The following is a 276,495-nucleotide window of genomic DNA, read 5'->3' as shown; positions in this document are numbered from 1 at the left end:
TTTAAAAACAGCATACTACGAGGACACAGCCACATCAATGTTTATAGCAGCACAACTCACAATAGTTAAATTGTGGAATCAACATAGATAACCTTCAGTAGATGAATGGATAAAAAAATGTGGCATATGTACACAATGGAATATTACTTAGCAATAAAAGAGAATAAAATCATAGCATTTGCAGGTAAATGGATGGAGTTAGAGAAGATAATGCTAAGTGAAGTTAGCCAATCCCAAAACACCAAATGCCGAATGTCTTCTATAATATAAGGATGTTGATTCATAATGGGGATGGGAGGAGCATGGGAGGAATAGATGAACTCTAGCTAGGGCAAAGGGGAGGGAGAGGAAGGGAGGGGGTATGGGGGTAGGAAAGATGTGGAACAAGATGGACATTATTATTCTAAGTACATGTATGAAGACACAATACATGTATGAAAACATAAATGGTGTGATTCTACATTGTGTACAACCAGAGATATGAAAATTTGTGCTCTATATGTGTAATATGAATTGAAATGCATTCTTCTGTCATACATAACAAATTAGAGTCATTTTTTAAAAGAAGAAAACATTTTTAAAAAAATAAAAAATATTTAAGATGGGTCTCACTATATTGCCCAGCCTAGCCTGGAACTCCTGGGCTCAAGCAATTCTAGCTGAGACTATAGCACACGTATGCAATTAGGTATAAAAATTTTTAAGACACAAAGAAACAATATTATGTATGGTATACAGATAAACTTACATGCACGCCCCCCACACACACACACACATACACCATACGTGGAAAAATATAAAAAATAAAAATAATACATGCTAATTTCTCATTAGACTTTTGTGGAAGGAGAGAAGAAGAAAAGGAAAAATAGGTGATCAGGGTACAGTTTTAGCTATATCTAGCATTTAGTTGCTTTCAAAAGAAAGGGGGCTGAGGATATACCTCATGGTAGAGTCCCTGTCTAGCATGTTCTGGATTTGATATTTAATACCACACAAAAAAATAGAGTGACATCAGAAAGAACTAATAGCAAAATATTCACATCTATTAAATCTGGGAGCTAGGTTCATCAGTTTTTGTTCTAGTTTTTTCTGTATTTTCAATTTGTTTAACATCTTGTCTCAAAATTTAAAACTCCACGTTGGTAGAAGTGATATGTTAAGTGACTCTGTGGCAGGACCTAGAGCAATGTGACAGGAGCAACCGTAGACAGGACATGATTCAGGACAGGCAATAGCAGTGACAGCAAGGTAGAGGTCCATTGAGTTTCTGGGGACAGTTATAGTGTCCTCCTGGCTCTAAGCAAACAACCATAACTGGTCTTTTGACCCCAGCAAGCACCTGGAGATTTTCCTGAGATGGTCACCATATCAGGAACCCCAGAGAGGAACACCAGGCAGAACTAGAATTAGAATTCAGAGTCTGACTCCCAGCAGATCCACAGCTGCCATTTCAGCAAATTCTCAGAATCTCACATTCCCGAGTGTCACATTCTCAGTGTCTCACATTCCAGTTTGGCAGTGTGGTAGGATTGTTGCCTAGAGTTGCAACAGTGCTGTGGAATGGCAACAGCTCTCTTTGCCTTGAAGTCCCTGAAGCTTCCTTCAGAATCTGAGATCCTTTTTCCCTCAAATTTGCTGTGTCTCCAGGTGCATACAAGATCCCGGTCCTCATCTCTTAGTTCTGTGGCCTCTAGTCAGTTCATTGGCTTTCTACCACCAGAATGACAGAACTCAGAGCTGAGAATCTTAGCACTACATCTTTTAGTCTATGGATGAGTCCTACAGAGGAGAAGAATGGGACTAGCAAGTCAATGAAAGAGCTGGGAAAACAACTTCGGTCTCTACATGTGCATAGTCATTGAGGCTGAAAGCTCCCTGGAAGAGCCAGAAGACACAGGGAACAATTATACAGAGAAGAGAGACTCTAAGCCATCGGGTGATGGAGCTCGAGTGGGGACAAAATACATGGCATGGAGTCCCTGGCAATTGGGAGTAGCCAGAGGGTCCAGAACTCTATAACTCAGATGACAGGATCCAAAGGACAAATTCCTAGGCTTTCACTAATTCTGTAGTTCTGCCCAGAGGATTCAGCCTGGAACCAAAGGGCAAAGCAACCCCCAGCTCCAATAAAGCAATGGGGAGGTGAGAATAGTGGGAGGTAAAGACAGTGTCTGAACCAGCAGGAGTTCATAAAGCTGACAGGAGGCTGTCACAGCAGAATCTGGAAGGGCTGGTCGAAATGTCTGGCCACCCCCACTCAGCTTTATCTTTCTCTCCAGTTCTATCCATATTACCCTGATGTAATGGAGAAGATGCAACCTGTAATAGTCAGCGTTCTTCAAAGAAACAGCACTAATAAGATGAATCTAGAGGGCTGGGGCTGCAGCTCAGTAGCACAGTACTTGCCTAGCATGTGTGAGTCACTGGGTTTGATCCTCAGCACCATATAAAAATAAACAAAGATATGTTGTCCATCTACAACTGCAAAAAAAAATATTTTTTTAAGATGACTATAGAGAAGGAGGAAGAGTTTTCTTAAAAGGAATTGACTCAGAAGGGCATGGTGGCACATGCCTGTAATCCCTGTAGCACGGGAGATAGAGGCAAGCGGATCTCAAGTTGAAAGCCAGCCTCAGTAATTTATCATCAACTTAGCGAGTCCCTGTCTCAAAATAAAAAAATAAAAAGGGCTGGGGACGTGTCTCAAGTTGTTAAGCACTACTGGTTTCAACCAAATAAATAAATAAATAAGGAATTGACTTATGTAGTTATGGAGACTGACAAGTCCCAGAATCTACAGATAGCAACCTGGAGATTCAGGAGAGCCAATGGCAGATTTTGCCAAACTAAATAAAAAAACATCAAAGAGAGATTCCCCAAAGAATAATGGTATTTATTTGGAAATAGCAAAGGATTGCAATGCAAACACAAGTGCAGTAGTAAACTAAAGCCTTATTAAGAGGTTGAGGCAAGGGGAAGTTTGTAAAAAACAAAAATGAGGATTACATCAGATATTTTGAAATGATAATCCTTGGCCACAGTGACTAATAACAAAAGAAGTATCAATCTGAGGTTAACAAACAATTCCTGGGCAGATGTCCTTGTGGAAGTATTTTTTGTATAAGATTGTAGTGGCCTCTGTGTGCTTGTCATCTGGCAGTCTTATCAGGCAGTCATGTGTAAGAATCTTTCCTTCATAATCCCTCAGCTTTATTTACTTTTGTTTGGTTGTGTTTAGAGTTGACACCAGCAACTCCATTTTGACTCTGACTACTTTCATGTCTCTTTTACATGCCCCAGTCCAAGTCCGAAGGCCTGAGAACCAAGAGAGAGGTATCAGTGTAGTTCCAGTCCCAAATCAGTAGACTCAAGACTAGTTCAAGTCCAAAGGCAGGATAAAAGAGGTTTCTCAGCAGGCAGCAGGAGTTTCCTCTTTCTCAGCCTTTCCATTCTGTTCAGACCTTCAGCTGTTTAGGGAGGGCCATCTGCTTTATTCACTCTACTGATTCAAATCTCATATAAAAACACTCTCACTGACATTCCCAGTATCATGTTTGACCAAATATCTGGGCAATTCCTGGTCCAGTCAAGTTCACTTGAAAGTAGCCATTGCACAGCTTCTCTAACCAGGAGCTCCAGATGGCTACAGCACCTCTTTGGCCAGCCCCTCTCAATCCCATTGCTGGCTCCTTTCCCTCCATAATAAATATCTATTGCTGTTCAACACATTATCCAAAACCTCAGCAGCTGAAAACAATAAATTGAATCTCACTGTTTCTGCGAATTAGGTTCTGGGGAGGAGTTTTAAGTGAATTTTGGCTTGAGGATCATAATAGGGTTGTAGATAAGCTGTTGGCTGAGGCTGCCATCATCTGAAAGGTCTAAAGGACCAACTTCTAAGGTCACTCATATGCCTGTCAGAATGTGGTCCCCTCCCTGGGGCTTTCCACAGTGTGGCAGGTGACTGACCCCTGAGCAATGATCTGAAAGAGAAAGCACAAGACAGCAACCAACAGGAGCGATGGATCTTTCATCATCTATCTCAGAAGTGACTTATCATCATTTATATCATGTTTTATTGGTCACACAGACAGACCTGATACTGTGTGGCAGGAACTACACAACAGTGTCAATCCCAGGAGATATGACCACTGATCGTGACCTAGAGGCTGACCACTGAACTCTTCCAGACCATTAAATGTTGGTGGTGTCATAGTTCTGTCTCAGATTTCTTGCCCTTTCTGCATTCTCTCTGGAGACAATTCTCCTCTCCAATCTATATTCCAACAATTTCCAAGTTTATATCTTCTATCCAAACCACTCTTCTAAACTTCATATATACACATCCTGGCTTGACATCCCCACTCACCTGTCTCCCAGACACCAATGTCCAGCATGCTTTCCCCAACCAAACTCATTGCCCACTTGTGTGCTGCACCACAATATATGGCCCCACCACCTCCCCTTTTCTCAGAAGTAGAATGTGGATTTTCTCCAAACCTAATGTCAGCGTATTCAGTAGACCATGCTTTCCAAACAACTCCCAAATCATTCACTTCTTTCCATCCACTACCACTTCCTAAGTGCGTACCAAATCATATTTACATGAACTACTGCAATGTTCTCTTAACTGGTCTTCCCAAATCCACTTATCTCCTTCAAAGGCATTTTTCATGGTGCAATCAATACCATTTCCAAAAAGCAGATTGACAACATTACTCCTTTGCCTAAAACTTATCTATGGCTTCCTTTGGACTTAAAGGATGAAATCCTTACTTCACTCCACATGGAGCTACTCCATCTAGGATCCTGCTCCGCCCCCGCCCCCTCAGCTTCATCCTCTCCCATCGCTCTCCAGGCTGCTACCATAAAGTTTGCTTTTAGTCTCCCAGGACACTGACTTCTGCTTGCCCTCAGGTTTTTCCCACATGTTCTTTTCTCAGCTAGAATATCCTCTTTCTCCTCTTTGCTAAGTCCTTTCATCCTTCAGTGTAAATACCACTTCCTCTAGGAAAAAATCTATGAATTCTATACAAAATTGAGTTTAGCTGTTTTATACACTTCCATGGGGCTTTGCACTTGTTTTTCATTTCTTAGTATATTTCCATTTGCTTATTCAATGTGTATCACCCTGGCTACAATTTCAGATTCCTGAGAGGAGGGACCATAACTATCTTCCCCGCTATCCTCTCCCCAGAACTTACTAAGCACTAATTGAATGAAAGGAAATAGAGAAGAGAAATGAGTACAGAGACACCAAGAAATCTACAAAGATGAAAAGTACCCCAATGGTCCAAAGTTTAGGAAGTCATTGGTGACCTTGGAGAGTATCACATCAGTGGATCAATGGAGGTAGAAACATGATTACAGGATGTTGGGGTAGAAAAGAAATCAGGGAGGATAATCAACTCTTTCGAACCCTTAGATAAGAAATGTAGGGCAAATAGTGATAGTTTGAGTTCTTTTTTACCTATTTGTATTGCTTTAATTTATTTCTTTGTCTAATTGCTCTGGCTAGAGTTTCAAGGATGATGTTAAATAGAAGTGGTGAAAGAGAACATCCTTGTCTTGTTCCAGTTTTTAGCTGGAATGCTTTCAATTTTTCTCCATTTAGAAGGATGTTGGCCTTGGGTTTAGCATATATAGCTTTTATAATATTGAGGTATGATCCTACTATTCCTAGGTGGTTTTTTTTTAGTGTTTTGAACATGAAAGTGTGCTGTATTTTGTCAAATGCTTTTTCTGCATCTATTGAGATGATCATATAATTCTTGTTTTTAAGTCTATTTTAATATGATGAATTACATTTATTGATTTCTATATGTTGAACCAACCTTGCATCCCTAGGATGAATCCCACTTGATCATGGTGCACTATCTTTTAAATATGTTTTTGGATACAATTTGCCAGAATTTTATTGAGAATTTTTTCATTGGTCTGAAGTTTTCTTTCCTTGACATGTCTTTGTCTGGTTTTGGTAGCAGGGTGATATTCGCCTCATAGAATGAGTTTGGAAGGGTTCCCTCCTTTTCTATTTCATGGAATACTTTAAGGAGTATTGGTGTTAATTCTTCTTTGAAGGTCTTGTAGAAATTGGCTGAGAATCCATCTGGTCCTGGGATTTTTGTGGTTGGTAAGCTTTTGATGGCAATTTCTACTTCATTACTCGAAGTTGATCTGTTTAAATCATGTATGACCTACTCATTCAGTTTGAGCAGGCCATATGTCTCTAGAAATTTGTCGAGATCTTCATGATTCTATATCTAGAAAATCTAAAAAATTCCACCAGAAAACTTCTAGAACTAAGAAATGAATTCAACAAAGTATCAGGCTATAAAATCAACACCATAAATCAAACACGTTCCTATACATCAGTGATGAATCCACTGAAAGAGAAATTAGGAAAACTATTCCATTCACAATAGCCTCAAAAAAAATAAAATACCTGAGAATCAACCTAACGAAAGAGGTGAAAGACCTCTACAATGAAAACTACAGAACACTAAGGAAAGAAATTGAAGAAAACCTCAGAAGATGGAAAGATCTCCCATGCTCCTGGTAGGCAGAATTAATATTATCAAAATGACCATATTACCAAAAGCATTTTACAGATTTAATGCAACTCCTATTAAAATCCCAGTGGCATTCATTATAGAAATAGAAAAAGCAATCATGAAACTATTTGGAAAAATAAGAAACCCAGAATAGCTAAAGTAATCCTTAGCAAGAAAAGTGAAGCAAGAGGCATCACAATACCAGAACTTAAACTATACTACAGAGCTATAGTAACAAAAACAGCATGGTATTGGCACCAAAATAGACTTGTAGACCAATCATACAGAATAGAGGACACAGAGACAAACCTGCATAAATACAGTTATCTCATACTAGACAAGGGTGCCAATAACATTCACTGGAGAAAAGTTGGTCTATTCAACAAATGATGCTGGCAAAACTGGAAGTACATTTGTAGCAAAATGAAATTAAACCTCTCTCACCCTGCACAAAAATTAACTCAAAATGGATCAAAGACTTAGGCACTAGAACAGAGACCCTGCACCTATTAGAAGAAAAAATAGACTCAAGTCTTCACCACATCAGCCTAGGATCGGACTTCCCCAACAAGACTCCTAAAGCACAAGAAGTAAAATCAAGAATCAATAAATAGGATGTATTCAAATTAAAAAGCTCCTTCTCAGCAAAGAAAACAATAACTTGAGGAGAGAGCCTACAGATTGGGAGAAAATTTCTACCTCACAGGTCCCTGGAGGATGAGTAAGATGTAAAGGGGAACAAAATGGGATGGGCAGAAGCTTGGTTCAAAAATTCACCTTTAGGTATTAAATGATGGCAAGGCATGATTTATCAACAACATATATGAACAAGGTTGAGGCAGGCTTCGCTTGGCAAGAGTCAAGGCAGAATCTGCCAGGTGCAGCACATTTAAAGCTAGATCTCTTCTTTGATTTTATTTATTTATTACATGATTTTTTTGTAACCCAGCACTTTGAACCATAAAGCCATAGAAATGGACAAGACCCCATGAGTTGTGTAGGTGGAGGAAAAAGGGAAAGGCAAGGGAGGAGGAGCAGAAAGGTATTTTTTCCCTTCCTGTTTCCTATGCTTACAGAAGTCACTTGCATTTAATGCCTACTCAGTCACTCTGACTTGACTGCTGAGGGAGTGGGAATCTGATTTCTCCAAATGAACTGAAGGGGACACTGAGAATAACAGCTGTGGTTTCTTCCCCCAAAGGAATCTAATTTTTATCAATCATTTTGCACCACTTGGCATTCTTCTATGAAGTTGTTCACCAGCCTAGGGATGATTTTGTCCCATTCCCCAATGGACCACATGCCTTGCCTTTTCAGGCAACTGGGAAGCCCCTCAGGGAGTACAAGCATTCCCTTTAGTCACTCCCAAACATCTCCAAATATGAACACACACACACACACACACACACACACACACACACACACACACACATTCATCCCATTTTCAGAGCATTGTACCTACATTGCTTTGCCCCAATATCACACTAATTGAGGAAGGCATAGATACTTGAGGGAGGCCCAGCACTTACAGCCCAGCACTTTATGAGAAGACGGGCTATTCCCTCTAGGTCTCAAGCAATCAAGGGAAGAGATGTAGTCAGAGGCTTCTGCCACCAGCCATTTCCTCTTCCTTTCTGCTTTGGAGTTATTTCTGAAAGATTAACAACTGGATTAGGGGAACTCGAAACCAGACACATTATATCTCAGCTCAGGCAGGATTTACAAGGTGGAACTCTGTGTAAAACCACCCAGATGGGTAGGGAAGATGGGAGACAGAAGATCACAGGATTGTCACGCCTGGTAGGGTTGTTTTCCATGAGTTTGAATTTCAGAGACTAAAGCACTGGGCTAAAAATCAAAAAGATTTTTCTTTAAATGCTGCACCTGGCTGGATTCTGCCTTGACTTGTGCTGAGCTAAGCCTGCCTCAACCTTGTTCATGGGTGTTGTTGATAATTCATGTCTCTTCATCCCTTAATACCTAAAGGTGAACCTTTGAACCAAGCTTCTGTCCATCACTTTTTATTTCCTCTTACATCTTATTCTTCCTCCAGGACATAGCTATAAAAATACTTCCTCCTGCAGCACTGCCCAGACCTCCCCTCTCAGACCATTGAATTGGAACTATGCAATTGCTAAATGATCATGAAACACAGAAATAGAATTTTGAATAAATGTCTTATTTACCTATATGGATGATACATTTCTAATTTTTATTTATAAAACATTCAAATACATATTTCAGAGGAAAGTGCAAATTCAAGAATTTAGAAGTGAATGCAATTTACCTTCAAAGTATTCAGAAAAATATATGTGTGTGTGTGTAGGATATATATATGTAATCTATCTATATATATATATATATATACACACACATATAGATTACACATGTGTATGTATGCAGTTTGTGTATATATGTATATATACATATTGTGTGTACATAATGGAATCAAAATGGGACTCGGTCACTTGTGGCAACTTGAATAAAATAAATAAACAAACAAAGCTGGGAGGTTATGAAGGAAGAGTTCAAGCGCACAATTACTTGATAGTAACTATCACAAAAGACTGTGCCAAGACCACAACCATACATTCAAAAATGTGAGGCGTCACCCCAAAAGCTCATGTGTGAGACAACGCAAGGTGATTCAGAGGAAAAATGATTGGGTTGTGAGAGCCTTAACCCAATCAGTGAATTAATACCCTAATAGGCATTAACTGAGTAGTAACTGAAGTGGAAGGGTGTGGCTGGAGGAAGTGGTATTTAGGACATGGCTTTGGTGTATATATTTATGTCTGGCAAGTGGAGTCTCTCTCTCTCTCTCTCTCTCTGCTTCCTGATCATGATGTGAGCTGCTTCCCTCTGCCAGTCTTCCACTATGAGGTTCTACCTCGCCTCAAGCCCCAACGAATGCAGCCAGCTGTCTATGGACTGAGACATCTGAAACTGTGAGCCCTCAAATAAACTCTTCCTCCTCTACAGTTGTGCTGGTCAAGCCATTTAGACATAGCATCAAAAAAGCTGGCTGGGGGCTGGGGATGTGGCTCAAGCGGTAGCGCGCTCACCTAGCGTGCGTGCGGCCCGGGTTCGAGCCTCAGCACCACATACAAAGGAAGATGTTGTGTCCGCCGAGAACTAAGAAAAAATAAATAAATGTTGAAATTCTCTCTCTCTCTGTCCCCCTCTTACTCTCTCTTTAAAAAAAAAAAAAAAAGCTGGCTAAAACATCACCCTTGTTATTAATCCCTGTGGTCAAGGACTTTTTTTTTTTTTTCAAAATAGCTCATGGATGGTTATGGGAGTCATTATGGCTTGCACTGAAATTTCAAAGGAAAGCCTGGGAAGCCAGGCAGTGTGCTTGTAGCACTGGTCCGTCCGGGGGTCTTTCTCGCTGCCTTCTTTCTTCACACTGCCCAGGCTCTGGGGGGGGGGGTAAAGTTTTTTTCGGAATAAGTCTTCTTTTTTTTCTTGAAAGTCTTCTGTAATAAACAGTTCAGCATTTAGGGAGAACTATTTCAGAGTAGTTTTTAAGACTTTGAACCATAAGGTCAATACGTGGCTATTTTTATTCTTTAGAAATATATGTATGATTAAGAGACATAACAACTGCTGTTTTAACGGAACTTACTGGATTGATTTAAACAAGAAAAAAAGAACAAAAGCATTAACTAGAGTTGTGTTACCAGAGGGTTTTGTAGAGGCCTTATCATTGCCAGAGTTATGAAAATTGATTACCAAGAGGTTGAAATTATAGCCTTCCTGTTTTAATTTCACTGTGTTGCCTTTCATAACAGGTTGTTTTCAATTTCCTTGCACTGAAAAACTTTGAGATGTCACCTTTTTCTTACTGTTGGTACTATAGGAGTGAACTGTGTTTAACTTTGAGGACCAGAGCTCTGGCAAAGAAAGATATAGTAGAAGTAGAGCAACTGGGAGAGGGAATGGGGTTCTGACTGTGAGAACAAGATTCTCACTTTTTCCTTATACCTTTCAGTTGCTTGAATGTTGAGTGCAACATAGATATGACCAAAACCTTTCTTCCTCTTCTGTGTTTCTTAATGGGTTATATTTAAATGTTTTCCTCACTACTGCTTTAATAAAACAAGAAGAGGGGCCACTGTCATGAAGATAGACCTGACTTTTAAGCCCTTATTCATTTTTTAAAATCATGGTCTTTGCTCTAACCCTTTACCTAAAACTTCTTGGAAATGCCTGAATATCTTGGCTTCAGGTTAATTTTCCAGAAGTAATAGTGCCTTCTCTTAGTTACAAAGAAGCACAGCATGATTTGGGTTTGATGGTCTTGCCAAAAAAAAAAAAAAATGGAACCTGAGAACATAGAATGTATGTGGGATGGGTGTGTGGCCCATTGTGAAGTGTGCCTGTGGCTCACTGGCTTGTGGACAAAGATAGGGTTCATCATAGGACAGCCAGAGGAAAAGGTATGTGTTACTGCAAGTACTGCAGCAAAATATCTGTGAATTAATGGGACTTCAGAATGAGCATCATTTAATCCAAGGCTGTATTTTATATAAGAAGAATCTGAGGCTGTGGAGTTTTTCTTAATTGCTTATTGGTTTCACTTTATTAAAGAGGACTTTAGATTTTAAAAAAACCAAAAAAGAAAGAAACATGATTTAACCACTTTTAAATGTGCAGATGGAAAATGGGTTGAGAAAAATATTCACTCAATAAAAAAATATATATAAAATATGGGGCACACCTTCCAAGTAGAATTCACAAAGGGCACTGTAGAACCCAATGCATTGCAGTGTCTGGCTTCAATCTGGCCCTGGGAGTTCATTGAGCAAGTTACTCCAGAATAAATTTTGGTCGGGTGAACCTTGTGTTCCACCATAGTTCCAACTGGTGAACAAGCCAACTAAGAGCTATTCCAACTGGCTCTGAGCCAATACCACTCCTGCTGGTTGCATGGCAGTCAGGACAAAAGAAGTAAGGGTGAATGAATAGCCCCAGCCTTTGCTCTACAAAGAGGTGCATAGCCTAAGACATGGGGGAAAAAAGCTGAGAGGTACAAGTAAAAAACATCTACTCTTGCCTGTACCATCAACCACGTCAGCAGAGACAATTGACAGATCATCCAGACCAAAAAAATCAACAAAGAAACATCAAAGTTAAAATGCACTATTGATCAAATGGACTTAACAGACATCTACAGAACATTCCATTCAATGGCTGCAAAATACATTCCTTTCATCAGCACATGGAACTTTCTCCAAAAAGATCACATTGAGGTCATAAAGCAGATCTTAACAAATACAAAGAAAAGAAAAGAAAGAATTTTTTGTATAATGGAATGAAACTAGAAATTAATAGCAAAAGAAACAACAGAAATTATACAAACACATAGAGGTTAAACAATGCACTTTTGAAAAAGCAGTGAGTTGTTGAAGAAACTGGGAGGAAGGGGGATTTAAAAATTCCTAGAATCAAATTAAAATGGAAACATAACCTACAAGAACTTGTGGGACACAGCAAAATTTTATAGCTATTAGTGCCTACTTTAGAAAAAAAGAAAATTTAAAAAAATACCTAAAGATGCATCCCAAAATCTTAGGAAAAACAAACAAAAAATTAATAGAATGAAAGAAATAATAAATATCAGAGTAGAAATAAATGAAAAAAGACTAAACAAATACAAAAGATCAAGTAAATAAAGTTGTTCATCTTTGAAAAGATAAACAAAATTCACAAACCCTCAGCCAAACTAACCAAAAGAAAAAGAAGACCTGAGTAAATAAAATTAAAGTTAGAAAGGGGACTATTATAAGAGATACAACTGAAATCCAAAGTATCATTAGGAAATATTTTGAAAAAAAATATTTAAAAATGCCATTATATGCCAATAAATTGAAAATACAGCAGAAATAGAAATTTTTCTAGAGATATAGAACATGTCAAAATTGAACCAAGTAGATATAAAAACCTAAATTTATCAATAAAATGTGACAAGATTAATTGAAGCAATAATAAAAATTCTCCCAGGATTGATGTATTCACTGCTGAATTTTTACCAGACTTTTAAAGAAGAACTATGTCAATGCTCCTTAGACTATTCCATAAAATAAAAAAGAAATTAATTCTTCCAAACTCATTCTATTAAGCCAGTATTATCCTACTATCAAAACTCCATAAGAACACAACAAAACAAAGAAAACTTAGACAAATACCCTTGATGAAGATAGACACAAGAATCCTAAATAAGGGCTGGGGTTGGGGCTCAGTGGTAAAGCGCTTGCCTAGCACATATGAGGCACTGGATTCAATTCTCAGCACCACATAAATAAATAAATAAATAAACAAAGTAAAGTTTAATAATATTCCTTGATAATATGTTTGCAAATCTAATTCAACAGCACATTAAAAAGATCATACACTATGATTGAGTTGGTTTCATTCCAGTGATGCAAAGTTTTACAAAAAATTCAGAATGGATCAAAGACCTCAATTAAGTCCTGAAGCTTTGAAATACTAGCGAAAGACAAAGGGAACAACACTTCAAGATATTGGTATAGTCAACGACTTCCAATAAGACTCCAACAACTCAGGAAATGATAACAAGAACTGACAAATGAGATTACATCAACTTAAAAAGCTCTACACACAAAGGAAACAACAGGGTGAAAGGACGGCTTATAGAATGGGAAGAGATCTGTGCCACCTTCATCTGACAGAGCATTAATATCCAGTATATATAAGTAACTCAAAATAACACCAAAAGAACAAATAATCTGATGGATAAGTGGACAGCTGAGTTGGACGCTTTTCAAAAGCAGGAGCACAAGTGGCCAATAAATATATGAAAAATGTTCAACATAGTTGACCATCAGGCAAGTGCAATTTAAAACCACACTGAGAGTCCATCTCATCCCAGGCAGAAGAGCTATTATAGAAGAGGAAAAACTGGTGAGAAAATGCTGTGGTGAGGATAAAAGGAATTCCTATGCATTGTTGGTGTGAATGTAGATTAGTACAGCCACTAAGGAAATCCGTAAGGAGGTTCCTCAAAACACTAAAAACAGAACTACTACACAACGCTCCTGGGAATATACCCAGAGGAATTAAAATCAGCTTACAAAAATAAAGCATACTATAGAGATGCTTGTATACCCATGTTTATTATGTATCATAGCATTCGTCAAAATAGCCAAGTAATGGGGCTGGGGTTGTGGCTCAGGAGTACAGCCCTTGCCTAATATGTGTGGGGCACTGGGTTTGATCCTCAACACTACATAAAAAAATAAAGTTATTATGTCCATCTACAGCTAAAAATATTTTTTAAATAGCCAAATATCCATCATTGACTGAGTAAAGAATATATATATATAATGCATATTATATATATTTATATATATCAGAGCTATGAGATACTAGCTAACCATCACTGGAAGTAAGCAAGCAGAGACTAGGGTTCCCATCCATGAGGAACTAAGTCAATCACCTCTGAGACTCCTTCTTCCCTAGTTCAAATAGTAGGACTCCACATTAGCAAAACAGGCCAGATGGTGGATGATAAATTGTTAAAAGCAGTGAGAGATAGGAACCCAGTTTCAATCTTCTACAGGTCCACAGGTAGACATCTAGTCATTTAGCACCATTTATCACTCTTTCTTCCTCTCCCCATACACACTCACACACATAAGTATATATGCATATATATTAAACATTATATATATTTAATATATATATGCATATATATATGTATTATGTATCCGAAAGTCAGGATCCATCCTAGTTCAGTGTTCAGACTCTACCCAATATGCAGGCATGTTATAACCACCCCAAGACCCAGAGGCCACTAGGCAAAGCACAAGCCCTAAAGATAGTGATGAAGAGGGTAGTGCTAATTTTCCTGCCACCCATGGAAACAGATCCCAAGTGATTCTGTTTAAGTGCCAAAGGGCAGAGTGACCTCAGAAGCCGGAGAACTTCTAAGAACATACACACACAAACACACACACACACACACACACACACACACACACATCTCCTGTCTCATTATCACATTATTCTTTGTGAAATTTAGAAAAAAATTAAATAACTTTTAAAAAACAAAATAGAGAGGAGCCTATTCAGGAGGAGGAAGGAGGAATAAGGGTGGTAAGGAGAATGGACATAAAATAAGAAGGACGGGGGGGAAAATGTCCAACATCTCTAGCAATTAGAGGAATGCAAATTAAAACTACACTGAGATGTCATCTCACTCCAGTCAGAATGGCAACAATCAAGAATACAAGTAACAGTAAATGTTTATGAGGATGTGGGAAAAGGGTATGCTTAAACATTGCTGGTGGGACTGCAAGTTGGTGCAACAACTCTGGAAAGCAGTATGCAGAGTCCTCAAAAAGCTTGGAATGGCTGGAAGAAAAAAAATCTTTTGCCTTTTTTGAGGGATAAGCTAGTGTGTTCTTGATGGTGGGAAAATTTTATCATATGATATAAAGCACGGTTATCATCATTGTCTTCATTTCGAGATTGTATTGCTCATGGTTATGGGAGCGGATATCATGTTGTCACATTTATGCTGTTGTTTTCTTTTTTTTAGTGTCAACTTTGACAAGCTGAACTGTAATACGCAGACCTGATATGGACAGATAAGACTAGAGAAATGAAAAATATTTTTCTGCAAAAAAAAAAAAGGCTTGGAAAAGAAGCACCATTCAACCCACCCCTTATACCACTCCTTGGTATATATCCAAAGGAGTTAAAATCAGCATACGACAGTGGCATAGCCACATCAGTGTTTATAGCAGCTCAATTCACAATAGCTAAGCTGTGGAACCAACTTAGGTGCACTTCAACAGATGAATGGGTATAGAAAATGTAGTACATATACACAATGGATAGATGGATGGATAGATGATAGATAGATAGATAGATAGATAGATAGATAGATAGATAGATAGATAGACAGATAGATAGATCAATTGATCTCCTTGGTATTAGATCCAGTGAAAACTCTTCAACATGCTGTGCTGCCTGAAGATAGAAGGGACAAGAGCAGGAACACACATTTAATGAGCTCTTACCACAAATGGCCCATTCATAACCCGCCTTCCAGGCAGGCGCCTCTGAACTATGAGATACTGAACTCTTCATCACTGGAAGTGAGCAAGCAGAGGCTAGCACTCCCACCCAGGAGGGAGATGAAGGGAGCAAAGTCAATGCCCTCTGAGACTTCTTCCTCCCTAGTTCAAATGATAGAACTCCACATTAGCAGAACAGGCCAGATGGTGGACGGTGGCCCAGTCTCTAGCAAGGACAACCATGGATCACTCACAGAGGTGCAGGTCAGGGCAAGTGATCAAATTACTAACATAATAAAGGTTAGAGTAATATCATCCTGTGAGTCCTGCCTCCACCCTTTGGAAGCTTAGGTTTAAGGTGGCTTGTAAGAACTGCCAAAGCTTGCTAAATACTTTTGTCTTCCTGCTTCACCTCCAGCCCTTCCCTGGGAACAACTACCTGACTCTCATGCCTGGTGATATTTGCTGAGCAGGTTAAAAAAGGTCAAGTGGATTAAGCAGGTTGGATAGAATGGTGTTGATGACCTCGGCCAGAGCCATGACCCTGGAGCCAGAAATCAGTACACAGTAGGTAGTGGAGGGCGTGGGAGGTGAGGAATGTGCCCAATGAGGGCCAAGAACAAACTCTTCTGAGAATTGCTGTGCAGGGGAGGGCCACTGATGGTCCAGGAAAGGCTTCACTACTTTTAGATATGAGCATTTTAAATACTGAAAGGGACAAGGTTGAAGGTGCAGGACAGAGGGGGGAATAAGATGGGTCCAGCTCCCAAATATGGAAGAGGACATGAGAGCTATGATGCTGGACTGGCCATGTCCAGGTGGAGCAGGGCATGAGAGCAGGGTAGACAGGAGAAAGGCAGGTTCTGAGGAGACCAAGGAGGATACTAAATTCTTTTCAGGGCAGAAGGAACTAGGCCTTGAATAGGGGGAAGGTTGCCAGCCATGCGCAGAGAAAGATGGGCAAGAAATGGTAGCCAGCAGAGAAGCCTAAAAACCACCACAGAGAAGGACGTGGAACGAAGCAGGAGCTGGGGCCCAGTGGTACTGAGGGACTGAAAGCCACTTGGAGCAAGACAGCAGAGCCCATGAGGCTTACAGCAAGCCTGAATGGAAAGGTTGGCCCTGTGACCTATGATGGGGGCTCTGGGGCCCTGCCTACAGTGCCCAACAGCTCCTTCTCAGGGGACTCCTCTTCATCCTCCAAGGCCCAGACTGGAAAGCTTCCTCATCCACCTCCGCTTCAAGCAGTGTGAATCCCTCCCTCCTGAGAAAACCGGCAGGCCTCTCTTAATATCTGTAAACCCTACAATAACAAGTTCTTTCGATATGGTTGTTGGGGTATTTGCGGGGCAAGAGAGTTTCAACCTTCATAACACACCTTTCATAGTTAGGAATTATTATCCTCATTCTACCAAAGGGGAAGCAGACAGTAGCCTAAAGCAACCCAACCAACACTTTCCCAGATGATTCTGAGCCACAAAGCCTGATCTTTCCCCCTTTATTGATGTTAAAAGCATCTGAGTGTGAGCATGCCTCCTGGACTGTGTGCTCCGGGACAACAGGGGTGAGGTCGACTTCTTCTGCGCTCCCCAGGCAGCATTCATGGTAACATTTGTGGAGACCCCAGAGACAGATCATCTGACCCAAACTTTCATGTTACAGATAAAGATATCTATAAGATCCGTATGTCTATCATAGATAAGAAAACAGAGTCTCAAGAGGAAGAAAGGGGCTTGGGAGGGCCACACAGCAAACCAGCACTGATGCTGAGCTAAGATGCAGGCCACCTGGCCCTGAAACAGGGCTAACTTCATAGAACTTAAAAGGCGGCTTGGGTCCCTCCCTGGGTCTACTCACTCACTTGTAGCTGCCTAATTATTTGCCCACTAATCCAGTTATGTCTTAAACACCCCGAGCCCTGAGTCATAAATGGACTTCAGGCACTGGAAGCACTGGCCCAGTTCCACTTGCCTCCCTCTCTGCCAAAGGAAACCATCCCAGGGAGCAGCTCAGCCACCTACCCAGGCAGTTCTGGGCTGGGAGTTGAGCCAAAGCTTAGGCTGGAGTTCTCTTTGGGATAGTAGAGAAGACACAGATCAGAAATATCATCTCTGTGCAGAGACAGACTTAGTTCAACCTAGAGGCCTGGATGTGATTTGAGGAGGTAGATTCAGAGATGAGACTGAAAGGAAGAATAAGAGAAACCCAGATAGAGATGGGCAGGAGAAGGGCATTCCCAGTGAGCAGCAGGAGCACAGGCTTGGAGTACAAGAGAGAAAGAAGAAAGTGTTCAGAAGCCTGCAATTTAGGGTGCCATAAGAGGCAGGCAGTGGAGGGATAGGAAATAGGGTTCAGGCTGAGCAAAGCCAGAAAACCTTCCCATATAAGGAAGGAAACAGCACTGGGCACTTCAGGTGAGGAGAATGGAATGAGCAAATACCAAGAAAGGGAGCAGAGAGACAAAAATCTAAATTATGACACTGCCTCATACTTCTTCCCCTTGGGATTAAAACCAAACCCTTTGTGTTCCATACCTGGCACAAGCTGGTTCCCAAGAGCCAATCTAGAGCCCATTTACACCCTGCAATTCCTCCTCAATTTCTGCTCATCACATCCTGAAATGCTCTCCCCAGCTAAATGCCACTTCCTCTAGGAAGTCTTCTGCAGCCCACTCTCCCTTGTCTCTGTCCCAAGGTTCCCAGTGCTGGCCTCCACCAAGCTCTGATTACACAGTTTTATGGTTTTGTTACAGAAAAAGGGCGAATGTCATTTCAAACACTAGATGCTGAGTGTGTGGCTCGGTGTCAGAGTGATTGCATAATGGATGCAAGGTCCTAGGTTCAAGCCATAGAACTACAAATAATAATAATAATAATAAATTATATTAGAAGTCATCTTCAATCTGGCCTAGGAAGAAGGTGGAATTGTTCTTAAGAAGAGAATATTCGGGGTTGGGGATGTGGCTCAAGGGGTAGCGCGCTCGCCTGGCATGCGTGCGGTCCAGGTTCGATCCTCAGCACCACATACCAAACAAAGATGTTGTGTCCGCCAATAACTAAAAAATAAATATTAAAATTCTCTCTCTCTCTCCCTCCCTCTCTTTTTTTTTTAAAAAAAAAAAAGAAGAGAACGTTCGCTGGGCCTGGTAGCACATGCCTGTAATCCCAGTGGCTCGGGAGACTGAGACGGGGGATCTTGAGTTCAAAGCCAGCCTCAGCAAAAGCAAGGCACTAAGCAACTCAGTGAGACCCTGACTCTAAATAAAATACAAAATAGGGCTGAGGACGTGGCTCAGTAGTCGAGTGCCCCTGAGTTTAATCCCTGGTACCTCCTACCAAAAAAGGCAGAGAATGTTCTGTTGGTCAGAAAAAGACAATAAGAGGTAAATTTTGGAATGAAATTACCTCAGCCATAGATTAGATGTGAACCAAGTAGACAAATCTTTCTGTGTGATGTTAAGTTCCAAACACTGTCTGCTGTCCATGCATTGTTCTCCCCCTCTCTTCCCAGGCCCCACTTCAACAGGTAGTCCCGCAGGTCTTTGCAATCAGAGTTAAATTCTTAATTTTAGGATTCAAAAGCCTAAGTATGATGGATACATTCTATAACATCATTAACAAATTTGAAGAAATACATGAACAGTTGGAGCCACTTTCCTATAGTTGAGACCAGAAATGAACTGACTGGGGGGCAGGAAAGGAAAGAGAGAGGGAGTGAAGACAAGAGGAAGACTGACAAGTCTGTGAGACAGATCCTTACACGACATCTGCAGGGAACTCAGAGGGCGAAAAAGTACACAGACCCTTCCTGGCTCTGGGTAGGTGGAGTCAAAGGGCCTGCACAGTGCTTCTAGGCTGAATGGTCTTAACAGCCTCACAGCAGAGGAGCAAATGTGTGCTCAGTGCACCCAGTTGGGATTCAGAGGTAGCTAGAAGGGAGTCGGAACTGGAGAGGCCTTGAGTTTGGCAATGAGGAATATAGAGCATAGCTGTCAACTCTATGAATTAACAACTAAGGATAAGGCAGCATCATGTACAGGTTAGGCACACCCACAAGGACAGACACCCTGAACCCCAAGCTCATCAGTGCCAAGACTCTTAGAGCTTGATACAAGCTTGGTATTGTTGTCTGAATGTTTGTGTCCCCTAAATTCACATGTTAAAACCCAATCATCACTGTGATTATATTAAGAAGTGGGGCTTTGGGGGAGGCAGGATCCCTCATGAAAGTATTGATGCCTTATAATAGGAAGCCAGAGATTTCCCTGAACCCGTCCGCTGTGTGTGGACACAGCAAAAAGATAACCCTCTATGAACCAGGAAGCAGGTACTCATTAAGACACTGAACCTGCCAGTCCTTTGATCCTGGACTTCCCAGCCTCCAGAATGTGTGTTCCACATAGTTGATAGTAAGTCACATAGTCAATAGTACTTTGCTACATCAGCTCAAATGTCACGTGTGGAAAAAGGAGTGAGGAGACCTTGATGTGACTGTGAGGAGACCCTGATGTGACTGAGATTCAGTTCTGCCATCTATGGGAAAAATGTGGAGAAACAGCATATCGTTTCTTGAAGCACTGAGTTTATGGACTCATAATCTGTCGGGTGACTCTTAATATGAAAATGAGAATGAATGCAACTAAAAATGGAGAGGAAGGTGGAAAGGGTGGGGGAGAGAATCTGAGGATAATGGCAGAAAGCTGCACCTAAGGGTGGACAGGACCTGTGAGAAATCCTCTGTGGTTGGAATGCCTAGGAATTTTCTCTCACATCAGTCTAATACTCAAGTTGAGTTTTTCACTTGTTCTGGACTTTGCTGGATCCCAACCCCTCTGTGGTCCCAAATCTTCAAAAATCATCAACTGCACACACTTGCCTTGCATTTGTGATGCTTTGCCAGACTGAAGGAGGAAGGAGCTGGTGTTCACAGAATCAAAGAGAAAAAAAGGACAGCCGTTCCAGGCCTTAGGGAGATGACAGTCTGATGGTGGCTAGGGTATTGTCCTCTCAAATTGTACTCACATGCTGCTCACGTGTCACCTGAGATCTCTGCATTCACACCTGGCTTTTCCATGCAGCCTGGGCTTCCTCACAACATAGCAGCTAGTATCCAAAAGAGAAAGAATCTGAAAGAAGCTCAATCATCGTCATAAAAAACCTAGACTCAGCAATCAAGTGGCATTGCCTCTGCCCTTATTTATTAGAAGTAAATCACTAAAGCCAACCCACAGAGAGGAGAATTAGACTTGGCTCCAGACAAGATAAGTATCAAAGAATATGCAGGCATGTTATAACCACCCCAAGACCCAGAGGCCACTAGGCAAAGCACAAGCCCTAAAGATAGTGACGAAGAGGGTGGTGCTAATTTTCCTGCCACCCATGGAAACAGATCCCAAGTGATTCTGTTTAAGTGCCAAAGGGCAGAGTGACCTCAGAAGCCGGAGAACTTTGTGGAACCCCAGGCAAGAATGTCAGTTTGCACTCCACAGATAGTGATCTCACAACCCTCTGCCCTGGACCTGTGACTGTGTTGCTGACTGAGTTACTCAGAGCAACTGGGACTCGGCAGGGTTTCAGTTTCCAAAGGGCACCCACACTTTCACTAAATCTAACAAATGCGTTAAGATTTCTAATGCTTAAGGAAACATCACTACAAGCGAGGGTTCAGCAGTATTAAGACTTAGGAATGTTATCTGGAATTGATTTAGGGACTTGACCAGAGCTCTGTAAGGCATACCCAGAGGTGGATAATGGTTTCTCCAGTGATCAGAACTCCTGAACTAAACAAGGCAGTTAAAAGCAGCATAAATGGATAGAAAAATGAATCCCTCCATGACGTGGTTAATGTCTAATAAGAAAACAAACCTGCCTGGGAGTAGGAGAGGATAAGACAAGGTCAGAAAACATGGATGAGTTCTCTAAAAGATGACAACAAAATCCGGGATTGGGGGTTTTGACTGCCTGTGCAGACATTCCCTCAAGGAGATGCTGAGGTTCCCCACTGTAAATTACCCATCCATTTCCCAGGCAGCAGGTGCCAAAGAGGAGAAACTGCTTCTGCTTAATCAGTACCTGTCACTTCACTGAAAACAAAAAAATAAAAGCCCTGGAACAAAAGGTATTTCTCACCTTACCCTATCTCCCCTTATCCTCTCCCTCTCTCCTGATAAACAACAGCAAAGGTGGGTGAGCAATGCAGGTAGCCAGGAGTCATGTCACATTTTATAGAGACTCAAAGCAGACTTTTGGAGAGGGAAGTGGTTAGTGGAGAAGGGAGGAAGGAATGTGCCCAAAGCTTGTGCCAAGGAGGAATTCCACTCTGTCTTGATGTAAAAGCAGGACTTCGTGGCCATGATGGAGGTATGCCCTAACTATGCAAGGGTGTCTGAAGGAAGGAGGAGTCTGATCAGCAGGGAAACTGAGGCTTTTTCTTCATGTGCCTTTGTAAAGTTTTCCCATCACCTAGAAGGAAATTGGAGCAGCAGTAACTTGAAGCCATAGGCCTAAGCAGTGAAGCCATCTGAGGTCAAATCAGGCATTCAGTCAACACCCACTAAGCCACTCCTGTGTGCTGGGCTTTGTATGAGGGCTGGGGACACAGAGGTGACTCAGACATGGTCCCTGCCCTGCAGGACCTCAAAGATGAGTGGAAGAGAAAGACAAAATAGATCCAAGAAGACAATTGTTTTCAGTGCTGGGACCATGGGGAGAGGAGGGGAAGAATTTGTTCCAGCTGGGGTCGTAGAATCCTTCCCAGGAGATGGGCCACCAGAGCTGATGAATGAATCCAGGGCGGTGGACATGAGGATAGTGCAGACTGAGGGAAGAGGTTGAAGAGGCAGGCCAGGCCCAGGTCACACCTGGTCTTGCAGGCCCCATTAAGGAAGTGAAGCTTTTCCAGGCCATGAGGAGTGCTGAAAGATTCTAAAGGAATTGAGGCATGGCCAATGAGGCCCACCCTGGCCATTCTGTGGGGATTCATGTGGAGAGGTAGCAAGGACTGGAGTTGGGGAAATCAGTGTGGAGGGTTGATGAGGGATGATGGAGGCTTATGCCAGGACATAGCCATTGAAGAGCACCTGGGTGCAGATCAAGCAGCAGAAAGACCTGGATGATTGACAAGGGCAGAGACCGAAAGTCAGGATTCATCCCAGTTCAGTGTTCAGACTCTACCCAAATATTTGGTGGCTGTTCTGGTTTTGGATGGAAAAGAAGTACTGGAGGCATTTCAGAAAGAGAGAGAGAGAGAGAGAGAGAGAGAGAGAGAGAGAGAGAGAGAGAGAGAGAGAGAGAGAGAGAGAGAGAGAGAAAGAGAGAGAAGGAAGAAGCAACATGGAGACATTGGGCAGAACTGGGAGGTGGGAGGTAGAAACAGAGTAATTTCTTCTTTGTGCTGAGGATCTGCACTCAGCTGTGTGTGGTATTGACCTGGAGAAGCAGGACATTGGGAAAGAGAAGGAACATTCCCTGACTTTATTCCACAAGTTCACTAAAATAACATTGTCCTGGGCCTACTAAGGGAGAGGCACCGATTCTTGGAAACAAGGCCATCAGGTTTAAATCCCAAGCAAAATATTTACCAACTCCATAGCCTCAGTGATTTGATCTCTGATCCATTTCCATCTGGAAAATGGAGGCAGTCATCCCTGCCATGCAGGTTGTTTAGAGATTAGAAATAATACATATGTTAATGATTTAGGCACAGAGTGGGTGTTCAGTAAATGGCTACCATTGTTATGTTCCTAAACCTCTGTTGAATCTCTAATATATTGAGTGAGAATGAACTTCAAGTCCTAGGCTTTAAAAATTTATGTGTCTCAGTGCTTCCCTCTGCTGGCCAAAGAGGGTAGCCACCACAGGGGAAAGAATCACAAGATGCCAGCCCAGACACAGCTCCTTGCCCTCCTAACCAGATTAGAAATCCCCCTACACTGCGGGAGGACAGCAGCTTGGCATGGATCTTTCCAGAGGCAGCAGATATAGGGTAGAATATAGACCACCAGCTACTCACCAGCAGTATGAAATTGCATGCAACCTTTCACTTCTCTGAGCCTGTTATCTTAGCTGTGAAATGGGGTGACGATCCTTGCCATGTTTCATAGAGTTGCTGTGAATCCCAACTGAGATTATATCTATGGAACATTTTGAAGAGCCTGAGCTATCTCTCCAAATGTAGTGGTCAAGCAATTTTTGATGCTCCTTCCCCACCATCCTAGTTATTGGGGACCCCTGGAAAATCTAGGGAGCTGCCCTTGACAAGCTCCATTTTCTAAGCTCCAATCAGTCATGCTTCAGGCAAGTATTGGGATGGTACAGAGACTGTGTGTCCTGCTCCAAGAAACCCAGTTTTTCAGCCCTAGAAGGGCAAAGGCAGAAACCAAGTCCAGGAGAACCAATCACATCCTCTTCCAGCATAATCCTTCTTTCTGCTGCTCAAGCCCCTATCTCCCAAGCAGAGAAAAGGGAAATGTAGAAGAGGGTCACCAGAGTCAACCAGCCGAAACCACAGCTGCCTCCAAGTACACACCACCTCATGTAAGTTAAGGCTCTTCAGATGCTACTGAACTGAACATTTGCACCAGGTTTCCTGGGCAAATTCCTGGTGGGCTTCCCAGCTACTGACATCTCCAAAGCTCTGCTTTTAATTCACCCCACTAAATTTGTTAGCTCACCATAGATGGGTTTCCACCTGGGGAATTTATCCTGCCTCCTACCCACCTTTAGAAATTCCTGAGCACATGGATATTGACAAAGATTCATAGGGATAGAGAGAGATTTAGACAGACAGAGACAAACTGGCAGAGAAACAGATATGTGCTTGAAACTTCCTTAGAATTTAGAATCAGGAAAAAAAATTATCTGTAGAGAAAAACTGTATAACTAAACATTTCCCAAAATAAACTACTCAAAACACTGGTTTCTTGCACGCTGTTAATAAATTTTCCCTTTGAAAGAGGCTTCACAATCAATTAAACTTGAGAAATTCTGAGTAAAAATAAATTTCACCTAAAAGATGTCTCTGAGCCTTCATTATATAATGCCACTAGAAATCTTCAAGTGGGATGTGGAGTGTAATGTATGCAGCATTAATCAGTTCTATTTGACCAAGAAATTGCTTATTTATGGAACTCAGATTTCATGAAATGAAGTACTGATATCCATTGTGGTTCCCTTTGTGCCTTGGATTCCAAGGAACTCAAAGCAAACCACAACGGTCATTTGCAATCACTGGAAGTAAGTAAATTAGGTCTGAGGTGGAATTATCCTTTCCCTAATAATATTTCAGGGCTTCTGGACAACACATAGCTGTCATTCTGTGGCAACATAAGACAGATATTGCTATAGATAGGGAACATTTCCTTCTACCCTGACCACCTCTAGGCTCTAGACCAGGCTCACTAATGTGATCCCCTATATTTTAAGATTGACTATTCCCAGCCCTGCCAACACTGCAAAGTTCTAAAGATAAGAAGCAGCTCAAGACTAGGAGCCAGGGACTGGCCACTAGGGACTGGCCACTAGGGACTGCCCCCTGGGAATTCTCTGGCTGAAAGCTCACTGCCACTGCTGCCAAATCTGTAACTTGCACAGATGAGACCCCATGATCCCTGAGGAATTGAGCTACCTGTCATTCCCTAGGAAAAAAGTCTTAACCCACACTCAAATTGCCTAAATTTGTAAGGGCTTTGCTAGAATAGCAGCCTCTGTGATGTCCCTGCTATATTATAAGCCCTTAGCATTCTGGAGGAACCCCAGAATGTAAAATGGACCTCACCATGTTGGCAGGGAGACCAGTAGGACTTCCTGAGATAGCCAGAGCCAGCAGCCTAGTGCTCAAAGTTCTCCAGGGAAATAGAGCCACCAAGAGAACTTCCTAAACCACCTAGACATTGAAAGAAGCACCCTAATCCATTCTCCTACCCATTCACTCATTAATTCACTGGAAAAGGAGTTTAAAAAAATAATAATTAAAAGAAAAATATTAGGAGTTAAATCTGAGTTCAAATCTAAGCTCTACCTCTTTCTGGTATGTGGCCTTTGGTAGGTTGCTTAGCATCTCTGAGTCTCTGCTCATTTTAAAAATGACATAGTAATTGTACCCATCTTATAGTGTATTTAGGAGAATTAAATGAAATTAGTTTTACAAAATCCATAGCACAGTACTCAGTAAGTACTTGTTATTATTCCCAAACATTTGCTCTGGGCCAAGACTTATCGTATCTACCTCCTTAAAGAATTCTTACACTAATAAAAGAGATAGACAAGTGATCAGATAATAATAACACAGTACCATCAATACTATGAGGGAAGTTCGGGGGCTTAGAGAGAACAAAGGAGAAACTTTAGCCCTAATAAGTGAAAAAAAAATGTTGAGACATAAATGAATGGAATGGAAAAAATAAAGCTGTGAATTAGTACACATAATATGATTGTCTGCATAAAATGAGACAAAATAAAAAAACCCACAGACCAATAGTTAGAACGCTTAGGAGTATAGCAAAGCAATTGGATGTAAGATGGATATACAAATGTCATTGCATTCTATACATCAATAACCAAAAATTACTACTGAAAACAATATTGAAGTTGGGTGAGTGGCACATACCTGTAATCTTAGTGACTGGGGAGGGTAAAATAAGTGAATAGCAAGTTCAAGGCCACTCTGGATAACAGAAAAACCCTATCTCCAGTGTTATATAGTTCAGTGTTAGGGCACCACTCAGCTCGATTCCCAAAATTGAAAAAAAAAAAAAGCAAGAGAGAAGGAAAGAAGAAAGGAAGGAAGGAAACAATATTTAACATGCCATCTATAATAATACCAAAATTACAGTCATTCTTCAACTTACAATGTGGTTACAACTCAATCAATAAATCTATCATACATTGAAAATACCACAACTCAAAAATGCATTTAATACACCTAACCTACTGAATGCCACAGCTTAGCAGCACTGTACACTGTAGAGTGTCAGTTATTCACCTTCATGAGCATATGACTAACTAGGAGCTGGCTGTCACTGCTTTGCATCAAAAGAGAGTATTGAACTGCCTATCACTAGCTCTGGAAAAGATCAAAATTCCAAGTATGATTTCTACTGAATGCCTATCACTTTCCACCATTGGAAAGTCAAAAAATCCTAAGTCAAACCCATCCTAAGTTAGGAATCTTCTATATAGAGTATTTAAGCATAAATATGACACAAAGTTGTATAAGATCTATATGCAAACAATCATAACACATTACTGAGAGGTAACTCCTCAACCAAATGATCAAATCTAACATCACCAGCAATTACTCAGATGACATTGTGTGCCCTCAGATGGGATACCTGAGTCATTGATAAAGCACTCCTGCCCAAACGCTTAATCTGAAACTATCATGAGAAAACATGATAGAAGGAGGAGAGAGGAGAAAGAAAGAAAGAAAGAAAGAAAGAAAGAAAGAAAGAAAGAAAGAAAGAAAGAAAGAAAGAAAGAAAGAAAGAAAGAAAGAAAGAAAGAAAAGAAATTGAAGAAGACGAAAATGGCCAGGATTGGTAACACATGCCTGTAATCCCACCTGAGCCATAATGATGACAAGTTTGAGGCCAGCCTAGGCAACTTAGTGAGACCCTGTCTCAAAAGTAAACTGAAATAGGCTAGAGGTGTAACTCAGTGGTAGAACACTTCTGCAAGGCCCTGGGTTCAATCCTCAGTACTGCAAAAAGAAGGAAGAGGAGGAGGGGAAGGAATAGGAAGGGGAGGAAGAGGCGAAATAAATAGACACAATATTTATCTCATATCCATAAATAGACATATTTAATATGATTAAAAGGTTGATTTTACATTGTATGCAACCCCAATTAAAATCTCCACAGGGCTTTTTAAAGAGAAACTTAGCAAGCTTATTGTAAATTAACAATGAACAGGAAGAAGCCAAGAATATCCAAGGTATTTCTGAAGAAGAAAAATAGGGAGGAAAGATTTGTCTTACCAGCTATCAGAATATATTATGAAATAATAGTAACTAAGACAATGTGATGGTACAAATTGGCCAATATGAAATAGTCCCAAAAGAGATTTATCAAATAATATGACAGTAATGAAAAAATGAAATTTTCCCCTATACATACAAAAAGTATCATCTCAGAATAGACTAAGGCTTAATGGAAAATATAAAACTTTAAAGCATTTAATAATAAATGCTTTTACAGGTTAATATCTTTATGACTGTGACCTAGGAAATGATTTCTTTTTAAAAAAATATTTTATTTTTTAGTTGTAGTTGGACACAATACCTTCATTTTATTTAATTATTTTTATGTGGTGCTAAGGATCCAACCCAGTGCTTTGCACGTCCTAGGCAAGGGCTCTACCACTGAGCCACAACCCCAGCCCGGGAAATGATTTCTTAAACAATTTCTCCCCCCAAAAAAGGAGCTAATCATAAAATAAAAGATTCATAAATTTAATTGTTAAAATAATGACTTCTTTGCACAAAAGGCAAAAAAGAAAGAAAAGGTAAATTTACCAGCTGGGGAGAAATCATTACACAGATAAACAGCAAATGATTTATATCAAGAATCTATAAAATGGGGGCTGGGGTTGTGGCTTAGTGGTAGAGCGCTCACCTAGCATACATGAGGCTCTGGGTTCCATCCTCAGCACCACCTAAAACTAAAAAATAAATAATTTTTTAAAAGATTCTTCTTTTAAAAAATCTATAAAATGCCTCAAATCATCTAGAGGAAGAAAAACAACAGGGAAAATGAACAAAAGTCATAGACATCTCATAGAAAAGGAAACCATGTCTTCAGTAAACATTGGCTCCACTTAATTAGTAAGAAGGAAAATGAAAATAAAAGGCTACAATGAAATTCAAATTGGCCCATTCATTTTACAAAGATCAAGAAGACTGGCAAAAGCAAGTGCTAGAGAGAATGTGAGTCAACAATTCTACTATACACCACTGATGGTCATGTACTTGGCCACAACCATTTTGCAAAACAACTTAGTACTTCCTTATAAAGCTGAGTGTTCACATACTGTACAAATCAGAAATTCCACTTCAAATTTCACAAGTAAGTACAAGAAGTCAAGAGCCACAATGTATGACAATATTTTTAGCAATACTATTTGTAGTAACAAAATAATGGCAGCAACTTCAATGCCCATAGAGAGGAAAATGGATAAATAATTTGTGACATATTTACACAAAATAATATTTTATATAAGCCAGCAAAATTGAGTGAATTATAGCCCATGTAACAATTTGAATGAAACTTTGATATTATGTTGAAATAAAAAAATAAGTCTCAGAAGAATGCATACAGCATGATATTCTTTATATAAACTTTAGTAACAACTAAAATAAAAACACTATGCATTTATGCATAACACTATGCATTTAGCTATGCATTTATGTTTAACAAGAAAATTACAAATACAAATTTCAGATTAGTGTTTACCAGGGGATGAAGAAAGGAGATAGGAGCTTAAATGTCAATTAATGTTGATATTATTTATTGGATTGGGTTTGGTTGTGAGTTCCTGAGCAGAGTGGGGATGGAGAGAGAGGGGGAAAGAGAGGGAGAGGGACAGGAAGAAAGAGTAAAGAAGGAAAAAAGGAAGGAGAGAAAGAAGGAAGGAGAAAAGGAAACAGGTCTAACCAAGGACCTGTGAGGACAGTTTTCAGGAGCCAAAACTATAGATAAGTCAATTTTGTGCATAGTGTCAATTAAAAAGAGGAGGAAGGGGACTGGGGGATTTAGCTCCATGGCAGAATTCTTGCCTAGCTTGTGCAAGGCCCTGAGTTCAGTCCTCAGCCCTGGGGGAAGTGGGAGAGAGAGGAGGAGGAGGAAGAGGAAGAGACACCTAAGCAACCTAGGAGGGGTCAGTAAAGGCTTTCTGGAAACTGGTACACCTCACTAGAACATGGAATGGCACTAGGATTATCCATATAAAGGAAGCATAAAGGGACTTTTTAGAAAAAGTTAACATGCAAAGACAAAATGACAGAATGTTTGGGCCTACAGTTTACACAGATTAGCTACTGAGCAGAGAGACAATTAGCCCACTATGAGAAACAAAACTAAGGAGACAGACAAGCCCTGAACCACCTCCATGGTGTTACTCATAAGGGTGGGGTGGAACCTTGGGAAGTAACTAGGCCAGAGCCCTCCAGTTCCCTAGATAAGAAGACTTTTTCAGTCTGTCTGGTCAAACAACTACAATATGGAGAGATCTATGAAGGTGAAGAGGTGAAGCCAACACACATTCCCAGGCATCTTTTACAGAACCCAACACCATACATGGGATGATGCTGGGCTTGTTGATTCTTTGTTAGCCCTGAGATCTGACATGGGAATGTCGGTGCGCCCTCCAGAGGTGGAAATGGGAACTTACACACAAGCACCATGGACAGAACCCTCAGCACCTTCTCTTCTCTCCCCTCCCCTCCCCTCCCCTCCCCTCCCCTCTCCTCTCTTCTCCATTCAGGCCAAGCCAGGAAGTTCAAAATGGAATCTTTGGCAGACAAATCCCTGGAGACTTTTATGCTGCAGGATCCCAGAGACAGAGAAATACCATATCAGGAGATCATTGGTCTGTATCTAGCCTGATACATTGACCTCATTGTTGCTCTTGCCTCCTGCCTGGTTTTCCTGCCCAAGGGCTCTGTCCCACCCTAACCATTTCATTCCCTCAGTTCATTTCATTCCCTCAGTGCTGCCGAGCAACCTTTCTAAATTGTGAATCTGAGCCTGGCTTGGTGGCACACACCTGTAATCCCAGTGGCTCAGGAGGCTGAAACAGAAGGATCTCAAGTTAAAGGACAGTCTCGGGCTGGGGATGTGGCTCAAGCGGTAGCGAGCTCGCCTGGCATGCGTGCGGCCCGGGTTCGATCCTCAGCATCACATACCAACAAAGATGTTGTGTCTGCCGAGAACTAAAAAATAAATATTAAAAATTCTCTCTCTATCTCTCTCTACTCTCTCTTTTAAAAAAAAAATAAATAAATAAATAAAATAAAGGACAGTCTCAACAGCTTAGTGAGGACCAAGCAACTAAGTGATACCCTGTCTTAAAATTTTAAAAAATAATAATAATAAAATAAAAGGGCTGAAGGTGTAGCTCAGTAGCAAAGTGCCTCTGGGTTCAATCCAAAAATAACTGACCATGATTCTGATTCTTCAGAAACACTTCAGTGATATCCCTACCCTGGTATTTGAGGCCCTTCATGACCTCCACATCCTTAGTTTTAACATTGTTGATAGTGTCTGTCCCTACACACCTTTGCTCATGCCCAGGCTACCTACTTTGGATGGTCCCTCCTAAGAATCTAAGCTAGGGATTGGAGGATCCCCAGGACAGTCCACGGAACTCATGTCCTTCTATTTCCATTCATCACTTTAGTGATCTAATCTAATCCTAAGGCTTTAAATATATTTGGGACCTAAACCCCTACCCAGAACTTCAGATTCAATATCTTGAACTAATTACTTTACAGATCCATTTGAATGTCCAGTAGGCATCTCAAACTTAATATGTCTGTAACAAAATGGTTGATCTACTCCTCCCAAAATGACTCCTTCCACCATCTTCCCCATCTTCAATACTTAACAACTCTGCCTCCCAGTTACTTGGGCCTTAACACTCCCTCCCTCCCTCCTCCCTCCCTCCCTTTTTTCCTTCCTTTCTTTTCTTCTTTCTCTTTCCTTTCTTTCTCTTTCTTTTGTTCTCTCTTCTCCTCTCTTCTCTTCTCTATCCCATATCTAATTCATCAACAAATTCAGTCAGCTCTACCTTCAAAATGTATCTACAAAATCAATTAAATGGTATCCTCTCCACCTTGATCCACACCACCATCATCTCTGTGTTATTGCAGTAGCCTCTGAAATACTCCCCTGCTTCTGCCCTGGCTCCCTTTTATTTCATTCTAGAGCTAGCAACCAGAGTGACACTGTGAAAACATTAAAAGGGATCACATAATTCCTTTTATCAAAACCCTCTCATGGCGCCCTAATTCACTTAGAATAAAAACCATAATCTTTACAAGGTCTTGCATAGCCCTAAATTACCTTTCTGTCACCTGTCTGACCTCATCTCTGGCTACTCTCTATATCCTTCATTCTGTGTGGCCACATTGCTATCCTCATCTCTCCTCAAACATTCCAGATGTGCCCCCTCCTTGGGCCCTTTGCATTTTCTCTTCTCCCTGCTGGAGATACTTTCTCCCCAGATTTCTGTGTGATTTGGTCTCTTGCTTTCTTCACATCTCCATTACTGTTATAGTCTGTTAAGTCGTGAAATCAAATAACATAAATCTTCCAACTTTTTTCTTCTTTTTCAAAAGTTTTTTTTTAACTCTCTTAGTTTCATGCATGTTCATACACAGCAATGTATTTTAATTGACAAGGCTTATATTGTCAATTTCTTTCAAAAAGAAAAAGCTTACTAGCATTTTGCTCAAAACTGTATAGAATTTATAGATCAATTGGGGAATAATTAGTATCTTAATAATATCTTCCAACCTATGAGCATAATACTTATGTTCATTATTTAGAACCTATGTTAGTCTCTCAGCAATATTTTGTAGTTTCAATGCACAGTTTTTTTCGTAGCTTGTGAAATTTATCCATAAATATTCCATGTTTTTATGCTATTGTAAATTGGGGTATTCTTATTTTATTTTATAATGGCTAGGAGTTGTAATGGTAATTCTATTCCTAGTACATAAAAACACAGTTGACTTTTATACATTGGCCTTTTATCCTATGACTGTACTAAATTAATATTAGTTCTAATAGCTTTATTAAAGACTCCTTAAGATCTTTTACTTGGGCTGGGGTTGGGGATCAGCAGTAGAGTACTCACCTAGCATATGTGAGGCCCTGGGTTCAATCCTCAGCACCACGTAAAAATAATAAATAAAATAAAGGTATTGTGTCTACCTACAACTAAAAAAGTTTTTTTTAAGAAAAAAGAGCCTTTACTTGTATAATCATATCATGTGTAAAAAAAGTCAGTTTTACTTCTTCATATCCATCTATGTGGTTTTGTTTTGGGAGTTTTGTTTTATATTAGAATTTTTGGTTTGTTTTGGTTTTGTTGTTATTTGCAGAGGGGAGTATTGTTGTTTATGGCTTATAGAACTTACTGGGACTTTGGTACAACATTGAATAGAAATGGTGAGAGCAGAGCTGGGTGCAGTGGTACACACCTGTAATCCCAGGAACTCGGAGAAGAAGGCAGGAAGTTTAAGGTCAGCCTCAGCAACTTAGCATGACCATCTCAAAATAAATAAAGGACACTAGGTGCTATTCTCAGTACTGAAAGTTAAAAAGTAGTGAAAGCAGGATTGCAGTCTCTGCAAAAGCAAGGGGCTAAGCAACTCAGTGAGACCCTGTCTCTAAATAAAATATAAAATAGGGCTGGGGATGTGGCTCAGTGGTTGAGCACCCCTGAGTTCAATCCCTGGTACCAAAAAAAAAAAAGAAAAAGAAAAAAGAAAAGAAAAGGTTTTCTAACCTTCAGCATTAAGTATGATACTTAGCTATAGGCTTTTCATAGATTTTCTTTTTCTCCTTCCTCTATGGGAAAGGTTGTCTAAAGCCATTTTTTTTGCAAATATTATGATGATTACATTGTTTTACTCATTTATTTTATCACATTGTAATTATAGTGATTTTTCAAATGCAAAATCAATCTTTCATTCCTAGGATGAAGCCCATTTGGTCATGACATGTTGTATGTTAATAGTTTTGATTTGCTAATTTTCATTAAAGATTTTTGTACCTTTTTTCCTAAGCAAACACAATATATTGTTTTCTTTCCTTGTAATGTTTTTATCTGCTTGTAATGTCAGGATAATATCAAGCTCAAAAAATAATTTGATAAATTTCCTTCTGCCCATATTTTTTAACAAATTGTGTTAGGTTAGTATTATTTCTTCCTTTTTAAAAAATTTTATTTTAGGCCTGGCTTTTCTTTTATTTTTTATGCAGGGGGATTCTAATTACAGATTTGACTTATTTAATAGATATAAGGTGATTCAGGCCATACTTTTTTTTTCTTGAGTAAGCTTTGGCAGTTTGTGATTTTTAAAGGAATTTGTCCATTTCATCTGAGTTGTCAAACTTATTGGAATAAAGTTTTTTCAATATGTTACCTCTTTATACTTGTCAAGTCTGAAGGCTATGTCATGAAATTCCCTCTTTCATTCCCATATGGATAATTTGTGTCTTCTCTGTTTTCCCTACATTGGTCTAATAAGAAGTATATCAATTATATTGATATCTTCAGAGAACCAGCCTTTGACTTATTTTTTTGTTTCCAGTTTGATTGATTTCCTTTCAGATAGTCATAATTTCCTTTTGTTTATTTGAGTTTAAACTTCTCTTTTTTTGCTAGCATGTTAAGGTAGAAATTAACGTACATGATTTTCAACCTTTCTTCTTTTCTAACATAAGTAATTAAAGCTATAAATCTTTTAAGTAATTTTGGCCACTCCCTGAAATTTTAGTTTGTCTCTTCTTCTTTCCCTGCCATCTTTGGATTGGATTTTTACTATTTTACTTTATTTCTGACATTAGCTTATTAGTCATAAATCTTTAATTTTAGTAGTTTCTCCAGCATTTACAATAAATATTCAATCTATCTTCAAACCAAAGTGTACCCCATCACACATATTGAAGAAAACAATATGCTTCAGTATTCTCTATCCTACCCCATATTGCCAAATATTTTACTTCTGCATGTTATAAACCCCATAATACATTGTTGTTGTTTGCTTTAGTCAGTTAAAAAAAATTTAAACCAAGAAAAATGGTTCTGTATTTAATATTACCAGTACTCTTCATTCCTTTGTATAGATCCAAATTTCTAGCTAGTGTTACTTTACTGCAGTCCAAAGAATTTCTTTTAACATATAATGCAGGGCTATTGACATGAATTCTCTCAACTTTTGTTTGTCTAAAAATGTATTTATTTTGCTTTCACTTTTGAAGAGTATTTTCACTGGATGTATATAATTCTAGTTTGGCTTGTTTTTTTGTTTGTTTGTTTCAGTTTTGGTTTTGGGATTTTTTGTTGTTGTTGTTTGTTTGTTTAATATTTTTGCCCCCCACCCAATAGTTTGGATATTTTCTATTAACATGTCTTCAACTTCACTGATCTTTTCTTCAGTATCTGATCTTCTGGTAAACTGTACAGTGCATTTTTAGTTCAGATACTATACTGTTAAATTCTAGAAGTTCCATATGGAAACTTTCACTTTTTTTCTCATTAGGTTCATGTTTTCATTTAAATCTTTTAATATGTAAGTATATATTAAAATAGCTGCTTCAAATCTGTGTCTGCTGATCCCATCATTTGTCATTTTGGCATCTATTTCTATAGAGTGACTTTCCTCCTGATTATAAGTCATATTTTGTGGATTATTTACATTTCGAGTCATTTTATTGGACATTGGACATTGTAAATGTCCCATTGTTGAGGGTCCAAATTTTGGTTCTGTTGGAGTTTGTTTCACTTAGGTAGGCAATTAAGTTATTATGAATCAACCCTTTTCCTTTTGAAACTATTGTTAAGCTTTATTTGAGTGACTCATGGATTTTTACTCTAAGGCTAGTTTAGCCCTACTACCATGACCCTTCTGAGAGCTCTTCCGAATGTTCCAGGTGTTCATCAAGTTCTCTCCACTCAGCCAATTAGTAGTTGAATGCTTCTCAGCCCTGACTGAATCCCACAAGCTGTTCAGTTTAGAACTTCCCAGTAGTTATTATTTGCTTTCACTCATGAATTTTTACTCTACATATGCATAACTTTTTAGACCTATTCGGGGGAGTCCTTTTTCCAAGTAACTCCTTCCTTTCTAGTACTCTTCCCTGCAATTCTAATGCCTCCGACTTTCCAATGTCAATATCTCTGTCTTCAACACAGAAAGGCTCCCATTCTCTACTTGGGTTCCCCTCCCTGCTCTGCCAGAAAGTGCCTTCAGGGAGAAAGGTCAATGATCAGGCTCAATTTTGTTTGTTTTCTTTCTCTCAGGGATCACAGCCCTGTGCTAACTGTTGTCCCAAGTCTAAACAGTTGTTTCTTATATTCATCCAGTTTTCTAGTTATCTGTGTGAGACAGAATTACAGGACCAGTATTCAATTATGATCAGAAGCCAGATTTTCTCTCCCTTGGGTTTTTGTTTGTTGTTGTTGTTATTGTTGTTGTTGTTTGGGGGGTTTTATTTTCTTTTATTTGGTTGGAAGGTTTTTTTTGGCACCAGGGATTGAACTCGGGGCACTAAAACACCAAACCACATCCCCAGCCCTATTTTGTATTTTATTTAGAGTCATGGTCTCAGTGAGTTGCTTAGTGCCTCACTGATGCTGAGGCTGGCTTTGAACTCACAACCCTCCTGCCTCCGCCTATCAAGCTGCTGGGATTACAGGTGTGCACCACTGAGCCCAGCTCCCTTGGGTCTTTATTCAAATGTTACTTCAGCGGTTGTGATCATCCCAAAAGTACTCCCTTTCCTCCTTCCCTGCTTAATTTTTCTCCTTCAACACCATATAAACATACTTGTCTTATTTATTGTTTCTCTTCATTAGAATGTAAACTCCAGGCAGGCAAGGATTCTTATGAAATCTCTCCCCTTTTGTAGCTCCAGAACAAATATTAGAGCTTGTAACACATTAAGTAATGAATAAACATGCGGTTAATGAATTAGGTAATCCATGAATTAAAGATCATCACCATTTGAAAACTTATCCTCATACCATTTTTATCTTTTCTGCATCTTATTTCATGGTGATTATCACAATTTTATTGTACATGTGTGTATGTATGTGTCTAAAAACACACACGCACACACAAACCCTTAAGCAGCAAGAATTTGATCTTGTCTATCTGTGGTGGACCTAACACAGAGCTGAACATGGGAGGATCTTTGTGTGTGAATGGGAAGGGACCCATGTATAAAGTGCTGCTGTTCAGGAAACCAGAGGAGGGCAGCACAAGGCTGCACTTGCCTTTACTGTCTCCCTCGCACCAGTCTTCTCCAGTGAGAAGGCGGGGGATATTAGTCAGAGTGTATGCTACTGGACCAAAGCTGTTCCCTCAGAAGAGAACTCAGGGGGGTCCAGGAAGCCTTTCTTAGGATCCTTCACAGGGCCTTGCTGACTCAGAGTCTCCTATTCACTCCATCATCCACAAACACAGAGGCTTGCTGGAAGGAGCAGCATGCACAGAAGGAGCAAACACCACACACACACACACACACACACACACACACACACACACACACACACACACACATCAGGCCCTTCCTTAGTAGAACTCTCTTTTTCTAATCCCAAAATCTCTCCAGACTGTACTAAATTCCCTGGTTCAAATGGGGTTTCTCCAAGGCTGGCCTCCCAGTACAACTAGTGCACTTAGCAATTCTGTGGAAGCCCTTGAAAGTCTACCACTTAAATGTAATCCTTACCTCAGACACTGCCAGGAGGTGATCATTAGTTCTAATTTACAGACAGAAGCTGGGCTCAGAGAGGAAAAAGGAGTTTGCCTAAGGTCACACAGCTAGTGAGTGGAGAGACTGAAACTCAAACCCAATGCTGGCAGCCCAGGGCTCCTTCCAGGGCCTTTTGAAGCCTCCTCTCCAGCTTAGAGCCCAGGGGAAGAAAGCCCGAGGAGGCCAGGGTAGGCAGGTTGGAGGCCGTGGTAAGATCCTTTCATTCCAGGATTATTATTCTCATCCTAAAATAAACTTACTCCAGTCTTGCTCTTTTCTATAAGCCTTTCTGTGACATTTACCCTGTGATAGTGGGGATGGGCATTGCCTGCTTCCTTGGAACTTTTGGTGGGTAGAGTCTGAGTATTATTGTACTCCAGGACAGCACACAAGGCCTCAAAAGTAAGTAGGGGCTCTCTTGGGGACAGAAGAATGGATGGCTAGAAATCACCAAGAAAAACAATGCTTGGAAACTCTTTGGCTTCATCTACTCCAGTAGTTCAAGTCAGCAAACAACCCTTCATTCTCCCCTGCCCGCGGTTCTGTTCTGAACACTAAAGACAGTTTATAGGTGGGGAAACTGAGGCTTCAACAAGAAGTGGCACAAAAATGCTTATAGCAATTCAGAGGAGGCTGTGCCTAGAATAGGAGAATTCCAGCCTGGGGTAGTCCTTACCCCATCCCACAATAATGCTGGGAACCAGTTGTTGCTTCCGGCTGCTTAGGACCCATGGGGAAAAAAGTCATTGTTCATCTTGGTGCTTGGCCCCTTTCCTACCACCTAATCCTTCCCCTTCCCATTGTCCTCAGACCCTTCATTGGGGTACAGGATACAGCTGCTGGTGCAGGAGCAAAGATGGGAAGGAGCTCGGGAAAAACCAATGAGGCCATCCCAGGAGAGATGACAGGCTTCAGCTGGCAGTCCCTTTTCCGGTGAGCTGCAGTCAAAGGCACCAGGCAATGGGATCTGCCACATGGTGCTGGGCACTGGTGCAGAAATCAGGCTTCAGAGATGGACTGATCCAGATCCAAGCCACAGCGTCTACCACTAATTTATTGTGTGTCCCTGGGCGAAGCCTCTCTCACTCTCGAAGCATTAATTTCTTTCTCCATTAGAGCAAGAATAAGATGCTTGCCTAGAAAGGATTAACTTATTGCAGTGAGGATTAACACAAAAATGCCTAACACCTAAGAATTTTAAAATGATCACTTCTGTTCCTTCCTCCCCCTTCAACCATGGCAAAGCATCAAGAAAGATAATGCTAAAGAGGGATCTTCTAGCAAGTATAAGCAGCACTTCCTATTAGGTAAATGGAGATGTATTCCCACAATTGAAACATCATCAAAGTCATATGTAATAAATCTATACATCATATTAAATAATTTATAATTGCATTAATGGAACAATTGACATTTATTAGGCATTTACTTACTATGTGTCAGGCATATTACTTCTCTGCACACTCTGTGAGCCCAGTACCATTGGGACCAGTTTGACAAGTATGTGACCAGTGCAGCTGCACAGAGTGCGTTGTCAGAAGGGTGCTCACAAGTCAGGTTTAATGCTCTATGGTAGCCCTCTTGAAATTCTTATTCATTGTATCTTCTTTTATTTTTTAAGGTAAAGTAATTTATTACAATTATTTTAATAAATAAAACTTTCATGTCTAGATAAATTTCTTTCTAAGGTGTTGAGAACTCAGAAAAAAATTATAAAGTAACCATCAATAAATTTAAAACTATATGAGACACTAGAAAGCAATTTAAATTGGGGTGACCTTGTATAAAGGAAAATAGAGCTAGTTTCCTGATGCTCAATATTGACAGTGAATAGAATTTCCTAGTTAAGCAGGTTTGCTTGTTGTGAACACTTGAAAATAATTAAATGAACAGCATGTTCATTGTATCTTTGTGTTTCAAATGTGAAGTCTGATGGAATAATGGAGCACACACTGGGTATCTGGAGCCTCAGCGCACGTGTGGTCCTTTCTCTTTTCTCCTTCCTACCTCCTCATCCCTAAGATGGATTCTTAGCTATCAGTCCACCCAGCCCCCTGCCAAACTCTACTCCCTGTCATCCCCTGATTCTGTGGGGTCTGGATGCAGGCACAGGAAGAAGATAGGAAGGTGTGCATGCCAAGTTATGGGACAGGGACCTACGCTGCTGTGATGGCCTGCACTCGTCTTGTACTACTATGCCCAAGGAAGAACATTAGAAAGTGAATAATAAACAGCATGACAGGTTAAAAAAAATCACAGAAAAGAGGACAAAAGCCTTTTTCCAGCTTTTTTTTTTTTTAACAAGAGGCCTCCCCATTTTCATTTGCATTTGTCCACACAAATCATGCAGCCAGTCCTGAGTACTGTTATTACCATCACTTCAAAAAACTGGACAATGAGATTGAAAGAGGCTCAGTAATTTGCCCAAGGTGACACAGCTGCCAAGTGGCAGCATTCAGAGAATTATATCTCAGGGGTGAGAGAGAACTTTGAGATCATAAAGAACTTTAGCCCAGGAACCAGGAGACTTGCATTCAACTTCTGACCACAACTGGGCAAGCTGCCCATTCCACCTCATTTTTTCTAAGTGAAAGCACTCTGTGTAATCTTTGGCAGCACAGGTCTCGGGATTTGGCTTTGCAACTTACATAGGATGTGACTTTTGAGTACAAGGAAATCATCATTCACCCCACTTCCCCAGAGAGCTGCCATGAGTATTCAGCAGATGACAATCACTCAACCTAATGATACCTGAAGTCATATAAAGCACTTTCATGCCATTCCCTCCCCCAGACAACACTGAGCAGAAGGTCGAGAAAGAAGTATTATTTTCCTCATCCCATGGACAGGAATGCTAAAGCATCAGAACTATAAAGTGACTTCCCTCAGCTCCTACTGCTTTTCAAGCAAGTTTTGAATAGGTTTTAACAGGGCTCCCCAGGCACAGTCTCATAATATGAACATCCACAAAAGAAGGGTCACCACTTTGGGTAGTCCTGATGTGGAAAGACAGAATGGACCTCTCAGGACAGAAGCCCCAGATCTGAGGGAATAGGCTCCATCCCTGGTCTTGAGGGTCCCAGGTCTGAAGGAGGAGCCCAGAGAGGCATCCAGGAGTTCCTGAGAGAAAAGAAATACCAGGTCGGCAGCATTCACAGAGTGACTCAGATCCTGGAAGATACTTACCCAACATAGGTGGGGCATGATCTACAGAGCATAGACAAACAGGCAGACAGAAGGATTGAGGGACAGGTCACAGCATAAGCATCATCCTCTCCACATACAACCAGTTCACTGGCCAGTCCTGGGGAAGGTTTCTGTTGTGAGTTATGCCATTAACATAGACCCAGCATGTTTGTGTCTTTCCACAATGTCAGAATTTATTGAATAACCATAAATTCATAGCTACACCACTTTCAGGAGTGGAAGTTCACTGAATATTAGGGTGATCACCTGTAGACATAAGTCAGGCAATCACAGGTTCTTTTATTCCAATCTTAACTACTAATATTTATAATACTCAAGTCACATGGGGGCGGGATATCTTACAGAAAGGCTAAGAAAGGGTTAAGGCAGCCTCAGAGGTTCAGGAGGCTAAACTAAGGGCAAAGTCTGAGCAGATACAATGCAAAGAATCACTGTAAGTGATCAGATCAAGATTACTTATTCTAAGTGAAGAGCTCTCAAAGTGCAGGAACTTATTCTAGGCCAGGGGTCAGAGGGCAGTTTCAGAGTGTCAGCTTGAGATATCCGTTTGGAGTGAGCTGTGCATGGTCTTCACAGGCAGCAGAAACCACACTGTGCTGAAGCCCCAGGATAGAGAACTGGAGGTTCTTCGTTATGGCGATTTTCCTGGCAAGGCTTTTGACAAATGACCAAATGACAGGGTTAGTGTGCCACTGTGTCCCATCTTGGGTGCTCCTCCTTTTATAGGCCTCAGGTGGAGAAAGTTGCTTCATTTGGTACTCAAGTATTTTAATAAGCTCATGGGCCTGTTTTTTTCTGATATGAGTTTGATACACCCATGCATCCATGTGCTTCTGATTAATTCAGTAAGTTCACAGGTGATTATTTTTAATAGCACAATGAATTTATCAGTTTGTGCTTTATGGTTGTGCTAGACAGATAGTAGTTGTTTACTCATACAAACAAGACGTAGACTCATTCTACCTCAGCACTTACCTCAAAATGGAGTAAGCTGGGGGCCAGGGTTGTGGCTCAGTGGTAGAGTACTTGCCTAGCATGTGTTGGGCATTGGGTTAGATTCCCCACACCACATAAAAATAAAAATCAAATAAATTAAATTAAATAAAGGTATAAAAAATGGAGTAAGTCAGGGCAAACGACTGCTTTTTAAAATGGAGTAACTCTGGGTTAGGCACAATCTGAAAACTACTGTTCTATACATCATGAAGTAATTGAGAGCAGGGCACAGCCTGCTCTCCATAGCCTCCACCTACAGAGAGGGTGAGATCCAGGTGACCAGAAGTCATTCAGCCTAGTGGTATTCCTTTGTCCTACCCAATACCCCTGGGTTCCTCAGTCCCCAGTTCCCATGGGAAGAACAAAGCATTTACAACACCGGACCCTTCCTCCTGACAGCTACCTCTCTTGCCTGGGGCTTCAGATGACCACAAGATGTGACTGTGAAATGGTTCCTGAAATCACCTGTCCATTTCCAGTCTTTCAAAGAAGCACAATACAGAACACTCCAATAAACTTTCTGAGATGATGGAACTATAAAATCTATATTTCACTTTAAATAAGTCAAATGTACATTTAAATTGTCAAATGTGGCTAATGGCTACTGTACTTGGACAGCACAGCTTTATAAACAGTGACAATAAAAATGGAACAAATGCACCATGATTTGGGGCTTCAAAAGCACTGTCACAATTACCTTCTCCTTGTCTATCCTGCAAAAGAAGTATTTATCCCCATTTTACAGAGGAGGAAAATGGAGCTCAGGAAAGTTAAATGGCTTCCATATGAACAGAGTTAGTTTAAAATGGGATTTAATCTCAGATCTCTGGATTCCAAAATTCTACCCATACTTCTATGCAACACTTAACGCAGTTATGCAGTCATGACATATGTATAGGTCATTGTTATTAGGTGTATACCTCTGAGCTAAACACTTAAAGACAAATCAGGCATAGCCTAGACTTTGAGTGGAAATCTCTGGACAAAGGCAGTATAATTGCCACAAAAGGAATTGGTATAAAAATTATTTTGTCTTTCAGATAGCTCAAAGCACTTCATTTTAAGGGTCATTGTGCCTCATGACTCTCCAATTTATATTTCAGGTCCCAACTCTGCCCAGAATTCCCAGTGGATATATCAATATCTAATTGACAAGCTTCTCAAGCTTGTCCCATATGCCCCACCTCACCTCAGTAAATGGAAATGCCCTTCTTCCAAATGTTCCACCTCAAGCTTCTAGAGTCACCCATGGGTCATCTTTTTTTCATGCCTTTCATCTAATCCACCAGCAAATACTGTTGGCTCTGTCTTGAAAAAGCATCCAGAATGCTCACCATCTCCACTACTGCCACCCTCACCTATCATCATCATCTCTAGCTAGGCTGAAGCAAACTGTTCTCTTGAGTCCCTCACTTTTCCTGATCTTTTTTTCCACACAGTAACTAAAGTGATCTTTTCTTTTAAAATTAAAAAGTCAAAATATGTCTCCTGTCAGTTTAAAGCTCCCAATGGTTTCCCAAAGTCCTTTGGTAAGGTCCTGGGGAGTTTAGGAATAGTCAAAAATGCCTCTCCAACCTCATTTCCTACCACTGTCTTTGCTTTCCAGGTTTAGCCACACCAGGTCTTCCTGCTCACTCTTCCCTACAGCTGTTGTCCAGTTCACTCTCTCCCTTCTTCAGGACTTCTGACCAAAGGTTTCCTCACGGCAGAGGCATTCCCCACTGGTTTATCATGTTTCCATTTTGTTCATATCATTCATCACCTCCTGACATGAATATGTTTACTGGTTGTTGCTCTTCTCCCACTAGAGTGTGGGCTGCTAGGATAAACATAAAATATACAAGCTGTCCAGTTGGATTTGAATTTCAGATAAGCAACGCATCATTTTTCAGTCCCAGATGTTGATTATAGCCAAAAAAAAAAAAATCCTGTTTATCTGAAATTTAAACTTTACTGGGTGTCCCGTATAATATTACTTGCTAATTCTGGCAACCTTTTTCAGGAAAGCAAGGACATTGGTTATTTTGCTCATTGCTGTATCCCCAGCATTAGAGTAGCTCTTGAAATGTCCTCCTCAATAAACACTGAATGAATGAATGTGTTCAACCAGATGATTAATCCGAAACACGCCCAAACTTTTAATGAATGGCTTGCGAGTCAGAGGGGTGGATCCTGTAGACTAGGTTAGTCCGGCTGGCTACCGACGGCCTGCACAGCTGACAAACTTTCCAAGCAGGTCTGGCAGCCGGGTGCTCTGCCCATCCCGCCACCACTCCTCGGCAAACAAACCTCCACCCGGCTCAGAGGAGCTGCAGATCTCCAGCGGCCCTCCTGGGGGCGGGGCCTCCCTAACCAGCAGGCGCGACCCAGCCCTCGCCTAGAGCCGGCACCCCTCTAAAGCCCCGCCTCCCTGCCACCATTCGCACCCACTTGCGTGACGTCACCCAGTGGGCAACCAATGGGGGCCCGGCTTACTGGCAGGCGGTGCCGGGGGCCACTGCCAAAGGGGAAGTGAGCTGAGGCTGGAGCGATGGCCCGGGTTTGGTGCCCGCGGCCGCCGCCGCCGTCGCCGCCAGCGCGTCGGGAGCAGCCGCGGCCGGAGCCGGAACGGGGGCCGAAGTCGCGGCTGGAGTGGGAGCGGCGTGTGTGAGTAGCTGAAGTCGTCCGTGTCGCAACACCTCAAACTCAGCCGGAGCGCTTCAGGTGGGGGGAGCTACGGTCGCCCCCTGAGTACCGCCCCCCCGCCCCCCGGCCCAGACAGCAGGGCTGGGGTCTACCAGGCACCGGACTAGCTGCTGTCGCTCCAGGTCCTCCTACCCGGACTCCCTTCAAACTCAGGACGGAGGCCAGAGAACGGTGATCATCCCAAACCCCCTCCGCCTTCCCGGCCGGAGCTTTTTCCCATCGCCCGGGCAGAGTTCCGGGTTGTAGTGCGGCGGGGGCAAACCCCCTCCTGCCGCCACTTCTCCAACCAGCGAGTTCCCACTGTCTTGCTCTGCATCGCCTCTTCTCCACCCTTTTCAAGAACAAGTCCTGTCCCAGACGTTCAAAGTATCTATTCTGGGTGTCCTGCCCCAGCTCTTGGAGCACTCTTAGAAATATTGCCTATTTACCAGGGCTGAGAATATCTCATTCTTGACGTAGCTTTTCTCCCCTTTGGGAGATAAAGGTTGCCCCCTTTCCACTCTCTTACCCGACAGACACTTCATGACCCAGGCTTTAGCTATTTGGATCATCAGCGCCTCGGCCATCTCTATGTGACTTCCCCCACCCGTTTGAGTTCCAGTGTCCTCTGGGCTTCATTCTCCAGCCCCCAGCGGATCTGGTCAGTCCCGCCCCTGGGTGGGAGTGACCAGGGGGCTCTGGCCCAGGATTTCCCACCCTGGAAGGTAGTAGCTCCAAAGCAGCAAGAGAATTGGGCGTCGGGTACGAACCTGGCAGCTCAGGAGTGGGTGCACCACCCACCCCACACAAGAAGATGAAAAAGCGCAGAGAGCTTAATGCATTGATCGGTTTGTCTGGGGACAGCCGGAGAAAGAAGCCCAAGAAAGGCTCAAGCAGCCACCGTCTGCTACGCACTGAGCCTCCTGACTCAGACTCTGATTCCAGCTCAGAGGAGGAAGAGGAATTCGGTGTTGTTGGAAATCGCTCTCGCTTTGTCAAGTAAGTAAATGCAATGATCAGGGCTGGGAGGGTGAGAGCCATCTCCTTGCACTACCAATGGGACAAATCAGTGGGAAGAAGAAAGAAGTTTATAAGAAGAAAAAAGGTAAACCTTAGAAGGCAAAGAGGGAGAAAAGATGTTCAGATCCTGAATAAAGGATAAGTTGGAGGTCAGTCTTTAGGTATTGAAAGGAGAGCCCCACCTGTAGGGTGAAGGTTGTGGACGTGGGGAATGTGCCAAAAGCCCTGGGAGATTTAAAGAGGCTAAGGATAGAGGGGCAGAGAAACTTTTGGGATTAGAATGTAGGAGAGTCCGGACTATCTTCAAACTGCTAATTATTTTTTGTACTCATATATGAGTCTAAATCTTGGTGGGAGAATATGGTGAGGGATGTATTATAGAAAGTATGAGACTTAAGAGAAGATGGAGGGTGAAGGACAAAAAGGCAACTTTTCCCAAAACTATTTTTAGTTGGCGCAGTCATTGAACAAGTAGTGTGAGCTTTGAGCATGTTGGAAATTGGAGCTGAACCTGGTAAAGGGACCCTGTTAGAAGACACACTAAAAGAAAAAGCGAATTTTTCTGAGGATTTGAAAGCAAGAGCTAGGCAGAAAGTTGGAATGCTAGAAGAGATTGGATCCTTTGTGTTTTTATTTAGAATGTCTACCTTTTTTTGTTGTTGTTGTTTTGTTAAATAAGAGTATGGTTTCTAGTGACTTTTTCAGATTAGGTACTTAAACTTGTGTTTGGGGTATGAAGGTTTAATGATGGGTTAATTCTAGAATAGTTACCCTACTGGGTTAGTTTAGACCTTGAGGTCTGGATGAGTTTGGTGTGAAATCTAGCTTGTTTGTTTCCTTCCTTCTGAGCCAGTAAACTAGAGTGCACCAGGTGTCCACTTAACCCTACAGATCCTATTTCTTTCTTTCCGTTTTCAGTAAAACTTGTTCAAAAGTTTGTGAAGTTTCTATACACTGAAACAAGGTCCCCTGGAGTGAGCGAACTTATATTTGAAAGTGAAAAATAGGTACATTACAGTACGGTGATAGTTGAAGAGAACCACTGGTTTTATACTTTTCTAATTAAGCTTTTCTCCAAAGACCTCTTGCCTGAATTGATGTTGATGGCATTATTCTTATGATAGGGGAGACTACTTACGATGCTGCAAGATCTGTTATCCTCTCTGTGCTTTTGTCATCCTCGCGGCCTGTGTTGTGGCCTGTGTTGGCTTGGTGTGGATGCAAGTTGCTCTGAAGGAGGATCTGGATATTCTCAAGGAAAGATTTAGAACAAGTAAGTGGTCACCCTTTTCCGAGTATAATCTGAAACTCTTTTCCAGGTTCAAGGACAAATTGACCATGCTGAGTTTTGCCCATTCTGATAAAGCAATTGTACATTCTTTTCAGCATGTTTATACTCTTTTCCAGCTGTCAACTTGAATGTTACAACAGTTGTTTTTTGGTTTTGGAGATAGGTACTGGAAATTGAACCCAGGGACTCTTTACCACTGAGCTACATTCACATCCTTTTTTATTTTTTATTTTGAAATGAGGTCTTGTTAAGTTGCTAAGACTAGCCTCAAATTTATAATTCTCCTGTCTTAATCTCCCAGTTTGTTGGGATTATAGGGGAGTGCCACTGCTCCTGACCAATTATCTCTTTTTAAACTGATAAACAAAAGACAGTGCTTATCCACCAGTATTTTAGATGCTACTTGTCCACCAGGACATTGCAGTTGACTCTTAGAGTACAGAAAGGAAGAGCAGCCTTGAGCCTTGGTTAACCTCCATGTATGACCTGGACGCCACTAAGTGAAGTGGCGATAGAAGGCTCATTCCTTCTACCTTACAGGAACAGTTGGGAAGGAGGGTAGGTGTGTCTATCAAATTATTTTCTCTTATGAAAAAACATGTAGAAACATAGCAATAAGCAACTACAATAACCAACATTTATGGAATGCCTACTATATGCCATGTCACAAATAAATCATTTTATTATTTTTATGCTCTTAAAATCAAAGAGGCTTAGAAAGATTAAGTAACTTGTTCAGTGATTACATGTGGCAGACCTGACATTTGTACCTGGTCCTCTTGCCCCTTGCTGCCCAGGTTCATGTGTATAACCACTAGTATATTGAATCACTGTTGCCAATGCTTGTGTAAGTCTATACACATTTCTCCAAATACCCATAGATTTCTTTGATATTAACTTGGGTCAGTAATCTAAGAGAAGTTTAGTAGAAATACCAGAAGAGCTGGTTTTCTGCATATTTATCAGCTTTCAAGCATAGAGCAAAAAAAACCCCAGATTTCCCTCTTATCTTTATCTATGCTTATTTGCTTGTTTGTGGCATTATGTGTTTTAAGGAAAAGACTATTTTTAAAGATATAATTTTAAAATTTTAGGAAACCCCTGATTCTTTGAATTAAATTATATATTCATGAAGAGCTTTCAATAACCGAAAGAGTACCTACCTTGAACAATATACAGCTGTGAGAAGTATCTGTCTCATGAAAGAGTGTCAAGGTTAAAGAGACTTTTCAAGATACAAAGCACTATATATTCTAATTGTGAAGTTGTATTTTACACATTCAAATTATTTTTTCTGACAGATTTGTTTGCATGGTAGCTTCCACCACATTTAACCTAAATATCTGGTTGGCAACACTGAAATTTTTGGTTCTAGATTTCATGGGTTAATTTTCTAAACTAAGGAATTAGTTTCAACTTAATCACAAATACATAACCTTGATAGCATTATCACACGGGTAAACTGATCACAGTCTTTCTCAAGGTCACAAAGAAAGCTGGCTTCAGAATTGGAATTAGAGTTCTTATTCCTATTTTAAGCCTGGGAGATCACAACATTTGACCTTTTCTTCACCCCAACTTCTTCTTGCTGCCTGCAGTTTTCAGGTTCTGAACCTGACCTAAGGATAGCTAACCTTTAGTGTGATAGTCATGTCTCTAGTGATATTGCTTTGGGGAAAAAATTATGAAATGCTCACTTTGGTTTTCTTCAGATTCAGGGATTACATTGGGTAAACCATAATTTTCTGCCAGAATCATCCTGACTTGTATGATTTATCAGCTGGTTAAATAATATAAGAATGAATGAGAGTCAAGCTCTGTTTTTTTCTCTGGCTTACTGGTTGTCCTTGCAGTATTGCAAAGTGTTTCTAAGGCCAGTGTATTCTTCATATGTAAGTAGTAATTATAAATTGAAAACAAGGTTCTCAGAAACAATGTTTAACCATAAGTAACCACTGACCATTCCTGTCTGTACAATTATCTCTCCATAATTAGTTGGACTTCATAGGCTTGTGCCACAACTTGTTTTGATCACACATAGCAATTATATATTTATTCATTTCAACACATTACTCAGTGCTGCCCTCTAGGGATTCCTTTCTCTAAATGCTCTATGTCTCTGTTCATAGGATACCCAGGTAATTTGTACCTTAGCTGAGCTTTTCAAGGAATTACTTAGTTTGGAGAATGTAGGGCATGTGGTAGGCCTGACAGTAAATTAGTTAACAAATATTTAGTGAGCACTTGTTAATACCAATCTCTGGAAAGAGTGTATTTAGGAGCTGCCAAGGATTATGCCCTGGACCATGGAGCTGGCTTTCTCACACTGAGCAATATTCCCCTGGGATCCTGACTACATTTGTCAGCCAGCTAAATGAAGTAGGTGTGGATTTAGCAATGCACTTCCTTTGATGTCTTTGATTTGCTACAACAGAAATGCCATTACCTCAATATCTGAAAGCAGGACTTCTGAAAGATGATAGAGAAGAGATGGAGCCTGGGGAATTCAGTCCATAGGCTAGACTATTGTGGACTGCTTGCCCAAGAGTTTTTTTGTGAAAACCAATTATCTTGACTAAATGGGGTCACTCTTATGAAGCTTAAGTAATATTTCTTTGAATTATGCTTCTACTTTAAATATGTTTCAATAAGTTAACTTACTTTTTAGTTTTCAAGGACATGGTGGAATTCACTGACTCAAATAAGACCACCATCTTATCTAGGTTTAATACTTTTTTGAGAAATTCAGAGCCCCTCTTTCTTTATTTCAGTAAATTTTCCAAGGAGCTTGTGAGGCTAAAATATCTGAAATAGCAAAACAGATAGACTTGGCATTTTACTTTGTGATCAAGGAATAACTTGATCCTTGAGTTTAAAGTACTAGCTGGCCTTAAAACTCTTGGCTCAGTGTCCTTTTTCCAGAAGCAGGTACTTTGAAAGATCTCCACAGTTATTCTAAGAAAAATTCTGTTCCAAGCTATCCTCCTTTATCACTAAAGTGTGAAACATTAGGAAAAGAATTTGGAAGAGAAGGATGGTATTAATATATCAGTCATCTTCTTTTCTGGCTATACAGGCAAAGTAGTGACTTGATATTTAGTATATAGAACTTAAAAATATCTTGTGCTAATGAGGGTATTAGGATGTGTGTGAGACCTCTGGAGTATACTCAAAAGAGTACTGACCCTCAGAACAGAAAATTTGAATCCTGGCTCTAAAATTTAAACAAGTCACTTATTCCTTTTGAGCCTTCATTTTCTCATAAAAATGTATTTGTACCTCCAAGCACTTTGGGCATTCCTCTAATGTTGGTCACACTATATAGTAATCAATGCCTCACTTTTCCTCTAGACTAAGAATTTAGGGTCTTCTATATACAGTGGTGCCAAATGCAAGACTGGCACATGGTAGAGGTTCAATAATAATTTGTTTAATAATGGTTTCATAAATTTTATTGCAAGTTGTAAAGACATTGTATAAATAAATATTGCTATTAGCATATGTTCTGCTCCTAAGGTACAGTGCAGAAATTTCCATCTCCTAATCTTTTTTTTTTTTTGGTGGTGGTACTGGGGATTGAACCCAGGGTCTTGTGAATGCGAGGCAAGCACTCTGCTAACTGAGCTGATTCCCAACCCCAGTCTCCTAATCTTATATATTAAAAAATCAACTAGGTAATTCTTTTGAGAATTAACATTAAATTTTAAACAAGTTGCTTTCCATGTTGAAAGAACATGAATTAGGAATTGTAAGTTATTTGCTATACTTCCTCCCATTTATGTAATAAAAGTATGTCTGCTTAGCTTGTATCTCCTAAAAAGCCTAAATTATATAATGATTACAATCCCCTTTTAATTCATACAGTCCTCAAGATATAGTATTTTCAGGACTTACCATTTTTATGTATTCATTAGTTAATAATTGTAAACTAGGTTATTGTGTTTGTCTTATTTTTCTCTTCCACTTCTAATTCCTACTTAATGCATACTTCAGAAAAGAAAGAAAACTTTCCTTCTTTGGGATTTTCAACCACCTGAATATGAACATTCATGGATGGGTTTTCTTTACAATCTTATTGAAAATGTGTAAGAAATTCAGTAACATGCTTTGAGCTTCTTTAGTTTAGACTAAATGGGAAAATATTTTTACTATATGAGATAGGTATATTCCTGCAACCCATGTGTAAATCAAATGCCACATTAAAGTACTTAAGGAAGTCTATTACTTGAAATGAAATCATTCAGCAAATATCTTTGAAAGATAAATAAAAATATCTGATTTCATTTTTCTAAATTTTCCTGTATTGGGCATGTATGAAATACCACCTCAGTTTTAGGGGGGAAGTTTTTGTTGCTAAGTATTTTGAGGAGCTTTCTTTCTTGAAATTTTTTTTGTTAGATTGAAGAGGTAGACACAGTGGAGTGCCTGAAATGTACCAGGTATAATTTTTTTTTTTTAAAGTTGACTCTTTTTTCCTTTTAATGCCTTTATTTCTGTTTATTTTTATATGGTGCTGAGGATCAAACCCAAAGCCTCACACATGCTAGGCAAGCACTCTGCACTGAGCCACAACCTAGCCTGTGCCAGGTATATTCTGCACAGATATGAATAAAACCCAATCTTGGAGTTTACATTTTAGTAAATTGTTTTTTATTGGTCCTTTGTATCAGTTTTTGGTTTAAAAGAAAGTAAGTAATAACTAATCATGCGGTCTATGACCTAAAAAAAAAAAAAAGTAGGTTTTATTCTGAAGGACCAGCCATTATCAATATTTTATTTTCCATTAGAAGGAAAAATGCTTTTTAAAGAAGAGAAAGCACTCTCTCAGGACTCTGCCTTCATGCTGGTAAATCTCTCAACCATTCAGGAGACATTGTTTCCTAAAGAAAAGGCTAAATATCACCCTATACTTCACCTAGGATGATCCTTTATCTTCTACTTCATCTGAGCTTTTGGGTTGATATTGGATTTTAGAAAACACTTTGCTGTTTATGAAAAGTATTAAAAACTCAGTCCTCGTAACAGTTTTGAAAAGTGATAAGACCCCTTGCATTTAAAACTATAACTTATATGATGTCACTTGAGCATTAATGGAGCAAGCTTTATAAATCTTCATTGATTAATTGAAAAACTCCTTATTTGAGCTGGTCAGTACTAAACATTTATGTATCTCTTCTTGTGTGCTTGGCCAACTGTGTTAAAAACTTTACATCCATTCTCTTACTTAATTCTAACAATCCTGGGAAGTACATCTTATCACTGTATTACAAAAATGAGGAAACTGAGTTCAAAGAATATGAATAATTTGCTCAAAATCAAAATGTTACAGAGTTTTTTATCTAACTCCTCTCCTCATGAATTTTTTATTTTTTAGCTACCTGACTTAAAAAAACTGCAATGCCAGTAGTGAAATAGCTCTAGTTGGTCTAGTTGAAATGAGGGCTTAGTGTTAAATATATGCATTTAGTATATAAAATAACAGTGGATTTGGTAATATGAATTTGATCATTATCATCCCAGAGTTAACTTTTATTAATTTATCTTCTTTCCAACTGTGTGATTATTTTTTTCATCTTGGAATCATGAGGGAAGCTTATTTCTATTTATGATTTCTTTTTTTCCTTTTAGTGGAATCTAATCAGAAAAGCTCATTCCAGGAAATACCCAAACTTAATGAAGAACTACTCAGTGAACAGAAACAACTTGAGAAGATTGAGTCTGGAGAGCTGGGCTTGAATGATGTCTGGCTCAACATCACAGAAATGAATAAGCAGGTAGCAGTGATTTTATTTCTGTATTAGCTATGAGGGTTGTGAATTTACTTCAGGTTGCTAATTTTTTAAATTGAGGTTTTTCATACTATGATCCCAACACATTTAAAATATGTATTACTTATGCATTTGCCAAATATTTAAAATTTTAACCCTTTCTTAAATGAACAAAGTTCCTCCAAGTTAGAGCAATGTAGAGGGAGTTGGAAATTGTTGAGTTGGTGTTTTCTATGAGGCAGTATAGGTATCATAAAAAAGGAGTGTCATCCAACCCCCAAGAAAAATGGATAACCTGTTTTTATTGGATTCTGAGAGCTTTGTTTTATTTAATAGAGTTAATAAACATACAGTTGCAGCCTTAGGATGTAGCGCTGTATACTATGCTAAACCAAATCTGGAAATCATACCTAGTGGTGGTTATTCTAGAGTAGCTTAGGAGCAGGTGGTAAAGTAAGCTAAATACTTTGGCCAGGCAAAGAAGCCTAGAATATAAACTTTTCCAGTCCCTAAGTTGGCTAGAGTTCATTAGGCCTTAATTCCTAAAGAGTGAATATGACAGGGCTGGGGTTGTGGCTCAGTGATACAGCACTCGCCTAGCACGTGTGAGGCCCTGGGTTTGATCCTCAGCACCACATAAGTAAATAAATTAATTAAATAAAGAATGTTGACTATGCATCTCATATATATAAGGAGCTATTGTTGTCATTGGGTCTTGTAGCCTGTGTCTGCAGTTTATTCAGTTTATTTGGGAAAGGTGTCATCATTGAAAAGAAAACTCAAGTAACAAATGAATTAAAATAAAAATGAGCAGTTTGGCTAGAGAATACATCAGGTGAAAGCAGACTACACTGAAACTCTGAGAGATAATTAGCATCTCTCCTGAGGCAATCAAATTCCAGTATATCCCATCTCCTTATAAATCATGGAGTTTTTCTGAGATAAAGATGAGATTGTTTAGCATGAATAGGCAAAATGCCTAAAAATAGGTGTGTCATGTTTGTGGAACTAAGAGGATATTCTTTTCTTCAGAGGGGAGTCACAAAGTTCAGAATGAGCCAAACAGTGGGAGTTTGCTGTGGGAGAGAGCACTGTACTAGAGGAAGTACTTGTGATTATTTCTGAAGCTACACCTTTCAACAGTTGTTCGTGAGCTGAGTAGTTCAGTACTTAGGACCAAAGATCAATGACCTGGGCACCACATGACTTCCAGACTTTTGCCTGGAACCCACAGTAAGGAATGTTTTATATAATGACTCAGTAATCACATTCAGACATATGTGTTGTAGTTTGAATGTGTCCCCCAGTAGTTCATGCATTGAAATTTAATCCCCAGATTAATGCTAATGGTATATTAATTGAAACTTAATCCGCCAATGCTAATGGTTAATATAGAGGTAGACTTTTTTGGAGGTAATTAGAATTAAATGAAGTCATAAAAAATAGGACCCCCAATGATGGTATATTAAGAATGATGGCACACTGTTCTGTCTCATCATGTTCATTTGATGTCCTCCATTATATTACCATGCAGCAAGAAGGCCCTCCCAGATGCTGGTGCCATGCTCTTGGGCTTTCCAGCCTCCAGAACCATGAGCTATATATAAATAAACCCCTATTCTTTATAAATTACCCAGTCTCTTATGTTCAGTTATAGCAACAGAAAATGATCTAAAATGCTATATGTAACTGAGATAAGTTTCTGAAAACAGTGGCACACCCTAAATATGTATGATGCCTTATGGCTTGTTATTTCCTATTCAATTCTATTTTGGAGTTTTTAAAAATTATTTATGAAATAATTGATAGGCTATAGTGCCTAGTACTTACTAGTTGCCATTTATGCTTGGACTCCGTAACAAAATAGGGACAAGCAGGTATTCACTCCTTTCATGCAAAAAGAATAGGATAAACTGTGGCCTTGCGTACATTCACACAGAAAATGAGCAATTTGGGCAGAGATTATATCAGGTGAAAGTAGACTACACTGAAATCCTTTGAGATAAAATTAGTCTCTCCTGAGGCAATCTGAGGATTCCAGTAGCTAGTCATGGAGTTAACTATTCTGAGATGAGGATGAGATTGTTTAACAAGAAGAGGCAACATCAGCTATTTCCCATCTCCTTATAAATGGCATTGTATGAAGAATCAAAGGGAAATTGGTTCTTAGTATGAGAAGACAGATTTTTTTTCACATGTTTGGGATATATTTTGATTTCCAAATTCTCTTTAACCAGAAATCTGGACACAAAAGAATCACTTTTATTCCTGGCCTGGCCATTATTTTTAATGCAAAAAGTATCTGGGAAGAAGGCTGGGGCAGTTGCTCAGTGATAGAGTACCCACCTCCCATGTGTGAGGCACTGGGTTCAGTCCTCAGCACAACATAAAAATAAATAAAGATATTAAAAAAAAAAAAGTACCTGGGAAGACAGGTATATCGAGAAGTTTACTTCAGTCCTTGGGTTTTATATATGAAACTGGGAAGATTGAATTGCAACCTTTTCCATTTTAGCTTCAATATACCTTCAGAGATGCTGGGAGTGACTAATGAAGTCAGCCTAACACAGCAATTCTTTACTGGCCTGGGCCCAAACAGTGAATGGATGGTGGTGAAGCAGAGTTTCATGTTGTTTCCAAAGGGAGTGCAGCACTCTGAGTGTTTTTCTAATGGCATCTCTAATGGCATTTGTCCTAAACCAAAATAGGTATAAAAATAAAATTAATATTTAACTGTTTCTATATCTAAAGGTAACTGTCCATTAAGATGCTTTTAGTGGCATTTTTAAAAGTAATTCAAAGTGACTTAAACAACAAGAAAATGTATTTCATCACTTAACAAAGCACTGTCCTTACCACAGTGTAAGTTGAAGTTAATGCAGTTTTTAAAACAAAAGCTATCAGTTTGGAAAGCATAAAATCGTATTTTCCCTTGAAAAGTCTTTAAACTAGTAGTTGAAATATATTCATAAAAACCTCTGAATTTATATCTATTTCTTCTTGACCATTATAGGGACTCTTCTCCCTTTTCTTTGAAGATTATTAATGCCACAAATGTTTACTAAGCTGCTTTTATGAAACTAAGTCTTGGATTCTGTTTTAGTCCATTCAGGTTACTATAGCAAAATACCTTAAACTAGATAACTTACAAACAACAGCAATTTATTGTTCACAGATCTAGAGGCTTGGATGTACAGAGTCAAGACACTAGCAGGCTGAATGTCTAGTGAACATTCATTTCTCTGCTTCATACATCCTGCTATGTCAGACATAGCAGGATGTATGAAGACATCTTACTATGTCTTCCCATGTCAGAAGGAGCAAACAAGCTACCTTGGATCTCTTCTGTGAAGACACTAATTTCATTCATGAGAGTGGAGCCCATATCATGTCTCAGAGGCTCCACCAATTAATGCCACCACATTAGGGATTAAGTATCACCATATAAATTTTAGGATGACACAAAATTCATAGCATAATAGATTTAAAACCAAAAAGATGTAATTTCTTTCCTCAAGGGTCTCACCAAAAAAGTGGAAGTTTTTTTTTTTTTTTTTTTTTTTTTTTTTTTTTTTTGGTACCGGGGATTGAACTCGGGGGTACTCAAGCACTGAGCCACATCCCCAGCTTTATTTTGTTTTTTTATTAGAGACAGGGTCTCACTAAGTTACTTAGCACCTCGCTGTTGCTGAGGCTTTGAACTCATGAATCTCCTGTCTGAGCCTCCAGAGCCGCTGGGATTACAGGCATGAGGTTTTTTTGTTTTTTTTTTTAAGGTATAAATAGTTGTAAACAGCCTAATAAACAATAAGAAACAGGTTCAAATGACTACTGTGAGTGCATATTTAAGTATATATTCAACCAAGGCTGGGGTCAGTTGAGATTTCCCAAAGATGTTGAGCTGAGTCCTGAAGGAAAAATAGGAGTTGGCCAGGTAAATTTTTGAGAAAGAGAAGAGGGTACTTAGCTTAAAGCATTAGTATAGCCTGTCCTCCTAAAATTTGTAAATTCCATATTTGCAAATTCACATGCTGAGTAAAATTTATTTGTAACTCCAAAGTCTATATTTGGGAGGCTTTTGTAGTCATTCACTGACTTGTTCACAGAAGTAAAAATTTGAGTCACTCAGTACACATTTACAGCTGAGGTTGAACAATGCAACACACTGCTTTCTTGTTTCAGGTCTTATACTATAAACAAGTGTCTTCTTTATAGTATATTTAATGCCACATTTTTCCTATTTTTATACTTTTTGTTGGTGATTTTACTGTTTCAATGTCGCCAAGGCCTAGAGATAAAGTTCTATGGTGTTTTTAAATGCAAGGAGACTGTGGTATGCCTTTGAAGTAAATATATATATATACTTGCTTCCTTCAAGCACGACTTGAAGTAGTGCTGTTAGTGAGTGAACAATATGCATTAAATAATATTTTTAAACAAAAACATGCATAAAACAAAATTATGTATTATATTGATCAGTTGACAAAAATGTGATGGAAAAAAGGTCTGGTAGGAACGTAACCCTGCATTTCCCCTAGGAACAGCAGTTTAGTATTCACTAGTTCAATATTTGCTGCAACTTTTCTAGACGATAACTACCACTACCAATGAAAATGAACTTTATGTGCAAGAGAATAGATGAATAGAAACACAATGTGTTTAGGGAATTTTAGTCATTCTTTATAGCTCTATCATAATAGAAAGAGTCCAGAGATCAAATCCCTCAACAAGAACCATTAACAAAAAGAACCTTGAGTGCCCTTCTGTAGTACTCCCTATATCTTTAAGCACTTGGTCCAAATAACGTGTGTTATGGTTATTTGCATGTGTATCTAATTGCACTAGAAGGTTATATAATGTATTCTGAACCTTAAGCATGATGATGAAAGTGATGGTGATGATAGTGGTGGTAGGTTACCACGTAATGATAATTGCCATTATTGAGTATTCTCTTTGTGTAGTCCACTATTAGATGCACTGCATCTGTGATCGTCTTTGTTTATATAGCCCTATAAAGTAGAAAATGGTATCTCCATTTTATTCATAAGAAAATTAAGGGTCAAAGAGGTTAAGTAGTTTGCAGAAGGTCACACAGCTGTATAGCAGTGCTAAAATCAAAATACGTCTTGAGAGCCTTTTTCCCATTTCCCATTCTGCCTCCCATCTTTATGTCCCTTTTAGGATTCAATAGGTGCTTGGTAGATAAAGTTGAAAGGATAAGATGCTGATGGAAGGTTCCTATTCATCCTCATTGACTCTTGACGAGTGTCTGTTTTAGTAACTTTTTTCCTTACTGTTTAAAGAACACTTAATTTCAACCTCAAAGCAAAAAAATAAAAAGAGCACCATGTTTTACTTTATAGTATAAAGTGATCTATTAAGCAGATGATTTACAGTGGCTATTTTTAATTTTGCTAATGAAAAGTCATGTAATATGCATAAAAGTCATGACTCATCTTTTGGCTGAAATATGAATTTTTTCTTAATGGTTTCTATTTAATCCAACTTTAGATTCTTCAGATTGCAAAATATGACTTAGTGATAAGTTCTGTGACGCTTAAATCAAATCTGACATTCCAGAATGCACGTTTTAGAAGGCAGGGCAATTTCAGAGATAGTAACGAGAGGGTGCCCCTCATCTCTCCTTTCCAGATACACACATAGCTTTGCTATAGTTTTCTCCAGATTTTTGCATTAGTCCCCCGAAGAGAGGAGGACTGTAAGATGGAATTCAACCTCGTAATTTATAGGACTATAGCTTACTCTTAGAGACTGACCATGTGTGATCCAGGGCTTTTTTTTTTTTTTTTTTTTTTAATGTTTTTAGTCGTAGATGGACACAGTACCTTATTTATTTTTATGTGGTGCTGAGGATCAAACCCAGTGCCTCACACATTCCAGGCAAGTGCTCTGCCACTGAGCCACAACCCCATCCCGATCCAGGTCTTTTAAGTTTGTTAGGTAACTGCCAAGTTGATGGTCAGCTCTTCAGAGCATACTCTTCAGTGGTGCAACTGAAACCCTAGGCCTAGAGTGTTTGTGGTATGAGGAGAGGGGAAACAGTACCTCACCTAATTCTACCTACATTGGCTTCTAGCTACTTCTCTGGTTTTGGGTAAAAGGACACATGCTAAATAACCACACTGGCCTTTTGTGAGGCCAAAACCATTCCTGAGCTACTTCTGACTAGTTCTGCCATAACCTCAGGATGTCGTGGAATCTGGGACAATAGTTTCTACCTAGATCACTCTACCCAGAGAAGTTTGTTGTCCCTTTAGAAGGCCAGCTGTCATGGGAAGAAATTTGTTCCTTCTGGTGGCCAAAAGGTAATCACATAATTAATAGGGCATCTGAAGTAACTATGTTCTTACACATCAAATTGGTTTTGAGCCAACTATATATATACTGTGGGGCACTGAGTAAAACATAACTTGGTGAGTGAATTCCTTCCTCCTCTTTATGATTGGATGATCTTAGAAGGTCCAGTATAGGGCATAGAAGGAAGGGGCGGCTGAGGAGACCCATCAAACCTCTTCCAAAGTTATGTGGTAACTTTTTCATATATATGTATTTTTTTCTCATCTCTTGTCTTTTTAAAAATTTCATAAATAATATATGAATATAGTCTTAAGTAAGATTTTTCTCATCTCTTGTCTTTTTAAAAATTTCATAAATAATATATGAATATAATCTTAAGTAAGATTTAAATAATAAAATACATTTCATTGTTATTATTATTTAATAATTTTATTATTTGTTATTTAGTCCCCATCTGTTTGTACCCTGATCTGTCAAACACACACACACACACACACATATGCATTTGTGTTTCCTTCCCCTGTAGTTGTCTATTATCAATAATATGAGCTGCATCTTTCTATTTGTCTTCCTAAGTATTTAGAAAACCATGACAGCTTTTAGTAAGAATTTGCTTATTGGTTAGCATGTATGTGTGGAATAAGTGGTATTCCTTAATATGTGTTGTTCTACAACTTGTAGAACATGTATCTTCATTCTTAGTGATAGATATTTAGATGGTTTCTAGTGCTTTGCTATTACACATAAGGAAGACCTTAATATCTTTGTGCATATATCTTTGTATACGTGAGCAATAATATTCAGGGTAGCTTTCTAGAAATGAAATTGCTGAATAAAAGACATAAACATTTCAAATTTTGAAGGTTGTTCCCAGATAACCTTCTAACATAGCTTTTCCAATTTATAATCCTGTGAACAATGCCTGAGAATGCCTTTTTCCTTATGTCTTTTTCAAATCTTAATATTATTCATGTCCTCTTAAAGGCCTGAGTGAAAACCTTCTTAATGTAATTGCTACTCTATTTAGAGTTTTATAGCTTGCTGAGAATCTACCTTTGTGGGCTAAGGTTTCTCGCTTTTTTGTTTTTAGAGTTAGGATGCTGATGAGTGGTCTGAATATTTTGGAACACTTATGGAAAATTCCCTAAGTGCTCATTAAATTGTACTACTAAAAAACTGTTGCTTATTTAATGTTTTGTTTGTACCAGGTACTGTGCTTTAGATACATATGTATTTAATCCTCATAACTTATATTAGTCATCTGTTGCTGATTTACATGTTGTCCTAAAACTTAGTGGCATAAATCAATAACACTCAGTATCTCAGAATTTCTGTACTTGGGAACTGGAGAGTAGTTCAGCAGAGTGGTTGTGACTGGCATCTCTAAGGTTGCACTGAAGATATCAGCAGGGCTTCAACATATGAAGGCCTAACTCGGCAAGAGACCTCAGTTCTTCCCAACGTGTACCTCAACCTAGGAATGTTTGTATGTCCTCATAATATGGCAGCTAGCATTCCCAGAGTGAGTGATCCCAGCAAGCAGAGAGGAAATCATAATGCCTTTTATGTATGACCTAGTTTCCAAAGCTGCCGATTCTTACATCTATTTTATTCTGTTCACTAAATCAAGTCAGGTTAGTCCAGAACTCACTCAAGGGGAAGGGAAAGGAAGGTAAGACTGTCAAAGAATTTGTAAACATATTTTAGAACCATCACACATCCCTCTGATATGGTTGTTAAACAGTAGTTGTTATGCCTACTATATTGAAAAATAAGTTTACTACTTATCAGCCTTATCTCCTGCCTCCTGGCCTCTCCCCCTATTCTGCTTGGACTACCCATCTCAAGGTTCATCCCAGACAGAGTATTTATTCTCAGCCATTCATTTATTCAGCAAATGCTTACTAATTACTGTCTTCGTGACAAGCATACTCTGGAAGATACAGCAGAAGTGGTCCTTGAGCACATGAAGCTTACAGTCTTGTAGAGGAGAGAAACCTTAATCAAATAATCACACAAATAAATAAGTCATCACCTTGAGAAGTACTATGAAGAAAAAGTACCCCTGAGCTTATTTATGCTGTTTGTTCATTACCCATTCCTCAATGCCACTGTCATCCTTCTAACCTCAAAAGAATGCCTGTTTAATTTTTTTATTTATAAAAGTTAACTTTTCCATCAGAGTCTGAGTTAGGACAGGCTTCAATAAAGCCTGTCCCTTTCCACCTAATATTATTTCAGAACTTTATCCAATATCACATTTAATACTTAATCAGTTTTTTTAATGTGACCTCTTTCTCAGCTTTTTTTTAATACTTTTATTTATTTATTTATTTTTATGTGGTGCTGAGGATTGAACCCAAGGCATCACGAGTGCTAGGTGAATGCTCTACCACTGAGCCACACCCCAGCCCCTCAGCTTCTTGAGGTAGTTTTCCTTAATTCCTCTCTCTTCCTCACCTCTTCCCAGCAAATCATGTCAGTCATAACTTCTACCACTAACTCTGCTACCACTGAAGTTCAAACTACCATTGTCTTTTACCTACACTACTCAAATTGCCTTTTTTTCTGGTTTCCATATGTCTACAGAGTAGCAATAGTCATATTCCTACAGGTTATCTTCAGTCATGTAATGATTCTGCTTATACCTCTTCCCATCACAGCTCAAATACAATTCATATCTTTGTTCTGATATATAAAATCCTGCCTGTTCTGGCCCTTTCCTGTGTCTTTGGCTTCACCTCCCACCCCCAAACCCTCCTCACACACATTATTTGGTCCTGCCACCTGACCTTTTTTCTATTCTTTAAATATGTCAAGCTCTTTCCCTAGCAATTTACCCTGAAGTATACGTCATCCAATCTTTGTATGATTAATTTCTTTTTATTATTTAGATTTTAGTTTAACTTTCTTCTATAGAGGCCTTCTCTGAATTTGATCGAAAGTAGCTATTCAGTCACTCTTACCAGGTAAAGTTATTTTAATTTTCTTCTAATGCTGTCTACATCTGATATTTTTCTTATATGAAATTGTTTATCTACTTGCACTGAAACATAAGCATTGTAAGATCCCTGATATCTGTGTTGTTCACCATGGGTATATAATAGGGTTTAATAAATATTTGTTGCATTAAAGTGAATGAAAAATGGGCAAATCTTTGAACTTACCTGTCCTAAAGGGAAAGAAGGAAATGAGAACTTGAATTCCTGAGTTCCCAAGTTCTTTATTGGATTCCCTTACCCAAACCAAGCTGCTGCTCATTCCAGGAGCTCTGTTAACTTCTTTGCATAGTATTTTGTACTTTCTGATTCTCTTGTTTTTCAGTCACCTTCTGCTGAGTTGAAAGCTCCTTGAGAGCAGAACCCTGTCATCTTATTTGCCACTGTCTCCTCAGTGCCTGCAGCGGTGCTTGAGAAGATGCCAAGCATCTGTTGAAGGAATGATAGGGAATATGGTTCTTTTTTGTCTAATATCCTCCTGGTTCCTGCCACAGTCCTTGGCCTGTGCCTAGAAACACCAAAATGTTTACTCTATGGCCATTCTTAATATCATTGCTTGGTAGATCTGAATTCTCATCCTAGAATTTGAAATAGGAAAGCAGTGTGGATTTGAGAATCTTTGAAGAATGTTTTTTAATTAATTTTTTTATTTCTATATGACAGCAGAATGCATTACAATTCTTATTACATATATAGAGCATAATTTTTCATATCTAGTTGTATATTCACACCAATTTGTATCTTCATACATGTACTTTGGATAATAATGTCCATCACATTCCACCATCATTTCTAACTCCATGCCCCCTCCCTTCCCCCTTTGAAGTTTTTTGAGCTACACTACAAGCCTCCTTAGAATATTATCTCTGCAGCCCGAAATTGAACATTATAAAAGTTACCCCAGTCTCCATGCAAGAGAGAAGTTCAGGTATTTAGAATTCTACCCCTAAGTAGCAGAAGAGAAGCCACATTTTATTTTGATTCAACTCCTGTTTTAATACATTCATTGAATCAGTCAATGAGTCAGTGGTATTTATTGAGCCCCTTCAGGGTACAAAGTAGTGCTTTGGCTGAGTTATTGAGTTTGAAATATTAATCACATTATTAAACCAAAACCAAATCCCTAAGTAGTTGAAAGTACTGTTCAAATTGTCAAGGTATAGTTCCTTAGACTATATTTTGTAATGACGGGCTTTTATTTTATAAAATATGTTCCCACATGGACTGGAACAAAAGTCAGTTAAATAACTGAGGGTGTTATATTTTACCAAAATGAAACCTTGAAGTGGTCCTTGATCATTAGCTTTCTTCTTGTCTAACTATTGAAGGATTGTATGTAATCACTGCATCTTTTGGGTAATTTAAGATTTTAGACCTTATAACTGCTAGGACTAGGATAAAGAATAATAACCTCTCTTTCCCTCTTTGGCACTAGTTTAAATTGGGCAGGGAAAGAAAGGGTATTATTGCTGCCTCCTGAATCTCAACCCTATCCAAGATACTTTTAGTTCCTTATTCCTGCGAACTGAAAGTGTACCTTGACTTCATCAGCCTTGTAGTTTGTGAAGGAAACATATCTATGAGTTCTGTTTTCATTGTTTGTTTTTCCTTTTCTTTCCAGATTTCTCTGTTGACTTCTGCAGTAAACCACCTTAAAGCCAATGTTAAGTCAGCTGCAGATTTAATTAGCCTGCCTACCACTGTAGAAGGACTTCAGAAAGTAAGTGCTTTATATAAGTACTGAGGACTTCTAGCTTCAAAGTTTTCTTTGAAAGCCTGGCATCTAAAATCAGCTGCTCAGAGAGGCAATAATAGAATCTTATCATTGTGTTCTTCAGAGTTCAGAAAACTTTGTTTTGGTCTGTTTAATTAGACCTTTAATTTGCAACATGTTACTTTAATGATGGTTTATAGGGTTCACACATTTTTGTCTATTGCAGTCCTAGATTTACATTGCTGGGACTCGTATGTTAGCTTATGGTCTTGCTTTTCAACACTTGCCTTTTCAGTTTTTCATTCATGTAGTCTTTATGAAAGACTACATGAGTGTTACCCTAAATTTGTACATGAGTGTTACCATAAATCTCTGCTATTTTCCATGGTTTAAAAAGAATTGGTTTGGGCTGGGATTATAGCTCAGTTGGTAGAATGCTTGCTCGCATGCACAAAGCCATGGGTTCAATCCCAGCACCACAAAAAAAAAAAAAGAGTTGGTTTTTGTTTTTGTTTCCAGAGAGATGTATTTAGGAAATTAGATACACATCCAAAGGAGAATGAGGGCCATCTCCAGAGGAAAAGATAGCCAAGAGTTGGGTATTTTCCCTTAAAAAAAGATGTAAAGGAAAGTAAAATGTAAGAATTTAAGGAGCAAGTGTTGCTAAGGATGTGCAGCAAACACTCCTGCTGATAGTTTAAATTGGAAAAAAAATAACTTTGGGAAACAATTTGACATTTTATAAAGGTAAATGTACACATCCTCTGAGCAATTCACTTGTAGATATATGCATAGATTCTAGTTTAGAATTCTAGTTTAGAATTTCTCTTTACATGATCCATAGGATTCAGACCTAGAGAAGGAGGCAAGAACCACCCAGATGGATGATACTTAGGAATCCTTAGAACTGGATGGGGGTTGGAAGGGGAAAGAATGTACCTAACTGAACATAAGGAAATATCCCTGCATCAGGAAATGGAAGAAAGGATTCAGGAGTAAGAGAATCCCAAAGAGTGGGTATTAAGTCTAGGATCTTTGGCTTTTTTCAAAGTTCGTGTGTGGTAAGTTTGATTCAGTTATATGCCAGTTAAAGACTGGCATATAAAAATTTCAGTTGTTTCAATAACAGAAATTCCTGAGCCATGAATAAAACAAAACTTGCTATTTTATAGACACAACATCATATGTGCTCAGTTGTCAGTTTGCTGTTTGTCTGTTATGGTAATCTGTTTTACACATTTAAAAAAAAAAAAAAGGTAGAGACATCTTTTATGAAGCCAGATTCTTGCTGTTATTCCCAAGAGCCAAGTAGGGAAAAGGCCTCTGTAGGCATTAGTACAAAAGCAACTCTGGCAGTCTTTCATTAAAAAAGGAAACTGACTTATTTTTACATTCATTAATTCAACAAATATTTGTGCAGCTTCCTCCAGTGTGTACCAGGCTCTTTGCAGTTGGTGGCAATACTAGTTTCAGAGTTTGATTCCAGAGTTTACATGGTTGTGTCAGCTGCTTTCTTTAAAAAAAAAATCTCTAAACAAGAGCTTACTATCTTCCAGTATCCTACTGGGCTCATACATCCAGCCAGTGAGGATTCTCTAACAGTAGGTGTCTTTGAATGCCTGTAGCTTTTGTAACAACAGAGCTTACATAGCATTCCAACTTAGAGACTTCTACTCTTGTGTCTTTGCAAATCCTTATATTGGTAATGCTAGATACTGCTTTTATTACAAGTGGCTCACTTTTGAAGCAGTAAGTCATCTCAAAGACCTGACTTCAATGCGTCTCATGTATTTATTTTCTTTTAGTGTTGAAAATGTTATCTTTTTTTCCTCTTGGATTCTTGTATATCAGTATGATAAAACATTACCTTGATTAAAAATACTAATATGGGGAGGCTGGGGATATAGCTCAGTTGGTAGAGTCCTTGCTTTGTATGTGCAAGGCTCTGGGTTCAGTCCCCAGCACCAAAAAACAAAACAATCAATCAAAATACTAATATGACACTATAAATTGTCAGCATGTTTTTATAAAAGGCCAGAACCCACCAAATGGTGACATTCTTTAATGTTCCCTTAAGACAGGGTTTTTTAAAAAGATGGCTTCTGAATCCTGTCACTTAGGCTCCTTAGGCCTAATGAAAGCAAAATAAGTTACTCCATGTACTCAGCTCTACCCAATAGTTGCCGACAGGATTCTATATAAATGGAATTTTTCTTCATCTCTGCAATGCTGGGTTTTTCAGAACCAAAAATTGTTCCTACCCATTTTTGCTCAAAAGTCATCATTTGCCTCTGACCCAGTAGCAGTCCACAGTGTTGTACCTAGCCATCTGCCTGCCCACAGCAGGGCTTGACAAAAGCAGTTTGTAGATGAACCTTATCTCTTGGCCCCACATTTATAAACCAATATCTTTTCTTTAGAAAAGATTTTATTTTCCTCTAGGAAAAGTTCTTTAAACTGAGAAAATTTGTTAGTTTTATATATGTAGGAAATTATACATATTAGAATTCATAGTTTGAATATATTTGAAGTAATTAAAATGGTTAGTTGTTTAATGTAAATTAAAATCACAATATGCCATTGTATTTCCATTAGAATGGCTAAAATTGAAAGGACTGATTGTACCAGTTTCAGTGAGGATATGGAATAATGGGAATTCTCATACACTGCTAGTAAAACTGCAAAATGGCATAACCATTTTAGAAGATGGTTTGGCAGATTGTTATAGAAATTAAAGCATAGATTTGCCATATTAGCAGCGACTCGCTTCCTAGCTATTGTGTTGATGAGAAAGCATATGATGAAGGGAAATGAAAACATAAGTCCACATAAAGACTTATAGATGAATGTTTGTAGCAGCTTTATTTGTAATAGTCAAATAGAAAACAACCTAAATGTCCATCATCAGGTAAGTAGAGAAACTGTGATATGGCCATACAATATAATGTAGCATCCTGAGTAGCTACAACATGAATGAATCTCAATTATGCTGAGTGAAAGAAGCCCAGTTTAAAAGTTTGTACTCACTCACTGGTTCTACTTATATAAAATTCTAGAAAATGCAACTGATACAGAGTGACAGAAAGGGTATCAGTGGTTGCTTGGAGATAGGATGGGAGGAATTACGAAAGGCATGAAGAAACTTCTGGGAGTGATAAGTGTTTATTGTTTAATTGTGGTAAAAGTTTTACTGCTATATTTATGTCAAAATAATCAAAGCATTTTGAATATATATGGTTTCTTGCATGTCAGTTATATCTTAATAGAGCTATTAAAAAGGGAAAAAAAATGACATTCTTTCATGTTTCTGTTCAGAGTGTAGCTTCCATTGGCAATACTTTAAACAGTGTCCATCTAGCTATGGAGGCAATACAAAAAACTGTGGATGAACACAAGAAAACCGTGGAATTGCTTCAAAGTGATATGGTAAGGAGATCAGCAGATACTAAAAAAGGCAGCATGCTTCTCACCCTTTTTTGTAAAAGAGTCATGATGCCAACTTTCCACTCATCTGAACAGGCCCTCTACATAACTTTTTAAAAATATCTAATAAGCAATATGTGCTGACTGTTCTGCAGCCTGTGAAGTAAGCAGTTAATGAAAATAAAACTGAAAACTGAGTCTTTTGCAAACATGGTGCTGGAGGAGACAGTGAGAAAACACTGTTCCTGAGGATAGAATGGGTAGGGTGCAAAATAGAAAATAAGGAAAAGGATGTGGAAAATTGTCTCAATTTATTGCTATACAACAAACCACCTCAGTTATTATTTCTCATTATTCTGAGCATCAGGAATTTGGGCAGGGCTTTTAAACTCTCAAGCACTGAGAGGCCATCAGAGGATGAAAGGCCATCTTGGATGTTCCAGCTCCAGCCTGGTATCTAAATATGTGATCTCAGTCTATACCACATAGAGCAGGACCAGCCCTCCTACCTCAGCTGAGCACAGTCACAGAATCATGAGAATAATTGTTGTTTATTGTTATTTTAAGCCACAAAGTTTGGGGATGATTTGTTATGCAGCAACAAATAGCTAAGATGGAAGTAAACCCCTACAGTGCCCAGTAATTGTTTTCAACTGTCTCTGGGTCTCCTAATGCTGCTACATGTGTCTGCAATCATTCAGAGACCTAAATTAATCACTTAGGGGTAACAGCTCCAAAAAGGATTTGTGAGGGGTGTAAAAGGATGGCACAGCCCTTGCTGTCTTGCTGAAGAGATGAGTTATATGTGTGAAAGCAGGACTAGTCAAAGCACATACACTAATTTCTAGATCTGACCCACGTGCTCTCTACAAACTTCAGAGATCTGAGTTTTAAATTGGGTAGTTTGTACCAAGGGGACCAGAGCTCTATCAGAGAGCTCAGGAGGGAGGATTTTTCATTTTCTTCAAAAACAAAAATTCTTGTTATTTAGTGGGAACTAACCCAAAGGGAAAAGCATTGATCTAGGCATTGAGACAATTGACTTCTAGTTGGATCTGCCACTAAGGAACTCTGACCCATAATAATAGAGACCCCTTTCACTCACCAGTTCTTTTATCTTGAGCATGTTTTCAAGTAATTAATCATTTTCTGAAATACTTTTTCCTAATTAAAAAAATGTCTGCTTTGCTTTCTAGAACTATTGGTTTTCCTTCCTTTTCTCTTTAGTGTTGCTTTTTTTCTTTCTTATAAAACCAGGGTTGATAAATGCCTACATTGTCAGATTTCAAGGAAAACAGATAACTCTTACCAATTACATTCTGTTGTAAATAAGTCTGCCTCTTTTTAAACTTCCATGGCTGCCAATAGTAATCCTCCTGCTGATGTACTTTATACTAAGCCATATTATAGGCTGTGAAGGATTAATCTGTGCAGTTTTTCCCACTGATAGGAACAAATGTATATAAGGTTTAGACTGAGTTGGTCACAGGAATGTTCTGGTGATTATGTAGTTTCTCTGGGAGTATGGTGATGGGGGAGCAGAGAAATGGTTTGTAGGGAGTTCATTCCATTAGAGACTGAAAAGCAGACTAGGAGGATCTCAGTTTCTTGGGGCAATCTGGGTGCAACTGCTCCAGCCCATGCTTTGGGCTAGACATCCCCAAAAGTCCATGATGCCTTCAAAGCCTAGCACAAGACTAGTCACACTGTATATTCTTAAGGAATGCCTATAGATTAATCTGTGGGTGCACTCTGGGGGAGGCTAGAATGTTACAGGATCTTCCCAGATAGTTAAGTAGACCTAGTAACTGTTGCCTACACTAAGCTCCGTTTATGTTAACAGAATCGGCACTTCTCAAATTGGACCAATGGAAGCAACAAAATCATTCCAGCACCCTCAGCTACATCAGAACTTGATAATAAAACCCACAGTGAGAATTTGAAACAGGTACTTTTGATCTGTGGCCCACAACGGGGTGTGATGGAAGCCTGAGGAGTTTGGGCCTAGCTCCATGGTGCCTCGGCAGGCACATCAAACCTCTGTCTACTTGCTGGAGAGCAGAGAGGGATGCATGTTGAAATCTTGGGATCCAGAATCCTGCCCTGTCTTTTCTTTGGCACTCTGCTTTTTCCCCTACATGTCAATCAATGGAGTAAATTCCTTTTCACATCTTGAAAGACATAGAATAACCAGATTATCCTGAAACTATGAAAAATAGCAATCTAGGCAAGTCAAAGATGGATGGATAGCAGATTAATCCAGAGTGATGGCTATTTTAAACCACAGTAAATTCTAAGAATGTTAGGAAGCATATCCCTGAAAATCAGGATTTTCTAAAGTCTAAAGACGAAAGGCAAGAGAGGAGAAAAAAGAATATTGAGTTCGGAATCACATTAAAGAGAATAAAGGAAATCTTCACTAAGAAGAATTTCTGTCCTGAGTTTAATGCCCTTTAAAACCTATAGTCATCATTCCTTTTTAAGTAGCAATCAGTTCTAGAGGATGTCAATAAAAATAATTGAATCTTGTACTAAATAATGCACTACTTGTTATGGTTTTGTTACAAGCCAATTCAGTAATTGGTATTGTTCCTAAGGTAGTTTTGTACTGACAAATTAGGTTAATGGAACTTTAAGTTAATAACCCAGCAGGTTTTCCTGCCAGCAGGTGAGGTAAACATTGGGAAATTAATTCTCAAATGCTCTGCTTTCTAGGACCAGAGAGTGAATCATGTAGGTAGTCCTCTTTTCCTTCCCCTCCTGTCAAACTGAGGTCAAACAATTCCAGAGGGCGAAAACTAGGAACAATTTAGTGTGGAAGAGACAAAGCAGAGACAGACAATTGATGGTCACAACCAGGAAAAGGAGTTTACTTCAGTAACTTGACATAATAATGGTTATTTGGTGTTGCTCCTCTGCTTTGCCTAATATTCATCTTTAGCTGGATTCTGCAACTTGCTTTATTTCCACTCCAGGATATCCTGTATCTTCATAACTCTTTAGAGGCGGTAAACAGTACCCTAGTAGCATACCAGAGACAGAATGATCTTAAACTCGAGGGGATGAATGAGACACTCAGTAATCTCATTCAGAGAACCAACCTGATAGAAAGCAATGTGGTTTTTGCTCTGAGTGAAGTAGAAAACACAACAAACCTGACCTCCAGCGTGGTAAGCCTTTTCAGATCTTTTGTGACGGGTTTTGTGTTGCACTGTTTTATTTGTACCTAGATGGTGTTCCATCATCTTTGAGGACAGTCTTCTGGCATATTTGAAAGGCTGCACATTTGTAATGTGCTTAGTCCATGTCTGTGTTAGTATTTACACTAGGTCTATGATGTGAATGGCACAGCAGTGCTAGACCAGATTTGGAAAGAGAGATGTGGCAGAATCAGGTTGTTTGTCAAGGCCTCACCACAAGTTGTTGGCAGAGATGACAAGTTATTGTTACCAGTGCCCCAACTGGTAGAGAAGTTCTGTCACATACTTCCAAAGGCAATCTTGTTGATCTTTTTTATAAGTCATTAAAGCAGGAACAGAGACAATGACAGTTATGAAAAATCTTCTACTATTTCTTTTTTTAGAGGGGATGGGTGTTACTGGGGAGTGAATCTAGGGGTGCTCAACCACTGAGCCAACATCCCCAACCCTTTTTTGTGTTTTATTTAGAGACAGGGTCTCCCTGAGTTACTTAGGGTCTCAGCCTCCTGAGCCACTGGGATTCCTCCAGGTGTGCACCACCACACCTGGCTAGTTCTTTAAGCCTGAATTTGACTTTCGGAATTATCTTACTTCTCTCTGCATATAATGTCAGGAAATCTATTTAAAATAGATTAGGTCAGATCAACTCAACTTAGGAGATGACCAAGTCCAGTACCTCATTTTATATGTCAGGAAACCAAGTAACCTACTAAATCACTGATGCCCCCTTACTCTGCAGTTTTCATTTCTCAATGAATAGAATGTGATTTGTTTTGTTTTAATTACCTTTTACATACATTGTGTGGGTTCCCTGTAGATTATTTTCTTAACAGCTATAGGCCCTACCCTTAAAAGATTTCATACATACTTTTGTAAAGATATGAAACCAAATACAGGAAACTGTACTATAAATTCAAGTAACCACCAAAGCTGAAAGCAAGCCAACACAAATTCAAACCCTGGCAGATGGCAAGGAGTGTTTGAACTGGCTCTGCCACAGTGGAGCCTTGGCAAGTTGCCTGGATATGGCTTTGAGGGGTAGAATAGGATGACCTGTCCTCCTCCTCCCCTTCCTGCTTTACAGGGGTGTGTAATTTACTACAAAGCTGTGAAGATTAAAGGAGCCCTATTCTTTTAAAGCCCTTTTGAACTCAGCTAATCTAAGTAGGAGCTGAGAACCTTGAATGATTTGATGAATGTTATACCTTGAAGGTTTCAAGGCTTCTTGTGAAAACTTAACACCCTCAAACTTCCTGTACTGTCTCTGCTTTCCCATTTCATTTTTCTCTAACATAAAAAACTGGTAATAGTATCCATCTGTCTTACTACTTTTTCTAATGGCATCCTACCCAGCCTAGATCTGGATAAAAATTCTGTCACCTTTTATAACTTCATAGTTTGTGATTGAAACATCCAGAAGCACCAGTTTCCACTTGGTCTCTCTGTAACCTTCCTCCCTCACTCTTCCCATTCTACCACTCCTCTGCCATTTCTCTTGAAAGTGTTTAGACTCTTTAAGTGAGTTTGACCATTTTTTTAAAAAAATACTAGATGTCATTCAAATTTTTTAATGTTTATTTTTATTTAATCTTTCCTCTTATTCTTTTTGCCCTCTAAGATGAGTGATAGAGCTGCCATTCTGAAAAGAGAGTCTTTGGATCAAGGGGCCAACAGAACTGATATCATAAAAACCCAAAACATAAAGGTAAATAAGAGGAAGTTTAACCTAAAGTAAAAATAAATGCATCAGCATCTCTCTGCTTGTGACATGCTACTTTCTTCTCAAAAAGAGCACTTTGGTCTCACATGCTAAAACCTCAAGACAAAGCAATTAGTAAATTAGTATATTAGTGAATAAATGAATATCAGATATGTATCTTGTGCCAAGCTGGGAGGGCCATGGTGAGCAGGATAGACATGTGATCCTTATTCTGGTGAAGCTCAAAGTCCATCAGTCAAAAAATCTGACACAGAAGTACATAGATAACTAATCATAAGTCTAATGAATGCTATAAAGGAAATATATAGGGTATGTTGAGGGGGATCAGGAAGGCTTCCCTAGGGAAATGACTTAAAACAGTTGCTTACTTATGATGGAGGGCAAAGGTATAGATCATCTAAAAATGGTGTCCAGCCTCAAAATCATTTCCTGCGTTTTGGTTGCAGTCTTAATACAGACATTAATTCACTTAAGTGTCAGTCAGTTCCCTTCACCTATACCTTTCTCTTTTTTGTTCTACCCAAACATATTGTAACTATTAGGGTAGCAATAGAAGAGAGAAAAATACATATTGAATAAAAGAAATGTGAGATGAATTGATGTTCTAATACCTATGAGATCAGACCTTTCTATAGTAGCATAAGCAGTTAGAAACTAGCCTTATAGAAGGCAGACTTTTCTCTTTATAATTAAATTTATTTTTATGTGCCAATCTGGATCTTCCTAGGAATAAAACAAAGTGTAGGGTGAAAACTTTTTAAAAGATTTAAACAAATAAGACTTTGAATTAAAACTATTACAGCTCCTTTATGTTTCTGACAGTTGTTGCCATCCATTGTCCATCACCATAGGGGAACAGAGGGAAGTATAGAAGAATACTTGTGGTTTGTTTGTGTTCAGCTGTTTTTGCTATTTTTTCTAATTTGGTTTTGGGGGGTTTTTTAGGGTGGTGCCAGCATAAAGCTCTACCTCAAGAGGTCTGGTCACAAGGCAATGTGAGATATTTAGGACAGTTATTTCCTTCGTGTGATATAGCTCCTAAAAAAAATACCCTCCTCATTTAGGAAATGGGTGTCATACAGGTACCTGAGCAAGGGTACATTTTCTTTCTTGCTGATCATGCATGCCTTCTCCCATCAGCCAAATGTTCACAGCAAATCAGATCATCTGGAGCATAATGTTGCCTTAATGGTCTAGCCTCAAATCCAGCTAGACACATATCAACACTGAACAACAAAGATATCCCTGGTATTTGTTCATTCATTCCTTCAATGCCTTTAGAGGGAACTTTCTCAGGGTCAGGTAAATAGTGGAGACTCAGGTGAGATCTTACTTCTACCTTAAACCTTCTTTGATCTTTGTTTTGAGCAGAAGGAAGAGAGTCCAAATTCTCAGGTATCCAAGCTGCGAGAGAAACTGCAGCTGATCAGTGCTCTCACAAACAAACCTGAGAGCAACAGGCCTCCAGAGATTGCAGATGAAGGTGAGCACTGGGCTGGCTTGTGAATATTTCACGCAGGCTTGGGCAGCTTGCTCCCACACAGGGAGTGGGAAAGGTGTTTCAGCAGTACTGATCGAACCGAGTGAGTGATGCCTGAGCGCACCGAGATGAAGCTGATGCACTTTGCTTTCATTTAGAAAAAGCCCATTTTGTACATGATTTGTACTCTGGTCTATTAAGGGAAGAATGGGTAATGTTTAGCTGGAAATAGACTTCTCCATGCTGTCTGCATCCAATTATAGGCAAAAATGTTACTGTCATAACATATTAAACCAGCCCTAAATGTTGTTTATGGAATTCTTCATTTCTGTATAAAATTTACTTAAAAATAAATTTTAGTCTTTCTGTAAATCATTAATATATAATGGTAGGATTATTGGTTTAGAAGGGTGCTTGACTTTGGGTAGGGACATAACTAATTAATATTAGTAGATGCATTTACCTCCATTATGGACATAACAAAGGCACTAGACTGTGTTGGCTTTGACCCCTCCTCCAACAATTATTATTCAGTTTGAAAAAGCAATATAGCCTCCCTTGAATTCTTTTGGTTGGGAAACAAACTACAATGGGAAGCCTTGTCCTAACATTTGGTGCTATATAATCTTATGGTGACCCTCTTTTAGCACCAACTTACCTTGTAGCATGTATTCCCAGACCAGGCTTATGCACATCTCCCAGGATGTTAAAGATCTTTAATATCCAGATTCTATGCTATTGTCACTTGGCTGCTTAAACTCTTACCATCTACATATGTATAATGCTAACTTGTACTATGGTTGGAGTATCTCTTATCCAATGTTTGAGACTGGAATTATTTCAGATTTTCAGATTTTGTAAAATATATATATATATATTATATAATGGGATATATATTTGGGGGTATGGGTAGACAAGTCTCAACATGAAATTTATGTTTCATATACATAGTCAGATAGTTGTTGGGGGGGGACTTTTTTTTTCCTATTGTTTTGTTTTTTGCAGTTCTGGGGCTTGAACTGAGGACCTCACACATGCTAGGCAGGCACTGTGCACTGAGTTACATCCCCAGCCCCTGATAGTAATCTTATTCGGTATTTTTATGCTCCTTTTTTGGGGGGTTGGGGGGACTAGGGATTGAACCCAAGGGCACTTAACTACTGAGCCACATCCCCAGCCCTTTTATATTTTATTTAGAGATAGAGTCTCACTAAGTTGCTTAGGGCCTCGCTAAATTATGGAGGCTCAAGATCCTCCTGCTTCAGCCTCCTGAACCACTGGAATTACAGGCATGTGCCATGGTGCCCAGCCCACCTTCATTTTGACTGTGACCCATTACAGGATGTCACATGTGGAATTTTCCACTGGTGTCATGTTGGCACTCAAAAAGTTTCAGATTTTGGAGCATTTCAAACTTTTTAATTAGGAATTTTTAACCTGTATCCCATATTCCAGCAGGACTTCTACTTGAAAACTTAATGTAATGTAATCTTGATTCACCTTCACTTGTCTATATACATCTCAATCCAAGTCTTTAACTTCACATATCACTGTGCTTCTTAATTCTCAACTATTTCTCTTAAATTAAGTACATATCAATTGCTCTAAAAGGTGACCTTTAATACTAGTTTAATTGGGTGTTAATTTGATTATACTAAAGCGTACATGTTTGTTACAGAACAAGTACAGAGTTTCACATCAAAGCCATCCACATTGCCAAAATTCTCACAATTTCTTGGAGACCAAATTGAGAAAACTGCCCAACTAAGGCCTGTCTCCTTACCAGGAATTTCTAGCATTGAAGGTAAATTTTTATACTTTGGTATAATTGTGGGAGTGTTTAAAGTAATAACTTTTTAATGATTTTTTAGCTTATGAAAAAAATACATCTAATATTTATTGAGTACTTCCTGTGAACACTTGATATATATCATCTCATATAATCCTGATATCTCTCCTATGAACATAAGTATTCAAGCATTATGCCTGTTTTACTGATAGGGAAACTGTCTTAACTCTGAACAGCAAATAATTGGTTAAGGCAGAATTCAAGCTGAGACTGTATGACACCAAAGCTTGTATTCTTAACCAGTATACCATCGGGTTTCCCCATTAATGTTTCATATGAGCTTCATTCATTCACTAAGTGCCTCATTAGACCACATACTTAGCAGTGAGGATACAGTATAAGATGCAGTCTCACTTTCTTTTCTCAAAGATATTATAGTATAGTGTAGAGGGCAGAAAAGCAAATACAATAATGTGTAAATAGTAAAATAAAGTAAAAATTGACCCAGTTTTTCAGGGCCCTCCAAAAATGAGGGGACTTTTTCTGAATATTAGTAAAATAAACAATAGAAGTATGATTCACATAAAATATATTTGCATTATTTCCAATAGTGTGTTCTACTCATTGTGATGTTAAGACCTTTTTGCATTTGCTAATTCCCTGGAAAATCACTCATTCCTTCCACTTCCCTTTCTCTTGCTCTTTACTTTAGCTTAGCTGCAATTCCACTGGGAAATATTAACTCCTAGGACTGGAGTAACCTCCTCCTATATGCTGCTATTTGAATTTGCCCATGTTTAGCACGTCACTCTTGTGATTTCCTGAGGTCATATAAAATGTAATTTACATGGACAATGTCCATGTCTTATTCACTGTCTTATTCATTCCCTAATCTCTAGCACAATTCCTGGTACACACAAATATGTTAAACAAATTAATGTGATACCTACACACTGCAATTAATACTTAAAGCATAGATAACTTACAGATTTAAATCTCCATTTAAATGTTATCATTTTGTTTTTTCCAATCCTATCCCTGATTTTTGTCCTATTTTGGTGTGGGGGATGGAGAGTGTGACATTGAAGGGCAACATAAGTTGTATCCCCACTCTCTTATATCAAGAATTGATGAGTATGAATCAGGGAAAGACTGGCTGTTCAATCAGATTAAGGAATACCAGTCTGAACATTTATACTTCAATCTTTAACATAGGCCTGAGACACTTTTGAAATGACCCAAAGCAGCAATCATTTTTATTTGAGTTCTGCTACAAAATACATAGCATGTTATATAAACTCATGGTACCCAAAAAAAAAAAAAATTGTTTTTTCTTGTAGCCACTTGGTGGCAGGCATGAAGAAGAAGTGTTCCACTTGATTTTCTGGTTTTCAGAGAGCTTTTGTGGTTTTACTAGCTGCATTACTGGTCCTATGACAGGAGAGTAGGGTCCTGTTTAGAAGTTGTTTACAAGAACTCATTTTTGGACTGGATTTGCACTGCAGTGGTTTTCCCTCCCTTTGGGACATTTTCATTCTTTCCAGGTACCAAACAGCAAAAGGCTCGTTGAATGTAAGTATAGTCTTAAATAAATGAAGAAAAAAAAAGAATTTAGGAAGATTTTTAAAGAAATATAAGCCATATTGACCTTTTTTAATGTTAGAAATTAAATCTTCTATTTGACTGTGAGGACAAAATGAAGTCCTTTTAAGTGTTAGACTATTGATAGAAATTCTCCAATCCTATTTACTGAAATAGTGTCTTGAGAATTGAATTAAAAAAATACAGATCATCTGGTGGCATTGCTCTGTTTTTTAGCTACCAGAAAGAAAATTGGGAGTGCGGGGGGCAGTGGAGAAAGACAATGCTTTGAAAAGACACAGTCTTTTGGGATATGGCTGTAGCTCAGTGGCAGTGCCTAGAATGTGTGAGGCACTGGGTTTAATCCTTAGCACCACATAAAAAATGAAATAAATAAAGGCATGCTGTCCATTTACAACTACAGAAAAAACTTTTTTAAGGAAAGATAGTCTTTGAAGACTATATAGAGAGAGACAGAGGATGGGGGGGAGTGTGCGTGTGTGTGTGTGTGTGTGTGTGTGTGTGTGTGTGTGTCTCTTCTGGGGTTTTTTGTTGATTATGTTTGAATTGTTTCCACATTGGAACTATTGGGAATAATACTATTATGAATATTAGTGTGCAGGGTCTTGTAGATGTTTTTTCATCCCCCTTGTGTATACGCCTAACAATGGAATTGCTGGTCATTGCTAACTTTTTGAAGAACTGCCAAACTATTTTCCAAAGTATCTGCACATTTTATATTTTCATCAGCAATATATGAGGATTTAATTCACTTTTCCACATACTCGCCAACACTTTTTGATGACAACCATCCTAGTGATTGTGAAATGGTATCTCATTGTATTCTTGAGTCCCTGGATCTTAAGCTGCTCAATTTATGGATCCAAAGAGACAGTGTTCCATAGATAGTAAGAAAATTAATCTATATCTAGCCATGTGAGAGTTATATGACCTTAGGCAAGTTGCTTTCCTTTATGAGCTTTGGTTTTCCTATCAAAACTGAGAGAACTAATTGTAATGCATTCTGCTGTCATATATAAATTAAAAAATTTACATTAAAAAAACAGAGAACTTTGAATTTTTGACATTTTTACTGCTTATAGATATCCAAGACATTCCTCCAGTCCCCACTCAGACATTCAATGAGAAATATTACAATATATCATACTCTGTTTTATAGACTAATTCCTATCTATCAAACAGGCCTCAACATAGATTAAAATCTGGGAAATTGAAAGGGAAGGCCATGGACAGAGAGAAAGTCAGGTCATGCATTTCTCCCACTGCTTGTATTTTGGGGGGAAGGTGTCATATAATATTCCTTTCATTCTTAAAGGATCAAAAATTAGTCTGATTTAGTGAAATTCTAAATGTTACCCTCTGGAAACAAATCTGCAAATAGCTTTCTTTTCAATATTGTAAGAGCCTATTTTTAACTGAATTTCTATATAATAGATATATACATTTTTCATAATTCCTTTTTGACAGATCTTCAGGATTTATTCCACAAGACTGGCCAGGATGTGGATGGGAAGCTGACCTACCAGGAAATCTGGAACTCTCTAGGTTCTACCTTGCCAGATCCAGAGAGCTTGAGAGCATTTGATTCCAATGGAGATGGAAGATACTCATTCCTGGAGCTAAGAGTAGCTTTAGGTGTCTAGCCACAACAGACGTTATTTTAGGAATGGATGTATACCCTGGACTACCTAAAATCTACTTACATAACAAAAACAACCCTTTTATGCATCAGCCCTCTAGTCCTCCAAACTATTGTAGCAAACATATTGCCACCTTCTAACTTGTTTGAAAAGCTATACAAAAGTTATTTTTTTAAAAAAGAAAACCATTTTACTTATAATCTGATGTTCATAAATCTATAATTTCCTGAAACCAGTAATATCTTACATTTTAAAATTGCCAGGAAAAGAAATAATAAAGCCCTCTTTTTTTTTCCTTCCTTTTTTTTGAAGGGAGGAGACCTTATCTTTTAAAACTGGAAAATGTATATACAGAGAGAATAAGCCACCTTTTATATTTCATATAAATTTGCCTTAAATAGCTGCACTTTATAGAGACTCAGAAGATGTCTTGTCTTCAAAAGATAGGCCTTTTCTGTTTGTAAATATTTAAAATGAAAGAAAAATTGTGCATATTGTGTGGAAAGTAGAAAGAATGATTTTAAGCAAGATGTGAACAAATTACTTATTTAAAAAAATCACTTATTTGGGTAACAACTGAAACTATATTCACATATACTTAACTCATCCCTCCTCCAAGGACAAGGTGCTGCCATGGGGTTTAGCCTGCAGATAGGGGCATTGATTCAGGGACTAGATGCTGTGGGACCAGTGCTGGCTCCATACTTTAAAAAGTTGGCTTCTGAGAGTTTATTCCTATTCCCTCAATGAATCCCAACATGTGAACCAGAGAAGTCTTCTTGAGGATTTTTCTCATTTTCTCATTTTTAATCCTCTTTTAGGGTTTAGGAACACAAAAAGTTATCCAGTGGGGAGCTACATTTTCCCTCAAGTGAATTAGATTATCTTTCCCTATCCACCTACACAAGTCTATCTTAAGGCTGTAGCTGGTTCCTACCTTCAGTAACGTCTCCATTCTGAATGGCAAAACCCAAGTCCCTAGTCACTGTCTCAGACTAGCCACCCAGGGTATTAGAGGAAAAGGGTACATCTGCTTTTAAAACAAGAAACTACCCCTTTGAGATTTTACCTGGGAGCCAACCAAGAACCTGATGGATTTCTTGGTGAGATGACTAAGGGCAAAAATAGTTGTGAAATGAAATGTGTGAAATCATATTGTTTTCTTACAGATATCAGCTCAGAAGTAGATACAGGCTTTCTGTCCAGAGGATGCCAAACTATAGCTGGCACTACAACAGAAGCCTTCATATGATGGTAGCAAGTGCAATACTTCTCCCTTATGGACCTGGTACAGCAGGTCCCGGAACTGGAAGGAATGGTCTAAGTCACTTGTATGTTGAGTTACACTTGCTGTGTTGTTCCCAAAGGCAATCTTTGGGTAGCACAAAAGGAAAACTTACAAAACTTAACTTTTCTGTAGTCAAGTGAGGGAGAAACTAGAGAAGCTCTCATGGCACCAACTTCTCTGGTAGAGTTCATTTTTCATTTAACTTGTCCAAGACCTATAAGCCAGTATAGTCCAGTACCCTGAAACATGTAAAGACTGGTTTTTTCTTTACATTGCATTCAGCTTGGTGTTAGCTAACCTTAAATTTTTTTGTAGAAGTATTAAAATTCAGTTAAAGCAGGACAACGTCTCTTCTAATGAATGTGTCTGCTTGTCATTCCCTTTTAAAATGTTTTTCTTTAACATTTCCCTTACCCATCTATGTTATTTCACTTTCATGGAAAAGTTAAAATTAGCCTGGCACTTTAGGAAACTTGATAATTTTTTGCTCTTCTGGCTGCTTTCCGTGCCCTCCTCCTTTTTAATATATACACCCTTACAGATTTTGTAACAACCAAATAAAGTTCTAGCAATAAATTGAATTATACTGCTATGTTTGTATATATTGTACCATAAATAGTATGTCTGTACCTGGAAGGTATTTTTTTGATAACTGATTTATATGAAATATACTTGAGGGTAATGTACCTTGTCCTTTTTAGTTTCAAGTTCTTATTCATAGGCAGATACATTCAGGACACCTTAACTCTTTGTAGTATGTATTTTTCTTTTACATCCAATAGCTATATCCGTGGAAAACTCAAGGTTTCTTTTTTTCAGTTTCTCTTCTGTTCTTCCTACTTCAAGCTTGTCTGCCAGCATCACCCCTGAGCTGTATATAATGCCAACCCCTCCCCTGCCAAGTCTGCCAGAGGCATCCATGCTGCACTCAGGCCTATGATACCTTTGTCATCCTGCCTGAGTAACTACCATGTCTCCCAGACAGGTAGGTATCTCAGCTTCCTTTGTTCAAGTTGAGCAGACTCTCCAGTTTACAAGCCCCAGAAACCTATCACTTAGTGTTAATTTGGGATTTATATCTGTATGCTGTCCCCACTTACCCAGCCTGTGCCTTGTGTTTGGCTATAGTGAAGCCTCACCTGCCACATTTTCAGCTCTGTGAGAAAGCTTGGGAAGTGAGTGGTATGAGTTTGACATTCATTGTAAATTCTTTTACCTGTTCCTTCTGGCAGCTCTTACCACTTCTCTCCTTAGTTTCCCAAAGCACAACCTTCTTGACTCTTTTATTCCATTGCCTTATATATATGTCGGCATAATGTTTACTTAAATAGCCTCCCCATAAGTCAGAGAGGCAAACAGGTACTGTAGAAAGAGAAGACCCAAAGGAATAAAGTGCCTGGCTTCAAGATGACTGCAGAGTACCTAGCACTCAGGAATGAGTCTGAGGCAACAAAGCTGAGGAATGGACCCGTCCCCTGCTGTTGGCTGTTTTGCATTCTGCTGCAGTTTCCTTTCTTTGCAGTTGCTGGACATAACCCCTAGAGCCCCCCTTGCTGGTCCTGCTGGTCACAGTTGAGGATTTTGACTATGATGGGCTCATACTCATAATGGCCTGTTGAGTTGTTTTTAGTGACAGCTTTTGTTTGCTGCACACCTCATTGGCTTGCTTGCCAACACCAACTAGATGTGGTTTCTTTCATAACCAAACCAGAACACATTTGGGTATCCTGAGACTTTATAGAGCGTGTATTGTTTGTTATATGAACCTAACCTACCTTTTTTCACATATTAAGAAATACAAATCTACTTTGTTCTAGTGGAGCTATTTTGGTAACATATAAGCAATTTTGGTTCTGTTTAGGGAGTGAATTCAAGGTTTTCATAACTCAATTTGAGCTTTATTTCATATCAGTGATTCAGCCATTTTAATTTATCTAAATAAAACATTTCTTTTTTTCTCTCACTGTGTCTTATTAAAGCCTCCTCCCATTCCTTTGGTTCTTAAGAGAAAGAAAATATGCTTTGATCCCTATGTTTAATGGATTCCTTCCTTCTTTGAAAGCAAGGGCTAACAGAAGTGGGCACAAAGCAAGTGTTCTAGAAAGAATCTACCTTCAGAATTAAAATATTGGGCCTAAAGAAGTGAAGACTGTAGGTCTTGGGCTTTAGGCATCTGCAGGGTTGAAGGGGACAAGGTGAAGAGGGGGCAAGTTGAGGGAGGAGTGAACCTCTGCCCCTGTTCTACCAGAGAAGATCCACTTGATCCTGTTTTATATTTTGAGATACAATATTAGGTCATGTTTTAAATGGGGGGGGGGGGTCCACTTACCTTTAAAAAAAAAAAAGTAAAAGAAAAGGCTTAAATCCATTGCTTGAGAGAGGTCATATAGATAGGACTAAGGCTTTACAGTTGCTGGACCTAATCCTTCAGCCCACACACAAGAAAAAAAAAGAAAAAATTAACTACATGTTTACTAAGTTCTGAGAATCACAATCTATCTCTCTCTCTCTCTCTCTCTCTCTCTCTCTCTCTCTCTCTCACACACACACACACACACACACACACACACATACACCCCACTCCACAAAATAGGCAAAAACTGGCCCTACCTCAGGGCAGTCTACATTTAAAGTTTAGATCAAATATGGTGAGTGGGTTTGCTCATTTCCAAAGTAAGTGCAGAAAATTTCTGTGACAGAACCAGGCTTTCATATCTTTAAGTTGGGGTCAAATAGCTCATAATTATCTTTGTGTGCAGACGCAGTTAGGGCATGGAAGACTTTACAAGGACGTGGAGATTTACAAGGTCAGCTATCTAAGGTAATACAGAGAACTAATGAACCTTACGCTGAATTTGTAGATAGGCTTATTCAAACAGCTTCCAGAATTTTGGGGGATACATAACAGGCAATGCCATTAATAAAACAACTGGCTTATGACCAAGCAAATCGTTGCTGCAGAAGACCATGAAGATATGAAGATTTAAACACATATATTAAATTATGTAGAGACATTAATGAACAAGGGCAAGTCTTGGCAGCTGCAGTACAACAGGCTTTAGATGCCAGGCCAAAAACATGCTATAATTGTGAACAAACAGGACATTTTAAAAGGAGTTGCCCCATAGGAGGAGGGTTTAACAAAACTAGATATCAAAGGAATAGAATACCGGGTATTTGCCCACGATGCTGTAGAGGGAGACATTGGGCTAATGAATGCCGTTCTCAAACCACCATAGAGGGTACTCCCTTATCAAAAAACGGACAAGGACCAGGTATTTACCCACGGTATCGTGGAGAAAGGCATCAGGCTCCATTGCCAAAAAACGGACTGGGGGGCCCAATGCTCCGGGGCCCACAACCACAAATATACGGGGCAGTGGAGGAACCCAGCAACACTATCAGGGTAGTGCCCAGGACACATTGTCCATTAAATCCCTTATCAGACAAACCCGCGGGAGCACAGGGTTGGACATCTGCGCCTCTGCCAGAGCAGTACTAACTCCAGAGATGGGAGTTCAAATCATTCCCACAGGAGTAAAAGGACCTCTTCCCCAAGGAACAGTAGGCTTATTATTGTGATGTAGTTCATCTACATTAAAAGGACTTATGATAAGTCCTGGGGTAATTGATCCCAAATATGTAGGTGAAATAAAAATTATAGCTAGTTCTCCAAGAGGTATATCAGTAATTTCACCAGGAGATAGAATAGCACAGTTGTTAATAATACCCAGCCTACATGATAAATTCTCCAGCCGTAGTGTAGAAAGAGTTTCCAGGGGATTAGGCTCTACAGGTGTAGATTGGGCTATGCTGTCTTTAAATTTAGATTCTCGCCCAATGCTAAAACTAAATATTCAAGGTCATGAGTTTAATGGGCTACTGGACACAGGTGCTGACCTTAGCATCATATCTCGTCAAGAATGGCCAAAACATTGGCCATTACAACAAGCCACTCAAACGCTTCGAGGCCTAGGAGTGGTGACTAATCCACACAGAAGTGCAATGATATTAGATTGGAAGGATCCTGAAGGATGTGAAGGAACTATACAGCCATATGTATTGGATCATCTTCCTATAAATTTATGGGAACGAGATGCCCTAGATCAATTAGGTTTGACATTAACAAATAACATCAATTCTAATGTGCCCACTACTAGGGCTAGACAAGGTTTTAGGAAAGAAAGAAGATTAGGAGAACAAGAACAAGGTATAGCAGAACCAATTCAAATAGATCAAGGAACAGACAGACATGGGTTGGATTTTCAGAAAGGGCCACTGAGACAATCAAAATTACTTGGAAATCAGAAAGACAAGTGTGGGTTCCTCAGTGGCCCCTGACTAAAGAAAATATACAAGTAGCCCATGATCTGGTCAAACAACAATTAGCGGAAGGACATATACAACCTTCTGTATCTCCCCATAATACTTCCATTTTTGTCATCAAAAAGAAATCTGGTAAATGGAGATTATTGCAAGATTTAAGAGCAATTAATAATGAGATGATTATTATGGGACCTGCTCAATCAGGGATTCCTCAATTGTCTGCTTTGCCAAAAACCTGGCATGTTTTAGCTATAGATATTAAAGATTTTTTTTTTCGATTCCAATTCATCCCGAGGATAGTCCACGTTTTGCATTTACTATCCCTGCACTAAATCATGAAGGTCCTGATCAGAGATATGAATGGAAAGTACTCCCTCAAGGGATGGCTAATAGTCCAACTATGTGTCAAATCTGTGTTAACAAAGCAATCCAGCCACTTAGAAATCAAAATCCTGAACTACAAATATTTCGCTATATGGATGATGTATTATTAGCACATAAAGATAAAAACACATTGCTGGAATATTATGCCACACGTACAAACTTATTAAAAAATTATAATCTAGAGATAGGAATAGATAAAGTACAATTAAATTTTCCAATTAATTATTTAGGAGTTCTATTATCCTCAACCATGGTCCGTCCACCAAAAATTCAAATACAAGTAGATCAACTCAAATCACTTAACGACTTTCAAAAGTTATTGGGAGACATAAATTGGATAAGGCCTTATCTAGACGTACCAACAGGAGAGTTGGGACCTTTATTTGATATTCTAAAAGGTCCATCAGATCCAAATTCACCCCACGGTGAATTTGGATCTGATGTTAACTCCTAAAGCTAGAAAGGCATTAAAAATTATTGAAACATATATGGAAAATATGCATTTGGATAGAATTGATATAAGTTTGCCTTTATTATTTATTGTACTACCAACAAAAAATATTCCTACAGGAGTATTTTGGTAAGAAGGTCCATTGTTGTGGATACATTTATCTTATTCTCCTAACACTATTCTTACTAGGTATCCTGAGGCTGTAGGACAATTAATACTCAAAGGAATAAGAGCAGCAAAGGGAGTGTTTGGAATTTCTCCCAATAAAATTATTACTCCATATACTATGGATCAAATTGATGAGTTAGCTAATGAGTTAAATACTTGGGCAATAATCATGTATAAATCTAATGTTTCATTTGATAATCATTTATCATCTAATCCTTTGTTGTCTTTTTGGTCTACGCATCCTATAGTTTTTCCTAAAATGACAAGAAAAACACCTATCATGAATGCTCCAAATATATTCACTGATGGGTCTAATAATGGTACAGCAGCAGTAGTTACCCCTGATCAAACTTTTACATTTTTAGTACCCAAACAATCAGCTCAAAAGGTAGAGCTTAATGCAGTTTTACAAGCTTTTGTGATGTTTAAAGATTCTGTATTTAATTTATTTTCTGATAATCAATATATAGTTAATGCTATGTATCCCTTGAAGATGCTGGTAGGATTTCCCCTTCCTCTTCTGCTTTCTCTTTGTTTTCCACTTTACAAAGTCTAATCTGGGACAGGAAAGATCCATTCTTTATAGGACATATTAGGGCCCATACAGGATTGCCTGGAGCCCTTAGTTTGGGCAATGATTTAGCAGATAAAACGACACATGACATACATATTTTCTCTACACTAGAAGAGGCTACAAATTTTCATAAAAGGTTTCATGTTAATGCTAATACTTTACAAAAGCGTTTTAAAATAACTAAGGAACAAGCCAGACACATGATAAAACAATGTCAAAATTGTGTGACCTTTTTACCACAAGTTAATCTTGGAGTCAATCCTAGAGGACTGATACCTAACCCTATTTGGCAGATGGACGTCACACACTTGCCAGAATTTGGAAAATTAAAATATTTACATGTTACAGTTTATACTTCTTCCGGATTTTTGATGGGCTCCCTTCATGCCGGAGAAAAAATTAAAGATGTTATAGCTCATTGCTTACAAAATTTTGCCACTGTGGGCGTTCCAAAACAGTTAAAAACAGATAATGGTCCTGGTTATACCTCTACCTCTTTTAAACAATTTTGCTCATCATTTGGTGTTAACTCATATAACAGGAATCCCATACAATCCACAGAGACAAGGCATTGTTGAAAGAGCTCATCAAACTATTAAAACGTACTTATTAAAGCAAAAAGAGGGAATTGGAAAAGGGTATATATCCCCAAAGATAAACTTAAAATAACTCTTTTTACTCTAAACTTTTTAAATTTGGTTTCATCAGGACTTAGTGCTGCAGAAATGCATATGTATCCAAAAAATGTACATAAGCCTAAGGTACTTTGGAAAGATATTCTAACAGGACAATGGAAAGGTCCTGACCCAGTGATTGTCTAGAGTCAGGGTTCTGTTTGTGTTTTTCCACAGGGAGAACAGCAGCCGATTTGGATTCCAGAGAGACTAACCAAAGCAATTTCTACAGACCAAAAAGAAGATAATTTGACTCAAATCCATAACAGCTGATATCCAGAGCTCCAGCTTGGCTATTCTTACATCTGCGACAGTGATTAACCAGGATGCTTTTTTCAATATCTATTTTATTATTGCCTTTTCCCACATCATAAAGTTCTATTTTATTTTTTGAGCTCATACAGACCTAAGTTAATGTTTTTCTGATCAGTTTTATTTTTTGACTGTGGAGTTTTTAAACATTGCAATGGAGATTTCACCTAGGTAAAGCTATAAGGCCTTTATTATTTTCTTATGTGTTATACGTTTGTGTGCACATTTGTGTTTTGTGTTGTATATCTGTGTGCGTATGTCCATAGATCATATATGAGGAGCGCTCATGAAAAAATGGATCCAAATTATTTTTTTTATTCACGTGATTTAAATGGTTTAATTTAAATTAGGTAAACAACTGTTAAGGATTGTTTTTAAAGGAGGTTAACAGATCTGTTTGTTTACTTTCACCTTTCCTTTTCATTATATTTAATAATTCTGTTCAGGATAATGTCTCTTTAGCATCATTGCCAGAATTCCCATCTCCATCCCAGTGGCAGTGAAGACTAAGATAAAACCAAACTACAGCTTCTATGATAGCTATCACAGTAAACTGTATAAACTGATGCATCAATGAATATAACTCAACAAGTAATGCTCAATCAAGGACTCAATTTACTTTGGGAGGAAATGGACATATTGATAGACTCCTCCGCTTTGAACTGCCTGCAGAACTTGCCTGGACTATATATCACTTGTATGCATTGTGAACTATCGTTTGGTGCAGCGAATTGTGGTAGTGCTGGCATATCTTTGCTGATGGTGTCACCAGTGATGTAATTTTTCCAAAGGAGCCATCAATTGGCTTGGTGTCATGGCATTTCTGTATCCTCCTCCCTTCTGCTAGTGATGGTCTAAAATTTGGGGGCCAACAGAGGTGAGGCAAAGAACCTCACTCCCCCACTGACACCAAGGCCAAATTGGGGGGCCAACAGAGGTGAGGCAAGAACCTCACCCCCCGCCACTGGTGCATAGGCCTATCCAAAAGTATGGCTGTATGCTGGACCGGTAGTCAGTGACGGGTATGATCCAATTGCAGTGGTATCAACCTAAGACAGGAGGCTGACGCCTAGAGGTCAGTTTTTCCCATGACGGGTAAGAACCATATGTTGAATTGGACAACCTACCAGGCACGATCCTTAAGCCACATTGCTTGTTGTTTAATTAATCAGAAGTGGGGAGATGCTGAGAGCCATTGCCAAGTAGGAATGATGCATGGCAATTTCTTTGTCAGCCTACTCCATGTTGCTTAGAGGAAGGACTCTCCATTGTGGAAATGGGCTTGCCTTTGGACCCAGGTCATTTGCAGTGACATTGCATGTATGCTTGAGTAAGGTGACCTTGCTCAAGGACCAGGGCGGATCCAGGTTTAGGGTGTATCCTGCTGGTATTAGGGAGTATCCCGCTCCTTGAGTTTAGGGAGGTTCCAGGTTTAAGGTGTACCCTGCTGGGAATAGGGCATATCCTGCTGCCTCAAGGGCCCGCCTGCTCCTTGAGTTCCCGTTGAGTTCTCGTGGGATTCAGAGATTATTTGGGATTCAGAGCCTAGTGGAGTACATGAATTTTGCCCAGAATCTACAAAGCTCTGAGTGGCTCGTGATCAAGGAGCAGGCGGGCGCTGGTAACAGCCCAGGGAGGGCCTGTGTTGATAGCTGCACTCATGCCATATTGGCATCGCTTGTTTATCCAGTACAGGAGTGAGCTGTAAGTGCCCACTGCTGAGCACGCTCCTCCTACTGGAGGTTCTTCTTCCAGTGCAGAAAGAGAATGCAGCCGCTAGTTATAATAGAGCACAGCCCCAGAAATACAAAGTACAATGAGACCCCCACTGAGGCAGTTAAAAAAGGGGAGAGGGGCAGGGTAACACTGCTCTAGCTTGGGACCTGAACTGTTTCTCATTCCTCGCCTTGCTTTGGTTCATTCATCCATTTATTCCTTCCCTCCCTCCTCAAAGATATGCCTCATCATTTTCTTAATTCAGTCAAAGCTAGATTTGCAGGGAGTCTAAGAGGCCACTTTAGCCTTTTACAGATAAGGAACACTAGGTCTAGAGGGGACATGACCTTCACGGACTCAGTCAGGCCTTCTGGCTCCCAATCCAGGACCCAACCAATCCATCAGATTGAGAACCCTCACTAAGGACAAGGCCCTCCTAGAAGTAAAAGTTCACCACTTGACAAGGACACCAATGTATCTTTTCTGGTTGGGCAGAACATGGTCTCTGCCTTCTAGGAATCCTTACTTTCCTAGAGGAGTCTATCTTACTATTTAGCACTCCATGGAGGCATCCACCACTCCATTCATGCAAAGGGAAAGTTTGTCCCCCACACTCAAAGGACTGAAGGGGTGCTTACTGCCAGGAAGGCCCATATCCTTCTTTTCGGAATCCATAAGGTTGAGTCTTGTTACCAGGCCTATGGCTCTGGAAAGAATGAACTCACCCACTAACCTGTCCACCAATGGGAGTCTCAGAAGGCTCAAGCCCCACTGTTCCCTAAAGAAGTCATCACCAGGTTCTGAACACTGGGAATTCCAGGGGTGGTGCTTGTGGAGGGGTTCTGAGTTGATGGGAGGAAGGGACTCCATCTGATGGCATCTCATGAGCATAGTTGTCTTCCATCAAAGACTGGTCCACCACAGAATTATCTGTTCCCAACTTCTTATGGTGAACTCACAGAACAGCCCCCAGGAAAGGGCCCTCACACCCTCAGGAGCTTATATTTATGTTGTCAGTTATTAGGGAGCCATTTCTAGATATCTTTTCCAGTGGTGAGTGGGGCAGATAGCACAATGAACATTGGGCAGCCCTGCCCCTAAGAAGTTTCTGACCAAGTTGTCAAAGGAAAAAAAAAAAAAAACATTGCTCAGGGGAACCAAGTGGTCCAAACCTCATTGTTTGGCTCTTGTAATCTCTCTTTTGTTTCTCTAACAAGTGCTGGCAAAGTATTTCCTGGGCATCATCAGGGCCTGTGGGAGCTCTACCCATGTGATCTTGCATCTCTTTCCAGCTTCATCTTCCTCTCCATCTTTCGTATACCTCTCCCTTCCAGTCATGCCAGGTTCCTCAAAGACCCTGTTTATTTACCTTGGGAGTTTAGCTCATGTGGCTCCTTCACTCAGGAGTGCCTTTTCCCACATTTCCACTAAACATCTCCTTATCCTCCCAGGTAGTCAACTCCCCTACTCTTGAGGCAAATAGTCCTTTCAGTTTGATTTCCCAAAACCACATCATCTCTAGTTCGAAGAGACTTGGAGCATTGTCTAATCCAACTTCCATCAGATACTCGAGTACTGAGGTCAGAACTTCCCTAACTCAGCAACTAATCCCCCAGAGTTCATTTGACTCAGGAACTTGCTTACATCTCCTGAGGCAGCTTGCTTCATTTATGACCAGCTCAGTTAGAAAGTCATTTCCTAATCAAGCCTAGGTCAGCTTCCCAATAGGTTGTCCTGGCTCAGCTCCTTGGCACCATTTAGTTACTTCCAACTTTAACAGTAGCCAGAATGATCCTTTTAAGAATAGATCATGTTACTCTGCTTAAATACACAGTGAATTCCCATCTCACTCAGATTTAAAACCACAATCCTTGATCAAGTCCTCCAAATCCCTGAGCAGTCTAACCAACCACTCCCATACCTCCTTAGACTCATTTTCACTGTCGTCCCCTTCACTCATTCACATAGAAAACCTCCTTGTTGTTCCACAAGCAGGGTACATATGCTCCTGCTTCAAGGTATTTGCCCTTGCTATTCCCCCTTCCTGGAAAGCTGTTCTGTCAGATATCCATGCAGATCATTCCCTCGTTTTCTTTGGGTTTCTGCTTGGGTGTTCCCCTTATCTCCATTTCTCTTAAACTGCTTTGTTTTTCAGCATAGCATGTATCATTACCTAACATTTATTTATTGTCTGTTTCACTCCACTGGAATGTAAGCACCTCAAGTTAATGTAAACAAGAATCTAAGAATTTCAGATGGTGATAACTGCTATGAAGAGAATAAAGTAGGGTAAAATAAGAGGGCAAAATAAGGAAGAAGAAAAGAAGAAGAAGAAGAAGAAGGAGAAGGAGAAGGAGAAGGAGAAGGAGAAGGAGAAGGAGAAGGAGAAGGAGAAGAAGAAGAAGAAGAAGAAGAAGAAGAAGAAGAAGAAGAAGAAGAAGAAGAGGAGGAGGAGAAGATTCATCAATAAAGGTTCCTTTGAGGTGCTGACATGGAAACTAAGCCCTAGATGATAATGAGGCAGCAAGTGTGGATCTATACAGAGAGAACAAGTGCAATGATCCTGAGCCAGGAACAGGCCATACTAATCCTCCACTACATTGCTACTAGCATAGAGCAGGGCAGATCTTCATATATATAGGTTCAACTGAGCAGAGTTTGAGGCTCCATCCCTGCCTCAGGAGAGGTTTCAGTCAGATAAGACCTAGGCAAGACTTCCACACAACGCAAACCAAAGACTGCTTGACAGAGAGTCCATTCATACTGGGAGCAAGTGAGCAGATTTGGCTGTAACTGTCCCTGACTTCAAGAGTTCACACTTGGTTCTAGAGGTGAAAAAGATAGTGGCATCTGGGTTGAGGAAGAATGCATTCCAGGATCCAAAAAGAGCCTAAAGACTTTTCAAAGTCAATTCCTGATGACTCTGGGAAGTAGTTCAGTTTGGCTGGCGCTGCAATTAGGAAACAAGGCTTTGGAAGCAGCTGCCATATTGAAAAGGCCATCTCTCGGGTAAAACATGGAGAAGTTAATTTTAGACCCTCAGTTTCCTCGTCTGTAAAATGAAAATAATGCCTGCCTCAAAGGATATGAATCGGATAAAGTTTACTACACCTAGAAGCCTTAGTAAAGAGAAGCAGCAGCTGTGAAGAGGATTGGAGAAACAACCTTTGAAGCTTGCTAAAGGAGTGCCAAGTGAATTTTAAAAGGAGCAAGCTCCGTGAGGACCCTAAGGCTCCACCAGCTCCCCAGAGGAGGACTGGCGCGCAGAGACTGCTGGTCTCGAAAGGGAGGGCGTGAGTCCGGTCGGCTCCCGGGAGGAGGCGGGCCGAGGCACACGCAGGGCGGACAGGCAGAGCTGGAGCGGCGAGCCCCCGGTCCCCAACTCTTTACCCTCTTCCCCGTTTCGCCTAGCGTATCTCCTGAACCCGGAACCTGGGGCGCGCGGAACCACCTTGGTGTAGCGCGAGCGCCGCAGACCCGGAGGACGATGGAGGGGACGCGCGGGCCGGGGGCCGACTCTCCTGAAGAGGAGGAGACGGGGTCGGCCATGGCGGCTATGGTGATGGCTGCTGGTGGCGCGGGCCCAGCTGTCCTGCAGGTGGCCGGGCTCTACCGAGGCCTGTGCACGGTGCGGAGCCGCGCCCTGAGCCTTGGGTTCGTTTCACCCGCCCAGCTGCGCGCTTTCCCTATGCGCCTCGGCTCAGGCCGGCCTTCTGGGGGCGCGGAGGGCAGTGGGGTCGGGGCCGAGCTCGAGGCCAACCCCTTCTACGACCGCTACCGAGACAAGATTCAGCAGCTGCGCAGGTGCGCCCCGGCCGGCTAGCGGGGGGGATGGGGGGGTGCTGGTACTTGGCCGTGGCCGGAGGTTCCGCGTAGTGGGCACCAGTGCAGTCCCCACTGTGAAGATAGTGTATCGAGGGTCGGAGAGACTAGAGCACTCTAAGATCTCAGGGCTATTTAGTTTCTGAAAAGCCCTGGCTCTTTCCACAGTTGTCTTTATGTTTTAGTTGTCACAACCCTGTAAGTCAGATGAGAGAGATCTATTTTCATTGTAGAAATGGGAAAATGAAGCCTTCCAGAGAAGGGACTTTATTTGCTCAAGGTCACATATTGAGTCAGCAGAGGCCTGGCCCAAAGCTTGGATTCCCAGGCTCCTCATTTAGGGCCCTAACTGCATGGCAAGGAGGTTATGGGAGGGAGAAGTGCCACAAAGACCAGTTTTGTCACATCTGTTTCATCTGTCAAACTCTCATTATGTTAAGGAAACTGAAGACCAGAGAGAGGAAGAAACTTGCCAAAGGCTACGCAGCTGGTTGGAATTTGACTGAACCCAGTGTTCCCAATACTACCCCTGAGCTTTTATAGGGAAGGACCTAGAGATTAGAAGGGGTTTGGGAAGCTAGGGAGTACGGAAGAGCCTGAAGAATTTGAAAGAAAGAGCCAGCTGAAAGAGACCAAAGGTGGAAAGACTTAGGAGAGACTTTGGCAGAGTAGTTTCCAACCCAGTCCATCTTGTTATGGCAGCCAAGCCAGGAAGCCTGCCTGGATCACAGCTACCTGCATTTCACCACCTGCCTGTGTAGGAAATAGGCAAACAATAGAAAAAGAAATTTAATGTAGTTTGTTTAAACCGGGGAAAAGTAGCTAGATTGCTTTCCCACTGGTTCCACAGAAGCAGTTGCATTTGTAGAAACAAAAGCCTGGTGGTATAATATGTAGATTAATCTGTGCTTAGCCAGAGTATATGTCAGTCTTCCTTGGCCTCTGCCCTCAAGCATGAGGAGATTCAGGATGCAGAAAAGCAATGATCAGGAAGTTGCTTTTAATTTCAAAGGGGGTCTGTTTCAATCTCACTGCTATTATCTTAATCTTTCTCACTTTTTGAAACAACAATGGAATAAATGAATGGAGTCATTTTGCCCTCTGTCATTTAGATATTTTCAAGTATTTGTCATTTCAGAAACTTTTCCCTGACCTACATTCCTCTCCAGTTTTTTCTTTTATCCCTTAATGCACAAGCATCTGAAAAGTTGTCTACTCACATTCAGATGATAGAAGCCTAACATCTCCCATTCATTCTTTTTTTTTTTAAGTTTGTTTTTTTAGTTGTCGATGGACCTTTGTTTTATTCATTTATATGCGGTGCTAAGAATTGAACCCAGTGCCTCACACATGCTTGGCAAGCACTCTGACACTGAGATACAACCCCAGCCCACAGCTTCCACTCATTCTGAACTCATGAACAAATAATGGTTTTGCTTTCCTTTCCTACCAGATCATTCCATCAACATTTACACAGACTGTTATTTCCTGAAGAGCAAGCTTTCCAAGGTGCCACATTGACTTCACACCCTAATATCTGTTGTTCTCTTTAGCCTTATTTATTACCTAAAATTCCTGTGAGTACTATGGTCTAGCACTCATGCATACAATTGGAAGAGAGAAATGAGAAATTCCAAATAAGGGGGAGACTAACATAATCAAAAGTATAGAGCATGAAACCACCTCAGTCATTCGGGGATATTTGAACAAATTTTCATGACAATACTTGTAGCATTCTTATATACTTATTTACATGTCGGTCTCTCCCACTGGATAGTAAGCTCCTTGAGGTAGGGACTCTGTCTTATTTATTTCTCTATCCCTAAGGCCCAGCAAGCCCTCTATTGCCCAGGATGCCTCTCCTCTCTATGGGCTTACCATGACCCAGGTGTCTGTGGCCATTAGTAGGACTGACACAGTCCTTCCAGAGGGAAGGAAGAAGATATGCATATCTACATATCAGTGAAGGGAGTGATATTTGATCTCACCTCCAGAAATGAATTTTATGGGAGAGGGGCTCCGTATAATACCTTGACTGGGAAGGTCTACCAGAGGGGTAGCCAAGATGTCCCTGGTTCCTATAGATCTCACCCATAACACTACAATCCTTATAATCAGGGAGCTAGAGAGTCCCTGGATAATGTCTTTGCCAAATATCCCACTGTCAGACCCACAGCCTGAAGAATTCTTAACAAGGATGGCAGCCCAAAACTAGACTTCAAGCCTGAAGATCAGGCCCATTTTAACATAAAAGACAATTTCTCATATTCTATATGCAGGTTCTTTGGAAAATAGGTCAGGGAAACCCTCAGATGCTAAATCTTCTGCAAAATAGGATAGTTGAATTCTTTGAGTTACCCAGATCTGAATAAAACTGATGTTTAACCTGAGGAGATACCAAAGAACTAAATATGTTCAATAAAAGCTTGAACACTACATAGATATGCTATAGAATTCCTTCCTGCGGAGATGACCCAGTAAAATGATCTCAAAATACACTTTCCATCCTGAGGATTCTTTGTCACTAGAGTGTCAATATCTGAGAGACCAATCCCTGTATTTGCCTGGGAAGTAGCCTGCAGGAGAAAAAAAAAAAAAATGTTTTGTTAGCCCCTTAAGGATTAATAATAGTCATGTGGCTGGATTTGTTTTTCTACTTTCTTGACTTTCAGGCCTGTGCCCAGTCCAGACAAATACTTCAGCCTCTCTGAATTCCTGTGTCCTTTCTCTGTTGAGATGGAACACAGTGCTTTATTATTTCAAAATCCAGAGCAACCCAGGTGGTTTATCATGTTTATCTTTGATCAGGTCTGACCCAGCTGCTTTTGAGTCTCGCTTAGAGAAGCGCAGTGAGTTTCGAAAGCAGCCAGTGGGGCACTCTCGACAAGGTGATTTTATCAAGTGTATGGAGAAGGTAAGACCTGCCCCTTTTTATGCTGTTGGCTTACCAGTTCCCCTCCCTATACCCTACAACCCTTACCCTTGAAGTGGGCTCCTTGATGGGTTAACTAGATAATCTGTTCATAGCCTCTCTCTACTCAGTCTTCAACCATATATGTTTAACCTGCTGTTTCAGGGCAACATAGTGTGGTCATGGTGGAAATATAGAGAGATGAAAAAGATAGTTCCCTGCTCCCAGCACGAGCAGGCTAATGGTGAAGGCAAGGTATAAACAACACTGCACTGAAGGAATCAGGGAAAATTTCTCAGGGAAGGTAGGACTTGATCCAGGATAGGAAGAGTTTGGGTGTGTTAGTCAGCTTTTCATCTCTGTGATAAAACACCTGAGAAAATCAACATAAAGTAAAAAATGTTTAATTTGATTCGTGGTTTCAGAAGTTTCAGTCCATGGTCTGCTGGCTCCATTGCTTTGGTACTGAGGTGAGGCAGAATATCATGATGGAAGGGTATAGGGGAGGAAATGGCAGAAAGAAAGGAGCTGGAAACAAGATACAGTCCCCAAGACCTTGCCCCCAAGTTCTCATCTTCTATAGTTTCCACCTCTTTGCAATAATGCCATCAGATTATGAATCCATCAGTGAATTAATCCATTGATAAGATCAGAGTCCTCAAGATCCAATCACTTCCCCAAAGCCCCAACTCTGGACATTACTGCAGTGGGGACCAAGGCTTCAGTACGTGAGCCTTTGGAAGACATTTCAGATCCAAACCATAATGTTAAAGGATTTGAATTAAGCCAAGAGGAGAAAGGGGAACTTTGAAATAGAATGGGGATCATTAAACATTTTCTGTAAAAGACCCAATAGTAAATATTTTAGGCTTGGTGGGCCATATGGTCTCTGTTGCAAATACTCAGTTATGCTATTATACTACAAAAGCAGGCAGTAAGTAAATGAATGAGTGTGTGGTTATGTTCTAGTCAAATTTTATTTATAGGACTGGGGGTGTAACTCAGTAGTAGAGCACTTGCCTAGCATGCACAAGACCTATATTCAATTCCCAGTGCCCCCCACCCCACCAAAAAATAAAAATTATTTACTAAAACAACTGGCATGCTGGATTTAGATTGCTGATGTCCAACTATTGCCCATTCATACTCCACTCCCACCCTTTCTTAAGGAACTAGGTTAAATAGAAAAAGTGTTTTGAAAGTAAAGGATTTTAGGAGATAGTGAAGTATTTTGCCTAAGGTCAGTCCAGCAAGAGCTGTGTATCCAAAGGATGCCCCTAGCCTTCAGCAGAGAGAAATGTAAAGACTAAAGAAATAGGTTAGTCATTAACCTCCAAGTGAGGATTGGGTTTTAGAAGTGGAGATAGACAACTTACTTGGTAAGATGATGGGCTCTGGAGCCAGATTTCAGGAACTGAATCTTAGCTCTTCTACCTACTATCTCCAAGCAACTTATACAAGTTCTCCATGTCTCAGTTTGCTTCTCTGTGATAAAGGAATAATAACAGTACCTACCTTACAGAATTGTGAGATATTATGCAAAACTTTTTAGCATAGTCCCTAGCACACAGTAAGTACTTATGTAATCACATAAGAAGTATTTAGTACATATTAGCCATTATTATCCTTAAACAAGGAATCAAAGTTGGCTGGAAAGTATGTGGAAAGCTGTATATAGGAAAATTAATCTAATGCAGTATTTTTCAACCTCTTTGACCATGACCTATAGTAAGAAATATGTTTCCTGTAATAAATGTTTATAGTAGCAAGATTACCAGTCAGAAGCTCTTGGAAATATTACTGTATTACAAACTTTCAATATTATATAGGAAAACTCTTTGCACCTTTTTTGTAAGCACACTAAAAATTAACTATATAATGATAAGATACAGAATAAGTACTTAATTTTAATTATTGCAACTATTAGGTAAATATTCATTTACTATATATCTTCCTTATCTAGCTAGACAGAGGAAGGCTGATAGTAACCATATAATCAATTAATATGACAAAAAAATTCTTCCCCAGACTCAAAGTAACCATTTCAGGGAAAATGGGTGTTTTGTTTGTTTTGTTTTCATGGTATACCTGGGAATGAGTAGTAAGAACTACTCCTTTTTAGTATGCTTACATATGAAGAAACAGCTACTTTAGGATGCCACTAATATATGACCAAAGGACAAGACTATATTTTTGTATAATGGATTTTTCTGCACCAGGTTTTTTAAAAATATATATATTTCTAGTTATAGATGAACACAATACCTTTATTTATTTACTTATTTATTTTTATGTGGTACCAAAGATTGATCCCAGGGCCTCACATGTGCTAGGCAAGTGCTCTACCACTGAGCCATAATCCTAGCTCCTATACCAGATTTTTCTCTCTTTTGTGGGTCCAGGTTCTATATATATAATTTTTGAAAGGTTTGGATTCATTAAATCATAGAGTGACAAAAGCAAGGTCTTATGCAGAAAAAGTATTTTTTAGCTTCAAAATCCTATGTATAGGCTGTACTCCTTACCTTTGAAAGTCATAGTCTTAAACTTAGAGACTGAATAGAAGATTCAAAACTATCAGCTATCCACCAGGATTCCTATATCAACAACAACTCGAACTAGGATTTCTAGTGTGTAGCTTCTGTCAAAGCTAGTAAGCCAGGAGATAAAATAATCACTTTCAGTTGTTTTTGCCTTTTTGAGAAGGAATCTAATTTAATGGAAAGACCACTGAGACTGAGTACTCAACTTGCCTATCATGTATGAGGCCCCCATGTTCAATTCCTACTACTAAAAAAAAGAAGGGAGAACTTGGGATATAGCTCAGTTGGTAGAGTGCCTGCTTCACATGCACAAGGCCCTGGGTTCAATCCCCAACACCATGAAAAAGAAAAAGACTGAGTACTCACAAAGACTCTAGTCTACTTAGGACACCTGCCATTGGAAATGAGAAGCAGTTCTTTATATTTTCATCTCTTCTGCAGCTCAATGTGAAATAGTTGAAAGAGCCAATCACAGAAAACCTAAGCAGACCAAATTCTGCAAAGGAATCCCTCATATTCATAGTAGCAAGTATAGAATGAACTCTCAGTACTAGCTGATAATGGTTACTGACAATCTTTTCTCATCTCTGCATCTCAAAGTCTTAGTCAGGGACAAGTTGTTTCATGAATAGGAACTCTTAGAGTAATGTGTACAGTTGTTATAAAGAGTGGAAAGAAGTGAGTTCTTAAGTGCAAAATTATTTAATGAGTTTGTGCACTTCAGCTAAATGGATTTCCTTTTTCCTATGAATAAAGCATAGATTGATATCCTGTCTCATCATGTATTTCAGACAGATACCTTGGGGAAACAGTCTATAAGCAGAGGATTCACTAAGGACAAGGTAGGTTTCTAATTAAATATAAAGATCCAAATCTAAAGTCATAGGAGACATTTTATATCAAGAGGCTAAAAAATTGAACATATTTATTGTGATTAAGTGATTTTGTATAAGATGATTTTTCACCTAGAGATGAGAAATATTTCTATGAATTTTTGTATCCTTGACCCTAGTTCAAGTATAGGTTCTGGAGAAAATTTGAAGGAAACGTAGTAACATCCTTCCTTTCTTTAGGAAGTAGTTTTAAAAATCAAATAAAAACATATTTAGTCTGTCACTTAATTTGCACATAAGGAACCATCTCTGGTAAAAGAACAGTTACATTAAAAATAACAGCCGCCTTTCTCCTTTTAACAGCTGCAAAGTTCTATAGAACTCATTGGTGAGAGTGAAGCATGAACATGGTGACCTAATAGATAGCCCCCAGGAAAAGAACTATGAAAAACTGTGTGGGCTGGGGACTCACTGTCTCTGAGCATATATAGATTTTCATATACTTTTTCTATACTTATTGAAGCTCTGTTTTGATGTGCCAATAGGTTGTTTCCTACAAGAATTCCTACAGAATATGATATGTCAAGAGCTTTGTAATGTTGTGAACAACCAATAAAAATAAATAAATAAATAAATAAATAAATAAATAAAAAGAATTCCTACAGAATCAAGCTGTGGGGAGGGGGTTTATTATTATTGTTTTTATTGTAGGTGTTAATTGCTTTTTATTTTCTCTTTCAAGACTCTCAGTTCAATCTTAAACATTGAGATGGTGAAAGACAAAACTGCAGAAGAAATAAAACAGGTAATGAATGAAAATGAATTGGCATACTCCATGAAAATGTGTTCTATGAACCAAATCTGAGAGTAGAAAGAGCATACATTTTCTGATACCTCTTTTTAGTCAAAATGAAAAAGTAGTTATATGAGGCAAAAGTGATGTATTACAAGAACAGTGGCATAAACTTGTCTTTCTTGGTCTTGTTCTCACATACCTAACGAACTTGTATTTTCCCTTTTTCATTCCTGTTGCCTACATCTAATTTAAAACCAAAAATACCCTATACCTGGATTACTATATTATCTTTCCAGTAGGTTTCCTGTTCCCATTTCTTCCCCCTCTACATACCATATTTTCACCAGCTGAGTCCTGCTTGCCTTATAGGGAAGCATAGCATACTGGTTAAAACATAGATTGCCAGTTTTAAGTCCCCGCTTGACCACCTCCTAATTGTCTGACATGGACAAGTTAGTTAGCTTTTTGAGCTTTAGTTTCTCTATTTTAAAGTAGAGATAATAGTACATACATTCAAAAAGTTGAGAATTAAATGAATTAATATTTATAAAGTACTTAGAACAATGCCTAGTACTGAGTAAGGGCTATAGTTCTTAAATGAATAAAAATATTATGTTGGGAACCTGCTTGCAGATGTTAAGTAACTTCTCATTTCTTTTTGTTTCTTTCTTTTTTCTTTTTTTTGACATTCATAATCTTCCACGATTCCAGAACCTTCTGCAAGAAACTCCTTCCTTCAAACACTCCTCATCTATCCTGCCTATTTGGTCATTGTATATGCCTTGATTTTCATTGCCAGTTACCTTTTTATGTCTGGTTCTTTTCTAATGAGACTATAGAAGAAGCTATTTTTTGGCATTTCTTGAATTTCATTTTAGGTATATGTACTATTTATCAAAATAATAATAAAAGTAGCATATCTGTCAGGTATTATCCCTAGTGCTTCATATGCATTATTTAATTAAATTTTTATGACCACTCTGTGAAGAAGGTGTTGTCAGTCTCAATTTATAGTTGAGGGAGCTGGAACTCAAAATCCATGTCTGTTTGACTTTGCATCATATTCACTTAGAGTTGTAATGCATTTCCTTTGGATGTTATATCATTTATTTTACCAAGCATTTACCAAGGAGTGCAAGAGGAACATGGGATTGGAGCTGGAATCTACATCCATGTCCTCCTGACTCCAGATCCTGTACCAAACAAAATTTCCTATTCTCAATGAGTTTTATGGAGGGACAAACATAAAAACAAATAAAACCAGCAGAAGATTCAGTTTCTGTTAATAGAGATGTATGCAGAGTCTCAGGGGGACATTAGGCTATGACTTTGGGAAGGAGTGCCAGTGGAACTTGGGCACCATACATGTCACTTCAGAGCAAGAAAACCAGGTCTAGGAGGCCTGATCATAGAGGTATCATTTAGACCTATAAATGTAGATACAAATTTGTGTTCATTGAAATATGTTTTGAGTAGTGAAGGCCAGCCAAGTTAGGAAATATCTAATAGTTTCAAAAATTTCAGTGTTCATTCATAAACTTTGCTAATATCATAAATTAAATCAAAATGATCAGAATATGCTATCCTTAAATTAAGAAGTCTGGCCTGGGGATATAGCTCAGTTGGTAGAGTGTTTGCCTTACATGCACAAAGCCCTGGGTTCAATCCCAAGCATCAAAAAAAAAAAAAAAAAAAAAGAAGAAAGAAAAGGCAATGTTAGGCTGCATTAGTTGAGTGGTTTGCTTAGGTTCTTGGAAGTAGTGGGGTTTTTTGTGCTTTTGTGCTCTATATTTTGGTAAGCTAGATCACACTTTGATTAGTATCTTCTGTTGGGACTTGTGTGTGTGTATGTGTTTGTGTGTGTTTATGTGGTGCCAGGGATCAAACCCAGGGCCTTGCACATGCTAGGTAAGTACTTTACCACTGAGCCATCGTTCTGGGGCCATATATTTTATGGGAATATTGACAGAGCAGAGCAATTTTAGGAAAGGATGACCCATTCTTCAAAATGTGCTCACTCAGAGGTCTCCTTGGTTCTGATGCCTTTCTTGACTTCTGTGCCCTTGTTAATGTTGTCATTCTGTGTATAGAATGTGTCTGTTATTTTCTCCTGCCTTATTTCATTTCATCTGATTGAAATGACCAAGTGAGACTACGTGGAAAAAACGTAGTTGTTCTCAGCTTCAGAGAACAGGAAAGATTGGGGGGTCAGAGATAGAGAGGAAGGCTTTTCCAGTGAGAGCCAATAACACAAAAAGATGGAAAACAATAAAAATAATAGTAATGAAAAATATAAACACAGAGCATGTATGTGATATAGAGGGGATTAAAAAAAAACAAGATATAGTATTGCATATATATTATATCTATTTATATTATAACAGAAAAAATATTCTTAAGATATGCTAGAAACATATATCAAAAATAACAATAGTGATTCTTTTCTGGTAGTAAGACTATGGGCATATTTTTTTTCCTTATTTTCTAATTTTCTAATTTCATTATTTAATTTTGTATTCCCTACACTTTGGTATTTGCATCATGAGAGTCAACTTCTGTCTTATCTATACCAAAGTCACCTAGAAAATTTGATCTCTTCCTTATATGAAAGACTTTCAGGAAGTAGGAAGCTGCCTATAACATGGCAAAATTAGCTAATAAAGACTAGCATTACTTTTAGTGTTTACTTTGTGCCAAGCACAAACCTGTATTAGTTCAGCTAGTCTTCACAACAATCCTGTGAGGTTGATATTATTGCTATTTTATTGATGTTATTTAGGGAGTTTCAGTGATTTACCCGAGATAGCACAGCTAGTAAATGATTGGAACTGGAATCTACATCCATGTCCTCCTGACTCCAGATCCTGTACTCTGAATGACTGATGTTCTGGCTATCAGTAACAGGCCCACAGTTGTCTATAGAGATGAGGATTTGGGGAGGAAAGAAAGAAGATACCAAAAAAAAAGGATCTCAAAAGAGGATCACAAGGCACATCTTGAAAGGAATGATTTCAAAGGTCATAGAATCTATTTCTCTGGCAGAATTTGTTAGTAAGAATTAGAAGTTAATTATTTAGAGGAGTATGTGGCATTAAATCATCTTTGTAATTATATATTAGTTATAAAAGCACTAAAGTGGGTTTTTCCTCTTTGCTATCAAGTAGAATATTATTCTGAGCAAACGAAAATTATCACCATTTCTTGGCATAGGTTGAAAAGATTACCCACATATCACAAATTTACCCCTTTTTTTCTATACAGATTTGGCAGCAGTATTTTGCAGCAAAAGATACAGTCTATGCAGTTATTCCTGTAAGTAGTTTGGACGGGAAATGAAAGTGTTACAGTATGAAGGTCAGTGCTCTAACCTTAGCTGGCAGTTGCCTTTACTTTTCTTGTGTTTATGGCCTCTTGAGAACTTGGATTTTACAGCTCTGAGGGTTTTTATTATGCCCTAAGCGCCAAAGATTGGAAGCTCCATATGGTATATTTATGGCTTTTGTTTTTCCTTTTTCTGGTTTAGAAATGTCTCTGAGTTAAGTCTCTGACAAGGGAGCATGGTATAAGTTCATGTTGCTGAGTAATTTCCAGATGTCTTTTATTTCTTTTTGATGTTTTCAACCTGGCTGTTGGAATTTAAGACATAGCCTCTAGTATAGCTTTCTTCACTTCTTATCTATAAATAACTTACCCAAGCTGACTTGGAGCTTCCTCCTAGTTTTCTGTGGCATTTCCCCTTAGCAAATAGCATTTTCTTGGTTTTTTCCCTCTTGAAATTTCTGTCTTAGAGATTGTCACTGGCTTGACCATTAAGGTCTATGACTGGAAAGGGATGCTGTTGGCTTCTCTAGTTTAATGCCCTTCTGCTGACAGGAAACCATTTTAAATACCGGGTTATCAGCTAGTTCTTCAATGTTCTTTTTCTTCTCTGAAGAGGAAGTGGCTTAGATTAAGCTTAATTATATCACGTATAAAATATATACTTGCTTACACGAATAAGTGTAAGAATAAGGAAGAAAACAGATAGAAGGATAAAGCCAGACCTTTTGGTTGTTATGTATGAGGGTATCACTATCAGTTTTTGCTTTGTTCTATTTTTTAGCCTCATATACATATACAGCTATACCCTTCATGAGTTTAACAGTCAAAACAATCTGTACTTTTCATTATATTTTAGATTTCTTATACCAACTTAGTGTTTGAGCAAACTTTCTCAGCTCTCCCTGGGACTGACTTAGTGAGTTCCCTGGAGAGTTGAAGCATTATTTTCACTCTTAATTCTGATAATGAACAGCAAAGCACACATCTGACTTCTCTTGTCTTTCTTTTACAAGAGTGATTTATAAATTATGAAACTTAAAATATTGTTTTAGTTATTGATAGTTCTAGAATCCAATCTTGGTGAATTTAATTATGACTGTGGTCTTTTGTGTTTCCCTCTTTGTGAACTAATTTACTCTTTTCTAATTTACAGAAAGAGAAGTTTGATTTGATCTGGAACCGGGCGCAGTCCTGTCCAACAGTAAGTTTTTGGTGACCATGTAAGGATTGCTTAGCAGTGCTGCCAAGAAAGGTGTTTTCCAACCCATTCCATCATACTCTCACTTGTTATGGTGTACTGTTTATTTAACAAAGATGCCCACATATTAATTGTACTGATAAGTGATATTTATAGCCTTACAAAATAATATGGGTTTTACCCAGCAAGCTTTGGGCTTTTTAGCTCTCTACCACATATCAGGCCTTTCTGATGTTGGTCTTCATCTTTTAGGGTAAGTGCATATTAGAAGGTACCTGAGACCTTGATCTTTGCAACCTCTCTCAAGTTCCTAATTTACTGGCAATTTTCTTTGTAGTTGTGGCCATGCTATTCTGGTAATATGTGCCTGTTTTTGAGGTTGTTGCTGGAATAATGAGCTTTCAGAAGGTTCCAGGGAAAGAAAATGGGTAGCTGACTTTCAGCTGGGCTACTATTGGTAATAATTTCTAGGATTTTTCAATTTTTTTTCCAAACATAGCTGACAGAAAATAAGGACTTATTTAAAGCTGGAGATATATCTCAGTTGGTAGAGTGCTTGCCTTAATCCCCAGCACCACACATACACACAAAAAAAAATCTAAATAAAAGGAGAGATATGTCATGTTCTTGGATTGGATGACTCAATATTGTTAAGATGTCAGTTCTCTACAAATTGATCTCTAGGTTAAATACAATTCCAGTCAAAATCTCAATAGGCTTTGGTATAATACTAAAAACAGTATGGAGCTGGGCATAGTGGCACATGCTTATAATCTCAGTGACTTGGAAGGCTGAGGCAAGATGATTGCAAGTTTGAGACTAGCCTAAACAACTTAGCCAGGCCCTAAGCAACTTAGAACCTGTCTCAAAATAAAAAATTAAAAAGGGCTGAGGATGTGGCTCTGGGTTTAATCCTCAGTACCAAAAAAATTGTGGTATTAGCATAAATAGACATAGAAATCAGTGGAACAGGATAGAGTTCAGAAATAGACCAATCTATTTCAGGTTAGTTGTTTTTCAAGAAAGATGCCAGAATAATTAAATAGGAAAAAGATAATGGTTTCAACAAAGGTGCTAAAATGATTGGATAGCCATATGAAAAGAAAATGAACATCTACTCTTATCTCATACTACATAAAAGTTGATTCAAAATAGGTCATAGACATAAATAAAAACTAATGGAAGAAAAATAAAAGAGGAAGTCATAGGTTTAGTTGAGCAAAGATTTCTTAATTATGCCATGAAAAGCACAAACTACAAAAGAAAACAAATCATTAGATTAGGTTTCATCAAAAGTAAAATATTTGTACACTTGTACACTTATATTCTTAACAGCACTAATCAAAATAATAAAATGGTGGAAGCAACCCAAGTTATGTTAAAAACTCTTATTACAATAATAAAGAGGACAGACAATGCAATTAAAAAAATGGACAAGAGATTTGAATAGATGTTTTACCTAAGGAGTGAAGTGACAGATAAGCAGCTGAAAAGATGCTTATTAGTTCTCATTGAATTCTCATTAATTATTATGAGAATGCAAATTAAAACCTTAATGAGATATCACTAGAATAATTTAAATTAAAAAGACTGATGATGCCAAGTGTTGGTGAAGATATGGAGCAACTGGAACTCTCATATATTGCTATTGATTGTATAAAATGGTACAACCATGTTAGAAAATAATTTTGTTTAAGTGTAAGCCCACACCTTCCATATTAATTAGACATTCTATTCCTACATATTTTTCTGAAAAAACTAAAAGCAATCATATACTGACCTATTCATGAATGTTCAAATAGCTCGGTTCATAATAACTAAATAATAGAAATAATCCAAATGTGAGTCACAAGTGCATAGAAATTATGAGGGGAGAGAGAGAAAAAACATACATCTGCACCTATACACACAATAACCTTCAGCAATAAAAATGAATGAATACATAGAACAGCATGGATAGATCACAAAACAATAATGTTGAGTGAAAGAAGCCAACCTTCCCTGATAAAAGACATATTCCATGCTACCATTTATACAAAATTCTAAAATATAGACTGATCTAAAGTCACAGAAAGCAAATCAGTGGTTGCATAGGGACAGTAGGGGACGGGGAGGTATGAATTACAAAAGGATACAGAAAAACTTTTAGAGACCATAGATATGTTCATTAAGTTGATTATAGTAATAGTTTCACAGTATGCAAGTAATAGAATAAACCAAATTGTAATATAAATATTAAATGTATAATATGTACTTCAAATGTATATAATTTATTATACTTCAAATATGCCTAAATAAAACTCCATAAGCTTATTTCCCCCTAATAAAGAATATCAAATAGCCACCAAGGTTATCTCAGATATTTAATAGTAATGAATCAGAGCCTGAGTGGTTGCGAGTAAGAAAACAACTCTGTGACTACTATAATTGGACTTTATTTTATTCTGGCACCATTCTCTACTGCTCATCTTCAATTCTAAGCATCCTGGGCATAAAACTAATAATTTCTTGGTATTTAATCTAAAGTCATGTGCCAGTATTATTAAATGATTTTATAGCAATTCGAACAAGTTATATCAATACTATTAGTAAACTTAGAAATTGAAAAAGACCCAAATGTTCATCAAGAAAAAAATAGATGAATAAATTGTGAGAAATGTTTGTAGTAGAATTGCATACAATAGTGAAAAATTAAAGGATTATATTTATCAACATATATTAGTCTCAGAAGCCTAATATGAATTCAAGAAAGGAAGTTATGGGTTGTGGCTCAGTGGTAGAGCACTTGCCTAGCATGTGTGAGGCACTGGGTTCAATTCTCAGTATCACATATAAATAAATTAATAAAATAAAGATCCATCAGTGTCTTATAAAAAAAGCAAGTTATAAGAGGATATATACAGTTTGATAAGATTTAAAGTTTTTGAATGCTCAAATAGTATATTTTTCTTATAGATTTACACATATGTATTGAAAGTATAAAAACAGAAGGGAATGATAGATATATACAGGACTGAATGTAAACTCTAGAATGGGATTGGAATGGCATGCAAAGGGATCCTCAAATTATATCTCTAACGTTTTATTTCTTAAGTGGGCTGAAAAGTGTTATATTGTCACATGAATTTCATAATTCTAAAATGTTTTAAAAAACAAGTATTGATAAAAATGGAGTAATAGATGCAAGAGGATGGACCTAGAGCAAATGGCTTCTTTTATTTAACTGTCTCCTTGTGTATTTTTTTCCCAGTTTCTGTGTGCACTACCAAGAAGGGAAGGTTATGAGTTCTTTGTAGGACAATGGACAGGTACTGAACTCCACTTCACTGCACTTATAAATATTCAGGTAGGTGACTTGTGCCCTACCAAGCAAAAGGGTAGGAAGAAAGGCCTGCTCGTTGTTGGGACTAGAAGCCCTTTCTGAGGTTTGGGGCACAGAATATTTATTAACTCTCAGCATTATTTGTTATGGCACTGCTGAACTGTCATACTTTGAATGTTTGGCTATTTTTCTAGGCCCCACTTAATGTCAAGAAATTAGAGAAAAGACCTTAGATTACCTTTTTCTTACTATATCTGGCTCTCTTTTGTCTCTTCCCCAGACCTCAGTAGCTCTTACTGCATATGCCCCACTTAACAAATATGTCTAAGTTAGGATGTTATCTTTTTAATCCAAGCTATAAGCCCACTGAGGAAGGTTCTGTGTCTTTTGTGTTTTGTATTAACCAAGTCAGCACCTTCTGAGGTGCTAGATTAATATTTTTCATTTAATGAATGTCATTTTGTTTGCTTCCTTTTTTGTTTACTCCTGAACATTAGATTTAAAAAGTTAGATTCAAAGCATTTGAATCCTTTAAACAAAAGTCGATATTTTGCTGAGCAAGGTAGCTCACAGCTGCTTCCTCGTAAAATTATGATGTTCTTATACTTTTTCCCTCCTCCCTTCCCTAACCAGATTATATTTTAAAACTGTACACTACAAATCTGGACTATATCTCTAGCTTTTGTTGCAGCTTACTCCATCTTCAGAGCCAGCCAAGGAGAGTAGATTTTAGCTATGAAATGAACTAGTCCATAAAAGTGAGAATTACAAAGGCATATTGCTTTCTTTAGAACTTGATTTGGTAGCTGCTTGTGCCATTTTGGTTTTAAATGTATAGTCACAATGAAGGATTCACTGCCTTCTATAAACATTTTCTGGGGAAAAAGCCAAATCTTTTCCAATTGAAGACACAAATAACATCCTGCAAACTGTCAGTTTCACTATGCCTTTGCAAGTCTGACCTTGCCCCCACATACCAGTTCTCCAACTCACTAGCCACCCAAGAGGCTTTTAAGAACCAGAATTTCCTCCAGACTCTCTATTGCTTTGAAATTGCAGTTTGTTGTGGTGGTACCTTATTGAGCCTTGATAAGTATTCCTCTTGCAGACCCGGGGGGACACTGCAGCCAGCCAACTGATTTTATATCACTACCCTGAACTTAAGGAAGAAAAGGGCCTAGTACTGATGACAGCAGAAATGGATTCCACTTTTCTGGTAAGAATCAATATTTACCTCTTTGAATTTACTTAGTGGTTCTGAAGGTGTTACTCTTCTGTTAAAGTTCATGAGAGGTAAAATTCTAGAGACCTAAAGGTAATAGGTATAGATAATGTGGAACTATGGATTATACAACTCCCCACAGAAAACACTCTTAGTATTTCCCTAATTTGTTTCTTATTTACAAAGTTGAAAATAATTTGATCTTGCTCACACTTTTGCTATTTGAAGCTAGAACACATCCTCAATCATCTTTTCACAACTCTGAAGTCCATAGGCTCTGAAAATAATTTTCCTTTTTTTAAAATATTTATTTTTTAGTGATAGGTGGACACAATATCTTTATTTTATTTTTATGTGGTGCTGAGGATCAAACCTGGTACTTCACGCATGGTAGGCGAGCACTCTACCTCTAAGCCACAGCCTCAGCCCCTGAAAATCATTTCTTAATACTCATTTGGTCACAAACCTTACTTGACCTTCCCAGCAGCTTGGGACACTGAGGCAGGAGGATTGTGAGTTCAAAGCCAGCCTCAGCAACTTAGTGAGGCCCTAAGCAACGTAGTGAGACCTTGTCTCTAAATAAAATATAAATAAGGGCTGGGGATGTGGCTTGGTGGTTAAGTACTCCTTGGTTCAATCCCTGATACCAAAATAAACAAACTATACTCGGCTTAAATTCATTTGGGAGGTAAATCTTCATTTAAACTGAGATGAGGCCATTTATAGTCCTATTAGTCCCACTTGACATAGAATATTACGCATTTTATTAGGGAAATACCAGGTGTATTTTCTGTGGGGAGTTGTATAATCCATAGTTCCATATTATCTGTACCTATTACCTTTATAAAGTAATTCTGAATCCAAGACACATCTGACCCTAAGAATTTAGGTAAGAGATGTGATGGACAAATAAATGGCTTCCTAAGTGTAGAGAAGAACTGAAAGTCTAGAATAGTTCTCTCTTTTATCTTCCTCTACACTTTTCACATATGTAACCTTCATTATATACATGATTTCCTTTTCCACTTGGAATCACCAGGATAGAGCACTGACTACGTTCATTGTGTTCCCACTGCACAAATACAAGAAGTAGTTTTATGATTACTATACAACTTCTTTGTCTAGTTCTTGCTCATTTCAATCTCATTATCTGACAGAAATAGTTCAGGGTGTCCTCAATATAGTGACACTTTAGAGCCTCTTTACCCTGAGATTCTTCATTACAACACTCACTTATTTTCCCTGTCTCTCTTTCTCTTAGCAGATGCATAGTGAGAAGGACAGTGTTATTCAGCTAATATATCACAATAGCATTAATTAATTCCCTGATTTTTATTCATAAAACTGTCCAGTTACATTTTTCCCATTCTTCTTTCCTCATAAATCTTCTGCACATCATACTCAACTGGAAGTCACCTAAAATCCTTTCTAGAAATGCAGATTTGCCATTAACTGAGATAGACAAGATTTCAGAAGTAATAGGTTTGGAAGAAAAATCAGGAGCTCACTTCTAGATATGTTGAATCTGAGATACCTGTTAGATCTCCAAGTAGTAGGCAGTTAGATATATGAGTCTGGTATTCAGGGGAGAGGTTCAGGCTACAGATACAAATATGGGATTGTCAACACACAGATTGTACTTAAAGCCACAAGACTGAATGAAATCACCAAGGAAATAAGTGAAAATAGAGAAGAAGTCTAACAACTTGAGTCCTGGAGAGATGAAGAAGTATCAGCAAAGAAGATTAAGAAGGAACAGTTGTGAGGCAGAAGGAAAATTAAGATGGTAGAATGCTATAAAAGCCAAGAAAAAAATGTTTCAAGCCATAGGGATTGCACAATTGGCCAAATCTCACTTGCTTTTAGGACAAATGAGATGAGGACTGAGAATTTATTAGATTTAACAAATATGGAGATTTGGGGGAACATTTATGAGAGCAGTTTCAAAGGGATGGTATAATGATACAAGCATGATTGGAATAGATTTAAGAGAGGATGGGAAAAGAAATTAGAAAGAGAAAACATTAATAACTCTTAAGCGAAGGAAAGAGTGGAGCACTAGCTAGAGGAAAAGAAGTGGGAATGTCTTTTGTTCTGAATATGGGATAAATAACATTTATATACTAATGGGAAACATCCAATAGAGAGGGGAATATTGATAATACAAGGCAAAGAGGGAAAGAGTGATATTTTTGAGTGGACAAGTCTGAGAATGAGGGTTTGATTCTTGCCAGGAGCATATTAACAGAGAGAAGTCAGGGTATAAGGACATAGAGTTAAATGGATAGAGATAATAGTAGCTTATAGAAGTGCTTGCCCCGTTGCTCAGTGAAAAGAAAGCCCATCACTGAGAGTAAGCATAGAAAAATAGATGTTAGACATTTGAGTCAAAAAGAGAAAGTATGAAATTGTCTAAGATTGATCAGCAAGTTACAGACTGTGGACTATATCCAACCCACAGGCTATTTTCATAAGGCCCATGAGTTACTAATGTTTTCTACATCTTTAATTAAGTTAAAAAGAGAAAGAGAAATTTCATTATATGTGAAAAGCATATGAAATTCAAATTTTAACATCCATAAATAGAAGTTTTATTGCAACATAGCCACGTACATTCGTTTACATACTATCTTTGGCTGCTTTTGTTCTACAGCAGAATAGAGTAGTTAAAGATTCTATGATGTACAGAGCCTAAAATATATACTATTCATGGAAGTGTTTGCCTGCCCATGGTATGACAGCATACAAGAAGAGTGAATTTTTGTATAGGTAGGGCTCAGAGAGAAAGTTGAATTTAACTAGGGGTATGGTTTGACCAAGTAGTCAGGAAGTTAAAGATAGATGCAAATGAATGATTATAATTATTGACCAAGGAATGAAAGCTGAGTAAAGGGGAAGTGAATAGATAAGGAAAGTTTGAAACAGTGAGAATTGTGAGGTTATAGATTGTTGGAGTTGGGAGTGAATTAGAAAGATAGGAAATAGTAGACAAAGTGCATATGTTTCACATTGAGATTCGGAGGGAATACAGTTACCTATAATGACAAAGTTTGATTTGACCATGGAAATGTGATAGAGTGTGCTATATTTTCTGGTCTTCAGTAAAAGCACAGCATTTAATTATATTTAAAGAGTATTCTAGAGGTTAGAGGAGGCCTTTTCTGCATTGTTCCTTTTTTCCATTGTTCCATACCATCTCACTCTGGTGGTCTCAAACTGCCACACAGTTCTTATCACCATGAAAATTGTTTCTTGACCTTATAATATTTGACAACACACCAGGAAACATTCATTGCCTTGTATAAATGACTATGAGGCTCCAGTATAGTACAGAACTAGATGCATTAGAATTTATTGTAAAGTTACATGATATAGAGAAGGGAAACCTAGAAATATAATATGCATATATGGTCCCATATATACTGGAACATGAAAAGTGCACTTTAGGTACAGCATTTCCAAGTATAGTAAAGCATTAATCTCAGATGAATAGAAATATGTAAAAACTAGAGGTTTCTTCTGAAGTGACTTTCATGCTAAAAAGTTAGTAGTATATTTTAAAAACCTAACCTTGTTTGACTTCACATATGTATCAATAGATGATTTTATTGGAATGCAGTTGGTGCTATATAGGGCTCAGAAGTGGGGTCAGGGATGGGGCAATGTGCCTATCCCAAAGAGTGAGAAGGCTTCCTAGAGGAGGGACAGGGAAAGGGAGATGTTACCAACTGAGAAAATAACATAAGTAAATGTTAAAAGGCATAAAATGGCTTAGGAAACATATACATACATACATACACACACACACATACATAATATATGTATATATTTTTTATATATATATGTGTGCGTGTGTATATATATGTGTGTGTGTGTGTGTGTGTGTGTATATATATATAAAATACATATTTTTTAAGGAGGTTTGTAGGACTGTGTTTAGAAGTTTGGCCTTATCCTAAAGGCATGAAAAGAGTTATTAAAGGGTTTAATATAGAGTAACCCATGAAGAGTTAGGTTTTAAGACCACTAACCTTAATTATTTGCTTCCTAAACATTCTGCAGTTCTAGTTGGTCAGTGTGATCATTTAGAAGACATTTGGAATAGTCTGGGCCAGAGATAGTGCAGATCTGAACTAGAGCAGTACTAGTAAAGGTGGAAGAGAGAAAAAGACCGCAGAAATGGAGAGGGAAAAATATGGGCAGGACTTGGTACATTGATTGTAAATATATATTGTGTTAGTTAGCTTTTTGTTGCTATGATCAGAATACCTAACAAGGATAATTTAGAGGAGGAAAATTTTATTTTAGCTGACAGTTTCAGAGGATTCAGTCATGTTTAGCCAACTCTATTCCTTTGAGCCTGAAGTGAAGCAGAAGATCATGCAGTTGGGAAGCAGAAAGAGAGAACAAGGAGCCAGGAACAAGATATAGTCCCCAGAGGCACAACCTTCAATGATCTGCTTCCTCCAGCCACACCCCACCTGACTACATTTACCACCTAGTAGTCCATTGAAATTATTAAGCCATCAAATGGATTAATCCACTGATAAGCTTACATCTCTCATAATCCAGTCTTTTCATAAAAGCCCTGTCTCTGAACCTTACTGCATTGGGAACCAGACTTTCAAAACATGAATTTTTTAGGAGGACAATTCCAGATCCAAATCATAACAGATACAAAAAAATTGAAAGAGAAAAAAATCAAGTCTGTTAATAATACCTTCTTATTGAACATCACAAAGAGTTAGTATATTTATCTTTGTGGGTGTTGGAAAGGGAAGAAACCAATGTTTTATGTTGAAGATCAAGAGAATAAAATGCTGAGTGAATAAGGAGTAAGGGATGCTTTCCATAACCCTCCAGGAGAGAAAGAGAGATGTCTACCTCTCTCCCTATAACCTACCTCCCTACACACCATTTAAACTTTTTTTAAAGTGGTGGGAGGAACCCCTTATCCTAACAAAATCTTATGTAAAATCCCAGGAAATAACAGCTAAAACTGAGAGGAAGGGACCTGAGGCACCTCCACAGAATCCTTAAGATTCTGCAGAATATTTTGGATAGCACTGTTCTAGAATGAACACAGCTAAATTTGCCCCTGCCCAACCCACCTCAAATAAAAGATTGATATCAGAATTCCTACCACTCTGGGGCTCAGAAAATGGTAGTAACTGCCTCATGTGGCAGCGCATTTACTTTAGGGTTTGCATCTGATGCACATTTGAATTTAAGAAAGGTAAATTGATAAAGTTAGTGGCCTCTATCATAATCTTAATTATCAGAAACAGTAGTGGAGTGAAATGTAGGGAAATGTATTGAAATGATATGGAAGGATTATTGCTATTAAGACATAAGAGATTATAGCTCTGTCTTGGATCACTCACCCTTGGGTATTATTCAAGTCTGACACTGGCCAACTACATGACCTTGGCCTTGTCCCTGAACCCCATCTACTTTGGTTTCCTGGCCTATTAAATGAGAACTGGATGATCTCTGAGGCTCCTTCCAACTTTAAAATTCTATTAATTTTACATAGCTAGGTTTTTGGGAAAAGGATTTTGATTGAAGATCCAGTCTCAGAGATTAATGCCTAATGAGAAATTACCTAAAAGTCCCAGGGAGGGAATAGAGGTGAAGCACAGCCTACAGTATTTATAAACTCATCTTCATCATTCAGTAGCTAGACACATCACACTTTGAACAGTCAGTTTTTATGGGAATTTTCCAGTATCTTTTGAGGTTTGATTTTGGCCGTATTAACATCATGATGATAAATAAGTGCCTCTGGTGAACTAGAACTGCAGAATGTGTAGAAATAAAAGTCAGAATCATTTGAGGTAATTCTTTTGTGAGGTTCTGAGGGTGTGGCCCTTGCCCCACAGCCCCACAGTCCCGTGCTCACTATGTCCCTGCTCTGCCTTTAGAGAAGATAGACTTTTCTCTCTCTGGGGTTTTGCTGGTAGATTGGTTATAACTGGCTACATAACAAATTACTTCAAAACTTAGTGGCTTAAAACAGCAAACCTTTATTGCCTCATAGTTCTTTAGGGCAGGAATTCAGGAGCAGCTTAGCAGGGTAATTCTGGCTCAAAGTCTCATGAGGTTGCTGTTAGGATGTTGGCTAAGACTGTAGGCATCAAAGGCAGATTGAACTTAAGGATTGATTCACTTCTGGCTCCACTCACATGGCTGTTGGCAAAAACCTTGTTCCTTACCACATTGGGTTCTCCATAGGGCTACTTGAATGTCCTTATGGTATAATAGCTGGCTTTCCCAAGGGTGAGTGAACCAAGACAGAGCTATAATCTCTTATGTCTTAATAGCAGTAATCCTTCCATATCATTTCATCTTAGTCTGTTTGTTAGCAGCAAGTCACTGAGTGCACCCTCCCTTAATGAAATGCTCCACCAAAGGTAGAAGTATATTACAATTTGTGGACACATTTTATTTGAAACTATCACAACTAGCTTTCGAATTATTTTTCACACTGAGGTGGTATCAGTAACAGATTTTATTCAAGTGTAAGTCTGGTTAGTCAAGAACTTAGTACTTACAAAGTAGTTCTCAGACCTGGGTAACCCTTGCTCTTTTTTTCTCTTGTAGATATATTTAACAGTTATTTAGAAATTGAATGTAGAAGGAAATTGTGAACATATGCATTAGTTTATTCAGCAAGCATTCACCAGATGTCACTGTGTGCAGAAATATAAAACAAGTCCTGGTCTATATCTTTGAGGAATTTGAAAAAAAAGACAGAAAGAGCGGGGAAAAGGACAAATATAATACAGTGTGATAAATACTTTTATAGTAATAAACATAGGACAATTTGGTTTTATGGAGTAGGAACACCTAACCAAGGCTTGGGAAATCAGAGTTAGCTTTCGGAAGCAGTGATTCCTAGGAGCTCGCAACCACCACAGAACTTAGACTCAGAGTTTTGTGGCCCTATACAAGGAGAAAACTTTAATTCTTTTTACCTTTCAGAATGTTGCTGAGGCACAGTGCATTGCCAACCAAGTCCAGCTCTTCTATGGCACTGATCGGAAAGAGACCTATGGTTTAGTGGAGACCTTTAACCTCAGACCAAATGAATTCAAATATATGTCTGTCATCGCTGAATTGGAGCAAAGTGGACTTGGAGCAGAACTGAAATGTACCCAGAACCAGGATAAGACTTAGAGTTGTAAAGTTTGACCCTTCATAGAGCAGCTCAGCCCTGGATAATCTAGAGCCCACCCACCCCCTTGAATTTAAGAGTTCAGCGCCTAATAAGGAGTCTATCTTGAGTTGCTCTATGTGCTTATTGCAAAATGAGATTGTGGAGATGAGCCCTAATACTTGATATTCAGGAACAGAGGTACCCAAATGTTCTGATAATTACCTCAGCACACTTGAGGTTTCCTTTTTAAGTATTTCTGGTCATAAAAAGAGACAGCCAGGAAGCTGCAGAATGGTTGACTTGATTTTACATAGTATAACAGTGCAGTTGCTCATTTTTCCCAGTTATGCATCTTTGTGAACTTGTGCCATGATGATAAACTTGAAGATATGTAGTTAGATATGGGCTTTATATACTTTTACCATGTGCCAGTCAGCTGGCCAAAAGCACAACCCAAATATCCTGTTAGGCTCTAATATATGTTGTTATATATTCCCATCTAGATGCACCCCCCCCCCAGAGTTTGCTTTAGTATAGCTGGTTTGGGGTATCAGCAGATTTCAGGTACAACTGGATAAACAGATATAGTGCCTGTACATTGTTAAACCACAATTTGTGGTACCTATGCCTCTAACTCTTCCTATTAGAAGCTATGCATTTGAAAGGGGTAAATCAGTGCAGTGTAAATAAAACACTTTTTTAAGGAGGAGATCATTCCAGATTTGCATGATTTTTTTTAACAACTAAGTATTACATGAAAAAATGGTTAAACACACATGTTCCCAGATTGTGAGAAATTGTAGCAATAATAAAATCTGGTTCACAGTCTGTTATACAAAATAGTGAAATCTAAGCTGTGTGCCGTCTGTCCATGGTATCAGTGCTGTGGGTTGATTTTATCGAAACTCATCTTGGAGCTAGGCATATGGCTAAGTGTTAGAGCACTTGCCTGGCATGAGTGAGGCCCTGGGTTTGATCTCTCAACACCAAAAAACTTCATCTTGGGACTCCACAATTTCTTGAAACTCCAGAAATAAGAAAGTTGTTCTTCAACACTGGAAACTCATGTGTGATTTGTAGTATCACTGTTATGGCTCTAAGCTCAATGAGAAGAGAATGGTGGTTACACTCCATCCTTCTGAGCTCAAAGTACCTGGCACCTGCTGTATTATTGTTAATCACCTGTACCATGCCTTCCCTTTTCTTTATCTAATGTGCTCCAATTGTCTGCTACCCCTTTGGAAGATCTGGGTGACACTGAATTATGGTGAGTAGACATTTAAGCTGTGTGCTTGCATGTGTGTGTGTGTTTTTCATTATGGAAGACTTATTGGACCTGTCCAGAAGCTTTTTAAAAAGGATTGGATTTCCCATTATTTATTCGAGCTGAGTATTTTGTTGTGCTTCTAAGTCAGTGTGTAGAGAGTGTTTATTTTAACTTAGAGGAGTTGCTAACCTTTCTACATTTTCTCTAAATATTGAGCCATTTCCAGCAGACACCTGTAATCCCAGCTACTCAGGAGGCTGAGGCAGGATGATGGTAATATTGAGTTAATCTTGAACAATTTAGTAAGACCCTGACTCAATATAAAATATAAAAAGGGCTAGGGATGTATCTCAGTGGTAGAGTACTTGCCCAGCTTGTGTAGGGCTCTGGGTTCAAGCCCAGTACCATAACAGAAAACAAAAATGTTGAGCTATTTGCAAACTCTGGACTAACCCTTGGTCCTGACAATTCATCTTTTGAGAAACTTGTCTGGTATCAGCCCTGCCATTCTGAATACTTTGTATCCCAAGAATCTTTGAAGTCAGGTGGGATATCATCATTCATAGGTATGTGGTTGTTTGCCTTTCCCTCTTTACAGACCCAGTTAGTACATATTCTTCCTTACCCCATTCCCCCCACCCCCCAGTACCAGGCACTATATCACTGAGCTATATCCCCAGCTCCCTGATATACACACTTTTTTTTTTTTTTTTGGACAGCATCTCACTGAGTACCTCAAACTTGCAATTCTCCTTCCTCAGCTTCCCAAATCACTTGGATTACAGGTGTGCAACACCATACCCAGTGCTATAGTGCATTTTTCATAACACCTTCACTAGAGGTGAGAAGATGATGAAAAAAGAAGAAATGGCCATTTGTTTTATGGTTCTTCTCATCTTTGCCGTCAATCCCAACTTGCCAAAGAAGGATGTATCCATGGATAAATTGTATTGAGTGTGAATAAAGTACCATCTGACTGTTCTTTATATTTATTTACCTAGAGAGATCTAACAAAGAACTAAAAGAAAATTGTAACATTTAATCAATTAATTTGTCCCCAGTGTCAGTATGGTGTTATAGAAAATTGGCAGACTTTAAGAGAATCTGGGTTCAAATGTTCAAATGTTTGCTTTTCTCTTTACTTTATAATGTTGAATAAATTAAACTCTGTAATTCTTATTTTTTCATCTGCAAAATAGGGATTATTATACCTACCTCATAGGATTATTCTAAGAATTGTTACCTTATATAGACTGTAATAAAACTTGATAAATGGCAACCCCTTCCTCCTTTCCCCTGCTCCTCATTAAAGACTAACACAGCTTAGTATTTCAGATGTACAGATCATTCCTCATTCCAATTAAAGGACAAACCCTATGTCACTGGTTCTCAAATGGATTCACTCAGAGTATTTTAAAATACAGATACCCAGGCCCCTGACCTACTTAATCAGAATGTTGGGTGCTGGTAATCTGCATTTTAATAATATATTCCAGATACTTCTGATGTAAGTAATTACTGAACCACATTTGACAACCATTATTTATTTTTCACAAAAATATCCATTAGCTGGGTCTTGTCTTTCCTATAGACATTGACCATAGGATTTAAGTTGTTCTACTCTTTGTCTTCCATAGTGGTCCCCTTTGCATGTTCTAGTTATATTATATTTATTTATTCTTGTGTCTTTTCCCCACTACACTGTAAGCTCCTTGAGGGTCAGGATTTATCTCTGTTTCCAGCACCAAGAACATGACCTGGACCATAGAAGATAATCAGTTGTCTTTTGACTAAATAAATGACATAGATTTTAGCCAAAATGTTATTTTGTTGGTGTGTGTGTGTGTGTGTGTGTGTGTGTGTGTGTCTATTTAGAGACTGTGGATTTAAGAGAAAATCAATCTCTCTCTTTTATTTCTTTATTTTTGTGGTGCTAGGGTAGAAACCTAGAGCCTTGTTCATAGTAGGCAAGCTCTCTACCACCGAACCACATCCCTCATTCCAAGATAATCTCTTTAACACACAAAGATTGAGAATTTGTTGAGTAGAAATATTTGTAAACCAAGATACCAAGTTATACACCACCAAGTTTGTATCTTACCTAATCCCCCAGCATTACCTTGGTGGGCGGTCTTCTCAATACAGTTTAACAGTTTATTCACAGAGCAACTCTTCCACAGCTATTGTGCTAAGTGCTAAACACAGGAGGATGAGGAAGGTGTGATCCCTGTTCTCAAGCTCTCTTTCAGCCATCTGTTTCTCTCTTGCCTCTGATTCTATGCCATACATCTAGCACCTGGTCATAGTTTGCCTATCTCAAACTAGGTTATTTGTAGGATTGTTTGCCTATTTCTCAGACTAATTGGTACTTGCTTGTTCTCCAGTTTAGAAATTGGATCCATACGTTGATTTTTTTGCATTCTCCACAATGTTGACCTTTGGTTCAGTCTGGAAGAAGATGTATTAATGCCCACTCCTCCAGTCATTTTTAAAATAAATTTATTTATTTTAATTAGGTATATATGACAACAGAATGCATTTTGTTTCATTGTACATAATTGCAGCACACTTTTCATTTCTCTGTACACAATATATGCCATCATACATGTACCTAGGGTAATAATGTTCATCACATTCCACCATCTTTCTTGCACCCCTCCCCTCCTCCCCTTTGCCCTTCAAAGTTTCTCCATTTTTCCCATGCCCCCCCCCAATTATGGATCAGCATCCACTATCAGAATATTTGGCCTTTGGTTTTTTGGGATTGGCTTACTTTGCTTAGCATGATATTCTCCAGCTCCATTCATTTACTTGCAAATGCCATAATTATATTCTCTTTTAATGCTGAGTAATATTCCATTGTGTATATATACAGTTTCTTTATCCATTTATCTATTGAAGGGCATCTTGGTTGCTTCCATAGTTTAGCTATTGTGAATTGAGCTTATCTAAACATTGATGTGGCTGTGTTACTATAGTGTGCTGATTTTTAAGTCCTTTAGGTATAGACTGAGGAGTGGGATAGTTGGGTCAAATGGTGGTTCCATTCCAAGTTTTCCAAAGAATCTCCATACTGCTTTCTATAGTGGTTGCATCAATTTGCAGTCCCACCAGCAATGTATAAGAATACCTTTTTCCCCCACATCCTCGCCAACACTTATTGTTGTTTGTATTCTTGATAACTGCCATTCTGACTGGCATGAGATAAAATCTTAGAGTAGTTTTGATTTGCATTTTACTAATTATTAGAGATATTGAACTTTTTTCATATATTTGTTGATTGATAATATATTTTCTTCTGAGAAGTGTCTGTTCAGTTCCTTAGCCCATTGATTGATTGGGTTGTTTGGTTTTTTGTTAAGTTTTTTGAGTTCTTTATATATCCTGGAGATTAGTGCTCTGATGTGCATGTGGTCCAGTCATTTTACATAACATTGATTGGGCAGTTATTCGTATTTATTGAGCACCTATTTTATGCTAAGCACTATTTAGGAAAATGGAGAATATAGAAATGAACAGGATAAATAAGGCTGCTGTTCTTGTATAGCTTATTTTCTTGTGGAAAAGACAAGTAAACCAATAAGATTATTTCAAATACTGGCAGTGCTAATGAAAATAAAATAATGTGAAAGACTGTGGGTGGAGGCAGTAACTTAATGATCAGGAGAGAGTGCCAGGTAAAAAGAATGGCAGGTACTAAGGCCTTGGAGCAGGGTTAGGTTAAGCATGCTTGTTTTAAAGGTTTGTCCCTGCCTTGAGGAGTCCTGCCCACAGTTCAGGCAAGACACTGGTGTGAGTAATTGTGATACAAGGCAAACTGACCACTGCTATCACAGAAGAGAGACAAGGAGGATTACAGAGCCCCACTGGGTACTGTAGAGGATACAGAGCTTGCCTGCCCAGGAAGTTCTTGTAGCTTAACAGGGAATAAAGTCTCAAACGATAGGTGTTTTATGCAAGAGATGGAAGGCTCTGTGAGCTCAGAGCTGCTCCGAAATATATACAGGTTAACAATAGCCACTAATATTTTCTGGGGACTTATCATGTGCTAAACTCTTTACCTGGATTTTCTCAATCCTACTACTAACCTATGAGGTTGGTAGGAACCTGCTGGATGGTGACATATACTGCCACTCTCCTCCTACCCTCTTGCCCTTCTCAAGCTCCAGCTCAGAAGAGGGAGACCTCCCAGCTACCTCTAACCCCTGCTCCAATAGCAAACTCAAGATTTAAGAAGACATATGTGGCAGTGGAACCAGTCCTGAGAATCTCTGCCAATTTTTCTGCTGATAATGAAAGAGCAAAGTCCATGCAATACATTTTTTCTGATTCCTCCAGACTTTACTTGGAAAGACATCATGTTCTAACTAGGGAGGTCTTTTCTGGTGTTCTGCGTTTTATGCTCATGGAGCACTTTGGACTTATCATTTCTTCTTCTGTAGCAGCTTAGTGGCACCATTTTTATCCCTGTTCTGCTGAACAAGAGACTGTGGACACAGAAAGGGAAGAGATGACTTGAAGGTTTCTGCCTGCATCAGGAACCAAGCTCAGAATAGAAATGATTGCCCATGCTCTGAGCCTAATGGTACCATTTGTAATGTCCACTAAGCAGGCTCATATCTCATGTCCATTTGAACAGGACTACTTCTGAGCTCTTCAGGTCTCAGGAACTGAAATGTCTATAAGGAAAAATTGGTTCCAAAAATTTTTAAAAAGCACTTGAGTCCTCCCAGGCTCTCCAGAGCATTCAGGACAAAGGCCCTTTGGATCAGCTCACAAGAGCTTCTGGATCTGCTTCCTGTTGACTTCTCCAAGCTCATCTCTTTCTGGGGCCCCAGCCACTCTTTAGCTTCAGCCACTCTAGATGACTGGCAGTTCCCTGATCACACTGTATTTTTTTCTACCTCCATTCTAATTTTCTAAAATATTGTTGCCTGCTTCAAATGCTCATTCCCCTCTCATCAAGTTAATTCTTTTTTTAAAAAAAAATATTTTTTAGTTATAGTTGGACCCAATACCTTTATTTTATTTATTTGTATGTGGTGCTAAGGATCAAACCCAGGTCCTCACACATGCTAGGCAACTCTGTACATTGAGCCACAACCCCAGCCCCAAGTTAATTCTTTTAATTTCTTTTTTTTAGTTGTTGATGGGCCTTCATTTTATTCATTTATTTATATGTGGTGCTGAGAATCAAACCCAGTGCCTCACACATGCTAGGCAAGCGCTCCACCACTGAACCACAGCCCTAGCCCTCAAGTTAATTGTCTTCCAATGTTCCACTAAAGCATCTCTGTCAGAATCTGTCCCCAAGCTCTACTCCCCCTACACTACCCTGACTTGACTAACATGCTCTCTGTACTTCCGCAGGATTTTGTGCTGAGCCTTTACAAGGCTGTCTTCCCCACTACATTGGTCACCCCTAGGAGATAAGGGTTGTTTCTTACTGGACATTATATTCCCAGTTTTCAGCATGAAATCTTGCATACAGAGATAAGATATCCTGTGGATCCTGAATGAATTCCTCTTGAGTTCCAAAACTCAAGTCACCTGAGTATACAAGCATCCCTTGCACAATAAGATCCAACCCTGCAAAATACATTGTGATTATGTTTCAGTCCCAGTCAGTGGCCATTTTTCTTGCTCTTACTATAGAGGCTACATATGGAAAACAAAGACAAAGGGCTATCAGAGGAAGCAGTCAGGTTCAGAGTTTGTAAGCAAAAAGACTGAAAGATTGAACTTTTTGAGCAAGATAGTTATTTTAAAATAGCAGTCTGGCATATTCAAGTTCTTGTCTTGGCTTACCAAGACTCAACATTAAAAGGGAACTTATAGACTGTCCAGTTACTGGTTTTCAAACTGCTTAAGGAAATTCCAAAAGTTCCTGAGAGTGTGGTCCTTAACCAACAGCTCAACCAGAGAATTAGTGTTTTATTTTCTGAGTTTCTTATGAACTGTCATTTGAAGAAACAATTTCCACGAAAAGACTGAAAAAAATCCCAATATAGTCTAACCTCCCCATACCACCCAACCTTCTCTACAGCATACCCAAGCCACTGAGCAACAGTCTGAAAACTTGCATGGACCAAGAGCTCTCTACTCTGCTAACTGACCTGTGCCATGGTGAAACAGCTCTGAATGGTGATAAGTTCTTTCCCACTCCAACTGAAGTCTAGCCTCTCCTCCCCACAACTGCAGCCTCTCAGAAAGTCTCCCCTCTTCCCTTAGCACTGCTTATGTGTGATATGTGAAGACAGCTCTCAAATTGCCTTGAAGTCTTCTCAGCAGATTTAACCATCTTCTATTTCCTCATATAACCCAAAACCCCAGCCCTTCACTCTAGCTCTGAACATACTCTAGCTCACCAGTGTCTGCCTCACAGTTGGGGCCTTAGTTGAGTCTGAGATGGCCTTGTGGGATGACCAGAGATGATTCAGGGTGGCATTCCCATGAGAGTTGGCATAGCGTACCACAAAGTCACTTTCCCACATTGCCACTCACTGAGGCTATCTCATTGACCACCCACCCTTTCCCCACACTGATCCCTATTCCCACCCTCAGTTGTCTTATATCAAATATGGTTTTTCCTGCCTGGAACTTTTGACTTTTGGGTCTCAGCACTTAGGTCTATTTCAATCTAGTTGGTTTTAGTCCAGTATTTGAATCACATCTTGCCTAGAATCTTGACTTTGTTCCTCCAAACCTATGTCCCTGCCAACGTATATGATTCTCACTTTTCCTTGGTCTTCTGCATCTGTCATGATAGTAATCGTAGGTAAGTGTTGTTCCCTCAAGCTCTTCACTTATTCTCCTCCCCGCAAAAAATCCTTGCCATTATTGCTGGGTCATACTTATCCAATGTGATCCCAGATCATTTCTATTATTAATCACACATTTGTAATGTCATGATTCTCTACCTTGAATTCTCGTTTGTTCAACCCATATTCATTCCCCCATTTTGACCTTGACTCTGGTCAAGAGGGAAGTACAAAGACATCTTACATTTTGACACTGATTTTGCAGCAGAGAGAGAAACAGCAAAGAAATGTTTTGCTGAGTCTTACTTGCTTTCTGACTCTCAACAGACTGATATGTTTGCTTCCACTAAGTTTCTTATCTTTGCAACAATTCCATAAGGATACTATTACTACCATTTTACAGATTAGGAGACAGCTTCATAGATGTTGAGTCATATCTCAATTAGAATCCTTGCTCTGCCTCTTGGCAGACAGCCTCTTGGCTGTCCAACCTTGGACAAGTTAATCACTCTGAGCCTTTGTGTTCTCATCTTAAATAAAAGTTAAGAAAGGATAAAACAATATACATGTAGAGTGCCTAGCACCATGCTTCATACATAATAAAAGTGCAAAATGGCAGCTGTTAGATTAAGTACTTGACCTTTTCAAGGTATACATCTCTACTTCTGGGACACAAATCTGCTTCTAATATAGTTCTCTACTTTTGGAACACATTTCTGTTCTGCTGTTTGTCTTGCATCATATTGCCATTTTTAGAAATTCTTTTCTAGTAATTTCAAAAAGCTTAAACAGCAATCATCATACCAATCTAGAGGGCAGGCATTGGGAATTTGGGAGTCTCAAGGCTGGATTCAGAAGTTGATGGGTAGGAAAAAGGAAGAGAAGGCTGGGTAAGCCCAGGCCAGATCATACAGGTTAGATTAAGCACTATTTATCAGTCTAATCACCAGCTGGCTAGGCCCAGCACCCACACACACGCAAGAGCAATGTGGGAGTGAGGAAATAAAAAGTAGACAGGTGGCAGCCCAGAGCTTAGAGGTTGACATCTGGGTCAGGAGCCAAGTAACACCCAGAGTTCTGAGCCAAGGCGCAAGCCTGTGTTATTGTTTGTGGATGGCTTATCTGAGATGAAGTTACTTCTGGTTACAAGTCTCTATTTGTTTATTTCCCCATCAGCTCATTAGACATAACTGTTTACAGGTTAGAGAGACCAAATCATCTAATTGACATCTTCCTGCCTGGTTGGACATCAGAAACACCTGAGGAACTTGTTGAAGCTGTTGATTCTTAGGCCTTGCCACCAAGATATGGATTCCATTGAATAGGAGTGGGTCCTGGGAAACTAATTTTCTTTCCTTTCTTTCTTTCTTTCTTTCCTTTCTAACACTCCAGGTAATTTTGAAGCTAAGCCTTTTTGGGGAATCCCTCCAATAAGTTAGTGATTCTATATTTCTTTTACAGCTAAGGAAAAAGCCCCCAAACCAGGTGAAGAGATGTCCCCAAGGTCACACAGGGTGTTGATACAGCATTCCTTCTCTTGGTTTCAAAATTTTCTTTGGACTTTGGTCCCAAGAAACCCAACCGGGAAATGTTTAGGGAAAAAAAAAAAAACAGTAATAATTAAAAAAAAAAAACAAACACCAAGGAATAACTGTCAGCCTCTAGGGAAGATTTCTGGGATGAATTATGTGTTCCCAGCAAGTCTTAGGTGAAGAACTCAAAGGGGGAAAAGAGGAAAACAGAGGCCTTTATAGACTCTCATGATCCAGATATTTTCCTTGTTTGATTTCAAGATATGAGACTTTCACAACCCCTGGAGCCAAATGCTGGATTTGCTGTAGCCCTGGCTTATCTGGGCCTGGCCCCACGGCTGTCCAGAGAACTGTGTGTTGCCTGTGCAAGCTGCAGCCTTCCATTCATCCTTTGTGCAGTTGTTCTCTCCTGTTGTGAGTGAGCAGAGAGAGATGATATATGGAGTTAGGCAGGCAGCAGTGGAGGGAGTAAAGGGATTGATGGGAACTCAGCTACAGTCTCTTTGGGAGACTTACACCCCATTGAAGCTGGGATTGATTGGCTGGAAATTTTTTTGCCTTTCTCAGTTGTCTCAAAGCCAGCAGCCTGCAGTGTGTCCTCTGGGCGCCCCTGTGGAGAGGGGATGCTCTCAAGGTCAGGGAAGCTCAGTGGTGGTCTACCTCAGGCCTTCTTCCCAGGAGGCAAGCAACTCTCAGATAGCCTTCAGTTTCTTGAACCCTTTTCTCCTCTCTATACTTGGCACCCTTCCTATCTCTCTCTTTTTCTACCCATGACTCACACTAAATGACTTTTTCCCTTGGTTGCCATCTATAGAATGTATGGAATATGACCTGCCCAAGCATTTGCAAGGGTATCAAAAGAGGCTGGAAATCTTGATGGTGTCAAGTTTACAGAGGATGGTGCATGTTCTTAATGCTATTAATTGCTTTAACATGGATCCAGACACAAACACCTGCATTATCTACACTCTCAGAACATCTTTAGAAAAGTATGTCTATCTCCCTTCCCCAAACTGATTTGTTCTGCTTTCTCTAACTCACTGGAGATAGTTCTTTAAATGGTTTATTTGCTAACTAAGCATTCAGGTGGTGGGAGCAGAAGGGCAAGCCCTGTTGAATGGAGGTAAGAGGACTGGGTTTGAGTCCCAGCTCTGTCATTGTGGATTGTGCCTCTTAGCCAAATCATTTCACCTTTTGGAGTCAATATTCACCTCCCCAAGTTGTGGAAGAACTCAAAAAAGGACCAGAGTTAGGGAAAGCACTCTAAGCCAGAAAGTTCTTACAACTGTCAATTGTTGCTATGGAGTTCCATGGAAGGAGATAAAATAAATACAACCCCATTTTTAAGGGTTTGAGATAGAAAGGGGGAAACAAAATCTCCATGGGCTTAACCAAGTAATGCATCTGCAAAGCACTGAGAACTTTCTGTGTCACTGGCTCCCCCCTGAGGAGGGCTGGTTCCAGGCAGTTGGAGTCACTCCCAGAAGAGAAGAGCACACCATTAGTCCACTCAGCATTGGGCAAAGCAGAGCTCCTCCAATCACTTCTTGAAAAGGCCCCAAATACAGTCCTATGACAAGCTGGATGACAGCTGCAGGGAGTCACGGGTTGTAGTTGTGTGGAATCCAGACTCCTTGGGGCACAGCATGCTTCTCCATCAGGAAGTCAGCCCCACCCTTGCCTGCAGGCTGTCTGTAGGCAGCAGACACAACTTCTCATCTCCCAAAACTGAAACCTGGAGAGGACTCAGAGAGCACTGCAAGGCAGGGTTTGGGATCTCATACTAATATGTTCAATCCCGGCTCCCCACTTGGTGGAACTGTCTCTCTTTCCTGCCCCTCCATCCCTGAAGGTACTAGTTTAAAGCTCTCAAAAAACAGCTTCCTTCTGTTCTTCCCAGGGTTACTGAGAGGAAGAAATGATAATATATATCTCATCATAGGTATATAGAAGTTTCCGTGAATGGTTTTATTTTATGATTTAGCACTGGGCCAATCCCTATTTCTCCCTGTGCCTCAGTTTCCCCTTTACTTCAAAGAGTTTAAGTGATATCTAAGAACCCTTCCCCTTTAAAACTCACCTCCTCCCTGCTCTGTCACTCACTAATGATCCTCTGCAGCCTTAGTCTTCTGAGCTAGGAAGTGAGACACCTGGACCAGGGGAAGCACCTTCGAAGACTGAGGCCTCTGTCATCACCCACATAACCTGGCCCAGATACAGTGCCTAACACCTAACAGGCCCTCAGAAAACACCTGTCAAATGAATGACAATGCTCTCTCTCTAAGAGGTTAAAACTATATTAATTTCCTACTCTTATTACCAAAAGACATCACCCCAGCCCTCTGGGGACTATAAAATCACCCCCATCTCCACTGGTGACTCGGAGACAAGTGTTACTGAACATACTTGGAGGAAGAAAGTGCCACAGAGTCTGGGGAAATCTGAGGAAGCATCCTGTAGAAGGGCTTTGATCTGGATACTCTAGGCAGGTAGCCCCAAAGGCTGAATATGAGAAACCACAACAGCAGAGAAGAAGGTAGGGTGGGACAGAACTTTCTGTACAGCCTTTGTGGTAGGTTCTGTGGAAGGCTAAGTCTGGGACACTGGTGAAATCCACTCCCCAAGTATCACCTCCACTCCTAGGGTCCCCCTCTACTGGGAACAAACCAAGTAATTGGAGGGACTAATCATCTACCAGGACCATACTGAAGGTCAGGTCTGGGGGAGCATGAAATTGCCTTTACACAAACCGGGCTTCTGATACAACCTCCAAAAATCTCCTTCTGAAGATGGAGGACCTTAAACCTGGTCAGCTGGGGGCAATGCCTTCAATTCAAATGATGGACAAGATGCTGAGAGAGTCCAGAGAATCTTGAAGCAGTTCTTGGAGGCAAGGGGGCCCTCCTACACATCAGAAGGACTGAGTCCCTGAACACCTTGTCACAGGGTTGCTTGCACACTTCCCTCCCGAGAAAGAGCACAAGCATCCAGGCTGCATGGTTGGACAATTCTGATGAGCCAGAATTGTCTCTTCATGTTGTCTGGGTCTCTGCCCCCAGGAGCCTAGAATAAACTCAGTTCCTACTCTACAAAAACACCTGCTGGGTGCTTGAAGGCAGCATCCCTGAAACAAAACAGCCACTGCCTTCTGCTGTTTACAAGGGCTATCATACCCCATCTCTTCTATGGAGCAGATGTTATTTCTGTTTTAGAGAAGAGGAAATAGGCTCAGAGAACAAGTGCCTTGTCTAAGGTTACACTAAATTTTAATGTACATCTTTGTCAACCCTGTCTTCCCCCGCTATATTCCCTTGAACCTTGTCTTCTTCACACCAAAGAGAGTCTCACTTCAATTTCTCTTACTGCCTTGCTGTCTCCTCAAAGGGCCAGGATAGGAGATCCAAGATGAAAGATCCTTCCTATGGGCAGAAAAGGGCAGAAGCTGAAATAGAAACTCTTAAATGCAAGTGAGGAGAGGGCAGACCTAAAAGTTATAGTAGATGTGATGTACCTGGTGAAGGTGCACTGGAGGTATAGTAGCTCATTCTGGGAAGGGGATGGGGATGGAGAACCTTTCTTGGCATGGGAGGGGCCATGGAGTCCCCAAAAGAGACCAATGTATCCAAGGAGTCACTGGGTGCAGGTCCAGATGGGCAAGGGGCCAGAAGTTTTTTAGGTTTTGATATTAGGCTGGAAGATGTTTTTGTGGTGCAGATGTGGAAATTGAGGGCCAATGCAGGACAGGGGCTTTCTCAGAAAAACATTAGAGCAGTGGGAGACCCAGGACAGCAGTCCAGATCTCATGACCCTTGGATACCACCATGCTGTCACTTGGAGCCACTGGCAGGGAGGTATGTGCCAAGATTCTGCAGTGGAAGAGAGTATATACTCTCCTAGGTCCTCATTGGCTCCTATCAAGCTGCTAAGATGGGCCTTATTTGAGCTTTCTGAAGCCATTTACACTCAGGACACAGTAGCAGGGAAGAGTGCCTCTCTTGTGGGTGTGCAGTACATGCCTCAAAGAAGGCAAGACTAACCCAAGATCACACAGTGAATACATGGTAAAGCCAGGATCTCCAAGATCTGGGCCTTCTCAGCTCCAACAGGCCTCCTGGGAGAGCACACAGTCTCTTTAGCCCAAACTGAGAGCAACAGAAAGGGGGCAGGTGTTTGAAGGATCTGGGCTATCTCTGACCCCAATCCTACCTGCCTCCCTTCCCACACACACCCAGAACTGTGCAGATGAATTTGAAACTTCTGAAGTTCCTTCTAAATGGGTCACGTATTTCCCACAGTGTGAGATTCTGTGCTTTTCACTCTTCACCAAATTCCTGCCCATCCTATAAAACCCAACTCAGAGGCACAGAAAATTACCATGTACGAAGCCACAAAGGAAGTCACATCAAATTCCAAAGGATCTCACAGACCATGATCTCTGACCACAATGCAATATAAGTAGAAGTCAACAAGAAAAACATAAACCTCTCGTAGGGTGAGAAACTAAAAACACACTTCTAAATCATCCAAGAGTTAGAGAGAGGAAATTACAATGAAATTTGTGAAATATTTAGAACTCAATGATAAGGAAAGCACAAGGAGTTTCTAAGTCATTTCCTCTGTGAAGTCAGCCCTGACCCCATGTTGACTCTCCAGATCTCCACCCTCCATCCAGTCCCGTGCCCAGGAAACTGACCCCTATTGGCTGTAGCAACAAGTTCCCTTGTCCTTGGCTTCTGGTGAGATTCCACTAATGAGGAACCTGGCCAGAGATGGGAGGGAGTGGGGGAGGGAAGTGAGGTCCCTTATTTTTCCCCAGTCCTTCTCCATTTGATTGCTGTGGACTGATCATGCTCTTCCCCTGTAGGCCCCAATGCCTGTCAATGGCCCCCCACCCATATATCTTAATCCTACCCGTCCTGTGCATCTTCAGCTTAGGGATGATAGCTACCCACCACCTTTGCTAATCCTTTGGTATTACATATCCTCATGGTTCTCCCACTCCACAACTCTATCTATCAATAGTTCCTTTATTAAACTCATATTGAGAGCTCAAAATGCCCAGTATGCCCCACACGGCGGCGCATGCCTGTAATCTCAGTGGCTCAATAGGCTGAGGCAGGAGGATTGAGAGTTCAAAGCCAGCCTCAGCAAAAGCAAGGCACTAAGCAATTTCAGTGAGACCCTGTCTCTAAATAAAATATAAAATAGGGCTGAGGGTATGGCTCAGTGGTCAAGTGCCCCTAAGTTCAATCTCCAGTACCCCTCCAAAAAAATGCCCAGTTAGGGTGTTCTGCATCTTTCCTTTAGACATCCCCATTCTTACCAAGAATTCAGCCATCAGTGCTCAACCATATTCTCACTTCTGGATGACCTGTGTTATCTGTGGATGTGTTTTCCCCTTGCTGACCTGTCGGCACCTGAAGTCAGTAACTGGATAAACGTCATCATCCAATCCCCTGATCTCTGTGCACAATCATGCTCAATAAAAGGTATTGGTTAGGATACTAAATAAAGGAGTAGATTTGAGTTCCCTCCATAGGTAAGTGTTTGCTTATTGGGGACTTGGGGCACAATAAGGCCCAGACACAAAAATATAGAGAACTTCAGACAGAGAAAAAGGGGTGCTCAATAACAGAATGGATCCTCAGTTCTAAGCTGGAACTCCCACTCTCCAGTACTGGGGATTGAGTACAAGGCCTCAACATATACTTGGCAAGCTCTCTACCATTGACCTACACCCCTAGCCCTCAAATCCCTAAGGATCTGGGGTTTCCATGCCATTGATTAAGCAGGTCCAGACCTAAGAGGAGCCCACTGGGACATCTGTGCCATGGTATGTGCCCATCTGTGGCCTCCAGCTCTCTTCTACTTGTACCTGTTCATCTCCCACTTTCCTCCAGAGTGACTTCTACAGCCCAACTATCTGCCTTGGCCCTCCTGGCATGGAAGATCTCCAATCTTCCTTCCCATCCCAAACAGAGCCAGATGACTTGTTCCTGGACCTGGATCACAGCATAATTGAACACAGATGTGAGATACTTATGTCTCCAAGAGAGAATCCATGTAGAGGAGTAGGCAGAGCAGATCAGGTCTGGAAGGATTTGGATTTGGTTGGAAGGAAGGAAGGAGCAAAAGAAGGTATTCCAAAGAGGAAACAGGTATAACAAAGATCTGGAGATGGGAAATGGGTGACTTTAGGTGAGGAGTGAGAATCAGTCCAGCCAGAGGAAGCCACCCTATACCCCATGACCTGAAGGGAAAGGTGAAGTCTGTTGATTTGAGCACTAGTTGGGGGTCAGTCCACTCAGGAGTGAGATGTTCACTTCATGGTTCCCAAGACAGACGACATTCATTCATTCATTCATTCATTCATTCATTCATTCATTCATTCACTGAAGTGGATTTTCAGCGCCTGCTCCCTGTGGATAGGGCAGACAGGATCTCTTATTGAGTTCAGGGACAAGTGAGGCACCAAAGATTCCAGGAAGGCAAGGAAACCACCATTTATCTAGCAGCCCTTTTGTTTGCTCCAAAAAGAAGCTGGACATGTCCACATTACAGTTTAAAGGGCCAAGAAGACCCCCAGAGGACCGACCCCTCAGTTAGTGCCTCGCTCAGCGGGAAGCTGGGAGCCTGATATGGACTTTCCGGAAAAGCGCAAGTGAAGTATTGTGTATTGGGGTGGGGGAGTCCCTGTCCCCGCCCCTCCCCGCCCCGTGGCCGCGGCGTGGCTGGGCCCGGGGCGGAGCTGGCGTCGCCCTGCGGGCAGGAGGTCGGCCGGCCGCAGCGGAGCAGGGCAGGCAGGCAGGCAGGCGAGGGGAGCTGCCGAGCAGGAGGACCCACAGGAGGGCGACCCAGCGCGCTGGCATGTGACCGCAGCCCAAGGAAGATTCGAGCTCTCCCGTCGTGGCGGACCCCGTGAGTGAGCGCCCGCGCCCCAGGGTCCCTGCCTTACTTCCACTTTCATTTCTTCCTCGGTCCCGGCATGGCACGGTCCGGAGAAGACTCTGGCCTAAAAGCCGGGTGACCACAGTCAACTCGAGGCCGAAGACTCAGAGTTAGCGAAAGTCCGGGTTGGGGGTGGCGGTGGTTGAGGGGGGCGTGTCCTCGGGAGCGGAAATGTCAGGCTGGCTCCTCTGGGTCCCACAACCTGCTTGCCCTGACAGCTGGTGAGAGGGGAGAGGTTCTTAGAAGATCCAGGGGAGACTGGGGTGGGCAGGCTGGCCGAGCACTGCCAGGAGAGTGTGGAGAATTCGACTCTACTTTCTCTTGGATATCTGTCCTGCAGGGGGCCCCCGTGCTGGATTCTTAATTCACTCTGGAACTATCCTTTGACTGAGTTCCCTGGCCAGGTCCAAGGAGGGGTGGGTGTGGCCCCGGCAGGGGACTAAATGTCAGAAAACAGGCAGGGTCACCCTGTGGTCTTTATTTGGGAGTCCAGATGCACAGCTAGGAGTGAGCAAGCCACTGGCCATTTGCCCAACATTAGGAAATAGCGACTAAGAGGGGGAATGGGTAGTGGTTCAGGGAGAGCAGGGTGGAGAGTAAAGACCCATAAGGGTCCTGGATAAAAGGTTACCTGTCCTGCACTGACTCTCAGCTTACATTTTCCTAGTAAAAGTCCAAGGCCTTGAAATTCTACAGCAGGTAAATGGGACTTTAGCTTCCTGGTCAAGACAACCAAGTTGCCAAGGGTATTGTCAGTGTGTTGTGGGGGAAAGAAGTAGGTTGGTCTGATTAGTGGGGAAGATGTTGCCCCTCTCCCTTCACCCCCCCTCTCTGTCCTTATCTCCACCAGGCCAGTGACCAGCCAGTGCAGGAAAATGGTCTTTTGCTCCTTGTCATGGGCTGAATCCCTCTTTATCCCAATTCCCAGTTCTGCCTATAACTTGTTATGTGAATGCAGTGTCCTCAAGTCTCTTTTCTGGACCTCAGTTTCCCTAGCTTTACAAGTGGGTTGGGCCAGTTGACTTCTCAGGGCTATTTTAATACTAAAACTCCCTTAAAAACTGAGCACCAGTTTTGTGCCAGCCCCTGAATTAGGCTAGGCATGGAGAGGAGAGAGAATGGCCAAAGAGACATCTCCATACAAAGAGGAGATCAAGCTCTGTAGAGGAGGCTGCAGGAGGAGGTGGCATTCAACTTGGTGGAGTATGGTCAGGCAGGGTACAGCTGGAGAAAACACACAGACGGGAGAATGGGAGGTGTGTTCAGACATCAGGAAGAAGCAAAGTAGTTTGTGTAGGGAAGCGGAAGGTGGGGCTAGGGAGGTAGGGTATGGAGTTGAATGCCAGGATGTCTATAACTCTCAGTAAAAGGGGCCATGTAAAAGCAGAGCACCCAGGAACCTCCGCCTAATGGCAGTGTGTGTGAGTGATTCTGGAAGCACCTACCCCAAACAGAGTTTGAAACGGAGATGAAAACTAAAGCCTAGATACCTCCTCTTCTTTGCTTCAGGAAGCTCAGGTGCTGGATCAGGGATGTAGTTCAGTGGTAGAATGCTGCCCAGCATGTGCAAGGATCTGTATTCATTTCCTAGTACCTCAAAACGAGATGAGAAAAGAAGCTCAGGTCCTGGCACTTCTTCAGGAAGAAATTAATGGGTCATGATGGATGAGAGGAACTTCCACATGTTCAAGGTTTTTTTCCAGAGGGCAAGATCCTGCTGGGAGGCCTCTCCAAACTGCCTGTAGTAACCATCCTGGCCTGCCTATTATGGGTATAAGGAAGGACCCTTGTTCCAACATCTCCTCCATTAGTCTGATTTGTTGCCCATATGTGGCATGCCTTTAGCTACAAACAGTTGTCACCTTGTTCCCACCCTCCCTTCCTCAGTTTTGTCCCAACAATGACCAGATATGTGAGAAAGGAAAATGCTCCAATGTCATTCAGTCACTCTGAAGTCAAGACCAGGCTTTGTCTTTGACTGTATTCAAGCTTCATTGTGGGCCTAGAGTTAGGGCTCAGACTGATCAGGGTCAAGGCCAAGTCAGAGTTCAGCCTGGAGCCCAAGCTCACTGCTTAGCTTATACTCGGCCTTAGTGCTAAGTCTGGGGCCAGGGTCAGTGCTCAGTTTGTGGCTAAGTTCCAGTCTCAGCAGGTTTCTCGGTCTGCATTTCCTAATAGCTCACACACTCACAGGGGAGATGAGATGATGCCCTCAGATGCTCAAAAATCTGGCTGTATCATAGTGACACAGGAATTGAATGGTTTAAATCTATGGTGCTACAGGTGTCACCGAGCAATCCAGTGGTGAACTCAGCACTCCTGCTTTTTTGTCTGGGGCTGATTGCTGCCTCTCTCCCAAGTCTGTTCTGTGTCTGGGATACTTCAATTGTAGGGGGCAATGGAAAAAAGCATTGCATGTCTGAGTTCTAGATGGGCCTAGCCGGGTAAATCTGACTGCACTATCCTACCCTCCAGTGTCAGGTGCACAATAGATGTGGTAGAAATGTTTATAGTGTTTCAGATGCAGGGGGAAGGCCCGAGACGCTTGATCAGGAGGAGGCTGGCCTGAAAGGAAGAACCTGCAGCCATTGTCAGAGGAAGCAGTGCTTTTATAGGCTGGCCACCCTCCCCCTCTTCCAGTGCCTGTGGCCACACTCAGCGGCCACCCAGATGGCCACGTAAGGGCCCTTTCCTCTTTCAGAGTAAAGAAAAAGGAAAGGACATTTTTGGTAGAAAAGTCCCTCCTGCTCCCTGGGAATCCCCGGTGGCCGGATAAACTATCCCAGAGGAAGTGGAGGCCAGGGCCCTCCCTCTCCCCACAGCACAATGCAGCTAAGCTCTCCCACATTAAACAGGTGGGGCTCCCAGAGGTCAGTCATCTCTTCCAGGCCCCTGTCTCCTGTTGAGCCTGCAGTAGTCTCTATCTTTGGAGCCCAGACCCAGCCCACTATGAGATGCAGAGGAAACAAAACAAGATAAGAGGTGCATGTGGGTACTAGAAGGAGAACTAAGGTAGCCTGGAAAGGGGTGGGGCCCTAGGCCTGGAGGATGAGGATTTCCATTCCAGGTGGAGGGAGCAGATCTCAGGCTGAGAGGTGAGACCCAAATGTTGTGTTGAGAAGTCAGAGCCCATTTGATAAGGCCCTGACCACCCGCCCCTGCCCTTGTGCTTGGCAGAGCATCCTCAGATCCCTGCCCCTGGACACCTGGCCCTACCAAGCCTAGCCATGGCTCTCTGCCTGAAGCAGGTGTTTGCCAAGGACAAGACGTTCCGGCCGCGAAAGCGCTTTGAGCCAGGCACACAGCGCTTCGAGCTTTATAAGAAGGCACAGGCATCACTCAAGTCGGGCCTGGACCTGCGCAGTGTGGTGAGGCTGCCACCTGGCGAGAACATCGATGACTGGATCGCTGTGCACGTGGTGGACTTCTTCAACCGCATCAACCTCATCTATGGCACCATGGCTGAGCGCTGCAGTGAGTCCAGCTGCCCGGTCATGGCCGGCGGGCCCCGATACGAATACCGCTGGCAGGACGAGCGCCAGTACCGGCGGCCGGCCAAGCTCTCCGCGCCACGCTATATGGCATTACTCATGGACTGGATCGAGGGCCTCATCAATGATGAGGATGTCTTTCCCACGCGTGTTGGTGAGCATCACCTGGTTGGAGGGTCAGCAGGGCCTGGAAGGGAGGGAGCCCCCAGGAGCCCAATCCATAGCTGAGGCATTTAGTTTGATATAGCAACTCTGAAGGGTAGGTTACTTTCATTCTGTTATCATACAAGAAGAGATTGAGACAAGGGCAAGTATCTTGCTCAAGTCAGCTATTTAACTAGGACTATCTGATTCCCTTTGGAGACTCTTGACCCAAGCATGAGTGCCCCACCAGAGACCATTCCAGCAAGAGCATGATTCTTAGAACCTTCCAGAACAGGTGCCCCCAAGTTATTTGTAACAGGTTTGCCTTCTTGGGCTGATCTTACTCCATCCTCTGGGAGTTCCCTCTGATTCCTGGCCCCAGGAAAGAGAAGAGATTGGAACTTGGATGAACCTAGATGATATCTTTAATGTGGACCAAGGCTCTGAGGGCAGAATTTTCCCTTGTGAGGTATTTTCTTATCTCAACTGTGCAGCCTGGGCGGTGAGGGTGGGGAGGGGAGATGAGTGATGTCACCCTGGCCCTGCTTCCTCACCCAGGGGCTGAGCAGGCATGACAGTGTGTGCATCACAGCAGCCCCACCTGTATTCTGGGCTCCCGCTCCCACCCAGCCTCATGCTCATTTCTATTAAGGCTATAAGACTCAGAGATGGGTGTGGCAGGGTGGTCAGGCCCAGAGGGGAGAAGTCTGAATGCTGAGGAAAGCCTGGCACTGAGTCACAATTCAATGCCCACAGCTCCTCCCCAGCCAGTGGCTGCATTTCCTGTACTATCATGCCCAACAATAGTACCTTCATTTTACATAGGAGGAAACTGAGGCCAAGAAGGAAAGTGCACTGAATTAAGAAAGAGTCAGAACCAGAGTTCATGTCTTGTGTTATAAGACCAGGACCCAATGTCTTGATGGGAAGGATAAGTGTGAGGGGCCTGGGCTGGACCTGGAAGGCTTAATCCCACCAAGAGCAATGAGGGAGAAAGGGGCCTGTGGGGCTGGATGAGCCAGGTATGGACCTGAATCTGAGCTCTGTTCCCTTCTAGCTTTATACCCTTGGGCTTGTGAGATATCCATACCCCCAGATATCCATACCTTTAACCCTGGATGACTCTGCCACAGTGGAGAAGAGGACATAAACCACAAGACCTCTGCCCTGAGCATAAGGGAGCATAGGGGGCTGTGCACAAACTACCTTTTCCACAGGTCCAAGGGCAAGGTCTTTATTATTTACTTCTGAGGTTTGCTGCCATGTAGTATAAAGAGGGCTTGAATCCTGCCTCCAGTCTGTACTAATTAATAATTATGTGGCAATGGGCAAGTGACTTAATCTTTAAGCACCACCTCCATTTTATCATATCTAGAATGGTTATCAGACCCATCAGCCAAACTGTAAGGATTTAGAGGCCAGAGGTTCAAAAGACCCAGCTTAGGGGCAGGCTCACAGATAGATAGAAGGTTCTTTGTGCTATTGCATATTTGAAAAAATGAGGAATATATGAACTGGTTCTAGTAATTAGTAATTTTAATCATTGGGAGTCTGGGACTTGCTGTGTGAATGTTGAAAAGAGGAGGGATTCAAGATGAGGCAGTAGAGAGAGGTCAGGATCAGATCATGAAAGACCTTGTGCAATACCATGCTGGGAAGTTAGGACTTAGTCCTGAAGGCACAAGAATTTAAAAACAGACCCCAAACTTTTTTTAAAAAATATTTTTTTAGTTTTAGGTGGATACAGTATCTTTATTTTATTTTGGTGTGGTATTGAGGATCGAACCCATTGCCTCACAGGTGCTAGGCAAGCACTCTACCTCTTGAGCCACAATCCCAGCCCTGCAGACCCAAATCACCCCTCCTTGGAATTATATACAAGGGTGTGATGTGAGCATCCCTGCAGATACACACCTTGCTGGGGAGAGTTTGAGCCATAACTTTCATCATGATCTGAGAAGGGTTGATCAGTCACCAGCAACAAAGTTGCAAAGCCCTGCTTTAGAGGATGGGAAAACTTAGAAGCTGATTTACATTTCAGCAGCAGGGAGGCACAGTCAGATTTGTGCTTCATTAAAAAATAAACTATGGGAGAGGCTAGGGATAGAGCTGAGTGGCAGAGCACTTGTCTGGAATGGCCTAGCATGCAGAAGGTCCTGGATTCAGTCCCCAGCACTGGGGGGGGGGGGGGGGGACGGGGGGACATGGGAGATGACAAAACATGTCTGTCTGTCTGACTATCTCTGGCTCACGCTCCCCATCCTCCTCTCTCTTTTTCTCTCTCTCCAGGACAAATGTGCTGAGATATGTACTGGGGAGAAAAAAAAAAAAAAAACAGCAAAAGCTGTCTGTGTGGGGAGGGGAGGGTTGGCAAAATTTTGTCAGTAGGATGTTGATCCCTCTTTCTGTCCCTCTCTGGCCTCTAGGAGTTCCCTTCCCCAAGAACTTCCAGCAGGTCTGTACCAAGATCCTGACCCGCCTCTTCCGAGTCTTTGTCCATGTCTATATCCACCACTTCGACAGCATCCTCAGCATGGGGGCGGAAGCACACGTCAACACCTGCTACAAGCACTTCTACTACTTCATTCGAGAGTTCAGCCTGGTAGACCAGCGGGAGCTGGAGCCACTGGTGAGGCCAAAGCTCCATTGCCTCCCCTGCCAAGGCTAGCTTTTGGGAGTTTTCAAATCCAAAGGCTGCCTACTATACAGAATTCAAATAACCAAGTGAATATGTTAGGGAAAGCAATTCGCTCGACAGTGGATTCCATGCTACAGTGAATCCAGTCTGCAGGCTACAGTTGGGGTCCAGGGTGGGAGGGGCCAGGCTCAAACAGAAGAATGGTTGGGTCCTATGGTTTGGGAAGTGGCTATCAGGCAAGATGAGCTCAGACTGACCCCTCCTCACCTTGTGTCTCTACAGAGGGAAATGACAGAGCGGATTTGTCACTGAGCCTAGTCCTGGACATTGTTGCTCATCAGATGGACCATCTGCATACAGCGTGGCTGGGGGAGGGCATCCTTGGGAGTCTGATGTTAGAGGAATCTGAAGGCCCTAGGAGCCCTCCACATACCCAATACGTGTGAACTTCTGGTTCTCAGAAGTCTGCCCTCATGTCCTCCTGGCTGCTTGTGCATAGAGAAGGGAGGGCTTCAAGTGGGCAAATGTAAAGAAAGGAGAAGTCAAACCCCCTGGCATGAAGTCTGGGAGAAGGGTGGGCTATCCAGTTACTTCTCTGAACTTTTCATAGTGGTTCCTATTTGGGGAATGTGGATGTGACTGTGGCTGAGGTGACAGCAAGAGAGTAAGTGGCCTCTGTGTAAGTTGGAACACAGATGCCAGTGTGAGTGTGTGTGTGTGATCTTGACTATGGGATGCCTATCTGTGAGAGATAGGCCCTCCCTGGCACATAGTAGGCTCTCCATAGATGTTGGGTGAATGGAGAGATGGATGAAGAGTTTGGGACCATTAGACCATGACCACTGTAGGGTCTTGACAAGTTGTTATCCCCTCTCAGGGTATCTGACCATGTGTACAAGTGTAGATGTACTTTTATGGTGGAAACTTCCAGGCTACCATCTTCCATTAGCATGAATCCTGGGGACCTGGGTGGAGATTGGAAGGGGGAAGCTTAGCCTGAGTTCCTTAATCCCCTGGCCCACCACAGATGTGGGTTCTGATTTGCTCGGTCAGGGATGCCCATGTTTCCAGAAAGCCCTGATAATAGAGTGCCTCTTGGGGTTTGGGAATGATCCCTAATGTTCACAAAGGTCCCCTGGCTTTTAAACCAGGAATCCTGGACTCCATTCTAGCTCCCAGAATATACAAAACTGACTCTTAGGATCTGAAATCCAGCACAAAATAATCCTCCAGTCCAAGGATCCAGTGGATTTGAACTGAGAAATCTGAAGTCCTCTCTCCCATCCCAGGACACTGAGAATCTTATAGCTGATGGAGAGACGCCATCCTGAAAGTACCTGCCTCCTTCCCACCTATTCCTGAGACATTCCAAATGATTGGATCTCCAAGCACAGCCATCCACAGAGAGACTAGGATGTTCATTTACTGCTCAATAACTTCTTGCCCAGCCCTGTGCCCACACAACACAGGTGGGGAAACTAAGGCAGGAACAGGATTCTGCCCTCCCAAAGCCTCTATACTGGGAGGCCAGGATGGAATACCAGAGGGACCTGAGAATAATCCAGTCTGTCTCTCATTGTACAAAGGAGAATACTAAAGCTGGGAGAAGAAGGGAAAACTGTCTTTCATGGACTTGGATTAAAGACCAGGGGCTTGCCTCCAAAATGAGGACCTGATTGTTAAACAGAAATGCACATGGAAAAAGGGTTTTACAAACCCTCTTCAGGACACAGCTGTTCCTGCTCTGAGCAAGAATTTCTAGCCAGAGAGCCCCACCACCCCTTGGGTTGGCTGGGTTGCCTGCTGAGCCAAGCCTCCAAAATTATGCCCTTCTTGACAGCCTAGAACTGTCTGCCCAATGGGGAAACAGATGGGGCTCTTGGGGCCAGCCATCTGGGCCTGGGATTTCTGCCTTTGCTGCCTCCAGAGAAGTTCCCAAGGGAAACATGCTGGCCTGGCAGCTTTGTCTGCGGCTCTGGAGTGAGGGTAGTAGGAGCTTCCCCCAGAGTGGACTGCAGCTTGCACGGTGGATTCTAGACTATGGCAAGGGCTGATGGCATGGGGGTCAGGGGGAGGGAAATCTATTTTTGTGAAATAGAAGGGAGACTTTATTGTTGTTATTTTTGGTAAAGTAAAAGAGGCCAACTAAAGCATCCACTTGTGGGAAGCTGTGGTCTGGGTGCCACATGGCTCTTGGCAGACCATGGAATGTGCCATGCCAGAATGAGGCTGGAAGGGCTTTTTGCCCTCATAACATGGGCCATGTAGTGGGCTGGCTGGTATGATCATGTCTGTTCCAGCTCTCCAATCCTAAGGTTCTTCCATGTCTCTGAGAATTCTAGACCCTTGGGAAGCAGAGGACTGGCCCTTGCCTTTGGAGTACTCAAATCTGATGGTGAAATTTTCTTAGTTTTAGTTCAAGTTACCTGGCATTGGCTATAGTTAAGATCTCACCCCTTCTTATGGGGGTTAGGAGAACTAACAGATGAAGGGACAGTGGAAATAGAGTCCCAACCTTAATTATAGGAAAGGAAGCCATTTCAGAAGGAAGGTGTTTGTTGTTGGCTGGATCTCAAAGTGGTGGAGGTAGGACATGGGGCTAACTCCTGAGCTTATTCTCCAGAAGACATCTGAATCTCTTGGCTCAAGTCTTGTTATCCCACTGACCTTAACCCACAATCTTTCCAGATAGGAGTTGAAAAACAGCTTGGTACTTTTTGTTGTTGTTAACCATCTTATTTTTTTGGCTTGATTTTATCAAGTCAGCAAAGGCCCACCTAGAGCTCCCCTTCTACGTGCAACAGTGCCAGCCTGGCTTTGTCCAGAAGCTTGGAAGTAGAGACCTGGGTTCCAGTCCCATCCCCCACCAAAGTTCCTTATAAGTACTAACCCTCCTTTAGACCTGTATTCCTCGGCTATTTCACCATCAGAAGTAGGAGTGAAAGATCGATTGATCTCTAAGCACCTTCATTAGACAGTCTATGAATCCTTCATAATAATATTAATAATAATATCTAATGCTCGCTATGATTCAGGTACAGTTGTGAGTGCTTGACATATAATAGTTTTTTGAATCAAGTTTGTCTTTAGCTACCTGACTTCCCTTGCAGACTCCAATATCCCTTCATCCTTTCACTGCTCTAGAATCTGAAAGGCCTACATTCTTCTGTTCCTTCTTCTGGTGCTCCAGAGGAGGTCCTTAGTCCAGCATTCTAAGAGGGTGCTGTTTGCACAAATCCTATGTCAGATTGCTCACTACCTCCGCAATCATTGGACATACAGGCTGTTAGAAAGTCCATGCGCTGGGTTCATGGTCATTTTGAAATAGAGTGAAGATTTATCTCAGAACTGTGTGGCCCAAGGTTTGCACCATACATGGCCTGAGTGACTCTGGACCAACTGGCCATTAAGACAGCAGGAAGCCAACAAAAATTGCTTTGAGAGATTCAGAGAGGGATGCTTAGTGGAGAGATAAAGAAAGAAAGAAAGAACTGGGGCTTAGTGACTTGAGAAAAAAGCCTCTCCTCAGCAATAGGGCAAAACCTAGCAGAACAGAGACTTAAGAGAAGCAAAGCATTAGAGGTAGAGTAACAGGGGCTGGGGTTGTGGCTCAGCAGTAGAGTGCTCCCCTAGCATGCATGAGACCCTGGGTCTTATCCTCAGCACCACATAAAAATAAATAAGTAAAATAAAGGTGTTGTGTCCAACTACAACTAAAAATTTAAAAAACAAAAAAAGAGGTAAAGTAGCAGATTGGTTGGGAAGCCCAGGCTGGACTTTGTTTTCCTGTTGGCTCAAGATCCATAATCATCTTGGGAACAGGGAACAAGGGAGTTAGCCATCTTCTTCACCCTGGGACCCAACATCCCACTGTTGAGGATGCCCCACCAACCTTGGCTCCCATGAACACTACAGCCTCTTTTAAGTGCACTTCTGCCACTCTATGCAGGGAGCTGTTGAATATGTGGTGAAATGAACCCACAAACATGGCTGGAGTTCCAGCTGCCTTGGAGGAGGCCCCTTCCTCGAAGCCCCCCAGCACCCTCATCCAATATTAACTAAACTTGTTTGCCATGTTGGGGCATAGCAACTTTGAGAATATGGATCACAACATAGACCTGAGTGACTCTGGACCAACTGGCAATTAAGACAGTTAGGAGAACAGGCCAGCAAGACTCTTGAGGACTTAAAGTTTTAATGGTGGGCCTGAAAGGTGATGTGTGAGAGAGGCTGGGATACCCAGGAGCTTTCAGGTTAGACTGAGGGATTCTAGCAGGACCCAATACAGAAGCTTGGGAGAAGATTCTATGTCCCCTGTTTTCTCCTAGATTGGAAAATTTAGCAAAATCTTAATGTTCCCCACCTCCTTCCATCATTCAGGTGAGAAAACCTGCCCAAGAAGGGGAAAGGGAACAAATGTTGGGGTGGGGGACATGAATGATGGACGGTCCAAGAACTCTTTTTTTTTTTTTTTTGGTGGTGTTGGGGATTAAACCCAGGGCCTTGTGCATGCAAGGCAAGCGCTCTACCAACCAAACTATATCCCCAACCCCCAGGAAGCTCTTTCAGTAGCATTGCTCACCAGACCTTCACTACAAGCTGAGTCAGGCAGGGAAGGGATGTTTACTTCCATCTTACAAAGAAGGAAACACTGAGCGTCAGAACCTGAATTAAATCCAAGTAAACACTGTCCTCTCATGGCACCTGCAGCCTAGGGAAGTGTCGTGACAAGGTTGGTTGCGGCATTAGTCCTTTTACAGTTGTTTTTCTATAAGAAACAAACTTTTAAAAATTTTGTTTTTAAAAAATATGCTTTAGTTGTAGATGAACACAATACCTTTATTATTTTTTAATGTGGTGCTGAGGATCAAACCCAGTGCCTCACATGTACTAGACAAGTGTTCTACCACTAAGCCACAACCCCAGCTCCCTTGTTTTTTTTGTTTGTTTGTTTTTTACTAATGGAGGTAATGTTTTACTCAAACAGAAGTGAAATTCTAGGCATCCATAGTTTTAAAGAAATTTTACAGAATTAGCCCGTTTTAGAAAAGACTAGCAGCATTTATTCATATATAAAAATCATTTAAAGTTCCTTTCAGGCATGCAGAAGAGTTCAGTAAAAACTGATTAAACCTGCGTCTGCCAGGTCTCACCCCTCCAGGCCCTTCAGTGGCTTCCGGATGTTAAAACTAGGAAAAGAAAGCGCGGAACTCAGCTAAGCCCCACCCCTAAGCCAGAACTCTCCCTGCCCTTTGCATGTCACGCATGCGCAGATACTCAGGTCGCGCCCCGCTTTGTGGCCATTAGGGCGCAAGCGCAGCACCGCCCCCTCACGCCCCTCTCTGCTTGGGGCCCTCCCCCCGGGTCTAGCACCGCCTCTTCCGCGTTCTCGGCAGAGAGACCTGCAGGTGGGGGTGCGCGCCACCGCTCCCGCTGTGGTCAGCTAAGGTAAAAGCGAGACAGCAGATGTCCCTCTGAGCAACACGGGGCGGGGGTCTGGAGTGAGTCGGTGTTCCTGGGAGGGAGGAGGCAGTCAGGGCCTCAGAGCGGCTAGAGGTCACGACCCGATTCTTCTGCTAAAGGACAGGCGAAGGGGACGCTCTTTTAGGACGGTTTTCAGGGCTCATTTAAGACCTGTCGGGGCTGCGTCTATGCCAAGACCAAGGCTCAGTTTGTGTCCCAGTCAGGGCTCAGCCTGTGCCTAGGGTCTGTCGGGGTTTAGGTTGTGACAGGTCGGATCACTGTCGGTGTCTGAGGTTTAGAGCTCTACCTGTGACCGGTATTAGCCTCAGTCCTAATCAGGGAACAGAACAGGGCAAGCTTATTGCAGGGCTCAGGGCTCAGGCAGTCCAACATCATGAATAGTTTTTCATATGAGGAATTTATGAACTGTGCTTACTACATTGTTTGAAATTTAACTGTTTTCATTTATTTCATAATACAATATTTAAAGCCTTGCCATCTGCAGGTGATTGTCCAATGGGGAGTGGTCATAGCGTCAGGCCCAGTCTCTTTCCTTAGAGAACTTCCAGGCTACCTGTAGGACACTCAGTGGAAGATCAGAGGCCTTTTGCAGATGACAGAAATGAAGTGTTGTTGAAAGTGCTTGGCTTTGGGATCAGGCAGCCCTGGGTTCAAATTTCACCTTTGCCACTTCCTAGATGTGTGTCCTTGGGCAAGTCATTTCCCTTCTCAGAGCTTGTTTCTTTTCTCTAAAATGGGCATAATAAGGCCACTGTGAAGATTGAATAGGGTTATATGTAAGTCATCTAGTATACCACCTGTCATGCAATGGGTACTGAATATGTGATTCCTGTAAACTGGGCCGTTTTGGTCTGGAGTACTCTAGAGGGGCTCTGAAAGAAGAGTTGATAAGGCCTGAGCCTTGAAGCCTCAGTGGGATTTACAGGTGTAACTGACCTTGTGGCATGGGGAGGGAACTAATACTTATTGACTGCTGCCCATGTGGGCAGTTGGTATATAGTGTCTCACTGGATCCTCAGCCATCAGCCAGGTGCCTTCAGCTGGCTATCCTTAGCTTCAGCCCCTCTAAAGAGAGATAGGCTGGGAGTAATGTGAAGAAGAGACCCAGAGTTTTTATATGGAACCGAGCCAGCTGGAGGATTTGGTACCCTCTCTCTACCTTTCACCCTTCAATCTTCCCACCTCAGCTTTACTCTTCTGTATTGCAGAGAAGTAGCTGGGATCTTGACTTTGGGAGTCTTGTTACTCTAGTGCAGATTTTGATGGTTGGGGGGCTCATCAACTCATATTGCATGAAGACAAACGATGGGAGAGAGAAGCTTCTCTAACAGGAGCTGTTGGATTGCAGCACATGCTTAGAAAGTGTGTGGCCTCCTATTATGTGGTTCCATAATAATTCAGTAATATAGTTCCTTTTGCATCTTCTTCATGTGTGCCCATATGATCTCCCTGAGACACTGTTCTGATTGTATTGTATCTCTGCTCAGAAACCTTTGTGGACTTCACTGCCACAAAGGCCCAGAGATGGGAAAAGACTTAATAGGGATTACATATGAAATACTGTATAGTTTAGACTCTTCAGCCTCGTACACAAGACCCCATAATCTGTTCCCAACCTCTTTTATGCCCTGTTTCTCTTTGTTTCACCCTTTGCCCCAGTCAAAATAAACTATCTCTGTTCTTCAAACACTCTTTGCATATTCCTGCTCCAGCCTTTGCTTGCATTCCCTGCTTCTTCTCATCTTTCAAGACCAATATTTCAGGGCTGGGGATGTGGCTCAAGCGGTAGCGCGCTCGCCTAGCATGCGTGCGGCCCGGGTTCGATCCTCAGCAGCACCACATACCAACAAAGATGTTGTGTCCGCCGAGAACTAAGAAAAAATAAATAAATGTTAAAAAAAAAAAAAAAAAAAAAAAAAAAAAAGACCAATATTTCATGTGATCTCCTTAGTGAAGCATCTTATCCTCCTGCGGGATTAGTTGCTCCCCTTCCTGACTTCTGTAGCAGAGGCTGAATTTCTGACTGAGTTCTCATCACAGTCTGCCTTTGGTATGTCACCCCATACAGACAAGGGACTGTCTCTTTCATTCCTCCTCTGCCTGGTTCAGGGCTGGCACACAGTAGGCATCTGCAATGTTGTGGTTAAGTGAGTCAGTGACATTTCCTATTTACTCGCTTTGGTCTTTGTTTTATGAGCTTTCAGGTTCAGAAGAGGACTTTGTTTTCCTTCTCTTTGTGGCTAAGGAGGGCCCTAGTTTAGATTAATGATGTCCTAGTTACAGGCATCAAAGGCCTGAAAGTGCAGGGATTCTGCATGAGCCACTGCTGTTGTTTTTTCTGGCTCTTGTCTTGCTTTTGCTGTGAGTTTTGTTGGGAGGGAGGTCATACTCTGTTCAGAGACCCACAGGGTTGCTGCTATAGTTCATGCAGGGGAAAGCTCACAGGTGGCTGACTAATCAGTTGCTCTGCCCTTGGCCTTGGTAAACAGCATTCTATCCCATCTGGGGACCAGCAACTACAAATTCCATTTTTCCTTGCCAACAGCCTCAGCATATGGAACCAAAGATTCTTTGTTGATCACAGAAAAATATACATCAGGTAGGAGGAGCTTGGGAACCATCTGGTTCTACCACTTTCATTTTACAGATGGGAAAAGACCCAGAAATGGGGAAAGACTTAAGAAATTACATTACATAAGAAATCAGTCATGGGGTAGAGATAATTGTAGAAGTGAAATGTCCTTTTTTTTTCTTTCCAATTTACTACATTGAGATTTTTAAAAATAATTTTAATGTTTATTTATTTTAGTTTTTTGAGATAAAGTTTCTATATGTTACCCAGGCTGGCCTTGAATTCCTGAATTCAAGTGATCTTCCTGCCTCAGCCTCTTGAGTAGCTGGTATTACAGGTATGTACTACCACACTCAGCACTACATTATTATTATAATATCTATGTTTATTGAGTGCTGTGTGCTGACAATGTTTTTAGTACTTTAAACTATTTTGTAGACTAGGAAACTGAGGCAGATTGAAATCACTCAGATCTGTTTTCTGATCCCACGGATCTGATGTTTAGTGTGGTTTTAATGGCAGTCATCTCCTACCCAGTGGAGTGGAACAGTTCTCCAAAGAACTTGCTCCCAAATCTGCCTTCCTGTGGGAGTAAAAGACATCCTCCCAACAGTGGCTCCATGCATGCTGAAAAATATAACAAGAGGAGTCCTGAGTATGTTGGAAGAATGAAAAAAGGGCCAGACTTGGTAGCACCTGCCTGTCATCCCATCTTTAGGAGGCTGAAGTAGGAGGATCTAAGTTCAGGGCTAGCCTGGACAACTTATCAAGATCCTAGCTCAAAACAAACAAAAAAGGCGATGCAGATGTAGCTCAATGGTAGAGCACTTCTCTAGCATGTGTAAGGTCCTGGGTTCAATTCCCAGTACCACGGGGGTGGGGAAATGGAGAAAGGAATAAAGTAAATCCACATGAGTATTAGTGGATCTTAGTTTAGGCATAGGAATAAATGTCAATGTATAGTATTGAGGCACATGGTAAATACTCAATAAATGAATAAATTTTTAAAATTGCCTGTTTACTTAGTTAGGCAGTAATTATTTTGGGAAAAAATTCAGTCCTGGATTTTTGTATAAAGAATCCCAGTCTTGGGCGGAGAGATCCAATTCAGCAAGAACATATTGTGCTCTTGCCATGTACAAGCCCCTGCTGTTGAGAAATATACACAGAGGACAACAACACATTTCCTGCCCTCTTGTAAGTAATTGTCTTCTCCAAGCTTTCTCCCTGCAGTGTCATTGGGAAGATAGATAAGTACATAAATAACTGAAAGCAGACTGACTGTGGTAAATGTAGTAAGGAATGTAAACAAAGTGGGAGTTTGAGAGAAGGAAAAATCAATCCCATTTTGACCAGAGGATTCCTGAAGGTGGGGAATTTATGCTGGGTGGGAGAAGGAGCAGCTTGAAGGATGGTCTAGAGGCAGAGATGCCCAGCGTGTGTGTAAGTGTGCCAGGGGAAAGAAGGAGAGCTGGTGAGGAGGGGAAATAATGGTGGATTGTGGACAAATGTAGGGAGGCGTGGAAAGAACACTAATATTTATCAGGTGTCTGCTTTGTGGTTTGCAATGTGCCACATGCTTTACACACTATAATTTATTTAATCCTCACAATCCCTGCAATATCCCCCAATTTAAAGATGAAAAAACCAGACCTCAGAAAGATTAAAGTGATTTTCCCAAGGTCAGGTAGCTAGTAAGTGGCATAGCTTGGTTCAGACCTACGAGGGTTAGATTCAAAGGCTGACAATTTTTCCCTCTTGCTGCAGGGTTCTAGGTGCCATGACTGGGGCTGTCTGGAGCAAAGAACCCAGAATAGGGACATCAGTGAGGGGCCTTAAATTGTGAGCCACAGTTTGGAAGGTGCTTGGTCTAGGTTTGCTTGATTGGGTTAATATGTGAGCATTTTGGCAGCTCCTGCAATACCATAAGTCAGTGCACTATTGTCCTTAACTAGTAGAATCTTAAAATGAGTTTAGAGAGGCTATGAGTACCCTTGTAATTCAGGCAAGGGTTCTGATGTGCAATTGGCAGTTTGTTCCAGAAATCTTCTGGGGAAGCAACGCATATGACACATTGTATTGCATCATTTCCTCACATTTCAACAAGAATCTGTAATGGAGGAAAGAGAAATAGGAAATAAGAAACTGGCATTCAAGCCCTGATCTGCTTATCCTCATCTGAGTCCTTAGTCTCAATTTCTTTCTCTGTAACAGGGGAGATTGGGTTTCACTTCTGAGGCCTTGACTCCTGCTAACTGTCATGTATTGCTTTGCCCTTCCTGACTTGGAGCAGATTAAGGGACCTGAATTCAGAGATCTTAAGGTTCAAGATCCAGCCTCTCTTCCTGTAGGAAGACAATAAGTAAGGTGTAGACTCTAGAGTTGGACTGCCTGGATTTGTGTCCTGCCTCTGTCACTGTGTAGCTGTATGACTTCAGCAAGTTATTTAACCTTGCCTAGTCTGTTTCTTCATCTGTAAAATGGGGGAGGGATATGAATGCTACCTGGCATGTGGTAGGTACTGAATGAATGTTAGCTTTAATTATAATAATTCAAATTATATTAATGTCAGTTTTAGCACTGTTTTTATAGACAATATATTCATTTCTCCTACCATTTCACTCTGATGTCACTGCCTTCACTCTTTCCATTGCCCTATTAGTGAAACTTGGAAACGTTGGATTATTCTGTCACAGGGTTACAAATCATGACACCAGAATAAGTGCCTGTAGGAAAAGAGTCAATAAAAGTGTGGCTTGCTGTGTGCAATCTGGAGGCTGAGGCAAAAGTTTTGCCAGTTTCCATCCTTGACCACTTAGTGAGAGCCTGTCTCAAAATAAAAAAATTAAAAGGACTGGAATATAGCTCAGTTGTAAAGCACCCACGGTTCAATCCCCAATACTGAAAAAAAAGTCAGTGGCTTATTAGAAAATCTCACCTGACTTGAGTTTTCTCCCATGTCTCTCCACAGTAAACAGGACCAGATGGCATATTTGTTTCCTTTTGCACAGCTTTTAGCAAAAGTGTTAAGCAAGACTCCTCCAGTTCACTTGCCAAAAATAATGCAGTATCTCTGGAAAAATTGTGCCTAATCTGGTTCTTTTATCCAGGTTAAACCCCCCTGGTCTTATCTTAAGCTAGTTCTTATTATTTCCTTTTCCATGAATATGGAAAAGTTTCTTCTTATTATAAAGGGAAGAGGAGATCAAGATTTTTCTCATGAGAACCTTTTCTGTACTTAAACCTAGAATCCAGTTAGGCCTCATCATCTCTTCTCCAGGCTAAACAGCCTGGGCTGCTTTCACCGAACCCGTAAAACCTATTTTCCATCGCTTGGATCACATTGGTTATGCTTCTTTTCTTTCTCTTTGGTTTTTCTACTTCTTGGCAGTGACCCAGACTGTGCTAGTCTGCTAATAAGAGTCTAAAACAGTTTAACGGGAGAAAACTTCAGAAGTTTGATTCATTCATTAACATTTATTAAGTGTTTGCCCCATGCCAGGCTTCCAGTAGGTATAGGGAACCCTGAGCTGACTCGGACATAATCTCCTCCCTGTCCTTAGCTCAGTCTAGGGGAAGATGTGTAATAAAGCTTTTTAAGTACTGTAATTGAATTATGTACAACGGCGGGAGGCTGGAAATTGTTTAGGGTAATAAGAAACAGCCCCTTTGGCTGGACTGCAGGTGGAGGAAGGGAGAGGAAAGCAGAATACAGGAGGGCTGGTCTGGGCAACACTGGGGAAACCGCAGTGGAGCTCCTGTATTCCAGAGACAGTGGCACCCTTAGAGGTTTTGAAACAAGGATGAAAATACCTTAAGCCTTAGCCTTTTCTGTGCCACACTGATGTTTTCTGTCTTAAAAGTAATGTGATGTCCCTTGTTTGTATACTTTGGGGGTTTGGGCTCTAAAACTCCCATAGCAAGTCTAGTTCTTGCGCTCTGGCGAAAGTCCATTTTCAGTACAACAGGAAGTTCATGAAGGATGGAGAGAGCACTGGGTGCCCAGCTAGGCACAGCCTATTTAAGACCCAGCTACAGGCCAGTCTGTGTGTGTTTGGTCTGAATTTCCCCAGACCAAAAGGAAGAGATGCAGGAATGAAGAAAGGTTTCAGGGCTCGCCTAGATATTTGGTGAGCATGCTAAGAGGGGTTAAGCACCCTGCAAGTCAAAAGTTCTTGCTAAGGAGGAAAAGTGGCCCAACAGAATTAGGAATGGTAGTAGAGGAATTCTAAGGGCTAACTGGGCCCTTAGAATCTTCACCATGTGTCTGAAAACAACCAATGTCTGTCTCTCTGGCTTTGTGCTTGGCTATCGCTTTGTTCTCTCCTACTGCCCGGTGTGGCTTACAGAGTGGCAGGGTTGCTTCCCAGAGCCACAGTTGATCTGGAGAAGCCTTATTACAAGCTAGAATCAACCAATGCCAGGCATTGGTGCCATGAGCTTAATATACACAAACTGGCTTAATTCTCACAACAGGTATATTATTGCTTCTATTTTATAGATGATGACATTGAAGTCAAAAGCAGTTAATTATGTCCCAGAAAAAAAATTATGTCCAAGACTACTTTGGTAGTAGATTATAGGGCCAGAATTAGCATCCCAGACCTCATACTCGAAAGCCCATGTGTGTTCTACTTCCACAGCCCCAGGGTGGCTCCAAATGGCAGAATAATACAAAGTTCATAAAGGAGTTCTGAGTTTCATTTTTGTTTCTTTTCTACTGTAGGCCTGTTGTTAGCACATTATGGCCCATAGTCCGCAGCTGGCTTGCCCCCTGTTTTTGTATGAACTTTCAGCTAAGGATGTTTTTTACATTTTTTAATGGCTGGGGGTAATAAGTCAATATTTGTGACACAAGGAAAGTATATGAAATTCAAAGTTCAGTATTGATAAGTTTTATTAGCATATGGCTACAGTCATTTATTTACATTCAATATATAATGCTTTTCCTCTTTGAAGATAAGATTGAGCAATTGCTAAAAAGACCGCATGATACAAAGCATAAAATATTTACTGTATCCCCTTGCAGAAAAAAATTGCCAACTCCTAAGAAAGGCAACGAGAAGGGACCGAATGGCAAGACTAAAAGCAAAGAGTTAGAAGTTCAAAGGTGTACAAGGCCTTCACTGGAAGTGTGGGGGTGGCAACAAGAGAGAGAATAACCCATTTCATTTGGTCTAAGAGGTTTGGGAATAAAAAGCACAATAGGCAGGACTACCCAATGTGTTAATGGCTCTAAGGGACAATACAGAGATATTTTGAGGATGACATAGTTTATTCAGATTCATTGAGCCCTTTGGTGCCAGATACTGTGTTAAATGCTGGAAATACAGAGGTAAAAAAATAACCCCTGCCTTTGAGGAACTTATAGCCCCTTGGGAAGGCCACACATGCTTGTGTATAGCCAGCTGTGTTGTAATGGAATTCTGTATTGTCCATGAAATGCTGGGTGAATTAGAAACAAGGTAAAGGTGCTTCTGCAACTTACAGGGATGCTTTCTGGAACTGTCCTGGGCCTTGAAAGATGAGTAGGAGTTATTTTTCAAGAAGCTGAATATAAGAGTCAGGGAAAGCCTGACAGTGTTAGCATTTGGAGTTTATGCAGATGGAGAAGAAAGAGATACTGGAAATGACATAAAAGTTCTGTGGCTGGGTAACTGGCAGAATGATGTAATTTGACAGAGCAGAAAGAAATCAGGAGGAAGGAAGCCGTGGGTAGGGGTTAAGGACACATCCAACTGGGGACATGTAGTTCAAGGTAAAATGATGAAACACTTCCAGCTTCAAATTAGAAAGCCTTTAAAAAGTTTTTGGCAGTAAGGCCTAGAATTCAGATTTTAAACTGCATTTTCAGAGCTTTTTCCCAGGAAAGGGGGAAGTAAATATTTATTTAATAGAGAGAAGTTGACAAAACAACTCAACATGATAGCTAGAGCCATGGGATTAAAAATAGCAGTGGACATACAGAAAATTTAAGTCATTACATTGGAAACTAGCAAAAATTACACACTTGGCACAAAACCTTGTTTCCATTTGAGTCGCCTGCATCTGCTTTATCTTCTGGTGCTGTTACTTCTTATCTATGAGACTTGAGCCAGGCCACTAGGAGATGAAGACAGAGTTCACTTGTCTCTAAAAGATAGGCAGCACAGAAGTGTCAGCTTTTACCTTCTGCATAAGACTTCTCAAAGTGGACAGAGGGGTCCATTTCTGTCATTCTGGCCCAGTTACATCTTTGGGGACCTAGAATTCTACAGTAGAAACAAAAAATGAAAAATTTTACCCAAAGTCCCATTAAATCTTCCAGTGCTTAGTGTCAGCATTTTCAGATATTCACCTGTTGACTTTTAGAGCTTGGAGATGTCTGTGACTGCCATGTGCCTGTCTACTTCCTGGGGTAACTAGCAGGACTGGGGGACACATGGGTAGATCTCTGTCTTCTCTGGGCCTCTTAGAGAAGTCAGCGTTTTGATAATCCTTTCTACTTCTGCTTAAAGATTTTTGTGCCAGATAAGATGAAGCAGGCGGAGAACTGAAGGTCAGCTCTGTGCAGAAGCCAGTGAACCCATCCAACAGCAGCATTGTTTCCTTTGGAATTTCACGTTCACTGAAGACCACTGCTCAAAAGTTGGGAAAACCCATAGGTAAGATTGTGTGGAGGGTTGGGGTTGTGGCTGGGTGGTAGAGTGCTCACCTAGCACGTGTGAGGCACTAGGTTCGATCCTCAGCATCACATAAAATAAATAAAAAATAAAGGTTTGTGTCCAACTCCAGCTAAAAAATTTATTTAAAAGGAGATTGGGTGGACATTTCACTTATCCTTTGAAATGTCAAATATCAGCATTGAAATTATCTGATATTTCTAGAGGAAGAGGTGGGCCTGAGATCAGCTAAGCAGTTGATGGTTTTCAGTATTTAGTTGGGCAGCTGGACTTAGCCAAGCAGCCTGGCATGTCTAAGACAGGTGCTTAGTAAGGAGGAGCACATTTCCTCAGAATAACAGAGGTTCATAAAGAAAACCATGCAGTAAATAAAACATATTTATTACTTTTAAGTACAACAGAAAAACAAGTACATCATAGCAAACCAGAATCAAATACAGCAGAAATATAAAATGTGAAATTCTTGTACTCAGCCAATCTCATTCCCAGGGGACCATTGCTAATAATTCTGTTGTATCTCTTCTGTTTGTTTTTAAACTAATGTATGACACATAAGATGACATTTTGAAATGTTCTGTGTTCTACTCTGACCTGAGGTTTTGTGATACCTGGAAGGTTATAAAGCATGTCTTATTTATAGATGTGCCAGATGAGAGTTGAGTGAAATGGTTTTAGCCTGGTCTCTGAGTTTCCATCGTCCTTGCAACTTTGTGTCACACATCTATATCTGAAGTTTCTCGGTGATACCACTGTCTCCCCCTGCTCCCCATCCCCAGGCTGTGTTCTCCCCTTCTCTGATAGCAATATTCTTCTTATGGTTACCTCATTTTGGTTAAAAAGCATATATTCATAAACATGTGAGGACTCCCTCTGTGCCTGACTGCATATTAGGTAGTAAGGATAGAGAGGAATTATACACTGTCCCCTTCTTCAAGGAGACTAGTAGCCTTTGCTCCTCTACTGTGTTCAGTCGTTTGGCAGGACACAGACTAGTTCTGCCTCTGTGGTTTTCTTCTGCCAACTGAAACATGCTTTGCCTTTCTCTTAGCTTCTATCCCTGCTATCCCTGCCCCAGCTATAGGACTTTTTGGCCTTCTTCTGTGTGGTTGTAGTAGCCTCACTCAGTCTCCTGTCTGTCCCCAGCCTGCAATTTGTTCTACACGTCACTGCCAGTGTGATAGCCCTAGGCACATCCTCCATGGTCCCTAGTCCCTCCTCATTGCCTAGAACAGTAGTTCACAAATGTGCTATGCAGAAATGCTTCTAGGGAATCTGCAAAGTCAGGAGGATTTTCATGATAGTGCTAAATAAGATGCTATTTAATGTTGCAGAGTGACAGGAAGCTGTGAGTGCCTTAGCATTAGGCAATGACACTGAACTGTGCTAGTGGCCAATGTATTCTTCACTGCTATACACTCACAGTTTTTTTTAAAGTGCCATTTTCATGTAAGACTGTCCTTGATGGCTGGATGTTATGATTCATGCCTGTAATCCTAACTGAGGAGGCTGAGGCAGGAGGATCACAAGTTTGAGGTCAACCTGGGCAACTTAATGAGACTGTCTCAAAAAGTGGGGAGTAGGGGATGGGGATGTAGCTCAGTGGTAAAGTACACTGTGTTAAATTCCCAGTACCCATAGGATTGTTTCAACTGCAGGCTGAAGGAGCTGCTATTTTTCGTTTTCATGTAAAAGGATAATTGTTGATTGTTGAGGGTAGAAAAAAGACAGGGACCAGGTATTGAAGGGTCTTTAGGCCATATTTATGAGCTTGGTGATCTATAGCAGCCTATGTTTTTATCTACTTCTCACACAAGTCCAGTTCTGCTTCATTTCCCCACTTCCATGTACTTCTTGACACTCCTTCTGGCACAAAATGCAGTGTGGCTCTGAAGACTGCTAGGATCCCAAAATCAGAACAGAAGGAGAAGATGGGCATTAATCTAGACCTTTGACCTCTGGAAATCTCAATACCCCAGCCCTGATTAGGCTTGTTGTGGCTTGCCACCCAGACCCTGGGCAGACCTCATGCTGGATTTACCACAACTGAGTGAGATCCCGAAGTGTGCATGAGGCTGTCTAGCCTTCCTGGGCAAAAGGAGTAACACTTTAGCTCCACGGAATCTCACTTAACAGATGGTCTTTTGACTGAGCTGATTTTACCTGTGGCTCCTTGCACTAATCATGTTAAATTGATTGGCTTCTGCTTAAATGTGCCCTTTCCTTGGCTCCTACAAAGTAATGATGCCATTAGAAACCACATCAGCCAACCACCAGGTCAGTTAGGAGAATAGTGTGGGCTTGCACCTAATATCCAGACTGCCATGAAATATTGTGGTCGGACTTTGGTTTGTAGCTTATATTCCATATATGACAGAATACAAATATAAAGTTATCTCAGAGCACGACTTTCTTTTTTCTTTCTTTCTTTCTTTTTTTTTTTTGATACCAGGGATTTAACCCAAGGGCACTTTACCACTGAGTCATATCCCCACTCCTTTTTATACTTGGGACAGGGTTTCACTAAATTGCTTAGTATCTCACTAAGTTGCTGAGGCTGGTTTCGTACTTGCGATTCTGTTGCCTCAGCCTCATTGGTTGCTGGGATTACAGATATGTGCCACCACACCCAACTAGATTAGCATTTAGACTAATAAAGAGGATGTGGTAATAAAGCCTTGTATTTATGTAAACTAAAGCAGTGCTGCCCAATTTTGTGTGTGTGTGTGTGTGGTGCTAGAGATTTCACCCAGGGCCTTATGCATGCAAGGCAAGCACTCTACCATCTGAGCTATATCCCCAGCACCCCCAGCTTTTTGACATCAGAGCACCTGGGAGAAAATGGTAGTGTTTGGCTGCATGAACTGTGAGCCCAGGGACTAGAGGCCTGATGAGGGATAAGTGTCTTATTCATAGCACATCAGTAGGGAAGCTCTGGGCCAAGGTTTATAAACAACAGCATCCTCATTGATGGCTGACTTTCACTGGCTACCCCTCCTGCCTTTCAGTGTTAAGGGCAGACCTCATGTTAAAGTACAGTATAATGGTTGAAAGCTTGACTTCTGAGCCAGACTGTCTAATCTTAAGTCCCAGCTCTGTAACGTGGGCAAATGTGACCAAGGGCAAACCATCCTATCTCTTTGTATCTCAGTTTCTTCATCTGCAAAATGTGGGCAATAATTAGCTTGCCCTATAAAGTTATGAAGATTAAATGAGTGAGTGTATATAGTATAGAGTCTGTAGTATGTTCCTCATTTCACAATTAGACATTGCCTGGCCTGTGGTGACTGTGTACACTGTAAGTCCTACTGATGATAGAGTGCACTGTAACTACTGCTGCCATTTCAAAGTAGTAAATGATCTGGGTCAGTCTCCCCAGCCTGTGTGTTGCCTCTTCCTCTGTCTCACATGGCTTAGCCGTGGCCTCCTCTCTGAGAGTGTCTGTTCCATATCCTTTAATTCCTTAGTTTCATTTATTGTTTGTTTGTTTTCTGTTTTGGGTTTTGGTGCTGGGGATTGAATCCAGAGCCTCATACAAGCTAGGCAAGTGCTCTACCACTAAGCCACAGCTCCAGCCCTCAGTTTCCTTCCACTGTTTCAGCTTGCCATTTGTTTGGGCCCTCAGCTGACTGATGCCTGAGGAGGTAGCCAAGCTCGTGGTTATACTCTTCAGCTTGCTCTCTCCACTCTACCTTCTCTAGAAGGCCCTATAGCTAAAGAAAATGCTCAGGCAGATTGGGACCTTGAAAGAGCTTGAGTGGGTGGGTGGAGAGCAGGAGTTGTTTGCAGACGCATGTTAGTCGAACCTGACCAGTTTGTTATCACCCACTTAGATGTGACAGCTGGTGAATTCTGTATAGGCTTTGTGAGAGTATGGAGTGCAGAGCTGGTGGCTTGGGGGAAAGTACTTGGCTCATCAGGCTTTATAGAGAAATGACCCAGTTGTTTCAGAAGGTGGGCCTTAAGGTGACCTGCTAGGGAGAGAACTTGTTGCTATGTGCCTCATTCCCACCCCCATGGGACTCCCTGTCACTCTAGGAGTTCCCTGGGCCATTACCTGGGCAGATGCCAGTTTAAGTCTTAGATCTGTATCCTTAATACCTGCTGTACTTCCAGTATAATCAGTATTTGTTGGCTAACACATTTCACAAATGAAATACATAATGTATTTATGCATATAAAAACATGCATCCCCGTTTTAACAGAGAAAGCAAGATAAACATGCCTAGGAATGGAAACATTGATTCTTATTGATGATGCTGAGACTGCTTATGATCTGATCTTTCATCACTCCACCTGTATGTGTCATGCTTCAGCTGGCCTGAACGATGCACAGTGGCCCTAACCGTCCATGGCGCCTCTCCTGCAGACCTTAGGGTGCTTTTCCTCAGTCTGAGACACTCTGTCTCAGCCCTACCCTGGGCAGTTCCCACTTACCCTTCAGGTGCCAGCTTAGCTGTCTCATCTTTCAGTTGTCCAGCTAGTCAGATTCCTCTTTTCTGCTCTGCACACCTGGAACTTCCCTGTCACAGCACTTGTCCTACCATATTGAAATTGTTATATGTGTTACTGCTACCAGAGTAGGTAGTATGTTCCTCATGTTCTCACTGTCTAGTACTGAAGGATCAGTAGGTGCCCAGGAAATACGGCATTGGTTGAGTGAATAATTACCGTGCTTTGTCTGGTTTCTTATTTGATCCTCACAATAGCCTTAGGGCATGGGCAGCCCACCCATTATTCTTACCCATTTTGTTCTCTGACTCTCCGAGAAGCTGAACTACTGGCCAGAGTTCAGGCAGGAGTGGGAGCGACAGACAGCTCTCAGGTTCCAATGTTCAGGGCATTTCTTTGTCTGTTTTTTATAAAGTAACTCCTTTAAAAAGTAGTATTTAGGGGCTGGGGATGTGGCTCAAGCAGTAGCGTGCTCGCCTGGCATGCGTGCGGCCCGGGTTCGATCCTCAGCACCACATACAAACAAAGATGTGTGTCCGCCGAAAACTAAAAAATAAATATTTAAAAATAAATAAATAAATAAATAATAAAAAGTAGTATTTAAAAAAATAAAAGCAGTTTTTATGTTTTCTTGTGATATCAGGGATCTAACCCAGAACCTCAAGCACACTAAGTGAATACTCTGTTACTGAACTTTACTGCCAGCCTCTTCATTTGTTGCTTTTCATAATTATAAAATTAATATATTTATCAAACCAATAGTTTTTCATCATTGAATGATGAATTTCAATACAGAGAAATCTAGCTGCAATTTTAAAAACCATAGATTCTAAATTCCAATATGTATTAGAGAAAAATCATTATGTATTTCACTAAGAAATAAAACTTGATTTAAAAAATAATAGCGTAGGCGCTGGGGTTGTGGCTCAGTGGTAGAGCGCTTGCCTAGCATGTGCTATGCACTGGGTTCAATCCTCAGCACCACATAAATGGAAAATAAAGATATTGTGTCTATCTAAAACTTAAGAATAAATATTAAAAAATAATAGCATAAAAATTAAAAAATTAATTGCATAAAATTTATAGAATACTGAAAAATATGAATAAGAAGAAAATAAAAATCACCCCATCACACAGAGTAACTATCACAGATTAGAAATGGCCTGGACTTGAAGGGGCAGCATTGAGTTTGAATCTCAGAGAAACCATTACCTGGATGTTCGGCATCAGTAGGTTACTTAGCCTACCAGCTGTCTACTCTGAGCCTATTTCCTTACCAGAAATACAGTAAAATATTTATTTTGAGGGATTATTGTAAGAATGAGACAGATAAAAAATTCCCAGCACAGTGCCTGGTGCATAATCATACCCTTTAAATGTAGTAGAAGTTAACTGTTTTGTGTATTTCTATCAAGATTTTGAATTCTGTTGTGTGTTCATATGTATGTATACATACTTATGCATGCACATATGTTTTTTGAAGCACATTTATATATTTAATTATATCATTGGGTCTTTATAGCAACCGTGTGAGGTGGACAAGGCAGGAGTATTTTTAAATCTATTCTACAGATGAGGAAATTGAGACTCTAAGAGGCAAAGCCACTTGGCCTAGGTGCTGTCTGGTAATATGTGAATCAGGACTTCTACCTTGGTCTCTTGATCCCAGCAGTGTGCTGCTTCTCCTGTTCCACCTCTACCTCCCCCAATTACACATATGTGGGCCTCTGAGCCTGCCCAAGAGGAAGGCAAGGACTGGGAGCCTCCAGACCAGCTGGATTCTGTCTGAAAATTGAAGAGGGCTCATTTCCTCCTCTAACATAACAAATTGGTCTTTTGCTAGAAAGCTAAGAACATTTTGTGTCATAGGGGAACTGTGTCAGGGAACTGATTAGAGTACCGACCTGAATTCATAGGCCAGAATAGCCTTCCTCTGCCACCTTTCTGTCAGAGTATGCACTCTATGTGACACACACTGCACTGACAGTATGTGCATCTTTTCATGTCATTTCCATTTCAGTGTGCAGTTTCCAGGGGCTGATATGTGTCTGACACTGTGCCATGCCTTAGAGACGGGTACACAGGGGACAATTGTGGCTTTAGAAGCACTGGAGTACTAAAGGCCTAGTGAAATCAGCACCCAACCACAGCCTCTTGCAGTGGGGCTGGCGCACTCACTACTAGTTCTGTGCAGTGATACCGCCCAGTGTTTGCCTAGTGCCTGTCTGTGTTTGCACAAACCTTAACTCATCTGGAGTTATCAGGGAGCTGAAGGGGCAAACACTTTTGAGCTAGTTTGATGGTTAAGAATTCCTAGGCCAAGGGCAACATTAAGGCCAAGGTACAGCTTGACTGTGGGACCTTCCACCTGTGGAAGCATTTAGTGATTGCAAGTGTACTGAATTAAGGTCCCACAGACAGACAAATTAAAGAGTGGTCCACTTCCAGATGGGGAACTAGCAACCCCTTGATGAGAGCACAACACCTCTCCCCAACCCCCACCTCTCATCGTGAAAACAGGGAAGTTAAGCATGTTTCTTTTTCTTCACCATCTTCTTACATTTTTTCTCCCTAGTTTCAAAAACAACTCTCCTTCAACAAGTTGTGTTTGCAAGGAAAGTCTTAACCATTTGTTCCTTCTGGCATACCCTCTTCCGTTGAGATCCATGCAGAATAAACCAGGTACTCCATCTTTGTGTGTGAAGCCATAAAATCTAATATTGAGTGTGCAGCGATGCCCAGAGGTATGCTGCTTCCCAAGAGGCTTGCAGCCTGCTGTGGTAAAGAGCAAGTATAAATTGCCACTAACAGGGTTTTCTAGCTAGAGCCGTAAGTATGTCTGAGCATCCCCTGTGAGTCACAATGCTGCCAGCTCTCTCGCTGCTCCTGCATGCTGCCTGCCTGTTGGCTGTTTTGCTTGTCAGCAGATTCCCCATAGAAGTAGGGAGGGGTGGGGGAAAGTGAACCCAAAATTTGTCCACTCTATACCTGGCTTACAGAGCTGATGAGACAATAGGTGGGACAAGAGTTGACCCTGGAGTGCTTGCAAGGTCAGGGCCACTCCTTGGCCTGTTGCCCCATGGTCAGAGCCCACTCCTTGAGCTCCTGAAGATGAGTGACCCTGCATTTTATTACTATGCCATTTCTCATATATTTTTTCCTTCAAATTTCCCTTGGTGAGGATAGGTGTCCTAGTACCAGTGTTTAATTCTTTGAATTCACACAGCATTGCTGTCCCCAGATAAAGCTTGTGCTTGAAGCTATTGATGGAGTAGTATTTTGAGATCCTCTGTATTTGAGATCCCTTTATCTGTGTGTTTATCTGTCCTGTATTCTAAAGGTAGAATTTAAAAATACGCCGTCATCAGATTCCAAAGATAGAAGGAAGCAAGCACCTAACCCGAGCTGTCAGACACTTGGCTGCTTAACCGTGCTTTCTGGATAACACTGTTGAAAGTGCATTCCGTGTGCCTCTCCTAATGTACTTGCCTCTGAGAACAGCACATAGACGGGCATCAGCACTAATCAATCTTCCAGGCAGACTTGCCATTTCTCTGATTCGTGTTCAGCAGATCCTTGGAGAAGGGAGAAGGCCTTTCCCTTCAACAGGCAAAAAGCCAGCTTCCATTTTAAAATCTCTGAGAAAAAAAAAAAATCCAACAACCCAGGGCCTGTGTTTATTGAAGGCTGGTCTAAAGTCCCTCACACCGTGTGCCCCACCAGCACTGGAGTGCGTCTATTTCAGAAGGATGTAGAGGCTTAATCACCCTGGTGGGGATTTAGACCCAGAGACTTCAGAGAAATCTTATTATTTCTAACTGCAGGCGAAGAGTATTAAGGCTCCACTCTGGATCAGGGGCATGACATGTTCTATAAGTAATTTATCTCTAACAGGGGAAGGCCCCTTACTAGAGTGTCCCAGAGACAGAACTGTGATTGGACACTGGCTCATGGTTCCTTCTTTTCTCTTTCCCTGTCTCAGTCTCCTGCTGCTCCTTTCTGTCCCGACCCTTTCCTGCCCAATCTGTCCAGTTTCTGTGTGCCTCAGTGCATCCTCCCTTTAACATGGGAGCCAGGTGCCTTCCAGGAAGAGAGTAATAGTTTTGCAATAAGTAACCTCATCTAGCAGCATGGTGTAGACCTGTCAACTGCAGGTTCTAAGTAGGCCCTTTCTGCACCCTTTCTGAGGAAAGAGCTCTGGGTGCTCTGAGCTCCACAAGCACTCAAGTCTATACTCTTGGACTTGAAAGAATTTGGGGTGTATTTTCAGTCTCCTGCCAGCCCTCTTGTTACCTTCGCAGAGTCCCCCAGAATGGCTTTCACCACAACCCTGTGCAAATCCTCTGATTTCATCTGCACCAGCTCCTGCTCCCACCCCCATTCTTGCCTAGTCCTGGTGCTGAGGCCTGAGAATGTCACAGGTGGGGCTCGGCTTATGGATTCTTTGTTCTATTGTGGACTATGGTTTGACTGGTAGCAGATCTAAATCCATGTGCTAATGAACTTGGTTAAAGTAGGCTCCTGCTATCCTCTTCTAATCCAGCCTGCCTACCTGAATTCCTTTCCACAGTTAATGATCTCTTATAATGGTTTTGCCTTTAGTTTTGCCTCCCGGGTTAAAACAAATCAATAGTCCTCACAGATATTTAAAAACCATCAGCCTAAAGCTCAGGGGTCACCCCACCCACTACCTTGTTTATCCTTTCAGGTAAACTTATAGCTTGATCAGTACAGTGCTGTTTATCTCACTCCTCCTCTTGTCTCCCAGAGATGGGCAGCAGTGAACCCCTTCCCATCGCAGACAGTGACAAGAGGAAGAAGAAGAAGCGGAAGGCCCGGGCCACTGATTCCCTGCCAGGAAAGTTTGAAGGTTGGTCCCACAGCCCTCCTAGATGTGGGCCTGTATTTTCCCAAGCAGGGGATGAGCATCCCAGTGCTTCTAGGTACAGATCTTGGTGCCAGTCTTGGTCATCTGTGTGATGGGAGAAGACAGGGGTGGGTGGTTTACATGAAGGGGTGACAGAATGAACAGGGTGAAAAAGCTCTCAGATGATGCACAGTACTCCCCTGAACAGTCCAAGCACCCATCAGTGGGCAAAAAGACCAGTCTATCAGAGCTGTACATGGAGTGAGATTGCATTGTGTGTCCCAGCAGTGTCCCTGCCCCCAGCAGTTCCTGATAGGGCTACTGAGAGGTAGAATAACCATGTAAGAAGAAGCAAGAATCACCAAGGATCATGGCTGTAGATGACACTGCAGGCTTCTCTAAATGGAGAATTTGACTCCTACAAAGTGTAGCTACCCGGCTAGGTTCAGTGGCTCATGCTTTTAATTCCAGTTGCTCTGGAGGCTGATGCGGGGGGATCACAAGTTTGAGGCCAGCCTCAGCAATTTAGTGAGATAAAAAGGGCTGGGGGTATAATTTAATGGTAGAGCCTCCCTGGGTTCAGTCTGCAGTATTCCAAGAAAAAAAAAAAAAAGAGTATAGCTACCTTTGCTGCATGTGTGTGACTCCCTTTTAAAGAATACATGTTGTGTTTAGGGGACATGATGTTGGGTCTTCAGAAATTTGGGGCACTCTGTGTGCAAAACACTAGGATCATAGCTGATGCTATTATCCCTGGGCATGGGGGAAGCAGATCACTGCTAAGGACTGAAAGAAAGGATCAGTAGCTGCTCTTCAACTATATTTCTTTCATTGTGAGACCTGAAGTAGCTTCCCCTCATGGGCCCTCTTCCCAGCCTTTCGAACACACCAGCAAGTTGATTGTTTTGTACAGTGATTCTGATAACAAGCACTTTATGAGTCAGGAACATTGAATTCCAACCACCTGACATGCTATCAAATGTAAAGGGCTAATGCTGAAGTGTGCACCATGAGAGAAGCATGTCACCTAAAATACTTACACACAGCAGTGTGCTGTCTATTCCTACAAAGAAGTACTTAGTGCAAGGGTTTGCCTGCCCTTTGCTTCCAGGGTTTTAGAATAGGCCTTTTGCTCTTTCAATAAGCACAGAGAGTTTTTCCTATTATTTAAGGATAGCCTCTGCAGTGACATACTTCTCATGACTAAGAGCCATAAGATCTCTTGTCATGGTTTAAAGTCTTCTGCTCAGTCTTGGTTGCCTCAAGAGAAAAGAGCTGGGGAGTAGAGCCAAGAGAGGATGAGATCAGCCAGGCAAGGGCTATGCTGGAGACACACAGAACTTGTGCTACTTTGTGAGCTTGGGCAGGTCACTACCATTCTTTCAACTCAGGCCTATTACTCTGTTACAACCACTTACTCGAGAACTAAAAACTCAAGGCATAATTTGCAACCTCCTACTGTCTCTGATTTCCTGTGGATGACTTCTAAAAATTTCTCAAAAACCTTCAGTGACCTCCATTGTATGTGGTATAAATCGGAACTGTGTTTTATTCCTCTTTGTATCACCAGTGCTTAGCACAGAGCTTGGTACATAATAGATGCTCAGCAAATGAGTAAATTCAAGAAAGATGTTCATTCAAATCACACCCCTTCTATGAGGATCCCCAGGTTCCCAAAGAAGATCTCCTTCTCCTGTCCCACCCACCCCCCTTTTTTTCTAACTCTATGTCAGTACTCACAGCACCTAGTTTTGAGGCTGCTTGTGTATGTGTCTCTCTCCCCTCCTGGACTGTGACCCTTAGAGGGGAGGGACTCTATTTTATTCCTCACTCTGCCCTGCTGTGCTGTCTGACACACAGTAGGTGCTCAGGAAGTAGTGCTGAATTGAAACCCTTTCTCTGATCTCATCCCTAAAATGAGAAACAGGATGCCTTGTATGTGGTCTTGTTGAGAAACTGAGCTCAGAAAGCCACTGTCTTTCCTGTCAGTGAGTTCTAAAGACATGGTGTGCCTGGGTGGTCAGATCCAGAGACCTAGTGATGGAAGATCTTCTTCTCATCTTTGTTTGCAGAGGGTGACTCATTGTGTTATTCCTCTTATTCATTTCACCCCTAGATATGTACAAGCTGACCTCTGAATTGCTTGGAGAGGGAGCCTATGCCAAAGTTCAAGGTGCCGTGAGCCTGCAGACTGGCAAAGAGTATGCTGTCAAAGTGAGTGTCTCATCTGGATGCCAGGCTTTATTTTGCAAGTATTCATTCCCAGTTTGTCCTAAACCAGATAAATTTTATATTCTATAATACGGTGGCTCAGTAATAACTTGGGTTCCAAAGCTAAACTTACTGGATTCAAATCTTGGTTTTTCTACTTACTTGGTTAAATTATCTAACGTTCCTGTCCTCCAGTTTCCCTATCTGTATAATGGGTGTAATAATAGAATATATAGAGATAATTGTTGTGAGGATTAAATAAGTTAATAAGCATAAAGTGCTTAGAACAATAAGTGGCTCAAAGTCAGCTTCAAGGAGTGGACCAACAATTTTAAAATTGCCCTGCTCGACTCTGTTTTGACAAACTATTACTATATGACATTGGGCAAGTCATAGAATCTTCTTAAGCCTCATTTTCTACATCTCTAAAATGAAGGTGACGATTCCTGCCCTTTCTTTCACATGGGGTGATTATGAAGATAAAAGTTGAAATGAACTGATAGAGGTAGAAACACTATACAAATTGCTATACAAGTAATATACATTATCATGATAATGAAGATTAAAACTAAAATGACCAGAGCACTCAGCTTTAATTAGCTTCATGACCTTGGAGTGGCTCATTCACTGCTCTGTGCTCTGGCCATTCAGTGTGGAAGAAGAGATGGTGGTAGAATAGTGGTTCTCAGAGTCAGGTCCCTGGGCCAACAGCATAGTGAGCACTGAGGGCTTGTTAGAAATGCACATAATCTGTACCTACCCCACATCTGCTCAATCAGAACTAGGGGTGGCCCTAGCAATGTGAATATCAATAAGCCATCCAGTTGACTTGGATCCTCACTGCAGTCTGAGAACCCTGGTGGAGGGCATGTTGAAATTGCATTGTATGTCAGAGCACCGGAGGGCTAACACAGAGAGCCGAGTTTCTCTGTACAGGAGATGGTCTGAGTCTCTTTTCACCAGTTTCCCCAGGTGGTTGTAAGACCCACTGTTGGAGGATCACTAAGCAAGAGAAAAGGTCTTATGAAAGCCAAGGGAGCAATTCAAGCTGATTTCCAGGCAGCCATCTGAGCCACTGTGTCTCAGTGCTGCCCCCTGTCCACAGGCCTGGCAAACCTACTCCTGAAAGAAAGGCGTTCTGTTTTCACCAACTCTCTGCGGTCCCAAGCTGTGAATTGGGAAGAACATTTCTGCTGAGCCACAGTCCTTCTTGCTGGGATGTTGTTTCAACCTGGCAGCAAGTGAGCTACCTCCTTTCCTTTTTGGAAATAAATTGGTATAAATTACAAGTAATTTAAAAAATTACGCAGGTGATAAAAACTACAAATGTAAATCGATCTGTACGTCCATGGATGACAGATCTATTTCTTCCAAATTGGGTCACAGGATAAAAACTTGGCCCTAGCTCCATGTACCCCTGACAACTTTGGACAGCTTGGTAGGTCTTTTTCAGCAGCTCTGTTCATGTCATATGTCTTTCTACTCTCTAAAAGCTCCTTAGAGATGGACAACTTCTCCCAACAGAGCTCTGCAAGACTTTATTTATGACAACTTTCCTTACAGGCATCCTTCCGATGAACCTCAGAGTCAGAATGGAATGTCCAAATAGTCTGCTTCAAATTTCCTCTAAGACTCCCCAAATAGTTGTCCGTGTTTGGCTCCCCATCTCCACAATGGCCAGAGCCCATTCCCTACTCCAAGAAAATTATGCTGTTGCTGAAAGCTTGCCTGCTGGAAAGTTCTTCCTGACTTGGACCTAAACTGCTTGGTGAATGAGACTGAATAGCTTGAAGTCAAATAGCTCCTGTTCCCAGTACTGTACCTCATTGACTGCTCAGAAAATGGACCCACAGCTGGTTTACTGACTGATGTGGGCTTATTTAGAAAATTACAATCGGTCATAGATGTTTGTGCTACAACATATTGGAGACATTTGAAGTGTTGTGCCCAGCAGTGTTAAAGGAAGGAGTAGGACATCATCGTCTTAGCTGTGAGGCAGGGCAAGGCTCTGCAGAAAATTTGCCTGCAGGTTCCTTTTGGGTCCACAGGGTTGTGGATGGGCTTCTCAGAGCTAGTCTCCACATAAACCACCTGCTACTCTGTGGGCTCATGCATTGCTGCAGTTGGCATTTGGCAAGTATCTTCAGGTAGAGAAGGGAGGAAGCAACCCACAATTTTAGGTGAGAAGGAGCTCTAGGAGCTGGAAGAAGCTACCTAGGCTAGGAGCAGGTGTGGGGTAGTGAGGGTTTTGGGATCAGCTCTTTGGGATCATCTTCCTACCTTTTGATATTACTATAAGGGTTACCAAGATTAGGTCTATATATCACTTAACAAAGGGTCCGATAAAGAGCAGGTTCTCAGAAGAGAAAGTGCTGACCTCTGCCTGGCATTGAGCAGGCACTAGAGGCTTTAGGTCCTCCTCACCCTCCCCTTCTTCCAGCTCTAGAAGTTTCCTCTGTAGAGGATGTCACTCCTCAAAAGGCAGAAAGCTACCCTTCAGGACAGGGAGCCAAGTAGAAGTAGCTCTGTCTTTCTGGCTGCCTCAGTTTTTGCTGGGCAGCTGGGGGCAGCAGCTTTCCTTACTATCGTGTGTGGCCAGAGTCAAACAGGCTCAGCTGGGCTGGAAGCCCTCAGGCCAATCTGCTACTCACAGTGCCCATGTCGCCTCAGCCTACTCCAGACTTCTACTGGAAACTGAATTTGGACTGTGTTTGGCCTTGCATTCCCCAGGGAGCTCCTGCTGAGGGGCTGTTTTGAAGTCAGGTGGGTGTATGTGATAGATTTTATTCTTCCCACAGATCATCGAAAAACAAGCAGGGCACAGTCGGAGCCGGGTATTCCGAGAGGTGGAGACGCTCTACCAGTGTCAAGGAAACAAGTGAGTATTGTGCCGGGGGGACTCACCGCTTTTCTGGGAGACATTTGGCCACCAAAAAGGAGGTTACTTCACACCATTTCCTGACCCTAGCACTTCGCTCCCACTCCTTCCCCACACTGCAAGTAAAACTCCTTCCATCTTTCTTGGGGAGGGAGGGAAGGAAGGAGGGAGGAGAAGCAGCAGTAACCACCCCCCAAGAAGCCATCTTCTCTTTAGGTGAAATGCTATAAATCTCGCCTGTTAAGGTAAGTTAGAAGTCTGAACCGGTGTCTAGTTGGGGGTGATGTTTGGAGGGAGATGATGTTTCATTTCTTCCAAGTTCCTGTGGAAGCTAGGCTGCTGAGTGTTGCCTGGTAGAAATCTTTAGTGCTGCCTAAATACCAAGATGAAAACAATGAAGATGTTAAGAATATTTGCTGCTGTTCTCAGTTCCTAGTGAACCACCAACGGCAGGTGCCAGAGCCAGCTCCGAACCTCCTGACCTGATAACTGGGCCATGGTAACCTCCAGCCCCATCTCAGGCTGCCGCAAATGAGTGGCCCTCCCACTGTGGCTTTAAATCAGGGTCACCTCCAAGACTGGCTTCCCCCTCTCTCCCTCCATGGCAGGGTCAGCAGGGAGCCAGTGGCCTGGTATTGATGGCTTTGTCATTAAGCTTGGAGGACAGGGGCTGCTGTTGATTTAACTCCAGGCACTGCCTCTACAATCTTCTTTCAAATTAGGCCATTTTGGCCATCTTATTTGGACGCCTGCACACTAGTAAAAGCCTCGTGTCTCCCAAAGTGGTCGGCATTTTTTATGAGGGACAGATTTTTATTTTCAGCCCTGCAGCTTCTTAGTTCAGCATTAGAGACTCCACTTGGTTTATTTCATTCTTTCAAAGAAAAAAAACCCCAACACCTCCAATATCCAGGCTGGTGGCTTCCCTACTGAGTTACAAGACGACCTTGTTGGCAGAGCACTGCATACTCAGGCAGACAGAGAGTGCTCACCGGGGAAGGCCACAAGTGCTACAGTGGCCAGGAACGCGGCCGTTTCATTAAGCAGCGCTTAGCAGTTAGGGTCTAGCGGTGCCCACGTTAGGCCCCAAGTCTATTTGACAGATGTTTCCATTTTCTCCAGGCAATGTAAATACTGCCCCGTGATTTATGGGCAAGAGGGAGGGCAAGTAATTATTTGCTGCTTGCCTCCAGGACACACACCTACTATTCAGTGTTATTAGCCGCAATTGCTTCCAGTCGGCTGCAGATTTTATTCAGTTTAATGTGACCGGGACTTTTTTATAACTCTACCTAGTGGGTTTTAGGGTTGGGGTTTGACAGCACAGACTTGGTGAAAACACCAGAGACTAAACATTATGGAAAGATAAGGTGACCTGAATCTTGCTAACACCATTGGCTGCTCCTCAAACATGGGTCTTTAATAAGCATTCTGATTTCAAGTTGATTTCTGCCCCACTATAGGGTGTTGTATATTTTTTTATTTGTTTATTTGTAAGTGGACTTTAATATATAATACAACCTCCCCCAATTTTTTCCTATTTAAGGAACATTTTGGAGCTGATTGAGTTCTTTGAAGATGACTCGAGATTTTATTTGGTCTTTGAGAAACTGCAAGGAGGTACTTCCTGTTGAGTATGTGTTTGGACTTCGGATTAAGACCCAGGGTGGTGATCATCCATCATGAATCCCAGAGACTTCTAAAACGAGTCAAGCTAATAAAAAGGATGAAGGACTTAAAAACTGCCCTTGATTTGGGAGAAGGGAAGCCGGAGGGAAGGATGATAATTAGCATTTTGCAGAGCTTAGAATGTCACCTGTGTGGGCATTCTATAAATGCCTTTTCATTATAATAGGAGTCATATATAGATACATTTAGTGATCAATTTATCAATCCCTGTTTTGACATATTCACTATTTAACTAAATTAATTATGGGGTGGAAGCGCTAGCTTACATTGTGAAGTCTGAAAAGGCTAAGTAGAGGAGAAGAGGGCCCATTGTTTAGGACACAGACCTGTGACAGAAGGGAGGCCAAGAAAGTTCCATTCTTCAGAGAGGAGGATGCCATCTTGCCCCCACCACACTGCTGTCGCCCACACACATATCACTGGGCTGTGTGTTTAAGTGCTTTTCTGACATAATGAAGGGAATAGAGAAGCCCTTTCCCTCCCTATCCCTCACCCCAACCCTAGGACACACTTGCAAGGTGAACATGGAGCTGAGTGGAGGGACACATGGAGAGCCTTGGTGGTCAAGGGAGCACACTTTAGAAATGAACAAAGCTAAGCTTAAGTCTAGCTCTGTTACTTACCAGCCCTGTGTCCTTGGGCAAGTCCCTTAACCATTTCTCATCTGTAAAACAGGGATATTGGTAGCACATATCTCAGTAGGTTACCGTGAAGATTAAATGAGATAGTTCATGAGAAACATTTAGCACTGTGCTGGGCAGGTACTAAGGGCACAGTGAATGTTGATTCTTGATATTAAAACAACTGAGCGCACTGGGGATGTCTTAGAAATATGGAGAGTATTACTTTCTGCCTTCCATTTTAACGAATTTAGAAACGAGACTCACTATAGCACTAGTTTTCTGAAAATATTTTTTAGCATGTTGGGCTCCTTTGACTGTTAAATCTGGCAGGCGAAAGATCTTTGGCAGTTCTTCCCCATTTTTTTCATCCCTTCCCCAAACCAAAAAAAAAAATTAATAAGTAAGCACGGATCATTTTTTTAATTGATTTTATTTTTTAAATACATGCCAGCGGAATGCATTATAATTCTTATTACACATATAGAGAACAATTTTTTATATCTCTGTATATAAAGTATGTTGACAGAAATTCATGTCATGTCTTCATACATGTACTTTGGATAATGATGTCTATCACATTTCACCATCATTGCTAATCCCCTGCCCCCTGTCTTCCCTTCCCACCCCTCTGCTCTATAGAGAGTTCATCTATTCCTCCTATGCTCCCCCTCCCTATACCACTATGAGTTAGTTACCTTATATCAGAGAAAACATTTGGCATTTGTCTTTTTGAGATTGGCTAACATCACTTAGCATTATCTTCTCCAACTCCATCCATTTACCTGCAAATGCCATGATTTTATTCTCTTTTATTGCTGAGTAATATTCCATTGTGTATATATGCCACATTTTTTTATCCATATCCATTTCTCTACTGAAGGGCTTCTGGGTTGGTTCTACAGTTTAGCTATTGTGAATTGCGCTGCTATAAACATTGATGTGGCTGTGTCCCTGTAGTATGCTGTTTTTAAGTCCTTTGAGTATAGACCGAGGAGAGGGATAGCTAGGCCAAATGGTGGTTCCATTCCCAGTTTTCCAAGGAATCTCCATACTGCTTTCCATACTGGCTGCACCAATTTTTATACTAGCAATGTATGAAATTGCCAACATCCTTGCCAACACTCATTGTTGTTTATATTCTTAATAGCTGCCATTTTGACTGGAGTTAGATGATATCTTAAAGTAGTTTTGATTTGCATTTCTCTAATTGCTAGAGATGTTGAACATTTTTTCATATATTCATCAATTGATTGTATAACCTCTTTTGAGAAGTGTCTGTTCAGGTCCTTGGCCCATTTATTGGGTTATTTGGGTTTTTTTTTTTTTTTTTTTTTTTTTTTTTTGGTGCTTAGCTTTTTTAGTTCTTTATATACCCTAGAGATTAGTGCTCTATCTGATGCTGAGGGGTAAAAATTTGCTCCCAAGATGTAGGCTCTCTATTCACCTCACAGACTGTTTCTTTTGCTGAGAAGAAACTTTTTAGTTTTAGTCTATCCCATTTATTGATTTGGATTTATTTCTTGCACTATGGGAGTCTTTTTAAGAAAGTTGGGGCCTAGTCCCACATGATGGAGATTAGGGTTTACTTTTTCTTCTATTAGACACAGAGTCTCTAGTTTAATTCCTACTTTGAGTTGAGTTTTGTGCATGGTGAAAGATAGAGGTTTAATTTCATTTTGTTGCATATGGATTTCCAATTTCCCCAGCACCATTTGTTGAAGAGGCTATCTTTTCTCCAATGCATGTTTTTGGCACCTTTGTCTAATATAAGATAATTGTAATTTTGTGGGTTAGTTTCGGTGTCCTCTATTCTGTACCATTGGTCTACCAGTCTGTTTTGGTGCCAATACCATGCTGTTTTTGTTACTATTGCTCTATAGTATAGTTTAAGATCTGGTATAGTGATGCCACCTGCTTCACTCTTCGTGCTAAGGATTGCTTTAGCTATTCTGGGTCTTTTATTTTTCGAGATGAATTTCATGATTGCTTTTTCTATTTCTATGAGAAATGTCATTGGGATTTGGTCGGAATTACATTAAATCTGTATGATGCTTCTGGTAGTACGGTCATTTTGATAATATTAATTCTGCCTATCCAAGAGCAAGGTAGATCTTTCTATCTTCTGAGGTCTTCTTTGATTTCTTTCTTTAGGGTTCTGTAGTTTTCATTGTATAGATCTTTCACCTCTTGTTAAGTTGATTCCCAAGGTTTTGGGTTTTTTTTGTTTTTTGTTTTTTTGAGGCTATTGTAAATGGGGTAGTTTTCCTCATTTCCCTCTCAGAGGATTTGTCACTGATATACAGAAATGCCTTTTATTTATGAGAAGCACAGAGCATTTTTAGGACACAGAAATGAAGCTCAGAAGTACTGGCTTCCAGTAGTTTGTATAAACCACATGAAACCAAGCTGTATGTTCATGCCTGTGTCTGTCCCCATCACACACCAGGACTTGAATTATGTGTATGGAATGTTGGAGGCAGCTGGGCTCCTCTGTAGCCATATCACTTAGATGAACATTCTCCTGAGGCCAGACCTAGAGAGTAAAGAGGGTTTGGTTGGCTCAGGGCAGTCCATCCCCCTAGGAGTTGGACCTCAGGTCCTGTTAGGGGAAGTCTGCTCTGAATCTAGCTCTGAGGCTCAATTCCTGTGCCTAAATCCTGTCTCTACCACTGACAAGCATGTGATCTTTGGAAAGTGGCTTAACCATTTTTGGCATCAGGTTCCCCATCTATAAAGTGGGGATAATTATACTACCTATTTAATACAATTGTAATGAAGACGAGATAATTTCTTTAAAGAGCATTATATGGTGCTTAGCACATAGTAACTACTCAATAAATGTTAACCATTGCCAACAAAATAAATAACAACAAAAGGGAAAGTTCAGGAGGTAAAGCAGTTCCTCCCACAAACTTTTCAAGACCTTTACATATGTAGTGAGGTGTGGCACTTCCATAAGAAGAATTGTGCACTTGTTTGGATCTGTGCTCAGATGCAAAGAAGCAAATGTCTCTAAGGCCCTCTCAGCCCCACGTGCATTCATTTGTTTCTTTTGATTCCAGAAGCCAAATTAGCCTCCATGGCATTTTAATATTTTTTGCCATATGAATGATTGTTCTCTGCACATAGGACTTCCTCACAAACAGGCACAGAAGGTAGCAGTCAAGTTTTGTTCAGCAGATATATTCTTGTCCCTCCCCTGTGCCAGGCACCATACTTGGAGCTGGACCTTTAGCAATGAAGGTCAATGAATAAATCTATGTTCACAAAGCCGTTCTTCTCTTCCCCTCTGCAACCCAGGCTCCATCCTAGCCCACATCCAGAAGCGGAAGCACTTCAATGAGCTAGAAGCCAGCCGAGTGGTGCGGGATGTTGCCGCGGCCCTCGATTTCCTGCATACCAAAGGTGATCCATGTCTTCGCCTGGGTGGGTAGGGTGGGCTGGCCAGCTCTGGGTACCAAGGAAGAGGGGACAGGCCTGGCTGGGGGCTTGTCCAGGAGATAGCACAGCTGACAGGCAGCTGGAGATTTGGTCATGCTCACCCTCTGGAAGGGGAGGTGGGGACACTTCAACCTGCTCTGAGGCTTCCACCGTGGGTAATGGGGAGATGGTGAAGCTGTTAAGCAGGATAGGCCTACAGGAAAAGGAGGGAGGGAAAGAATGAATCTGACAGTGAACAAGGTGTGCGTGCACGTGTGTACATGTACCCGGGTGCCTGGTGCTCCCTTCTTGATGGAGAACATAAAACTCACGTGTGATACCACCATTCTCATACGAAATTTTAGTGTCATTCCTTTCAGTGTTTTAAAGTTCATCTCTGACTTCAAATAGGACATATGTGGTTGTATGTCTCTTGTTCACAGTAAATTTAAAAATACATTTTGTATTTATATGAAAGTTTGCAATATCTGTCGAACATTGCAGTGGTGACTAATGGGTTGCTATTGTTTGAATTACATTTCACTTGCAATCCCTTTCCTAAGACTGATAATTTAAGTACTTTTGTAGTGAATGAAGTCTTTTTGCAAATTAAGCATTTTGACTTTTCCATAAATCTGTTGGACTATTACATACTTTTTAAAAATTTTACCCAAAAGCAGTACCATGGAAAAACCGAGTTCTGGCTTCACCTCTCTTCAGCTGTGTGCTCTCTGTGTCAATGCCTGCCACATAGAGTCTCATTTGGAGAAATGAGAACATCATCTACAGTAGTTAACACTTAAAAGCACTTGTTATGTGCTAGGGACTGTTCTAAGCCGTGTGTGTGTGTGTGTGTGTGTGTGTGTGTGTGTGTGTGTGTGTATGAATTCCTTTATGCCATTGTGTGCCTTTTCTGTATGTATTGTGTGTTTATAGAATAAAGAGAGCATAGTTCCTGGCACATATTAGTTCTTCCTTAGATGTTATTCCTTCCACTTTCATCTCCCAACAGGCAAAAAGCACTGTTATTCCTAATATTGATTCCCTTAAAGCATTCTTCCAGGTGGGTTGTGGAGGTGGAGCAAATACCATGTGACTTAGCTCCACTCCCTTCGTGACTGTGACTCCTGGCCAGCCACACTGATAGTGAGTGTTGAGGACCAACTATAGGCATGTTGTGCACACATCCCAGGCTGATGTGGCAGGTGTATGAGAGGTTCAGGTTCATTGAATCCACCTGGTTTCCTCCAGTGGCTGAAAGAGATCTGCAAACTGACAGTGTTCACATTGGAGCCCTAACTCGCACCTGGGATGAAAATTCCTAGAAGGGGGTGTCTCTGTTTTCCACAGCATGATGAATCGCAGCAGTTCTGTTTTTGAAAGCTGGGATGCATGTAGGTAACACCTGCCTGACAAAGATTTACAATTGCTCCCCAAGCTGCCTCTGTAGATTGCAAAACTGGGTCATGCTTTTTACAAGAGCCAAACCTTGGAGGAGGGGTCTAGGCGGTTTTATTATTTATTTATTTATTTATTTACAAGAATGCACTATGGGGGACGGAGGCTGGTGGTGTCTCAGGAGTTCTGAAGTGCTTGTTAACATCTAGCTGGCCAGCTGCCCATGTGACCAGAAGTTGGAGGGGATGAAAAACGATTTCCAGCTGAACTTGGCTGTTTTCTAAATAACTTCACGCTGGGAAGATGAATTGGGCAAGAATGGGTAGCCCTGAAACAAGTTCTATACTTTTAAATACTGGACACACTGCAGCTTAACCTCTGGGAAATGAACTGGAGCGGCTCTATGGCTGGTGCGCTCACACAGGCAGGCCCATTATGACAGCCTGGCTCTCTGCATTCTCAGGCCGGGGGACGAGTGGGCCATGGGTACCTATTTGGAAACTAAGGCTCTGTGTGTGGCTCATGATCCTTCTGTGGGAGCACTTGCTGTAATGGAAAATATCCTTCACTTTTAGTGCAGTGAGCAGTAGCCCGACTCAATTTGTGCAGGCTGGGCTGAGTTGCTCTGGGTTCTCATTCAATTAGGTGACTGATGAAGTTACTTAGCTTGCTAGTTACTCTGCTTTTTCTTCTTAGTGAAGTGCCTCAGGTGGGCTGGGCCTTTGCCTATAGTAGGAAGTGGGAAGGCTGCCCACACAGCTGATCATTGCTGGTGACTAAGGCAAGGCCTGCTTTTCTGCTTTCTCCACCACCTCAAGATCCTCCGCTGCTCTCCAGGACTTAGAAGTAGAATTTTACTCAACTTTTCAGACCTGTCCCTGTGCTGTGGGTGCTGCAGAACGAAGGAGGAGGGACAGGTTTCTCTGTCCTCCGCCAGGACACCCCAGACCAATTTGTCAGTGCTTTGTCCATCCGTCTATCCGTCCTTCCTTCCTTCCTTTCTTCCCTCCATTTCTCCCCTTCTCCCTCCCTCCCTCTCTTCCTTCTTCCCCCTTTCACTTCCCCCCTTCCTTCCTCCCTTCTCTCAGGTGCCTTCTTGGCCAGGTCAGCAGCTTGTTTGTTTGTTTGTTTGTTTTGGGGGTGGTGTTTGCTGGGGATTAAACCTAGGGGCCCTTAACCACTGAGCTACATCCTTAGCCCTTTATTTTTAATTTTGAAACAGGATCTTTTAAGCTGTTTAGGACTTTGCTAAGTCGTTGAGGCTGGCCTCGAATTTGTAATCCTTCTGCCTCAGCCTCCCAAGTTGCTGGGATTATAAGCATGTGCCACCATACCTGGCAAGGCAGCAGCTTCCCTCAAGGGGTAAGCTCCTACTTGAAGCCCTCTGCAGATCTGGCCAAAATGCAGGGTGTCATCTCTGAAGTACAGCACCCTGTGGCCAAAACTGTCCTTGAAGAGTAGAAGAGAAGAAAGTTAGACGGAATTGGGGTTATCTAACACTTGGTCCTCCAAACATTCAGGGAATCATGTTGAAGGAATATTTTTTTTTTAAATCAGCTACACAAGAAGAAATGAGGTAGAGCAGTCTAAGCCTCCTGAGATGTTCTTAAACAAGGCACTAATTATTTCTGCATTGCTGTTCCAAGCACTGCCGTCTGCAGAGCTCTCTGCTCTGCTTTGTGTTAGGCTGCACAATAAGAATTCCTGGTTGTCACTGCAGTGCTGAAAGGTAGGCTGGCTGGGATTCATTTAGCTCTTCTTATCCCTGCCAGACTTCTAAAGCCACTGCTTCAAAAGAACTTGCAGAATCAACTGTGCTTTTGGTTTGTGTCTCTGGTTACTTCTGCCTCCTGCAGCTCGTTGGTTTTTTAATGTACCATAATTGGGAATTAATCTGCGAACAACAGCATTTGGAAAAAATTAATTGTGTGTGGAATGTTTGATAATTATGTGCATATGTTAACTCTTTCCTTGCTGCTTGTCATTTCAGGCATTGCTCACCGCGATCTGAAGCCAGAAAATATATTGTGTGAATCTCCAGAAAAGGTACTTAAGGCCTAATTTGGATGTACAACTTATCCTGGTCAAGCAAGCACCCTGCTCTCCATATAGATTGTTGGTAGTATTCTTGGCCTCAGGTACCAACTTCAGCTGATTGCCATGGACATGTGAGAGTGTTGGACCCAGTATGTAATGTTTCAACATTCCAAGTATAGCCCTTGTCCCTTTTTTCTCTTTGTCATCTATGATTGGCTTAAGCCTACAAACTTGTAAAATATATGAGACCTGCATAAAATTAATGCTTTCTAGTCCACACATCTACTATTAGAGCAGTTGTGAGTCAGAAATGACTCAATCTTACATGGGTACACCTCTGCCCATAAGTGATATTTGTATGTAGGCTAGACTGTATCCACCACTAGAAGCAATAATTAGGAAGCAAGTTCTTTAAAAGGGTTTCTCTTTCCATTTTTATTTCCAAGGTGCCCATTAAAAAGAAAATATTTATTCTTGCTTTTAAACAAATGCAACTAATTTAAACATGGCCTAAATTCCATCTACTAATAAACGAAAGTGTTTGTATTTTTATAAGAACACATACATTTGACAAATTCTACACTTTTTAGGAGAGGTTTAGGCAGGCCCTGGTAGTGTTGGCAGCCCACATTCACAGCTTTGTGTGTGTGCATGCATGAGCAGATGCAAGAGCAACGTGCCTTGGTGTGGGTGAAGCTGTGGCTCATCCGTAGGAATGGCTGTGAGTGAACGTGCCTTCAACATACAACTCTTGTATCAGCTCTAGTAAGATCTTATGACTTCCTGTCAGTTATTCTGTCCTAGAACTTTTTAATTTATCATTTTTATTGTTGTTAATAATAATTATCAATTAACATTTCTCAAGTGCTTACACTATGCCAGGCACTTTGGCTTATTTAGTATTATAAAGTATCTTGAAGAGATACTTTTATCATATTTATTTTATGGATGAGGAAACTAAAGCTCAGAGAGTTAAGAAACTTAAAATTATTCAGGTGATACGTAGAAGAGCTAGATTAAAATAAGGTACTGATCCCAGCACTCACCGGTATTCCGAACTACCCATTATTGCCTCTGACTTACAAGGAACATCTTTTGTTTCATCTGCTTTTTATGGCACAGATTTGCTGCCCTTTTTTGTAATTAGAAAAACTAAAATTAAGAGAAGCTAATTATCAAAGGACATAAGAAAGTGAAAAGACAGCCTACAGAATGGGAGGAAATATTTGCAAATTATACATCTGCTAGGGATTTAATATCCAAAATACATGTAGAATTCCTAAAACTCAACTACAAAAAGACAGACAACCCAATTTTAAAATGACCAAAGGATTTGAACAGAGATTTTCCAAAAGAGATACAAATGACTAACAAGCAATGAAAAGATGTTTAACATCCTTAATCGTTAGGGAATTGCAAATCAAACCACAAGGAGACACCACTGTTGCCAATCTAAGATGACTATAATTTTTGTAATGGAAAAATAACAAGTGGGGCTGGAGTTGTGGCTCAGTGGTAGAGCACTTGCCTGGCATGCATGAGGCCCTGGATTCGATCCTCAGCACCGCATATAAATAAATAAAATAAAATAAGATCCATTTAAAGAAAAATAACAAGGGTTGGTGAGGATCTGGAGAAATCAGAGAACTCTTGTACATTATTGGTGAAAATGTTAAATGTGGATTTCCTCAATTAGCTGAACATTGAAAGCCATATGAGTCAGGTATGGTGGTGCACACCAGTAATCCCAGCTACTGGGGGGCTGAGGTGGGAGGATTGCAAGTTCTAGGCCAATCTAAGCAATTAAGACCCTGTCTCAAAATTTTAAATAAGGGCTGAGAAAGTAGCTCAGTGGTACAGCATCCCTGAGGTCAATCTCCAATGCAAAAAAAAAAAGAAAAGAAAAAAAATATACCATATTACTCAAGAATTCAAGGCAGAGACTTAAACAGATACTTATACTTGTATACTGATGTGCATTACAGTGTTATTTAAGTAGCCACAAGGTGAAAACAACCCATGTATCCATCAACAGACGAATGGATAAACAAAAAGTAGTGTATACATACAGTGGAACATTATTTAGCCTCAAATCAGAGTGAAGTTCTGATACATCCTACTACATGGACAAACCTTGAAAACATTATGCTAATTGGAAGAAGCCAGGCACACAAGGACAGATACTATATGCTTCCACTTATATGAAATCTCTGAAATAGGGAAGTTAATAAAGGCACAAAGCAGGTTAGAAGTCAGGTGCATACTTTTAATCCCAGCATTTGGGGGGGTTGAGGCAGGAAGATCACAAGTTCGAGACCAAACTGGACAACTTGTCTCAAAAAAGGGCTGGGGTTGTAACTTGGTGGCAGAGCACCTCTGGATTCAATCCCTAGTATTGGGGGGAAAAAGAAAAGAATCACTTGGAATTTGGGGTGAGCAGAAATGGGAAGTTAATGCTAGAGTAGAGTTTCTAGGAAGGTTTTAGAAACAGATGGTGATGGTGACACAACATAGATGTAATTAATGCCACTGAGTCATGCGTTTAAGAATGGCTACAATAACATGTTTTTATTTCACCACAATTTTTTTTTAAAAAGACTAAGTGAAAAAGAAAAGAGAATGAAAGAAAGAGGCAGGCAAAAAGGGATGTGAGGAAGGAGAGGAAAAAGTTGAGAGCCTTGTGCGGGCACCTCGGCAGGTGAACGGAGGAGCTGCATTCACCAGCGATTTCACCTCGCCTCCTGTGCGGTCATCCTTCTGCACTGCCAGGCCATCTATCGTGTGCTGTAGACACAGGTCACCCTCTTGTGCCAGGTAGTATCTGCTTCTGGTGCAGCTGGCTGCTGAGTTGATGCCACCATGGTGACCATGCATCATACTTTTCCTAGGACTTTATGTGCTTAACTGAGAAAGACCATGCAAGCAAGCCAGGACAGGTCAGCCACCCTAAGCCACCTAAGATGGACAAGGGTTTTACTCCAAGTTCTTCTGACCTCCACTGAGTGGGCTTCAAGGGGACTGTCTTTAGAGATACATGAACTTCTCTGGCTTCTCTCCTGCTACCTATGCCATTGTTTGCCAGCAAGAGTTCCTTTTTATTATTCTGAGTACATGGCCATCTGACATCATAGAGTTCACTCATTTTGGGGGGGAAATAAGAAGGGAGCATGGGGAAGAGCACATCTTGGACAAAACCCTAAGGTGACTGACTCCTGGTTAACCCAAGCAGAGTAAATATGACATGATAGACAGAGCCAAGCTGTAGTGCGACAGCTGTACAAGCCATGTGTCCATGTGGTCATGCTGGTCTCCTCATGCCCTCTGGCTTCTTAGATCTGTGATCTCTGGTTTCTATTTTCCTTTGCAGGTATCTCCGGTGAAAATCTGTGACTTTGACTTGGGCAGTGGGGTGAAACTGAACAATTCCTGCACACCCATAACCACACCAGAGCTGACCACCCCTGTACGTATGGCCGGGTGCCCTGTCCCCTTCCTGCTGGGCACTGTGCTTGTGGAGAGTGCCTGATTCAAAGTTGTGCATCCAGAACAGAGAGCTAAAGAAGGAAAATCAAATGTCTGTAGCCTTTCCAGGCCTGATTTGTTAGCTTCCAAGCCTGCCCCCTACACAGTTGTTAATGAAACTGACATTGATTGGAGTTTTAGTTTGGGGTGGGCCCTCTCCATTAAGGTAGAAACAGATTGTCTCTATAAATACAGGCTGTGACTCTTGTCCCAGGTGAAAACAAACACTATTCACAAGTTGCACAAGTAAAGTGAATGGCTCCAAGTTCCATTCTCTCTGCTGAAGTCAGCAAATCCCCCTTGTGGTGAAGGATGGGAGCTGTCTTCCCCTCCCCCCTCACCCCCCATGGAGGAAAGCCAATAGCCTCTGTGGCGGGAACTGTGAGGTTCCAGGCCATATGCATGTAGGATTGCTTGGCCGAATTATCCGGTTGCTTCTCCCACTTCACATTTCATGCCCAGATGGAAGCTGCTTCTTCCTAAGACATATCTTGTACATGTTTGATGCACTATAATTAGGATGACTCTTTTGAGACTTGCATGTTTCATAAGTGAATTTTCCTAATAGCCTTTTTTTATAAGACATGCCTTTAAATATGCCTATATCATTCTTATGCTAAGCAACATTATTAGTAATGTTTCTGTATTAGCTTTTAACACACGGGGCTACCTTGTTCTCAAAGTCATTAACGCTAATTGCCAATAACAAAGAAAATATCCTTTCTCAAGTGCACTTACCATCTTCTAATCAAATTAGTTTTGTGGGATGGGAGTGGGGGCTGCTTCTCAGTGAGCCTGAAATAATGAAGTGGGGAGCAAAAAGAATATTTTATTTTTCTCAGCAGTTTCTATGCAAGGGAGGGAGGGAGGATCCTGGTCCTGAGTCGGCCACTGCTGGCTCCTTGACCTATCCTGGGCCTTGCCTTTCCCATCTATAAATGGGAGGGGCAAGGAAATTGAACTTGTCATCAGACTAGCTTTGATGATCTCTTAATTCTAAATCCTTATGCTTCCTTGCTCCAAGTTAGCTGGGAAACTGGACAAGAATCACTTTAAGAAATCCTTGCTGGATGGAGCCATAGATCTCCCTTCCTGCATTTTAATTGGAGAATTGAGGCAGGGAGAGGCTCCTGGGAGTTTTTGGCCAAGGCCTTTGCCCACTGGAGAGGAACCAAAAAAGATAAGAAGTAGGCTTGGATCTGGTCATGTGGACCACAGGGCAGTGTGGCTCAGCTTAAGCTTCTCTGAGTGCCTTGATGATAGCAGCTGAGCCCTCTGATTTTCCTGACAAGCTCCTGCTGTCACTCCATCCTTCCATCCTCTTTTTTTTTTTAATTGTTTTTAGTTGTCAATGAACCTGTATTTTTAAAATTTATTTATATGTGATGCTGAGATTCTAACTCAGTGCCTCACACATGCTAGGCAAGCACTCTACCACGGAGCCCAACCCCAGCCCTTCCATCCTCTTACTCAAGTTACATTCGATATTTTGCCATCCTCTCTCCCTAAAACTCATTCCCTCTCTTCTCTGCCATCTCCCTCTCCCCAACCCTGGTCCTCACAGTGCGGCTCTGCAGAGTACATGGCCCCTGAGGTGGTGGAGGTCTTCAGAGACGAGGCCACTTTCTATGACAAGCGCTGTGACCTATGGAGCCTTGGCGTGGTCCTCTATATCATGCTGAGTGGCTACCCGCCCTTTGTAGGTCACTGCGGGACTGACTGTGGCTGGGACCGGGGAGAAGTGTGCAGGGTTTGCCAGGTGAGTGTAACCTGGGCCACAGCACGTGCCCACCTGGGGCTCAGTAGGCTGAGATTGTTCCTGATCTGGAAGGGGTTCATAGTGCCCTTCTGTCAGGGCGGCCAGGGCGTGAAATAGTCAGGCACTCAGCCCAGCTAGGAGTTCGGGGGGTTTACTGGAGACATCATACCTGAGCAGACTCTGAAAGGACGAGTCTTGCCCGTGGGAAGAAGGTCAAGAAATATGAGAAGGAAGACCAGCACAGGCAAAGCCCTGAAGCAGCCGCGGGGAGGAGTATGAGGTTAATGAAGGTGGGAGAGGAGACCTGGGAGGTCACCCGGGCCCATTTCACAGAGCACTCTCTCTGAAGGGCTGAGAATTGGGGCTTTGTTATACAGGTGATATTCCCCACTCGACATACCTCTAGCCATCTCGGTGGCTGAGGGCATTCCATATTGTTTGGTGATTTAGGGGAGAGTGGGGGTCTAGGAAGGGGCCCTGTCTGTGGCATCCCCCAGCCATGAGCAGCAGCTGCCACTGAGGTCAGTTAGAGCCAAGATGATTGACTGTGAGCTACCCATCCTGCCCATTCCCTGGCCCTGTGGCCTCAGGAGGAATCTTCTTTACCTAGAACAAGCTATTTGAGAGCATCCAGGAAGGCAAATATGAGTTTCCTGACAAGGACTGGGCTCACATCTCCAGTGAGGCCAAAGACCTCATCTCCAAGCTTCTGGTTCGAGATGCGAAGCAGAGACTCAGTGCCGCCCAAGTTCTGCAACACCCATGGGTGCAAGGGGTGAGTGACTCCAGGGCAGGGTGGTATGTCACCTCTCCAGGCCATGGCACACAGCAGCTTGGCCATGAAGAAGCTCTCATGCCAATGTGAAGACCCCAGCCCAAATGATTGCCCCCAGCTGAAATGAGGTGGTATAGCAGCTTCAGTGGCTTCAGTGCACAGTGAACCCCACTCCTCCTTACCCACCAGCCCAGCCCTTGACACAGCATAGACTTGGCTCTAACCTTAGCCATAGATTAAATCCCAATACAGCTCTCTGGGGGACTATGCCATGCCTCCCACTATTGGCAGAAGCACCCATGCCAGAAGCAACTTGATATTGTCATTCAGGGCCTGCAGTATCATCCTCTTGTACAAAAACACCACTAGCTGAGAAGCAAGACCTTGCTGCCCTGAAGCTTGTGTGGCTGCCCTGAAGACTGTATGCTTCTCCTCATGGCCTGGGGCTCTGGGGGCTGGGGCTGGGAAGGCAAATGGTGTTTTCCCTATGCTCAGGATCCATGTCTTCACTAGAAAGCATTTTTTTTTAAATCCCCGTTGGTTAGTCACAATACCTGACTTCCACTCTGAGGAGTCTGTCGAACCCTCTTGCTAGTTACTGTGTCTCGTTGATCTACCAGGCCCTAGCTGGCCTCAGTCACCCTGCCAGTGGAAAGAGGCAAGTGTTGCCTGCTCATGTCACAAAGGAGGATCAATCCAAGAGTGGCTCAGGGTCTAATTTCCATCCACCCAAGAGTGAACCCCTATGGGGCTGAGGCTATAGCTCAGTTGGTAGAGTGTCGGCCTTGCATGCAGAAGGCCCTGGGTTCGATCCCCAGCCCACACACACACAAAAAGAGTGAACATTTACCATATGCTAGAGAGGAGCCCAACCTGTCCCCATGGTCTAGTGGAGAAAGGAACAGTGTGAGGAATACTTGGGAAAAGTGCTAGAGGCACAAAGGGACAAGACCCCACCTCTGCTGGGACTAAGACGGGGAGGTGTTGGGCAACAGGGACTGCTTCAGGGGGGAAATGACCCTTGAGCCAGGTCTCAGAGGGCAGTGAAGACTTTGCCAGGGGAAGAAGGCTGTCCTTGCAGAGGCGGCTGTGACTTCAGAATGCACCCTTATGTTCTCTCCTCTGAAGGTCTAGCCCTGCACTTAAGCAGTGACAAGTCCCTGTGCTGGGCTGAGAGCCTGTAGTTACCTGCCCACTCTGTGCTGGCTTGGGTGGGACAGCTCTTGGAAAGAGGGAGCAGTGCTTACCCACAATCTGTCCTTCCCATTCTAGCAAGCTCCAGAAAAGGGACTCCCCACGCCGCAAGTCCTCCAGAGGTAAATGCTCCCACACACCCAGTGCCCTTCTCTCCTCCACCTGGACTATACTTCAAGCCCTCAGCCATGCTGGGATGGAAGTGGGGGATAGGAAACCCATCCCCAGGCTCAGGTGCTCTTCTCAGTCCCCTCCTCTCTCCCTCTCCCTCCATTATAGAGCTGTCTCTCTCTGCACTTCTTTCACCTAGATTGCTTCATTTGTCCCCTAGCACCTTTAAGTCCCTCCTTGCTTTGTTTGCAGGAAAAATCCTGTTCTGCATACCCACTTGAACCTAACCGAAGTCACTGTTCACAGTCCACAGACAGATCTGATCTGTGGGTTATTTCTACCAGGTGTCCTTTTGCTCTTGATGAAAGTAGCAGAAGTGAGGGGCATTGCAAGGCAGAGGGACCGGCTGTCACATATACTACTAGACAGTAGTGATAGTGGCTTCCATGTCAAACAGCCCAGGTCTACCATGCACAGTAACCATGGGCTGTTTGACTATACAACCTTTGAACAACTAGGTATATTCCCAGTGAGCTGTACCCCAGCAGGCAGGGACTAAGCTATGTGGGAAACCCTTCAGGTAGCCACTCTCATGGCCAATTTTTAGGAGTTACTCAGGGAAGTATTTCCCTGCATGGGCTCGATTCACTTGCCCCAAGATGCTGTTGCCCAGCTAGGTCCCTCCCTGTTTCTGTGGAGTTGTCTCCAGATGCCTTCAGGTGCTAAACCTCATGAGGGTCCCCTTTAAATGATTTATTCAACAACCCAAAGTGCCCATCACAGGCTTGCCCTGAGCTGGATTGTGGGAAAACACATCAAGAGGCAGTCCCTGCTCCAGGAACCCCTGACCTTCCAGGGAGGGGGATGGGTGGCTTTAGTGCACTGCGTGTGGCCCGACCTCCAGAAGAGCTGTGTGCAGAGAGGCTCAGAGCAGGGAATGTTGAGGCTGAGGCGTTTGCTCTGACCGTCCAGTCCCAGGACTATTTGAGGCTCAAAGTCCATTCTAGCCTCAGTCAAACCCCGGAGAGAACTGCTCGAGAGAGTCGCCCCTGCAGTTCAGAAAAATCTGGCAGGAGTATGAAACCCAGTGTTGAGTAGGCATGTCGCAGAGCTGACCTGGCTAACCCCAGGTCCTGTCCCCCTCTTCTCTTTCTCTCCCCCAATGCCCCCCGCAGGAATAGCAGCACTATGGACCTGACCCTCTTTGCAGCTGAGGCCATTGCCCTTAACCGCCAGCTGTCTCAGCATGAGGAGAATGAACTGGCCGAAGAGCCAGAGGTGCTGGTGGAGGGCCTTTGCTCCATGAAACTCTCTCCTCCCTCCAAGTCTCGCCTGGCCCGCCGGCGGGCCCTGGCCCATGCTGGCCGCAGTGGAGACACAGGACTGTGCCCAAAAACCTGCCCAACAACCACAGGACTCTGAAAGGTTCCAGCCACACCTCGTAGGCCTTGACCTGCCCAGGTATTGCCCCTGGAAACCCGTGAGGCCAGTGTCTGCAGAGCAGGCAGAGAGGCCTGTTTGGGGGCTCCAATCAGGCTTTTTCCACTTACAAAGGCCCTGCAGGGCCCCCCCAATGCCCCCCTCCCCATTTCCCCAGAGTCCTTAAGGAAAAAGCTTTTTCCAAAGGGGTTGTCTTTGAAAAGGAAAGCAATCACTTGTCACTTTGCATAATCGCCTGCAGCTGGGACATCTCTGCTGGACTCCACCTGCTCACCGGCCTGCAGACCCCAGATCCAGCCTGCTCTGTGACTGGGCTGTGCTGCTGGGGCTGCAGCCTGCAGGGAACCAGCTTGGAGCAGGAAGCCGAAGCGTCAGTTGACAGAGGCTGCCAACACACTTGACTCTCCCCCTCTGCACTGCCACCCTCCTCTGGCAGTCCTTCACCTTCCTCTGTCCTCCGGACGTCCTCTTTGCCTGTCTTCTCCCTTGGCTGAGCAAAGCCACCCCCTCAATTCAGGAAGGGCAGAGAGAGCCTTCCTCTTTCAGGAGGCCAGATCAGTCTTCCAGTGTGCAGCTCGGAGAAGCACATAATCTTTCTTTGCCGTGACCGAAATGTGTTCCTCATTTATCATCCTCTTCCTTGTTTGTGATTGCTGCTAAAGTCAGTATTATTTCATTTTTTAAAATGGGATTTTTAACCATGCTGTTCCAGTCCACATGGAACTTTAAACTCTCACTGCAAGCCCAGGGATTTTCTAGAGTGGGATGTCCATGGACTTGGGTTTTAATCAGTTGTGTCCTATGGTTCTAACTGGTTTTAAGCTTTTACTAGGATGAGCACCTTAGAGATAGTATCAGTGTCTTCTGCTGCTGTATCCCCCAAGTCATGTATGAAGCATGGCACAGATTTTGGGCAGTTAGATGGAGCTCTGTGCCTAAGTGAGAATGGCAGGCCACCCCACTGCCCTGGTCTGCGCCATGTGGTGCCTGATGCCCGGGAGCATGAAGATACAGCCAGTGTCAGATAAGCTTTTGAGTTACATAAATAGGTTGCATATGTCAGATGTTTACACAACACCACGACTATGATGCTATCACACATTGTGCTTGTTTTAATAAAACTATTTTAAATTTGAGCTGTGGCCCGATTGGTGGTTCTTTCTACCCCTGCATCAGTGATGCAGATCTGAGGCTGAGCCCAGCCAGATGGGCAGAAGGCACCCTTGTCAGGACCCCCAAATATAACACTATGTTTGATCTGAAAAATAAGGGGAAAGAGACATTGCTTTCCTTTTCTTTAGATGAGGAAATGAGATTCATCAAACGCCTATCAGTCACTTCTACTGGGACCCAGAGATGAGTCAGAAGCTGTCAGTACTCCTTAGAGCCTCCCCACAGTGAGGGCGAGACAGTGTCCACAGCCATCACACTAGCAGATCTCAAAAGGAACTTTAGTCGATATCCCTGAACCCACCCCACCCACGGGAACAAATTGCCTTAGCATTACTGAGCCTTTGTTGAGGATCTGTTTGTCCCCGATGGCCTGTCCTGCCAGGGCTGGCAACACAGAAAAACAGTGCCTCCTGCCCACAGTGTTCATGTACACCATGCAGAGGGCTTTTCATGTAATTCCAGGGCCACACTAGGAAAGACTTTGTAGGTCCCCAAGGAGGTGACAAGAGGGAGGTCTGAGTGTCAGGGCAGTAGACTGGATGCTGATGACAGCTCTCTTCCCTCTGGACAACAGAGAGGGAGAGAGGATCCCCTAGTCTCTCTTCAGGGCCAGGCTACCAGCTGTCCCACACCATCTGCACACAGTTGATGACATACTTTGTGGTTGGTCTTCCCTTTGCAATAACCCTTACACCCTCACGTCCCTTCTTCATCAGCCAGAAGTGAGGCCACCTGGGAAATCAGACCTGCAGAATCTGAGCCTCTTGGCCCGGCAGTTCCCAGCCCCTGGAACCCAGACTCAAGCCCCAGCCAATCAGTTCTCCTCCAGGTTGACTCAACAAGAAAGTGACTCAAGGGACTTCCGGAGCTGTGCCCTCCCACCTGCCTCCCTGCCCTAGTCCACACCGCCCCGCCCGCCCCATGGCTCTGTATCATTACTACCATGCCCACTTTGGCTTTGCTAACATTATTATGCACTTTCTAAGTTAACAGTGCTTTCTAACAAGTTTAAAAGCATTATTTAATAGTTCTAAGAGGTAGGTACATTATTTTTACCCCACTTAACATGAAAAATCAAGGAAGAATAAACTAGTTTTTTCCAGGACTGTATAGCAGGGATGATAGACCCAAAATCCCTTCCAGAAAGGCTTTGGACTCAGGGTCTTGCTGCCGGGGTTCAAATCCCAGCTCAGCTTCTTACTATCTGGGGCCTTGGGCAAGTTTCTCAGTTTCTGAGAGTCTGGCTGTTTTCAGCTACAGATGTAGGTCTCAGTGCTTAGCTCATGATGCTGCTGTGGACATTACAAAGTAGTAGTAAGTGTCAAGCAAGGTTCTGAATACACATTGTAGGTCCCCCATAAATATCAATGATGGTTTTAGTTCTTTTTTTTTTTACATACGTGACAATAGTGGAATGCATTACATTCGACACACAAAGATAGAACTACAAATACATGTATGAAGGTGTAGTTCTATCCTTTTGTGTCTCCTAGAGCAGACATTTCAACCCATGGTCCCAGTGATGGGACTCACATCCTTCAGCTCAGGGAGCCCTCTGCAGAATGGCTTGTATGTTGTGAAGATCCCTCTGTGGCTTTCAAGATGAGACAAGCCTCTGGCCCCTATGGGATCCTTCTGCTGATGGTCTTCTCTGCCCCGGGGGCTGAAGTCCCTATCCCGAAGGGGCAGCTATTGGGCCAGGGAAAAACTAATAGAATGCCAAAGGAGCCTGGGAAGTCCTGCTCTGCTGCACTGAGGCAGATACGGCTGCTGTAGTAAGGGAGGCTCTGGAGTAGCAGAGCCCCTCCCAGGCATGGGGCATGCTATGGCAGAAACCAATTTCCCTACTCTAGGGCTCACTCTGGGCTGGGCCTTGGAGAAGAGATCTGGTCCCGGCCTTTTGCAGTGTCTTAGACCTCAGGCCTCTTTCCACAAATCCCGTAAGCGGGCCTTGACTCCAGCCCCAGTCCTGATTCAACTGGACCTTGAGAACTTCTTTCTGAGGGCATCCGACCACAAGAAAGAGCTTCTGTGCCGCCATGTGTCACCTGCCTGAGCTCTGGGGGCCCCTCCTGCCTCCTGGCCCACTGTCCCTTACCAAACCCAGCTCCATAATCAGCAGTGCCTTGGTCCCACGCCAAGTGCTCCAGCTGCTGCAGGTCTGGAGGGGGCTGAGAGTAAGGTCCCCCCAGGGCTGACACGCTTGTTGCCATGGTAGCAGTTGCCTTGGAATCCGCTTCCCATACTTCAGCTTCTGAATGGTCCAGGAAAGCTGCCTGTCCCCCCAGGGACCAGTGAATTAATCACACTCTTTTCCAGGGTTCTCAGCCCTCAAGGAAAACAAACAGAACCAAACCAAGCTGGGGCCTGTTTGCCCGCTCTTCCTCCCCACCCTCACCCCACACTGGGTCTTGGCGCTTCTGAGAAAGGAAGAGCACAGGCAGACCCCCTCCAGCCCCTGCCTCGCCAGAAGACACAGAGATCTTGAGGTGGAACCCAGCAGCGTGCCCATGGCCTAACCTCACCCTGAGTTCCGCGGCTCCAGGAGAACACAGGCTCCTTCCAGGAGAGCTCTGATGCCGGGGAGGCAGAGGGAACTCATGGGGCTTGGGTTCTGGGTGTCCCTGGGCTCTCGCCCATCTCAGCATTGCCCCTTGAACTCATTTACTTAATACTACAAGCACAACGCCCAGGGACAATTTCCTTTTTCAGGGATTACATAACCCGTATTGAGGAAAGAATTGGCAAGCCTCCCCCTCTACATTGGTAACTGGTTCGGGAACCTTAATGATGTTCTCTTGTCGAGGGGAGAGTGCATTTCCTGACTGGTTCGTTTAACCACAGTGTCTCCCTCTGATGGAGGGTGCTACAGTTTGGATATTGTTTATGTTCTCCAAAGGTTCATGAGTCAGAAGCTTGGTCCTCCATGTGTCAGTGTTAGGAGGTGACAGAACCTTTCAGAAATGGGGCCTGTGCATAGTAATTAGGTCACGGGGGGTGCAGCCCTCAGAAGGGACTGATGCTGGTCTTGTGAGAGTGGGTTGTTATGAAAGAGTAAGCCTGGCCTCTCCCTGCTCTCTGGTTTCTTGTCTCACCAGGTGATCTCACACTCTCACACATGTTCCTACCACTGTGATGCCATCCTACATGAGGTCCTCACCATGGATAGGGCTACCCAATCTTGGACTTCCAGCCTCCAGAACTGGGAGCTAAATAAACCACTTTTCTTTATAAATCTGCCAGCAACAGAAAATGGACTAATACAATGGGTTTGCTAATTCCTCCTACCTCAAGTAAAACAATATGGAAATTTAGGAGACAGACAGGCTAGAGGACTTCTCCACTAAGCAAGAATCTGGGCACACAGGTTCTATTGAGGACTCTGGGGGCAACTCTTCTGCCTCACCATGTCTCAGTTTCCCAATTCATTCCATAATGGATCTGGGATGGCTTTGTGGTTTGGTGAACCTATAACTGAAAATGGCTTCCGATGTCTTTCCTCCTCCCTTGACTCTTTCTGGGCCATGAGGGATTTAGAATGTCAAAGAAGAACTCTTAAATTTGAATTTGGTTTTCAGTGTTTGAAGGTCAGAATGTCGTGGCATCTGAAACTTGCAATGCCTGGCCCTAGCCTCTGCACCCCCAGAAGAGGCCATCCTTCAGTGGATGAGGTGCAGTGGCTGGCCTAGTCGCCCAGTGTACGGCAGAAAGCATGGCCTCAGAGGCTCTGTCTTTCTGATGTGGGAGAGCCTCCGTCCTTAGACCACAGAGGGGCCAATGCAGGCCCTGCCTGGCCCAGAGTGGTGCAAACACTTAAGGGGAGTGGGGGCTGGGGCACTGTGGAGGGAGCTCAGATTCCCAGAGCATGGCCTCTTGGGAACATTTTTCACGGACACTTATTTTGGCAGCTCCTCCTGAAACTAGTCAGTGGGGGATCAATACATGTGACAGAGACATGAGCTGTCATTTGTTGCCTAATTCAAGGAATAATCAGACCTCGACCTGGAAGGAGGCACAGGGGATGTTAGCAGGGCAGCCATGGCTGGTGAACACCTGGCTCAAGGGGCTTCCTCTTTATGGGAGCCTGATGGCGCATCCATGATTTGCAGTCACTCTCCAGCTGCCTGGCAGTGTCACCCACTCCACTCCAAAGAAAGATGGTTGGTAGAGTCGGAGGTTACCTGGTTCTCAGAGTCCTTCTCTTGGTAGACCCAAGGTGGTCACACAGGCACAAGCCCTCCCCCTGAACTCTGTCCTATGTCCAGATGCCAAACCCAGGTCCCTCTAGTCATGGCGTTCTGTGGAACTCACTTCTGAGCTTGCCCTTGGTGGTTCACCCTGTAGACAGAACAAAGACAGAGGGCAGGCCCCTGAGGTGGGGCTCTGGGACAGTGGTGGGCAGCCCACTGACCCAGGTTTGGTCAGCAAGGTTGCACAAAGTGGAGTCAACTGTGCAGGTCCCACTGGACAAGGAAAGGTTTTCCAAACAGCAAAGACCAGGCAGACACTCAGAGCAAGTGGGCAGGACAGGAGCCGGGACGGCGGGGAGTGGGCAGCTGTGGAGGCAGATCTTGAGCATGACCCAGACTGCAGACATGATAGGGAGAGAGGGACAAAAAGAGGCCAATGGGGCTAGTGACAGGACCCTAAGCAGAATGGGTGGGACCCTGGGAACTGCCCATGTGGGGACCTTAGCCAGGCCCTATTCTGGGACGGCAGAGTACCTGAGCCATAAAGGGCGACAGAGAATGCAATGAACAAGGGAGGCTGGAACTAGGGCCCAGCTGGATTGGGCTGGTTACTATGCTCATCCTCAGGTGGGCAGACCCTGCAAGGCAGCCAATCAGACAGGGTGGAGGAGCTGAGGACACCAGCCAGGCCCCAGCCTCTGCTCCAGTCCCACTGACATCCAACCCCCACCCTCAATTCATCTTCCCACCCTACCCCCGTACCCACCATTGCACAGATACCAGCCATTGCTCTTCCCTGTCAGCTCCCAGCTAGTAAGCTGGGGACAGATGACAGGCTCACTCTCTCATCCCACTGGCAACTAAAAAGGGGGTGGGTACCAAGAGTACCCAAGGAAAAGGGGATTCTTTAAGGCCAATCCTCAACCTGGGACCCCTCAACCCTGCCAAGGAGTCTAGAGGTTGACAAGAGGGGGGAAGGGGAAGGGTGTAGGGAGGCCCTCTCTTCTTCCATCCCACTCACAGTTCCTGCCTCTTGAGCCTCGTCCAACTCTCCCTCCATGTCTCTGTCTCTGGGCCTCCAAGCAGAGGCCTCAGGTGCCCCTCCAGGACAAAGGGCAGAGGACAACAGAATGAGACTTGAGCATGTGTTCAGGGAGTCTCCTCACAGCCCTGGCTTCTGAATCCCATGTGAAGCCACCGGCTCATTCTTCCTGCTCTGGAACCAACAGTGGAATCTGGGCTGACTGCCCACTGGGCCTCTGGGACCCAGGCAGCAGCTCACATTGCAACCTCATGAATAACCCAGCACCTCCCAGCTGCCTACACCTCAGAGGAACCCATGTCCCCAGGACCAGCCCCCACCCCTGTCTCTCATTGCTTTAAACTTTAATAGGCCCAGGTTGGGTGGCAATTGAGCAGGCGCCAGGGATCCAGGGGAGGATGTCCTGACGGGGAGAGCTTGGACTGAGCTCTCCCAGGACTCAGATGGAGGCCGGCAGAGGAGGATCCCATGGGTCAGGCCCAACTCACTAGAACTCTGGCAGTTAATGGGGAAACGTGGCAAGGCAGAAGTCCCAAGAGTGGCCTTCAGGTCATAAGACCTTCAGTGGAGTAAGAGTAAGTTGGGGTTCATAAGTCAACGTGTAGCTAGGGGGCCTCTGACAAGCTGAAGAATAGGGTTGCAGATAAATCTAAGCATTACCAGCCCAGACCCTTACTGCCTTGCAAACTCCCACACTGTAGGTAGAGCTCCAACCAGTGGACAGCCAAGAGGACAGAGACCCTGCAGGACCAGCCGGAGACAGTGCCCTGGGTAGGCCTACATGGACATCCCCATCAGCAGCAGAGACTTCCACTGCCTGCAGCTGGCCTGTGTGGCCCTGGGTCTGGTGGCCGGCAGCATCATCATCGGAGTCTCGGTGTCCAAGGCTGCGGCTGCCGTGGGCGGCATCTTTCTCGGTGCTGCTGGGCTGGGTGAGCAGGAGCTAGACAGGGGTCGGGGAAAGAAATTCTGTGGGGACCAGGAGTCTGGTCAGGTGATTGAGAAACGGCGGGGAGAGCTGGGTCAGGGGGAGTTGGTGGGGGGGGATGAGAGCTAGAGGTGTGAGCAAGGCAGCCCTTAGGGGTGCAGGGAGGAGAAGGGGGTCGAGGCAGGGCTCGACCTGTTGGCAGTGAGGAGACTGGAATGAAGAGGTTGACTGTCACAATCCCTTCTGGTTGTCCCCGGCTCTGCAGCTCTGGGCCCCGCTTCTTGAGTTTGTGGTGGGATTTGTCAGCCTGTTTGTGGTAGATTGATGGGGGCTGGCAAAACAGCGCGGCTCAGTTGAATAGTTTCCTTTTCTTTCCCTGTTTGTCTCAGCAGCAGCAGGTCTGTCCACCTGTCTGTCTGGGGCAGGCCCACTGACACCTCCACGGTGATGTTGAGTACCATCTCTCATCCTCTCACTACCTTGAGCTAAAAACAAAAGCTGGAACCCTAGGCTGGGGGCTCTGGGCATTCATAGCTGCAAATTCAAGCATAGCCCTTGGTCAGGGGAGGGAGTGGGAGTGGGCAGGGCAGAATCTGCTCTGCTACTACCCCTCCAGGTCTAGGTGGGGAGGAGCATGCAGAGGAACCCCCATGGTCACTCCTGGGGACCCGAGGGAAGGGTGAGGAGAGTTGGTGGTGTTGGTGTCAGTGGGCCCAGTTCCAGCCAGCTGAGAAGAGAGGAAGGGAACGACTCTTCACCTGGGCACAGTAGAGCCAGAGTCTGTGGCTTTCACAGCCTATGGCCCCTTCACATAGGCACGGTCCCTTCAACCCAGGCAAGGTGTTGGGGAGCAGCCCCACGCGTACTCTCACCAGCTCCATTTACACACTCATAGTCCCAACACTGTGCACTTGGGCTTCTCCTGCACTCACCCAATCACCCTCAAAAACCAGCTCCCAGGCTCACAGCCCACCCACATCTTCCCGCACCTCACACTAGCCAGGCCCCCTCCCCATGCCAGAACACTCTGTGTCTCTCTTCTCAGGGCTCCTCATCTTTGCCTACCCCTTCCTGAAGGCTCGGTTCAACCTGGAGCGCATCCTGCCCACAATAGGTGAGTCCCCTCCCCCTTCCCTGCAGACGGCTCTGCCAAGGACTGTGGAGACCCTTTGTGTATAAGTCTGTGACCGATGGGGAGGTGGAGCAAGCCCATGTGTAAGACTGCTCCTGACTGTGTTGGAGTTGCTGTGTGTGTGTGGTACAGGCGTCGCCATGACTACAGTGTAGCAGGCTACAGCCTGCTGCCTGTCGCAAAGGTGTCTGAACCTAAGGAGTCCATCTTCCTTGAGAGGTTTTTCTATTCCCCCAAAGCCTCCAAGATCTCTAGAAAACCCCCTCACACCCGCCAAGAACCCTCTGTCTCCCCTCAGGATCTCTGAATAGCCCCCACCATGTCTCAGCAACTCACATACAGACACCCAACTCCTCAGCCCTGTGGGGCCTTACGTAGCTCTGATTCTCCCTAGGACCCCCATCTCCTTAAAACATCTGACACCTCCTTTAAAAACTCACTTCTTCCACCCTTACTCAAATCAATCCAGATTATGTGAGAGACTAAAGGAATGCAGTGGAGCAGACAGCAGCAGGGCTGGACATTAGACAGCAGGAAGAACTTTCCTTCGGAACCTGAGCTTGATTTGATATGGGAATGTCTAACTAACCAGAGGAACTGGGGTGGTCTTATCCTTTAGAGAGCCTGAGAATCCACCCCAACCCAGGATCAGACCAAGGAGAGGGAAGATCTGGTACCAATGGAAATAAGGAAGGTACGTTTCTAAAATTCTGGAGTCCACCTTTCATCTTCCCTCTCTGGCCTGGCTTTGGAGCGCAGGGAGAACCTTGAGAGGCATACAGAGGGGCCTCCCCCACCAGGGAGGCAACAGTTAGGTGTTCTTCCACGTGTCCAGTCAACCCCTTCTTGTTCCAAGGTGAGCTGATCTCTTCTTGTTGGTCCTCAGAACTTCTCTGTACTGCCCGGCCTGGACACTGGCACAGAGGACCCCTCACTGCCCCTCCCCCTCCCTAGGTCCCACACCCTAGTTTTCCCACTTTCTTCTCCACGGTGGAATCTGACTCTCAGAGCTGATACCTGAAACCGCAGATCTTCCAATTCCCCTTCTCGTCCCTCCCACACTGGAAAATCCCAGGGCAGGAGTGTCTCAAAGTGGCCCCAGCCTGCCGTCTATGCCACCAGGGCCAGGATGCCTTGTACTGACTCAGCAGAAGGTCCCCTGCCGGACATTGTCAAAGCACTCTGCGTGATAACTTGTTTCATTCTCATGAGAACCTTGTGAGGGAGCTATTCTGTGAGCTTCATTTTATATGTGGGACCACTGCGGCACAGGGAGAATAAGTGGCATGTCCAAGATCACACAGTCAGGAAGTGATAGAGCCAGAACTCAAGCCAGATTCGTGCTCCGGAGCCCTGCCTTTCCCACACCAGGCTGCTGTCTTCTTGATGGGTGGTCCTGTCCTCTCTGGGCAAAACGGGGCCTCTCCTCTCTCCCCATCTATCCCAGCTCTGCCCTGGGGTCACCAAGCACTCCAATCCCAGGTCCATATGGGTTCCTCTGACCCAACAGCTCTATGGGGATGTGTTCTCAGGTAGCTCCTGTCCTGGTCTCTCCTCCAGGAGCCCGCAGCAGCCTGTCCACTGTGACCAGGACGCTGGAGAAGCTGAAACCAGGAAGCCGTGGGACCGAGGAGGGCTAGGCAAGGGCCACCCCACTTCCTGACTATTACCCTATCTCAGAGCCCTCCTGGGTCCAACTTAGAAGATCCAAACCAGAAATGAACCAGGCTCTGGAGATGCCAGACCAGCATTTGCCTCGGACCCAGACTCTTCAGAACAGATGCCACTGGTGTCACATTGGCCCCATGGGACTCCCTTGTTTCAGCCACTTAACCTGACATTTCTCTCAGGACTGCAACTCTGCTTTGTTCCCTTTTTGATCTACGGACTGGTTTCTCTAGAATCTGGAGACTGGGTCCCTGACTACACCCAGAGATGCCTCAGGTCCTTGCTTCATCCTGACCACAGAAGCTGACCGTGAGACCACAGGAAACACAGATTGGGAACCCAGCTAAGCCCCTCAGCCTCCGCAGCCCAGGTGGGAGGAATGGGCCCAGATTCCTTTCAGAACATCAAGCTCCTGGTCAGTTCCTCAGGGACAGGCTCTGAGCAGCAGTTAGTCAGAGAGGGCCATATCCCCTGGTCCCTAGAGGACACAGACTCACAGAAGGACAGACCCATTGAGGGCTTTGTATACTCTGGCTCCAGATAAGCCTCTAGCTGTCCCTTTTCTCCCCTGTCACTGCTCCCTAAACAGGACCTATGTTTACCTCCAAGCATGGACTTGTCTCTGGAGTGCTCCTTGCTCCTTCTGCTTATGAAAACTCCCCTCCTTTAAAGGCCCAGCTCAGAGAACCAATGCTCTTCTCATCCTCTTCCATCAGCCTGGTCCCTCTCTTGACAACTCCAGGAAGGCTCAAAGTCTTCTTTTTCACGGAAATAACCATTAAGCCTACTGCCCTTTTTCAAGTCCCTAGCACAAGACAAGGCACACAGTAGGTGTTCGACAAATGTTAGTGGCTTAAATTTAATGGGAAAACAACTCCCAAGACTTCCCTGGAGAGCCATGTCAGGGCCCCATCAACCTGGGCAAGGAGACCAAGGTGCACATGGCCAGGTAAAAGATACCATCTTCCCTCCACACCTGCACCTCTAGGCCAACAGCATTCTTTGAACTCATGTGCCCTCTGTTCTTGTTTGGGAAGCAGGAGACAAGCTAGGAACATTCTTAGAAGCCTCCTCTGATGTCCCTGTGCTTCCATAGCACCAAAGTTCCCTCCAGCACAGAGGAGGTTCTGGTTTTCAGTGGTTCTGGGCTGTTTCTCCCCCTTGAAAGTGAGAGCAGAGAGCTAGGAACACAGAAGACACCCAGTGCATGTTGGAAAACCAAACCAAAGTGGAAAAACCCATCTCACTACACAGATGGAAAATTGAGGGCATACAGGAAAAGGGACTTGGGGAGTCCCCCAGGGAAAGTCGTGGAGCCAGACCTTGCATCCAGGTCTTCTGTCTCTGTAGCTGAGGCTACATCCTCTATACAGGTGCAGGACTTAACTCCCTGACCACAGATGGACAACCTCCATAAAGGGGCTGAATTTCACCCAAATTCTGGCTAGTTGTGAAGAGTTTGTTCCCCCAGACTGAAGGAAGTCAGCTTCCTCTCTCCTTGAATTTCCCCCCTCTCCACCTCCCTTCTGCCTGCTCCCTGCATTTCTCCTTTTCCTCAACATTAACAATAACTCAGGCGCCTCCTTGATCAATGAGAAAACCCTTCTCCCTATCAATCTTCAATTCTCACTTCAGTGCCCCAAAGAGATGCCCAAGGGTGGAGATGGTCCAACTAGGGAAGGCAGAGCCTGAATTTTGGGAAGGATGACCCCACCCCATCAGCTCCTCTCAGCCAAGATCTCTCCAATGTCAGCTATGGAATCCCTGATTCCTGGCAGGGCCAGGCACAGAGAGGTTCTGGGGATCAGGATGGGATAAATTAAGGAATGAACTTATGAAAAGGCAAAAACTGTATTCCAGCACCATGGTGCACTCCTATAATCCCAACTACTGAAGAAGATGAGGTAGGAGGATCACAAGTTCAAGAGCATCCTGGGCAATTTAGGGAGACCCTATCTCAAAACTAAAATCAAAAGAGCTGGAGATGTAGCTCAGAGGTAGAATACTGTTGTGGGTGGGATGGGGCAGGGAAGGCAAGAGTTATGTCCACTGGGGAAGAAACTGGTAAAAGTTCAAAGGACTCATGCATCAGGATGGGGGTTCTCAAGGTCTAGCCTTTGGTTCCTCTCTTTCCTCAGCTGTGGGCTTCCTGAAACCTGCTTTCCTGCAGGTGAATGTCCCCAAGTGTATCTCCACCTGGCGTCTCCCAATCCCATCACTGCAGTGGTCCATGTAAGACACCTGCCTTCTCTTCCCTTACACACTTTGAAAAATGGGGAGGTGAGCCAACCCAGCAGGCAGGGCTGGTATGGTAGGTAGTATCAGGGGACGTGTCTTTCCCATCTGACCAGCAACAGCACCCTCCAATGTTTCAGCATGGGGGCCCTTGCTCTTCCAGCAATCTGTTCAGTCAAGGAAATTGGTTTTTCCCAACAGCCCTATTCTGACACTTGGGTTATGGCTGTGCCCTGCCACTGCTGTCATGGGCTGGGCAGTGAGAACACAGCAGTGAACTAAAGGTAGAGAGTTCTTGGTCCATCATCTTTGATGGACCAGTTTGGAGGAGGAATATTCCAATTTAGGGAGCAGAGGATGAAAATAAGACTGACGTCTTAGTCTTCTCCCCCATCCTTACCCCACCCCACACCACCCCCATGCCCATGGAGCTGAGCCCGTCTCCTCATCTGCAAATGGAGGAGAGTTGCAGCAGCCCCTCACAGGACCAGCGCCCTCAGAGAAAGTTTGCCTGGCCCCTCATCACATCAGGTGGGGCTTGGCAGTGCATAAGCGGATGTGTGAAGGGGAAGGTGGGCAAGATGCCCTCCCAGCTGAGCAACTTCAGGGTCTAGAAGGTCAGCAGCTCCGACTCCCACCCAGGCCTTGCTGCAATAGTCCAGCCTGGAGCTTGGCCCTGTGCCCAGCACACCCTCCCCATCCGTCGTGGGGATAGTGGCATAAATTCCACCAGGATTGGTCCCACGGAAACCTCTGGCCTTTTACATTTTGAGAAAAGGGCCACTCCATAGGGGCTCGTGGCAACACCCCCTTTCTAGGGGGCAAGACTGGTGACGGACAAAGGGGTGCTGAAAACAAGCTCCATCCCTGGAAAACTCTCCCCACCCCACAACGCTGGGTCCCCCAGGCAGTTAGAAGCTGAAGGCAGGGCCACCGCCACCGGCATGGGGAGCACTGTACCCCGCCCGGCTCTGGGAAGTGCCCCGCGCTGTGGGGGCGGCGGGAGGTATTTGCCAAGGAGCTTGCAAACCGGGAACCTGGAAGAGCGAAGCTGAGAAGGACGGCGCCGCACAAGTGGCCGGGGGGGGGGGGGGGGGGGGGGGGGGGTGCTCGGGGGAACGCGGCTCGCCCCTGGGTTGCGGGGCGGAGGTCAGCTGCCCACGCTCTGCGAGGGGCCGCGGGTGGTGGCAGGTGGTTGGGAGCCCCGCTCAGCCGGCTCCCGCTCCGCCGCCAACCCGGCCCGCGCGCCGCTCCTCCCACCTGTCGCCGCCGCGACTGCTCCGCGGGAGCGGGCTGAGCGGGGCTGCGCGTGTCGCGAGGAACCCTGGGCCCAGTGTGCCCACCCACCCGGAGCCCCTCTCCCAGCCTCTCTGCTGGACTGTCACAGCTTGACGGGTGGGGTGGACACCCCGCCGCGACCCCCGCCTGGCACTCCACCCAGCGCCTCGAAGAAGTCTGCAGGCAGCGCCCCGACTGACCGCAAGCGCTTCCTGGCCACCCTGCGCTCAGGGGTCAGCCCAGTCAGACTACAGGGCAGTGTCCAGACACCGACTCAGGTGAGTGAGGGCTGCAGGAGTTGAGGAAAGCTGGAGGGAGGGCGAGGGAGGGGGGAAGGGAAGGGGCGGCTTTAAGAAAAGGGAGACATACTCTGTCCAGTCTTGAACTCCCAGGAGTCAGGGGAAGCAGTGCCCAGACAAGGGGTCAGGAACACGTGGCCTTGAGAAAACAGATGTGAGAGGGACACAAGAAGGGAAGACACCATGAACTGGCTGCCTTGGACCCCCTCTGCGCTATCCTTTTCCCTCCTGCTCTTAACTCTGTAGAGCTGCCTTAGAAGCCCCTTCCATCCCCCACATCCTCCCAAAGACCCAAAGTAGAGAGCAGTGAGCATCCTGCAACTTCAAACCAAGAGACAAGTGAAGCCAGGAAGGCAGAAGATGGACATGGATGGCCTCCCTGAACAATGCCTGCTTTCCCTGTGTATTTAACCAGTATTCACTGGGCACCTGGAGAGAGGCAGGCACCTCACTGGGGACACAATGACAAGCAAGGAACACACAATCCTGCTCCTGGGGGAAGCCAGTTGGAACAAGCGAACCTGGACACAGGAGTCACTTCAAGGGCCCTGGAGGGAGTCAAGAATCTGAGAACCATGAGTTGGCAAGTTAGGAAGCTAAAGGAAGGAAGGAAGGAAAGAAGGAGCATCCCAGCTACACTGGAAAGCAGAACTGGGGTGGGCCAGCTGAAGATGAAGCCCAGGGCTTAGGCACAGGGGTCTGGGGGTCTACCATACTTGCTGAGTCAAGCTCACCATACCTGGTCAGTACAGCTCACCAACCCTGGTGAGCTCAGCTCCACCAGAGAAGAATCAAAGAGCCGCTTGAAGCTGAGTGTGGTGGCACATGACTGTAATCCCAGTTACTTGGGAAGTTGAGGCAGGATGATGGCAAGTTCCAGGCCAGCCTGGGAAACTTAGTGAGACCCTGTCTCAAAAATAAAATAAAAAGGTCTGGGGATGTAGCTCAGAGGTAGAGTGCCCTTAGATTTGATCCTCAGTACCAAAAAAAAAAAAAAAAAAAAAGTCACCCAGAAGAGTCATGGTTGGAGCAACTGCAGTGTAGGCCCAGGAGGGTCTTATTGTTTGGAAGAGATGGAGATAGTGGGTAAGCAGGGATAGCAGTGAGTCCAGAGAGGAGGGGACGGACTCAGGGATACTTGGTGGGAGAATCTGCAGGATTCAGAGATGAGTTGGAAATGTGTGGAGAGAAGCCTATGGGAGAAGGAGGGGCCAGCACTGGCTGAAGCTGTAGGCTTTGTGGGAGAAGGAACCCGTATCCCAGAGACAGAGTGTTCCCAGGAAGGAAGACTCAGCAGACTGAAGCTAGGGACAGCAGCCTATTCAAATGGTGTTCATTGAACTCAGCAGTCTGCTGGTAACCTTGGTGAGCATGGAGTCCAAGAGTAATGGAGCAAAAACCAAGTTGGACTGTATGATGCTTGAGAAGGAAGTGAAGTATGGAGCATAGACAGTGCTTTCAAGAGGGGGAGAGAGGCCAGGCAGGCACTGTGGTGCATGACTGTAATTCCAGTTACCTGGGAGGCTGAGGCAAGAGGATCACACGTTCCATTCTCAGCAACTTAGCAAAACTCTGTCTCAAAATAAAAAAGGACTGGGAATGTAGGCCAGTAGTAGAGCACCCCTGGGCTAAATCCCCAGTACTGCAAAATAAAAATGAATTTATGTTAGCTGGAGACTATAATGACCTGGAGTTGAAGAAAGGTTTTGTTTTAAGATAGGACAGGTTGAGATGTTTCCAGGAGGAGGTGTGGTCCAGTGAGGAAGAAGTTGGTGAGCTCAGACTAGGAAGGGAAGGTTTCCTAAAAGCCTTGAGGGCCCAAATGAAGTCAGAGCAGGGATCTACAGAGAGCCTGTGCTGTCCACCTGTGGTTTTTTTCTGTCTGACCAGGCCTGGCAGTTTGAGCACAGACTTGGAGAGACAGGAAGCTGGACCAAGGCAAGGCTGAGAATTTTCTAAGCAACTTTGACAAAAGGACAAAGTGACATGTTCAGTTGCAAGAGAATAACTGAAATCAGTCAGTGTGGGATCTCAAGTGGATACAGAAAGAAACAGGCAAGAATATCATGGAGAGGGCTAGGGATGTGGCTCAAGTGGTAGCGCGCTCGCCTCGCATGCGTGCGGCCTGGGTTCGATCCTCAGCACCATATACAAACAAAGATGTTGTGTCTGCCGATAACTAAAAAAATAAATAAATAAATATTAAAATTCTAAAAAAAAAAAAAAAAAGAATATCATGGAGAAAATGGGTTCCAGGGATTGTGTGTGATCAGAGAACAGTTATAGCAAGAGGCAGTACACAGTCCTGGTGAAGAGCATGGATTTAGGAGACACATGACCTAGGTTTGAATCCTGGCTTTACCATGTATTACTACCATATCTGTGAACTTCAGTGAATAGTTTAACCTCTCTGAGTTTCTGTTTCCCTATATGTTAAATATGAATGGCCATAAGCCTACCTCCTCGGTGTAGTGACACATGCTTATAATCCCAGTGGCTCAAGAGGCTGAGGCAGGCAGGAGGATCGTGAGTTCAAAGCCAGCCTCAGCAACTTAGTGAGGCTCTAAGCAACCCAACAAGACCCTGACTCTAAATAAAAAATTTAAAAAGGGCTGGGTATGTGGCTCAGTTGTTGAGTGCCCCTGGGTTCAATCCCCAGTACCAAATAATAATAATAATAATACCTACTGCTTAGGATTGTCATACATTTATGTGAGTTAATCTATATAAAAGTCTTATGTGTTTGTCCATTTTCTGTTGCTATAACAGCATACCTGAGACTGGGTAAATTTCTTTTTTCTTTCTTTTCTTTTCTTTTTTTTTTTTCTTTTTGGTACTGTGATTGACCCCAGGGACATTTAACCAAGCTATATCTCCAGTCCTTTTTACTTTTTACTTTATCTTTTAGTTGTAGTTGGACACAATACCTTTATTTATTTATTTTTATGTGGTGCTGAGGATCAAACCCAGGGCCTCACATGTGCCAGCGAGCACTCTACCCGTGAGCCACAACCCCCAACCCCTTACTTTTTATTTTGAGGCAGAGTCTTTCTTGCTAATTTGCATAGAGCCCCACTAAGTTGCTGAGGCTGGCTTTGAACTTGCAATTCTCTCTCTCAACCTCCTAGTTGCTGGGATTACAGATGTGTGCCACTGTGCCTGGCGAGACTATGTGATTTCTAAAGGAAAGAAGTTTATTTAACTCGCCATTCTGGAAGCTGGGGATCTAAAGAGGAAGATGCTGGCATTTGCCCAGTTACTGGTGATGGTTGTGTGCTGCTTCACCTCATGGCAGAAAGCAGAAGGGCAAGCAGGTACATGTAAAAAGAGACAAAAGTAAAAGAGCAAACTAACTTTATCACCCCATTTCCACAGTGACTAGCCCACTCCAGCAAAAGAGAGAACTTGCCCACCTCAAGAATTAACCCAAGCGGGGGAAAAAAAAAGTATTAACCCAATCCCATAAGAAAAGCATTAACCCCTCTTAATGATCTAATTGCCTCTTGGAGGCCTTACCTCTCAACATCAACACAAATGTCCACATGTGTTTCCCAGGAAACAAACCATACTCAGGCCATAGCAGCTTAGAATGGTGTTGAGCACAAAGTAGGTGCTGTCCATTTGTTTGTATAGTCATAGCAGTTGGGGTAAAGTCAAGAGTAAGATTTCCAGGTTTCTCAGAGGTGGATTGGTTCAGGGTCACAACAGGGTGATAAGGTCCTGGGGCAAGGATAAAGGGGGCTGATGGCCTGGGTGCAATGGAGGAACTGGGCATTGGATATAAAGAGTCAGGGCAGAGTCAGATGGCTATGTACAAGATGCTGCAGTCCTTGGGGTAGGACTTAACTGGAAGGGAAACAGAGTTGTCCCAAAGGAAGCAGACAGGAAGAGCAGTTCCACTCCAGCAGTCTGAAATCCTCTCTCCTGGCCTCTCCTGCTGGCTCGGGCAACTGAGTTGCCGAGGGCAGAGGCAGAGGCCCAGACTAAGGCTGAGATTCCAGGCTGGGAGGCCCCAGCAGGTGGCAAGTCTCATTATCACGAAGGATTGGAAAGAGGGTCAGAAGCCCCCAGAGCAGGAGGATTACCTTTGCCTGAATGGGTGGGGAGGCTGGTCTAATGAACACACAAGGCTTTGGTTGCTGCAGAGAGAGCTTCAGAGTCCTGTATCCCTAGGTCCCTCAGCTGTGCTAAAAGTCAGAACCCTCAGAGCCTGCAGAGATATCTAGAGCAAACTCCCACTTTGCTGATAGCACTAATGAAACAGCCCAGTGAGAGGCACAGTGAGGAGTGCAGTGAATGCTTGCCAGCTACAGGCCTGGAGACCCACTGTAAATAGGAGGGTGCCATCAGAGCAGCTGAACAGAACTCGTACCCCTACACCCCGTTGTTAATGTTCAGGGGCTGCTGCTGTTAAGGCAAAAAGTCTCCCAAGATACATCTGTTAGGCAGCAACCCATCTCCACCAGAAAGGCAGGCAACCGGGAGTGTGTATCTGCAACCCTGTGTGTAATGCAGCTGTGCTTGTATTTTGGGATATGTCTGAACCCTGAGTGTGCATGTGGGATATGTGTATGCATGTGTGCACTTGCACTCACGGATGAGAATGATGGGGCCCAGAAGTCAGTGACAGGGACTGGAAAGCCACACCTTCAGACTTCATCCTCAGACCTTGTTTCTAGCATGGGGAATCATCTGTGTGCTTATGTGCATGTGTGCTTGTGTGCACGTGCGCATGTGTGCATGCTCAAATGCTCCTGGGGTGGGGAAAGACCTGTGGATTGGCTGGGGTGGGGTGATAGTGGCTCTTCAGGCTCTGGAGAGACAGAATTCAGTTGGCAGAATCTGAGAGCTTGCAGGGTAGTGAATAAGCCCCATCCAGTAATGAGTAATGGTGATGTGGGAGGTTCCCTGAGGATGGAGGTGGAGTTGAGGATAGAAAGAGCATGGGGTGGGGGCACCAGTGGAGAGGACTGGCCCAGAATTCAGGAACTAAGGGGAAACAGGAATTCTCAGGAGTAAAGCTCTCTGACTGGCCAAATGGGTCTCACTTGGAGGACAGAGGGCCCTAGGCCAGTGGCTGTTTTAACTGAAGCCCCAAGCCCCTCACCCAGAGACTCTTCAGCCACTGAAACAGGAATCAGGGGCCAAAGAATCCTGGAAGGTACCCCTGGTCAGGCAGCTGCTCTTGTGCAATACTAATATCCCAGAGCTGTGGACTGGGAACCTGCGGCAGGCTTACCTGAAGGGGCTTCGGGCAGAGATCCCCCTCCCCAGCAGCTCTGGCCTCCACCTACTGAGAACTACCACCCAAGCTTGTTGATGATACCTGGAGAGTAATAATCAATGATTGCATTCTTTTAGGAGGCAAACATCTCTATACCTTCTCATAAGCAGCAGTTCCGATATAGGAAAAACAGACTTTCCAATCTGACGGAGTCGTTTAAACCTGAACTTTCCTCATTACAACCAGTGAACCAGGAAACATCCCTTCACCTCTTTGAGCCTCACTGTGATGGGGCAGTCTTGTAACAGCTCACAGGGTTTGTGGTGAAGATTAAAGGAGTTGACATAGGGAAGGTGCTTAGCACAGAGTCACTGTTCAATGTGTGTGCCCCTCCCCCATAATCAGGACCCCTTCTGAGCAGCAGTGACTTCTCAAGGAAATAACTTAGTCCTGGCTCAAAGCAAAGAATTTAGAACAATGAACAGGGACAGCCATATTACAGATCAGTGTAGCATTTTTATGAGATCCTTTGATATTTTGATAGTAATTTCTGAACAGGTCCCCATTTCCGCCTTCACAAACCTCAGGTAGTTGAGGGTAGGGCAGCAGATTGATGACAGACTTCCACTGGGGACAATAACCTGCTTACAGCTCTTCCTTTACGTTCAGATAGCTAGACCTAGAGAGGGACTCCAACCCTTCCAGTTGTCCAACCAGATCAAAATCCAAAATGTTTGTCATCTGAGGTCCAAGTACCTGACCCTGCTGCGAACAGCTCCTAGATTGAACTCCCAAATAGAGATCACAGGGCCTTCCCAGAGAGACACAAGACAAAAAGGAGAGCTAATGGCCAGGGTCATGGGTGCTAATGTCAACGTTCAGAGTCCGACTGGGTGGGAAAAGGGGTAGTCTGTTTTGACTTTGTACTGATTCCATGACCTTCCCCACTCCAAGCCTCAGTTTCTCCATCTGTAGATGGAAAGCTTGGTCTAGGTTACCTTCACAGGCTCAGCAGCTTAGAGAACTCACTAAAGGGAAGGTCTCTCAATCCTAGCAACTCAAGATTCAGAGCAGTGACTGCTCATCAGGTGCTAGGTTTCAGGGATGGACTTGAAATAGAAAGGGCTTGGAGGATTGGAGATAGCAAAAGCATCAATTTGGAAGGTCCTGCTTCATAATCCAGGACTCCAACTGGAAGTGACATAAGTCACAGTTCATTGGCCAGAATCACAGATTGGCCAGGAGATGCCATCTTCACATGTGCTCAGAAAGAAGGAAAGCCAGAAGGATTCAGTGAACAGCACCAAGGACATCTCACAACAGTGCCAGCCAGAGCTCCCACAACAAAACAGAACCCCACAGCGGGGCACCCAGAGGGCCACAGTCCCCCAGAGGAAATGGAGGTGGAAATTAAATTGCAACTGCTGAACGACCTCAATGCCTCACCCCTGCCCATGTCCAGATCTTAGTTAGCCAGAGTGGAGGCAACTGCAGGCGTAAGCCCAGCACCCACATGTCCTTAGCTCTTTCTGGGTCTGAGATGGAAATTCCAGGAGTTGTTTCTGAACAGGTCTGTTTATAGAGTTAGCTCTGCCACCTACAAGCAGATAAGAATCACCATTGGCAGTTAGCATTAGAAGCTCAGCCCCTGGCAGGAATTTGCTTTCTTTTGAACCAAGTATGCCAACCCAAGGAAGGGGCCAGGACAGTTTACCTTCCTGGGCTGGGGGTGTGGCTCAGTGGTAGAGTGCTTGTTTAGCACATGTGAAGCACTGGGTTCAATCCTCGGCACCACATAAAAATTAATTAATTAATTAATTAGCTAGTTAGTTAGTTAAAGGTATTTAAAAAGAGAGAGAGAGAGTTTACCTTCCTTGCAACAGGGAAAACACAGCCTCAATTTCCTCCTCTGCTGCTAACATTTGAGAGATATATGAGCCAATTTCAGGAGTTTAACTACAGGGCCTAGAGGAGAGCCTGTGACATGCCTGGTACTTCAGTCATTCAACAGATATTTAGCAAATTTAGCAGTTTGCTTGGCTGAGAGCTCAGGCTTTGGAGTCAGGACACCAGGTTTTGAATCCTGGCACCACCAGCACTGCCGCTGAGTGGTTTGGGATGAGTTTACATAATAATTTCTGTGCCTTGATTTCCTCATCTATAAAATGGGGAATCTAATGGTAATAATCTTATGTTACAAAAATTAAATTAGATATTATTGTAAAGTGTTCTGTACAGCACAACTGTTCATTATCAATCTGAAAGTGCAAATTTCAGATTATCATTTAGAGTTCTGTTTCTGGTTAAGGTAGACTAGCTTGTATCAGACCAACTCACCACTGAGAATAACTAAAAAAGCTGGATTTAGTATTTAAGAAATTTATTTAAAGGCACAGGAGAGCTACAAAGGCAACAGGGACTTGAGGGAAGCAAGATCTTGGGGAAGAGTTACATCGCCAGCTCTTTTTTTTTTTTTTTTTTTTTTTGAGACAGCGTCTCACAATAGGGACTTCAGGGAGGCAAGATCTTGGGAAGAAAAGAAGTAATAACTGAAATTAAGTACTCAATAGATGGCCAGGAGTGGTGGCACACACTTGTAATCTCAGCCATTTAGAAGGCTGAGGCAGGAGGATCACAAGTTCCAGGCCAGACTCTGCAACTTAGTGGAGTCCTGTCTTAAAATAAAAAATAAAACGGTTGGGGATGTAACTCAGTGATAAAGTGTAACTCAATCCTCCATATCACAGAAAAGGGGGAAAAAAGAACTCAAGAGATGAATTTAACAGTAGGGAAAGACACTTGGGAAGAAAAGGTTAGAGAACTGGTTGATAAATCAGAAGAGAAATATCCAGACAGAAACAGAAGGGAGGGGGAAGCCTGGAAAAATACAGAATAGAGTGTGAGAGGCATGTGGAACAAAACCGGATGGTTGAACATATGTGCAACAGGACCCCAAAAGGAGAGGCGAGAGAAAATTGGGAAAAAGAATGTCTGAAATTTTCTCATACTGGGGGTAGATGTTGACCCACATGTTGTAGAAGTACCAGGAAACCACGAAGGATAAATTACACACACACACACACACACACACACACACACACACACACACAGAGTTTAGCACATCATAGTAAAACTGCTGAAACCCAAAGACAAAAAAATTCCCTAAAAGGGAAAAAAATGAGGTATTTGGGTCTTCCAGCCACCTCACCAACCAGCTTTCTAGTCTTTCATGAAGTGTGATGAAGGTCCAGACTCTGCCCCCTCTACCAGAGACACACTCAGCCTCAGAGGGAGCCTTCCCAACAGAAATATCTCACTGTTAGCCGGGCACAACCGCACAGAGGGCGCTGAGGCAGGAGGACCGTGGGTTTATAAGCAACTCAGGGAGACCCTGTATCTAATAATATAAAATATGGCTGGAGATGTGATTCAGTGGTTAAGTGTCCCTGAGTTCAAACCTTGGTACCAAAAATAAATAAAATAAAAATTAAAAAAATAAAAATAAAAATCCCACCTTTGCCAGATAATGTCAGATATTGATAATTAAAGGGAGTGAGTGTTTTGAAAGGAAAATCTGGAAATCTCACAGCTTCTTCTGAGCATCAGATCTTTGTCTTTTTTTTTTTAAAGATATATTTTTGAGAGAGAGAGAGAATTTTTTTTTGTTTTGTTTTGTTTTTCAGCAGACACAACATCTTTGTTTATAAGTGGTGCTGAGGATCAAACCCAGGCCGCACACATGCCAGGTGAGCGTGCTACCGCTTGAGCCACATCCCCAGCCCAGATCTTTGTCTTTAAAATGAAGCAATATTGTGTATAGTGTGGCCCAGATATCTGCTCTCTTACTCTGGCTTTAGGTTGTCTTTTCTTCCTTTTACTCCAACTACCAGAGCCCAATCCTCTCTGAGCCTCAATTTCCTCAGTTGTAAATGTGGTTATTAGTAAGTGTCATGCAGTTGTAGGGATTAAGTGATATCACGGATATAAAAGTTCTTTGCAAACTGTAAACTGCTGTATCCCTTTAGTTGTTGCTATTGCTGCCTGGCAGAACCAGCAGCAGCCGGTTAAAAGAGATGGCTCGTGCGTGTCTGACACTTCCCAAGGAATCTATGGTTTACCCATGACTGACCTGAAGGGTCTACATGAGCTTTCTTTGCCAGGATTTTGGGATTTCTGACTCCCTGCCAGCTTGGTGTGGCAGCAAGATGATTCTTGGTTGGAGTGAGTCCCAGTAGAACTGCCACCTGTCAGCATAGTGCCAGGACGGGGAGCCCTGGAGTCATCAGATCTGGAGGCCTGGAGGTGATCCTCCAAGCCCTCTGACCTGCTTGAGCTGCCCCTTCCTGGTACTATCTCTCATTTTTGTTCACCTAGTCATCAAGCTTTTTCCAATCCCAAAGTGTGAGGCTTTGGAGACAGTCAGGAAGACACCTCCAATTGGAAGGCCAACCAACTCTTCTGTTTCCATACATGACATGACCAGCTTCTCAGATCTGAGATGTAATAACTCTCCCTCAAGGGCATGGTTAACGTTTAATCAGCACTGTTCTAAGAACTTTATTTAACTTTATTTAGTTTAAAGCATTTAATTATTACTATATCCTATAAGGCTAATTCTATTATTATTATTATTATTATATTTTTTAGTCATTGATTTAATTTATTTATTTGTATGTGGTGTTGAGAATTGAACCCAAGGCCTCACACGTGCCAGACAAGCACTCTACCTCTGAGCCATCACCCCAGCCCCTGATTCTATTATTAACCCCATGTCACATGTGATAATCCTGAACACAGAATATGGGGCCTCTTGTCCTGGTCACCCTCCCTGTTCCTCACTCTCCATGCTCTGCTCCCATTTGTGCTGCCATCTGATTACTCCCCTACCTAACCAGGACCCTTCACTGACACTTTTTTTGACATACATAAATGGAGTATAACTTATTTGTCTAGTTGTGCATGATGTAGAGTTACACAGGTCATGTAATCATATATGCACCTAGGGTAATAATGTCCAATTAATTCTACTCCTATCATTCCTACCCCCATACCCGCTTTCCCTCCTTCATTACCCTCTGTTTAGTCCAGAAATATAACTATTCTCCCCCTCCCCTTGTGAATTAGCATCCACATATCATTCATAGGTCCTGGATCTTGAATAAAGTACTAGACCTCTCCTGAGCATTAACTGATTGTTTCCTTCCTTCCTTTCTCCTCCTCCTCCTCCTCCTTCATCTTTGTTTGGTTTTGTGTTGTGTTTTGTTTTGTTTTGTTTATTGAACTTGAACCCAGAAGCACTTTACTTTTTTTCAGATTCTCATCTAGAATTCTGTTTCTGGTTAAGGTAGACTAGCTCATATCAGACCAACTCACCACTGAGAATAACTAAAAAAGCTGGATTTAGTATTTAAGAAATTTATTTAAAGGCACAGGAGAGCTACAAAGACAACAGGGACTTGAGGGAGGCAAGATCTTGGGGATGAGTTACATTCCCATCCCTTTTTATTTTTTAAATTGCCTCCAGAATCACTAATATGCTAGGCCGACCTGGAACTTGAATCCTCCTGCTCCAGAGTTGCTGGGATTACAGGCCTGCTCCACAGTGCAGGGCTAAACTTCATTTCCTTCATCTGAGTAAGGAGGGGCTAGATCAAATGATCTCCAGGCAGAGTTGGAGGTGGAGTTGTCAAAAACCCAAGAGCTGTGTCCTCTGACTATAACTATTGACAGTGATGATAATGATCATTTAATAAGTACCCTGCTGAGGGTTTCACAGAGATTCACTCTCTTAATTTAATTCTCCCAGGAAGGCTTCTTGGAGGCGCTGTGTGGAGGGAGGGCGAATGGCAAAATTAGCGGTGAGGGACTCCAGGAGTTAGGTGGGGAAAACAGGCTGACTATACATATGAGGTGGGTTGTTTCCCAGAGGCAAAAGCAGAGGCAGGGGTCTGCCCAAGATGACCTCTTCACTTCCAGGCACATAATGTAGCCAGGGAACTGAGCTGAGATGCTCCACTTACTCGCCCTCTCTGTGTGCTCACAGGATCATCGTGAGCTCGCCCCTGGCTGGAGGGATCTTGATGCGTGCCAGGCGTGCTCAGGCCGATGCCGCCCACAAAGAAAAAGAAGAGCAAGGGACCTGTGGCTCCCGCGCCCGGCCGTGCCCAGGGCCGGTTGCCAGGCCTACCGTCACCCGCGCTGTGCTGCGCCTGCGGTCTGTGCGTGCTGCTGGCGGGTGTGAACGTGACGCTAGTGGGTGCGTTCGCCTCCTTCCTGCCAGGCCACAATGTGCCACTGATCGTAGGGCCGGCGCTGCTAGTGCTGGCGCTCGGTTTTTTCGCAGCCTGCTGCGTGTGTAGCCGCCGGGGCCCTGCGCTCCGTACGCGCTCCTTGGAAGCGGCGGCCCGGGGCCAGAATGGCGGGCGCGCGGGGCCGGTGGCGCTGGAGATGGAAAGCAGCGAGCGCACGGCGCAGGACACCACGGCCGTACAGCTCAGCCCCGCTGCCTCGGCCGCGTCCTCTGGCCGCTCCAGCCCGGTCCCGGGCCCCGGCCTCTTCAGCCTGGACGCGCCCGCGCCCACAGCAGTTTGTGTGCCGCGCCCCGAAGGGTCGCAGCTCAACCTGCCCCGGGAGCTGTCCGCCTCCTAGCGGACTAAGGCCTCTGTCCATTCCCCTGTCTGGGTTCCCTCCATCCTGTGTCACTTAAACAAAAACTAGAAGAGGGGGGACTTTAATTTTTTCTCCATAAGGAACCAGTCCTGGGCACAGGTGGCCTCACCTGTCTCATTTCTGAACTTCTGGAGGGAAGAATGTGGTGAAGGTGTCAAGGCTCACATCCTAAAGAAATGAGCAGCCTTGGCCCCTTAGACGGGGTCTCTGTGCCCTATCTCACCTCACTCTCAAGACTTGATGAAGCTGGGCTCCTGGACCTTGGAAGCTGACCCCACCCACAGTATTGGGCACTGTGGAAAAAGAAGCATCAAGCGGCTCTGGCTACCAGCAAGGCCCCTGTCGCCAAGAAGGGAGGAACTCAGCCCTAACTTGCTCCATCCCTTCACACTGTGAAAGTCCTCTAGGCCCTCCTCTGCCCCTCCCCTACCTCCTTGTCTCTACCCCAACTTGATCTTTGGGATTCATTTGGGAGGAGAGATTCTGACTTCAGCCACGAATGGGTAGAGCCGAGCAGAGCACTCCCTGACCCCCACAGTGTGAGTCCTGCCAAGGATGAGTGCTGAGGGGGATTCTCCAACCCTGAAGGTCCCAGTGATCTTCACTGACAACAATGCTGCCATCTTCACTGTGCCACATCTATGTTCCCACTCCTCAATAAAGCACCTTTGGAGTCAGTCCTCTCTGGCGTGCAAGCAAGCTGGAGGGAGCTTGCTATGGGCCTCTTGTTGTGGGGCCTCTGACTGAGCCCTTGGGTTCTGGGCCCTGCCAGCCAGTGGCCAAACCACCCACTAGCTCTTCTTGGAGATCTAGAAAGGGGTCCGTGGGGAAAGGAGTGTGTGTGTCTGTGAATGTCTTGTGGGAACGGGTGTGTCACACCTGCGGCTGGATGAATGTAGGAGGGCCGCTGTGTGTGCAATTGCCTGGCTCCTGTAGGAGATTCGGAGTGCAGTATTTGGGTAACTGTCAATATCACACATGTGCGGGAGTATAGGAGGGGTAGGTGGTTGAGGGCATGACCACCCAGCATGCATGGTGAGGGGAGAGAGCCACCTATGTAAAGTCTGGACCTTTCTCTGGGGCTGGCTGGGCTTGCAAAGATTGGGCTCAGCCTGTGGTCTGTCCTGGCAGGCAAGGGCACCTGGTAGAGGAATGGGGACTGCCTTGTAAGTAGAACAAGGGAACTGGGGGGAAAATCCTGTGATCCCTTCCCACCTGCAGGGATCCAGGCAAGCAGTGATGATGGTACACACTGGCCCCCCACCTCTTGGAGACCATTACTCCCTGCCTTTGGCTTCATCGATTTCCTCTTCCAAGGTGGGCTCTGCTGCCCTCCTGCCATAGCCCAGGTACTTCCCACAAGGAGAGCTCTGTCCTTCCTCTGACACCATCTCAGTCCTCCTGTCCTGCTGTCTTCCTCTCCCACTAAGAGTGTTACAAGTCTGTCAGTAGGTGCTGAGCAGCTCATCTCCATTGGTTCTAGTGGGGGAGGGGCCCTAATCTTTGAAGCACCCAGCCCCTGGAGTTGATGGCCTATTCTCAGCACTTCCCCACCACCACCATGTATGTGTGAGTCCACCTCTTTGGGCTCATCCTCTCATCTGGTTCACTGGTCTGTAGCTGCCTGAGGCCACCCGCTGCCTTAGGCAGCTACAGACCAGTGTAGGGCCACTGCTGATGCTGCCATGGGGTGGTCTGGATCCTCCTTCTCCCACCACCTTCTTAGGAGACTCCTCAGATTCACCCCTGTCCGGTGCTAGGCTCAGCCCAAGCCCCTCTCCCACCTGCTGGCAGACGCCTGATTTACACTCTTCTACAAGATGACTTTCAGATCTTTTTTTTTTTTTTTTAAATATTTATTTGTTAGTTTTCGGCAGACACAACATCTTTGTTTGTATGTGGTGCTGAGGATCGAACCTGGGCCGCACGCATGCCAGGCGAGCGCACTACCACTTGAGCCACATCCCCAGCCCCTGACTTTCAGATCTTGCCATGGGAGCTGGCTGCTGGGCAGGAAGAGTGAGCGTCAGATGAGGATCCAGGACATAGGCCACAGATGAACAGATCAACAATGGGAGCAGAATGCAGAGAGAGTGGGGCGAGTCATTGGCTCCCTGCAGTCCCCTCAACTGCCACCAACTGAAAAGTCCTTATTTATCTCATCTGGGCTCCTCCCACTTCTGAGGTACACCAGGAGAGAGCCTCTTCACCCAGTGCCATAGGGTTCACTTCCCAGTGAGTACCAGCAAAGAGCATCTCTGCCTCTCTCCAGGCTGCCACACTAGAGAGTCCTCCCCCAACATGGCTTCCTCAGGTGAGAGCTGAGGGACAGGACCTTCAAGGACAGCACAGCCAGCCCAGTGAGGCCCTAGGGCAGCCCCACTCTCCTTCACAAAGTGGGGCTGGAGTATACACTGAATCCACACCTCTGCAGGCCTCTCCTCAGGCAGGCCCACTGAGGGGGCCACTTTGAAGGTGAGGACATGATTCTGACGGTATAGGGACATCCCTGATTGACAATTCCTACAGCAATTATGCAGAGGACCCTTAATAAGGGCTAGGTTTTCCACCAAGTTACCAGGGCCTGTTCTCAGAGGTCCAGGGGCTGCAGTGGAGGACACAAAGCTGGTCTTTTGAAAAGGATGAGTACTCCCCAAGGCTGGGGGAGCTCTGGGATGGTACAGAGAGCTTTGCCTCCAGAGGAAACTACTGCTGACCTGGAAGAGGGAGCCTCTTGGGTGGGGTAGGAGGTCTCTTCCCTCTCCACAAGAAGAAATGAGGGAAGCCACTTAAGACCAACTTTTACTAATTAATTCAACAAATCATTCCCGGGCCCTGCTATGTGCCCAGCACTGAGAATACAGTGTGAATGAGCTCTCATGAAGCTCACATTCTACAGTAAAGAATTAAATAAGCGCATCTGGGTGTGATGGCACACACCTGTAATCCCAGCCACCTGGAAGTCTGAGGCAGGAGGATTAAAAGTTCAAAATTAACTCTGTCTCAACTAGAAGGAAGGAAGGAAGGAAGGAAGGAAGGAAGGAAGGAAGGAAGGAAGGAAGGAAGGAAAGAAAGAAAGAAAGAAAGAAAGAAAGAAAGAAAGAAAGAAAGAAAGAAAGAAAGAAAGAAAGAAAGAAAGAAAAGGGCTAAGGGTATAGCTTGGTAGTAGAATGTCCCTAGGCTCAATCCCCTCCCTCCAGGAGGAGGAGGAAGAATAAGAAGAAGAGGAGGAGGAGGAGGAGGAGGAGGAAGAGGAGGAGGAGGAAAAGGAAGGCGGTGGCAAACATTAGTTAGGGAACAGTGCTATATGCAGAAAATCACAATAGGAAGGTGTAAGAGGTTAGGAAGTTTTCTCTGAGAGGTGGCATTTAAGCTCCTAATAATAATAGCCATACCAACAAGGTTCAGAGCAAGAATATTTCAAGCTCAAAAAATGACCAGTGCAAAAACTCCTAAGATAAGCATGAACTTGGCCTCTATGTGTCAGATCAATAAAGAAGGGCCATAGAAACTGGGGTGAGAGATGAAATTAGAGAGGTGGGGAGAAGGGCATGTCCCAGCTGGTGGAAAGCTTAGTAAGCCCGGGTGAGGATTTTATTCTCAGTGAGATGGGAGCCACTGGAGGATTTTAAGCAGGCAAGTGACATGATCTGATTTATTATTGTAAAGATCACTTGGCCTGCTATGTGGAAAACAGAGTGTCGCCGGCAAGAGGGAAAACAAGGAGGGTTAGGAGGTTACTGCAGAGAGCTGTGCCGGGGGCTGGGCCTGGAGTGGTAGCTGTGGAGCAGACAGAGACCGCACCCATTTCCTGGGTACATAGAACAGGTTGCCCTTATGGATATCCTGGGGGTATCCAAGAGAAGAATCTGGGAGGAAGTGCTGGAATTTGGTTTGAGCACCTGGGTATATGGTGGATCAGATTTTGAGAGAAAACTCATTGGTCTCAGTAGGGCAAAAAGTCTGTAAGCCCAGGAGAGCTTTCCTACAGGAATGGAGTCATAGTCCTGTGTTCTAGAAAGAGGAGAAGGTCCTGGGGTGAAGGCTGAGGAGCCTCTGACATGTGAGTGGTGGCTAACCCTTGAGTTCAGAGGAGGCATCCGAGGAGACGGGAAGACAGCCCAGAGCCTAGGGTAGTTAGTCTAACCTCTGAATCTAGGGGAAGAAGAGACCCCAAGCTTCCCAGTTCTAAATCCTCCTCAACCTTCTGCCTTTCTGATGAGGGATGTAGACTAGGAGTTGGGGATTTGAGAGAAGAAAGAGGAATGTGAGCCCCAAGAGTTTAGGGCTTCTGTCTTGTTCATTACTATACCTTCAGTACCTTCCTGAAACAAGGGAGATGCTCTATAATATCTTTCAAATGAATTAACCAAGTAAAAGGTGTGAATTTCTTTGCAGGACTGAGACTCTAAGTTCTGGGGAACAGGGGATAGGGATTGATCAAGATGCCTGACTCAGCAGGAAATGAAAAAAAATCTCCTCTTGTGTAGGGGAGTTTCCCTGGCTGCTTCCTCAGTTTTCTACTTCTCTGGAGGGAGGTAGAGCTGGCCAGATGGACATGGATGGATGATGGGCTTGAGGGTGAGCCAGATAGGTGGACCAAATCTGAGGAACTCAGCACTGCTAAAGACTGCCACCAGAGGGCACCCTGGGCACATGACAGGGGATGGAAACCACGCAGCCAAACCAGACCACAAAATTTTGCCTTTCCCTCTTCTGAAGGCCAAGCCCCTGAGGAATGGGAGAAGCAGGCAAGTTGGAGGTGGGGGGAAGTCACCCAAATTTGCTGAGTTAACCAACCCACTGCTGGAACCTGACGTTATAGAGGGAGCCTAAACTTGTACAAATACTTAACCTTTATCAAGGTCACCAATAAATCTTAAGTCTAATCATATAGACTAAACCCAACCCTGATCTTAGACTTACCCCTCACCCCAGCCCATACTGAGTCCTAACCTTGATCACAGACTGAACTTGACCCTATTCATGCTCTGAGACATTTGCTGACCCCTGACCTTAATCACAAACTGAGCACTGACCCCTAACCTTTACTATATATTGAACCCTGACCTTGACAAAGACTGAGTCTTGATCATGGACACACATTACCTCTTATTTTGGTCATAGACTGAGCTCTGGCCCTAGGAACAGGTAGCCCTGACCCTGAGCCATACACAGAGCCCTGACTTATAATATCCTGAGCCTGAATCTGGTCATAGCCTGAACTCTGACCCTGGACAAAGACTGAACTTTTATTGTGGTCACAATGGAGCCTTGATCTCTAAAACTTTCTCTCCATTGATATAAGGGTCTTCCAGAAAAGGCTCCTGTTAGGACAAGCTTCAGCTCTAAAAGGAAGTAACTCTCAGAACCACTGTTGGAAAGAGAAGAAATTCTGGGTCTCTGGTCCAGAAATTCCTGGGCTTTGGGATCCCGAGAGACCAGGCAGAGAATGGCCAGTTCTAGATGGTCCAGCACATTGGAAAGGGTGGCTGAACTTCTCAAGGTAGCCTAGGAACTAGGAGGGAGTGGGTGTTCTGCCTGTCTAGCTGGAGAGTCAGCTTGAAGCCTCTTCCATCTGCATCTCCGACTGCCTTGAGACTTTCTTCAACTCCCTCTGCTCCCTGGGCAGTGTCTACCACTTGTTCCCTTTCAGGGAAAATATAAGGAGGCTACACTCCAGGTGATGAGAGTGACACCAGGTCATGTCGGAGGCCCATGTCCCAACACCTGTGTCCTGACCAGAAGAGAAGCCCCCTTAATCTGGGAGCTCACGGGTCACTCCAAGAAAAAGTGAATGGTGCCCACAGTCACCTCAGATTGGTAGAAGGTATAACACAAGAAAGAACACAGGGCAGAACACTAGGAAGTCTCTAAATGTTTTCCCCTTGTGCTGGGTGAGGGCTGGGAGGGCCACAGAGGACAACAGAGCCCCTCCCCTGGGCACAGTGGCCAGTTCCATTTCTGTCCTCTCCAAGGATCAGCCTCGGTGCCTGGCCCCTGCAGGGTCCCCGCTGGCCTCAGCCAGGCCCACCGGCCTCGGGGCTCACCTAGGGAGGCCCAGAGGGCGGGGGTGGGGCCCAGCCAGGCAGGAGCTGGGACGGGGGAGGGGGCGGCTGGAGTCAAAAAACGCTGACGCTGAAGACAATGAGCTCTCGGAGGCTGAGGCAACTCATTTGGTCCCGGCCACGCTTTATTAAATTCTCATAAACCTGTCAGGGGGGACAGGGCTCGCTTCAGTTTACCTCATTAGCCCGACACAATGACAGTGGGGGGGGGTGCAGAAGGAGGGGGCGGCATGGGGGGGGCCGGTGCTCAGCGCTGAGAACCGAGCCAGCCGGGAAGATAATTGAATTAAGTGGCTTTTGTTAATGGTTTTTAAGACTCCGAAGTGTAAATAACATTTAGGGGCTTTCTTTTAATGGGGCTGGGGTTTGGGAGACCAGGGGAGCTCAGAGGAGGCTCAGCCTGGTCCCTGCCCCTCTTCCCCAGGCTAGGGGGACTCGGCAGGGAGAGCCTTTGGGGCGTGGCCCCAGGAGGTGTGGCAGTTAGCCTGGGGAGAGCTGAGGGACCTTCCCTGAGGGCAGGATAGGGAGCATGGAGCCAAAAAAGGTGAGAAGACTTCCTGGCCTATCTTCACACAGAGACACAGAGATGAGGATGTGAGCAAAAGAGGGCCTGGCTACAGCGGGCTGACAGGGAGCTGCTACCCAGTCCTGAAATGCCACTGTTGGATATCTCTGGGATGTTATTGGAGGCATGGCCTGTGAGTGTTCAGGGGACTTGAGCTGGGGTCAGAGCTCAGAGGGAGTTAGAGGATATGTCTTGGTTGCCTGGAAGGTACTGAGCTCCCCCACACAGGATGTGGGAAGGCTGTGAATTGGGGGGTTCCAGCCTTCAAGCAAAGCAGTGGATTAGACTAGACCCCAGACTTCTTGAAAGAGACTGGCCTTGGGCTGAGCTATAAGAGGAGCCCAAAGATGGGAGTGGACGGGTCACTTCTTTGGGACTCAGGGGCCAGAGGTAAACTGAGTGCCAGAGACAGGAACAGGGACAGAAGTTGTTTTAGAATCCATTCCCTGGATTCTCACAGTCACAGCTTCTCAGCAGGCAGAACCAGGGTGGGAGTTGGCTGGGCCAACTAGGTCCCAAGGGGCTGAGGTGAGATGGGGCGGGGCTGGCCCAGAGCCAGTTCACAAAGGGTTAAGGCGCTAATCGCCCTGCATGCGACAAAGGGAAGTGAGTTTTCTGATCCAGAAAGGATCAGTCCCTGGGACGCCCCATCAGGCCCTTCAGCGTGAAATTACACCCCAGCGGGGGTGCTCCCCTCCCCCTACACACACTACCCGCCTAGGCCTGGCACGGGATTAGGGCCTGGAGTCTTCAGCTTAATAGATCCTGCCTCCCCTTCCCATCCCCTCCACCCCAGCCTTCAGTCCTGCCTCCAGGCAAGCGCCAGCCTCTTTTCCCCCAATCCATCCACCTGGCTGTCCCTCTGTCTGGTCATCTCTGGCCTCGGGTTGGTCTAGGCACTCTGTCTCTTCCTCCAGGCTCTAACCTCAAACGTGCACTGAGCCCTGACTTCATGCTGTTTCAGTTTCTTCATAACTTTTAATCAGCTCCCCAAATGTATATATTTCGTTGTTGCTTGTCTATTTGTTGTTGTTTGTTTCCCCTTTGCATATAAGTGTGTTAGGAGGAAGGACCAGTCCTATTCAACAGTGTCTCCCCGGTGTCTGAGCTGATCCGCCACACAGATGGTGCCCGGTAAATTACTAGTTGACTGAGCCCCTCCCACCTACCTTGCAAACACTGGGGTGAGACCCCTACACTCTGAACATCGGTGCTCAGGACTGAAAGGGGAAAACTAACCTGTGCTAGGATGGGGCTATGTCCTCAGAAGAGGCCAAGGACATAGTGAGGCGGGCCAGAAAAGGTAGAGGCCCTGCATGAACAGAAAGGCTCACTCATCTTTGGATGTCATCCCAGGAGACCCTTTCACCCCACCCCCTCAGGCATTGCCACATGAGTGCCTTGAAAAATCACCTGCACCCATGGCTGGGAGCACCCAGCATGGGAAGAGGTCCTAGATGGAACAGTTGAGGAAACCAGGGGTGATGATCACACATGGAGGAGAAAACCTGGCAAGACACTCAGAAGCCAGGCTGCCCAAGGCAGGAAGGCTATACAGACCACTCTGTCCAAACTCTACCCAGGAAATAGAGACCGAGAAAAGGCCAGGGCTTGCCCAAGGCCATATGGTGAAGCCAGGGCAAGACTAGACAGGAACCAGGTTCCCTGAAGGCCTTGGCAGAGCTGGTCCCTCACCTTGTTCTTCCAATTTCATTCAACAAGTTTGGTATTGGTTGAACACCAGTTCTGAGCCAGGCTCTGGTCGTGCCAAGTCCCACTCAGGGAGCTCCCTTTGGTAGTAGATGAGAACTGTATTTGGTGGCAAAAACAAGGTCAAGAGAGAGGGACATCCCCCCTCCCTCAGGGAATCAAGGAAGGCTTCCTGGAGGCATTGGCATGTGGATGGGTCCTGAAGAGCCAATCGGCTGTCCCTGAAGGAGGGGTCAGCAGAAGCAAAGACAGGTGGGCAAGGGCACAGAGTGTCTATGAAGCCCCTCCTGGTCAGTTTGGTGGCATATCCCAGAACAGTGTGCGTAGACATGTTCTGTGGGCCCCTCCCCATCCTGGGCTAAGCCAGACCTGATAAGGAGACCGCTGCGTAGTGAGCTTCTGCTCAATATGAGAAAGAATTTCCCAACAGAACTGGAGCAGGCTGCGAGGAAGGTAGTGTGCTCCTCATCCCTTCAGGTGTAGGCTGGGTTGGTGACTCCTGCCCTGTGGGGGCTGAACTAGAAACCCCTGAGAACCTGAAGCAGACTCCCCAGACCATGAACAGGCCCAGCCCTCTAGTGGGCAACCCTAGCCTCACCTTGTCCATTCCCCTGGGCTCTGCGGGATGGTGGTGGTAGAGTGGGGGAGAGGGAGGGAGAAGGCAGGCAGAACAACTGCGCATCCAGGTCCAGCTGTACAGGGTTCTGCCTGGATATCTCAGCTTCCTACCAAAACCCAGCCCAGGGACTTAAGTCAGGGTTAGAAGCTGTCAAAGTCCAAGTCTGACTTAAAACAGGCGCGGAGGCCCAGAAAGGGACTTCCAATAGCTCACAATCTAAGAGGCAGGTCACAGTCTTTGTCTAGGAGTCCAGTCAAGGACAGACAGAAGGAGCGCCTGAATGAGGAAAGCCTTTCAGATGGGCCCTCCACACACAGGGCCCTATGTGCTAGGGAGAGGCCCAGGGCTGAGGTATGTCCTGCCCCTTCTAAAAAGAGTGGAAACCCCCTTTCGTCTCTTCCCTGTTGCCCGGCGTTCACCTCATAACCTGGATTCTTGCTGAAGCATTGTGGCTCCTGTTTCCTGGGGTTCTTTCCTTCTAGAGAACCTCCTGGATGGGGTGACCTGTGAAGGACCCAGGCTTACAGGTCTATCAGCCTGCTCAGGTGGAGACAGCAACAAAGAGCAGCTTTGTGCACACACGCTCACACTCACACGCACCCAAACACGCCCCACACAAGCTCTTTCCAAGAACGGCTCTTCAAGCCTGGTTGCCAAGATAAAGGAGCCACTGGGCGGCCAGCCTCCTGGAGGAAATACCGCTCCTGTGGCCTTTGTTGTTCAAAGAGCTTTGCGAAATCTCCAGACTCCTCTTGGAAAGGATCCCAGGCTGAGGTGGCAGTGTCCCGCAGCTGGAGACGGGCAGGGCCTGCCCAGCCTCCCTTCTGGGCCTGGAAGGGAGAGGAGACCCTGGGGCCAGGCTTGGAGTCATTAGTGGCAGCAGTGGCTTAACCCCTCATGTTCATTGTTATCTCACTCAATTCCCACAAACCTGGGGGTCCGGGAAGGTCTTCCCTTTTTACAGATGATGAAACAGGTTCGTGGAAGCTTATTAAACGAATCACTGTGAGTCAGTGCTAGAAATGAAACGGGCTTGACCGCAGCCCTGGGAGGAACCCAGTCCTGCCCCAAATTGAGTTCTGTCCTGATCCCATCCTGAGCTCCAAGTCTAGCCTCTAACAGAGCCGTGACTTGCCCTGCATTGATCCCCGATCCTATGTAACCTCAGGCTGCCTCCCCTGTCTGCTGTAATCCCTTTGAGTTCAGAGGCTTGTGTGCTCCGCATTCACCCCGCAGCTTTACATTTATGTACAGGCAATTATTCCAGTAATCTCCGTTTTACTTGCTAGACTAAATAAGGACTGAGTCTATTTTTGTTTGCTAGCACTTATAAGAGTGTAATAATAACACTAATAACAAGCATTTATTGAGCCAGTGTGGTGGCACACACATGTAATCCCAGGGACTCAGGAGGCTGAGGCAGAAGGGTTGCAAGTTCAAGGCCAGCCTCAGCAAGTTAGTGAGGCCTTAAGTAACTTAGCAAGACCCTGTCTCAAAAAAAGGACTCAGGATGTAGCTCAGCAATAAAGTGCCCCTGGGTTCAATCTCCAGTATCAAATCAAACCAAACCAAAATCATTTATTGAGCATTTATTATATGCCAAGCTTGTGCTGAGTGTTTTACAGATGTTATCTCATTTAATGGTCACAAAGTACTCTGATATAGGTACTATCATTAGTTCTGTTTCACAGATGAGAATACTGAGCCCCATGGTGCTATTAGAAAGTACAGTGTGCTCTTAGTGGTTCCCTGAACCATCACACTCAGCTGTCTGGTGAGGTTTGGGCCAGAGAGGGAAGCCCCAGCTAGGAGAGGAAATGATGGCATTGGGGTAGAAAGCCACAGAAAGGCCTAGTGAGTAGCCTGAAGGAGACTGTGATGAAAGAGACTACAATAAGGGAGTGGGACCAGCTGTACAATTTGTAAGGCCCAGCACAAAATGAAAATTTGGGGCCCCTTGTTAAAAAATGAAAGATTTCAAGATGGTGGCCTCAGAATATTACAGGGCCCTCTGAACCCAGGGCCCTGGGCAAACCTTCATGGGGACCCATGAAAGTGGCCCTGGCAGGGAACGGACTATGTATGAGGCATTGGGCTCAGGGCAGCACATCCAGATAGATAAATAGGAGTGGCCGTGCGTGTTCAAGTGGCAGCAGGGCTGGCACTGGACCCTTGTCTGGCCATCGGGCCAATATCTTCACAAGCACAGCAGCAATCACTGAGTATCTCTCGGGCCAGAGGTGGCCTGTCTCTTGAGAGGCCTGTCTAGAAGGGGGAGTCTGAGCCTTTGGTTGGCTGTCTGGAGTGTGAGTAAGCCAGGAAGAATGCATGCGTGGGGTGGGGCAGGTATGTGGGGAGCATCCAGGTGGCAGGCAGGTGGTGGGTTGCCTGTCTGACATTTGAAGGGTGTGTGCATGAGTGTGAGAGACAGGAAGGCAGGTACCCTGGGACTTGTGGTCTAGTGCAGAAGCCAGCATGGCCCATGTGTATGAGAGATTATGTGTGTTGTGGGGTGGGGTGGGGTGCATGTGTGTAATTAGGAGTGTGTCAGTGTGTGCGAGGATGCATGCGTATCCCCCACTTGCCCTCCTAGGCCATGGCCCCTGCCACCTTCCCTGATGTGAGGGGCTACCAGGCAAAGAGGTCCTGAGCCTGTCCCAGCCCAGGGCCCCCAGGCTTTTGTGGGACAGGTCCTCTTAGAGGCACATTCCTGCCTGTCATAGAGTGGGCAGAGCCACAGAGCCGCCTCCTAGGCTGCTGGGGTGATCCTGGCCAGTGGTGTCAGGTTCCTGGGTGCAGGAGCCCTCCCTCTGCAGTCTCTGAGGGCCTTTGTTGGAAGTTCAGACAAACTTGTCAGGGGGGCGGGCAGGAGGCCTCCTAATCGGCTTTCCCAGAAGCAAAAGGAGAATGAGAGATTAGGGGTGGGGGGCTCCAGCCCAGGGCAGCTCTGTGGGAAAGAGATGGGGAAGGGGTGCCCGCCCTAGAGGGATCCATCCCCCGGGGCCTTCAGCAGGTGTCCCTAAGGGCCCCCAAGGAACCAGACCCCTAGGTTGAAAGAACATGAGGTCAACGCCTGGTTAAAGGGGGAGAAGCTTTGGAGAGAGTCCTCTTGCCTTTCTCATCTCACCGCCATGGGCTGCCTGGGCACTTACTGCATGCAGGACACATTACTGCTCACCTTCTAGGCCTCCCCCCACAACAGCTCCTCTTTATCTTATCTGAGCCTCCCAGGAAGCAAGCAGGCTAGACATGGTTAATGGTTCCCATTCCACAGAAGAGAAAATTGAGGACAGGAAAGGGGCCCACAGTAAATAGCAAATGGGACTTGGCTTGTCCTGACTCCATCAATAAAATGCTCTGCATCCCAGCCAGCATTTCCTGGAGGTCCTGACCTCAGGCTTCTCTCTGTGTGACCTCATCTAGTAAAAGTGGATTTTTTTTTTTTTGCATTGTCACTATTGACAACCACCAAGTTCAAAAGCGTGGTTTCCAAGGTTAGCCAGGCCCATACCTTGGTTGACCCATGACTAGTTTGTGGTTTGAGCCAAGCTATTTAACCACTCTGTTCCTCTGTTTCCCCATTTTTTTTTTGTTTCCCCATTTGTTAAATGGAAATAACAACAGTGCCTACCTCACAGAGTTGCATGAAGATTAAATGACTTATTTATAAGGTAGCAGGCCAAGAGAAAGTGCTACATACGTATTTGTCAACTTAATACCACAGCAGAGGCTCAACATCTACCCCGGAATAAATCGAAGACTCCTCAAATACACCAAACAAGACGGACTACCTGAGCTCAGGGGCATTCCCAGACACTCACCCCAGCCCCAACAACGCAGAGGGCTCCATCCACTTTGTAGCTCAGCCAGAGATTGGGGAGCACCCTTGACCCCTCCCATCCTTCAGTCACAATGGTGATTTTGCCTCTTACATCTCTCCTCAGTGTGGCCCCATCCCTTCCCCCCACCAAGTCCAGAAGATGCCACCTTCCTCACCAGGATGTGAGTGTTCTCCCCTGATTCCCTGTTGCCAGCTCCTTTGCACAAACCACCAAGCAACAAAGTCAGGGGTGGGGTGACTGAAACGCAAGTCTGATGGCTCCCCTTCCCCGCTGGGCATCACTTTCAGTGCCCCCAGGTCCTGGCCCCAGGGCTTGAGTCTAAGTTCCCAGCTTCCCCTTCTGTCTTCTTTTGCTGACACCACCCCCACTGTCCTCTGGCCCTACCAGTCTCCTTGCTCTTCCAGGGCTCAGGGACCCAGTGACTGTCTTGTAGTTTGGATATGATGAGCCTCTCCCAGAACACCCTTCCCTCTAGGACTCCTTCCCAAGAGACCTCCCTGCCCTTCCTAGGCTGAGCTAGGGACCCTCATTTTGCTCCCACAGTTCCCTGGCTTTTGAACCCTAAATCACCCTGCATTGCAATTGTCAGGGCAGATTCTTCTTACTCGTTTCTATGCCCAGTGCCCAGCACAGGGCCGGGCATGCAGCAGGTCCTCAGCCAATGACAAGTGAATGAGGGATTTTACTAGCCACGTTACCAGGGTACACTCTATGCCAGGGAAGGTGTGTCCCTCAAAGCTGAGGTACGTAGGAGGCAGGAGATGGCTCTGAGCAGAGGGGGGAGGAAGCAGTGGGAGATTTGGGGCAGACATTTGATCCATCAGCCCCTCCCAGGGAGGCGGGGAGGCAGGTGAAGGGGGATGCTCCCAGCCCTAATCCTCAGCCCCACTGGGGAGAGAGGAATGCTCTCCTGGAGTCACAGAGACCTGGGAAGTGGGGAGGTCAGGCCCCGCCCTTGGGAAGTCCAGTAACTGCTCCTTGACTACTACTCAGGCTGGCTGGGGTTCTCCTACGGGAAAGCCTACCAGCCCCAGCCAGGTGCATACATCACCATTCCGGTAGCAGGGCAGGAGGTGGGGGTGGGGGTGGGGGGACACTTGTGCAAACACTGGAGAACTCAGGGGAGGGAGTGGGGCAGGGAAGAGGAGGGCTGAGGGGTGGATATCTCTGGTCTTCTTTCTCTTGAAATGCAGCAGAAGGGATGAAGATTTCTCCCTCCCCCTAGGATACCCTGAATATTCCCTCCCAGGCATCCCCTGCCCCAGCCTACCATGCCACCTGTGCTTGGGTGAGGTGCAAGCAGCCCAGAGAACACAGAGTTCTCCTCCATTCTTGCTCCCTTGTGACCCCTCCAGACTGGCACACTAGCTGCAGATTGGTAGGGGCCATGGTGAGAACTGCAAGGCCAGCGTGGGAGTGGTCAGTCATCAGGAGACAGGCCTGCTGCCCTCCTTACTGGTAGTAGAGAGGCCACTTAAAACACTTGGTACCTCTGCAAGCCTCTCTGCAAATGAACACAGATCAAGAGCTGTGCTGCCAGGTTCTTTTATTAGCCAAGTAGGACAAAGAACAGGTCACAACGTCACAGGAAGTAAGACCAACAGACAGACAGATACACGGAACAGAGCATCATGCTGCACTACTCAGGGGACAGGGCAGGGGGAAGGGAATCGTTTGAGTCTTGTTTCTTCAACTAACAGAATAAATAAATACAGTACACACAGTGTTTTCGCCATGGGCTGGCACAACCTCTAAGCACAAATGATCACAAAACAGCTGATTTGGAAAGCAGTCCGTATAGTCTGCCAGCCTTAGAGTTGAGGTGGGGACCCAGGTCCCCGGAACACACTCTGGGGGAGTGAGGCAACAGGAAAAGGGAGACCACAAATAGGAGTGAGCAGAGAGGAATTAGGGACAGTCAGGGATGGAGCCTCAGGCTCTCTCCCGCCCCTCAGGGTGGCCCCACAGGCCTGGGAGAGACTCCAGCATCAGTGTTAAGGGGTTGAGCCCACCCAAGCTAGTGCCCTCTGACTCCTTGAGGACACACAGGTTTACCCGCTGCCAGGACTCCCTCTGCTTGCTCTCCACCTGCTTTTAGTACTTGAGACTGGTGCCTTAAACTGACTTGAGATCCCACCTGTACCTTCCCTGACTTTTCTGGGCTTGTGGGTTTTGGTCAACTGAAGGAGAGAAGTATTAACAAAGAACTGGGATGAGCCTAGGGTGGGCCCAACCTCCTGGAGTCAGAATACGACTCCAGGTGGACTTGCCCCTTATGAGGTCAGGGGAAGCTTCCTGGAAGGGGTTTTTGATGTCTAAGGCTATTGGATTCCAAAACACATGTCATCAGTTGTACCCAAGAATAGTCCCCATGCCTGGTCCAGATGAGATCTGTGTTTATTTCAGAAACAGAACTTCCTGGAGCTGACCATGGGCACAAACCAAAAACCCTACCAAACCAAAAACCTCCTCTTGACTCTTCTTTGCCAACCTCCCATTCCTTGGCTTGGTCTCTCCTCCTCTGATACTCCCATGGCTTTGGATCCACTTTCCAAATTCCAGATCCCTGCAAGATACCTCCTGCTCAGAATCCCTCAATTTGCCTACCTTGGTACTTGTCACACGGAGGGAGGTAGGGCTCTTTAACCCAGATTCCAGACCCCTTAGGCCCACCTCTCATGAAGCCTTCCTGTGATATGATCCACTTAGATTCATCTTTCCTGCTTTGTTCAAATCATTTTCTGGGCCCAACCTACCACTCTTCTCACTTTTTCCTGTCCAAAGCCTTCTCCATCTGCCCCATTCCAGGCTGACCTCCCACAGATGATGGGCATTGACTGTTCTGCAAACCAATCTTACTAGGGCACCCACTGGAGGCAAGGGAGATAAGCCTTGGAACTTGACAAGTCTTTTAAACTTCTCTAAGCAGGGATGGAGGGGATCACAGAGGGTTTGGGATTACCACAAGGAATCTGTTCAACCCATCCCCCTCTCCCTGACCATGGGCATGGAAATGGGGTGACCCTACAGGCTAGCACTGGAACTCAAGAAAAGCAGAATCAAATCTAGATCATCCACTGCCATGTCTATCTAAAAAGAACAACAACAACAACAAAAATCCAGATCATCTGAAATAGAAGGGACCCATTACACTTACTGGGAAACTGAGGCAGTGTTCACAGAGAGGTTTATGCATACTATACTCATTGCTCCACAACAAGACAACAGTAATTTTCTAATTCACTTGTGCCTTCTGAGAGCTTTTCTGTGGTTGTTGTGGTTGTTATGTTAAATTTAACTAAGAACTTCTGCCAAATAAGGTTGTGAGCACAGAATGCAGAATGTTGGAACTGGATAGGATCTTCTGGGCCGTCTAATTCAGACAGGGAAATGGTACCAAAGAAGCTTCAGGCTTGGCCAAGCTCACATTGCTACTGTGAGAGGAAGTCAGCTGAGCTGAGTGGCCTGGCCATAAACAGGAACATACCTCACCATGCCAGTGACTAGCCAGGCAGAATTACTCTCATAGTTGGCTCTGGAACAGGCAGTCAACAGAAGCCTGACACTATGTGCTGCTGTGTGGTTTGCATTTCACTGTGACCAGGAGCCCATGTTCAACCTTCCTGGCTCAGATGTGCTCCGGGAAGAGCCAGAAACTGCTGAATGTGAAAATTCACATTGGGATTGCGGGAGAGGAGTACCAGCCCTGTTTTCTCTTAGGCACTCCTCCCCACCACCTCCTTCCAATCAGAGAAAATCTTACCAAAGAGGGTTCCAGAGCCCTGGTCAGACCTGGTGACCATTACTGACCCCAGCCTCGGGCCTTGGAGGATGCACAGGAAGGCATGCTTTCTGTTCTACTGCCCACCCAGCCTGCATCCTGCCTCTACTCCCTCCTGGATCTGGGTGGGACCTCCAAACTAAGAAGAGAAAATGGCTCTTGTAGCCTTCCAGATGTCAGACCTGGGGAGGAGGTTTGTGAGGCCAGGGCTACCTCCTGCCCGCCACTCCAGGGTCTCCAGTGAGGGCTCTATTGCCTATTTGGGCATGAAATAGAATTGTTGCCTAGAGAGGGTACAGGTCCGGGAAGGAGACAGGGGCAGGCAGGGAAGAAGTAAGGAGGGAGAAGAGGACGAGAGAGAGGGGAAGAAGCAGAATTACTAAAACTAAAAAGGCCACAAGACACAGCTTGAGAACTGAGGACACCAACACAGCCAGCACCAGGGGGGACAGACATGAGAGGGAGACCAGAGTGGGCAAGACAGAGGGGCAGGGACAGAGAGATCAAGGAAGCTTCCAAGGAAGGGAGAGAAGAGGAAGGCTGGAGTGAGTGCAGAAGCTGTAGGTGGAGGCAGGGGTGGCAGTGGAGAAGAGATAGGAGGGGACAGGGGACCTGGGGCAGGCAGTGCCTGAAAATATAGCTTTATATATTTATATTTATATCTCACATTCCACACATCAACTGACTAGGGGGCAGAAGGGGAGGGAAGGGAAGGAGGAGGCCATACTGAGAAGGGGATCTAGCCAGCCTCTCACAGCCTCCCCATTTGGCCTCCATGGGGTCCAAGCAGGGCCATGCAGAGGGATGTAGTTTTCACCTGGGGCTCTGAGGAAGGGGGACAGGGAGAGACCTCCAGACCCCAGGATTCCTGGGCTCCCAAAATTAAATCCTAGAGAGCCTTCTGGGAATAACCATGGGGCTGGGAAGGAGGCACCCAAGACCCCTGGCTGGGTGGGAGGCCGGACAGTCAGTTGGGCAGCGTATCGAGTCCCAGGGAGGCCGCGTGCTGCTTGGCCCTCAGCCGCAGGTTCTCGATACTTGTGGTTTTACTGTTCAGGGCAGCCGAGGCAGGTGCCAGGCCTGCTGGGGGCGCAGGCAGCAGTGGGGATCCCCACACACCCTGGTGGGCAGCAGCGGCTGCTGACAGGGACTGGTAGTAGGACTGGCAGTGTAGTGAGCCCAGCGGGGCCATGTTGACGCCCAGGTAGGGCACTGCAGCAGCGGCGGCAGCAGCAGCGGCAGGGGCTGGGCCCCCCACTTCAAACGATGAGTAGTGCACCAGGTTGTTAGTGGCCGCCATGTGCTGGCGAAACTGCTCCTGCAGACGGAAGAGGCTCAGCGGGGAGGAGGAGTAGGAGTGGGAGGGGCCAAGAAGGCCACCCCCTGGGGCTGCAGGAGCTATGGCCAGGCTGCCTGGGGAATCTGCAAGCAGAGAACCAAGAACCAAGTACTCAAGACCGGGCACTGGCCTGACAGCAGGGGTTCCCTTGCTTCCTATCCCTTAGCACTAGCGAAACAGGCTTTAGCTGAAACTATATCCATCCCATCTGAACCAGAGCATCCCCAGAAATGTGGCTCAGAACCCTGAAAGGAAGGAACCTGAGGAATCTCCAGGGTTCCAGCCCAGGTTCCCAAGCCTGAATCCTTGGGGAGCCCCTGGCTCCTCCTTCCCTCCTGTCCTCAGCTCCCATCCCCTCCTGCCAGGGCTCAGCTCACAGTCTCTAGGGTCTCCCTGCCTGGGCTTAGAATCTGTGTCTGAGATCTGCCTCAGGCCAGAGCTCTGTTCCTGCACAAACATGGTTAGGGACAGGAGGCTTCAGCCCAGGGCAGCTCTGTGGGAAAGAGATGGGAAGGGGTTACCCAGCCCTGGAAAGATCCATCCTACAGACCCTCTCAGCAGGTGCCCCTTCCACAAGGGTCCCTAAGGAACCAGACCTCTGAGCTGAAAATACATGGAGCCAAGGCCCAAGGAAAGAGGGAATCTGGGGAGAGGTCTCTGCTGCATGTGGGAATCCTGGTACCCAGATGGTATTCACCCAGTATACACTAGCGCATCTGTCCTAGTTGTTGAAATATTAGAGTACTCCAAATGGTTGATAATTTTTGCCCTGGGCTTCTGCGTGCTTCTCCCTGGCTCCCAGCCCCTCCCCCCAAATCATCTAGACCTTTCCATGACTCCGCAACTAAACAGTGAACATCTGGCACAGGCCTGCTATGGTCATGCCCCTGAGTGCTAGTTGTTGACTGTCCCCTACTCTGACACATGTCACATACTCAAGCCCCTGTCAGGCTGCACCTGCCTGTTCTGCCTGAGCCGGGGCCCCAGCATGACAGCAGCATCTCCCAAGCCTCACCTGCCTTGGGGCTGCCCCTCTTGCAGCCCAGCCCCTTGCTCTCAGCCCCAGGGCTCTTCTCAGCTTTGGGATCTTCGGTCCCAGCCCTGGGGTCTTCCTCACGGTCCGGCTGGTCCTCAGGGGCTGACTCACTGGCCGACTGCTCAGACAGGCTCAGGTGAAGCTCAGCAGGGGCATCGCCACCCGGCAGGCTGGAGGGCTGGTCCATCTCCAGCTGGGTGTCTGGGGTTGGAGCCTCTGTCTTGCCTTCCCCATGGGAGCCCTCAGCCTCCTTCTGCTTCTGGAGCTGTTCTTTCTGCAGGCTGCGCTGCTTCTTGCGAAACTTGGCCCTGCGGTTCTTGAACCACACCTGGGGACAGGCAGAGGAGCAGTCAGAGGCGAGGAGAAAAGAAATGGGGTCGTTGTGGAGCAGGGTGCTCTGGGGAGGATGGAATAACTCTGCCTCCACCTCTAGGAAACCCACCCCCTCCATCCCTTCCAAATTGCCCCTCCTATCAACTAAGCCATCAGCGGAGGTAGCAGCTGCACTTCGTCACCGTCACCGACTGAGCAAACGCTGGCTCCTGGACAACAAGGAGCCAGACAGATGAGCTAGAGCTTATCTGTAAGAACTAGTTTGGGGAGCTGGGCCCTACCTGCACCCGGGCCTCAGGCAGGTTGGTGCACATGGCCAGCCTCTCACGCATCACCACATCTGGGTAATGAGTCTTCTGGAAGGTCTTTTCCAGGGCCTCCAACTGCTGAGCCGTGAACGCTGTGCGGCTGCGTCGCTGTTTGCGGTGCTGGGAGCCATAGCGGGCCTCCAAGATGATGTCTTGAAATGTACAGCCGTTGGAGGGCAAGGAGAGGGGGCCCATTTAATTATGGGAAATAGGTTTTGAATCTTAGCCTTCTCTGACCCACTCCAGCTGCAGTGATGCAGGCATCTGTCAGAGCTGGATGCTGGCCCTTTGCCCTTGGAAATCACCCATCCCCTTTCCACTGGCTAAATTTTCAAAATCTCTCCATCCCATTATCTACTATGAGGACCACAGAGATCAACTCAGCTCCAAGAATGGCTGTTAGGCATGTGATTGGACAGGGTCTTCCTTATCTGGCTGGTATTGGGGATGGGTAGATATGTATTGTCCTAAGATTCTTTTTTTTTTAATTTATTTATTATTTTTTAGTTTTCGGCGGACACAACATCTTTGTATGTGGTGCTGAGGATTGAACCCGGGCCGCACGCATGCAAGGCGAGCAGGCTACCGCTTGAGCCACATCCCCAGCCCCCTGTCCTAAGATTCTTAAAGTCTCAGACTACTATAATATTTTGAAATTACATAATGCTAATAATCTAAGAATCCACACCACAGTGGTTCTACTACCTATGGTCCTTAAATTCTGGATACTAAGGCTTCTGTGGCATCAGAGCATGAGAAGCCAGGCCATGAGCTGGTACTCACCTCGAGGTCTAGTTAAGGAATCTCACTGGGCAAGAACTCCATTCTCTATCCTCTGCATCAAATCTCATCTTCCAGGGGACCCATTTGTCTCTGACGGCAGGACCAGAGGTTCCTGCTCTTACTTTCCTGAACAGTCAGCCTGGTCTGGCAGGGCCCCAAGAGTTCGATAAAGGCCTGTTACACCCACTCTTCACCCTTCTGGCTGCCTCCTCAGGGACAGGAAGACCAAGATACTGTGCTCCAACATCATGTTCTATGGTCCTGCTCACATGTCTGGTTCACAAAAACTACCCAGGATAGTGTCTGCCTGAGGCTGGTGGTGTCTAGCCTCCAGCCTTCTGCTTAACTAGAGCCTCTCCCTACTTACTGTCTCCCATCCCACCAAGGTGGATCCTGCCCTGTCTATGCTGAAAGGAGCCTGAGTTGTCTCTACCTCTGCACAGGGCTGCAGAGTTCCACCCCTGGGGAGTCATTCACAACATCCTAAGTGGGAATGAGACAACCAAGTGTCCAGGAAGCCCCAGATTTGGGGATGTTACTTCCATTTAAAGGGAGTCCAAACCCTTACAAATCAGCCCTTTCCTAGACTAAGCCCTAAACTCATGCTGGTCATCTTAGGGCACCAGAGGGGTGAGGACTGTTTAGTCACCCCCACCCTGGTAAGCGAACAACAGTACAAAGGGTAGGGTGGTCGCAGGGGAGGCCAGGCTTTCTATACCACAGGCAGAACTCCCCACTAGAAGGAGCAGCCCCTACCAACAGACATGAGCCATTCTCCCTGACTCCTTTTCCCTAAGCTCTGGCCCTTGGGTCCCAGAACACTGTCAGGAGCTGAAGTTACCACCAGGTTGAACAGGGAATTCACTCCAAGCAGCCATAGCAGGGGCAAGACTACACCCAGCATCCCCACGCTGAGCACTGATGCCCCATGATGATCTAGAGAAGGGGTCTCCATTTTATCCTGAGTCCTGCCTGAAGGCCTGGTAGGGTCTAAAGAAGTAGGCTGGCCACCACCACATCCTCCCTGCCAGGCTGGCACCCCTACCTGGGCAGGGTCCTCAGACCCCATCCCATTCTGTGCCTTGACTCCTGCTGCTCCTCCCTCCTTGCCGTGCCATTGTTTGTTTGTTTGTTTTTATTTTTTGTCAGTGCCAGGGATCAAACCCAGGGACTCCTGCATGCTAGGCAAGTGCTCTAGCACTGAGCAGCATCCCCACCCATCTTTGCTGTGCTTTTAGAGGCCTGGTGCCTGCCCCATGGTCTGCAGAAAGCCCTGACTGCACTGGCAGGTCCTGCAGCTCTGAGCTGCCCACCATTCACTCCTGTACTCCTCTATCATACTGTCTCATGGCCTATGGGCACCTGCTCTCCTTAGGAATTCCCTAAAGTCCCTGAGGACTGCCTGGCACAGGCCTAGGCCCACATGGATTCAACAAAGTTTGGCCTGAGACAGGGTGGGGTGGGTGACATTGCCTCCCAAGAAATCAAGCTCCTCACCTATGTCATTGAATCCTTCCTCTACCCACTGAAAGGCAATCGATCGAGGCAACGATCAATTGAAGCAGGAATTGGGGGCAGATAGACTGTAGCTCCCTCCTGGTACTTCCCTTGGGTATTAGATACTAAAGACTTCTGAGCATGGCTGAGACTCTGCTGAACACCCTGTGTGTGTTATCTCAATTACCTCTCAGCCATCCTATGGGATGGGCACTGCTACTATCCCAGGGGAAACTGAGTCTCAGAGAACAGAAGTGAACAGGAAGACCCTGCATTGACTGCAAGCTCTCCTTCCACAGCTCTCGTGTTCCAACCCCACTCATGAGTCTGAGTCTCAGTCTCCTTACACACAAAATGGAAATAATAATCTGTCTTCATGGGGATGGAACATTTTGAGAGAGAGAGAGAGAGAGAGAGAGAGAAGAGAGAGAGAGAGAGAGAAGGAGGACTTCACACAGCAGCTGGCACATACATGGCATTCACACCATGGAGCTATTATTACTTATTACTCCCTGTGCCTATAGTTTCCTCCCGGGGCACTCTAGCCCTCTTTCAGCTACTTCAGCTGCTTTTCAGCTATTCTGGACTAGTCCAGTACCGTCTACCTTGGTTTCTTCATCTTCAAGTTAGCTAATGGCTACCTCTTGCACAGGCTTGTCATGGGATTTTCAAGGCACAGCCAGCACCAGGGTCCAGCACAGTGTGGGCAAATGGGCTGCACTGCGTATACAGGCACAGATTTTTGTTTAAGTGAGAATAACACCCAGATTTTGAATTATCTCTGCCACATGACCTGGGGCTCTTGGTGTTTTGTTTTGTGTGTGGTGGGGGTTGTTTTGTTTTGGCATTGGAGATTGAACCCAGGAGCATTCTATCTCTTAGCTACATCCCCCGCACTGTTTTTCTTTTCAATGTGTTTTTTCAACACAATACTTTTATTTTACTTATTTTTTATGTGATGCTGAGGTTCAAACCCTGTGCCTCACACATGCTAGATGAGCACTCTACCACTGAGCTACAAACCCAGCCCCCAGCACTTTTTATTTTATTTTGGGAGATAGGGTCTTGCTGAGTTACTCAGGTTGGCTTCAAATTTGCAATCCTCCTGCCTCAGTCTCCCCAGTAGCTGGGATTACAACCTGAACCACCATGTCGGCTTGTGACCTGGAGCTTTGTGAGCCAACCAGAATAGGCTTTCCCAATCCTCCTCTCTTTGTCTTCCAGAGACTCCTCCTCAAGGCCACGGGGCCCTAACCCCATGGTCCTGTCTCCAGGGCCCTTACCAGCCAGGCGCTCAGCCAGCGTAAGAGCGTGCACCGATGGCCGGTAGTCTGGGGCATGCTGGGCTTGCTGGGCTGCCTGCTGGTGCAGATTGTACATGGCGCTGAGTGAGTTCATAGCGTGCAGCGAGTAGCCATTCACCCCATAGTGCTGCATAATGACATCCGCCTGCAGATAAGGGAGAGGGAGAGAGGACATGAGACAGAGCCATTAGATACTACCTTGGGACAGAACCCATCCACAGTCCACAGCCTGGATGCTCAGGTCACCCCTAAGAGCTTTTGCCTTCCCATCAGAAAGTGGCCTGTCTTGCCCACGCAAGGGGTCCAGCACTTACTCCTTCATTTATCCACTCTTTCAGTGATTCATCCAGCAGGACACCAGAATAGAATTCAATACCCTGGGCTCTAAAATCAGTCTGCCTGGGCTGGAGTCTCAAGCCTGCCACTTAGGGACATTGTAACTTTGGGGAAGTCATTAAAGTTCTCTGACCCTCAGTTTACCCATCTGCAAGATGGGATTAACAATAGTACCAATCTTCTGGGGTTCCTGTAAGGATTAAGAGAAGCCTTTTCAACAGGGCCTGTTGTACTGTATGTGCTCAAAAATGTTAGTCTTGGCAGGGCGCAATGGCACATGCCTGTAATCCCAGCAGCTCAAGAGGCGGAGGCAGGAGGATCATGAATTCAAAGCCAGCCTCAGCAATTTAGCAAGATACTAAGCAACTCAGTGAGACCCTGTCTCTAAATAAAATAGGGCTGGGATGTGTCTCAGTGACCAGTACTCACCCCCCCAAAAAATTAGTCTTTGTGATTTCCCAATCCATTTGCTACTTTATGCAACCATCTCTCTGTTCAATTACTCTTACTCATTTCTACATTCACTGATTCACTCACACACAAATTTATTCAACTGACACCCATGATGGCCCACTGGAGCCAAGTTCAGAGCTGAATTTTCACTGAGGCATTCACTCTAATGAGATAATGGACTAAAACACTAATGTGTGGGGTTAGGGATGTGGCTCAGTGGTAAAGCACTTCCCTAGCATGCTCAGGCCCTGGGCTCAATCCCTGGTATAGGTGGTGGGGGGATCCTTAATGTGCTGCACAGACTTAAGAACACAATTGATATGATTGTTATATATTCATTGTCATTACCTCTTTTCTCCTCACCAAATCCCCAAGAAGTAAGCCTGCCAAGAACAATAAACCCCATTTGCAAGATGAGTCTACTGAGGCTCAGAGAAAGAACAGTGACATGTTAAGATCACACAGCCAGTCCAAGGACTACCCATCCACATTGAGTCAGACTCATTTTTTTTGTGGCCATTACCCACCACCTCCCCCCGCAAAAAATCATCCATTCATTGAAGAACATATCCTTCCTGCTGAAATGTCCTGGTGTCCTGGTTCAGTACAAGGCCTCCCAGGTCCCATCAGCCCCAGATCCCTCTGAACATTTGTGATCCTCATCTGAGCACCCACCTGCCCCCACATCATCCTAATATATCATTTTTGGAATGTGATCCTATGTCTGCAGCCACCCAAAAATACATTGGAGTTGCCTATTTCTGGGAGGTAGAAGGAGAAGACTAGGGTAATGGCAGGTCCATTTGATTAGAGAAAGAATCTGTCCAGGTGTCTCAGCTCCCCACCCTCACTGAAGTAGACACAGGTATATATAACCAAACATCCGCAGCATGCACACAAACACACCCAGTCACAGACGAGCACACACGTTTCCTGCACAAACATGCATATGTAGACGTTGTTGGCCATACATTCACAGGAGCTCTCCTTCTCACTCCCACAAATGTATCATCATTACCCCCATAGTTCCGCATTCTCACCGATGCCTAATCGGGCAGCAGATACATCTATACACAACCATCACACCATACACATTCATATATACCCCTATTCATTCAACAAATATTTATTAAGCACCCACCTACCAAGTGCCGAAGTCCCTAACTTTATGGAATTTACATTCCAGGGAAGAAGGATGCATAACAAAGAAAAATGTATGTACTGACATCCGACAGGAATAAGTGCTCTGAAATAAATTAAGGCAGGGAAAGAGAATGAGGAGCGGGAAAGGAGAGATTATTTTAGAACAAGTGGTTGGGGAAGGGCTCTCTGATGTTTGAGCAGAAACTTGAAGTAAGCCGTGAGGAGCTCTGGAGGAAAGGCTTTCCAGGCAAAAGGGACAGCAAGGACGAAACCATAAACAAGCCTGTGTGTGCCGAACAGTCAGAAACCAGCGTGGCTGTGGCATGGTGAGGGGAGAGAATAGAGCAGATGAAGCTGGAGAGGAGGGCCCCTTGCTAGAGGGCTTGGTTACCATTTATAAGGAGTTTGGATTTTATCCTGAGTGTGTTGGGAAGCCCACTGGGGGTTCTGAACAGGGGATTAACACATATGATCTGTTTTTAAAAGCGCACTTTGGCTGCTGTATGAATAGACTGCGGGGAGGAAAGGAGAAAAGTGGAGGGACCAAGCCAGCAGGCTGCTGCAGAAGCCTGGCTAATGACCACGCTGCCCTCCCTGCAGTGCAATGGGAGTGGTGAGAAAAGGTCAGGTTCCGGACATAGTTTGGAAGTAGCGTAGATGTGATTGCTGGTAAGTTAGTTGCACAATATGAAGAAAAGATGGCAAAAAAAGAACAACTCATGTTTTTGACCAGAGCCACTGTGTGAATTGGGGTCTTTTCCCAAATTAGAAGCATTGAGGAAAAAGCAGATATGGAAAGGGAAAGAAAGAAAAAGCAAGGTTTTGAGGGGAACATGTCAAGTTTGAAATATGAATCCAGCGTTTCAGTATGGGTATGAGTCGGGAACTGACAGATTTGGAGATTTGAGTCTACACCCACACCTGCCACCTTCCAACGACATTCACTTACAGAAGCCCCACTGTATTTACCAAAAACATAATCCAAGAGGCAGAAGGCAAACAAAGCAGATACAAATGATGATATAAAGCATTTTAACATATGTATAACAGACTGTACTATAAACAAAGCTAAAAGGCAAATCTGGAAAAAAATGTACCACGTCTATGACATAGCAAAACTAATTAAAACCAGAGAGAGAGAGAGAGAGAGAGAGAGAAGCATAATACTAAGTACGGTGTCACATGCCTGTAGTCCCAGCAGCTCAGGAGTCTGAGGCAGCAGGATCACAAGTTCAAGGACAGCCTAGGCAAGTTAGTAAGACCTTATCTCAATATAAAAATAAAAAGGGATGGGTATGTAGCTCAGAGGTAGAGCACCCCTGGGTTCAATTCTCCATACCGCCATAAAAAGAAAAAAAGGAACACAAATAACAACTTAAAAATAATACACATAAGGGCTGGGGTTGTAGCTCAGTGGTAGGATGCTCGTCTAGCACTTGTGAGGTACTTGTTTAGATCCTCAGAACTGAATAAAAATAAATAATAACATCAAGGTATTGTGTTCATCTACAACTCAAAATATTTTTAAAACTCATTTAAAAAGAATATACTTAATATATGAAGAGCTCTAGTATAGAAATCAAAAGATGGTCATCTTAATAAAAGATGGGCTAAGTTGATGAAGAAACAACTCATTAAGGAAAAAAACAAATAGCCAATTGACAAATGACAAAAAGCTCCTCTTTACTTATAACCAAAGAAAGAAGAATAGAAATAGTAAGATTTTTTTTTCACTAATCAAATTAGTAAATGTGAAGAACACCTACTACCCAAAGTTATCTATGGGAGTGAAAAGTAGTCTTTTTCCTACCTTGCTGATGAAAGAGCTCTTTATTCCCCGAATGAAAGCCTCCAGAGAGTGTATCATCTTTGACTTAACAATTCCACTTCAAGACGTTTATCCCTCAAGCATGCAGAGATATGTGCATAGGAATATTTTTCACATCACTGCTTACAAATGGAAAACAACTGGAAAGCTAACTCTCCATCAGGAGAGGATTAGTTAATAAATGAGGGGACAGTCGTGTCCACGATGGAATATGGTGGTATAGTTGAAAACGATGATATGTATATGCTGATATTCACAGTATAATGTTGAATCAAAGAGATAGGTAACAAAACAGTGTGCATGATGCCATCTCATTTTTGTAATGTGTGAATAAAAATGCATGGGAAAAGTCTGAAAGGTTGTACCCTGAAATGTTAACAGAGGTTATCTCTGGGAGATAACCTATAGAGGTGATTTTCATATCTATATCCTTTCTTTCTTTCCTTTTTTGCAGGGAGGGTAGATGAAGGGTTTTCTGTGTGTTGCAATGAATGTGGGTATGGAGCCAGGCTCCAAAAGGTGTCACAAGCTTCAGGTGAGGAAGGGGAAACAGAATTTAGAAGTAATTTTATCCATCCCCTCCCCTAGCCCTGTGGCTACAATGCCCCTCCCCCACCAAACTCAGGCCTTGTTGTTTTAATGTGGTAACATTTTAATTGACTTAATGATTGCTGATCACACAGTTTTTGACACACAAGACTTCTTTATTAACCAAAGCCAGAGAGAAACCTTGCACAGCCTCATGAGCATCAAGCATCGCAGCACCCTGAAGACCTTCCCAGTCTGGATTCCCCCCAACCTCTCCCTCTGGCCTGAAGCTCTCCCTCTCCCTAGCACCTAGCAATAACAAACTACCTGGCCCTTCTTGTCACCTCCATGCCTTTCTCCTGTTGGGCCCTTGACCTGAGACACTTTTCTCCTTCCTTCCTTCCCTTCACCTCACAAAATCCTTCCTCTTCAGAAGGCCCCTCCTTTCAGGATGCCTCCTCAGAAAAGAGATGCCGGCCCACACCTGTAATCCCAGCAGCTCAGGAGGCTGAAGCAGGAAGATCATGAGTTCAAAACCAGCCTCAGCAACTTAGCTAGGCCCCAAGCAACTCAGTGAGACCCTGTCTCTAAATAAAATACAAAAAAGGGCTGGGGGCAGGTGGAGTTATGGCTCAGTGGTACAGCGCTTGCCTAGCATGTGTGAGGCCCTGGGTTCAATCCTCAGCACCACATAAAAATAAATAATAAAACAAAGGTATTGTGTCCAACTACAACTAAAAAAAAAATTTTAAAAAGTGTGGTGTGGGTGCTGGGGATGTGGTTCAATGGTTAAGTGCCCCTGGGTTTAATCCCTGGTACAAAAAAAAAAAAAAAGAGGCCCAGGGAGGAGAAAGGATGGGAGAGAAAGGGAAGTTACTGAGGAATGAGATTGATCAAATTACATTATGTGCATGTATGAATGTGGCATAATGAATCCCATTTTTTTTTTTTTTGGTGCTGGGGATTGAACCCATGGCCTTGTACATGCAAGGCAAGCACTCTACCAGCTGAGCTATATCCCCAGCCCCCCATATTACATGTGATTATATGTAATATATTGATTATAATGCACCAATAAAAAAATGAAAGAAAATGGGTCTGCCCCAACCACATTTGACAAGCATCTCTCTCTTCTCTAGGCTCCAGTTAAGTACTCAGGTCATCAAAATGATGATGACAGTGACAATGATGACAAAGTAACAACAGCTGAACACACTCTGGGCTAGATATCACACTAAGCACCTTACTTGGATTTTCTAAATTTATTTTTTCCCCCAGTGCTGGGGATAGAGGCCAGGGCTTTCACATGCCAGGCAAGTGCTCTACCACTGAGCAATACCCCCAGTATACATGGCTTTTCTGATCTAGTACCTGGTTCACAGTACTGTGAAGACACTTCTGTCTCCCCCATAAGACAGAGTCCCTTAAAGGCAGAAGTTGTACCTCATATATTTCCAGACACTCCACTTTCAGCATAGATCACAGGGTCTGGCATAGAGGCAGGACTCAGAAAACGAGGATCAGATGAATAATAATAACTATTAAGTGCCTCTGATAAGGCAGACATCTCCATCAAACCTTCCAATCCGTAAGAGGTTATCCCCATTTTACAGATGCAGAAATGGGAGGTAAGAACAATTGAATAATCCACTGAAGTCCAGGCAGTCAGGAAGTGGTAGAACAAGTTTCCACAGGTAAATTTCTTCCTACCAATTAGTGATTCCCAATCCCAGGCACACAGGATCTCACCCCAGCATATTCTGTTCCCCCTCTTCTAACATCTCTGGTTTGATCCAAGGCAAAAGGAGGACAGCAAAGCAAAAAGCACACTCCCCCGGAACACACGCTCATGTGCACACTACTTCCCAATCAAACACATGATACCCCACAGTTGACTGTTTGCATGTTCAGTGGACTTGTGTGAATGCAGACCTACTGGGATTGGCCACAGGGCTGATGTATGTGCATCTGTGTTTGTATGTGTATCTGTGGCTATTTTATATGTCTCCATGGGTGAGCACATCTGCCAGCCCATGTGTGCTAATATTGTGTGTGTGTGTGTGTGTGTGTGTGTGAGAGAGAGAGAGAGAGAGAGAGAGAGAGAGAGAGAGAGAGAGAGAGAGAGATATTGGAGGAATGTACACTAAGTGGTACCCTAGGAATTCATGCGGCCCCTATTCCCTGCTGCTGGGCCAGTATATTGCCACTCTTCCACTTCTGAACAGAGTCTGAGCGAGAACAAGAGGGAAATACAAAGAAAAAGAAAAAAGCAAGAAGATAGAATGATCAACACACACCAAAAAAATAAATAGTTTTGTCTTATCCAGTTTTTTAATTTCTGAAACACTTGGCACAGAACCTGGTATGCATTTGATGCTTAGTAGATAATAAATGTTGAATGGATGCGAAAGAATTTTAGAACAGGAGATGATGAGGGAGGCAGGGCCACCTCAGCCCAGTATGGCCCACAGGAAGAATGGAAACTCAGAGTTCCAGTCCCCCCACCACCTCGGTCCCTGGGACTATAGGCCTGGGTGAGAGAACTCCTGCCCAGTGTGCCCTCTCCCAGCAACAGGAACAGCCTAAATCTGACCTCGCGCCCCCGAGTCTTCAGTCAGGCCCAGTAGCTGAGCCCCATCCACATCCACCTCTGAGTGCTGGTGGGCTCCACAGAGAGGCTGCCCAGGCAGGAGCCCTACAGGGCCTGCAGGGGTCTCTAAACAGGGACCCTGCACTCCTGGCCCCAGGCTGAGCCCTGCATGGGCTCAGCCCACTGCACATTCCAAACAGAATCAATTATATATTTAAAAGGTGCCGCCCCGCAATTCCTGGCGAGCCAGGAGAGCCATCCATCATGGCGCGGCCGCGTTTCACAAGCTGTCGAATTGTGCTTACATTGGTTAAAAGAATCTTTATATTTCATTAAGCAAGCAGATCGGCGGATCTCCCGCCACAGGCGCCATATAGATGGCTTTAATTTTCCAAATCTGCAAATGCATCCGTTATGTCCCCGCGTCGCTGCTGGCTGCGGCCTAATGCCCAGCCAATCGAAGAATCAAGCAGAATTTTATTAGGGGACATTTTTTATAAATTAACAGCAGCACTGCCAGGAAACCGCATGCAAGGCGTCTTTGATTAAAAGGAAAGTGTACCCTTCCTTCGATCACACCCAGCTCTGTCACCCCACAAGCCAATCCCGTCACCCTCTCCTCTGAACTTTCAGTTCTTCTTCAGTTTCTTCTTGTTCCCACACAGTGGGGGAAAGGCAGAACAACTTTAAAGAAAGCAGAGAAGGAAGAAAAGAAACCAACAGTCTCTGGGTGACTCCTCTCCTTGTTTTTCTTCAAACCATGGTGAGGCACAGCACCTCATGAACAATGGCTATCTTTCATTGGACATTTGCCATGAGCCAAGTCCTTTTCGACTCATTCTATATATCACATTCAATAAGTTTCAGCACAACCCTAGGAGCTAAGTAGTATTGTCCCTGTTATATGTGTTAGAAAACGGAGACTCAGACACTGCTTTGCCTAAGGTCCCATAGCTAGTGAGTGGTAGAGGCAGGATGGGAACATGGTCTCTGAGGATCTATCTGGTATTTATTGTCCAGCATGTGGTCAAGAGATAGGGCTCAGTGATAGCAGCCCTGGGTGTCAATGATGGAAAGAGGGATTGAGGATAGCCTGTTTCTTCTCTGGAGAAACACTGCTGCTTTTTTAGCCCTGAAGTTTCCACAGTGACCCTCTAGGGAGAAGGACCTCTATAACACTACCCAATAGTATGGAGTCCAAAAGTACCTTTATTCAAGCAGGCAGAAAAACATGAATACATGAACATCAGGCCAGGGCTCCTGCCCCAACTCCAGGCACCTGTGTGACCCTGGCTAGGGTCCTATTTTCTGTGACTTCCTCTAACATGACATCAACCCATTGGGCTGCCCCTTGAGGGATAGAGACTTCTATCATGAAAAGTATGTAAGCCAGAGCTGACCAGCCACCCGTGAGAAAGTCAAAAAGGAGGGATTCCTTCATGTGTGTGCATGTGGGTGGGCCCAACTACTTGTGCGTGGTAGATAGCTTCACAAGATAACCTAGGTGTCTTCTAGCTCTGAGGTACAGGACTCAAGATTTTAAGAGAAGTCCCATGCCTGGAACATGCCAATCAACTTTAGTCACTTTTTAATATTTTTTCCCATTTTGATAAGGGGAAAAATATTTAAAATATTGACACTCAAGGAAGGTGAGTCACCTTGACTGGCTTGCTTGGGAACTGAAAAGACTGGGCCTGACTCTAATAAGTATCCCAACTTCCACATCTGTCCTTACTTCTGAGTTGAAGTGAGCATGAGTGTATGATGTAAGGGACGTGGACACCCCTGCCTTGCCCTTCTCTGCCCAAGGACTCTCAGGCATACTGTCTAGGTGAAGGTTTGACATGAGAACATCTCACTATTCTTTCTCAGATGCTATTTGTCTTGAAGGGGTTCTATGAGTCCCAGATCCATTCTTGGGTCACTGCTGGACTCCCCAGATTTCTAGTCTATGTTAGGCCTCAATAATGGAGAAAGTCAAGGGATCAGCCTCTTCCTCCCCTTGCCAGGGGCCAGGTTCCCCAAGCCAGGTCTCCTCACTTCAGGGAGGGGCAGGGTATCAACAATTCAGTGAGTCAATGAGGCCAGCAAGACCTCAGGAAATGGTCAAGCAGACACTCTAGAGAGATGCTTATACAAGCTAATGGATACAAATGTGGTATCACTTGCTTCTGGATGTCAAAGAGTGGAGAATCTAGGAATATCTACTCATTCCTTAGGGTTACCAACTTTTGTCCCCACTATCAGTGCACATTTAAACCTGTTTCTATTGCCTTCATTTGAAACAAATGAACTTATCTCTCAGTGATCTCTGGTACCTTCAAAGCCAAATTTTCTTTCTTTTTTTTTTTTTTAGAGAGAAGAGAGAGAGAATTTTTTAATATTTATTTTTCAGTTTTCAGTGGACACAACATCTTTATTTTATTTTATGTGGTGCTGAGGATTCAACCCAGGGCCTCTCACATGCCAGGTGAACGCGTTACAGCTTGAGCCACATCCTCAGCCCATCAAAGCCAAATCTTCTTGAAAGACATAATCCAAATTCTTTATCTCCCTCCTCCCTCCTAATCCACTCACCATCACCCTCCTACCTACCAATGCAGCATGACCTTCTAAAGCCACATGTGCTTCTTCCTTCTCTGGAAATATTGTCCCCACCCTCATCATGAGCATCACTTTGAGAAGCCATGATTCTTCACACTAGGATTAAGCAACCCCTTCTCTAGGAAGCTTCTACCTGGTACCCCAGGAAGCCTCTACCTGGTACCCCAGGCTGGGTCAAGTAAATGCTTCAAATTTTTATTACATTATTTCACCAAATTGTAGCCTGCCCTTCACCAGAAATAGAATAATAACTATTTCTACCAACCATTCTCAAAAAGATCTGACAAGCAGTACCTCATTTATCTCTCACAGCCTCATAATTTTCATTTGACTTATAAGCACACTGAAAGACAGGGAGGCAAAGTCACTTGCCCAAAGCCACACAGCTAAGCAGATGAGCCAGGATGGAATCCAGGGAGTCTAACTACAAAGTATGAACTCAGTGCCCATTAGAGCTTTTAACCCGCAGTCCCTCTAGGGCAGGGTCTGTCTCCCCAGTCAGTAATCAGTACTCAAAATAGGAGCCATTACACATTCTAAAATTAAAGATGGTGCCTCTCCCTGTTGCGTGACAGACTTTGGGATAGTGTCACAGAGGCTCAAACTAAAGGGGAATTGCAGAGAGTCAAGAGAGTCAGATGTCCTGGTACGGGGAAGACTATTTGTGAGAGATGTGAGCAGCACAGCCCAGAACTGAGTGAGCCAATGACCAGCATCTCCTCTGCACCTTGCCTACCCACCCTACCCCAGCAAAGAAAGCCCAGTGTCTCTACTAGAAACCAACCCACCTTCTGACCATAGCTGTGGCCCTGAACTTGCCACAGACTGAGTCCTGACCTGCTTCCACCATGAGTCCTAGTCACTGCTCTCACCTTGATCATGCCTACCCCCAGTGGCATTTGACATAGGCACTGACACCCACATTGCCACCATTAGCCCCACACTGACCTGTAGTATGAGGGAATGGGCCACTGAGGTAGAAGAATCTGTCAGGCTCAGTTGAAGACCTCCAAAATGATCCTGGAGTTGGAGTCAAGGAGAGAAGGTAGGTGGGCTTGAGGTGTGACTTTACCAGGGTCAAACCAAATGGGGTGGTAGACTCAACATGCACTTAGGGTTGGTAAATTCCTTAAAGGAAATTTTCACCTTCTCTCTTGGCTCTCAGGAATGGAGAAGGGAGCCAGCAGGGAGATCTCCAGGATAGGGATTGAGTCTCAAGACAGATCCCTGTCCGCTCTCCGGTGCCCCCTTGAGAAGCCCAGGCGCTTAGCTCCCTACACAAACTGTTATCCATTAACATCCAATTATCCCTCGGTCCGAGCCATTAATTATAAATCAGCCGCTAATTGGGGTAATTAGCCCCCTGCGGGCTAATGGGCCGAGACTGAGGGAGCCCTCCGCCTACAGTCCTCAGATTTTCTGATGTCCTTAATGTTGGGGTGCAGAGAAATCAGGTAGCTGAAGTTAGTTTAAAGGGGGGGAAATGCAGTAAAATGTAGTCAGAGAAAGGAAAGAAGATGGGAGAGATGTTCGTTTTCTCGAACCAGGTCCCTTGGCTCTTGAAAGAGAGCTGGTGACAAGTGAGGCAGAGGACCCTGACGGAAGGCTCTGGAAGTAGAGCTGTCGGGGTTATTGCTTGATTCTCCGCTTCCTTTTCAGTAGAGACAGCTAGATAGAGCTCAAGGGAGGAAGACCAAGAGTCTTGGATTTAGCTGAGATCAAGCAGGGGTAGGGTTGAGCACAGAGTGTTTTCTATCTCTCCCAGACACACAGGAGGCAGCTCTGCCCACAGGGTTCCCCCTGGTCCAGAGTCGGAGTCCGGCAGGACCTGCTGGGCGGCTTTGGGCTGGTCCAGACCCTGGCAGGGACGTGGAGGAAAACAGAGACTGTACAGTCCCTGTAGAGAAGACACTCCAGTCCTAAGTCAGGGCCTTCAGGAGGCTGGAGGACCTCGGAGGGAGAGTCTGTGGTTCAGAGGTAGAGAGAGGTCCCAGTACTGCGCGCAGATTTGACAGACGTTCAGCTATATGGGAGGACGCAAACAAAAACTGGCGACTGGAATCATGAAGCCTGGAAGGGGCCGCGAGACCCTGTGGGCTCTAGTGACCTTGGGGCACACTTTGAAGCAGCGCCTACAGTGGGCGGTAGAAAGGCGGCAAGATGTGACCCTGTCTGGGAAGGCGCTCAGGCCTGATGATCAAGAATTCAAGGGAATCTTTCCTTTTGCTGGCCGAAACCGGCTAAAGTCCAAATAACAGTTAGAGCCAGACCCACCAGAGCTAGGATTAGGGGTCTATAAGCTGGGATATCCGCCCCTCAGGCAGCAATGGGGCCCAAGTCAAATAAATTGTCCCAAGAGCCAACGGGTTACAAAACGGAGTGACCGCTGGATGGAGAGAGGATCCGACAAGATATGAGAACTCGGTGCTCTTACGAAGGGGAAATTGAGATTTGCTCAAGGTCAGAGATGAGGGGTACTCAGCGCAGAATGAATGTTCAGGCCAGAACAGACCCGCCCGAAATTCACCCCCCAGCACCCCTCCCTACCTCGCACGTCGGTTCGGTAATGGGCTTTGGCGGCGGCGGTGGCGTCGCCCGGGGCCTTGATTAGATATTTATTGCTGTCATTTACATGGGCACCGCGGGGCGGCCGAGCGGTCCGTGAGGAAGGGGCTGAAGGGGGGCGGGGAATGGGAACGGGGGAGTTGGAGGCTGCCTCAGCCTGGACCCGACACCAAGAGTGAGGCCCGGGGATGGCGGCAAGAATAGGGATCACAGCTGTTTGAGTGAAAGTGTAGGAGAGCAACCCTGGGTGAGTGGGAAGGCCCAGCTATCTCGCCTGGGACTAATGAGTGTCCATTTCATTTTAACCTATGTGTATGTACCTGTCTATCAAAGGAGTTCTGTAAGTGCATGTCCAGCAGATCTGCCTGTGTGACTTCTCACTTGAGCATATCTGAACGTGTTATCTATAGCCAGGTTGACTAACCCATGAGTCCGATTCTGTGTCCACTCAATCTAGACACCCATCCTTCCCCCAGCATTTAATGGCACTGAATTAGTTCAGAGTTGGGGAATTATGTACCTAGTTCTGGTTCTCCCCCTTGCCCTCAGTTTAGACTGAGAGGTCCAATGGTCCAAGCCGAAAGGATGCTCTCTAGAAGCCCAGCCTTCAGGCGACTGGCTAGGCAAGAACCAGGATGATTCCTTACAAGGGTAAGGTGGAAACTGTTTCCTGCTCAAGATCTGCAGTGTGTGCATGGGTGTTGTAGACCCCATCCAAAGCAAGTTATGTCTTCTACAAGCACAGAAACGGCTCCAATTTGGCGACCACACGGATGGCAAAAAGGAGGATGCAGCGGTCTCCCAGGCACTCACCCATAGCCCATGAAGATGAGTTGGGTGCCTGCTATCCGAGAGAACCCATCCCAAGGCCGGTAGTGCTCGCCTTCGCTGAGGCCTTCGCCCAGGGCGGGTTTCCACTTCTTTCCCACTTTTGTCCTTCTGTTCGGCTTTCCACACCGCTTTCCACACCGGTCAGTGAGGTCAAAGACAGGTTCCCGCCTCCTTGCATGACTCCCCGCCCTCAAGGTCTGCGGGGTGGGGGATGGAATAAGGTGTTCACCCCTCTCCTGAGTTGCGATGTTTAGCTTCTTGTCCAAAGGCTGCATCTACTCCAACCACAGAGGAGAGAAATTTGAGCCAATTATCCGGATAATTTGCTCTCACTAGGCAGCAAATTCGATTTTTTCTGACCGCCTACACACATACATAAGCACAGCTGGTTAGCGGAGAGCGGAAGGGGGGACTAAATTCACCGATCCTTAGGCCAGAGTACCTTTCCCTTTCTGGGGGGCCTGGGAGATGCACAGAAGTGAAACGAGAATCCGCGCAAAATCGAAAACAACCCCTATTTCATCCCACCTAAAACGAATAGGTCACAGAACTTCCTAAAACGTCGCCTGGCCCAGCCAACCCGTCTGCAGCGCACAAGATCCGGAACACTAGTAAAGGAAAAGGACCCTCGCCTGCATCACCACCACTCACACCCGCACTTGCGACGGCAAATGGGAACTTGCCCAAGGTCTGCGGCTTCGACGCATACAACCTTAGCGTAATGAAGAGCCTCTTTCCCCCCAGGGCCATTAAATCACTAAAGCCCTCCGGTTTCCCGACGTCCCCAAACCCCAACAGCTTCCAGAAAAACCAGCATCGACTGGCAGACCCAGGACTTCCGTCGTCCTCTAAAACGAAAAGGACCTTCCTGGGCCCCAGACAGAACTTGGGCTGAGCCTGCGCTCAAGACCCCACGGGTTCCGGGCCTTGAGGGATTCCAAACTCCGATAGAATGCGAAAAGGCCGCGGATCCCGAATTATCCCCGCCCCAATCTGGTACTACCTTCTCCGACAAATCACAAGCCCCCAAACCGGGAGTTGCGCCAGAATTCAGGAGAAGTTGGGGCCCCAGATTCGGTGAGAATTTGGCGGAGGGGAAGTTTCTCTCAAGCCTCCTGAATGCACCGCCTGAACCGCCGCGGCTCCTACGCAGGGCCTGGGTGCTAGTGACCAGCCAGAAAGTTCAGCCAGGGAAGCCCAGGACCGGGACAGCCCTTTAGGACCCCTTGCCCTTCGCCGTCCAGGACTGGGTTATGACCACCCGGTGAGAGGCCTAGAAAGGAAAGACCCTGGCAGCACCCCCAACCCTATACTCCCTGCCCCCAAACACCACGAGAGCCGCTGGCCCCAGCCTGCGTTTCCCGCTGGAGCTCGCCCGACCCACTCCAGCTGAGGCCGCGGGAGGCAAAACGAATTCCAAGGAACTCAGGCCTCTGTGCCCTAAACACCCACCTGGAGGACCCTGGCCCGAGGCCGCATCTAAGAGGCCAGAGGCTATCTGTACGACGAACCACCCCAACTGGATGATTCTTGCAGAATCGCAATCGGGGGAAAGAAGACACCCTTGGCGGCAGCCGAGTTTGAGCGGGATCCGCGCGGGCTAGACCAGAGCTGGATCACCCGCAATGCCCGAGGCACCGCATGGTCCGCGAAGGCAGCGAAACTGGGGAGGCGTGGGCGGTCCCTGTGCTCCCCCGGCGAGGACCTGGGCTGCGGGCCTCGCCCCCTCCCCAGCTCCGGCCCCGGGCTCTGCGACGCCCCGGGCCGCATCTGCTCCGCATTACCCTAGCCACCCCCTCCTCGCCGCCGCCCCTTCCAAACTGAGAAGGATTTGTCTCCGTTTAATATCCAAACCTTTTTTGTATTTATTTTTTTTTCCAGGGGCGAAGTAATATCTTCCAAATGAGGCAAAACCGTGACGGATCCGAAGCGTTCTCTGCGGGTGCCTGCGTCTCCGCGGGCCGAGGCTTCCGTCTCCGCCTCAGCGCTTTTCTGCCCAGGGCTCGCTCTCCTCTCTTTCTGCCTAGGAATTTCCAGCTTTTTCTGTCTCCCGGGGCTGCTAGCTCTCTGACTCGGTTATCAGCCTTGGGTGTCACTCACTCTGTCTCCCCCTGTGTATCTCCCTGTCTCTCCCAGATTATCTTTCTGTCTGCCCTTCCACTTCCTCTTGTCCCTGCGGTGTCTGTCTCCAAGTCTCGGTCCCCAAGTCTCGGTCCCCTACAAACTTTCCGATCCTCCCAATGAGTCTGGGACTGCAGGACCGTAAGAGGGGAGGCGGTCCCCGGAGCTCAAGGTCTGCGTCCTTCCCGCTGGAGGCCGTCCCCACGCCCCTCCCGGCTCCTCCGTGCCAGCCCCGCCCGCTCGCACCTGGTTTCCCCGGCCCGCACCACTGCCGCCGCTGCCATCTACGCGCGCGGCGGCCAGGACCGGAGTTTTAAACGGCGTTTCCCGGGCGCCCGGAGCGGGCCCGCGCGTTTCCTAATGGCCTCGGTGACTGCCAATCACACGCCTCTCCCACCCCCGCCCCGCCCCGCCCCGCCGGTGCTGCTGCGCAGCTCTTGGCCTAGGCGGCTGTAGTTCCACCTTCGGTGGATGTGTGGGTCTGGCCGCAAGTCCATCACCGCCCGCACGGTACCTGGCTCGCGGTCCCGGGATCTTTACCTCTTTCCAGGCTGCAGAAGCTGCAAATCGATCCCTGGGGCTAGAACAGGTCCTGGGAAACCTCACCCTCTCGAGTCTCCCCCTGAGCCTGACCCCAGGAATGTGTTGCGGTAGCCTTGGGGTCGCCCTGGGTAACTCCCACCCCCACTGTCACTTCAAGGTTGGTTCAAAGCTGCGCGCGCGCGCGCGCGCGCCTATACACACACACACACACACAAACACACACACACACACACACACACACACCACCCCACCGCAACGCAGTCGCCTCCAGCGCCACCATCCCACCCTACAACCCGCACACTGAACTCACCGTCCACATTTGGTCCAGATAGGGTGGCGCTCCTAGCAGCCGTTCACCTGTCGGGCAGCACGATGCCCTTCGAAGGGGCTGAGAGGCTAGAGGCTTGTTACTCGGACTCTCATACAGTACACTCACCTGTCGGAGGGAGACAGACAGGAGTGGCCCACAAGGGAAAAATCCCGGGCTGGGGTTCTCCGGTTCCTGTCAGCGCCCTGATCCCTCCAGGTGCAACCGGTTCACAGGAAGAGGACGTTCTGGAGCCTGCTCTGCAGCCTGGCCAAACCCAGCCTTGCAAAAGGTGTGTGAGGTGTGTCCAAGAGGGCAGGTTTGCACTCACACTGCCAAAGGGTGTGGAGTCTGGGAGTCCCTGTGTATGCGAATGTGTGGGGGTCTGAGAGGCTCTTGGCCAAATGAGTGTGGAGTGTGTGGGTGTGAGATGTGCATCCCTGCACTAGGACTCTGTGCAACCTGCCTTTGGCCTTGATAATTAATTGTGACTATGATTTACATGTGGCTTGTATCCTTGTGAATGATGCTCCAGAGGCTCTGTGTAACTGTGGGATTTCTTTTGTGTGTTTTTAACGAATCTTTATGCAATTTTCAGCCCAAATCTAGTTATAATCCAGGGGGCTGAGCACAAAGTGGGCATAAAGTCTCACACTTGGGACTAGGACAGCTGATCCCTGGTTCTAGCACCCCTCTGGCCTAAAAGCAAAACTCCTGGGAGCTGAGCTGTTTCCTTGGGGAATCGGCATGGAGAGGAGGGGGGTGTTGGCTGGCCATACTGCCAGTAGACTTTCAAGTCCTAGGCTAGGTAGAGGGGGTCAGGAATTTTGGCCTGGGTAGGGCAGAAGGGGCCACCAGCAGATCTGAGGGTGGGGGTCGATCTTCAGCTAGTTAGGGGCTGGGTGCCTCAGGCAGAGAGCGGGAGGGGGCCTCAAAAAGAGGGGAGGGAAGAGGAGGGGGCGATAAGAGGATTAGGCTGCTTAGACCCTTCTCTCCCACCAGGATCCCCCACCCCCACCCCAAAGCTCCAGAAAAGATTTCTTCTGCCAAAGCAAAACCGTTTAGGCTCGATTTAAAGGGACAAGAAAGGCGGAGGCGGGGGCTTTAAATAACCTTTTAATTTCTCTTCAGGGATCCTGGCCTTGTGCAGGAGGGGTAGGGAGGGGAGGGGAGGGGAGGAGAGAGGACAGGAGGGGAGAGAAGAGGAGAGGGGAGCCTGCCTGTTTAGCTTAGATGATCAAGACTGTCACTGGAACTCCACAGCTGGGGATATGATGGGAAGGGACACTGCACCTCCAACTCAGCTGCCCTCCACACACAAGCACACACACAGAACATTCTGGAAAACTAGCCCTCTACACACACATTGGATCACATGCACATATGTGGGCATAGGGGGGACCCTAAAGTCCTTTCCACAGTAGCATAGGTGTAGTCCTGACCATTCCTATTTGGTAGTGACAGGAAGGTTTGCTGAGAGGGGGGCCCAGGGCTGCCCTCAAGAGGAATCATGCTCCTACTGTGACCCCTCTTTCAGCAGAAGCAAGCATCACCTTTCTTTGCCCAGAGACCCATCTCCAGGGCATCCTTCCCTAGTTCTGAAGGATGATGATTCCTGGGACTGGGTGGGCCAGACCTGCCCAAACTGGAGGCCAGGGTAGCTGCAGATAGCACAGATTCTCCCAGGTAGGGAGGCTTAAGGTCCAACTAGGCACCTGTTCTTGGAAGGAACTAGTCTGCCACATAGGCTCTGAGACCAGTTGAGGAAACCCTTGCTTGCCTCTTATCTCAGCCTGCCAAGGCTCCCATTAGCGCTAGCTATCCTAGGACTGGAGGTGATGGCTGGGTGGCCATTATGCTCTGATCCTCATTATATACATCATAAAGATTCAGATTCCTAAACACCTGGAGAAGCCCACACTACCAGGCCTGACCCATCTTTGAAGGGACACACAGGACACTGGGGGGATATCATGGACAGAGAGATGTTGTCATACACTCACATTCCATCCCTACTAACTTCCACAGACATTTCAGCCCAGGGGCCTAGATTTTGGGTTGATTGTAGATTCCTAGGCCAGTGGGAGTGGACACAAAAATCCCTGGCAAGCTCAATTGCTGGAATGGAAAGTCTAGGAAGAAAAGAGAGTAGGATGGGGAATGAGTCCTGTATGCATTTAAATATATGCACATGTGAACAGAGCCTGTGCTTATGTGGATTTTATTTATAAATTCCTAGGTGTGTGTATGTTTATGTGTGCTTGGGTAGGGAGATGTTTCCAAACCAGGATCAAGAGTAGAGGGGGAAAGAGATGAGTTAATTTAAGAACTTAGGAAAACGAAGTGATCACAGGTGCCAGCTAACCTACCAACTCCAAGGACACTGGGTTCCCAGCTCACTTCCTTGAAAGATCTGGGAAGTGAGGGCCCAAGTCCCCTGTAGTCCCAGAGCAAGTCCCAGCCCCACCATGTCTGGTCTCTCTGAGCTAGGTTTAAAGTAGCAATGCCAAACCCAAATCCCCAAATCCCCTACCCACTCACAACACACAGATACACACACAGTGTGTATGTGTGTGTGATGTGTGTGTGTGTGTGTCTCCCCCCACACACACTCACACACACACCTCTCTCTAACTCTGAGCCTCCCTAGCGCTCACAGGGCAGGGGTTGTGTCCCTAAGAGAACGTCTACGTGGGGCCATTCTCCAGGCGTCCTCCTCCTACCCCCATCCCCCACTTCGTGGGATACTCTCACGAAGAAGAGCCAGGTGCACAAAGTTCGAAAAGGACTAGAGACCGGGTCCCTCCTGCGCCTTTCTTGGGCATCCCACTCTCCTCTGCGTCCAGAGGAGCCTGGAGTTGGGACCCTGGGTCCAGGCTCAGTATGGGGGCGAGGGTCTCTCCCCATCCTTGACCGCTTGCGCCCGGATGGCTGGCGCTCTCTAAGCAGTGGTGGGCAGCTTAGAGCTAATTCGGGAGTTAATGGCAGCGGCCGGCCCCCTGCGGCCCCCTCTGCCGCCCACCCCTACCCTGGGGCCTGGCCGCGGGCCGCCCGCATCTGCGCCGTCCGCAGCGATTCATCATCTTGATCCATGGCGCGCGCTGACGGCGGCCCCGGCCGCGCTGACAAGACTAACAAAGCAATTTGCCACGAGCCATCTCCTGGACAGGTTATTAGCGCGGCCGCCGCTTAAAGAGCCTTCCCCACCCCCTCACCCCCACCCCCAATCCCAGCGCAGGGCAGCTACCTGCTCTGCCCCATCTTCTGGCAGACTACTGCCCCTCCATTCAAAGATGCCCCCGCGTACTCTTGGCTCCCTTCGACCACCCAAAAGTGACACCCCACACACACCCAGTTAGTTGCCTGCATATTCCTTCCTCCCTGAGCTCAAGCTGCTACCTGCTCCATCCCGCTCACACCCATCCCGCTCTTGGAACCCCACCCCCACCCCGCCCCAGCTCTAGACCTTCTCCTCTCCATATTACCTGACCTATCTGCTCACCTTCTCAGAAACTTCTTTACACCCAGCGGGTCTCCCACTCTGCTCTTACTCCTCTCCCCTCTCCTCCACCTGCCCTCCTACCAGCGGATGGGAAACCCCTATTTATTCCCGGCTGATGGGCGTGTTCTCCGTGCTTTTAAGCATACTGCTTTTCTTCTAGGGACAACTTTGCCCCCCTCCCATAGGCTTTGTGGGGTGGGCTGGAGTGGCATCCTACCCCACTACTTACCCAGTGGAGCAGATTCTTCAAAGTAGAGTTTATGACAGAGGGCCTGCTAGAAGGGACAGAGAAAAAGAAGGTGGAAGGTCATCCTGGCATCTCCAAGGTTGCCCTGACTAGGGACTTCTTTGGCAAGAGGCTAGGATGCCAAGGGACTATGATGGGCCTGGTGCAGACAAAAGCACAGAGGAATTCAGGGATTTCCTCAGGGCCACACAGCGGGGTCAAGACAAAGGAGGGACTGACACCTGTGTGGCCTCCCAGGCCTGGGCTTCAGTTTTGTCTACACCCCTCTGGGATGTAGAGGATGCCAAGAGACCTGGATATTCCTACTAAGCTCCCTTCCCACCTGCAGTGAGGGGTGGGGAAATGTAAATGTGTGATGGGTCAATTTGGAGCTATATCTGTGCATTCAATATGAGGGAGAAAAGTGGTATGCATTCCAGTCCCCACACCAGAGTGACTATTTGGTACTTTCAGACAGAAGCTTATTTCTAGAAAAGAAGTCTCTGGGTACAGTGGATGTGGCCTGGTTCTTTAAACGGCAGGCCAGTCTGTGTGAAGGGACTGGATAAGTGCTAGGGGTGCTATTGAGTATATGAGTGTGCATAAGGTCAAGTGTGGTATGTGTGTATATGCATACACGGGGGGGGGGGGGGTTCAATGTTTCCCTCTGAGTGTGTGTGGGCTTCACCCTGTGCATGTGTACATTGGGGGTCATATTTGTCCCTTTGTATGTACATGGAGGCCTGGGAGAGTCCAAACTCTGGCACACGTGTGAACAAGCCTGTGCACACCTAGGGTAACTGACCCTCAAACCAGGAACCCCCACCCCCTTGTTCACTCTTCTCTTAAATTCAGCTTCAGCATTCCCAAACTAGCCTCTGAAGCTGAGTGGTGGGGAGAGACATTACCCTGTTCTAAGAGCCTCCTTCTGAGGGGTGCTCTGTCTACAGGGTAGTTGAGTCTCCACCATAACCCAGGTTGGCATTGGAGGGTCCAGGGTGGGGGTAGGGGGATGGACTGTGTTCCAGGAATCTGGCTTTTTTCTTTTCTTCTGGCCAACCAGGCCACGTCTTCACCCGCGGGGAGGCCCAGCTCTGTCGCTGCCTGAGCCACCACTGCGTCCCTGACGTGAAATATGGGGGGCGCAGGCCGCGCTGGGGAGATTTGTCATCTGTGCTCAGCGGGTGACTCTATCTGCAGACTATTAGAGTATAAAATATATTTTACAAGAGTTTTAGCTACAGGTGACTTGCTCTTTATTACTAGATGTGGGCAAAATCAATACTTCTGTAACTAAAAGATCATTTATTTTGCTTTTTGAAACATTTTTCAACAGGGGCACTGGCTAAGCTTGCAAAGCTATGATTAAGAGTTATGGCGGAGCCTGTTTCCCTTAACCCTTTGCAAACCACACTCATGCATTCCCAGGGCTGGTGCCTGCCCATGGAAATCCAGACACATATTCCAAAGGCAGCAAACACAGACACATTAAATGAAGTTCATGGGCCCCCACCCTAACAAAGTTATTATGCAAATAACCACATTCTCATATAAGTCTATACTCTCACAAGTACCCACAGAAATAGAGCTGCACATAAACCCTTTCCCACCAAGAACACAAATCAAATGCACATGCATACAAATGCATGTGACGTGAAGGCCACTAGCACAGATATCTCCCACTATGGAGATAGTCCATGCTCTCACATACTCACACATATGTATTCTAACATGAGATGTGCACAGTCACACTGTGTTAACTTCAGGATCAGTGGTCAGCTAAGGGCCTCTGAGAAGAGGTTGAAAGGTGCTAAGGGGTCCCACAAATGCAACCATGGCCACTATAGGAAAAGGAATTGAGATAGCCTAAAGATGGGATCTGTGGGACCTGGGCCCTTCTCCAACCAGAACCTATCTTTCCTCAATCCTTCCTTCCCATGACGGTTCTGACCCCTTGTTCGCTTTGTTGTTAACTAAAACATGGAGTGTTTTTTCTGGGAGAGAAGTAGTCATATGAGAAAGATGTATATTGGGTGGGGGGGCGGTTCATGAAAGCTATTTTGGCCTGTCCTAGATGTGGTAAGAAATGGCTACATATTATCCTCAGAATGTCATCAACTAACCAGATTGGGAGAATCATCTATCCATTTTCTGATCTAGCAAATCAGCATTAGCTTGGTTGTTATTTATCTCAGGGTTGGGGAGAGTCATGGGGCAAAGAATAACTTAGTCCACCCATGGGGTAAAGTTCTAATGGTGATATTCCAGACAATGAGACTAGCCAATGTTCTGGGGTGTAGCTCAGTGGTAGAGTATTTTTCTGGCATGCATGAGGCCCTGGGTTTAATCCCTAGCAACACACACACACACACACACACACACACACACACACACACACACAGACACCAGACTGGCCAAGTGTACAGGTTATCAATTGCTATATAACAAGCTATCCCAAAATTTAGAGGCTTACAATATTTATTACCCCCAGTGACCAAGGATTAGGAGCAGCTTAGCTGAATGGTTCTGGCTCAGGGCCTCTTATGAGGTTGCAGTCAAGCTATTGGTCCAGACTAGATCATCTCAAGCCTTGATTGGGGCAGGAGGGTCTCCTTCTAGGAAGGCTAACTCACATGGTTGGTGGTTGATGCTAGCTGTCAGCTGGGGTGCCTGGACTTCTTCATATGGTGGCTGAGATCTGAGAGAGGCAGAAAGAAAGGGAAGGGAGGTGTTTACAGAAGCTGCGGTATTTTATAACATATTCTCAAAAGTGACATCTCATCACATCCATTATTATAAGTCACTAAGCCCAGCCCACAATCAAGAAGAGAATTAAGCTCCACCTCTCAAAAGAAGATGTGTCAGAGAATTTCTGGACATATTTTTTTAATCCACCACATGAGGCAAGGGTACACTTTCCTGCTACCCCATATCTGTAAGATGATGAGCACCTCTTGGTGGCTTCAAGCCCCAGGAAAACCATGAAACTCTCCTACAGTGGGGAGGGCATGACCAGGTAACAGTGGGAACTCAGAAGTAACCCTTGCTTAGGACCATAGTATTGCAGTATAGCAACCATAGTAAATAAATTCATGGGCATTGAAGCCAGACTACCTATGTTCAAACTCAGGCTGGATTACCAGTCATGACCTTAGGCAAGTCACTTAACCTCTATTCCTCAGTTTTCTTATTTGTAAAATGGGAGAAGTAACCAAATAAGCATACTTACTTCCTAGGGTTGTTCTAGAGACTAAATGAATTAAAATTTAGCACAGTGCCTGGTAGGTGGTAAATGCCACATAAATATCAACTAATACTATCAGTCTTTATCTCTCATTAGCAGCCCCCTCCCTGTGGACACTTGCTCACAAAGGACTTATTGAGCACCTTTGATGTTCCTCCTACTAATCCCATATATCTACCATCACCCCAATTACCCTGAGCTCTCCATATCACCTGCCCCAGGGGTGACCTGGCTGGGGGCTGATTAAAAGGGCTGGGCTCCATGAGCTCCATTTGACCCTGCCAGCCCAGCACTGCCTTTTGTGGCCTCTCTGGGAATGTTGTGCAATATGTTGGCCACAAACATTTTATGAGCAAGAGGACAGGAAGAAATTTCCCTCTATCGACCGCAGTCAGGCCTGCTTGCTCTCCCTCTTCTTAAGTCTCTTTGGCAATGGGGAGGCCAAGGCCAAATCTACAGTCCCAGCTTCAAGACCCAGCAGTCTGGTATCAGGACCACTTCCCCCCACCTTTCCAGGGCTAGATGCTAGACCTCAAAAACTGCCCCCACCCACCTAGCCCTGGCCCAAAGGGGGAGGCAGAGTTCCAATCCAGGTGACCTGGGTGATAGGATCTCTAGATTCCTCAGCCCTTTGTGGCAGGCACCCTCTTCAAGGTCTCCTGGCCCAGGAGTCCAAGACATTTCACTCAAATACCAATAAATAAGTAAGGTTTTGGTAGGAAATTTTTCATAAAGCTGAATCAATTTAATTTGAAGCTCTATTCTGGGATTATGTCTTTTCTAGTTGTTTTTTTTTTTTTTGATGCCAAAATATCCTTTCTTTTATGAAATGATGCTGACAGGAGTTGGTAGTGTTCCCTCCATGCCCTTATATGGCAAAATTAATAGCTGGCAACTTATGCTGGAACCCACATTTAAAACATTTTTTGGCTGGCCCATGAAATCCAAACATGAAATGCCATGACCACTCTCTTCTGCGTAGGAAGCACAAAACCAAAACTGCTCCCTCCCATTCAGAACGCCTGCTGACCTCTAGCCTGGGCTCAGATACCTGGTGAAGGGTAAGCTCATCACATTCCTGCCTCAGCTCTGCCAGCAACTTGGTGTGATCCTGGAAAAGCCCCTTTCTCTCCTCAAGCCCTGGCTGGTCCTCTTGTTTGCTCAGTGAGCAGGTAGGACTGATGTTCTTCCTGTCTATATCTAGACCTACTCCCACCTCAACCCTGGCCACCACCTCCCAACCCTCCCTGTTATACTCACCCACCTCTCTCCTCCCTGAGATGACCACAGGTGGACGTTAACATGCTGGGGGAGGCACATTAGGCCTTGCCAGGCTCCACTGGGGAAACAGTCTTTGAGCGAGGGGCAGGGGGATGGGAGAGGTCTTCTGCCTTTGGCCTGGGGAACCTTTGGGATGCACCAGGGAGGGAGAGAAGGATTTGTCTCAGGGCTAGGCCTGCACTGAGTTCTTGGGACCCCCCCTCCCCTCCCTGCCCCCAAGGCTTGGCTAGAGCACAAGGGGCCCCTTTGTGGGGCCTAATCTCAAAGCACTGCGGCTTTAGCGACCTTCAGGGATGAAAGCGCCAGGAGCTGGCTGCCGGGGAGGTGGTGTGGGGGCAGCCCTGCTAATCCCTGCGCTTTCGCCAAACAAAGCTGCCAGGAGGGGCTGGCTCCCAGGAGATGATCCAGAGAACCAATTCCCCGAGCCTAACCCGCTCTGACAGCCCGACAAGGAGAGGCCCGCTGCCCGCCCCCATGGCCCAGCTAGGCCACAGGAGCTGTGGGGAGGCCTAGCCTGGGACTGGTGGGCACTCCCTCTGTCCACCCATGAACACCTCTCTCTATGCAGGAGGACTTGTTTCTCTACTTCCACTTCCAGTGTTCAGCTCCATTGGTCCCTAGTTCCTCAGCCCCCAAAACACCTCAACCTCTTCTTAGGCTGGATACCTGACCTCTCCCATACCCCACTTCCTAACTCCCAGCCTCTAAATTCCTCAACATCTTAAATCCCCAGCCATCCTCAATATCATCCCATTCCTTTGTACTCCAGACCCAGACTCCTTACCTCCAGTTTTCTAACTCCTAATTTCTCACCTTATCCCCACCCACCAGACTCCTGTCCTCAGCCATCCAATCTGCCCCTCTGGGTTCTTGGCCCCCCAGTCCTTAATTCCACCTCATTTCCTCCAGCTTTCATGCCCCAGTGCCCCATGTCCAACCTCACAGAACACCAGCCCTTGTTCTCCCAACCCTTTCCCTCTTAGGCTGCCTGATGGCCCAGTCTTTCCACAGGACCTGTCTGGCTCACTCTTCCCCTCCGCCATCCCAGCTGAATAACCAACCGTCCCTGTGCCCAGGGTGCCCAGCCTGACCATATACTCAGCCTGACCATACAGAAGGCTAAGGAGAGAAGTGTCTGATTAAACCCAGGCTTCCACCAGACACTCCCTCCACCCATGACCACCCTGAAATCCTGACATATCATTTCAACTTCACAGGTGAGCAGCATCATGGCAAGAGGGAGGGGCAGGAAGAGAAGGATTTGTCTCAGGGCTAGGCCTGCACGGAGTTCTTGGGACCCCCCTCGAAGGAACAACAGTCTGAGGAAGCAGCTCAGAAGGCTAGCTTCCTAGGGACAGGTTGTCAATAGGGCTGGGTTATCCAGGCAAGCACTCTGCCACTGAGCTACTTCCTCAGCCCCAATAGGGCTGGGCTCTCTGCCACCATCTCTCCCCTAGGCTGAGGACACCCAGGATGTAGCAATCTCCACCAGACCCAGAGAGGGCCAAGCAGCAGGGGTCACCCAGGCCAGCAAAGGCTACTGAGGAAAAAGGATGGCTTTGGAGTCTACAGGGGAGGGGCTGGGCAGGGCAAAAGGGTTGGATTCCCAGGAGAGGGGTGGGGGCCAGGCCAGCCCAGAGCATTTTCCCACCATGGCCTCTGCCTGGCTCCACTCTACTAATCTGATTAGGATATTTACCAACCTCCCGTGGCCTGCTTCTGGTGGGGGGTGTGCAGGGATATGGTAGGCTGAGAATCTCAGTTCTAGTTCCCAGTGTACTGGGAGGCCCAAGAAATTGTCAATGTGCCCTGAAATAACTGCCCCAGGCCATCCCTCTTGCCCACCCCAGGTCATAGGGCTATCTGAAAACTCCTCTCCATCAAGTCAAATCTTCTTCAGAAAGTTCCCTTGCCAACCTCTGTTTCTAGATGCCTGGGTCCTCTCCAAGCCCTCTTTAGGAACTTGAGATGAACCATCACAGAGATGTAATAATAATGATATGAATCAAATTTGGTGCAGCACCTCTCTTTTTGAGGACCAGTGAGCCTTCAGGCACTGAGGTCAAAGAGGGTGGTGGTTCAGGACCTGGGAGCTCTTCTACCTGACTGGAATCCATGTTCCACATAGTTGTTTTGACCTCACCCTCAGGTTCAGCCTCTTTTGAAGCAGGGAGGAGGGCACTCACTCACTCTTTCTTGCACACATGCACACACACCTACACATACCTGTGCACACATATGCACAGGCTATTTATGAATGTATCCATTGCCACATTGTCACAACTGTCACGTAGAATGTGGTGAGCCTTCACTATGACCAACAGGAAATCTATAGGGGATGCCTTGGATGTGGCTTGCCCTGGATTTGCTTTCTTCATTGGTGTGGATATGAGAGATCTGTGGGTCCAGGATATTGCCGTAGATGAGAGGAGGCTTGCAAGAAGACTCTTGTTCCTTATTTCCCCCAAAATGGCCAGCCTTCATGAGGGTGGATGACAGTGGTGATGACCCTCTCCAGAGGAACCAGAGTACCTTCTTCCTCTCTCCTGCCTGAAGGGTCTAAAGCCCCCAGCTCATTTAACTTTTTGCAGGATTTCAAATAAAGTTATTTTGGGGAACAGATAAGAGATTCTTTAAAAAGTTAACATCCAGGGCCAACTTTAGAGTGGGATAAACAAAGTTTACCCCTGTTGGGGCTGGGGATGTGACTCAGGCGGTAGCCTGCTCGCCTGGCATGCGTGCGGCCCGGGTTCGATCCTCAGCACCACATACAAACAAAGATGTTGTATCAGCCGAAAACTAAAAAAAAAAAAAAAAGTAAATATTAAAAAACTAACTCTCTCTCTCTCACACACACTCTTAAGAGAGAGAGAGAGAGAGAGAGAGAGAGAGAGAGAGAGAACCCCGTCAACATTTACCCCTTTTGAGTAATTCCAGCTATGGATTCTGAGACTAGTGATACGTCACTAAGGATTGGGCTCCCCCTACTGTCAGATTTTAGGAACTGCACCCTCCCCAGAGTCTTTGCCCCTCCTCCCAACACACACCAACAACTTGATTCCCACAATGATTCAAGGCCTTCTCCTCTCACTTCCAGATGCCCTTAGTTGGATTTAAAATATATATATTTTATATATATATATATATATATATATATATATATATATATATATATATATATATATATATATATATCCTTCCTTTGGGTCCCAAATTCTCTACCATAAGCTAACTGAAAAAGACAATGGCCAGGCTGAGACAGGGGGTAATTGTGGGGAAGATGGTTTCACAGATTAAATCCTGACTTTTTAGTCCCAAAGAGGTGGAAGGAAAGGAGGCATTAACACAGGAAGGGGTTAAGACAGAGCTAACACAGTCTCTGTGACCCAGAGATTGGGGATAAAAGGACAGGGAGGAGGGATCTGATGAAGGAAGACAAGACAGATCAGAAGGGCACAGGTGAGAAGTTGGTGTCCCTAGCTGCCTGCCATCTGCTGGTCCATATCCAGCCCTACCCAAGAGGCTGCATGTCCAGCCCTGAGGACTGTCAAGCCTGTGACTGATGGCCAGGCCCCTGCTGGGGGCACTGAGGGCAGCCACTCAGCAGAGGCAAGCAGCTTGGATGTCTGTGGCCTGTAGACTATGGGGCATGGTGGAGGCAGTGGGCAGAACAGATTGAGTTCAGTGACGTGGTCAGAGGCCCAGACCTCAGGGGGTGGTAAGTTGAGCTGTGGCCTCTCCCTCCCATTCCTCTCTGGCCCAGGGATTCTGGCTCAGGCAGGCCCAGCCCCTGTCTCCTGTTGCAAAGCCCAGGAGGGGATTGTCCAGCCAGCCCAAGGGCTTAGGCTTCTAGCCTGCCAGGCACCATTCAGGTTAGGACAGAGCCCTTCCTTCCAACCCTTCCTAGGTGTGCTATCCATACAGTTAGGCCCAAGCTCATTTTCTACTCTGTCTCATTTTCTCCCATCCCCTTGGTGTTCTGAATGTGTGGGCAAGAAAAAAAAAATTTCTTTTTGGTGGGTGTGGGGTGTTTACTGAGGATTGAACCTAGGGGCACTTTCCCACAGAGCTATCTCCCCAGGTCTTTTTAAAGTTTTATGTTTTGAGACAGAGTCTCCATAAATTACTTAGGGTCTCACTGAGTTGCTGAGGCTGGCCTTGAACTTGCAGCCCTCCTGCCTCAGCCTCCCAAGTAGCTGGGATTACAGGCATGCACCATAGTGCCTGATTTAGAAAGGGTTTTAATGAGACTATACCCAGATTCTCCAGTCCCAGATGCATGTCTTCCCAAAGCATTGGCCTTCCCAGACTCCTGAGGAATTTTGTCATTCCCCTTTTCTCAACAAGGATGAGGGGGTGAGCCCAGGGTCCTTACTCAGGGTTCTTCCCACAAATTCCTCTGTTTCTTCATTACCCTGTAGTGGATTCAGCCATCTGTCCTCTTTTACACATGAATTACATACAGCCCAGAAGATCTGTGGCCATGAGGAATAGTGAGAGCCAAACAAAGCAGACTTGAGGCCTTCCTTATGCCTCTAAACCCTGTGAGGTTGACTTGGTTGTAGGTGAGTGAACTTAAGAGGACTGGTACCAAGAAAGGCCAACCAGGACTCCAAATGAGGAAGCACTTGGCATTGAGACAGATGATAGAGGGAGGTGTTGAGCTTCACACAGCAGAAAGAGTTCAAGAAGAGGCTGGAGAAGGGAGGCTGAAGGGAATGCTCCTTGAGGCTCCTTCCAGACCTAGAGCCCCAGGTAGAACCAGGGAAGATCACCTCCCCGCCAAACAGAACCCTTGCTTGCCTACTCCTCTTCTTCCTAGACACATGGCCAGAAGGAAGCATCTGAATGGCCTCCTTTCTCCAGCTTCCCCCCCTCCCACCTCCATGTCCCCCAAGAGAGCCTGGTGTCTGGACCTAGTCCATCCCCACATCCCACAGATGCCCCCTCCCTGTACCCCCCAGGCTTCTTGCTGTGCCTGGCTGAGTGAGAATGGGGACGCTAAGGGGCCAGGGAGGGGGCTCATCAGCAGTTGCAGCGCTGCTAATAGACCATCCTCGGCCACATCCTATTACTGCACATCCCCTCCCCAGCCCCCCAGCCTGGCCAGCCTGCGCCTCTCCGCGGCCCCGGGGACCAGGCATCAGATTGGAGTCAAGATTCCGAGAGTGTCATTTGCCGCCGTTGATGGTGCTGATAATAGGGACGGGCTGGCGGGCGGGGAGCGGCGGCGCAGAGGCGGATTCTCTATTAAGGCTTCCGCTCAGTGCAGCAGCAAGCGAGAGGCAGCCCCGAGCCGGCACTGGGAAGCTAGGCCAGCAGAGTTCTAGGATGGGATGGGCAGCTTACCTCTGCTGCTGGCTGCTTTATTAGCACAGGCCAGACAGCGGCAGGGAGCACAGGGACTGGATAGTTAAGGGGTCAGGGGATGCCAAATCCCAGGAAGGAGTGGAGGACAAATGGGAAGACCCAATCCACACTTCTCCCACTCAGTGCCCCTGAGATCTGCTTCCTTCCCACTTCACTGCCTGAGACCTAAAGCCCTCAGAGGCTGGACAGAAAGTGTTGTCCTGCTTTCAAAGCAGAATATTAAAGAAGGTCAGGAATTCTCACTCCCTGACCCAAGAAACCTGGCAGAGACTCCCTTCAGCAGCTACAAAGCCCTGCTGGGAGCTCGGTCAATGGATGTTCTTACCACAGGCCTTCACTGTTCCCGCATGCCCCATCACCTTCCCCTTCCCCGTTATCTCCATCAATGCTGCCATCCCTCCCCTCTGTCATCACCACCACTGCCATCCCCAACACCTGCCCCACTTACCCTTGCTGTCCCCAACTCCATCATCATCACCCACTGGCAAGTGGTTAAGAGCACAGACTCAGGAGCTCCACCAGTTCCTAGCTGGGTTATCTTTGATAACATTTAAAAAAAAAAAAAAAAAAAAAAACCTCTAGGCCTAATTTGGCCACCTTTAACATGGAGATAAGTAGTAACTACTTCATAGGTTGTAATGATTAAAGTCACTGCATATAAAGTGCTTAGAACAGTGTAAGACTCAACAAAGTTTAACACATAATTCATGCTCAACAAATCTTATCATTGTTATTACTATCCCTGTTCTCACCACTATCAACTTTATCACACCATCTCCATTAGCATCACCTCTTCTGCCTTTCTTAATAGTATTAGTTGTTGTCACAGCATTTACTGTGTCCACTACTCTAAGGACTTAGAGAGATTAATATTTAATCCTCAAAGCAACTCCATGAGGCAGGCATTATTATCCCTATATTACAGACGAGGAAACTGAAGCACAGAAAACTTATATAACTTGCCTAAGATCACACAGCCAGAAAACTATATAACCAGAAGACAAAACCAGGCTTTCAAAGCAGAATCTCTGCTCCTAGCTACCATGCCAGACTATCTCCTACTAGCTAGCAGACAGCGAGCATTGCCATCTTTTGACTATTACTTGCCCATCACCTCCACTATTATCAACACTCCAATTCTGTCCACACCTTCATTCGCACACTAACACCACCACCTCCTCTGAGGCTATCTCTAGCCCCTTGATTGTTTTCCTCATCCCAATATCAATCAACATTTTCCCCCAATACTGAAGATTAAACCGAGGGGTGTTTAAGCACTGCACATCCCCAGTCTTTTTTAAAATTTTTTAAATTTTGAAACAGAGTCTCTCTAAGTTGCTTAGGGCCTCACTGAGGCTGTCCTGGAATGTGCAATCCTCCTGCCTCAGCCTCCGAGCCCCTGGGATTACAAGCATGTGCCACCGCACCCTCTGCATCTGTCTTCAGCCAGCATCTTATCTTCAGCACTATTATTCACAGCCTACTTAGAGCAGATTCTTTCCTCTGTGGTCCCTAGGCCTTATGCTCTGAGAAGCATGCATGTCCTCTATTAACATGACCAAAAGTGGAAAGAACTAGAGAATATAGATTGCTACCAAGCTATTCAGGAGTCAGCTAGAATTTAAGGTCAGCTGAGGCCCACAAGATATGCTTTGCAAAGCTGACTTTCAGTTCCCCCAGGAACCCTTGGGACTTAAGCCCCTCTTAGCACTATCAGAGCCTCTTGTGTAGAAAGATACCTTCCAACTCCCAAACACGGTGGCAGGGGGGTGCAGATTTGCCACCACAGACACAAGCCCCCATTTGGCTACTTAGATTGTTGTTGTCAACTCAAAGCCTTGAAAAGAGGGACACAGCCTCATTCTTTTCTGTCTCACTTCTCTGTTACATCCTCCACCACCCACCCACCCCCAGCATACACTCAACACCAGTGAATAAATGGACAGAGGGGCTCTACCTGGGCCTGAAAGGGAAGGGAGGGGGTTCTTGCTGTCCACAATACCAAAATAGATCTTTGTTCTTTAGGGACCTGCAAAGAAGGCCTCTCATCCTTTACAGTTAAGAACCCTTATTTCCCAGAGCTCATCACAACTTGCCATCATTGTTTTCAAAGCCCACTAGCATTGGAAGAATCTGTCCCTATTTACAAGGTCCATGACTGTTTCAGGGCCCTTTCATTGTTTGCAGAGCCTGAAATCATAAGCAAAGCTCATAAGTGTTTGCAGAGTCAATTACCATCTGGGGAGCACACCCCATCACTAATTTCTGAGTCTGACACTGTCACAGACCCCACAATAATTTGCTGAACATTCTATCATTTTCAGAGCCCAAGACTCTACAAAGATCATCCTTATTTGTAAAGCCAAACCCCACATTTAGGTGGAATTATTGTTTATAGAGCCTGTCTCCATTGGCAGAGCCAGGCTCAAGGCTGTGTACATACAGGTTCACAAGAGGTTCTTACGACCTATTCCCTTCAAGATATGAGGATAGATAAAAGATAGAAGAAAATGGAACCAGAAGGAAAGAAAGGAAATAGACAACATAGAAACTGGCATTCATTCAACAAGACTCCTATAGGCCTAGGATTGTGTTAAGCTCTATAAACAAAGAATGTGGAAATGAACAGCTTCCCCTCTCCATTTAGTTCTTGAACAACAGCAGTCTTGGAACCTGAGCATAAAGACCGCCTAGAGCCACACAGAGGATGATCAGTGGTAAGAACTGAGCCTTGAGATAGAGTCAGAGAGATACATAGAAACACTGGAGATTCAGAAACAAAGAGATGATGGAAAGCCAGAAAGAGAAATCACAGAGAAATAAAGACAGAGGTAGAGATTCAGGGTCAGGGACAGATTCATAGGTCCATGGAGAAATAATTGGACATAGGGAGAACTTGAGAGACCGAAATAGAGGCAGAAAGACCAAGAGCAGAGAAATCCAGGGAACAGGAGCCAAGAGGACATGAGATGGCATCAGTTGGAAAGAGCTCCTGTTCTGTCTACCCTCTAAGAGTCCAAAGCAGCAGTCAAAGGTCAGCGAGGCTCTTATTAATGAAGTAAAATAAGCCCTTCTCAGGATGCTCTGTGCAGGGGCCATGAAGGAATCCACTGGGTACAATCCCATTCTTGGGTAACAATGTGCACACTGCCCAAGCCCAGGGTTTGAGCTTGTCCCTGACTTTCCTTCCCACCTTGGGCATGGCTCAAGGGATTGTCATCTTGAGTTCAAGTGGGTTCTTGGCCTGGAATGTGGTAGGCAAGTGCTTTCCTTGTGCTTGACGCCAGCCACGGTGTCAAGGAGGGCTTTAGCCCTCCCCCCAACCACCAGCAGTTCTGAACCACCCCTCAAAAGGCAGGCAATCTTCATAAAACAGCATACTTACTATGCAGAGCCAGCAGGCAGGGCCTCAAGCCCCCCTTCCTCCAGTCTGCCCCCTGTACACCCCCATATGGAACCCTTCCTATTTCCACTGCTAAGTAGGGTCCCCCAGGCTAGATAATTGGATGACTTTCTTGAAAAGGTCCCTGATGGTTTCCAGCTGTGTCGAGGGTACAAAGTAAACAGAAGCTTGGGGCCCAGCACAGTAGGCACAATCAACTAAGGAGGTGCTGTAATCAGGGAACTCTCTTTTCTGGCTCTATGCCCCCCATGTCCAGGGCCAGTATGGAGTCTGCCCAAACTAGAGAAGGGCAGAGACTTTACCTCTTCACCTGGGCAGAGAAGAGGAAGGAGGAAAGCATGCAGGCCCTGGGGCAGACCTGGAGTCCCACTTCAATCTGTACCCCTTTGCCCCTGCCCCCAGCCTCAGATGGGCCACGGGCTTCTCTCTCCGGGAAGGTAATGGCTTCTGGCCTGAAACAACTGAGCCACTGAGCCACTTCAGATTCAGCCTCTTCTCTCCCCACCTACTTCCACCCTTCCCCTGTACTGAGTACAGGCTCTCCCCTCAGGGTAGACTGACCCCTTCTGGTTCCCCATTCCCTCCATGTGAAGCCTGAATGAGGAGAGTGAAATTGTAGTGGATCCCAAGGGTCTCTCTTCTCCCCAGCCTCCCTCACTTGCAGGAGGGAGTGTCAAAGTCTCATTGGCTATTGGATTCTTTCTGCAGTCTGCCTGTTCCAAACTACAAACAATAGTAATAATAATAACATTTCCCACAGCTCAGGCACCTGCCCTGTACCCATCACTCTGCCTCATGCTTTATATTTCCATCTACAGATCCTAGGAGGAAGGCGTTATTCTATTCCTATTTTAAAGATGAAGCCTGAGGCAGAGAGAGACTAAGTATCTTGCCCAAGGGTACATATCCATCAGATGGTTCCCCAGGATTTAGATCAGGGCAGTGCTGAGGGAAGGAGGCCCACAGCCCAGCTCAGAACCATGGAGATGCTGCTGAGTCTGCACCTGGAGGCTCCCCAGATGTGTGGAAAGGTGACTTTTCCCTTCTTATTCTCTCTGGCCCCACAGGCTGAGAGAATCCCAGGAAGTGAGGCTTCTGCCTCAGCTGGCCCTCCCTGTAGCCTAGCCACTGATTAATTGTGACCAAGCATTCCCTGTAGCTTTCTAAACAGATCTCCCCCATTGGCAACCAGGGAGCCCTTCCTGAGCATGAAATCAATCCTAGATTGCACGGGGGTGTGTGTGTGGGAGTGTTGGATGCCTTGATGCGGGTGGGGTGGAGCTGCGTGGTAAGTCCTGTCCAATGGGTGGTGAATGCCTGGAGAAGAGCATTTACTGTGCTTTCTTCTCCATGGTTGGACTTCCCCATCTTCTCCCAGAGATTCAAAACCAGAAAGGCCGGGCTGAGGATGTGGCTCAAGTGCTAGCGCGCTCGCCTGGCATGCGTGCGGCCCGGGTTCGATCCTCAGCACCACATACAAACAAAGATATTGTGTCCGCCGAGAACTAAAAAATAAATATTAAAAAATTCTCTCTCTCTCTCTCTCTCTCTCTCTCCTTAAAAAAAAAAAAAAAAAAAAAAAAAAAAAAACAGAAAGGCCAAAATAGAAAAAGCCCACACAGGGGGCTGGGTATGTGGCTCAAGCGGTAACACGCTCGCCTGGCATGCGCAGGGCGCTGGGTTCGATCCTTAGCATCACATAAAATAATAAAGATGTGTCCATCGAAAACTGAAAAATAAATATTAAAAAAATTCTCTCTCTCTCTTTTAAAAAGAAAAGAAAAAGCCCCCACAGGGCCAGGACTTGGTTATGGCAGTACAGGGTGAACATCTTCTCTCCATTCCCAGCATCATGAAATACCCAGAGGATATTTTTTTTTCTTTTCTTTTTTAGTACTAGAGATTGAACTCAGGGGTGCTTAACCACAGAGCCATATCCCCAGCCCTTTTTTATTTTTATATTTTGAGACAGGGCCTCTCTAAGTTGCTGAGGCTGGCTTTGAACTTGTGATCCTCCTGCCTCAGCCTCCCAAACCACTGGGATCAGGTAAATGGCACTGCTCCCAGCTCCAGAACATATCTTCACTCTGCCATTCAGCACTGACCAAGGTCCTGGGTTAAGCTCAGACCCCTCAAAGTAGACCCCAGATGCTAGAAATAATTACGCACTTTCCAGTGACAACAAAGGTGAGTGTGATGCACACAGGCACACACATGCTCACAGCGTGGGAGCTGAGGATTGCAGACAGTGCTTTGCTTGCTAAAGACTAATTGACCCTGACCCCTCCTTTCCACACCAACAGGTCAGCCACAGAGTCACTCCATTACGACCTAGACCACGGGGTGGGGTGCCCTCCATGCCACAGCCATTGCCCTATGACACCCTGACAGCAATTCAATGTCCACTGTCTGTCCAGAGTGCCTTTTTCAAGGGCTCAGTGTGTGTGAAGAATGTGTGTATGTCACAGTGTGCATCCAAGGTAAGTGTCTATCTGTGGTCAATGTGTGTTCACTATGCAGCTGTGATGCTTGTGTGAGAGGTGCAAGGCTCTGATAAACACCACTGCCCACAAATATATCCTGTCTCAAAACATACATGTTACCATTGATATACACAGACTGTGAACATACACTGAGAGTGAGCACATATGTGGATCATGAGTAGTCTCTAATCACAGATACTGATCATTTCATAGGTGAAAAGAGACTGAGGCTTTCCTCATAAACTGCCTGGGGTTGGTTTGGAGCTGGGTTCTTTGCCCTTTTTCCAATGGGTCAATGGAAGCCACCCCTTCTCTCCCCAGCCTCCTTCCTGACAGCTCCTGAAAGAAGCTGCAGGCTCAGAGGAGCCTAGTGAGTAAAGTCTAAGAACCCCAGTCCTGCAGAGATGACCCTGTAGCTAGAGTCACCAGGCGAATGCAGCCTACTTCCCTGTCCAGTGTACCACAGTCCTCTCATCTACCCGAAGGCCCCAGTTGCAGAAACCAAGACTGTGCCCAGAAGCAAGATATAGTAGAAAACACAGAGACATTAACACACAGTTGTTCTCAGCGTCCTTTAGACCAGATTGGGGAAGGTCTGTGGGAGAAGGTAGGTGCAGGATAATGCACCTGGCTAAGCCTGCACGGGCCTTCTTGTGGCGGAACGAGGTTTCTGCTGGGATCACGGGGAGGCACCACATCTGAATACAGAATTGAACGTCTTTGAGTGTGTAAATGCTCACGCGAGCCAGTGCTGTGTGAGCCACCGTGGGCCTGCCTATGTGAGATGTCAAGCCTGGGTGTGTGTTCACGAATGTAATCGCGGCTGGGGAGGGTGAGTGTGAGCCAGAGCGCGCGTCGTGGGCATGGGCGCGCAGGTTCTCGCGGGCCTGCGGGTTGCGCGTGTGCGCGCGTGTGCATGGAAAAGTGTGGCTGTGGCGGGTCGGGAGGGCGCCGCGCCCCACCCTTTGGCTTCTCTCGGGGCTGGCGGTCCAGCATTTACCCAGCTGGGAGAAGTCTCGGCCGCCCGGGGGAGTCTCCGCCCCCTCCGCCCGAGTAAACTTTTCCCAAATCCGCGAGCCGCTTAGGGCGAGCCGCCCCCGAGGCCTAATCCGCGCCCCCCGCGGATCTGCATAATCGGGTTAGCGGCCGCGCTCCCTCCCGCTCCCGCCGCCGCCGCCGCCGCCGCGCGCGATTCTCTCGCTGTCACTTAGGGAGGCTCAGCGCGATTTGCGGCCTAATCCCCCGGGATCGCTCGGCCGCCGCTCCCCGAGGGGCCGCCAGATTGTTCCCTTCATAATTGATTGACTCTATTTGCCGGATTGGGACTTCAAAGCGCCGGCGGCGCGGGGGCGCCTGGGAAGGAGCGGGGCCCGCGGCGGGCGGGGCTCAGGGCCTGGCGCTGTCGCCCGGCCTGGAGGTTGAACATGAGATGTGCTAGTGATGAAGTGGTGATCAAGTCGTGGCCACAGCGATAGGTCTGGCCAGGCAATGATATCTGCGCTTCCCCAGTGCATTCTACGTCCCCCCAAAATGCACAACAAGCAGCTTTCGAGCCTGCAAGGTGTTCTCCCCATTTTCCAGGCGAGCAAACAGGTTCGGAGAGGTTTTTTTTCATTCTCTGGACACCTTCTCTAGCCCAGCTTTGCTTTAGGTTCTGAAGCTACAGCTGTGAGCCAACCGGACCCTGTCTTAACTCTAGTGGAGGAGGCAGGTGGACGTGCAAGACACAGAAAATAAAGGAGCAGAAAATAACCCCCAGATGACCTGGTAGCGACTTGGGCGGAAGTATTAGATTAGACTGAGTGGTTACAGGTTCCTTAAGGAAGTGTGTGTTCCCTGAAACCTGAATGGCCCAAAGCCCTCAGCTCTAGGAAGGCCTAGGCCACAGAGGGGACACAGGCAGAAAGCCCCCCCACCCAAGGTCACCCCATCAGCACACTAGTTAACTAAGGATGACTCTGCTACCTGATTTCAAAACATAAAGGCAGAAACCCCACCTTTCCTTTTCTACCCCCAAGCATAGACCAAGCCCCAAACTCAACAGAAATGCCCAGACCCATTAGTGCAGGAAAACTGTCCCTTACTCCCATGGGCTCCTGGTTATTTCATCTCCCATTGAGGAGAGGCTGTCCTGGTGGGAAGCTTTGGACTCCCATCCTTTCTGGACCTATGGCCTGCTGTTATCCACCCGCTGAGGAGGAGGGAGTAGAACAGAAGGGAGCTGGAGCCCACCCCCCTTCCCCATCCAGCCACAGCCAGGCTCCCAGGAATCCCTGGCCCAGACTTGGGAATCCCCAGAAACGCTTAATTAATTCTTGATTACTCACTGTCTCTGCAGCTGCTATTAACCACCTCCCCAGCCTGGGCCCAGTTAGGCCATGTAATTAAATTAGCGCAGGGTGAACACTTCCAGGCAGAAGCCAGGTACTCCTGCTGGGCCTCTCAGAAGTTCTAGGGGGCTGATGAGGAAACCAAGGCTCAGAGACACCAACAGGAACTTTCAGGGCCACTCCACAGGGATATAAGTGTACCTCCCCAGAATTAGTGCTGGCCCCCTCAGTCCCACCTCTCTTGAGACCTCTGCTCTCAGCACATATTTTACACCTTACATGTCTTTAAAACGACAAGAGATTTGCTGCTGTCCTTAATTAAATTTATGCCAATTCACTGAGCTTTCGGAGGGATGGATTTGGAACAGGGGAGGGGAACCCTGGATTTCCACAAGGTGGGAAGTGGAAGACAAGGCCTTTGCAGCCTGGAGACTTTTCCCACCTCCAAGATCAAAGAGGTGGGGCAGAGAGAGATTGGGGCGAGTATTAGAGGACCTGGCATTCTCCTGGCAGAGTGATAGCAGGAGAAGGGAGACTGTTAAGAGGACTCAGGCTCTGCCCACAGCAGTTGCCTTGAGTAAAGGTGGTGAGGACGCTTTCCTTTTTACAGAAGAAACTAGAGAAAATAGAATATAGCCTGAAAGAACACCCTGAGGGGGGAAGTGTACACACGGTAAGCAAAGGCAGAAGGGGCTAGAGAATTGGGGATACCTGTTCAGAGTGGGAGGGCCTCCCTGGAGCCTTTCCTGCTACATCCCATTAGCCAGGCCTCCCTCCCTGCATCCTTTCCTCCCTCAATCCTGGGAGATGCTGGCTGACAGCCCTCCCTCCCCTCAAACCCAGCTCCTTGTCACTTCAGGAAATCAGAAATAAGCCTTAGTGATTAGAGGGAGAGGAGAGGGAGATGGGGCTTAGAGGCCCAGGCTCAGGGAGGTGTTAAGAGGGAGTGGGACTCAGAGTATTAGGGGGGCAGAGCTAATAGCTGCACTGGCTGCCCCTCCCCCAGGGCTGCAGTACCCAGGGAGGAGGGAAAAAGGGGGACAGGGAAGGGGAAGGAAGAGGCGATGTAGAAAGAGGTGCAGAAGGGGAGAAGGAGGTGAAGAAAGAGAAGCTGAAGTGGGGGCAAGGTGGGAGGAATGGGAATGGGGAAGGAGAGAACGGGCAGAGGAAGTAAAGGAAAGGGGAAGAGGGAAGGCAGATGAGGAAAAGTGCAAATCGAATAAGATGTCATTGGCCAGCGAATAGGGTAGGTCATGAAATAATATGGAGAGTATGGCCTCAATTTGAAAACATTTTCAAAACTACTTAAAACTATGTAGGGGGTGGTGTATGGATAAAATCGAATGTGGGGAAGAAAAAGAACCTCCAAATGGCCATGTGTCCTACAGGACAGCCAGTTGCAGGGGATTTCACTTTTTCACTTTGTATTCCTTTTGCATTATGGTTTGGTTTGCTTGTTTGTTTGAGCTGGGGATGGAACCCAGGGATTACCACCACTGAGCTATATCTCCAGCCCTTTTTAAATTTTATTTTGAGACAGGGTCTCCCTAAATTGCTCAAGCTGGCCTCCAACTGGTGATTCTCCTGCCTCAGTCTCTGAGTTGCTGGGATTACAGGCATGTGCCTCCAGGCCCAGCTACATTATTGAGGTTTTGTTGTTGTTTTTGGAGTTGTAGATGGACAGAATGCCTTTATTTTGTTTATTTTTATGTGGTGCTGAGGATCAAACCCAGTGCCTTACACATGCTAGGCAAGCGCTCTGCCAGTAAGCTACAGCCCCAGCCCTGCATTGTTTTTTACAAATCCTTTTAACTATGTATTGGTTATGTATTTAAGAACAATTTTTTTAAGAGATGAGGGGGCTTGGGTGGTGAGCACTTGGGTAAGGCAGGAGGGAGAGCCTTGGGGGAGCAGCCTGGCTAGGACAGGACAGGAGGTTGGCCTAAAGGGGGGGAGGCTCTATTCAGGCAGAGCCAAACACATTCCTCACCCCTGTCCCCACCACAGAAAATCTGGCTAAGGCCTGAGTAATTGAAGGCTAATTGGGTTTTAGACTTGTTAATGCTCCTGTGAATGTTTGCACTGAGGAAAACCAGTCGATCTGGATAAATGACTCCCTGTGGGACACATCAGTGGGAAGAAGCAGGAGGAAGAAGGGCCTTATGGATGACAATCAGGACAGTGGAGTTTTCAGCCCACTCCAGAGGCAGGTGGGGCTGGGGGTACTGTGCATGGGAGAGCCCAGGAGCCCTTGGATCTCTGTGGAGAGGCAGAAGTGGAAGGGAGGGGCTGGTCCAGGGAAACTCGGAGGTGAGGAGCAGAATTCTGAAAGGTAGCAGGAAGGAGACCAGGAGGGAGATGAGACCTAGAGACCCCAGTTAGAAGCCTACAGGCTGCAGGATGTAGAGTCTGGTCCCAGAGAGAGTGAGAAGATAAGTCTGGCTACCAGAGATAGGCAAGGGGGTCCTACCAGACCTCTGCCAGTACCCAGAGAGTAGATTATATGGCTCACAAAGAAGATGAGTCCCTTTCAGAACTATTTCCTGGGCTTAAGCTTCAGTGGAGCCCTTCATACCCCCTGGACATCTTGCACCTCCCAGGCCTGGGTCACAGTTCTTCCTCCCAAATTTTACTCACTGAGTCCTTGTTCAGGACCTAGGCCTTGGGTTGGAGTGTCTCTGACCAGTGAGTGTTGCTGATTTCTGTCAACCCTGTGGTGGAAGACTCCATGGATCTGGCATAAATGTATTGGCAGCAGGAAAGAGACCACAGAAATGGTGGACTCTTCAATTTTGCAGAAGAGGCGAAATGATGCCAAAGGAGGCAGCCTGAAGGGTAGGCAGGCTCAGGAAGCTAAGGAAGAGAGGGAGACTTACAGAAAATCAAAAGGTTTAGTTCTGCAGAGTTGCTACTAGGGTGAGTGTGTGTGTGACACGCGCGCGAGAGCGCGCATGCCATGGGGGCTAGAAATGTCAATTCCCCAGGAACCCCTAGCGGGGCCTTCCCTGGGTAATCCCCACCCTCTATAATCCCCTGTCTCTTCTCTGGGGTCAGAACTACAGGATGTGCTTTTAAAGGATCATCTGCACATTTGTTTTCTTCTCCTCCTCCTCCACCTCAGGCCTGACTCTGGGACTCAGGCCCCTGTGACAAGGCAGGGAAACATTTAATGAGTTTGTATTCCCCAAGAGCATGGTGACTGACAGCCGCCCTGGGGGGTCACCAATCTTCTTGTGTTCTGGAAGAGGATGCAGCAGCTGTGGGCTCGCTGTGAATGTACATATGTGAGTGCATGTCTGTGTCCCCTCCCGCATAGGCACCTACATCCTTCCTGTCAACAGAGGCCCCACAGTTCCCCTGTGTGGGGAACGGGAAGAATTTGAGGGACCACTATCCTTTCTGGCGGTCCCTCTGACCTGAGCCACAAGCCTCTACCCTCCACCCTCTGCCTGGTCTCCTCAGGTCACCCTCCACATACTCAACCTGGGCCAGGTGGGTGGGAGGAAGCCTGAGGCTGCCCACAGTGGGGTTTGGAGGAATGAGGGGGGGGCATGGTCGATGTGGAGGCCTGAGTCTGCATGGGTAATGAGGCCAGGGACTGGCTTGTCAATAGCATTTAAGTACTTTTCTCCCATTTTCAGGCCAGACTGAATTATTTATTTGTTTCTGGTCAATCGCTGGTAATGTCATTAGCATTTGTCCATCAAAGGTAGGAAGCAGAGTGGGAGTGGTCCCCCTCAACTGACCCCCATATCCCAAACTGACTCTCAAAGGTCAACCCATCCAGTTCCCTGCCTCTGCCCCCTAGTTACTCTAGGACCAGAATTTCTCAGATGCCCTGCACCCAGGATGTTCTCTGTTTCCACTGAGCATCAAGCTTAATGGGGCTAAGGAGCTAGCTGGCGGGGTGGGGGGTCTCCCTATTATTCTCTCACACACACTTACCATTAACTTAGAATTCCAGTTCTCTCACATTCAAGCAGCACAGTGGCTGAACCCTTGGAGATCAAGCCACACCGGGGGAGAAGAGTCCGGGTAGGTGAGGAGGAGGAGCTCAGGCAAGCAGGCAGTTTGGTTCAGGCCTGCCTCTTCTCCTGGTCTAGAGAAGTCTGCCTCTCAGATGCAGTTCTATGTAGGATCCTTTCTTCCACTCAGAATTGGTCCCCAAATCAGAATTCCTCTCTCCACTCAGACTCCCAAGGTGTGTCTCTCTACACTCTCAGACTGAGTTCTCAGACCAGAGCTTGATGTTTCTCTTTCTTCAATCAGTCACCCAGACAGAGTCTGCCTCCCATTTCAGGCTATGATCTCACACTGGGTCTCCAGGGTAGGACCTCTCCACTCCCTCAGTCCACATGGCTGCCTATGCCATTGAAACCAAAGGAACCAACCGTCAATCCTCAGGGGAAGGACTGCTGGTCCTCACCCAGCATCTAGGTCAGGAACTCCTGAATCTAGGCCCTTCACAGACCCAACTAATCTTCCATACTCCAAAGTGGGACTTAAAGAAGAAAGTGAAGGGTAAGATTTTTGCAGAGATTGGGAAGGGGGTATTCAAGGGGTTTATGGAAAATGCTCTGGGGAACAATCATCTGTGAGGCTGTGAGGACACAAAACTGGCCAGAGGGCAATGTGGAGCTGTGATGCAGTCACAACCAGCCTGGGCCACCCCCCACATCTCAATCCAGCACTGGTAGGGCCTTTCAAAGTTGTCCCAATTCTGATTTAGGTAAGGGAGCCAGAACTATACTTTGGCTTTGAACAGTCACCTGTGGACTGCTCCCAAGGAGGGACTGTAACCTTGAGTGAAACTACTAAGGACAGTTCCCCAGGGAGGAACTGACCTGTGAGTGGTCAGCAGTGAACACTCCCAGAAGCTGCAAGAATGAGTATCTAAGCCCCTAAGGGCCATCTGGGCATCATGAGAGCATCCACTAGACTTTCTAGGCAGCATGGATAGATCGAGCCCTAGG

The 276,495-nt window shown here is 44.4% G+C and overlaps 7 protein-coding genes and 1 long non-coding RNA gene across 27 annotated transcripts; 6 read left to right on the top strand and 2 right to left on the bottom strand.

The window, feature by feature from the left end:
• The first annotated feature begins 43,762 nt into the window (after positions 1–43,762).
• Positions 43,763–79,788, top strand: Efcab14 (EF-hand calcium binding domain 14). 3 transcript variants are annotated; one of them, XM_005317997.5, is made up of 11 exons: positions 43,765–44,954; positions 46,100–46,248; positions 51,895–52,040; positions 62,973–63,071; positions 66,381–66,491; positions 68,332–68,436; positions 69,464–69,658; positions 71,307–71,393; positions 72,780–72,891; positions 74,567–74,692; positions 77,747–79,788. In XM_005317997.5, exons 1-11 carry the CDS (start codon positions 44,770–44,772, stop codon positions 77,920–77,922), a joined length of 1,491 nt encoding a protein of 496 aa, XP_005318054.2. In that variant the 5' UTR covers positions 43,765–44,769; the 3' UTR covers positions 77,923–79,788. The 3 variants fall into 3 exon arrangements, with proteins under 3 accessions (XP_040144550.2, XP_005318054.2, XP_013219997.2); XM_040288616.2 differs by lacking the exon at positions 74,567–74,692 and having other exon boundaries at positions 43,763–44,954; XM_013364543.4 differs by lacking the exon at positions 69,464–69,658 and having other exon boundaries at positions 43,766–44,954.
• An 11,328-nt stretch (positions 79,789–91,116) lies between these two features.
• Positions 91,117–115,781, top strand: Atpaf1 (ATP synthase mitochondrial F1 complex assembly factor 1). The gene is made up of 9 exons (XM_005317995.5): positions 91,117–91,616; positions 94,443–94,548; positions 97,880–97,930; positions 98,664–98,726; positions 101,979–102,029; positions 103,192–103,239; positions 106,487–106,582; positions 107,667–107,774; positions 114,765–115,781. Exons 1-9 carry the CDS (start codon positions 91,300–91,302, stop codon positions 114,957–114,959), a joined length of 1,035 nt encoding a protein of 344 aa, XP_005318052.1. The 5' UTR covers positions 91,117–91,299; the 3' UTR covers positions 114,960–115,781.
• Positions 115,782–118,688: 2,907 nt separating this feature from the next.
• Positions 118,689–131,850, bottom strand: LOC144368037 (uncharacterized). Of its 2 annotated transcripts, none has more exons than XR_013427763.1 (2): positions 131,455–131,850; positions 118,689–127,918 (listed from the first exon to the last, which is right to left on the bottom strand). It is a non-coding gene; the product is annotated as an uncharacterized LOC144368037 (long non-coding RNA). The 2 variants fall into 2 exon arrangements; XR_013427762.1 differs by having other exon boundaries at positions 118,689–124,908.
• Positions 131,259–141,413, top strand: Mob3c (MOB kinase activator 3C). The gene is made up of 4 exons (XM_005317994.5): positions 131,259–131,417; positions 134,625–135,092; positions 137,509–137,711; positions 138,003–141,413. Exons 2-4 carry the CDS (start codon positions 134,675–134,677, stop codon positions 138,030–138,032), a joined length of 651 nt encoding a protein of 216 aa, XP_005318051.1. The 5' UTR covers positions 131,259–131,417; positions 134,625–134,674; the 3' UTR covers positions 138,033–141,413.
• Positions 141,414–142,545: 1,132 nt separating this feature from the next.
• On the top strand, positions 142,546–185,947 carry Mknk1 (MAPK interacting serine/threonine kinase 1). 5 transcript variants are annotated; one of them, XM_078026202.1, is made up of 14 exons: positions 142,552–143,168; positions 152,274–152,420; positions 159,463–159,569; positions 161,656–161,757; positions 163,871–163,968; positions 166,764–166,843; positions 168,390–168,463; positions 172,456–172,560; positions 175,964–176,019; positions 179,378–179,473; positions 181,097–181,291; positions 181,902–182,066; positions 183,339–183,382; positions 184,547–185,947. In XM_078026202.1, exons 3-14 carry the CDS (start codon positions 159,554–159,556, stop codon positions 184,791–184,793), a joined length of 1,278 nt encoding a protein of 425 aa, XP_077882328.1. In that variant the 5' UTR covers positions 142,552–143,168; positions 152,274–152,420; positions 159,463–159,553; the 3' UTR covers positions 184,794–185,947. The 5 variants fall into 5 exon arrangements, with proteins under 5 accessions (XP_077882332.1, XP_077882328.1, XP_077882331.1 ...); XM_078026204.1 differs by lacking the exon at positions 142,552–143,168 and adding an exon at positions 145,586–145,803; XM_078026203.1 differs by lacking the exon at positions 142,552–143,168 and adding an exon at positions 146,094–146,113.
• A 5,993-nt stretch (positions 185,948–191,940) lies between these two features.
• Kncn (kinocilin) lies at positions 191,941–196,382 on the top strand. Its single transcript, XM_021733349.3, has 4 exons — positions 191,941–192,148; positions 193,190–193,258; positions 193,869–193,970; positions 194,837–196,382. The coding sequence occupies exons 1-4, from the start codon at positions 191,998–192,000 to the stop codon at positions 194,914–194,916; spliced, it is 402 nt and encodes a 133-aa protein (XP_021589024.1). The 5' UTR covers positions 191,941–191,997; the 3' UTR covers positions 194,917–196,382.
• Positions 196,383–198,341: 1,959 nt separating this feature from the next.
• Positions 198,342–211,326, top strand: Tmem275 (transmembrane protein 275). Of its 2 annotated transcripts, none has more exons than XM_040288614.2 (2): positions 198,342–198,735; positions 210,024–211,326. In XM_040288614.2, exon 2 carries the CDS (start codon positions 210,086–210,088, stop codon positions 210,626–210,628), a length of 543 nt encoding a protein of 180 aa, XP_040144548.2. In that variant the 5' UTR covers positions 198,342–198,735; positions 210,024–210,085; the 3' UTR covers positions 210,629–211,326. The 2 variants fall into 2 exon arrangements, with proteins under 2 accessions (XP_040144548.2, XP_077881036.1); XM_078024910.1 differs by lacking the exon at positions 198,342–198,735 and adding an exon at positions 207,642–207,726.
• A 13,656-nt stretch (positions 211,327–224,982) lies between these two features.
• On the bottom strand, positions 224,983–258,387 carry Dmbx1 (diencephalon/mesencephalon homeobox 1). Of its 12 annotated transcripts, none has more exons than XM_078026194.1 (8): positions 257,916–258,386; positions 256,045–256,109; positions 253,415–253,460; positions 249,687–249,812; positions 233,814–233,979; positions 230,224–230,402; positions 229,589–229,937; positions 224,983–228,656 (listed from the first exon to the last, which is right to left on the bottom strand). In XM_078026194.1, the coding sequence occupies exons 4-8, from the start codon at positions 249,693–249,695 to the stop codon at positions 228,202–228,204; spliced, it is 1,158 nt and encodes a 385-aa protein (XP_077882320.1). In that variant the 5' UTR covers positions 249,696–249,812; positions 253,415–253,460; positions 256,045–256,109; positions 257,916–258,386; the 3' UTR covers positions 224,983–228,201. The 12 variants fall into 12 exon arrangements, with proteins under 12 accessions (XP_077882320.1, XP_077882317.1, XP_077882321.1 ...); XM_078026191.1 differs by having other exon boundaries at positions 253,415–253,457; XM_078026195.1 differs by having other exon boundaries at positions 257,920–258,386.
• Positions 258,388–276,495: the final 18,108 nt, after the last annotated feature.

The sequence above is a fragment of the Ictidomys tridecemlineatus genome, chromosome 11 (genome assembly GCF_052094955.1).
Source record: "Ictidomys tridecemlineatus isolate mIctTri1 chromosome 11, mIctTri1.hap1, whole genome shotgun sequence".
NCBI lineage: Eukaryota > Metazoa > Chordata > Mammalia > Rodentia > Sciuridae > Ictidomys > Ictidomys tridecemlineatus.
Note: the sequence above shows the minus strand (reverse complement) of the source record. Positions and strands in the feature narration are given on the sequence as shown.

Excerpts from the sequence above, each read along its gene's own strand:
- Mknk1 (XM_078026202.1), top strand. Across the intron at positions 168,464-172,455 it reads CTTTGAGAAACTGCAAGGAG|GCTCCATCCTAGCCCACATC; the intron begins GTACTTCCTGTT and ends TCTGCAACCCAG. Across the intron at positions 179,474-181,096 it reads CACCAGAGCTGACCACCCCT|TGCGGCTCTGCAGAGTACAT; the intron begins GTACGTATGGCC and ends TGGTCCTCACAG.
- Dmbx1 (XM_078026191.1), bottom strand. Across the intron at positions 249,813-253,414 it reads TGAAGAATCTGCTCCACTGG|GTGAGTGTACTGTATGAGAG; the intron begins GTAAGTAGTGGG and ends TCCCTCCGACAG. Across the intron at positions 233,980-249,686 it reads ATCTGGACCAAATGTGGACG|GCGGATGTCATTATGCAGCA; the intron begins GTGAGTTCAGTG and ends CCTTATCTGCAG.
- Mob3c (XM_005317994.5), top strand. The coding sequence starts at position 134,675 with ATGGCTCTCTGCCTGAAGCAGGTGTTTGCCAAGGACAAGACGTTCCGG. Across the intron at positions 135,093-137,508 it reads TGTCTTTCCCACGCGTGTTG|GAGTTCCCTTCCCCAAGAAC; the intron begins GTGAGCATCACC and ends TCTGGCCTCTAG. Across the intron at positions 137,712-138,002 it reads AGCGGGAGCTGGAGCCACTG|AGGGAAATGACAGAGCGGAT; the intron begins GTGAGGCCAAAG and ends GTGTCTCTACAG.
- Tmem275 (XM_040288614.2), top strand. The coding sequence starts at position 210,086 with ATGCCGCCCACAAAGAAAAAGAAGAGCAAGGGACCTGTGGCTCCCGCG.
- Efcab14 (XM_005317997.5), top strand. The coding sequence starts at position 44,770 with ATGAAAAAGCGCAGAGAGCTTAATGCATTGATCGGTTTGTCTGGGGAC. Across the intron at positions 66,492-68,331 it reads AATTGCTTCAAAGTGATATG|AATCGGCACTTCTCAAATTG; the intron begins GTAAGGAGATCA and ends TTATGTTAACAG. Across the intron at positions 68,437-69,463 it reads ACAGTGAGAATTTGAAACAG|GATATCCTGTATCTTCATAA; the intron begins GTACTTTTGATC and ends TTTCCACTCCAG.
- Kncn (XM_021733349.3), top strand. The coding sequence starts at position 191,998 with ATGGACATCCCCATCAGCAGCAGAGACTTCCACTGCCTGCAGCTGGCC. Across the intron at positions 193,259-193,868 it reads GCGCATCCTGCCCACAATAG|AGGAACTGGGGTGGTCTTAT; the intron begins GTGAGTCCCCTC and ends CTAACTAACCAG. Across the intron at positions 193,971-194,836 it reads TACCAATGGAAATAAGGAAG|GAGCCCGCAGCAGCCTGTCC; the intron begins GTACGTTTCTAA and ends TCTCTCCTCCAG.
- Atpaf1 (XM_005317995.5), top strand. The coding sequence starts at position 91,300 with ATGGAGGGGACGCGCGGGCCGGGGGCCGACTCTCCTGAAGAGGAGGAG. Across the intron at positions 94,549-97,879 it reads TTATCAAGTGTATGGAGAAG|ACAGATACCTTGGGGAAACA; the intron begins GTAAGACCTGCC and ends CATGTATTTCAG. Across the intron at positions 102,030-103,191 it reads CAGTCTATGCAGTTATTCCT|AAAGAGAAGTTTGATTTGAT; the intron begins GTAAGTAGTTTG and ends TCTAATTTACAG.